The 211466-nt window shown below is 39.1% G+C and overlaps 5 protein-coding genes across 13 annotated transcripts; 3 read left to right on the top strand and 2 right to left on the bottom strand.

Moving 5' to 3' along the window:
* Positions 1-3455: 3455 nt before the first annotated feature.
* Positions 3456-16342, bottom strand: c9h1orf210 (chromosome 9 C1orf210 homolog). 3 transcript variants are annotated; one of them, XM_047373800.1, is made up of 5 exons: positions 16203-16342; positions 9577-9784; positions 9334-9461; positions 7152-7346; positions 3456-4891 (listed from the first exon to the last, which is right to left on the bottom strand). In XM_047373800.1, the coding sequence occupies exons 3-5, from the start codon at positions 9380-9382 to the stop codon at positions 4692-4694; spliced, it is 444 nt and encodes a 147-aa protein (XP_047229756.1). In that variant the 5' UTR covers positions 9383-9461; positions 9577-9784; positions 16203-16342; the 3' UTR covers positions 3456-4691. The 3 variants fall into 3 exon arrangements, with proteins under 3 accessions (XP_047229756.1, XP_047229757.1, XP_047229755.1); XM_047373801.1 differs by having other exon boundaries at positions 9334-9458; XM_047373799.1 differs by having other exon boundaries at positions 9334-9784.
* Positions 16343-41999: 25657 nt separating this feature from the next.
* On the top strand, positions 42000-67250 carry tie1 (tyrosine kinase with immunoglobulin-like and EGF-like domains 1). Of its 2 annotated transcripts, none has more exons than XM_047375503.1 (24): positions 42000-42267; positions 43548-43841; positions 43917-44027; positions 44184-44339; positions 47573-47704; positions 48618-48764; positions 48853-48981; positions 49068-49213; positions 50460-50604; positions 50690-50848; positions 51722-51862; positions 54062-54364; positions 54761-55048; positions 55515-55708; positions 55833-55979; positions 56067-56130; positions 57834-57944; positions 61025-61215; positions 61792-61905; positions 62981-63051; positions 63911-63951; positions 64313-64409; positions 64563-64662; positions 65487-67250. In XM_047375503.1, the coding sequence occupies exons 1-24, from the start codon at positions 42225-42227 to the stop codon at positions 65556-65558; spliced, it is 3396 nt and encodes a 1131-aa protein (XP_047231459.1). In that variant the 5' UTR covers positions 42000-42224; the 3' UTR covers positions 65559-67250. The 2 variants fall into 2 exon arrangements, with proteins under 2 accessions (XP_047231459.1, XP_047231460.1); XM_047375504.1 differs by having other exon boundaries at positions 42012-42160.
* Positions 67251-78404: 11154 nt separating this feature from the next.
* mpl (MPL proto-oncogene, thrombopoietin receptor) lies at positions 78405-90334 on the top strand. The gene is made up of 12 exons (XM_047375436.1): positions 78405-78582; positions 79631-79751; positions 80051-80226; positions 80671-80825; positions 81939-82089; positions 82194-82308; positions 86064-86233; positions 86613-86755; positions 87459-87612; positions 87809-87890; positions 88095-88182; positions 89338-90334. The coding sequence occupies exons 1-12, from the start codon at positions 78471-78473 to the stop codon at positions 89782-89784; spliced, it is 1914 nt and encodes a 637-aa protein (XP_047231392.1). The 5' UTR covers positions 78405-78470; the 3' UTR covers positions 89785-90334.
* Positions 90335-90717: 383 nt separating this feature from the next.
* ddah1 (dimethylarginine dimethylaminohydrolase 1) lies at positions 90718-211124 on the bottom strand. Of its 6 annotated transcripts, XM_047374471.1 has the most exons (9): positions 206335-206555; positions 206195-206228; positions 197040-197121; positions 196048-196383; positions 128864-128963; positions 125938-126011; positions 115337-115456; positions 109170-109313; positions 90718-94374 (listed from the first exon to the last, which is right to left on the bottom strand). In XM_047374471.1, the coding sequence occupies exons 3-9, from the start codon at positions 197043-197045 to the stop codon at positions 94258-94260; spliced, it is 897 nt and encodes a 298-aa protein (XP_047230427.1). In that variant the 5' UTR covers positions 197046-197121; positions 206195-206228; positions 206335-206555; the 3' UTR covers positions 90718-94257. The 6 variants fall into 6 exon arrangements, with proteins under 6 accessions (XP_047230427.1, XP_047230425.1, XP_047230426.1 ...); XM_047374469.1 differs by lacking the exons at positions 206195-206228; positions 206335-206555 and adding an exon at positions 211107-211122; XM_047374470.1 differs by lacking the exons at positions 206195-206228; positions 206335-206555 and adding an exon at positions 198634-198650.
* Positions 207407-210014, top strand: ccn1 (cellular communication network factor 1). The gene is made up of 5 exons (XM_047374467.1): positions 207407-207598; positions 207740-207968; positions 208246-208590; positions 208694-208896; positions 209016-210014. Exons 1-5 carry the CDS (start codon positions 207551-207553, stop codon positions 209316-209318), a joined length of 1128 nt encoding a protein of 375 aa, XP_047230423.1. The 5' UTR covers positions 207407-207550; the 3' UTR covers positions 209319-210014.
* Positions 211125-211466: the final 342 nt, after the last annotated feature.

Genomic DNA, 211466 nt, shown 5'->3' with positions numbered 1-211466 from the left:
AAGTCCAAGAATCATAATCTTGAAGCTTAATTTCCTAATTAAACGTAATTTTAAGACAACTGAAATATGTTAAAATTTAGAATTTATTGTTCCTCTGGAAATAGAAATAAGGAATAATTTACACGTCATTCATATTTCAGCTTACATATTTCTCTAGGAAAAAATGACAAGTAGATTTAATATAATATAGCATGTTTCAATCTACAGTTCGTGTTACTGATTTCTGCTCACGGAAAATGTGCATCCTACTGCCACATTTGCAGTTAAAACAATACCAATACTTGTGGCCGTGTTATTATTATTATTAAATGTTAAGTCTATCAATTTTCCAATCTTTTTTTCTTTAATGTAAAAGCTGTGACACTTCAGTGTGACTTTTCACGCTTGTATTTTAGAACCAAGAACGGCCTGGTTCCGGTTTTAGTGTGAACTTGACGTGCCGGGCTTCCGGGTGCAGCCTCGCCTGACAGCTCCACGCAAACCTGTCAGGCTGCTCTCATCAGCCGCGTGGCCTCACAGGTTCAGAAACGCTGCAGGGCTCGACCCAGTGCCACGCTTAATTACTATTTTTTATGCCAGTGTGGCGGAGTTTGAAGGACAAGATGAGTGTTATGACTCGAATTGGTGCTCGATGAAGCGAAAAATCTAAAAGTTAATATTGTGTGCTGGGGTTTGGTCACCTTCAAAATGCCTATGCAGTGGCGGATCTAGAAAATGTACATGCGGGTGCAAAGGAGGCACCAAAGGTCTAGGCAGGGTGGCAATGCTGGACCTCTTCACTGAAGTTCATTCATCTAAAAAAATATATAGTGACAATCAGAATGATCTAATACAGCTTTCACTGTGTTTATGCATTGTAGGATTTGTTTTATTATAACATGAAAGTATAACATAAATTGACTACATCTATAAAACCTGGACTATCTAACTTCATAACACACATGTAGACTTGAGCAGATACATTGTTCAATGAAACATCTATTTGTAAATCTTCTCATCTTCACACAGACTGCCTCGTTAATGTGTCTGTCACACAAGCATGTGGAGCTGAGGAGCGGTAGGCAGACAGTGTTTGAAGCAGGGCCGTGACTACGTTTTTCAGGGACCTCAGATTATATCTACCATTATATATTTTTGGTAAATTGATGTTTAATTTGAAGGCTATGAGAGGCTTTTTAACAAAGAAGTGATTAGTAATTACAAGTATTTTAAGGACATAGAAGTAGGGGGGCAGCTTGCCCCCCCGTAGATCCGTCCCTGCCTATGCAAGACAGACTTATTTGAACACAAATTACAGATCTGTGCACCAATCTGGAGGAATCTTAAGGACAATCCAGAAGAATTCCCCTATATCTATGAACACAGCTCCTCTTCATAAACATAGACTGCACACACAGTTTCCCATGTTTGGCTTTGTTACATTTACGCATAAAGCTCCAACTATAAGCACAGTCAGGCATTCATATCTTGTCTTTTTTGGTCACTCTCAGCAAATTGCTTTGGCTTAGTAATGTGCTCCAAGCCCAGCCTGAAGCAGATCTAAAGTAAAGTTTTATCAGACACTACATGGCCTGTTAAAAGTACTTATACCTCGTTATTTGACTATAGTATCATTGTTCTTGCCAGCAAACTCAGAACAATCCTACAGAGGTGGTATGGGACTTTTGTAAGGACAAAGATGAGAGACACTAGGTGTATATTCATTATATTAAGATGCACCTTTAAACTATTACCATACTTGGCACCCAGGTCAAATCCCTGGTATTTGCCACCTCAGATGCAACCAAAACAATCACTTTCATACCAAACTATATATTTCTAAACCTTTAAAAACCAGTTGAAACCTTAAAAATATTGATCTGTTTGACATTGATCTCTTGTCATGTCCAAACCTGCCACTCTTGTCATGGTTCTGTACCACCACGAAAATAAAAGATGTAAATGTGCACTGTATATTGTTTTTATTCAACAAAGTTATTTTGTTAATTTGTTTAACTCTTGTCATTGTTAAAACTGTAATATTCAATATAAACATATAATTTTACAATGAATGATATCTTCCTTTGGATGTTCTGTGAAAATTTGGATGCCACTGTGCTCAAGATACTGTGAGATATAAGAATTGAATAGCTCATAACTGCTTCTATGAAAACAAACCTTTGAGGGATTTTTATTTCAAATTTCTGCATCTCTTTACATAAACAGAAGATCATTTTCTCATCGGTTTGATCAACAACTTAAGGCAGTTGGGTGTGGTTTTTCTGTATGAAATAAAAATATGATGTAAATTTGATGCATTAAGTCCCATGCTTTAGGTTTTTGATCAGTGTAACAACTTCTCTGGTTTATCAGTGATGTGAACATGTATTTTCCCTTAATAGATTTCAAGGGTTTCTACTTTTTATCACACTTAAATATTTCAGATCATCAAACAAATTTTAATATCACTCAAAGATTATTCATGTTTAGGCAAAATGCAGTGATCCAATGACAATTTCAACTATGAAGCTAAAAACATCCTAACCAACTTGGCCCCATGTAATTGTTATTAATTATTATTATTATTATTGTTACATTATTAATCATATTTTTATGTTTATTTCACCAGCCACACCCAGGCTGATTACTGCCTGACTTGTAGACTCACTTAGAAATCACTTAGAACACTTTTGATAACAGGAAGCAGGCCAACAAGATCTCAATAGGCTACATATTATGCCTCCATGTAAAACGATTCGAGAACAGATAATAAACAAAATTGTTGAAATCTATCACCCTGGAAAGGGTTACAAAGCTTCTAGGGCTTTTGGAGTCCACAGTAAGAGCCATTATTCACAAATGGAGAAGACATGGAACAGTGGTGAACCTTGTCAGGGAGGCTGGAATGTGTGCCGTTACATCTGGTATAAAACGAACATAGCATTTTAGGTAAAGAACATCAAAGTCAAACCTGGTAGTAGTTGCATGATTGTTCTGGGCTGCTGTGCTGCTTCAGGAGCTTGACAGCTTTTGGTAAATAATGGAATTAATAAATTCTGCTCTCTACCAAAAAGTCCTGAAGGATCCATCAGTTGGTGACCTTAAACTCAAGGGCACTTGGATTATGCATTAAGACAATGATCCAAAGTGCACCAGCAAGTCACCTCTGACTGGTTCAAAAAATGAAGGTTTTAAAATGGTCAATCTTAAGTCTAGACTTAAATCCAACAAAGATGCTTTGGTGTGACCTTTAACAGGGCTCAGATAAAACAATTCTGCAAAGAAGACTAGGCCAAAATTCCTCTACCGTGACGTAAAAGACTTATTGGCAGTTATAGCACACGTTTGATGCCTGTTGTTACTTCAAAGGGTGCTATAAGCAGTTATTAGGTAGAGGGGATACCTCAACCTATACAAACTCTTACATTGGGTGAACTTGGATACATTTTTCACATTTAATAAAAGAATTATAAAAACTGCTTCTTGCATTTATTTAGGTGATTTTTGTTTGATATAAGCATTTCTGAAACATTTAACTGATTATTGCTCTGGCATTCGTCAGAAATACAGTCATTGGTACCTTTTCACTTAAACAAAGGATGTTTTCCATATCACAAAAAAATATAAATAACTTTTAGCACATTTGTAAAAATTATATTTTAAATCAGAATCAGATTTGATTATGTCTATAACAAAAACCACAAGTTCTGAGTTGCTAAGCCAATGGAACGATAGCAAAACAAACAACAACAAAACAACAACAAAAGCAAATTAAAAAAACATTATTCTTGGTTGTTTGGAGGTTAGTCCACAGAGGTTTCATGTTTTTTTCTCCAGTAGCAGAAATGAAGCAAAGTGATTTAGAAAAAAACAAACAAAACATGCTTGAATCCCAATGAATTTTGCAGCAATTATGATGTATTTCACTTGCTTTGGACATTGGAACTAGGATCTGGATACATCAAACTTAACTTCCAGGTAAAAGTCAGAAAACCAGAGGGGTTTGCTTGTTATTGGCTTTAATAGGCCAATCTAAGTACTATTGGCTATGCAAACTAATAGCATTGTAGTTGAATGCATTGAGATACACAAATAGTTCACAATAAATGATGTGCAGTACTGTATGTTCTGCTGATTTAGTGAGAAGTAAGCTGTTAAAAGTGCGTATAATGAGTACATTACTGCAAATCCCAGCTTTTTTGAGTGCACGGCAGCCATAATGAATTTTGAGGTCGAGGTTAGTTGGAAAACGTCAGCTTTTGATATAATAACTCTGACTTCATTGGTCACTCCAGGTGATTTTACCAACTTGGAATTTGGAAATTCTGACTACTGATTACTAATGGAATGCCACTCTGTTACGTACAAAAGTTACGTACAAAGCTAAATGTCCTTTTGGATGTGTTGACCTGAAATTAGAAGAATTACTTCCGAGGACTAAGCATTTGCTACTTCAAATCTTTCAAAATAGCCAGTACTTCTCTCTTGCTGATTTTCACTTTTACATGATATAACACACCATAAAACATGGTGAAACTGTTATCTGTAAAGGCAGGTATAGTAATAAATTGTAATATAATCCAATTAAACACAGTATGTATCACTTTGAAGAACATTAATTAGAACCCACTGAAAAGACAAACACTGGAGTAAAAATGAATATTTCGAGGGTTTCGAGGGCTCAACCAACAAACTACATGTGTCCAGAGACTCTAAGTGATGCTAAATTCAATCTCATCCAACTCTTCTTCCGTGTCTTCCTCCATGTCCTCAGCTGCTCTCTCAGCCCGGGCTCTCTCGCTGGCCGGGATGTAGTTGTCTTCAATAAAGCCGTCGTCATCCTCCTCGCTCACAGTAGGAAGGCAGTGTGGGTCCATTCGACCCCTGCGCATATCAAACTCCACCTCCGGGCCTGCAGACCGGAATAAAACAAGCAGCGATTTGTTGAAAAATGAAAGGTTCATTAAATCACACTGACTGACAGGGCATAGACTTCATATAAAGCCTGAAGCAGCAGCTTCTTCAGTGCATGAAGTGGATTAGATTGATATTTCTTAGCTCTAACAATTTATTAAGGACTCTAGATGCGTGCTCATGAATCACTTCAGAAGAACTTGTTTCTTTAAACTTAATCCAATTTTGTGTATATAGCATGTGGTATGAGTGGAGTTATTTATCATAGAAAGTTGTAAAATTAAAGGAAAATACTTTGTTGCATTCAATGAGCTTTTGCCAAGAAAAACACCAGTATATTGGTTTTCTGTCCTGAAGTGTGATGCACTAATTACACAAAGGTATACGAGTGAGTAAAGAGGATGAAAGTGGAGAGATGAGGCTGCAAACATTGCCAAAGGTGTGCTCCTGGTTTTCAACAAACTGAAAATAATCTTTTATGTTTATTCTTCCTTTGTACCGCAGTGAGCTATTTTCCAAACTAAGTATGGAGTAATCCTATTACACTTGTCATTGCCTATACATTTTAGAATATTTTGCGAAAGCAGGATGGCTTGAAATCACAACTAGTGATGGCTTGAAATCACAATAAGCATGGTTAAAAATGTGTGCAAACACCTCTGATGTTCAAAAATACCATTCCACCATTAGGTGCATCTCAATAAATTACAATATCATTGAAAATATTTTTGTTTACCAGAAATGTTATGCTCTGTTTAGTGATAGGGACTCCTAATTTCACAGTTGTCCAACACATAGTCCTTGAAACCATCCACAAGCAACAAAGAAAGCAACAAAATGTTATTGCTGTTCAAGCTAAGAAATGTCTTACTTAAGCTAAAGAGAAAAAGGAGTAGACTATTACTCAGTGGTCCAAAGTTCTCTTTTTGCATAAAAGTAAAAGTAAATATTGGATTTTATTTGGAGAACAAGATCCCAGACTCTGGAGAAAGAAGGAGAAGCACAGAATCTAGTTAAGTTCCAATTTAAATTGTCTATATCCCCTGATGATTTGGCTAGCCATGTTATGTATCCTCTGGTGCTGCATGGCCCTTAGGTTCTTCAGTTGTCAAACACACAAATTTGTCAGAAATATACCTGACATGTTTTGATGACGAAACGTCGGTCTTTGTCAGAGGTGTCACTAGATGGTGAGTGATGTATTCAAGTCAGCTGCTGTTCACTGAAGTCAGCCCTAGTCCCCCCATGCTAGAAGCAAGCCCATATGGCCATGAACCGGGACAAATAGTAAATGGCCTGCACTTGTATAGCGCTTTATCAAGTCCCCAGAGACCCCAAAGCCCTTTATACTACAAGCAGTCATCCACCCAATCACACAATGACAGTGGTGAGCCACATTGTAGCCGCAGCTGCACAGGCTCCACCCTCTGACCACCATCAGCAGGCAAGTCGGATGAAGTGTTCTGCCCAAGGACACAACGACTGAGACGGACAGAGAGGGGGTTTGAACCGGCAACCCACAGGTTACAGGACGAACTCTTGAGGACTTTCTTGCTTTCTCGCACCTGGAGCGACATCCTTCAGCGTCAAGCCGTCAGCAGGTGGTGGTGTCATCCTGTTAATATAAGGACAGGCTGACACCCTCAGTGAGCAGCAGCTGATTTGAACACGTCATTCACCATCTAGTGAAGCCTCTGACGAAGACGGAAGTTTCGCCGTTGAAACATGTCTGGTATGTTTCGGACAAATTTGTGTGTCTGACAACAGCAGAACCTAAAGGCTATGCTAAACAGATACACCGTCAGTTTTATTTGAATAACTCTTGGAGCACTCCATGCTTCCCTCTACCAATACTATTTATGAAGATGCTGATTTCCAGAAAGACTTGGAACCTGCCCATACTGCAAGAAGTACACATACCTGCTTTATTGATTCATATTGAGTAAAATGTAATGTACAGTTTGTGCTAAATGTTTGGATGTAAATAAAACAAACATTCTACATAAACATAAAAAATAAAACAATTGTTAGTATGTGATTTGGTAAAGATCAGAGGTAAAATGTTATTTTCTGATGATTGCAGGTATATATACTGTACAGGATGTATAAATGTCAGAAAAAGACATAGAAGAAAAAAAGACTTGCATTTTTCACCTCTTTAATACTAGCCTTCAAACTGCATATAGATTATAAATCATACTTTACGTCGAAACCTTCAACAGTTTTTTGTTATAGTAGATATGTGGTTAAAAACCAACCTGAAGAGTCAGAATGGCTGACAGCATCGGGCTCCCTCAGACGTGTGTGCCTGTAGCTGGCCAGGTAACGACGGATCACCTGACATTTGGCAACAAGGGCGAGGAGAAGGGAGACAGAGATGGCCGTGACCAGTACACCAACCAAAAGCTCCCAGTTGTGACTGGGGTATTTTGGTATTCGGCTTATCGTGGTGCCTGTAAGAAAATATCACAGAAAATCACACACTCTGCAGTCTTCACTTGATGTGGTTTTAGGATAATTTAACAGTGGAAAGTAGTCATGGGATGAAGACATGTTAAGGTTTTAAACTGTTTCTAAAATGGTCCTTTATATTATACTTATGGTTTTGAGTCCTTTTGATGAATTGCCAGAGAAAATGTCGAAATAAGATTTTCTGGTTGTAAATGGCATAAAGTCACGCAGCTTTGCCCCACCCTCGCCCGCTGTTGTGCACTGCTGGTCAGCTGACTAAAAGAAGAACAGGAGGAAAAATCCAGCAAAAACCTGACACAGGACTTAAGAGAAGCATCGTGCTTCAGTTGATTATCTACTTTATGTACTTTGTGCAGCTCAGAGTCATGTTGCTGAACAAGCAAAAAAAGTACAAGTAAATAACTGAAAGGATAATTTGATGAAATAACGATTGCAATAAACAACGCAAAAACATAATAGTTTTACTTTAAAGTTTTACAATAAAGTTTTACAATAAAGCATGGCTCCTTAAGACATTTTCTTTTAACAACAGCAGCGATGGTTTTAAACGTTGGTAATAAAGTGTATAATCTAAAATACAGACGATATAGCTGGAGATGTTGAGCTGATTTGGCAGAAGTCATAAGTGACAATAGAGGCCCATTTGAGTTAGTTTTCATGAAGTCTTTACATAATTTGTTTTAGGACCTAATTATTTTTCCTTTTGGATCCCCAACCAATTGCCTGGTTCAAATCCCAGGCACGGCGACCTGTGCTGCATGTTTTCCCCCCTCTTTGGGACATTGTTTTCCAGATTAAATTAATCATTTACTTTCATCTAAATTTTATGAATTTGCACCACTAAGCAACAGCCAAGTTCCTTTTCTGTTTCACCCAGGTACAATGATTTTGATGTCTTTTAGCTCTCGATATGACCTAACAAAAGGATGTGCGTGATTTCTGATTAAATTAATTTTCTTGTTTGATTAGCTGTAAGACATAATGCTATGTTTTCTGAATACACTTTTATTACTTAATTAACAGGTGTTTATTCATTATTTTTGCTCTCTCTCTCTCTCTCTCTCTCTCTCTCTATATATATATATATATATATATATATATATATATATATACAGTACAGTGAAAAAGTTTTTGGCAGGTGTGAAAAAATACTGTAAACAAGGAATGCTTTCAAAAATGGAAGTGTTAATCATTTATTTTCATCAAACAACAAAATGCAGTGAATGACCAAAAGAGAAATCTAAATCAAATCAATATTTAGTGTGACCACCCTTTGCCTTCAAAACAGCATCAATTCTTCTAGGTCCACTTGCAGTTTTAAAGGAACACGGCTGGTAGGTTGTTTCAAACATCTTGGAGAACTAACCACAGATCTTCTGTGGCTGTAGGCTTTCTCACATCCTTCTGTCTCTTCATGTAATCCCAGACACACTCCATGATGGTGAGATCACAGCTTTGTCGGGGCCATACCATCACTTCCAGTAAGTCTTATTCTTCTTTGCACTGAAGATTGTTCTTAATGACTTTAGCTGTATGTTTGGGTCGCCCACTGAGTATTTTGTAAATTGATAAAAATAAACAATCATCGTTTATATTTCTGAAAGCATGTTTTCACACCTGCCTAAAACCTTTGCACAGTACTGTATATGAACAAAAATCATTATCATAATTTGTTTTACAAAACATTGTGTGTAAAATGTGTTTGTAGCAGTTACAATATGTGCTGCTTTCTTGTTTGAAATAAAAACAGTTTTGTGTTAAATATGTATGGTGGTGCCATGAAATACTAGTATTTTTACTCAAGATGATCATATTATTGGGAAGAAACTTAATTCACTGTCTGAATTTAATATGGACAGATGCAATACAGTATATATGTAAGGCAAATATATTTTGTCGTGAGATATAAGAAAGAAAATAATAAATAAAAATCTTTTTTAATGAACAGACAGGAAATTCTTCTCTTACCGTTAGTTGTTAGTGGTGGTATGGATGTTTCATTTACTGATGATGCCATTTGCTGCTGTCTCTCTTTGTATGAGGCTTTTAATTATTTTCTTGGTAATTCAGGCCTTTTTCTTGCATGGAGCCTCCTGCTGTGGGAATATATCCCAGATAAGTCACTTTGTGTTCGGCAAAACCCACAGGAAACCTGAATTCATGCTTTTTATTATTTTCATCAGCTGTTTTGTGTTACATTCTTCTCAGTACCTAACAGGTGAATATGTTTGGAAGATGTTACAAGGCGTGCAACTCCCCAGATAAGGGAAGTAGTTGGCTGATTTCTCTTCACCAGATCAGAGCTGAACCCTCAGAGCTCCACTAGGTGGCAAGATTGAGCGACGGGGGACCCATGAGGGCATCACCGAGACAAGCTAAATTATGATCCAGACTCTTTGTGAAGCAGCCAGGCCAGATCCTGTAGAAAGTCGAGAAAATAAGACATTAACTTTTTGCTTGAACATTTTATTTTCTGTTTTACCCTTTTGCTTCAAAGGCATCCTTACAAGAAGAAGTAGAAAACAAAATCTTTTCCAGTTACATTCCCAAATGTTATGACCATTTTAGTTGGAAATTGTGCTGAATTATTTGTTAATGAATGCATATTTTATAAGAACCAACACAATCAAATGACCTAATTATGTCACTAAGCACACGAAGAATAAAACATCATAAAAAGAAGTTGCTTTATTCAAAAGTCATTATTGAGGACAAACTCTCTGGAGTTTATACACAGCAGGGAAAGTGTATCGCAAACAGGAACTCCCTCATTCTGTAGAAATCTTTCTTCTAAGGTGTTTGTTGCTGCAACAAAAAAAGAAAATCACAACTTAGTGAGCGTGTGAGAGAGCAGACTGAAGGATCTGAGTACATGTTTCATTCCTTCCTACAACAGATAAGCTCCAAACTGTGAGTATCTCAAAGGCCAATAAAAAGGAAGCCTGCAGGCACTGTTTGTTTTGCAACAACAAATATAAAAGTGTTTGAAAATTATTTTTTATTGATGCAGCACAGATGGGAAATGTCCCCAAATGAAAAACAATGCATTTGGTGCTCTTTTTTTACTCACAGGTTTGTTCAGCACAAAACCTGGAAATGGAAACACTTTGAGGAGTACACAGCTGAACACTTTGTAGGTTGATCATGTGTGGCTTTAGGTTTACAGAAATACATTTTTTCATCATCAAAATGTGTGTGAGTTTCACTGGACTTAGTTATTCTGCTCTCTTTACCTGTTCTACACCAACTTTAGGCTGTCATCATAATGTTTGTTGGTCGGTTTTCTCAATGCAAATATAAAGTTGTTGTCCACAGAAGAGCTTCATGCGAAGTTATTTACATATTTCCTGGAAATTTGCATCCACTAGTCTGTAGGAAAGAACTCTGCATTTATAGTACAAAAAGATGTTCAAAAAATCCAGCCTGACAGGATTATACACACCTCTTCAGCTTTTTATGCTGTCAGTCAACATAAATGTTTGATGGTTAAGGAACCATGGCTCAAGCTGTTAAAAAACATATATGTTTCTTTCTCTGCAGATGTTTCTGTTTCACGTTTTTTAAATATCCTTTCCACCAAAAGATTTTCTAAATGTCATTTTTTCACTGAGGTAAAACTGTGATAACCAGATGTTTACATTAAAATATTTTAAAATAAACAGATTTTCTTTTTTGTTTTTTTGTTTTTTGTTAAATGATAGCTTAATCAAGCTAGATCATTTCTAAAGATTTTTATGTGTAACTTTAATTAAATACAGAAGTTTGAATACTTTTCCTTAGTATTTTTTAGAATTGCTTTCTAAACTATAATTTGGGAATTTTTACACAAGCTTAAAATACTTTGAAATTTGGCCCTTTCCTCCTGACAGAACTGTTGTGACTGAGGCCAGTTCTTCCTACAAATTTGACTCTGTTATCCTTAAGCCACTTTGCAACTAATTTGGCTCTGTGGTTATGGCTTTATCTTTACTGGCTTACATGTTAAGATGTTACTGAGTACCAGTACAAGTGTTACGATGCCATCTGTTTTGTGAAATGCACTAGTGCATCCTGTTGTAAAAGACCTTGATAACATAATGCTGTGACCCCATAATACACAACTTGGATGTTGTCCTCAGGCTTGCTATCTCCTTCCTTATTCCTCTAAGTTTAATGATGGTTATTTTAACTATTTTTCAGTTACATCAGACTAAGGACATGTCTCCAAAAAATTTGCTCTTTGTCCTTCAGTGCATTTGCAGACTGTAATCTGGCTTCTTTATTGTGCTTTTGGAGTAGTTGGCTTCTTCCTTTCTGAATGGCCTTTCAGCCTAGGATACATTATTCATTTAACAGTGGAGAAAGACAGATACTACATTTACATGGTTGAGAACTATCTATCTTATTTCCTAATAGAAAGAACTTTCTTGGTTCAATGAAACTAAATCTAAATCAGCCAGGGATATGGCAAATTTTGGGCTGAATGGCACATCTAAAGAATGCACATGCATTGGAATGAAGAGTGTGGAATCCACCGTGTTCAACTGTAAATACAACTATATAGAATATCTTACCATAGCTGTAATGTCACCATGTTGTGATGTGGCAGCAATAGAAACTTGAATGCCTTATAACATAAACCTAACCAGTTTTTAACAGTTTGACAGTCTTTGAGTGCTTGATAATTGGAGTCTGCTTCTCTAATGGACGTTTTACCATATTAACCTTATGCCTGCAAAGTTCAGTGCCTTTTGGAAGCTCCTGTTTGCAAGAAGTGAAGAAAATTGGCACTCTACGTTTAAAATGTAACAGTGATGTCGGGAATTGCAAACAAAATGGTTTCCCATTTCTTTCAGCAACAAAAAACACAATTCCTCCCATTCAGATAAAAATCGTCTATGCTCTTCTTCATATTTTCTTTTAGCTTTGCTATTTGCTGACTCCGTGATGACACAATTACACTAAACTCATGATCAAGTGTATCCTGGCTCTCACCAACTAGATGAGTAATTGAGGCTGCAAATTGTTTTTCTCTGTGTGGCAGGGTAGGGATTACGGCATACGTGTGCGGCACCACAAGCAAAAATGACTTGTGTTATGAGGTAATAGAACTTTCTGGTTCAACTGTGCTCCCTCTGGTGGATTAGGTGGCTTTAACTGCAATAAAAATTGGATGATATGCAGAAGCATCCTCACTGGATAAAGAAGTCAATCACAGATGGAAGTTAGTATGTTTTCAAAATAAATATTTTTTTCAAAACAAAATACCTCACAAAGTGCAGCTAAAATGGGAACCTTGACAGGTCAGTGAAGGATCTGCGAGCCGCACAGGACAAAGAGAAGAACACCACCCCTCTCATAGCATACCAGTGCTTTGTCAAGGTTATGCCAACATATTGAGTAACTTCTGGAATCATTCATTCATGTCCAAGGTTAATTTTTAAATGTAGCTTTGTTGACAAAACTTCCAACCCCAAATGACGACAACGCTGGAAAAGAACAATTTCATATAACTTCTATCAGTGTCCCGCAGGTCAGCTGTGTCTACAATGTAGCTCACCACTGTCAGTGTGTGAATGTGTGGATGAATGGGTGAATGACTGAATGTAGTGTGAAGCGCTTTGGGGTCTCTGGGGACTTGATAAAGCATTATAAGTACAGGCCATTTACCATTTACCTTTCAGAACAATCAAAACCTTCTGTATGAGCTGATTGCAACAACCACTGGTTCAGATCAATTTAATGCCAATGTAAACATGACACATGGGTGTTTGTGCTGTAATAGTATGTAAAATTAGAATACTAGCGTAAATCACAACTTATATTTCTTATCTTAAACATCATTATCTGGTGGATCATCTCAAAATGGGAACACCAACTCAAGGTTAAAAAAGATGCAATTAGTCAGTTTTACTTGTCTGCAGCGCAGTTGCTGGCCTGTGTTCTCAAAAGTAATTAAATATTCTGTTTTGCAATTCTGCATAATGCTGTCTCTTCCAATTATAGTAATTCTCAGCATTTTCTTAAAGATTTAACAGTTCAGATACCAGTGAAAGGTTTTGATGAAGAGTAAAGAGACTTTGGCCTTGTAACTATGCCTTGTGTACGCATGCCCTTCAGCTTAATTTTAATTTGCTTGAATTCTGTGGTTGTACAACAGGATAATTTACCCTTGGATTGAAAATAAATCATGTTCTTAGTGTAATACTCTTCTGTGTTTTCCTTCTTAAATTTATGACTTTTCTTTCAATCCCCACAGTGTGCCTGTTGCTTTCTCAGGGATGTTTTAAGGTTTCAGCACATCTCGCTCACTTTCTTGACCCTGAGGAGATTTTTCATAGCGAGAGGAGTCCGGGAGCTCAACTCCAGCCATTAGGCTTCTTCCCCTTCGTCTTGTCCTGCCATTCTCTGCAGCATTGTAGCTGTAAACAAGCCTTTATCTCTTCCTGTTCTGTCTTCATATAAGCAAAGCATAACAAAATATATGCCGCAGGCAGAGCAGGACGTGGATCTGCGGGAGATAGAAGTATGTATTTCATGTGTGGGTGGTGTCGCTGTGAACCTCTTGTGTAATCAGACCATATTAAAAACTACCTTATTATTATCTTTTTTTTATTCTAAAATTGACTGTGCCTAACCCTAACCCAAAATAGTTGCTGTGAACGTGTTGTGTAATAAGACCGTTTAAAAAAATACCTAATTATTATATATATGTTTTTCTAAAATTAACTGTTTAACCAGTTACCTAAGACTGCACAAAATGTGTTTTCTTTGAGTGATAAATGGAAGTCATACATAACCAAATCACACTATCTTCTTTTTTTGTATGTAGTAATTACAAATATTTATACTTTATGGATATTAAGTTGACTACAGATGACCAAAAACCTAACAAAGAAAAAGGGGCATGTGAGCTTTAGTATTTATTTTCAACCCCTTCACAAATGCACTTCTGTGTGTTTTGAAATGTTCAAAGGCAATCAGGTCATGCCATTGTAAGTCAAATTTAATAAACAGGCATAGAATTTATTGAGCCCTAAGCAATAGTTAACAGAGACTTTGTTGATAAGTTTGATTGATTATTCAACTCAGTACAACAATGATTTTCCAAAAAAAAAAAAACGTCACTGAAATTCTTTTCAGAAAAGCTTCAGTAACACGTTTTCAAATGTTTTATTATTGCCCCTCAAAACCAAAGTGACAGCAGTCTCAACAAAAAATCCACAGAGTATGCCATGAATGTAAACACAGATAAAAGACATACTTCTTAACCTGCAGCATGATTTCAAACCGATACTTTTATAATACGTTTACGTTGGCAAAGAAATGCCTTAAATCTATTCCATTTCACTTGTTTATACAGTCTAAGATAATGGATAGATGTGATTCAGTAAAGGTCAGCTGTTACTGGTGCATAATTATTTGGATTATAAACAGTTGATGTCCCACATGTTGGTCAGTATAGGTACGTAACTAAAAGAAGAGCATTTTGTATAAAGCATTCCTAAAAAAGAACAACAATAGTAGTGATGCAACAATCAGGTTTTTTCCTAACTGATACAGATTCCCTGATTTCTTTAAAATCTTTCAAACAAATTCCAATAATTGAAAATTTTGAGAAAAAAAAAGCTGCAGGTTCCTTCCTAGAGGTAGCAGTTTATGCATCCTATAAAAAAAAGAGCACGAATTACGGGATTATCCAGATTTATCCATCAAAGCATATGTCCCTAATCATTATCTCGCTTTTAATAAACTCAAAAAATGCATTAAAGCACATATTATTGGTCGATGCATTTAGAAAACAAAAATCCTTAGTTTTTATTGAATTAATGAATATAAAAAAAGATCAAAAAGACTTTTCAGTATCTGGCCCTCTGATCACTGATCAGAGTCGATCAAGGGAAAATTGTCTGAATCTAAAATGAAGCAAACTGATGAGCCATTTCTATATTTTACTTTTCATTTTGGTTAGTAAAGATAGCTTTTAAGGTATTAGCAGGTGCAAGAAAGGTGCAAGGTTTCCCTAAATTTACAGTTTTCTGAAGTGTTGACACCAACCAAGCGAAGTAATCACATTTAATAACAAAAATAACTGAAACAATGAGATGAGACTGTCCATTATTGGTTAATGTTCTTGAATGCAGATCTGAAAACTGTGTTTTCTTGGTAATCAAATTATTTTGTCCAAGTATTTAAAATGATTTTGAATTTCCAAACAAAGTTTAAAATCCCTATTACTATGGATGTTGCTGCGTCTCTTCTGGTACATATATTATGTAATATACTATGAATAAACTAGTATATTCATCTATAATTCCTTCCAGTTTTGAAGGGAAGTGCTGAAACTAAAATTAGCTTTAGCTTAAGCTTTTGCGTTAGCTACGTCTTTGCTCATAGCTTCCTGACTTTATTTCCGTAGTAACTTGTAAGTAATAGAGGTTGACGTGTGCGACAGCACACTGATTAGTTGATCAGGGTGCAACAACTACAACTAGGTCTAGACTACAACCAGGCTTCTTATATTTTGTGATAGAGCTTTTTGAAGAGGATAAAACCAAACTGTATACTTATTAGCCTGATTATCTTAGAGCATATTTTAACCTGTCTAATAACATGCAAATGTAATTCTTCTTACATTTAAGCAATTAGTGTGCATAACCTGGTTATATTTGCATTCAGTAGAGGAGCATTTACACAGTCTGCCCTGAATACTGCTAAAGAGCTTTCTTCTAAAAGCCCGGATGTTGATATCAGAATCAGAATCCTTTAATGATCCCAGAGGGAGATTCTTCTGTTACAGCTGTACCGATTAAACCTAACAAGGGTAAAAAAGTTGAATAACATACGGTAAGTCTTACCTGGTCACCTGTTTGTCAGAAGCCCGACAGCCTGAGATTACACCTGCTCTCTGTCTTCCCACACATTTCAAGTAAGCCTAAACATTTGTTTCTGCCTTTCTCTGTGACATAGAGAACTGCTGGGCAAAGGTTGACTGAGGTTTACTCTGCAGCTTATTCCCAGAACAACATGTTAATGAGTAACTAAGGTGTGCTCTCACTCCCGCCTCCTCCTGTCTTCCCTGCCCAATGGTGGATTAGACCTGGTCAGAGGCAGCCGTGCCAAACCAGGAAGTGAAACATGTAGTGAAAGCAGTATGTCATTCTTCATATTGAAACTACCTGTATTTACATTTAAGTGACGGTAACTAACTATTCCAAGCGGTTTTGCAAATGTTTTCTGTATGTACCCATCAATAATCCAGAGAATCTTGTTTTATATTAGCTTTTAACATGATTTATCTCCTCTCCTGGGTGTGTCTGCAGTTATTTGCTTCAGATGATAGACCATGCTTTGTCAGTATACAATAAAAACCTTTTCTCTGCCCTCTTTTGGGTGGGAAAGGAAATGCGACTAGATACTTACGGCGACAAGAAGTTTTGTTTATGTCAGATCCACAGGTTGAACAGAGAGAAAATGCCTCTGAGGCTTTGAAAGGAAAAGAGATGTGACCCTGAGAACAATAGCGCCACTTCCTGACCTTCCTGTATCTTTACATTTAACTCCCGTACTATTCCTTCTTACCTCCCTCCCTGTTTATGTTCCAGGATGCTAGAGTTGCATATCTTGTGGGGAAATATCAGGGACAAAGAAGGGTTTAGAATTAGAAATCAAAGCTCAGCATTATCTGAAAGTTGTAGGAATTTCCCACAGAAATGCAGGTAGCAGCTGTTTTTTTAATCTCTTGCACCTTTTGATCTGTTGCAACTTTAATCGTTTGCAACTATAATTTATTCCAGCAGTTGTACGGAGTTAACTGCTGTACAAATTGATTGAGTTGCTGGGAAACAGTTGTTTATTTGCAGACCAAGCATTGGAGTTGCAACATTTTATGTACAAAATATGATACATTTGACACCCATTAAACTGCTTAAGCAGGGTCAAAACAGTTTGCATAGTTTGATGAAATGTCAGGCCTCAAATATATTAAATATGAAGTCTCAAAAGGTTCAGTGTTCTATGTTTTATTTTATATGTTGACATTTGTGAGGCTTTCAGTAAACTATTGTTTTTTTGCAGATGGCACAAATATTTATGTTCTGGGAATGAAAAATATGATGGTTGAAATGTTCAAATTTAGGAAATGGTACAGCGAGAACACCAGTAAAAACTCTGCCTAGTTTTCCTTCATCCTGTTCACTTAACCTGGTGATTAGTCCCTCTCTATGTTGTGGAGATGGAAATGTAAATGGTTGGAACTAATCTCAAGCCCTTCCTAGCAAGTCCGCCTCTGGTTCTGCCCCTCACAGGACATCACGTCAGGCGCCCTGCCAACCCAGAACACGACGGCCATTTAATATGAACGTCTTTTCCATAGGTTCAGGACCAAATTTGCTTGCAGAGGCATTCAGACCTCACAGGCTTGGCCATTATAATGCATTGTGGCTAATTTATAGCATTGGAGAAGATAAAAAAAAATAAATTATGGAGAATCCAGTGTCTCCTTAAATTCTTAAAATATTGCTAGAGGAAGCATTGCACGATAGTAGAACGATATGAAAATCTCATATCTTTAACCGATTATTTTTCAATAGAAAAATGTAAATTCTCAATTGAGAGTGAACAGAGCACTTTTCACAAATTTTATTAATTCACTAAAAGTCCACAATAATTTTCAAAATATTCACAATTAACCATGTTTATACACTGCTCAAAAAAATATAGGGAACACTCAAATAACACATCCTGGATCTGAATGAATGAAAGATTCTCATTGAATACTTTGTTCTGTACAAAGTTGAATGTGCTGACAACAAAATCACACAAAAATCATCAATGGAAATCAAATGTATTAACCAATGGAGGCCTGGATTTGGAGTCACACACAAAATTAAAGTGGAAAAACACACTACAGGCTGATCCAACTTTGATGTAATGTCCTTAAAACAAGTCAAAATGAGGCTCAGTATTGTGTGTGGCCTCCACGTGTCTGTATGACCTCCCTACAACACCTGGGCATGCTCCTGATGAGACGGTGGATGGTCTCCTGAGGGATCTCCTCCCAGACCTGGACTAAAGCATCCACCAACTCCTGGACACTCTGTGGTGCAACGTGACGTTGGTGGATGGAGCGAGACATGATGTCCCAGATGTGCTCCATCGGATTCAGGTCTGGGGAACGGGCGGACCAGTCCATAGCTTCAATGTCTTCATCTTGCAAGAACTGCTGACACACTCCAGCCACATGAGGTCTAGGATTGTCCTGCATTAGGAGGAACCCAGGGCCAACCGCACCAGAATATGGTCTCACAAGGGGTCTGAGGATCTCATCTTGGTACCTAATGGTAGTCAGGCTACCTCTGGCGAGCACTTGCGGCCCTCCAAAGAAATACCACCCCACACCATTACTGAGCCACTGCCAAACCGGTCATGCTGAAGGATGTTGCAGGCAGCAGATCAATCTCCACGGTGTCTCCAGACTCTGTCACGTCTGTCACATGTGCTCAGTGTGAACCTGCTTTCATCTGTGAAGAGCACAGGGCGCCAGTGGTGAATTTGCCAATCCTGGTGTTCACTGGCAAATGCAAAGCATCCGGCATGGTGTTGGGATGTGAGCACAACCCCCATTTGTGGACGTCGGGCCCTGATACCATCCTCATGGAGTTGGTTTCTAACCGTTTGTGCAGACACATGCACATTTGTGGCCTGCTGGAGGTCATTTTGCAGGACTCTGGCACTGCTCCTCATGTTCCTCCTTGCACAAAGACGGAGGTAGCGGTCCTGCTGCTGGGTTGTTGCCCTCCTACGGCCTCCTCCACATCTCCTGGTGTACTGGCCTGTACTGGTAGCGCCTCCAGGCTCTGGACACTACGCTGACAGACACAGCAAACCTTCTTGCCACAGCTCACATTGATGTGCCATCCTGGATGAGCTGCACTACCTGAGCCACTTGTGTGGGTTGTAGAGTCCGTCTCATGCTACCACGAGTGTGAAAGCACCACCAACATTCAAAAGTGACCAAAACATCAGCCAGAAAGCATAGGTACTGAGAAGTGGTCTGTGGTCCCCACCTGCAGAACCACTCCTTCATTGAGTGTCTTGCTAATCGCCAAAGATTTCCCCCTGTTGTCTATTCCATTTGCACAACAGCTGTGAAATTGATTGTCAATCAGTGTTGCTTCCTAAATGGACAGTTTGATTTCACAGAAGTTTGATTTACTTGGAGTTATATTGTGTTGTTTAAGTGTTCCTTTATTTGTTTGAGCAATGTATTTGCAATAATATACATTGTTTATAATGTCCGTAGATGTAATTGTAAAGCATTATTTGTACAAGTCAATAATGACCAGAACATATAAATAATTCCACTGAGACCTACCCAAGTATTAATAAAGGAAGAGTTCTTGGCATGGCCAAACACTGAATCTTTATCTAATTGAGATGTTGTTCATTGACTTGAAACTGGCTGCACATGCAAAAAAAAAAAAAAAACCTTCAACATCTCACAGCTGAAAGTAAGGTGGTGCAAACTTTCCTCAGACCAAAGTGAAAAACTGGTAGGTGGCTAAAAAAGCTTCCACAGAAGTTATTTCATCCAAAGTGGGCAACACTAATGTTTTTTCTCTGCTGGAATAACATTTTTATTAATATATCTTGTTTAATCTTGCATTTAAATGTTTTTATAGCACATTTTAAAAATAACCAAAATTGACCACAGGGTTTTGCCGTCAACCTGTTACAAAATTAATATGACAGACATGCAGCAGAATCAATTGCAAATAAGTAGAACCAGTGTAGATGTACGGTAGTTTTTCACCTGTGATTAGGTCACAGTCTTTTTCAGAGATAAAAAAAATGACATTATACATCAGTATGTAAAATCTTTCTTTTGAAAGAACTGACTTTTTAACTTTTTAATAATTCTTTCTAAAAAAAGAAAAAACAAATTAGGAAAACCAGCATTTCTGTTAAGTGGTTTTATTAGAAATGGTGTTGGTAACTTCAGCTAAATATGGCTAGAATAAACAAAGTAAGTGCATAAAAAATCAGTTTAACAGAAATTAAATGCTCAGTAGGAACATGTTTAAAAATGTAGTCAGCTTGCTGAAAATCAAGACAGATATATTTCAAGTGGAAATGTTGTGTTTAACAGATGTCCATGAAACATGGTGTTGTGTAAAATGTTTTACTGATAATCTGCTCTGTTTGCTTTCTGTGTGGAAGCCTAAACAAGATTAAGATAAATAATTAATTAATTGGAATGACTCTCAGAGTCTGTATTAAATGGTGTTGAGAGGATGTTTTCCTCCTTCCACATTTCTGCTGCACTGCATCGTTTACTCTTTGTTCTGCAAGAAAAGTGCTGGGGTCTGAGGTCACGGCTCTTTTTGTGAAGAAGATGGAAAAACCTTGCAAGGTCTTTCAACGAGGGGGGAAATAACAACACGTGCTGTGCCGTACATAACAATGGACAGTTGCACATGAGGAGGAAAAAGTAAGTGACAAACAATCCCGTGTCTGGCCATTGGTCATCCAGAGGAGACAATCCAAAACTCCCAGGAGGTTTGCTGGAGAGAGTGATTGCCAGTTATTTTGTAAGTTTTCTGGTCTTCAAAAATATTTCCCTGCTGAAACAAATCTGGGTGTAAATTTTGCGAGGTGATAGTATCACATTTTTCACATTTTTTGAAGCTTGAGTCCACATGTGGCCCCTGTCAGGAAACAGGATTATGTGAGACAGGATTGCTACACATCTGCTTCAAATCTCTATATCTGTGAATAAAACATCTGCATATTTATTCAGATTTTTTTCTTGTATTCCACACCATCGATATCAAGGGTCTCATATATTTATAGTCATGGCAAAAGAAAGTGCACTCTGCTTTAAATCTAGGGTTTTACCTGTCATGAAAAGTCATAAAGTCTTTGCCAGGTTTTACAATTATTTAAATGTAAGCTTGAGTTTACAAAACACACAACAGACGTCCAACTTTATTCACACGAAGAAAAAGCCAAAAGAAATAAGCTGTTGATAAAAATACTAAGTACACCCCAGGTTTCTTTAGCTTGTAGAACCATTTTCAACAGCAATAAGTTGAAGTAGATGTTTCCTGTATGACTGTACCTCCCCGACCATTTAGGAGAAGGTAATACAGTAATACTCCTCTGTCATAAGATCTCATCATAGCATTTCAGTTAGGTTGAAGTCTGGACTTGGACTGGGACACTGAAACATATTGAATTGTTTTATTATTTTTGTTTTTCTGCTGTTTTGTCGCAAAACTGCTGCTATGTTTGGTATCATTGTCCTGTTTATCAGCTAGTTTCTATCCACTCCTGGGATCCCTTTCTCCTTCATACCTTATTTTGTATTATTTTGATGTCAAGAGTTTAAAACAGAGGATTTTTTAAGTCCCATTTAGTTAAAGTAAAGAGCTCCGGCCTTTAGGTCTGCGATGGTATAACATTTCTTGCTGGCCTTACCATGTAGTCTATGTTTTGATTTTAGATTAATCACAAAGCAGCAATAATGACGAGTAAAAAGAAATAAATAAAATAATTTCAGTCCTATGTTTTTTCCCTGACAGTTGGATAAGAGAGGAAGAAATCTGAGTTTATTTTCTTTAAGTTGAATAATCATTGCCTATTAAATACCGTATTGCATTTAAGACATGAAACTGGATAGATACCCTGTTGATATAAACAATACAAGTCCAAGTTTGATTTCCAGATTTATTTCTTTGTGAAGAAGGTGATGTATCGTAATAAGATGTTAATCATTAGGTGTTCTCAATTCAGCGTTTTTCTGGATGTCAGTGTTTAGTGAATGTATATCAAACCTTAAACCGAAATATACCCCAGTATTACAGAAACACACTTTGTGAAGGTGGAACAAGGAGCTGCATTAAGAACCATCCAATTGCCATCTACATTCAAGTGATAAGTATAGAAGTTGACACAGTTTTAAAAAGCTCCAGCTGCACTTTTCTAATGCTGTTATTGAAGCTGTAAATCTGATAATGTGAAAAGTGAGTGAGCCCTGAGACACTTAATGACAAAGTATCTTACTACTAATGCTTTTATGATTTTTACTGCATGAATGATATGCAGCCATAACTCCTTCAGCAGGTATCAGGTGTATATAGTAAATGTATTATTAGGGGGTACCCACAGTACTTAGTACAGGTACTTGGTTTGTAAATTATGAAATCTCTATTAACAGAAGCCATATGAAAATATACAACAAAATCTAATGTCACCAAAAGAAAGTACATCGTACTAGTGCAGTGTTCAGCTACTAACCTAGAACTGTTTTTGTGTAAATGTGTAAAAAAGTAATTTAACACTTTTTTTTTAAGATTTTCATTCTTAATTAATTTGGATTCTTTTTATTAATATAATGCCAAATGAAATCGTCAAATCAAAAAGGGATGATCAAACAACAGCAGTTGGTAAAAAGTTATCTATCTAAGGACGCCTAGCAATCTGCATCAAGTCATCAATTTTGCAAAGTAATTACTTCTAAACTTACTAAATCCTATTTAACAATAGTGGAGGAAAAGTTTTCTTAAAAATCAAGAAGAAACTGAAAACATTAATTCTGCTTCTTTTAAGGGTTTCCTGATTGTTGCCACTATTCTGTTTCACATTTATACATTTTCAAGTCTTTTGTTTTCCAAGTCCAAGTCAAGTCTCAAGTGAAATTTAACATTCTCGTCGGATGCATGCTGTCTAGTCTGCTAACACAGAATAGTTGCAGGGTATGAGTTTGAATCAATATCCTTAAGTCTAATTTGACAAATGAACACTAATCATTCGATTATTTATTTTGTCATGTTAACATAGTTTACAAATAAACTGCTTTTTAAGGTGCATACATAAAAAAAAAAATAGTAGAAACAGGTTGAAAACAGTTGAAATTTCTGGAGGAATCAAACATGAAGCACTTTTAATGTCAAAGAAGCATTTCACCATTGTAGTGCATTGACAGTTTTTCCCCCTTTTAACCATTGAAATCTACTACTATTACTATACTTTACTTTAAAAATGAACAACTGTTTTAGCTGAAACTGACTTTTTCACTAATTGTGACTGTAGTAAAAATTTATTCTTGATTTTTTTAAATAAATTGCATCAGTACAAACAAATTATTTGTTTGTACTAAATGACTACTGTTAACACTCTAGGCTGTGCTCTCAACAACAATGATTAAGTTTCATAGTCAAGATTATTATATCTACAGTTAGTATTTTAAAAGCAGCAATGTTATGCTATTTTGTTTTAGAAGCAATTAGATCTTGTTCTACATTTTGAATTTCTGTGTTAATACGATGAAACTGTGGTATTTTCAAAGATTTCATAACGTGGTAAATCTCAATCCTTGTGTCATAATCAAATTACTATCTATGCTCTTCTCTGATGTATCCAGTGCACCCTTCACATTGGTGCACTGGTTTCAAAGGATAGGTTAGACTTTTTTTATGTGAGAAACCTTTTACTCATGTAAAGCTGAATTTATCTTAGTATTTTTGCCAGTTTTTCAGGAGTGATAATAAGTGAGACAAATCACTTAATCAAAATGTTCATCCTAGAAAACATCTAAGCAAGGAAAGTGTTTCATATTTTTGTTTGTAGCTGTGGTTGGTTTTTAACCCTTACAAAAGGAAAAAGGACATTTGTTAAAAAAAAAAAAAAAGAGTACACTGTGAATCCAAGAGAACACTGTGAGCACAGGAAATGCTGTCCTCTTAGCCGTTCATATAGAGTGAACGGCTAATGTAATATTTGTTTTCTTTCTTCCAGTGGTGTCCAGTAATAGTTTTACCTTTACATTTGTCAACATTCTAACCAATATATTTTGTTGGGAAGACTGCAAGTAAGCCTATCTGCTCTGCTCTAATATGCATAAAACTTGACTGGTTGAATACAAAGTACTAAAAGGAGCTAGGGTTTAGATACACTGTAAAGTTTTCCAGTTTTAAATCAAACAAAATGGCAAAGGATCCTTCCCTGCAGCTCATAAGGACAACCACTACTGCATTAAGTGGTGGATTTCCTACAAGAGCATGATTGTTGATTGCACCATTGTATTTCCAGCAGCACTTTTGCTCATAATTAAATCCACTTACACCAACTTCCTGAGTTAATAAATGTGTATGCATGTTTTAGCACCACAAGCTATCAAGCTCCAACTTACTTTGTTTCTCCTCCTGACTAGCTGGTGAGAACAAGAACTGCCCTGCAGAGCTATGTGGCATGTCTCACTATGTATGTTTCTCTCTCTCTGTGTGTGTGTGTGTGTGTGTGTGTGCATCAAAAACCTATCAGACTGAAGCGGACACCCTCCTCCTCCACCCCCGCCATCACCTCCACAAGGCCCTTTCCGGTCAGCAGGGTGATTCCTGCCCCTGTGTTCCCTCCACTTCCTTCACACACATATCAGCCTCCAGCAGCCATGCCTTTTCCTGAGTCTGGCTCAAGTCCTTTAGACACTGTGAAAAGCAAAAACAGTTCATCCATCTCACTCTCGTTTTTGCTTTCTTTAACTCTCACCTGCAGCACTCTCTGCTTGACAGTATAATGTTAACATGTCTTCTCACATCATTTCCAAAGGCAGCATATCGCTGAATTCCGCCTCAAGGTTTTCTGACACTGTTTTTGTGCACATTAGCCCACAATCTTACCTTTCAGCTGAACATTTCCACAGTTATTTGACTTCCTTGCAAGTGTGTTACATAGTGTTGTCATACTGGCTTGTGTTTTTGTTAAATTACCTGGTCTAGTCTTTTGTTTTCTGTCTCCCTGCACCCCAAGCCCACACCTGTTCTGTGTTTTCCCCTGATTGTCTTGTCACGTTTGTCACTGGTTCCCCCTGCTCTTCAGTTTTGTATTTAAGCCCGTTTGTTTCCGTTGTTCCCCGCTGGTTCCTTATGTTATGTGTATTTGCGATCTTGTGTGTTGGCTACCCTGTCTGTGTCCTGCCATGGATAATAAAGACTCATCTTACCTGAAAACCTCGAGCTTCAGGAGTTCTTCCCTGCATTTTGGTCCATCAAAAACCCACTTTATGACAAGAGGAACCAGCCAATGGGACCAAGCGGGAAGAATGGTGATGGAATTCAAAAGGAGTGAGATTCTGGTCAAATTGTTTTCCCACATTTCTACCTCTCCCAGCTACACATGGAGGAGGCTGGAGATAGCTGGCAGCCTCCAAGACTGGCTCGAGGCGAATAGGGATTTTTTTCCTGATCCTTGGATTCACCACATCATTGAGGCTGAGCAACAAAGGGCCCTGGGAGAAATTGCCGCTTCAATGAGGAGGCCTCCTGCCCCCTCTTCCACTCGCCTCTCTACTGAAGCTGTAGGCGGCTTTCCTGCTCATGGTTTAGCTCCTTATCAGCCATCGCCGCTGCTTCCGACTCCTAATCCTGTTTCTGGTTCTGTTCCGGAGGGGTTCATGGATGAACTGCCTCCACACCCCGATCCTGTTTCTGGTCCTGTTCCGGAGGGGTCCCAAGCCGAGCCGCCCTCACACTTTGTTCCTGTCCATGAGGGGCTCGTGGATGGACTGTCTTCACTCCTTGCTCCTGTTCCTGGTCCTGTCCTGGAGGGCTCCGAGGACGACCTGCCTCCATCCCTGGTTCCCGTTCTGGAGGATTTTGTGGAGGACCTGTCTCCACTTCCTGTTCCTGTCCCTGAGGGGTGCAAGGACGCACCCTCTCCGCCTGCTGTGTCTCAGTGGCTCCGCATATCTCCACGGCCTCCCCGAAGGTCATCCCAGCGGTCTCTCCACTGCGCCTCTGAGCTCCACCGTGGGTTCTCCTGGTCCCACCACCAGCCGTCAGATCATCGCCTCTGACATTGCCGACCTTCATCACTGGCCTGCTAATTGCCTGCTCCTACGTCGCCGGCCTGCTGATCGTTGGATCTGCTGGGAACGGCCTGCTGATTGCTGGATCTCCAGGGACGGATTTATACATTTACCTGTCAGACATGCATACACTTAGTGTTATCAGCTGTATGGCATCCTGATTTGTAAAGTTACCTATCAGACCAGCATACACTTAGTGTTACCCAAACTGCAGCCTACGCCGAGCATTTTAACTCAGGGTGAAGACCGCTCTTTCTCTTAAGAGTTTACATTAAAGTAGGCTACTTCTTTGATCTTGTAATATTATGGCATTATTCTCGAAATTTTACAACTTTATTTTCCGTAATGTTACGACTATATATTTATATATATATATGTATATATATATATATATATATATATATATATATATATTCACAGTGCCTTGTGAAAGGACTCGGCCTTGAACTGGTCAACCTCTTGCCACATTTCAGGTTTCAAACATAAAGATATAAAATTCTAATTTTTTGTTAAGAATCAACAAGTGGGACACAATTGTGAAGTGGAATTAAATTTATTGAATGTGTCAAACTATTTTAACAAATAAAAAACTGAAAAGTGGGGCGTGCAATATTATTCGGCCCCCTTGCGTTAATACTTTGTAGCTCCACCCTTTGCTGCAATTACAGCTGCAAGTCACTTGGGGTTTGTCTCTATCAGTTTTGCACATCAAGAGACTGAAATTCTTGCCCATTCTTCCTTGCAAAACAGCTGGAGCTCAGTGAGGTTGGATGGAGAGCGTTCATGAACAGCAGTCTTCAGCTCTTTCCACAGATTCTCAATTGGATTCAGGTCTGGACTTTGACTTGGCCATTCCAACACCTGGATATGTTTATTTGTGAACCATTCCATTGTAGATTTGGCTTTATGTTTTTGATCATTGTCTTGTTGGAAGATAAATCTCCGTCCCAGTCTCAGGTCTCTTGCAGACTCCAACAGGTTTTCTTCCAGAATGGTCCTGTATTTGGCCCCATCCATCTTCCCATCAATTTTGACCATCTTCTCTGTCCCTGCTGACGAAAAGCAGGCCCAAACCATGATGCTGCCACCACCGTGTTTGACAGTGGGGATGGTGTGTTCAGGGTGATGAGCTGTGTTGCTTTTACGCCAAACATATCGTTTTGCATTGTGGCCAAACAGTTTGATTTTGGTTTCATCTGACCAGAGCACCTTCTTCCACATGTTTGGTGTCTCCCAGGTGGCTTGTGGCAAACTTTAAACGAGACTTTTTATGGATACTTTTGAGAAATGGCTTTCTTCTTACCACTCTTCCATAAAGGCCAGATTTGTGCAGTGTACGACTGATTGTTGTCCTTTGGACAGACTCTCCCACCTCAGCTGTAGATCTCTGCAGTTCATCCAGAGTGATCATGGGCCTCTTGGCTGCATCTCTGATCAGTCTTCTCCTTGTTCAAGATGAAAGTTTAGAGGGGCGGCCGGGTCTTGGTAGATTTGCAGTGGTCTGATACTCCTTCCATTTCAATATGATTGCTTACACAGTGCTCCTTGGGATGTTTAAAGCTTGGGAAATCTTTTTGTATCCAAATCCATCTTTAAACTTCTCCACAACAGTATCTCGGACCTGCCTGGTGTGTTCCTTGGTCTTCATGGTGCTCTCTGCGCTTTGAACAGAACCCTGAGACTATCACAGAGCAGGTACATTTATACGGAGACTTCATTACACACAGGTGGATTCTATTTATCATCATCAGTCATTTGGGACAACATTGGATCATTCAGAGATCCTCACTGAACTTCTGGAGTGAGTTTGCTGCACTGAAAGTAAAGGGGCCGAATAATATTGCACACCTCATTTTTCAGTTTTTTATTTGTTAAAAAAGTTTGACACATCCAATAAATTTCATTCCCCTTCACGATTGTGTCCCACTTGTTGTTGATTCTTCACAAAAAATTAGAATTTTATATCTTTATGTTTGAAGCCTAAAATGTGGCCTGAAATGTGGTAAGAGGTTAACCAGTTCAAGGGGGCCGACTACTTTCACAAGGCAATGTATCTTAGCATGACCCTAGTATGTAAAATTCAAACAACGAAACCCTACAATTATATTAAACAATAATCATAAACATCATGTGCTTACCGTTTTTCTCGTCTGTATGCTGACTTGACGGCTCGAAGTAACGAGGGGAATCATGCGCTAATGCACATGCGCGCGCATGCGCATTAATGCGAGGTATGCCAATCTGATTTGTATGCTGTTCGGGGCCTTCTTCCAAACAGTCTCTCTGTGTAAGGACCATCTTAGGTCCTGAGAATAGGTAGTCCCAAGGAACCTGAAGCGATCCACAGCAGACAAAGGGTTGTTGAGGATGGTGAGGGGAGGCAGTGTGGGGTTGTTCTCTGGAAGTCCACCATTATGTCCACTGTCCTGAGCGGTTTAAGCTCCTGGTGGTTTGGACCATACAAGTGGACCAGCTGATCCACCTTCTGTTTGTATGCAGACTTTCCTGGATCAGACCAATGACAGTGGTGCCATCTGCAAACTTCAGGAGTTTCACAGATATCTCCACTTAGGTGCAGAGTGGGAAAAGAACACAACCCCTTTGGGCGCCAGTGCTGATGGTTAATTTTGAATAAAATGACCAACTTTATTATTAATTGCTCTTGGCACTTGGCATTGATAGTTATTCATAGCCAAACCAAACCTATTGTTGCATAACATGCACCAACACTGGTATATGACATGATGGAGCTTTTCTCGCATTTATATGATAAAATTACTTGATAAGGAGTAGTTATCTACATTTTCTTCTTAGTGCTACACAACATTAAAGAGTAACAAAAGTACATTTGTTTGCATTATTAATTTGTTTTTTAGATTTCACACATTATTTCATACATTTTTTCTTTAATTGAACTATTTATTATTATTTCCTGCAAAAGCAGCTCATTAATAATCTAAATTGCTGCTGAACTATCCTTATTTAATACTCATTAGAAATGACATTTGTTTAGACTTTTATTATTAATGAGCCATAAAATTAACAGAAATCAACTTATATTTATCTGTTCTTCCATTCAAGTCGTATTGGTTAAAAATAGTTTTGTTATAAACATTTAATATTCCTCCTCTGTCCACTGTAACAGGAGGATTCATTTATTTTCATTTTAGCTGGTTAAAATCATTTCTATGACAGTTAAGTGTTTGTCTAAATAAAACATTTGAATTTCACGATGGTGTACTACTTTTTTATGCCAAGCAGAAACTACAATACACGTCAAACACACTTCCATTGGGTAATATTCAACTTAACACCTCCTGTCATATATTGCCAACAACTGGCTTGCTAGCTGCTGTGCTTGATAAGCTCTTAGGCAATCCTTAAAACATCCACTGTAACCAGAATATTTAAAATGTTCAGTCTTTTTGGGATCATCGCTAAGCATAGAAAAGGTTTTCATGAGGACATAGGGATCGGTGAGACTTCTCTGCAATGTAACATGATTGAGAAATAGTGAAGCACATCATATTTATTTTTCATGCTAATGATGATATTGTTGCCACACACATTTGAAATGCTTTTGGGACAGCACAACCAGCCATGGGGTGAGACTGTTAAGGTTAAAATCTTTCTCAAGTTGCAAACAAACGACAGAGTCAGCAGAGTATTCAGTGTTGCATGAAAAAATGCCAGTGATAAAATATTTTAGAAATGCGCCAAATCAATCGACCAGACAGCAGAATCGGTGTCAAAATCAGACTTTCTCTTGTTTTCTATATAAGTCAAAACAAAAAAGTACATAGACGTACAATGATGCAGTTATTGAGCTTAATAAAAACAAAAAAGAGACAAAAGGTTAGGGTTATATGAATCAGTGCAGGTGCTGTGTGTTCTCTAGCAAACCTCTGAATCCTCCACAGAACCGTTGTATTTTAACTAAGATTAAATCACACCTGGGGGCTTAAAATTAGGTGCCTTTTGAAGGCAATTGTTAAACTGAATTTGATTTTGGGTTATCAGATTAAACGGAGCAAAGCATATGCATATCATACTTTCCAGATTTTCATTTGTAACCAATTTGAAAAGCATGTATCAGATTCTTTCCTTTTTGCATTCTCAAGAAATATGTTAACGTTTTTGAGTTTAATGTGACAACATTTGAAAATGTTCAAAACTTAGTAATACTTTCGCGAGGCACTAAACTACTTCTTGTTTCTAGGCATATTGTGGCATTTTATGACAGCATGTGGCAATAATGCTCAAGTGTTGGGTCTCCTACTTTTATGTGTAATGTTGCTAAAGACTGTGTATGTGACCCATCTCATTTTCCAACAACAGAATGGTAAAAGCACTTTGTTTTTTTCAGGATTGCCTCCTATCCTTTTACTAAGAAATTGTCTTATTACCCTCTACAGTGAAATAATTTACTCAGCCCAATTTTTACATCAGCGCTACATGTTGACAGCAAGTAACTATGATGAGTGCTATGATTTCAGAGGCTTTCTACAACAACATTAACGAGGCGAATGTCTGCTGTTACGGTACATCTACCTGTGCCAGGTCAGCAGGGGCTGAAACATCAACATCCTGAAAACATGGAGGTGTGTGTGTGGCGTCAAAGTGATATGGGTCACTGTACATTACATCTGCTGATGGACCCAGCCACTTTCCCAGCACCCCTGCATCACCCCAGCAGGCAGACTGGGAGAATGGGTTTGGTGGCAGGTCATCCAATCTGAGTTATGCTCCTTGTTTTCCTTCAGTATGGGACTAATGAATTGACAATGCTTATGAACAAGTGTTTTCATGTCTGTTAGTTTTGTGTTTGTGTGTAATTCATGCACAGACACTAGCATACAGAGACAATATGAAAAACACTTTAAAAGCACAATCGGTAACTTCTGAAATATTGTGGCTGCTGGGCAAGACTATTGGTATATTCATTCTTAGAACACATTGTCATCCAAGTTAACAATAGACTCTTTTATTTAATCCTTAACAGGAAAACAGATGCATTTAATGCTGTGCTTTCAACACGTTTTAACAGTAAAAGTACAGTAATTTGCACTACTTGAAATTTGGTCAACAACACTGCCAACCTGTTGGCTGTATGACCATACTGGATAGGAAAAAGAGCATTCAGTCATGTTATTTTTCAGAGGAGAAAATACACAAAACATTCCAAGTACCATAATTGATGTCCACGCTTAATTAAGAAGAAACACATCCCATCAAAATGGATTTTCCTCTTGTTGTGATGCTAATTAATTGATTTGTTTACTCACCTGAAAGAAAAGTTAAAAATACTACACAGTACACTAACTAATTGTTGTAAAAAACCCAAATTACCAAAGAATGATTAATTTATATTTTAAACATAGCTGTTTAAAAGATTAAAAGGTTTTCAGGATTTGTAAAATCTTCACCACAGGGTCTTTGGTGGGTACTACTAACCTGGGATAATGGGTTTGTTCCCCATCCCACCTAATTTTCTATAAAACTTTACATGATTGCTTTAAATATTACTTTTGTGGTTGTAGTCAAGGTATAAATAATGGCCAATTCCAAAATTAATCTAATGTCCACCATTAAAAAGTAAGAAAAAATATTCACATGTGGTAAAGATTTAAGAGTGTTTGGTTTGCCAGTCTTCCCAACAAATTCACCCCAAATTCAGATATTGCAATGCTCGGAGAAATGGTAAAACCAAAAGCAAACAACCCAAGGGCTCCATCTCAAACCCTACATGCCTCACTTAACATGTCAGTATTAAAGTTCATGACAGTACAATTACAAGAAGACTGATCAGAGGTGGAGTTTTTGAAAGGGCTGCAAAAAGAAGGCTTTGTGTTTAAAAATAAAATGACATTGAGTCTTAAAGAATAAACAGCTGTGCCTTGAATGTGAATGAACCACAAGTCTGCTGGAATGATGTCATTTGGACAGATATGTAGGTGAGTAATAAATATATTTATTACAAAGCACAACATGTTTGGGAAAAACACTTAATACTAACTGTCGAGCATGATGGTGGAGGGGTGATAATTTAGATCTTTTTTTTTCAGCCTTATCCTGAGCACCTTGCAGTTTCTAAAACAACTATAATAATCTTTGTATACTTTTGTTTTTTAGAGTCAAATGTGAAGCCATCTGTTTCACAGCTTAAACTGGGTCATTCATGTCATATTGTGTATAGAACAGTGGGCCAAAATTCATTCAGAGTGATGTGAAAGATAGATAGGTCATCAAGAAAATAACCTGTGTATGTTATAGCTACAAAATGTGATTCTATAAGCTTTTGAATCATGGATGCACTTTGGTTTTAACACACAGCTTTTCCATTGTGCCATTTATTAAGTAAATAATGACAGTGTGGAAACTGTACTGGGTGTCTTTTTACAATTGTACTTGTTAATTTTGGGTTGTGCCACTATTTTGTAAATTGAAATCAGACAACTGTGTTAGATTTAGCAATAACCAGTTAGCTAAAGTAAGTTTATGCATTACATTTGGAAAGGTTGCTTGACTAGACAGCCTTGTAGCAAGTTATGCATGTTAAAAATCTCGTTTTTATATTGAGAGTGGAAATAGTACAGACATCAGTGTTGTGAGCCATTTAGCACGATTTAATTTATTGACATTTTCTACATTTGTAATGAATTAAAATTACTTTGAGATGAAATACATTTTCTTTAAGCTCTTCTATGGTCCACATTTGAAAAAAATCCACACTATCCAGTGAAGCAACGATAGTTTTTCTTCCTTTGTTGAGTGTCTAAGTGCTGGTGTTCATGTGTTGAAAACCTACAAGAGCTGGGCATTCTTTCAACTATCCAAGACAAAATGCAAATCATATTAATCTTTTGTTCTTAACATCTGGGGACACTTGCAGACATACATGTTGAAACTGTCTGTTACAGGTTAAAAACATTCTGTTCACTGCTTCTAATTTGAAACAGATACATATGGATAATAACATTATCTCTTCTGTATAATCATCAGTCAGTGTTATGGCTTGATAATAACCATGAATTTTTCTAACTGTGTTATAATGGTAATGATGTTACTGGTGGAGCCTGAGGAAATGCCAAGGGAGGTGCTCCTGTCAGAAACTTGAAACCTAATCATGATGCTGTAAAACTTGTCAGTAATTTATTCTGTTTCCAACCCTCCTTTAGCACAGGGTCATTTGAGGTTGGATGTGCTTTCAGTGTAGATATGTATGTATATATATAGATATATATATATATCTATATATATATATAGATAGATATATATATATATATCTATATATATATATATATATAGATATATATATATATCTATATATATATATAGATATATATATATCTATATATATATATATCTATCTATATATGTATATATATATGTATATATATATATATATATGTATATATATATATATGTATATATATATATGTATATATATATGTATATATATATATATATGTATACATATATATATATATATGTATATATATATATATGTACATATATATATATGTATATATATATGTATATATATATATATATGTATATATATATATATATATATATATATATATATGTACATATATATATATATGTATATATACATATATATATACATATATATATATGTATATATATATATATGTATATATATATATGTATATATATATATATATATGTATATATATAACCTCTACATGTATTATACTCAAAAGAGCTTGCCCTAAATGCCAGTGTGTATTTTCGATAATCTTTTGATGCAAAACATGAGTAAAAATGATTCTGAGCTTTTCTTTGCTCTGTATTTTAATATCAGCCTATTTTATGATCGAACATTCCCTGTATTGTTAAAACATCTTTTTTTTGATGTGACATAATTATGTCCATTTTGCCTTATATTTTTAAGAACAGTTCTCCTGTTAATACCTCATGTTTACACACATGCATCAAAAATGAGCCATTAGTCAAAGTGTTATTTAAAATGAAGTTACTTATAATAATTTGGCTCAACAGTCAAACATTTCAATCATAATATCTGCTAAATAAAAAACATATATGAAAAAAATAGAACAATAATGAATGGTGGCGCATTTGGTAGCACTGCTGCTTTGCAGCAAGAAGGTCCTGGGTTTGACTCCCAGCCGGGGGTCTTTCTGCATGGAGTTTGCATGTTCTTCCCGTACGTGCGTGGGTTCTCTCCTGGTACTCTGGCTTCTGTTCACAGTCCCAAAACATGACTGTTAGGTTAAATGGTCTCTCTAAATTGGTATGAATGGGTGTGTCCTGTGTGTCTCTGTGTTGACCTGTGATTGACTGGTGACCTGTCCAGGGTGTACCTCGCATCCTGCTGGAGTTAAGCACCAGCTCCTCTGCAACCCTGTATGAAAGAAGGACCCTGTATGGAAGAAGCGGGTATAGAAAATGGATGGATGGATTCATATATATTTATCATAGAAACCAGAAACCCATGGAAAAACATGGAAAGGAATCATTTTTGACCCCTGCTTTGTATTGGAAACATAGTGATAAATAAAGGGTCTTTATTCAAAAAAAGCAATAATGATATAGGATAATCAAAAGCAATAATAGCTACAACACTGACTGAAGAAATTAATACAATACAATTACAAGCCCAACTAAAATCTGCAGTTATACCCTTCAGGAAGGCAAACAGTTCTGTCTCCCAGAGATTAATGTATTTCGTTGTGAAATGTGTGTGTAAACCACAGATCAAAAGTAAAACACCTTGCACAGGTGCAGACTGAAGTTGATAAGAGAGCACCATCATCCAGTATAAGACAAATGCTCTACTAACATGAGCTGAGGGGCCACTCAGAGAGGAAGAATCCATTACTCTAAAAGAAACATTAAAAGCCACTGCAGTTTGTAGACACACTGAGGGACAGAGGTATTCATTTTTGGAAGTATTTCCTGTGGGCTGATAAAACTAAAATTGACGTGTTTGAACATAACAACCATCTTTATGGGGAAGACCACAAGCCTGAGAACAACATGTCAAGTGTATATACGGGGGCGACATGATCATGTTATGGCTGTTTTGCTGCAGGAGGGAGTGGTCCACTCACAAAATGGGAGGAAAGTGGGGACAGAAAATTCTGTGGAAATATTGAAGCCACAGCTTAAGGCATCAGCCAAGAAGTTAAGCTTTCCAAATGAACAGAGACACTAATCGTGCCACCAAATTAGTTGCAAAGTGGCTTAATGACAATACAGTCAATGTTTTGGAGTGGCCATTACAAAGCTCTGATCTCATAGACAACTTGTGGACCCTTGAACAAAATGAAAACAACTCAAAAAAACGTATTTCAGCGTTTAGCCAATAAAAATCATTTTGGTAATTCTGAATGATAACAGGTAAGGTTTAGTCTATTAAAATGTCAGACAGGGAGAAGAAAATGGCTATGTGTCTTTTTATACAGTCTATGTAAATATACGATTTCAGTTGTATCCTACACTTTAATCACTGCCTTTAGTGTTTTGAGCATTCAATTATTCAATTTAAATGAGTTTAGCTTATTTTTATAGGACCAATTCAGAATACATATCATGTAAAGGGACTAAAGCACCTCCTTAGCCTGTAGAAGTAGTTTTCAGGGTAGAATTGACATTTTTTTAAGCAGATGTATGTATTCAATTAGCAGTGTATTTTTTCTTTATATTTTCTTGTGTTAGTAAATGATTAGTAAATCATGTTTGCATGAATATTTTTTTCTTATAGTGTTTCAGTTTTAATTAAAGTGTCAGTCAGTCATTTTCTACCACTTATTCCATAGTGGGTCGCGGGGAAGCTGGTCCCTATCTCCAGCAGTCTATGGGTGAGAGGTGGGGTACACCCTGGACAGGTCGCCAGTCCATCGCAGGGCAACACACAAACAACCACACACACATTCATTCATACATCTAAGGGGAATTTAGAGAGACCAATTGACCTAACAGGCATGTCTTTGGACTGTGGGAGGAAGCCACAGTACCCAGAGAGAATCCACCCATGCATGGGGAGAACATGCAAACTCCATGCAGAAAGACCCACGGACGGGAATCGAACCCAGTGCCACCAACTGCGCCACCGTGCAGCCCTCAATTAAAGTGTAATCAGGTTAATTCTAAGAAACGTATAAAAATCTCCTGCTTCTTTTTTAATGTTGCATAGAGAACACTCAGCGGATTGGTAAAAGATTTATAGTTTAAAATGATTTTTGATAGACTCTGAACCTAGTTATTAAACTGATTTATTTATGTATTAATAATACAGTTTAAGAAAGCACCTAAATTACGTCCTTGTGTATCATTTGAAACATTCCCATGTTGTCCGCCCTGTGACCCCGGCAACTCTTTTCTTGTTTTTGTCTTCTGTCAAATCCATTGTCATTATTTCATATGCCAATCCATCTGCTTGAGGAATTTTCCTCTGGAGGTTATGTATATGGCAGCTTTTCCTTGTGAGAAAGTATACAGTGGAAAGTGAGAGGAAATATGGCAAAGGAAGTGACATGTGACAAAGGGTGGGTGTGGATGTCAGAAGCTGTGACCTGAACACACTTATGTCTTCATGTTCTTATGCCCAGAACGTGGCTGAATCTCTCTCCACATATTTTTACAGCTGTATGATTGAGAGGCATTTGTGTGAAGGCGCTGACAAATCTGAGGTTGGCTTTCTTGGAAAAGCATTTGGCCCACATCTGTCTGCTGCTGATCCAAAACTGGGTCGTTTTGATTTCATATGGGTAGGATCTTTGCACAGATATTGTGATTTGAAACATGATTGTGGCTCTATGCAGCTGATTTAGAGATGAGCAAGGTGACCTAGTTGTGTGGTGTTTTTCATTTTGTTCTCCTCTGGATAAAAGCTGCAGATATCTAGTTTGTTACTGAAACATATAAAGGTGCCTGCTTTACTACAAGCATTGCTGAGCCCATGAAGCTTTCTCAGATTGTCATTTAGTTTTTGCAGCTGCAAACTTTTTCCATGTAGTCATTCATTTTCTCTCTTGCTTTTCAACAGACTCTCAATCCTGAAATTTAAATATGGCCATTTCTTATTTTAATTTAATAAATGTCTAGACAATTACCATGTAGTGAAGGAAACTGTGCTTTAAGAAATTGTTGACAGAGCAAAAACCCAATCAAAACTCCCACGAAATAGCGTTATCAGGCTTTTGTAGCTGTTTATTGTTGGGGAAATCCGACTTGCACTGATGGAGACATTTAGGATCTGCTAATATTTGTCACATGCATGTTTTATCTCACAATCTGTCCTTTTGTCTGTCATCATCTAATTTAGCAGTGCTTACATTTACCTCTCTCTCACTAGTGTTATCGTGTTTTCAGGCGCATAGTTAGCACTGAACATGGTTTCTTTATCAGAAATCATGGGGTATGCTTGGATGAAGGTCAGGGGTTTGTAACTGCAGTTAGGGGGGATTCAGATTTGGTGAACTGGGGCCCCAAAAAGTGTGAGTGACCCCTTTCCCCAGGCTCCCAGGGCCCAGCAGGATTAGTGCGTGTGGAGCCAGGCCAGCTCGGCACACAATGAAGGGAAACGGGAATTTAATACAAACTTTCTCACAAAATCTTTCAGGCCTCCCGCCTTTGCTGCCGTTCTCACTTCCACACACCCCTGTCCTCACCATCAACACCTCAAGCAGCATTGCAACCACAGCTGTTTATCGTTTGAGACAGAAAAAGCTGCTTTTCTCTATAATGAATCATTACGTTTTCTGAACAGACTTCAATGTATTTTAAAGAGTTTATGTGACAGCCCAACACCACACTGTACATAATTGAAGTGGATGGAAAATTATATGTGGCTATATAATTGTTCATGAACAAAAATCTAAAAAGTGTGGCATGCAATTGTATTATAAAAATACAATTTAAAAGAAGATTGAGTAAAAATCATAAAATCCTTCAGTATTCATTTCTTTAGAAATGATAAAAGAAGTAACCTAACTAATATACAGAGATTATTTGTCTGTGATTTAATGTTAGTATAAATACAGCTGTTCTATGAAAGCCTCGGGGATGGTTATAACTTATCAGACATTAACTTTTGACATCTTATGGAGCACTGTTCAGTGTGCCATCTGCAAACAAAGACATGGTCGCCACGTAAACAGAGCAAAAAAAAAAACGTTATTCAGAAACACAGATAACAAAAATAATCAAAGAAGTAGCAGAAAGGCACATGAGAACTCCAGAGGAGCCACATGGATCTACAACTAAAGTGAGTGAATCTCTCAAAAGTACAACCATTAGTAGTACACTCCACAAATCTGATATTTTTGATAAGTCAGCATGAAGAAAGTCACAAGTCCCATTTGTAGTTTGCTAAATACATTTAAATATTCTAGGCTACATGTAAATTCAATCTGAAAAGACTCACAAAGAAAAGGGGATGGCAATTAGAAACGTTTTAATGAGAAATTACATGGTTATTTCTTTGGCGCTCAGACCTGGGAGGAAGACATGAATGCTGAGAATGACATGAGTTAAGATGAACATTTGTAAGGCTTAGATTTAGAGATATCTTCCCCCCGATCCGACACTGGTGGTGGATTGGCGGCCAGGGAGCAAGGAAGCCGGTAGGAGATGGGAAGGAAGATGGTGGAGGTGGGGTGGAGGAGGAATGAGCTCAGCTGACAACCGAGGATGAACACAGCTGAAGGTCCTTTAAAAGCAAGGCGTCGAAAGGTGATTGGATGGAGAATCAGGTGGACAGGAGCCTGATTGGAAGGCCGGGAGACGCACAGAAGAGTCACTGGAAGGTGGAGGCGGTGAAGGTGAGTCTTTCATTCTGAATTTTCGTCTAGACTCCATTAAGCTAACACATCAGTCTAAACACATTCTATCTCAACTATGAACCATCTTGTGGACCTCCAAAGATTGTGTTCTTTACATATATGCTTGATTTTTTTTGTCTTGTATAAATGCTTGCTTTTCAGAGCCATGCAGGAAATGCATTGTTTGTCAAAATGATTTACTGTACGGCACGTTATTGTTCTTCTTGTACTTGGTCAAAACACTGTCTGGTAATCTCATTAAGCAAATGGATAACTCCACAGTTACTGCAGAACACCAATTATTGGACACAGTGGCCACTGTCAAAGTAATATTTGCCTCCACCCTTTCTATCCAACCAATAAGAGCCATTTCATTTGTATTTACACATGGACACAATCAATGCATTCTGTTCCCACCCTCAGATATTCTTCATATTTCTTCTCACAGTCTGTTGCTTCTCTGTTCTTCAAAGGGGCCATCACAAACAGACACATGTGCAGTTTTATGTTCACATACACACAGTCACAAAAAACACACCTTTTTTTATTTGGCTCTTGACATACTTTATGTAGCCAGAGGCTGAAGCATCTGTACTGACCCAGCCTTTAGTATTTTCCTCTGGCACCCTATGCAGGCTCCACCTAGCTGTGTCTGCAACACATAGAGCTTTTTCTTTGCTCACCAACTCATTTGTTTTTCAAAAGTCTGCTAAAAGAAATACAAAAAAAGAAGACAAAAGTTGTTCGAATTATTGTTTTGCATTGTGAAGCTATGAAGTTTTGTCATGTATAAATGGGCAACTAATTTTGTTTTTGAGCTCAGTGTGATCCATAAATGTACATAAAGTGTGTGCAGAGGAAATGAGATCTTCTGCCGAGGCAAACAGGTCACAATAACAGGTCACCATGGAGTTCATAGACCTGAGTTGATAGTGAATGCCAAGACCCTGTTTTTTGCAAGAAGGGAAAAATAAAAAAATATTGTCATCAGGAGACTGAACTATTTCAACTCTCTTTCATATTATTACTTAATATGCTCTCTTTTCTGTAACCCCATCTAATACAAACACTAATACACCTTAATCTTTAGGGATTTTGTTTGGAATTTATGATTTATTTATTATTTGACTAGAAAATATATGACATTACCAACCCACTTAATAGGGCATGTCATTATTTTAAGACTTCATTTTTAAGGCTAACAGAATGCACTTTGCTGGCAAACAAAAACCATGTAATCTTTCAAAACTAAAAACAGGAAATCTCAGACAATGAGACGTTATTTGAACTTCAAGGCGATTGTCTGAAGCCACAAGGAAATGAAGGAAAAACACTAAATCAACCGAGCAAGACTTTTGCAGAGCAAATAAGAAAGAAGCATGGGCATTTGTCCCAAACACACATCTCAGATTGGGACAGTGCAGTGCATTTAAAAGATTATGGCAGAAATAGACACAACAAGCATATTGTTCATCATTTCCTAAAACTGACAGATTAGGAGGAAAGGGGGCAGTCTGGCTGACCATAAAAGCTGCAGGGATTGTAAGCAGCTCATCGAAGTGAGAGAACAAAGCTGTTACATCTGGCAGAACTTGACACCATTTTGCTGCTGCATTCTGCTCTGTAATATTTATACAACTAGAATTAAGAGGAGCAAATGAGTACTCTGTCAGTCTTAGAAGACACATGAGGAGCTTAGAGGCCCAGACCTTGCCCCAACCGTGCATATCAGTGGTGGATGGATAATTTGCATTTAACTGATGTATCCTTCATCTTGTTGGAGACTTTAAATAAAGAGCAATGTTAAATGTACAGTATCCACCTTGAACAACAACTGTACAATATTTCTTGAGGTTGCATTGACTTGGAAAGTATTCACACCTTCATTTATTTTATTGGGATTTTATATAATAAACCAACACAAAGTAGTGCATAATTGTCAAGTAAAATAAAAATTATTAATGTTTTTTTCATACTTTTTACAAATAAAAATGAGTGCGGCATGTGTGTGGATATATTGTTTGGTATGTTAAAGTCTGCCACACATTCCCAATTGGATTTAGGTCTGGCCCATCTTAACACAGGAATATGCTTTGGTCTAAACTATTATACTGTAGCTTTGGGTGTATATTTTTTGCAGTCTCTGCAGCCTGTAGCCGTTTTTTTCCTGCCTACTTCACTCCAATCATGTTCCCATCAGCTTCTTTTTTCCGAATGAAGGAAAGCCTCCCAAGCATGATGCTGCCACCACCATGTTTTATTGTGAAGACTGTGTTTTCAGGGTGGTATGAACACATAACATTTTTCATGTAGGCCAAAAAACCGACTATTAGTCCTATATATGAGTAGAGCACTTCTTTCAGATTTGTTGTGTACTTGAGGTAACCTTCAATCTGGACATGGCTTTTTAACAATTTCTTTTTTCTGGCATCCTCTCTATAAAAGGTTGAATTTCTGCAGTGCACAATAGTTGTTCTGTTAACAGATTCCCCTGCCTGAGCCATGGATCTCTGGAGCTCCTCCAAAGTTGCTATGGACTGCTTAAGCCTCTCTTCAGCTTTATATCTGACCTGTCTACTGACATTAAAATAAATGGAGTTGAAAAGAGTGCTGAATACAATCTTTTAACGCATTCTATTTGTTCCTTAAATGTAACAAAATGTGAAAAAGTTATATATAATATAAAATACTCAAACAAGGAGAGCAAATTTGCTTAAAACTCTAAAAGTGCCTTTTGCTTTATCATTTTATTGCTCTTCGTGTTAAGTCGAACAGCTTCGGTGTTTTAAGTTTTTTTGGTTTGAGTCTTTCTTTTTTGCGACGTCAGTCATTTGAGCACGCAAGGTTTAAACTCCCAATAAAACCAGTAATCGCGTCGGGAAGGTCTGGAGCGCCAGCAATCCTCCGCTGTCTGGTGACGCTCTTCCTTCCTCTCCCACCCAGAGGAGGTTGAGCTTCACCACAGCTCAGACCGCGGTCAGTGTGACAGCAGGGATATACCTTCTCTAACAACTGCTTTAATACCGAAGATTTTTTTTTTTTCTTTTACACCTGTCCGCTAGCTTTGGAGCACGTTATGCGTAAAAACGCGCATCGCCGATACGCAGCGGCACCGCTTTAGGTGTGAAGTTCTAAGGTTCGGTTGCCAATTGATTTTGTGGAAAAAGCGTTTTTGTTTTCCCATCAGGATTATACAAACCATGAGGATCTTGTGGGTGGTATTATACTTTTGTGAATTATCAAGTGAGTGGCAATTTCTTAAAAGCTTTATTAATAGTTTTTGGCCGTTGATAATCTCAGAAAATGTTTAACTGCGGGCTATTTGTTTAAGGAAACCCGTAATGTTGCCCATGTGTAGCTTTTCATTAAGAAGTTTTGATTTAAGTAAATATAAAATTTTTATAATTTATTATAGTTTTGCAAATTACTGTAAACCTTTCCAGGATTGGATTTAGTTCAATTAACCCTCAGGGGGGAAAACGAAGCTCATCCATGTTTCCTCCCATTGTTCTGGGGATTTTGTGGCTTCAGATGCAGGGAAAAGGAATGTTGGCCACACTGACCCTTAAAGTGTTTGGCACGATTGATCAGATTAAGAGGTTTGTCTCAGGCACCTTCTCTGGTGTCAGCTTGAAAATTGTTTAAATATGAGTCTTTCTTTCAGTATTTTGAAATCTTTTTAAGGTTATGTTGATCCAAATAAAATCCCAAATTGGTGACTGGACAGTTTTCCTAGATTTCTGGGCTTTAGTCAGTTGTGCTGTGATGTTGTGTGCAGTTTTTAAATGTTTTATATGAACATCTCAGAATACATTTATTACAAATACAACTCACACAGCAGTATTGAAAAACCAAATGCTGTGTTTAGATTGAAGAGTGAAATAATTCTATTAAGCATTATGTACCTCTTTGACTTAGAGAGGAAAGCATTAATGTGAATACATCTGAGGGCAGTAAATTGGAGGTTTCTCATCAACCTTGAACCAAAACATTTCAATATGGCTGCTTTGTATGTAAAACTAAGTGGCATTTAAAAACGGTTCTTTGTTCTTATGAAGGTGTCTCCTATTAAACCTTTTACAGTGTACTGAAAACCATTTTAAACATCTAAAACACAGCTTCTATATATATAGTTTTTAATATTATTGAATGTAAGTTATTATTTAGCAATTGTATCTTACTTGAAATGCTTGGTTGTCCAGTGATGGTGAAAGAAAGATGGGATGTCAGAGTTTTTTTGTGCAATTTTACATATTGGCTTTATCTTGTTTACTAATTACCCACCAATCTGTGGTGTATGTTTTTGTACACACTTAAATTTAGATGATTTTAGAACCTAAAAATGAAGCAATTATTCTAATGTTGAAACTCTAGAACTGATATATGGTGTATTTTCGTTTTATCTGGACTTTAGGTATCAAATCCAACTATGAATCTCAATCTAAAATATGGGTATTTTGAATTTGGAATCAAATACTCGACCTGTGACAATACATCATGGTATATGCTCTCCTTTAATGCAGGTGCAGTAATGGACTTGACGATGACTTCAACAGCAAAGGTCACCAGTGTCAGTCACTTCAGCATCTCCTGTATCAAGGGTGAGCACAGCCCTGCTGAGGTCAAGCTGAATATCAAGAGAGATAACAGGATCCTCATATTACCAAAACCAACTACTTTTAAAGTGCAAAAGGACTCTCATAGGGTTGTTGTGGCAAATGATTTCATCAACATTGACAATATTGGAATCTTTTACTGTGAGGCCGCTCAGGAGGTCCCACCACTGAAGCTCACGATGATAAACAACTTTATCGGAGGTATGTTTAGGTTTTAGACAACCAGTTTTGAAGTTCACCTTGCTAAAAAATAACTGGTCATATTTGTGTTTCCAGCAAATTTTTTTCCAACCTACCTTACAATGACTGTGAACAGGGGGGAGACAGCTCATCTCAGCATGGAGCTGCTGAGCCCTGAAAGGAGGGACGTGACCTGGAAATATAATGGTAAGGGAGCACACAAAAAATCCAAGTGCTGGAGGGAAATTCAAAACACATTAAATAATCATCCAGAAAAAATACTCACAGAGCTGTAATGAAGGAAATGAAAACAGTGACTACAGTCTACAGTGTATCATTATTTGTTTTTCATGTTTTGCTAAGGAAACTACTACTACATGACTCACTGGGACGAAGTGACTGACCGCACTGTTACGCTGACAGTGGAAAATGCAACTTTGGCCAATCAAGGCATCTACAGTGCCAGCTATTTTGGGGACACCCCCCTCCATGGAGCCTGGATGAGACTTATTGTTAGAGGTTTGCTAAATCTTTGCATTTCCACACTAAAAAACACTAGTTACAATTCTGGGGGAGCATATTTGGCTAAAGATGTGAGGCTGATTGTATGCATGTGTGCTAAAACAGTCTGTGCTTTGTATAACGTTGATACTGTGTCTTGCAAAAATGTTATTGACCCTTGATCCTTTCCCCATTTGTGTCATATTGCAACCAAAAAGTAAAACTTTGTTTATGTTACCAGAAAGAGTCCACCTGTGTATAATTTAATCTGTGCATGAACACAACTGTTTTGTGAAGGCCTCTTAGTTTTGTTACAGAAAGTTAGTCAATAAACTGGAAAGGTTATGGCAACACTGCAAACCTATCAAGACATGGCAATCCACCTAAATTGACTCGCCATGGTAACTGTGGAGGAGCCTCAAAGATCAATAGCTCAGGTGGGAGAATCTCTCGACAGACTGTGACTGTGATCAGATCCCACCAAAATGACATTTTTTGACCTACCTGCAAAAGGCTATGTGTGGTGGAAAGTTAACACCACAAACACCAGCCCACAGTGAAACATGGTGGTGGCAGCATCATGCTGCAGGGATGCTTTTCTTTAGCAGGAACAGAGTTGATGGAAACATGGAGGGCAGTACATGTAGAGTAATCCTGGGTGAAAAGCTGTTAGGAAGGACTTGAAAACTGCTGCATGCAGCTGCTCTCTGTCTATTATAACTGAGCTTCAGCTATTTTCAAAGAGAACTAGACAAAAATACTGACACTAGAAAAATAAATTTGGTAAAGACATACCCATCAAAAAACCTGCTGTTGTGACTGCAGCAAAAGGTGGCTCTAAATAGCATTGACTCGGGGGACTGCTTTGTAATTTGTTCATTTTTATTTTTTGGAAAACATCTTAGAAAAAAAATGCTTTATTTCCTCTCTACAATTACACAGTACTCTGGTTCAAATAATATGAAAATAAGTTTGTTGATGCAATATGACAAAACCTGAACAAGTTAAGGGGCATAAATACTATTGCAAGGCACAACATGTAATTGAACTGCACTGTGTGAGTGTGTGTGGTGCAATGAGTGAATGATAAACATATTTTAAAGCACTTTGTAAGACCTGAGGTTAAATGTGGGAACCATTGATTGAAGAGTGGTGAAATTGCATTAACTTTCAGTTTTATTATCTTGTATGGTGCCCATGTGCAGCAACCTGTGCAACTAATACTCACAGTAACTGTTGATCATTCCAACAGCTTGAATTCGTTTTTGACTATTTCTCTGTATGAGTGATACTTGACTCCGCAATAATTATAATTATTTATAGGTTTTTTTAAATAAACTCCTTGCTTTAGGTCTTTTAAATATTTTTATTGGAATAAAACATAAAACTTTCCCCTGGCAACAAACATCCACATTACTTCTTAAAACCACATATGAGTTTGAGTTTTATAGTCTTCCTCTATTACACATTTTTGGTTTTCCGTCCTTATCCAGAATTATTTCATTAATTACGGAAAGCTTTCTTGTCCCAGAGGTTGGAACTGGCCCAAACCATAATACTACCACAGTCCCAGATGAGATAGCATTCTGATGTCAGATGTTTTCCCTTCATGTTTCGCAGTGTTTCTCATTGATTCACACATGCTGTTGTGGGTTCTCCAAATTGTTTGCACAAAACATATAAACAGAACTTTAAAAAAACACTCTTTGTTTACTTAAAAATGTCTTTTTAAAACAATCAAAATTACTTGTGTTCTCTTATTTATTCCACAAACTAATAGGGCTGTGAGAAATGTTTACATATATTCTCTATCAAACAAAATGATTTAATTTGCTCTTGCTGATCCATAAAACATTTATCAGTTGCCTCCTGGCTTGTGTCTGTGCCATTGTTGCTTCATTCTTAAAAGTCTTTCTTGCATACAACTTGTTCACAGGTTACATCTTCTTACCTCCATGCTTTCTTACTTCTTAACTTTGAAGAATAACAGTGACTGAAATTGTATTCATTATTGTTTAGTCTCTCTTTGCTTATTTTTTACTGCAATTTGTGGAGATTCAAAGTTTTTTCAAACTTGAATGCTTTGGAGAATTGCTATTTGTCATTTGTTCTACGTTTTGTGCAGTCAAGCGATTTAACTCAGCAACTCAACAGTGTCAGAAGCAATAGCACTTTGCAAAATAAAAACCTAAAGAAGGACAGAAAAAAAACAGGGATGGCACAGATAGATTAACACAAATCTCTTTCTAAAAGGAATTTGTTTTTAAGTAATCCTGAAATAGGCACACAAGGCTAAGCCAGTTGACTTGCAACGCCCTTTTCATACTCAAGGTAATCTAAAGAACTTTACAGGAACAAGGGAAGAAAATGTTAAAGAAAAAATCTGTTAAAGAAATACATTGAGAAAACCGTTCATTTTCATTTAGCGATGCGTAAATTAAAGAAGCAGTAAAATGGAAATTGTTCCTTGTCTGCTCGTTTACAGCTCAGTGATCCATTTTGAGCACCAAAAATAATAATTTTATTTTTTTGCTTGTCTGTTTTTTGGGGGGGGGGTTGTGTTAAGGTGGAGGACGATTTCACCTATCTACACATTTATATAACTGACACACCATCAGTGACTGAATGGGACTGTGGTCTTGTAGTAACCCACAAATATTCAGAGAATAAATTCAAACAATTATTCAAAACTCCATTTATTTCAGTAACTCCATTCACCTCCAGGTGTAACACATTAAATAGATTAATTACAAAGACTGACCAAAGGTTTCAAGCCTTTGTTTCTGCAAATTATGATGATTTTCTGCTTACAACCAATAAAAACAAAATTCATCCTTTAGAATATTACATAATATGAATAACAAAAAAAATCTATTGTAATACAGAAATGTGGGCTTAATGAAAGTATGTTTAATATCTGCTTAAAGGTTGTTATTTCAAAAGGTACTTTAAATTTGACAAACAAAGCCAAGACAAAATTTATTGATGCATTACTGTTGAGAAGTAGTGCTGTGGCTTAGTTAAAAAATCAATAAAAAAAAAACATTTTGCCTTTTTAAATTGACTGGATCTTTACCCTCTTCTATTTATCTCTAACTCAAGTAAATTTAGTCAATCTTTTAATGGCTATGCAGTTGATGTTTAAATAAAAACTGCATTACAAAAATATGTAAATTACGTGTTAGACACATTAAAAACTATCAGGTCAAAGAGTAAGAAATATATTTTATAGTAAACTTGTTTTTATGCAGACTGTCCCAGTAAGAAGTGGGGTCCATACTGTGACAGAGACTGCCCAGACTGCCTCAACGGTGGAGTTTGTCATGATTTGGACGGGGACTGTGTCTGTCCTCCAGGATTTATGGGGACACGCTGTGAGACAGGTCTGTACTACACTAACACATTCTTCCAAATGCAGGATAATATTAGATAGATAGATAGATAGATAGATAGATAGATAGATAGATAGATAGATAGATAGATAGATAGATAGATAGATAGATAGATAGATAGATAGATAGATAGATAGATAGATAGATAGATAGATAGATAGATAGATAGATAGATAGATAGATAGATAGATAGATGGATGGATGGATGGATGGATGGATGGATGGATGGATGGATGGATGGATGGATGGATGGATGGATGGATGGATGGATGGATGGATGGATGGATGGATGGATGGATGGATGGATAGATAGATAGATAGATAGATAGATAGATAGATAGATAGATAGATAGATAGATAGATAGATAGATAGATAGATAGATAGATAGATAGATAGATAGATAGATAGATAGATAGATAGATAGATAGATAGATAGATAGATAGATAGATAGATAGATAGATAGATAGATAGATAGATAGATAGATAGATAGATAGATAGATAGATAGATAGATAGATAGATAGATTCATTCATTCATTCATTTATTTCAGTCTCTTATACTTGGTGGGCAAGCTTTCATCTACTTTGTAAATTTGCCCCTAGGTTTTTAAAAGTTTGTTCTGTTTTCCTTTTATGTATTTTGTCTAAACAGCTGGTCATTGTAAATATTATGATCTGTAAAGTTTGGATTGTGAGGGTTCTGTTTTCATTGAAACGTCATTGACTATTATGTGTAGAAAAATAAATACGCAAAAAGATGTTTCAGTGGCTTTCCTGGTCGGCTACTCTGATAGATTGGTTACAGTCATGCTGTTTTGCAAGGCAGTTTAAAGATGATGCAGCACAGTCCAAGTAATACAAATAAATACATTTGTGATTTTACCTTTCATTGACGGAGAACAGCCTGCAGGGAAGGAATGTTTGGCAGAAACTGCCAGGAGTCCTGCAGAACCGACCAGAGCAGCAATTGCAAAGAGGTTCGCTTCTGCCTCCCGGACCCTTACGGCTGTTCCTGTGCCAGCGGCTGGTTCGGGAGGCACTGTGAAAAAGGTTACATTTACTTAGCTTCACTTAAAGCCACAATACATCAGAATTCAGTTATATTCATTTTATATGGAGTTTGGTTTGTTTTTTTTAGCTTGCGTTAATGATTCATATGGGCCAGACTGCCGGTTGAGCTGCAAATGCCAGAATGAAGGAGTGTGCAACCGTTTCAGTGGATGTCAGTGTCCCTCAGGATGGAGAGGACAAAACTGTGAAAAGTCTGGTGAGCATCATAACAGACTCATGAACTCTTTATGTAAAAAAACAACTCCTAATATTCTCCATGTTCCTGCTTTCCTTCTTTTGCAGAGCCGGCTCCCCACATTTTGGACTTGGATTGTAACCTGGAGTGTAATCTGAATTCCAGTCCTAAAGTCAGGTGCTCAGCTACAGGCAACCCCTTACCCAGCCAAAACAGCTTTGAGCTGCGAAAGCTGGACAACACTGTGCTCAAGGTAAGCAGACCAGAAGTTTCAGGTAGAGTCTTGAAAAGATAATATATTAAAGGCCTGGGTAAAACAAACTCCAATAATACATGGTTTTAAAAAACACAAATTGATACAGTGTACAGTAAAAGTATTCATTTCCCTTGAACGTTTTTACATTTTGTCGTGTTAAAATCACATACTTGAATTATTTATTTTGGAATTTTAAGTGATAGACCAACACAAAGTAGTTACGTGAATGAACAATTATTCTTGTTTTTAAAATGTTTTACAAATAAAAACCTGAAAAGGATGCCAGCTATATGTATTCAGTCATCCCTTAAATTAATGCTTAGTAGAACCATCTTTTGCTACTTTTACAGCTGCAAGTGTTTTGGGCTAACAGGTCTCAACTCTGTATTGCCCTGTATTCAGCTGCATCCAAATTCCCAACAACTCTTATAGGATTTAACCGTCTCTCCTGAAGAAGAGTATCCCCAGAGAATAATGCTGGCACCAAAATATTTTACCAATTTGATGCTATAATTGGAGCTCACTGAGATTGTGTGCAGTCTTAGTTATTTTCCACCCACGTTTACTGTGTCCTCTACATGGCTTGTGGCAAGCAAGCAAACTATAAAAGCAAGATTTGTGGAGTGATTAATAATTGTCCTTTAAACAGATTATCCCACCTGGGTTGTAGATCTCTGCCGATCCTGCAGAATAGGCCTCTTTGCTTCTTCTCTTATAAATGTTCTCTTAAAGCTTTGGAAGTCTGTGAAAGGGCAAAAGAACATGTTAAATTACAGAAATTGGATTACTGAAGAGAAGAAATGTTCATAAAGAGGCATAAAGACCCAAACAACTGTAAGAAACAGGAAATAATGTTTATGGACCTTGAAACTTGAAGGAAAAAATTTCCTTGAACTATGTCTTCACATCTGAATTGATGCTTTCAAGGCTGAATCACATTTTGAGGAAGTCAACACAACAATGGTCTGACCAGATAAGGCTGTATCACTTTACATTGCAGTAGCCACCATGAATTGCCTTGATGTGATATGTTCAGTCTTTGATATTGTTAGTTGTCTGTTTCCTTTATAACAGAAACAATCTGATGAATAGTTGTTCCAGCATTTCACACAGGAACAAGGTTTTATTTTCCTTCGGAGGACATTCTTGAGGAAAAGTCAGACAGGAAGAGAAATGGGCACAGGAAATGAACATGCTTCCTTCATCCTGTATTGTTCAGCCATTTTGCATCTTTTACACCTAGGCCTTTCAGACAATCCAGGAGTCGAATAAAAGCACAGCCTTATTCGAGATCCCTCGACTGAGTGCTCAACAAGGGGGATTGTGGGAGTGCAGGGTGTCCACCAATGGAGGCCAGGACTCTCGCAAGTTCAACGTCACCATTAAAGGTCTCAGTGGAGGGTTACTCTTGAGCAATACAAATGTTTACATTTTGTCACAATGGTGGGTGAATCATCTCATATTTTTACACAGTTCCCCCAGTGCCAACTACAGCTCCAAAACTGCTTGAAAAGAGGAGTAAGCAATTACTGGTGATGCCAGTGGAGTCACATAAAGGTGATGGCCCCATAATCTCAACCAGACTCCTGTATAAGCCTTTGGAGAACGGGGATTATTGGTCCTCAATTATAGGTAAGCTGAGAAAAATATAAGCCAGCACCATGGCTTTTAAGGATTTAGCAGACTTTCTTTCTTTAAGTTTACTCTTTGACACAAGAAAAAACAACGACAGATGTAACAATCTGAGTTAGCCAAAGCAAAGAGAATTATCAGAGCAAAAAAGCATTTCTTAAATTGGCTATAAAAGGAACAGCGATAGTATGATCATAAACCATAATTGACAAACAAACACAACATTTCTCAAAAAACATACAAAGAGTAGGACACGCTATGCTATGTCTCACAGACGAAAATTTCCCAGGCAAGGCAAGGTGAGATGAAAAAAATCTGTGAAGTGGACATCAGCATTATTAAAAAATCAATCCACAACTTGATATGCCATCTCGTTGTTAAGGGCAGCCTTTGCACCACACTTTGTTGCTCATTTGCACCCTCCTGTGGTAATAGCAACACAAACACGTCTGCATTCACAACATACTTTATTTAGATGTAACAGACATCTAAATTCTACACACTGTTTATAATATTATTGAAACACATGCTCATTAAAGAGATCTAATATCTACACTATTTGCTGATTGAAATAAAATGAATCTAATGATGCATATCTAACCAAGGCAGGGGTGGGAAACCCTGGTCCTTGAAAGTTGGTGTTTTGCATATTTGAGATGTTTTGATGCTTTTCCACGTGATTTGTAAGAACTGTTCGTTAGCCAGCTCCTGCAGAATTAGTGACAGGAAATAAGCCACCATGTTAGAAAAGGGACACATCTAAAACAGGCAGAACAACTTCAAGGATCCGGGTTGCACACCCCTGAAATAAAGTGTTGCAACCACAGTTAAAATGTTTGTTAATGTTATTATCATCCCTTCATTTTCTTTCAGTTTATAGTGACAAAGAGCCCATCACTTTGATGAACCTAGAGCCTTCAACACAGTATCGCGTACGCGTTCAGCTGAGTCGACCTGGGGAGGGAGGAGAGGGGGCACCTGGCCCAGAGACTGTCATGGAGACAGACTGTCCTGGTAAGACCAATGTATAAATGTGTTGACAGTCACACAAGTTCTGAACAGATGTCTACTGATCTGAAAAAAACATGCCAAATGTCTACTGATCTGAAAAAATATGCCAATTGTTTAGACAAGAAAACTATGTGAGAATAAAAAATGTTTTCAATACCAGAAACATGATTGGGTAACCTGATTACAATAATACTGAAAATAGCAACTCTCTGCAAGAAAGATCGTATAAAAAAGACAACCCAACCTGTTGATAATAAGGTATTTGAAGAAAACCATTTTTAATACAATTAACAAAATTATGTAGATATGGTATTGTTTTCTCAGTAACATGTATTTTTTTTAATTTGGCATCATTACATAAGGGGAGCATATTTTAGCTGCTAAATATAGCAAAGGCAATATGCTTTATGAACAGGGATTACAAAATAAATGTACTGAATATACCACTAACACAGTGTATTTATGTCTTAAATTGTTTGCAACTGAAAAACAGGCATTGTAAAACTGAACTCAAAAATAGTCATAGGTCAACAATTATCCAAATGTAACACCAAAAACCTAACCTAAACCTTAACATCACCACCCACAGTACAACCACCCCCAAGGGACCCCTGTAGATGTCTGGAAAAGGGTTTCAAAAAAACTACCTCAAAGCAAAGCCTAGAAGAAGGGGCAAAAAACAAATGTTCACAAGGGCCACTCAGGGGACGTTCTGATGAGGCAAAGAGTTAGGATGGGTGGCTGGGAGGCTGGCCCAACAATGCTAGGAGTTCAGGTGGGAAGCTACATGGTCCAACAATGAAGCTCTGGAGGATGGTTTGGAGGCTATTGGAACAAATAACAGAAAAATGGTGGCTGGCCTATAAGCTAAAAAATCTGACAAAAGAGATCAGAAAGGGAGGCGAAGCAGCTGTGGAAGTAAATAGGAGAGCAACTCTAGGACTAGAGAGGTATGTGCAGAATACAGCCCTAGCAAGGTAGGGCTGGAGGACAAATTGTGGGCCGTCTAAACAGGTGAACCAGCATCCAGAGCAAAAGGAACAGACCGCTTTAGATTATTCTTATTAAAGGTGGCATATGGGTCATTCTTAACCTTCCTCAAGAGCACAGGAACAAGGACCTGTAGAGGTATATTTTTCTTTAGGATCATGGCATGATGGTGATGATGACTGCTAAAGCAGTCGTCAAGGCTGTGGGTGTGATGGCTGTCGGAGACTGACAATAAAATGTCATTGGTCAGACCCTTTGAGATTGATAGTAAAGCATTTGACAGACTCTAGGCTTCACAATGACGTTTTTAAAGATGTCTTGTGATTGAGGCAGAGCAGCACACACTGACGATTTCAATCAGCAGTGACAGTAAAATATTGTGCTCAGGAAACATGCGTGGTGAGACATGAAGAGTCCCTTGGGGCCATGCTTCCTTGTTTTAAATGCCATTCTTGAATCCTAGAAAAGTGGGCCTCATGTTTGTCACAAAGCTTGAGAAGGCAAAATAAAACATTTAATGGTAAAGAAAAAAAGAAAAATTAAGAATGGCAGCTCAGCACTGCAAACAAAAATCCAAATAAAAGCAACATGAGTAGAAACAACTTGCACAAACCCATGAGGATCACAAGGAGCATAACAGGTATTGAGACTGAGTGGGTACCAGGAGGGTCTTACAAGGACTGACACAAACAAAGGAGTACAATTACTGGGAGGGTTGAGGATCAGATGAGACTAATTAACAGAATAGTAACAATTGAGAAAGAATCAACATGCTAAGACAATTGAGAGAGGTGGACTGGAGGAAATTACCGAACAAAAACTCAAGATAAACACAGAGATCAGGGAAGCAGAAACAAGATCAATCACAAGTCCCAAGGGGACCTCACCTTCATGACACTTAGAGCCTTTTTAAAACTCCAAAACAGGAAGATCATTGACGTGGAATGACCTGTTTGCACTTAAATATTGAAGGTGGCATTTCTAAAATGCATACATTTTCTATTACGCCATAAAATTCTGTTTATGCTTTTAATCTTACATTTAGGAACAAGTGAAAATGATGAAGACTGTACCATTGTTAACGCTTACCCTATGGAACTTACAATGCTAAAATTTGCTGCACCAGTTTTATGCAGCTCATTACTAACATGATAAATTAAAAAAGATCTATAATTTGTCCTTTTAACTGTCCTTTGTCCTTGTGTGCTGCAGACCCCACGGTTCAGCCCGAGATTGAAAATAGGACAGTGGATGGTCGTAATGCTAAAGTGTGGTGGCGACTGCCCACCAACAGTGACATCACTCCTGGCATGGCGACCGGCTTTTTAGTGCAGCTCTTTGAACCCCCACCATACAATGAGAAGGTTTTGGAGAAGACCACCCTGCTCAATGTGCTCTCCACCGAGTTCCAGAACCTGAAGTATCATCATGACTACAGTGTGGTGGTGCGCCTCATTAACTGTGGCAGCCAGGGGCCGGCCTCCAAACCCTTTCTCTTCCGCATCAACAGCCAGGGTAAATGGAAACCTCTGGCTTCTTTTATCTCTCCGTTTCTCGGTGGTCAAGGGAAAATAAATGACATCAGCAACATTTGCTGATAAAAATGTTAAAAAGAGTTGTAAAAATGTTTGAGGACCCTACAAGACAAACAGTAGCAGGAGTTTTGATTATTTTTCTTCTATTCATACATCATTTATATGATCTTCTGACATTTTTGCAACAATTTTGAGTACTAAATAAAAAGCATCTGTTATCTGAAGTCACAAAAACCTATAAAACACAAACTGAATGGAGATTTTTTTTTTAATCCTTATTGATTGTGATTATATGTACCACTATTTGCAACAGTTGTTCCAAAAGTCTTTCAGTAACATTTGAAGACTCTAACAGCAATGTATGTCGGCATCTCAGGGCCGTCACCCCCCCGCAGCATCCAGGCCCAGTCCCTTTCAACATCAGCTATCCAGGTGAGATGGCAGCCTCCCGAGAATCCAAATGGCATCATTAAATACGTTATAGAGTACCAGCCAGTCGGCCAGGGGAGCCCTCATCACTGGCTGGACATCGATGACTGGAACAAGACCACAAAAGATGTGACAGCCCTCAACAGCAGCACCCTCTACCAGTTTAGAGTAAGAGCTTGCTCCAAAGTGCCGGGGGAGTGGAGTACATTTGTTCAGGAGAAGACACAAAGGGACGGTGAGAAAGAGATTACTACCTGTTTGTGTTTTTTGTATTAATGCAGTTGGATGTAACACAAATTTTTATTGTGTTCTAAGATTTGGACTTGGTATTGTATGACTTGTAAGCATTAAACCACCAAAATACTGCGTCTCAGAGCATCTCAGGGCACTAAAAGAATTAAGAAACTAAACCTCAGAAAAGAACTACTAAAACACAGCCTTGGGAACATAATCACAATCAGAGAAACACCCAAAACAAAAATAAAAACATTTTAATGTTTGTTGTAGTTTCTTTTATTTTTCTTTTCTCTCCATAAATCAGCCCAAAGTTGGCAATAGGAACAGGATCTAAATGGGATTTCATAAAGTTCTTAAGATGGCTATACTGAAACCAGATCTGTTGCTTTCATAAATAGAAATAATGCCTTTCTCTCTTCTCTATGTTTTATTTTCATTTGATTTTGTGTCTTCTATAAAAATAGATTCGAAAGTTTTAGTACCAACCACCCAAGGTGTTGCTGGGAAGCCGTCAGGAGACAGTAATCAGCTACTGGTGGCAGTGGTGGGCTCAGTAACTGTTACCTGTGTGACAATACTGCTCGCCTTGCTGGCTCTTTTCTACATCCGGAAGATGCTGCTCAACCGTCGGCGCACATTCACCTATCAGTCTGGATCGGTGAGGGTGACCCTCACTTTGGACTTTTGAATCATAACTGTGGAAAAATGTAAAATGTTTTACCAATGTGAAGACTAAATATTCAAATTTATTTGTATATTTGCTAACTTATTTTGCTAACAAGGGTGAAGAAACTATTCTGCAGTTTAACTCAGGAACCCTGACTCTCACAAGACGGCCCAAGCCCACACCAGAACCACTCACCTATCCAATCCTTGAATGGGAGGACATTAAATTTGAAGATGTCATTGGAGAGGGCAACTTTGGCCAGGTTTAGACAATTATTACTCTTTTTGCAATGGTGGCCAAGCGTTTTGCATGACATTAAACAGTTAAGCTAACCAGAGTTTCATAACAGGTCATTAAAGCCATGATCAAGAAGAATGGCAACAAGATGAGTGCAGCCATCAAGATGCTAAAGGGTTAGTACTGTCCAATATTTTAAACCAAATTAAATTTCTTTATGACTTTTTTGCAATTAGACAGAATTTCTTTATATTCAAAGTGGTCTAAATTAGGTTTGCTAAAGGTCAACTTTTTATTTGGACTTTTGCTGCTTTTAAACAAATTTTCTTCTACCTGAGGATGGCAGCATCAAAACAACTATTTAAAGCAAATCTACAGTGTTTGAAACTTAGTGCTCAGTTGTCTATTATATCAGTTGTTCCCAACATTTTTTGCTATGCCACCGGTACCCCCTCCAGTGTTTTCCCCTAGGATTTTGGTCTTGGGGGTAGGTGAGTTTGAACGAAGGCAAAATATTGTGTACAAGCTCTCTACATATTCGACAGATCATTCCTAAGAAAAAAAACAAAACTCCAAAATGTTCTTTGTTCATCTTCTACCTGCAGTATTTGTATATAATTTCTATATTTCTTTTCTCTTTCTGTTTTAACTGTATCTCCATCATTATTTCTCTATTTTTCTGTATCTCTATTTATCACATCTTTTATGTTTCTGACTCTTTCCATCTTTCAATCTTTATGTATTATCTATCTATCTATCTATCTATCTATCTATCTATCTATCTATCTATCTATCTATCTATCTATCTATCTATCTATCTATCTATCTATCTATCTATCTATCTATCTATCTATCTATCTATCTATCTATCTATCTATCTATCTATCTATCTATCTATCTATCTACAGTCAAGCCAGGTCAAAACCTTTTATTCGGTGGTGACTGGACTTTAGCTGCGTCTCAGGGGCAGGGCACGAAACACTTGGCCTATTTTGTGTACTTGTACTTCTGCCATAGATACCAGGAGTAGGAGAGTTAGCCCTGCTGCTACTCGCTGGACAGGAAGTACTGCCATTAAAACGAAATTGGGCGCTTTTAAAGACCGCAGCTATCCTTGCATTCTTTCCAGGTTTTCGTGGCATGTTTTTCCGTCCGCTCTCTGTCTGCTGTGGGGAGCGTGTGTTTTACCTGCGTGCCCGCGCACGTAACTCGGCGTGTCCGCGTCAGCGCGGGTGACACAGAGTATGAGGAGTGTGTTTTCGTCCAGCTATTGTCAAGTTTGGCCATAGAAAGTAGAGTAGCCTACCGACCGACGCAGGGACAGAAATCGCTCAAGACGTCATCTAATAAAATGAATGACATCAACTGTGAAAACGTATTAATATCTTGTTGGCAGGGCGCCCCCCTTCGATAATGGTGGGGAAACGCTGCCCTCAGTCAAACGTGTTAGGAAAAATAGAATGTACAACAAATTCTTTTTAAATGAAAATAATTATAAGTTTAAATATTTAGTATTAAATATTTTATCTCTTTAACTTGAACATTTAGTTCTTAGGTATTTTATTATTTTATTATAAATGATTGATAGATCAGAGTTAAGAAGCATAACACACACTTAAAATGTTAAGACAGGGCACTGAACCCTTGTGAAAAAGCGGCTAAGATCGACAGAAAAGCTTGAAAGATTTTCAAAAGACAAGTTTTCTGATTTTCAAGAACGGGTAGTTGCTTGAAAGGAAAATATAATGGGGGATGTCTCAATTCTTGTCGACAGTGTTGTACGTATCATGCACAAACTCACTGGTGAATGCCATACTCTGGACAATTTGCTTTGCTTGCGTATTGTGTAACGATGCGAGGCATGCTTTTATGTCTGCAGAGTTTGCGTCAGAGAATGACCACAGAGACTTTGCTGGAGAGCTGGAAGTGTTGTGCAAACTAGGCCAGCATCCCAACATTATCAACCTAATTGGAGCCTGTGAGAACAGAGGTGAGTGAGTGACATCTACTGGTCTATTTGGGTCCTAAATTAATTTAAAGTCAACGATGAGTGGTGCTGTCATGACACAGGAATCATTTTTGCACCCAGTGTAGCTGGCTGGCCTCATACACTTTGTGATACAATTTGATTTAGAAAAACAACTATAGGGAAACATAGATTAACATTATATACTAATTGTAATGTGGGATGTAGAGTAAATATGTTACAACCTGGACCTTGGAAAAGTTGAATATCTTTTTGGTTTACTTTAAGTTTTTTGTTAGATTACAGCAACAAGCTTTATTATGATATTTTATGACACCAAATACGAAATAAAACATAAGAATACATGGTTTTTAAACATTTAAAAAAAAATCTAAATCTGAAATGTGGGATGCAAATATACCTGACCCTAGTCATTCTCACACCCCAAAATAAAATTCATCCATCAATTGTCTATACCTGCTTGTCCATACAAGGTTTCTGGCAGGCTGGTGCCTATCTCCAGCGGTCTTCAGGCGAGAGGCAGGGTAAACCTCAGACAGGTCGCCAGTATATCACAGGGCAGCACAGAGACGCACAGGGCAAACAACCATGCATGCACACACTCATACCTGAGGACAATTTAGATAAACTAGTTATCCTAATAATCATGTTGTTAGACTGTGGGAGGAAGTTGGAGTACCCGAAGAGAACCTATGCACGCAAAAGGCCCCAGGCTGGGATTCTGACCCAGGACTTTCCTGCTGCAAAGCAATAATGCTAACGACTATGGCACCATGCAGCCCCTACATAAAATCCAGTGCACCTAGATGCCTTCATAACTCACCAATATAGTAAATATAGTCTAAATGTGTGTAATTTAAAGACACAGCATGTTTTGGAGAAGTTTAAAGCTGGGTTAGGTTATAAAGCAATAAAGTAAAGTTTAACACAAATGACAAGAGCTGCTGAAAAGGTACCAAGACTTGGCTGTCCACCTAAACTGTCTTGCTTGAAGAAGGGAACTATAATGGGAGAAATAGCCATAGGCCCATGGTAACTCTGGGGGAGCAACAGAGATCCTCAGCTGCGGTGGGAGAATCTCTTGACAGGAAAATTATTAGGTAGAACTCCACATAATTTGCCATTTCTTTAAAACTGACAAAAAAGGCCATTATTCAAGGAAAGCCGTAAGAAATCCAGTTTGCAATTTCTATCAGATGTGAGAAAAAGGAATTTTTTGGCCTACATGCAACTCGCTGTGTCAAGGAAAATTAACACTGCCCAATATTTTGCCCCCATAATCGGGGGATGGATGAATGGATTATAATAATACTTACACTTACAAACTCTTCCTAACTGTTTCTTTGTCATCTGCAACTTGAAGGCACCAGAAGGAATCCAAAATAAATACTTTTTACCCTTCAGAAGCTTTAAATTCAACCACAGCAAAACATCTTTGCCATTGTCTCTTAACTGCATTCTAAACTGAATAATTTGATTACTTTTGTTTGATTAAAGATTGATAACATATGAGAGAGGAAATCTAGTGGTTAGTCAATTAGATGGAGCATTACTAACCCAATTTAGCTTTGCAAAATAAACTTCTGACAAATTTAAGTGTCCATGTCAAGATCTACTGAATGATGTGAAAAACTAAAACAAGTGCAGAGAAAAGACAGAAAGATCAATGCTGGCATAGTTGTGTCCACACAGATTTATCTTATTGTGAATTTTTGCAAAATAATATCTGAGAAAGCTTAATGAGTTGTCTGAGGGGAGCAGTGGAGGAGCTGTGGGTACAAAACAGAGGGAGATCAGAAAGCAAAAAACATAGGAAGCAATAAAAAAAAGGAGCTACAAAACACTTAAAAAATAATCAAATTTGCAGCACTTTCCTTTTACAATAAAGTCCCTAATTATTATTATTATTATTATCAAACACACCAGATCAAAGCCTTTCAAATCTAAATAAGTTTGGAGATTTCAAACCTCGTCTGTATTTTTTCATTATCATCATTCGGTTAACTTTTCCTGTATGACAGAGTTGATTTGTAAAGATTCTGTTTCCGAAGTGAGTCACTGCCGGAAATACAGAACATTCTGTGTTGGAGATATTTATCCAGCCTCTCCCTCAAACTGTTATTCCTTCCTTCTCCATACGGTCCTCACTAATTGTGTTGGCATGCTTGCCAATCTTGGTGAAATCAGCATGAAACCTTTCCAACAGCTTCAAATGCTTAATAGCATTTGAAAAGGCTGAAAGCTGTCATCTGTTGACAGAGATTCAGCCATCTGGTTGAGTTCAGTGAGGATTTTATAAAAAAGTCTGGTCTACCTCTGAGTCAAGTTTAAATTGTTGAAGGCCAAGTCCCTTACCATCTGTAGCTGATTGGCTCTGTGAGCAACTGCAAACAAGTCAGCTGAGACCTCAGTCATGGTTTTCAGATAAACATGTAGGATATTGTAGTGGAATAACTGCTAAGAGCTCTAATACAAAATGATTGATTTAAACAACTCATTGAATATAGGAAAAAGACCCCTGATCTTCGGAAATTGACTGGGAATGAAATAATGGTCATGCATGGTTCTTGTTGGTAAACGTTCTCCTCTGTGAGAATAACACTGCACTGCTGTGTTGAATTAAGATCATATACAAGAATTTGGATATTCTCTTCCTTTATTTCATGGTGCAATGCATCAGTACCACTAGCAACAGAACAGCTCCACAGCATGATGCCACCACCACTATGCTAGACAATTGGTACAGTGTTCTTTGATTTGAAAGCCTCACCTTAACTACTCGAAACATAATTCTTGTTAATGTAGCCAAAATGTTCAACCTTCATCTTGTCTAAGTGTAAAATGAATTTACAGAAGATATTCAACTGCCCAATGTGGGCAACTGCTAATTTCAGTTAAACTTGAACATTAATGAACGTTAAAAATCCACAATAGATTTAGATTTAGCTAACCAATTCTTTTTTCCAAGCTTTTTGCACCATTGAAAAAGAATGCTTCAGATAAATCATTAAAACTCTAAAGTAATATGATATTCAAAGCCCATGCCAAGTGTGAACCTTTCACCACGACTGTCTTTTTTTCAGGCTACCTGTACATAGCAATAGAATATGCTCCCTATGGAAACCTCCTCGACTTTCTCAGGAAGAGTCGTGTGTTGGAGACCGATCCTGCTTTTGCAAAAGAGCACGGTACCGCTTCCACCCTCACCTCCCAGCAGCTGCTGCAGTTTGCTGTTGATGTGGCAACCGGGATGCATTACCTCAGTGACAAACAGGTACGATGGGAGAAGATTTGCTAATATGCTTGATATTGAACAATCTCTCTTTAGCTGAGCTTAGGCTTTAATAACAGTTGTATCCTAGTAGTTGATGTTGTCAATCAGACATTCAACTTTTAAATGTTATGTTATATAGTTTCAAGTCTTTGCAGCTACTGCAGGAAATATTTTATTGTTCTCTGCAAAGGGGCTGTGGTCTAATTGTATGAGCACCCATAAACTGCACAAAGAAACTGTGAAAGGTATAAATTAACTAGTAGTAACTGGTTCTAACAGTATTGCTGGTGAAACCTTGAAAAAACATGTATAGCAATGGAAGAGTGATCAGAACCAGCTGCAGTGGGAAGGCAAACAGCTCCAATAATACTACAATAACTGTTAAGAATTGTATGTCATTAGTGGTTCTTAACAAATGTTAATTAGGATGGCATACCCTTTGTGTAAATTATGTTTACAGCTTAGAGTACCGCTTGTTTTTGTGCTTTTGTAAAACATGTTAGTTTGTGTGTTAAATTAAAATCTACACAGCAATATCACTGCTTCTCTTCTCCCCTCCACTTTTTTCTGTTCTAGTTCATACACAGGGATTTGGCAGCAAGGAATGTTCTCGTAGGGGACAACCTAGTGGCGAAGATCGCAGATTTTGGTTTGTCCAGAGGAGAGGAAGTTTATGTCAAGAAAACGATGGTGAGTTTTTTTTGTTTTTGTTTTGAGCATGCACCCAGGAGAGGGCAGTGAATGCAACGTTTTGTAGATGAATTACACTAATGGTGTCCAGTATTAAACCTCTGGGTTCACCAAAGGTCTTCTTTCTTCTTTCTTTAATAAACCTTTTCATAAAAGTTTATTAAGAATACATTTGAGCCATACATTTCAAAGATGGTTCAAATTATAGTTAAAAAAATCAGGTAGTCATCTTAAAATTGTTAAAAATGTTAATTAAAAGTGATATATGTGATAATTTATAATAAAAAAAAGATTATAATTTAAATGTAATATAATGATGGGGATCAATAATCATAAACATCCTCTATTCTCACATATATAGTTTTATTTAAATGTATACTTTGTTTTCTGTGGGCTTTATATCACACCTCACTTCAATTTATTTGGTTCTGATTCTCCATATTTTTGGGCCAGCTGACTGATATTGCAGAGATACTGAGCCCTGATCAATCAAAAAAAACTTCTAAGCAACTTCCTGCTGGTGGACATTGTATATTAAAGTTATATAACAACATTTGGGCACAAAATGGGGGAATTATTGTGGGAGAGAGTGGACTGACTCTAAGCCTAGCATGACACACAGGAATCTGTTGGGGTTTTGAAGGTTATATTACCTAAATACACCCCAGAAAAACTGTTGATTCAGGCTGTGACCTCATCTGATGGTTTAAGGGGAAAACAGGGAATTATGGATGGCAAAGCAAGCTTAAACAAATTTTCTGATTTTGGTCCAAACCTTAAAACCAAGCTACCAGCATAAACACATCCTATTTTATTTTTGGGTCCATTTCATTGTACTGAAACATCCAGACAGGAAATGATTTTGTATACTAAAGAGTTGCCCTGTAGTGTTGCAGTGTTGTGTAAACATCCAAACTGCATTACATTGCTTAGGTCATTACTTTCACTAAGCAAATTTTAAACTGACTTAAAGATGTTTTAAATTTTATTCAGAATTTGACATTTTAATTGCTTTGGGAAATTTAACCATTTCTGTGTCAGAAGCTTTTACATAAATCTGCTGGTATGCTTCTAGGGGAGACTGCCAGTACGGTGGATGGCCATTGAGTCCCTGAATTACAGCGTGTATACTAGCAAGAGTGACGTGTAAGTCTTTTATTTGAATAAAATTACGATATTATAGGAGCATTTCCCCCTTTAGCAAAGTTGTTTATGAACACCACAAAGTGTCTTGCCACAAAAAACAACAAATCATCCCTCTGTCACTGTAAGACACAGTGATAAGAATGTGCAGCATAACTGATAAGCACAAACCAGGAAGCCTAGGAAATAGACTGAGATGTTTTTCTCTGTCAACTGGAGCTTATTTAAACAGCAGAGAGTAAGCCAGCAGAGCACATGACAGCAAACGGTAGAAGGAAAAAAATCCTTCCTGTGAGGATCAAAACAGTTGTAAATATTAGTGAAAGATGCATGGGGAAATTTTTAAAGACAAAGCAAGTAGGAATCAAGTGCATCAGAAATACAAAAAGACAAAAAGACTGGCTGAGCACAAGCAAAACTTTGTCTGCTCATGTAATCTACCACACCGGCTTGTGACATATAAAACTGGTGGTTATTCTCGTCAGAGAGTTTTGCTTATCAGATTCAGGAAAACTTTGTGGTTTTATGTTATTCAAAATTAATAACACAAACACGTGTTCATTTGAAGGAAACATATTCAGCTTCAAAACTATCAAAATCAATATCTATCTTTGTAAATACATGTTTAGTTTACGCATTTTTTTTAGCTTAAGCATTTTTCTAAGACAAGATCCGTATGAATGTTAGATAAGGTTGTTTTGGAGTTGTATGGTTTTTAATCAGTAGATTAGCACAGCAGAATTCTGTTTGCAAGGCATCAGATATGATCAACAACGCACATAATGTTTTTTGACAATGTGACCTAGTTGATCTCAACTATTTTACAAACCTTTCACATCTGATCTTCATATCTTACTCACAGGTGGTCTTTTGGAGTTCTCCTTTGGGAAATTGTAAGCTTGGGTAAGAATGCATGATGCATCATTTGACCAGGCACATTTTGCAAAGAGCTTGTACCATAAAATACTGGTTTACATTTGTTTGTAACCCTAGGCACAAACAGCAAAGCTGCAGGCTTTGTAGTGCCAGGGCCAGAAAAGTCAATTTCTGTATTTAATTCTGCTTTTACTTAATAAAAAGTATTTTTGGTTCTGCTAAATTTTCATCAAATATTCTGTTTAAGGTTTAGGAAGAACAACCCGCTCCACAGCTGTGTGGCAGCATCCATTTTCTAAATGATAAATCTGCAACTGTTGCTGTGCATCTCATGGTCTGAACTTGTGCATTACATTTATTTTCTGTATCTTGTTTGTCTGTGGATCAGGTGGTACACCATACTGTGGAATGACATGTGCTGAGCTTTATGAAAAACTGCCACAGGGCTACAGGATGGAGAAACCCAAAAACTGTGATGATGAAGTGTAAGTGTTCTGTTCTTAATAGCATCAAACCCATTTATTCAACTCTGTTTTACTATTTTAGTTCCTGTAATTCCTGTTTGCAGTTTTGTCAAATCATGGGGTGAGTTTATCCAACCATAATTCAGATAGTACTATGAATGTTTGTTCCTCCAGCTATGAACTAATGAGGCAGTGCTGGAGGGATCGGCCATATGAGAGACCCCCCTTCTCACAAATCTTTGTCCAACTCAGCCGGATGCAGGAAGCCAGGAAGGTAATCCTTGATTCACAATAGAGTGCCCTTTAAAAGTATTCATACCACTTAAACATTTCACTTTTTCCCTGAACACACCATCCCCTTGCTGAAACATGGTGGTGGCAGCATCATGCTCTAGAGATGCTTCCTTTATTTAGCAGGCAGAAGCATGCTGGGCAGAGTTGATGGGAACGTGGATGAGCTAATTGCAAGATAATCCTGGATGAAAACCTGTTGCAGGTTGCAAAAGATTTGAAAATGTAAAGTACAGCATTATCTTCCAGCTGGAAATGACCCTAAACATATAGCCTGAGCTGCAGTATAATGGTTTAGAAAAATGCATAATGTATCAGGATGGCCTAGACAAAGTATAGGCCTAAATTGAATCAAGCAACTTTGGCAAGAACTAAAAATTGATGTTCACAACGCTGAATAGAAATGCACATAATAGTTTTTAGATTTGTGCATTTTTAAAAAACTATGTATCCTTTTCTTTCCACTTCACAAATATGCACTACTTTGTTTTGGTCCATATGTAGTCCATTCAATATTGTGGCGTTAATGTAGCAAAATGTGAAACAGTTCAAGGGGTATGAAAACTTTTGCTTTTTGCTAGGCACTATATGTTTCCATAAAACGAAGCATAGTAAATCATCATGTTGCCGCAATTTTACTTAAACAAAGACATCACTTTGGTACAAATTATTGGTTACAGTCAGATAAGCAGCAGTGTGGTAACTTGTGTGAAGTTTAGCTGCTTAGTTTGACAGAAGTGCTGTAAATAGTTTGTATGTTTTTTTCCATTTTTATTTCTGAGATTATACGCCTCACCTGTCTTCCAGGCCTACGTTAACATGGCTCTCTTTGAGAACTTTACCTACGCTGGAATAGATGCCACCGCGGAGGAGGCCTGACTACCAGCCCCCCCAGACCCTCGCATACTGCGCAGCTCCAAGAGAAAGTCAAGCGGCAGGCCGCCACGTTACTGCCATCTTCCCGTCAGTCAGCGACAACAAAGGAGGACTGGGCGCTTCACTGCAACCACCCAGCTATAGATGGAGGACTGTGACAGGACACTTTATTGGGGTATCAAAAACATGAGAGGTTGTGGAGTATGGCTGGGCCTTCAGTGGAGAGATGCAACTGCTACCACCCTTCTGGAAGAAATCACTTAAAACAAAATTCACAGTAAAAATCTGACATCGTTGTGCATCTTGTTTTTGACAAATGGCTTTTTCTCTGATCACTGAGGGGGACTTGCAACCATGGAGCTATGTGATTTGCTAAAACACCTAAGGGTCTGTGGGGTGTCTTTGCTGGATTTTTTTTACTCATGTGGAGGAGGAGATCTTTTAAGGAGACAGTTTGGATCACAAACAGAACTTCTCTACCTTTTTAGGAGTGAATTTTGACAGATACTTGTCATTGTAGCACTTACAGTAGCATGACATGTGCCATTTGTCATAATTATTATCTGTGTACTGCCTATCACTGCCGTGTGAAAGTAAGTACCGTTGTTTGTATTTTGATACATTTGTAAGGATGTTTAAAAGGTATTAAAGACATGTATTCAATTTAATTTTAGAGCAATTTATTTTCAGCCAACGTGGAAGGTTTGTTTAAATCAGATATTATATCAACACCATTAGGCACCCTCCACATCTATTGGCACCCCTGGTAAATGTGTGTAAAAAACCTTAAAATAAAATTATATTTTATTGCAGTGACGTAATCTCACACTGAAAGAATATAAAACAAATTCAAATATTAGGAAGTAAATAGTTTTTTTAACAAAATTGCTGCTATGACACTTATTGGCATTCTCAACTGTTCATGTAAAATAAATTTAATCGCAACTACACACTATGAGCAGGATGGCTAAAAACAGTAAAACAAAAAATAAATAAATTCTAAAGTTTACTATTAGAGGACTGCAGCACAAAGTGTTATCTTGCAGTCACCAAGTTTACATAACAACCATTAGATTCTATCTAGATGATAATCAAATAGTTTTGGAGGAATATTAAGAAATGCCTGAAAAGGAAACTAAAATTAAGATTTTTCAATAATAATTACCGAAGGCAAGATCATATGCTCAAGTACAGGGGAGGATCTGTGATGCTGTGGACCTGTTCCTCTTCCAACTATTTAAAAAACACCAGGAAATTTCTGATGGCCTCTGACAGAGAATGGAAATTGGATTATCACTGTGTCCTTCAATATGATCAAAAATGTATGGCCTTATCAACACAGCAAAAGTTAATCAGACAGAAAATAAATCTTCATCCATGCTATCTCAATCCCCAGATCTAAATACTGCAGAAAACCTGTGGGGTGAGTTGAGGAGAACAGAGCAGAAGAGAGGATCAAGGATGCTAGTTGAGTGTTTTTGGAGAAGAGTCAGTGATGTCCTTTTGTGTTAACAGCAGGGGTGCCAGGAACTTGGCCACTAATTTTCTTAAGTGTGAGATTAGGCTAATGCAATACAAAATCAATTTATTGCTAGGCTTCTTACGTTTGTATGTGTGGAGGGTGCTGTGTGAGTTTTTGGTGGTCAGTTTGTATGTTGAACTGTTAGAAGACATGTAATAAAATGTTAGACTCATTGTCCTGGTGTCTTAATAATTGCTTTTAAAAAAGTCATTTGCCATACCTTCTGCCATGAAATCTGGTCAAAATTATTAACGGTGCATATTTAGCCTACCAGTTGCTAACATCATAAGATGCTTCTAATTGTAAACAATCTAACATCAATGGTAATGAGTGCACCATTACAAAATGTACATAGAAAGTGTTTAGCCATTTATTTTCTAAATAATGGATTTGGGTGGTGTCTGGACCCCTCACCACAAGTACATATGTAAAATTTGCTTGATTGTTTTCTGTAAAAATGTTGTTGACAAGGATTGTTTTTGCATTTTTTAAAATGTTTATAAGTAGGCAGCGTTAGTGCCAGAGTACAGGGGACCTGGGAATGCTTTGGAATACCATTCTGCAGTCTTGATTTAATTAAGTTAATCATGCAATTAGGATTCTGTCTTGAAAAATCCTTTTGTAGACCAAAACTGCCTTGGCACATGTAGGCAACCAGCTTCTCCATATGGCACGCCTGAAATACTGCGACAAGACACATGAGAAAAAAAGGAACAGTGATCTGCCCAGCTGCAACGAGCTGATCTGTCACCGGGTTTCCTCCACAAACCAACTGCATGTACAGAGCTGCCTGTCAAACATGGTTTTTGTGGTCAAGCTTCCTGAGGAATTTTTAACATGTGAAGAAAACATCAGGTTTATTTTTATTGCATGCCATTTACAACTTTACATTTTGGAACTTGTAGAGGTTTAAGTGAACTCCTGACCCTGATGATGCACACTCTATGGAGATTTTATACCAACAAGTTACTATGTAGTCTGACCATAGAATACATTTAACTTGTAATAAGTAAGTTTAGATTCCATTGAATGCTATATGTTACAAAAGGAAGAATTGTCCAAAATATCTGTTTGCTCTCTTTAAGAACGTTCGGTGCCTTTTAAGGAATTTTTAAAATCTATCCTTTAAGCATCAAGGAGCCAATGCGGTGATTTAAAAGGTAAAGGCCAAATTTTACTTTGAAAAATATTGCTAAGCTAATGTGGAGTACATGCTTATAATAAACCAGTTTGTGTATTCCGTGAATGTCATTCAAATATATTATATAAGGTATTAGTTTACAGTTTGGATCAATCTCATGTATCGTTTTTAACTAATATTTTATTACTAGTGTTCTGTGCACATTACAACAAAACCCCTTGAGACATATTTGAGAACACTACATCAGTATTACGATAATTAGGGTGGACTAAAGTTGCCAGACTTGATTTTCAAGTACCAGCTTATATCCTGCCAAGACTCAGTCAGGAATATAAATATATATCATCCTCTTTGCCGTTTGCTTGAGCATTAGCATCCATGTTAGCTTCTGTCAGGGCTTTTGCATCATCAGAGTCACCGGCGCACCCCCAAGGGTGTGTTCTCTCTCCACTCTTCTCCCTGTACACAAATGACTGCACCTCAGCGGACCCGTCTGTAAAACTCCTGAAGTTTGCAGATGACACTACTGTTATTGGACTGATTCAAGACAGTGATGTCTGCATACAGACAGGAAGTAGATCGGCTGGCACACTGGTGTGGTCAGAACAACCTGGAACTTAAGCCACTCAAGGCTTTAGAGATGGTGGTGAACTTTCGGAGAACACCACCCCCAAATACCCCCCTCACCATCCTTAACAACACTGTATCTACTTTGGACTACCTCCAGTTCCTAGGAATTGCCATTTTTCGAAACCTGAGATGGTCCTCACACATAGACAATGTTCGGAGGAGAGAGACTGTACTTCCTAAGGCAACTCAAGAAGTACAACCTTCCACAGGAGCTGCTGGTCATCTTCTACACTGTCATCATTCAGTCTGTCTTGTCATCATCCATCTCAGTGTGGTTTGGTTCATCCATCCGCAAAACAGGACCTGTCCACACTGCAACGAACAATCAGGTCTGCAGAGAGAATCATCAGGGCTGATCTTCCCTCTATTGAGAACTTATACAGGTCTAGGGTACAGGAAAAGGGCAGCTAAAATCCCTGCAGACCCCACACACGCTGCACACAAACTGTTTAGGCTTTTACCTTCAGGTCTGCACTACAGAGTGCTGTCTGTTAAAACCAGCCGGCACAGGCTGTTCCTCTGATGAACACTTGGACTCAGGTATAGAAGATGAATGAATGAATTATCCTGGTGGATTAATTGAAAAGCAAACCACTTGCAAACAGGTTATAAGTAAAATTCCTCAGGGGAAAAGTCCAACGGACTTTTTTTCATCCAGTCTTATGGACTAATTAAATTCAGATCTGTTCAAAGTTGCTCGTCCAGTACAGTTTTAACCAAATTCAACAAATTACTTTGAAACTCACTTCTTATTGTGTAGCTGAGTTGTTCGCTACTATTCCCTCGCTCTAGTGTCAGCCCGTTACCCTCTGTAACCTATGACCCAGATGTTTGCTATGCAGAAATAAGATATTTTTTTTCTAGCAGGTTTTAAAAAATATATATATTTTTGTGAAATCCTGGATTGGAATATGTTTTTCATCTTACTGTGTTTTTGCTCCAATTGTGTGGCTGTCAAAAGATAAATGCCCTTAACAATGACCATCAGTGGGACCCTTTGTGGGGTGCTTTGAGACGACATTGTTGTAATAAGCGCCGTTTAACTAAATAATCTGAACTGAAACTATCTGTGTAGTTATGCTGCTTTAGGCTTAGGCTGCTGGATGACATAACGACCACTTTCACCCTCTTCGCTACATTCTCACACTACTCTCCAATTTTGCATTATTTGCTGTTATTTCAGCTTTTAACCTTGTTCTCTCTATTCTCTTCCTAGAAGCTACACCTGGCCTGACTCTGTGTCTACCTGTGACACTTTTCTGGAGAGGGGAATTGTCCGAGCTTCTGCTGGCAACAACTTAATGCTCACCCTCTACCGATGATCAACATAGCCCTGTCTTTTAGTGTTTAACCCTTTCTCTCTCCTAGACATGGAAATTGACTGAGCTTTTACTGTAACTAACTCTATGTGCTCTCTTTCAGACTCTAACCTTGAAAACTGTCTCAGTATCTGTTCTTTCTTTCTAGGTGAAATGACTAAAGGAGCTACATCCATTAACATTTACTTTTCCTTCCCATAGAAAGTACTCCTGGATCAGTGCTTCTGTGTTCTTTTTGTGTCTCTGCTCTGTTCTTTCAAACACCCAGTCGGTCGTGGCAGATGTTTCGCTCACACTGACCCTGGTTCTGCTGGAAGTTTCTTCTTGTTAAAAGGGAGTTTTTTCCTCTCCACTGTCGCTACATGCATGCTCAGTATGAGGGATTGCTGCAAAGTCAACGCCAGTGACTGTCCACTCTCTCTACATGCTCATCCAGGAGGAGTGAATGCTGCAAGTCACTGACTGGATGCAATCTGCTGGGTTTCCTTAGATAGAAAAACTTTTTATCCAATTTGAATAAAAAGCTAACTCCGACTGCACTGTTCAATGGTTAGGATTAATTGGAATGTATGTATCTGACTGTTGTGAAGTGCCTTGAGACAACATGTGTTGTGAATTGGCGCTATATAAATAAAACTGAATTGAATTGCCCTCTATTTGCTTTAAGGTGTTTTTTCAAGTGTTGGTCAGCACTCTGGCCACAGCATTTTTGGAAGAATTTGTGCAAACTCATGGATTTTTCTACTGACATTTTTCAAGACACCATTATAATAGTCTAACTGGATATAATGAAAAGGTTCTTGCCGTAATAGTCATGTTTTCTAGTCGTGTATGTGTCCTGTCATGGTTTTTAGCTTTCTTGAGTATTGCTGAGTGCTGAACTTGCATTTCTGAGATCAAAAGCAATAATTTATCTTTTTCTTTTGCAATTACTGTTCAGTCTATGGATAAATGGATTTCAACCTGGAAAATCTCACAAAGAGAAGACAAGGATGCAATTAGAAAAGTTTATTAGTGAATGTTTATTTCTTTGGCGCTCGGATCCCAGTGGAAGACGTGAATGCTGAAAGTGACATGCGCTTGAATGAACATCTTAGGGTTAGATTTAGAGATGTCTTCCCCCCTGAGATCTGATCCTGGTGGTGGAATGGAGGCCTGAGGAGATTTGGAAGGAGTTTGAAAGCCAAATGGTGGAGATTGGGTGGAGGAGGGTCAAAGTTCAGTTGCAGAACAGAAGGATCCATGGATGAAGATCTTTTAAACCGGAGCCTTGAAGGATGATTGGCCGGGGAGATGCAGATTGGTGGAGCAGAGCCGCATTGAGGAGTAATTAGACGAAGCTGGAAGTGACGGTGAGTCTTCCATGTTGAATTTAAGTTTAAACTCCATTAGATAAAAGTTTATGGTTTGAAAAAACCTGCTGTTTATGCAGACAAAAAAGTGGGCGATATTCTTTGTTTTCACAAAAGCTATAAAATCTCATCTGGTTATTGACAAAGCAATATAATATACTGTGTCATTAGCTGGATGTATCATTACACACCCAATATTAAATAATCATATCACAAAATATATAATATGGCATGCCTTAAATGTTTCATTTGTTTTTGAATGGTCGTATTTAACTGATTCAGCATAAAACACCTCCTCCAGCTCCTCTAGGGAAAGCCTGAGGCATTCCCAGGCCAAGCAGAATGACATACAGGTCCTTCTCAAAATATTAGCATATTGTGATAAAGTTAATTATTTTCCATAATGTCATGATGAAAAGTTAACATTCACATATTTTAGATTCATTGCACAATAACTGAAATATTTCAGGTCTTTTATTGTCTTAATACGGATGATTTTGGCATACAGCTCATGAAAACCCAAAATTCCTATCTCACAAAATTAGCATATCATTAAAAGGGTCTCTAAACGAGCTATGAACCTAATCATCTGAATCAACGAGTTAACTCTAAACACCTGCAAAAGATTCCTGAGGCCTTTAAAACTCCCAGCCTGGTTCATCACTCAAAACCCCAATCATGGGTAAGACTGCCGACCTGACTGCTGTCCAGAAGGCCACTATTGACACCCTCAAGCAAGAGGGTAAGACACAGAAAGAAATTTCTGAACGAATAGGCTGTTCCCAGAGTGCTGTATCAAGGCACCTCAGTGGGAAGTCTGTGGGAAGGAAAAAGTGTGGCAGAAAACGCTACACAACGAGAAGAGGTGACCGGACCCTGAGGAAGATTGTGGAGACGGGCCGATTCCAGACCTTGGGGGACCTGTGGAAGCAGTGGACTGAGTCTGGAGTAGAAACATCCAGAGCCACCGTGCACAGGCGTGTGCAGGAAATGGGCTACAGGTGCCGCATTCCCCAGGTCAAGCCACCTTGGAACCAGAAACAGCAGCAGAAGCGCCTGACCTGGGCTACAGATAGAGTGGTTCTGCAGGTGGGGACCACAGACCACATCTCAGTACCTATGCTTTCTGGCTGATGTTTTGGTCACTTTTGAATGTTGGTGGTGCTTTCACACTCGTGGTAGCATTAGACGGACTCTACAACCAACACAAGTGGCTCAGGTAGTGCAGCTCATCCAGGATGGCACATCAATGCAAGCTGTGACAAGAAGGTTTGCTGAGTCTGTCAGCGTAGTGTCCAGAGCCTGGAGGCGCTACCAGGAGACATGCCAGTACACCAGGAGACGTGGAGGAGGCCGTAGGAGTGTAACAACGCAGCAGCAGGACCGCTACCTCTGCCTTTGTGCAAGGAGGAACAGGAGGAGCACTGCCAGAGCCCTGCAAAATGACCTCCAGCAGGCCACAAATGTGCATGTGTCTGCACAAACGGTTAGAAACCGACTCCATGAGGATGGTATGAGGGCCCGACATCCACAAATGGGGGTTGTGCTCACAGCCCAACACCATGCAGGACGCTTGGCATTTGCCACAGAACACCAGGATTGGCAAATTCGCCACTGGCGCCTTGTGCTCTTCACAGATGAAAGCAGGTTCACAGTGAGCAAATGTGACAGACGTGACAGAGTCTGGAGACACCGTGGAGAGCAATCTGCTGCCTGCAACATCCTTCAGCATGACCGGTTTGGCAGTGGGTTAGTAATGGTGTGGGGTAGCATTTCTTTGGAGGGCCACACGGCCCTCCATGTGCTCGCCAGAGGTAGCCTGACTGCCATTAGGTACCGAGATGAGATCCTCAGACCCCTTGTGAGACCATATGCTGGTGCGGTTGGCCCTGGGTTCCTCCTAATGCAGGACAATGCTAGACCCCATGTGGCTGGAGTGTGTCAGCAGTTCCTGCAAGATGAAGACATTGAAGCTATGGACTGGCCCGCCCGTTCCCCAGACCTGAATCCGATAGAGCACATCTGGGACATGTCATGTCTCGCACCATCCACCAACGTCACGTTGCACCACAGACTGTCCAGGAGTTGGCGGATGCTTTAGTCCAGGTCTGGGAGGAGATCCTTCAGGAGACCATCCGCCGTCTCATCAGGAGCATGCCCAGGCGTTGTAGGGAGGTCATACAGGCACGTGGAGGCCACACACAATATTGAGCCTCATTTTGACTTGTTTTAATGACATTTCAACCTGGAAAGACTCACATAAAAGGAGAAACAACAAGAAGACGGTTAAAGAATTTGTTAATGAAGATTATTTCTTTGGCACTCGGACCCCTGAGGGAGACGTAAACGCTGAGGATAAAGTAGGTTTGAATAAACATATTAGGATTATGATTAGGTACGTAAATCAGAATCAGAATCAGAATCAGAAAAGCTTTATTGCCAAGTACGTTTTTGGACATACAAGGAATTTGTTTTGGCGTAGTCGGTGCAATACAATACAAATTAAACCGTATAAACATATCTACAATATAATATAAATATATGTGCACAGTTTTAAGTGAGTGAGAGTAAATATAGAGCAGTATAAGATGCAAGAGCAATACAACAGTGCAGGTGATCATTGTGCAAGTAAAGCAGTGCAAGTAAAGCAGGAGTCCAAGCTGAGTGTTAATGTAACTCATAGAGTTACAAGTTACAAGTGTCCTGTCAGCAAAAAAAGGGGGGGTGTGGGGGAAAGGGAGAGTGTCAGGGTGGTTTCCGGGCTTTGTTAACCAGGCTGGTGGCAGATGGGAAAAAACTGTTCTTGTGGCGTGAGGTTTTGGTCCGGATGGACCGCAGCCTCCTGCCAGAGGGGAGAGTCTCAAAGAGTCTGTGACCGGGGTGGGAGGGATCAGCCAGAATCTTCCCTGCCCGCTTCAGGGTCCTGGAGGTGTACAGTTCCTGGAGCGACAGTAGACTGCAGCCAATCACCTTCTCAGCAGACCGAATGACACGCTGCAGCCTGCCCTTATCCTTGGCTGTAGCAGCGGCGTACCAGATAGTGATGGAGGAGGTGAGGATGGACTCAATGATGGCTGTGTAGAAGTGCACCATCATAGTCTTTGGCAGGTTGAATTTCTTCAGCTGCCGCAGGAAGAACATCCTCTGCTGGGCTTTCTTGATGAGGGAGCTGATGTTTGGCTCCCACTTGAGATCCTGGGAGATGATGGTTCCCAGGAAGCGGAAAGATTCCACAGTGTCAATTGTGGAGTCACAGAGGGTGATGGGGGCAGGTGGGGCTGGGTTCTGCCTGAAGTTCACAACCATCTCCACTGTCTTTAGAGCGTTGAGCTCAAGGTTGTTCTGGCTGCACCAGTCCAACAGATGGTCCACCTCCCATCTGTACGCAGACTCGTCACCATCAGAGATGAGTCCGATCAGGGTGGTGTCGTCCGCAAACTTCAGAAGCTTGACAGACTGGTGACTGGAGGTGCAGCTGTTGGTGTACAGGGAGAAGAGCAGAGGAGAGAGAACACAGCCTTGGGGGGAACCGGTGCTGATGGTCAGGGAGTCAGAGACGTGCTTCCCCAGCCTCACGCGCTGCTTCCTGTCAGACAGGAAGTCAGTGATCCACCTGCAGGTGGAGTCGGGCACACTCAGCTGGGAGAGCTTCTCCTGGAGCAGAGCTGGGACGATGGTGTTGAAGGCAGAGCTGAAATCCACAAACAGGATCCTGGCGTAGGTTCCTGTGGAGTCCAGGTGCCGGAGGATGAAGTGAAGTAAATGGCCAGGCTGAGGCTAAACTGAAGGAGATTAGTTATTGATTATCTGAGATGAACGCAGAGTAAAACGCAGACCAAAATTTTATAATGATTAGTCTCGAATGGGCTTACCCTGAGTTATGACTGATGATGCGTGGATGGCCTATGCCAGATCGGGTGAAGATGGGCTGCACCTGGCAGTGTCAAGGTGGTTAGATGAATGCCTGACAAGGCTTAGGATTTAGATGCTTGCCAAGGCATGTTTGTAAATGCCTGCCAATGGTGTGTGAGAGCCCGACGGCTGCATGAAACGCCTGCCAATGGAGTTTGAGCCCGACGGCTGCATGAAATGCCTGCCAATGGCATGAGCGAGCCCGACGGCTGCATGAAACGCCTGCCAATGGCGTGAGCGAGCCCGACGGCTGCATGAAACGCCTGCCAATGGCGATTGAGCCCGACGGCTGCATGAAACGCCTGCCAATGGCATGAGCGAGCCCGACGGCTGCATGAAACGCCTGCCAATGGCGATTGAGCCCGACGGCTGCATAAAATGCCTGCTAATGGCGTGAGCGCGCCCGACGGCTGCATGAAACGCCTGCCAATGGCGTGTGCGAGCCCGACGCCTGCATGAAACGCCTGCCAATGGCGTGAGCGAGTCCGACAGCTGCATGAAATGCCTGCCAATGGCGTGAGCGAGCCCGACGGCTGCATGAAACGCCTGCCAATGGCGATTGAGCCCAACGGCTGCATGAAATGCCTGGGAGTGGGAAACACAGCGTGCTTAAAGGCCATATGAATAAGAAAACCGTTCAGAAAAAGAATGGAGTGATACATCTCACCCTTAGAGACGAGCCAGAACGAGCGTTGCCATGGTGAATGTCAGTGGGAGGAGCCAGGAGCGTTGTCGGAGCGGAGGAAATGCTGATGTGGCAGAATAGCTAGCTTTCACGTGACGTCACACAGCTATACCACGAGAGCGCAAAATGCAGATGGAGGGCAGGAAGTGAAGTAGCCGAGGATTTGCCATCTGTAAACATGCCCATGTTTTGTGCCGTTTACGGCTGCTCCAATCGCTCCAGCAGAGAAAAGGAAAAGCATTATTATCGAGTGCCAAAGGTTGTCATTCATAAAGGTGAAAGATGTAAAAAACAACTGTCAGGCTAATGTAGCCGTAGAGAGGCGCTGTATGTTTGTTTTAGCCACTACTGCTAACATCTCCACTAATATATGAATATATGAACTCACACTCACCTTGGCAAAGACCAAACGATTATTTTCGCGGAACCATTTGGTGCCGAGGTTCTGGACCCACCCACTGACAAAAAAGTTATATGCCTCCAGACTTTTGTAGGCTTTCATCTGCTGCTTAGTGTAGTAAGACGTTTGAAGTACCAGATAGTTTGTGATATCAACAGCCTCGATTAACGGCAAATCTTGAGGTTCTCTCGAAAACTCACTCATCTTGATGAGATAAGGGTCACATTCAACATATCTGTCAATTAACTGTGTATCTTCGCCTGGAAACTGGATATAAATCCCTACAATACGGACTCTCCGCAACGGTTGCCTCCTTTGACATTTTACTTCCTGCCCTCCATCTGAAATTGCCCCCTTTTCACGCGTCATCACGTGACTGAAACCCAGCTATTGGAGGCGAACTCCCGGAGGAGCTGAGTAAAGCAGATATGAAACTCTGGAGAGAATCCATGGACGAGATGAATGAAGCAGGGAAGATTGTGGGATGACCGGAGTAGAAAAAGACGTCGGAGCCCGAAGATCGGTTTGAGGGACGAGAACCACTGGAGAAGCCGGGCCGGGTGACGCAGCGGCGAGAGCCGCGGTGAAGGCAGGGAGAGTTCTTAAGGCGCTTTCCACATGCCCGAAGCTGAGACGAGGGGAAAAGGGACCATTAGGCAGGAGGCCAGTCAAACGTTCCTACAAGCGGAGGAGGAGGGAGGACGGATTTCGTCACAAACAGTACAAGGAACCGCCAAGTCGCCAGAAACTAGTCAGACATTTCGCAGCTGATCGTCGAAGCACAGTAGAAGAGCGGTGTTTTCCGTGCAGAGGGTCTTTTAAAGTGATGCCCTGGGAGATGATTGGCTGAGGAGGAGTGCAGACCTGCCGTTGATTGGAGCAGCCAGTGAGGAGGGATTTGTGGCGGGGGTGGTGAGTCTTCCATGTTGAATTTTCGTTTAAACTCCATTACATCAACGTTGGATCAGCCTGTAGTGTTTTTCCACTTTAATTTTGTATGTGACTCCAAATCCAGGCCTCCAATGGTTAATAAATTTGATTTCCATTGATGATTTTTGTATGATTTTGTTGTCAGCACATTCAACTTTGTACAGAACAAAGTATTCAATGAGAATATTTTATTTATTCAGATCTAGCATGTGTTATTTGAGTGCTCCCTTTATTTTTTTGAGCTGTGTATAAACCATTTTCTACACTATTTTGTAATAAAATGTAAACAAAAACATTTTTTAATTAATACATTTTTTTTAATGTTTTATCTTTTGAGAGATGGCTGTCTCATTTCCTATCAGAAACAAACATCTTGGCTAAATGGAAATAATTAATATATCTAAATCTGGCAGGGCAATGACTTGTTAGGGTTTACCTATATGTGAGAAATTTAAAGCAAGTTTGTTGTACTGCTGCTGTGCAGTAGGTCAGGATGTGGTTAATCAACACACACATGGTTCTCTTTTTGGGTAACTGTTTACATTCTTTTTCAGGTGGGTACAACTCTGTCTCATGAATTGTACAAGGAATGTGATAGCTTGTGAAATACTGTACTTTACATTATTTTGATTGTTGGCAAGTGCATTTAAAGACTTTACAAATGGTTAATCAGTTACTAATCTTATGTTCAGTATGACTGAAGAAAAAGAAATCTTTGGTATCGTAGTCCCAGCTACAGGACATTACGACAGCTTTAACCCCTGCAGTTACTTGCTATACTCTTGTGTGCCACTAATATGGAAAGACGCAGTGTATATTTCTCCTCCCAAATTGCCTTTTTAGGTATTAGCTTCCACCAGATAAAGCCCACTTCCTGCTTTAGACCAAGCTTTTCTGTTAGACCCCTGTGCACTTGTTCAACTCCACCCACGCACACCCACTCAAAACAACACTTAGCAGAAACAATTAACACAACATGATCTGAGCTTAAATCAGGACTGACTGCACAACATCTCAGTTAAGGATGACTGTGCTTTGCATATTGAAGATATTTCTCATTAGCTTGTGTATGCAATTTGACCTAATTCCCCTGATCAACTGTACTGCTGGAATTGACCATACTTTGTCAAAACAAGGTAGGTCTACATATTTTTAAATGTTCTTGATCAGTCTCAATAATATTAGCCCTTGTTGCTGTGACAGCTGCAGGTGCACTTTTGTTGGAAATGTTTATGAATTTATACAATACATCTATTAAGGTGCCAACATTGCAAAATTATTAAGCAGTATTTTATTTACTTAGTTTTTGTGGTGGTTACTTGTGTTCTGTCAAACTTTGTGCATAAATATTTTAAATTTAACCTTTAGATTTTTGCCTGAAGCAAAGTCATATTTGTAAAAACAAGATAACATCTTGCAGATGATAGGTTTGCAGAAGGTGCGCAAAAACATAGGTACAAGACAAGATGTTACAAGGAAACAACAACGAGCTGTTTCTGGGGGAAATGTATCCTTCTTCAAGGCTGTCTACATCTTAATAGTTATTTTCCAAAACATGAAAGTATCTTTGGTAACACATTTTTAATCCACACATGTTGGCACCCCTGAGGCTTTTAACAGGATAGTAATCTAAAGGTTTGGTCATACCAAGCCTTCCGATAACTCAACCATTTGTCTCCTCAAATGGTTGAGGAGACAAGAATATCTATCTTATTCCATGGCCATTTCAGCCCCCAAACCTAAATTCATCAGAAAACATGTGGAGTGAGGTTAAAAAAGGTGAGCCTAAAAGAGGACCCAGATAACGTAAAGAGGAATGGTCAACCATTTCTCTCTTCATATGCTCCAACCTTCTGAAATGTTTTAGGTGAAGACTGAGTGTTGTCCTATTGGCAAAAGGGGGTATTAACAACAAAATGTCCCAATTAATGTGACAGCAGTGATTTTGGAAGAAAACATTCTTAATGAGATTTTCTTTACCCACCGAATGAGCACAATCAGATTAAATGGTGGGTTTCTCTAATTTTATTACTATGAGAATAAGGTTATTGAATAAAGGATGAAATTATTTTCTTAGTCTTTTGATGATAGTGTTCTGCTGTATTGGTCAAAGCTGTCTCATTAGCCACCATTTTTGTCATATATGTGTTTTATTAATGTTTTTTTTATTTATTTCTGGACCAGATGTTTTGCTCATAAAGGATACAGAAAATCCAAAGTGTTTTACTCGCACATTAAAGGATTTCACCTGCTTCTTTGAGACCACAGAGAACAGGACATATGATTTTCTCTATAAGTGTGAAAGGTATGTTTCTGATAGCACGGATTTTCTCTGGGACACTTGTGAGTCACTTTAAACCTTAGGTACACAATTCTGGACTGCAGTGGTCTTTAGCCAAATAGTACAATTATCTTTGCAGCTTGTAAATAAAGAGAGCATCATTAAGCTCATTTATAATTGATAAGATGCCTCAAGAATTGTAAAATAATACACTTTAAAATCTTTAAATTTAAACTGCTTTTACCTGTGTGACTTTTGCTGTGAAAATGATTTTTTCTGATTAATATTACGTATCTCTTCTGTTTATGACTTTATCACTAAAGGGGCGGTACTAAGAAGTGTGAAATGTCTACCTATGGAACAGACAATGGGACTTTTCTGCATGTCTGTTTTTTTCCCTGGATGGACATCTTTTTATTCACTGAAACAGAAATCGAAGTGGTGGATCGCACCAAAAACACCAGTTTGTACAATCGGACAGTCTCTGTGGAGGACCTCTGTAAGAAACTTGCTTTAACAATATAAAGATTTTTAATAAAAAAATGGCAAGAATGGGTTGTTAAGGAGTATGAGGTCAACATTTATGTATGCTCAGAAGTAGTATAAAGTTGTGATTTGTGTGTTAATCTCTCCCTTTAGTTATTTCAAAAGATTTTCTGTTACCTTTTTATTATTTCAGGTTCTGCTTTTCAGTACCTTCTAAATTTGTAACTATAGAAAACAGAATTATTTGGCTACTGATTATATTCCACCTCATATTTGCCTTTGCGTGTGTTTCATGCATTTAAGTTTGGGCTGTGCTGTGCAACAAACTAGCAAGGTTAGCTGTTTGGAATATCTTAATCAGAAAAACAAAGCTATGAAAACTTCCAGTCATTCCTTTGTCATCAATGGAATCTCTTAGGAAAAATAATTTGAATCTTTGTGATTTTTTTATCCACAGGTCTTCTGGAGCCCCCCTTCAATGTCTCTCTACAGCCAAATGACAATGTGGGAAAGCTGAGTGTTTTCCTGGATACAGTAAAGTTAAGCCCCATACGACCAAAGGAATATAGAATTCGTTACTCTTCCGTGACACTTGGGGAAAAAACAGTAGAGGTAATGTATACCCTAAGTCCATTTATTTGATGTTTTAATTGCTTAAACTGATTGTGTGAATGCTCTAAAGCATTCACACTGGCCACGGCGTGACATTGCACTTTGCCGTGTCACTGCAGCCACACCTTTAGCATACAGTCTCTTTGTTCCAAATCGAGTTAGACCAACTTGTTATCAGTTATCTTCTTACATAACATGGTACTGTAATGAGCCCCCCTAGGAATGGCCAAACTACCAAAGGTAAACATAACAACTTTACAATGACTCATGCAGGGGGTGACAAAAGACAACAAAACTATATTAAAATCTGCCAGGCAGATATTTCCTCAGTCAAGGTTAAGGTTCATGATTTAGTGATTTGGCAAATATGGCATTTATGGGACAGTTTCCAGGCAAACCGACAGACTGCTGACCAAAAACAACTAAAAGGGGTGCCTCAGTTTTCCCAAGAAAACATGTTGATGATCCTCAAGACCTTTGGGAAAATATGCTGTGGAGTAATGAGGCAAAACATTCTGGATGCTTTGCATCTGTTACATTTGTTGTGAAATTAACACATCATTTTAGAAAAGAACATACAAACAGACAAACATAGTGATGAGAAAGAGATGGTCTGAGGCTGTGTTGCTTCTTTACGGTCTTCAATGGACAAAACCTAACATTTTGCTCTCTTTCAAAAACTTCCAACCTTTAGCTCAGGCAAATTTAGGTTATGAAGCAGCATGTGCTAATATACCATTCAATGCAGCATAATTTAAAGTATTCTGCAAAAAGTGGGCCAAATTTCCTCCACAGCGATGAAAAAGGCTGAGACAAATGTTTGTTGGCATGTGTTTGATGGGTAGTTGTTGCCACAAAAGGTACTCTTTGTCTAGTATTAAACTTTTTTTGATTGTCTTAAATATTTTAGTTTGAGAAAACTATAAAACAGCAGAAATTTTTAAGAAGTCAATTATTTTTCCAGCACGGTAAGAAAGACCAGTCACCCAAACTGGCACATCTACAGGTTGCTTCAGAAACGCAACATCCATTTAACATCCAGCCTCGTCTTTCTAATTAACTTTAAGGTAAGAGTTCAAATTGAAGGTTTGAAGTAATCCATTTTGTTTTCAGGTAAGAAAGAACAGCTTTCAGCTCCCAGTGGTACCAGGTGAGGAGGTTGAGGTCCAGGCTTCTGTGAAATGCGTTAGTGATTCAAAAACACATCCGGGACACTGGAGTGCCTGGTCTAAACCTGTGGTAGCAACAGTTCCCAAAAGTGCAGGTGAAAGAGATTAAAACAGCTTGATGACTGCACATAGACACAAACATACTCATTCATTCTGACAAACTAATACTAATACTAGTATAACAACCTATCTCTTTCAGATAAAATCTCGCTGGTATGCTTCACCTCTGACCTGCAACATGTTACCTGTCTTTGGAACAGTACCAAAAATGGTGCAGAAAATGAGTACAAACTCTTCTACAAGATGAGTTTGAGGTACAAACATAAAGTACTTATCTTTACATGTTTACAAGTTGTTTTTTTTCCAATTCAATTTAATTCAGTTGGTGTCAAAAATGGAAAGGAACATTCTTTTTTTTATCTTAAAGCACCTTAAATGTATGTTTCCATGTCTTACGTAAAAAAGTTAATAAATCCAAATTATTCATGCTTTAAACAAGCTTTAGGAAAGTTGTTTTCAAGCTTTTTATAAGGACCACCTCAGTAATGTATCACCCCCAGGTCAGGTATTATAACGCAGTAGTATTACAGGACATGGACTTTTATAGTTTGTTGTGTTATGTCAAAAACATATTTAAAAAAACTGGCATTCCATGAATTGGTTGAAATTTCCCAATCTCACTCCAAAGCTGAAATTTCCTACTGGGACGTTAAGTTTTTTTTCAACTGAACCTTTCTTTTAAGATGTTTCTGATAAAGAAGAGTTAAATGTACTCGTCATCTTCCTCTTTTTCCGAGACTGGGTCGCGGGGGCAGCAGACTCAGCAGAGACACCCAGACTTCTCTCTCCCCACACACCTCTGCCAGCTCCTCCGGGGTACAGAGACCGGATGGCCCCTAATAAAGGGCCCCTGACTCCATACTCCTGGAGCACCCCCCACAAGACACCACAAGGGACACAGTCCTGAGGCGCCGGATGCTTTGCCATAATTGCTTCGAGGCCAACCGGTAGTCCTTCTCCATGGCCTTACCAAACTCCTCCCAGGCCAGTTTTTGCCTCTGCCACAGCCGCGCTGCGGCACACTTGGCCTCACGGTACCCGTCAGCCACCTCAGAAGTCCCACAAGCCAACCACAGCCTAGTTCTTCAGCTTGACAGCATCCCTTACTGCCGGTTTCCACCACCGAGTTTGGGGATTGCCGCCACAACAGGTACCACAGACCTTACAGCCACAGCTACGGGCGGCAGCATTGACAATAGACGCGGAGAACATAGTCCACTTGGACACTATGTCTCCAACCTCCCCCGGAATCTGGTCAAAGCTCTCCTGGAGGTGGGAGTTGAATACATCCCTGACAGAGGGTTCCGCCAGACGTTCCCAACAGACTCTCACTATATGTTTGGGCCTGCCAAGTCTGTCCGGCTTTCTCCTCCTCCAGCGGATCCAACTCACCACCAGGTGGTGATCAGTGGACAGCTCAGCCCCTCTCCTCACCCCAGTGTCCAAAACATGCGGCCGAAGGTCTGAAGACACAACAACAAAGTTGATCATTGACCTCCTGTCTGGGGTGTCCTTGTGCCAAGTGCATTGATGAATACCCTTATGCTTGAACATGGTCTTCATGATGGACAATCCGTGACTAGCACAGAAGTCCAATAATGAAACACCACTCAGATTCAGATCGAGGAGGCAATTCCTCCCAATCACGCCTCTCCTGGTGTCACTGTCATTTCTCATGTGGGCGTTGAAGTCCCCCAGCAGAATAATGGAGTTCCTGGGAGGGGCACTATACAGCACCCCTGACAGGGACGCCAAGAAGGCCGTGTACTCTGCACTAACGCTTGCCCTGTAGGCTGAAACAACAGTCAGAGACCTGTCCCCGACCCGAAGGTGCATCCCGGCTGGGATTCGAACCCGTGACGGCTGTGTCAAGGAGTGTAGCCTCCGTACATGGGTAACGCACTTTACTCCTGCACCACTACGGGGCCTCTAAACATTTCATCTTTTGATTGTTGGTGTTTCTAAGATTTACATCATAAAAAATTTGGTTGTCTTGTACAGAAAAATAAAAAAAAGCTACCACAGTTTGAGAAATATGGTTTTTGGGCAATTTAAGCACAACATGTTTAAGCTCCAGTCATAGATTTCTAAATTTGTTTTCATTATGGCACTCTATGTCTAGGCCCTTTTGCTTGATGTAAGGTTCCTAGACATCCACACTGCTTCCTAATGTTCTAAAAACATTAGGATACTATAAAAGCATAAAAAAACAATAGTATTCATTCAATATTTATTTAATATTTAAGACTATATATGCTCTGTTGCCAAATTTCTCAGGATTGGATGTTTCTCTAAATGTACCTCACAGTCAGACAGTTTAATGCAAGTCTCAGCAAAATAACAAAAACCTCAGTGCTCAATCTTAGACTCTACAGGCCTTGGTCAGCATGTGAAATGCTTATATTGGTGACAGAAAAACAATAACCATGCATGGCTTGTTGGGAAGAATTGGATGGAGACAGCCTTTCTCTAAAAACAAAATGGCAGTAGGACCTAAATTTGCAAAGTTGCATCTGACAGATGAAAAACGCTTCGAGAAGAATATCCTTTGGATAGATGAGACCAAAGTAGAGATGTATGTCCACAATATGCAGTGCAAACCCAACACAGCATATTAGAAAAAACACCTCATAGCAACTGTGAAGCAAGGTGGTGGAAGGGTCATGGTGATTTAGGCTTGGTTTCTGGGGGAGTTATTGAGTTGACTATGAACTCCCCTCTATATCAGAGTATTCTAGAATTAAATGAGAAGTCATCTGACTGTTGAAGCTCAGCCAAAATCATTTCACAGAAGTGTAAAAGCTATGCAAGGTATTGCCAAAGGTGGTGGTTGCCATAGGTGTTAAGTCATGGGTGGCAACTAGATTTTCATAGCTTTGCTTTTTAGCTTTATGTGTGTTTGAAAATGACACAGTGGAGTATGTGTGCTGTGACATATTTGAAGACAGAAAAATAAATCTTTAGAAACTGGTAAAAACCAAAGCATTTTTAAAATGTCCTGATGTGTAAAATATCACAACTGCAATAATTACACTTACTATTTCATTTGACTGTATGAAGTATATACTCACTGGCCACTTTATTAGGTACACCTTGCTAATACTGGGTTGGACCCCCTTTTGCCTTCAGAACTGCCTTAATCCTTCGTGGCATAGATTCAACAAGGTACTGGAAGCATTCCTCAGAGAGTTTGCTCCATATTGACATGATAGCATCACACAGATGCTGCAAATTTGTCGGCTGCATCCATGATGCGAACCTCCCGTTCCACCACATCCCAAAGGTGCTCTATTGGATTGAGATCTGGTGACTCTGGAGGCCATTTGAGTCCAGTGAACTCATTGTTCATGTTCAAGAAACCAGTCTGAGATGATTCGTGCTTTATGACATGGCGCGTTATCCTGTTTGTAGCTGACAAGAGTGGCACCCGGTGTGGTCTTCTGCTGCTGCAGCCCATCTGCCTCAAGTTTCGACGTGCTGTGCGTTCAGAGATGCTCTTCTGCATGACTTGGTTTTAACGAGTGGTTATTTGAGTTACTGTTGCCTTTCTATCAGCTCGAAACAGCATGGCCATTCTCCTCTGATCTATGGCATCAACAAGCTCACTGGATATTTTCTCTTTTTCGGACCATTCTCTGTAAACTCTAGAGATGGTAGTGCGTGAAAATCCCAGAAGATCAACAGTTTCTGAAATACTCAGACCAGCCCGTCTGGCACCAACAACCATGCCACGTTCAAAGTCACTTAAATCACCTTTCTTCTCCATTCTGATGCTCGGTTTGAACTGCAGCAGATCGTCTTGACCACGTCTACATGCCTAAATGTATTGAGTTGCTGCCATGTGATTGGCTGATTAGAAATTTGCGTTAAGGAGCAGTTGGACAGGTGTACCTAATAAAGTGGCCGGTGGGTGTATATTGCCTTTACTATATATGCAAAAAATGTTTAAATCGTTTATGTTCATTTTGTTTTCCTGCGATTGTGATTGACTGTAATCTAATTCTTACAGACAATCTTTAAACTGGACTGAATGGACTAAATGTCAGGAAGATCAAAATGTCTCTAAGACGTGTTCTTTTCGTGGAGATAAGTTTGGAAAAATAAAAGTAAAGCTCAACAACACTCAAGCTACAGTCAAACCATTGTTCTTCAGTGAAGAGTTCACACTCAATAAGTCCAGTAAGTGATATTGGGTTCTACTTTCATCAAACATTTTAGATGTAGTTTCTTTGTTTTCAACTTTGAACATTACAGTTTAAGCTCTGAAGGAAAGTAGTGTTTCTAAGGTCAATCCTTAAAGAAGTAAATATTATTAATATTATTTATATAAACCCATCGAATATGTACAACTTTAGAAGAATCCTTAGAAGAAGAATCCTCTACAAAAGATAATATTTCTATTTACAGAGGTGATCACAGTCCACAAATATATTTAAATGTATCTAGCGTTTTTCTTGTGCTCAGTTTCTCTAACAATGCCGGAAAAAGTCTGTAACTGCTTTTCTCAGAGCTCAAGGTGCATCCGAAAAAGTAACATTGTGTGCTTTTGTCTTCACAGTTAAAAGTGCCCCACCAAGTCATCTGAAAGGAGTGCTAATGAAAAAGAAGTTGTGCTTGGAGTGGGAAGCTCCTCTACCGTCTCTGTCTATCTTTCTGCAGTATGAGGTTGACATTCAGATCAAAGGAGGTGAAAAGTGGAGTGTAAGTTGCATTCACAACGATTATAAGGACACAGGAAAAGACTACACAGCTTCAGTGAGAATTAAACCTCTCAAAATATTTCTGCTGTATCAAAAAGCAGAAACTCTTGTAAATATGAACACCAAAAGAAGCAAAAAAAACAAAACACAACTTCAGAATTCACTGTGAAGATTCTCAGTATTTCATTCCATGTCAGCTGTGTAAGCATGTACAGTCCAATTGTTCTTGGTACTCCACAATAGTAAAAAAACAAAGCAAAAAAAGGTGCAACATGTTTTAAGCTGTTATTTATCTATTAACTGAATTAACTTCAAAAATGAATACAAATAAAATAAATAAATAGTATTGTGCAATAACTGAGCCTTTATATTATTACTTCCATTACTAATATATAATATCATAGTTCAACTTTTATACTCCTGAATGGTTTTTGCTAGTTTTTTGCATCAAAGCTTTGGATTTACAGGGATGATATACTGTCAGTGTTTTCATCTTACCACAAGTTGGCGCCAAAGAAAATAAATTGTCACCGTAAAATGATAAATTCCAAATACTCCAAATTTGCAAATTAATGTAGTATGAAGATTTCTCATGGTCTGTATTTATGTGGTACTACAAAACTGCTAATCATTTACTTTAAAACAATGTACGAAAAGAAAGCATAAATGAATGAGAAGGCAAACTGTTTTATTCCTGCCCACAGAAGACAACACTGGCAAACACTAGCACATATGTAGAGCTTCCATCAGGCTGCCAGTTCAGTGTTAAGGTTAGAGCTAAACCTGATGGGTTGATTTACTCAGGATACTGGAGTGACTGGTCAAATGTTTTCTCAAGTGCCACAACACCGGACACAGGTAAGCCTGAAATAATACAAAACAAATGTTTTTTTGTTTTGTTTGAACATTTCCCACAATTTCGTCAAATACAATGGTGCCATCGCATATGTTATTGCAGCAGTATATTGGATCCTTTTATCTGCCTCTACACTATAAAATGAAAGGAAATGTAGTTCAAAATGTATATTGCTGACTTTAATCTTACTATTTCTAGACATGTTGCTCTTGAGGTATCTCTGTGTTTCCGTGCTGATAATAGCTATCAGCTTACTTGGAGTCTTCTTTTTCTACTGCAGGTACGTGTGTTTCCAATTCATTCATTTTTTGAACAATGTCAAATTAGTCATAAATCCTTTTTTAGAACAAATATCAATCTTTAGCCATTGTACCTTTTTCTGACATTTATGGAATATCATTGAAAAAAAAAAAAACTATCTTTTTAGAATAATTTAAACACACGTTTAATGATTTTTTTTTTTTTTCTGTTTCTTTGTTTTTAGGAAGCTCAAGCAGTATATCTGGCCACCAGTGCCCAACCTTGAAAAATTTCTTCAGGGTTTTCTGATAGACATAAACCAGCAGAAATGGGTAAATTATTTGGAGACAGAATTAAAAATATTCACGTGGAAACCATTTAGCTACATGTTTTATGTATTTCACACACAAAAAACAAACCTGTGCCTTCCCAGAATTTGTAAGTCATGTTCCGAAACTTACTAGGTATTTTTCTGAAAATTTCATTAAACTAAGTTGTTACCTACCTGCAAGTTAGAGGTTACTCCCTGAGACTTTTCAGATCCCTTTTGGAAATTCCAGATAGTAACCTCTATAATCTTCTCCAAGCCTAAGACTTTGCTTCTCGGTTCTTGGTAAGGGTTTAGTCCTCATGTGGGGAAGTTTAAGTTCCCTCTCACTCATTAATGAGGTAGAATAGCCCAGGAGATGGATGCACAAATTGGGGCCTTGTCTACAGAAATGTGGGTCTTACGTTGGTCGAGTGTGGGGAAGAGAGAGCTGAGCGTTCAACTCTCACCTATGGTCGTAAGACATGGATCATGACTACAGGCAGCTGAGACTAGTTTCCCCAGTAGGGTGGCCAAATTCAGCTTTAGAGATAAGGTGAGTAGCTCTGTCATCCAGAGGAAGCTTGGCGTTAAGTCGCTGCTCCTCTGTTTTGAAAGGAGTCAGTAGAGATGGTTTGGGATTTTGATCAGGATGCCTTCTGGGCACCTCCCTTTGGAAGTTTTCCAGGTATGTCCCATTGGGAGAAAACCCTGGGGCAGACACGTCTTATAAAAAGTTGCAGGACAGTACTTTATAAGTTATAGAAAAGTAACCTTCAAGTTCTGGAATGTTAGTAAGTTCAAGGACAGTACCAGGTAAATTGTGGGAAAGTAACAATTAAAAATTCATAAAATTCCAGAAAAATAGATGGTAGGTTTCAGAAGGTGTTTGGTAAGTTCTGAAAAAGTACCTGGTAATTTTCATAAAACCTGTTAGTAAGTTCCAAAATAGGTCCAGAAAAGAAACTGTGAAATTTAGAAGAAAAAAAAAATGCAAGTAACTACTATGTTCTGTATAAGAAGAGGCTGTTTTACGAAGTAAACTTATGAACTTCATTAAAAATATTGAAAAAAATGAAATTTATATCAAATATAAATAGAATTAATGCATTTAAACCTGAACAAGTAAATTATAGCTCTCACCAGATACTCAAAATGAGTTAATGTACTCACATTACAGGGTCCTCCAGCCACAGCAAAGTTGTGCTTTGAAGAAACAACCTCATCTGTGGTGGAGATCATGTCTGATAATGGGATTCCAGGACTGGACAAGCCTTCTGAAGAATCCTCCGACCTCCTCTCTTCTGATGGAAGCTCATCCACCGAGGAACAGGCAGATGAAAGTGCTGGGGGTGAAGCCCTCAGAGATTATGTAACTCTAAACAAGGATCTGTCCATTCTCTGTCTTAAAGAAAATTCTTATGTGTATGAGCAGTTTAAAGATGGAGAAGCTCCTGAGAGAGGAAATGAGCACCTTATAATATGTCGCTGTGTTGAGCCTTGCTCATGCAACAACTATTTTAACCGTTCTTACCTACCTTCGGCCATGTCTACAGAGAGCCTGAATTACAGAACTTGTGATGAAAATGGTGCAAGCAACCCCTACACTAACCTTCACCTTACCTAAATATACAACACCAGTGTGCTTAAGTTCACTGTAAAAAGTATGCAGTAAGTTTGTAATACTTATTATAACTGGTGCAATAATAAGTGCTGTCATAAATGCACAAGATTGGTATCAGTGGCAGATTAACTGTTTTTATGCAGTTGCTATTTTAAGAGTATATTTGAGCACAATATAGGAGCATGTTAGAGCCATTTTAACCACATTAATAACAAGGCCTAACTACAATGGGTAGAGCCAGTTTTTATATGTACCCTTAAGCTTAATTACCAGCAATTATTTTGTGTTCTATTGTAAGGAACAGTAGAATTGTAAAAAATCTTCAACGGTTTGTCATAATGTCGTAGTAACATACTTACCATAATAAACAAGTATTTTAAAGTAAATATAAAAAGGGAAAAAAATGTTCGATTGTTTATCACTGTTTTTTCATCTTTTTGTTTTTTTTACTTTATTGGTGTAGAGCTTTTATACTCAAAGAAATGTCACAATGTTTTTATAAATGACAAATTTGAAATTTCTGAAAAATAAAAGCTTTCAGGGTTATCATGCAGTATGGAAAAATCTTAAATGTATAATTAAGCATTGATTTATGTGTTATCCAAATTTGGAGAAGTATAGAAAACGAAAATAGTTATATTTCCATACTTTATATCCATCCATCCATCCATCCATGATGTTTGCATGTTCTATATTAAAATTTTAATTGCTGTAGAATTTTTTTCTCGTCTTTAACAAATTTAGAGAAACCTAAAAATCGGGTCTTGAGAAGCATTGAACATTGATATTAATAATGCACATTAGAACTAAGCTTTGATCTGTCATACTTGCTTGATGCCACTAGATGGCAGCAAACATCAACATGCTGATATGTTTTGCTACAATGAGGGACTTCGAGGTAAACTGAATCAGAACCAAAAACACAAATTCTCAGTCTTTCTGATCTTGTGAACTTTATTTATTCATAAAACTGGAGAAAAAGGCTCAAGTACAGAGGAGTCCGACAGTTTGAATTAAAATCAAAACACCTGAGATGGAACAACAACACCGTAACAAATGGGGATGGATGAGGGCATACAAAAAATTATGAAAAGCCTACATGTTTGATGTTTTAACAGCTTTAAGATATTTTATCTGAGCCCAAATTTGGAACATTTTGTAGAACAATTGCAATCAGTTTTGTAGTACAATCTGAATCATCATACTGTAGCTAAAGCATTAGAATAAAAACCTTCTGTCCAACTACTGTTTGCTATCCCACCAGCAGTAGATTATCACATCCACAGTGTCTGCCAGGCTGTATGGATCCCATGGTCATAAATTAGCCCAAAGTTCTCCATGAGGTATTAGGAGAAAGGTGACGGACAGAATGTGTTCTAAGTGAGAGGCAAGAGAAGGAGAAATTTTAAAAGAGCCAGTGTTTACTCCCCAAGCAGCTTTTCCTCCCGACATGAATTCTTTCCATGTTTCATCACTGCCCACTTGCCCATACCCTAAAGTCTATGGGGGGAGGTTGAGTCACCTCCTGATGTCATTTCCTCAACTTTCACAGACAATCACACCGAGAAGCAGAGCAGCCTCAGATGTGATGGACATACAGGGTTATGGTATATAGTAGAACACATGTTTGTATTTATCGTGTTGTCATGTTTACAGGCTTCAAATATGAATTTGCCAACAACAGAAATGAAGCTATTAAAGCAGCAACAACATGATGTAGGCTCATACTGGAAACACATCACAGTGTTGTGGCAAACTGTTTCTGAAAACTGACTGCAATCACATTTGGTCTTTTTGGATTTTCTGCAACAAAGGGGGCTGACAGGATGGCATACATCCGTTTCTGAAGGAAAAACTGCCAAACAGTACTAACAAACAACTAGTGTAATCAAAAACACAGGCAGAACTAATGATGTTGGGGAAAGTGGAGCAACCTCAGAGTCATTCAGCGGGAGAAAAGTCATTGATTTTCCACAAAGGCACTGGTACAAGTAGGAAGAAGGGCTGTGTTGCTTTGAATAAAAACTTGAGTAAATAACGCTATAACATACAGTGCCTTTAATATAATCCTTTCCATTTTGTTGTGTTACAACCACAAATTTGAATGTAGTTGACTGGAATTGTATGTGATATTCTAACACAAAGTAATGCATGAACCTCAATCCCAGTCAGGGTTTATTTCAGAATAGTCCTGCATCATGTTATACCCATGGTGGGAATGGTTTGTTCAAGGTGACGGGCAAATATTGCCTCACAAAGCATTTTACATGGAGGTCAAGAAGTTCAAGATTGTTCTAATTTGACTAGAATACCTTCTTCCACATGTTTGCTGTGTCCCCTACATGGCTTGTGGTAAGTGGTAAACATTATGCATGTGGTCTTTCTTTCAACAAATCCTTTCTTTTGATCACTCTTCCATAAATTGGGGAGTGCATGACCAGGTGTGCTGCCAACAGATTCAGCTACCTAAGGCGTGGATCTCTGCAGCAAATGCAGACGTACAATGGAATACTTGGCTGCCTCTCTGGTTAATTTCAATGCTCACCGTATCAGTTTACATCAATGGCCAATTCAGTTGTGCCACACGATTTCCATCATTGGATGATGGGTTGAACAGTGGTCCTTGAAGGTTTCAAATCATAAGGATCTTGTTGTGTAACCTAAATTTCTTTACACTTTTATGTCTGATGCAAAATTATTGATTTCTATACTCTTCATGGTTGTTTAATAACAGTCTATAATCTGTGGCCTTTACAGAACAACTGTATTTCTAAGGAACAGAACAGAATTTCCTTTATTGTCACAAGTACAACAAATTGAGAAAAAGCTATTTCATCAGTACCAAAGAGCAGTTTCTTAAAAGCCAAATAAAAACACACATTCACTCATTCTTACTGTTTGCACAATTCCCATTATTGGATCTCCCTTTACATTCTGGCTGTATTGAGTTTAGTTATTGGTGTTGAACAGAGAATGTCGTTAAACCTGCTTGTCCTTGCTTTAATTGATCTGCATGACAGTAACAGTTCAAACAGAGCGTGACTCCGGTGTATCCTTTGTGATGTTCTGGGCTATTTATAGACAAAATATTGAAAATGATGACACAAAGGTGACACTTTAAACCCATTAGGTGACATCTGAAGGCGATTGGTTGCAGTGGATGCTATTTAGCGGTATCAGAGTAATAAGGGTTGGTTCCTAATAAATGCAACATTTTTAGATTTGTATTTGGAAAAAAAAAAGAAAAACTGTGTGTCAGTTTTTCTTCCATTTTACAATATGCACTGCTTTCAGTTGGTCCATCATATAAGATCCTAATAAAATGCAATATTTGTGGTTGTCACATGACAAAAAGTGAAAAAGTTTAATGTGTATGAATGAAAGGCACTATATTCATGACCTTTGCATGATTGGCGTAATATATATTAAATTTGTCTCTATTTTATGCAACATAAATGCTGTAACTATTGATGGCTCTGTTAGAATCACACAGCAAACTGCAATTTACAAGCCAAGATTTGTAAACCACAGATATTAAATGTAATAATGGCGATGATTCTAAATGGCAAAATTTTAAATATCAAAATAAGAATGGATTAAAAAAAGAACACAACAATCATTAAACCAGAAGACTTTTCAAGCTTTTTAAATAGCCTATTTCCAGAATCTGCTATGTTTTGCTACACTGTTGATTTTAAACACACATTTATGTGGTTCCAGAATACGATTCAGCACCAAGTGTATGGAAACAATCTACATTTTGCAGTGAATATGTAAATATAAAGCAAAACAGATTTTGCAACCATGGTTTAGGCTACAGTTGAACTAATGTCTTTGATCTTGGTCCAGAACACATAAAAATAAGTCTTAATTGTACTATTTAGGCACAAGACCACACAAAAGGTAAATCACAGTTAAATGGTGCATGTAAAACAATGTAAACTAACTCTATGCACGTCTTTCTCATTAATTGTGTATCTTACAGATCTGCAGAACGACGTTGCAAGACTTTCAACTTACATTGACAGAATAATCTATTGTGTCAGTGCTATTGTTAGTGGGGTTCTCTGTAAGGGTCATAAACATTGAATTTTATTCACAGATTTGTCATCACATAAGCTATGAATCCTCAGCCAGTTCAAGGATGTCAATCAACATGGCACAGACATTCCTCTACTGATTTTAAATCAGATCTTGAATCAGATGTTGAATACTGTCAATTTAGAAGTTGGAGCAAAATATCAAAATCAATATCCAATCTTGATTTCCTAAAAGACCCATTTTGTGTTTATCATCTAACTCTCCCGCTTTAATTAGTCTTTATGTAATTTCAGTGTACTGGAGAAATGACAGGATGTCTACCTTTAGATGTTATCTAATAAAAAAAACTGAAGGTGCTTATCGGTCCTCTAAGTGAGCTGTTTGCTAGCATCAGTGCTTGATTACCATGCACTCAAAGACCAGTTGTCAGCATGCTCAGATGTTTGCCTTCTTGCTGATGAGCAAAGAGCAGCATGTGAGGGCCCCATCCACTTTAACCTTCTCCGAATTACACACAGGAATCAGCATGTGGTCTTTCAGCTTTTCAAACACCTGCAAGACATACAGACAAAGAGTGTCGTTAAGATGTTTAATTTTAACTATGTGCAAAAAACAAAAATCGGGAAAATTACATTCAGGCTAGTATAATTGGAAAATATGATTTATTATGAGTGTGACTCTGTTTATTAGTTTTGTGAGCCTATTACATTAATTCAATATTCAATATTATTTAAATTTTAAAAGGTGGGGTTTCAGTCAGTATCTTACCTGCAGTAAATAGGTTTCTAAAAGACCTGAGTTTGGAGAAACAGAGGTTCTCACTAGATCGTCAGGCTGAAGAGTAAATAATAATATGATTATTTACTTAGAGTAAATAAAGCTTTGAAGCAGATTTCTACCATCCTAAAGCTGCCATTTTGTGTGGATGTCTCTTTTCACCTACAACATACCACGTAAATACTAATAATAAATTAAGTAGCTTTGTAAATTTCAAGGGAGATTTTTACAGTCCTGCATTTCAAGTAGAAATGTCTACATTTCCTGGCATATTTTTGGCAACATTTGACAGTGGGCTGAATGGTGATGTGGGTGTTAGCTCTGCTATGTTTAGGCAAAAGGTTCTGGGTTTTAATCTTGATTAGAGACTTTTTGCATGGAGCTTGCATGTTCTCGCCCTGCATGTATTCTCTAAGGGTAAAGTAAGTAAGTAAGTAAACTTTATTTATATAGCACCTTTCACAGACATAGAAAGTTACAAAGTGCTTTACAAAAAAGGAACATAACAGTAATAAAAACAATTTAAAATCAGTGAACAAATTTTAGCTAAAAGCCCGCTTGAATAAATATGTCTCCTCGCACAGTTCACAGTACACAAAAATGGGTTTTAAGTAAATAGTTTTTTTCTAAATTACCCTTAGGTGAGTGTGTGTGTGTGTGTGTGTGTGCATTGTTGTTAGTCTTGTGTATCTCAATGTTGCCCTGTGATGGTCTGATGACCAGTTCATGGTGTACATATTGGAACAGGTATATTTTTCTACATGAAGCAAACATTTTTAACAATAATCACACAACAGCAAAAACCTGAAAAAAATGAACTAAATCTCTTAAAGTAGGAGAACAAGCTCAGCTGTAAAATGAGCAGCGTGTAGGACACAATTCCATCTAGTAGCTAAGTTGCAGACTGTAAATATGTGCCAACCATGATAACCAGTAGGATGGCCAATAAAGACATGATATGCTCTGCACTAATCTTTGGTTTAGTCGTTTAATCGTTCTGACTTTGTAACAAGAACGCATGACTGTCACAAGAAAATGTGCAAAATCCACAAAATATATGTGTAATTCCAAAAGAAAAAAAAAGTATAATATAAAATCAGGTCATTGAGAACTCTGCACATTAAGCACTCTTTATCTGAAATGTACAATTTGCCAGTATTCACAACCTGAGGGTAGTTTCCTTTCTCATGGTAGTTTCAATGTGTTATTTTTTTGTGCATAAATAAAGAAACGCTTCTCTCATCATCCATTACTAGCATACCCACTACACAAAACATGTACAATTATTTGCGTTTAGACATATGATGTCATTAATATTTTTTGATAGGATAAATCCCAGAGGAGAGAGACAACATATAAACCAAGAGAACAGCTCTAAACATTTCCTCGTCTCCAAGCAAACAAAAGAAGAAAATAAAATGGAGCGAGAACTATTACAGCATTCTCAAAAGGCCCTTGTAAAGTAATGTGTCATACTCTGGCCATTTTCCAAAAGTAAACTACTGTTTTCCAACTGCATTTCCAAACCAGGACATTTTTCTCTTTAAACTCACTGTGATACCAAGTGAGGCCTTAAAGCACAACCACAGGGACCAACTAAACACACTCATACAGAATGATGCAATATGGCGAACAAAGCTTCTGTTGATGCAGATGATATCTCTAACATCACTACACTGACTGCTTAAGAAATGTTGTGTAATGCAGGCTCATAAGCCAAATCTGTGTGTAACTGAAACAATGGCACTCCCCTTTCACACACAAAAAAAAAGTGTTGTAATGCTGGAAACTATGGTATTAATGCATGTTCCCAGTTTTCACATTGTTGTTTTTTCATTTCATTGGCTAAATTACTACGGTCCGGAAACCTGTTGTCCCTAGCTGCAATCTGTTGAAAATAAATGTCTACATGTCAACGGGAACTTGATGACAAACTTAGCTGTAATGTTGAAAATTTCAACTGTATTAGCTGACCCTAAAAACTTGCTGACATCTTGTAAACTTCCATCCATCAGTACTTCTGACTTTTTTAATCCAAATACCCAGGAAAAGAAATTCACGATTTATTTATCCACCATTGTATCGCTTATCCTTTCCTTACTAAAACTATCCAGCTCATCTGGAGGACACCAACATCTAAGGTGTTCCCAGGCTACAAGCTCTCAGCAAGTTCCAGAGTCTCCACTCAGAAGGAGGTGCCCAGGAAACCTCAAATGAGAGGCACATCTTGGAGGCATGTTGATTCTAGATGCCAATTCACCTCAACTGACTCATTTTGATTAAATGGGGGGGGGGGGGGGGTGCTTTATATCAGGATCTTTTTTTTTTTTTTCAGGTATAATCCCTATTTCATTGCTGAGAGGTTGTAATATGGAATGCTAAATCCCAAGTTTTGCCTTTTGCTCTCCACAGTCAACAAGACACCAAGATACTTGAACGCCTCCGCTTGAGGAAGAGACTGACCGCCACTCTGAAGGAAAAAAGGCACCTTTTTTCAGTTTAGAACCATGGCCTCAGAGTAAAAGGGACTGACTTTTATTCAAACCACCGAGTCCAGTTTGCTGTCCTATGGACAAAGGCTTGAAAATATCATTAGAACCAAATCATCAGCAAAAACAAACATCACAGAGTGAAACTGTATAGTTGTTGCATGTCTGGTTTTAGTGGCATGTTTTTAATTTGAAATGCAAGTGTTTCCCTTTTTACTTCACCCTGTTGATAAATGAGGAACACCTGATAATTTGAGCAAACAATAGGAAGTATTCAGGGTGGCAAAAACTAATGAGTGGCAGCAAGGAAAGGTATTTAAGAGGGAAAATAAGGAGAAAAAAGGAGAGATGCCCCCTTACTTTACCCTTGGAAGATGGCAGCTAAAGGAGCAAAGCCAGAAAAGAGATGCTCAAGAGACCAGGGGTCTATTTTATAAAACATTGGGTTGTCAGGATCTGGGTTGTGTTTGTGTTTTGTACTTGCTACATGTGTTCTCAGACGGTGCTGGATTTCTCAGGTGTGCTGGGTGACAGGTGCGACTTATTCTACTGATTACTTTGAGGAATACTTAAGCGGGAGGATGCCAGCACTTTGAAACCAGAGTGTTTTGCCCTCTGTGGTAACAAGCTCAAGCCAAACACTAAGTCTATGCTTTGTTCTTCGACCTCGTGTAACTTTGTTTATGCTCCTTCGCAGGCTAAGTAAACCTAAACCCTGGGTTTATGTCACTGAATACTGACTACGTGTCCGGAAGTCTTTCTGGATGATCAAGACTATCTACGTTCTGAGGACTTCATGTCCTATCTCCTGTCTTCGTTTAAATTCGCATCTAGCTGGCAGTTTCCTGCTACCTTCATCTCCTGGACCAAGCCGTAAGCGTACCCTGTCCACCCTCCAACGTAAGCATCTGCACACCGAACTCATTCCTGTTTTGCTTACACAGAACAGCACTTAAAGAACCTTCTACAAACTCAACCTCGACAAACCTGGTTCCTGAATCCCTCCACCCCTGGCGACCTGACCACAACTATTTGGTAAGCATTTCTCTTGATTACATTAATTCCATGTTCTTAGTTCGATATCATTCAGTTCCTTGTTTTCACTAGTTCTCTTCCCCTCTTCCCATACAATTGGAGAATAATCCGTTACGTTCCTGGTTATCATTGTCTCAAACATCCTTTACTTATTCTGTTCTCCGGAGTGTTCTTTGTATGTGGGTCAGATCTATTGCAAACAAAATGACATGGGTAGGATCTATACTAAAACTGTATGTATGCCAAAAAAGCTGAAAATGGTACACGCCAAAAAAAAATCCAGACCATGCACACGCACAACAGCAAGCAATTTCCAGTTTATAAATCACAGTTGCACCTCAACGTTTGCATACAAGGGTCAACTTGCTGTTCTGCCCTATGCACATTCAACCATATATGGTCAATGCAAAGCACCTCATGTCAATGTATATCAAAATAAACCAGGTGTTCATGTTTTTTTCATGGTTAACAATGGCAACGAAGGAGAAAAGAGCAAGGAAACACAATTTCACTGATGCTCAAAATTAAAGTGTTGATGATTGAGGGGGAGAGTTGAATACCTATCATGTTTGGTAGCCACAAGAGATGCGTGACAAACAAAAGGAAGTGTTGTAAGTGGCAACAAATTGTTACCACTGTTAACTCAGTAACTAGGACAAAGGAGGGAGACACCGATTTGGCTGAGACCACAGATGATCCAGGTAAAGCACAGTTTAATTTGTATTAAATGTGTAAATCAGAGCCAAACGCACAGTGGGACTGGGCACCAAGGGTCCGGCTGTCCCCAGTACCAGAGTCAGTGCTGAAACCACGCTTTAAGCAATAGAGTTGCATGTACTCTCTCTCTTTGTTCAGTATTTGTACTTTTCAGTCTAGAATAAACTTAAAGAAGGCTGCTTTACTGCTACCAAAAAAGTCTGCACTTTGTCTTCTAATTAAAAGTACACCTAGGAAAGTCGAGATTTTGCATGACTCCCAGGACATCACTTCAACAAATTTACTGCTGTTTATACTATAGCACCTCTTAATCCACAGAGTCACTGTTTTTTTTTTTTTTATCTCAAGCATAGTCCTAATTACAGCAGTCAGGATTTATGTGTTGGGTCAGGTTGACACGGTCCCACACAGTTGGACCATAATTCACTGTGCTGTTTGTATGCTTTGTATATTTAACTCCAAACTGTAGTTTCAAAACATAGCTAACCATTTAATATGCCCCATCTCCTCCCCGTCAGACCCCAACCAATACTCTCTCATGACCCCCTGACTTTGTTTGTGTGGAACTCTTATGTAACTTCAAGGGCAGCTAAAAATAGAGCGGAAGCAAGGACAGACACTGTTTGGAGGCAGATTTCTTGCAGAGTGTCTCGGTGATTATGTAGACACGTCTCACAGGAAGAGCAAGCAAAAATTTCCCCTGGGAAACCTGTACCAGCTCCAGACCCACTGTGCAAGACATGACAAGGAGTTCTGATTAAGCAGCCCCAGCTGTTTTACTGTGTCTGGTGTTATTAGTATTTTTCTACAAACTGCAACATTGTACATAATGTATATGCCAATTTGGAACAAAAATTGGGTTTCGCAATAGTTCATGAAATTTTGAAACCACATAGGTGAAATTGATTCATAAATCAACATACAGGGCCTTGCAGAAGTATTTATAAGCCTTGCGCTGTTTCATATTTTTTATGTTACACTGACAAATTTAAATGTTTTGGAGAATTTTAATGCGATACAATTATATTTTTTAAAATTGATTACAAACAAAAATCTGCAACGTGGAGTGTGTCTCTGTATTCAGTCCCCCTGAGTCGAAAACCTTCAGCAGTAATTACAGCTGTAATACATTTAGGGTATGTCTCACAGCTTTCCAATTTAGAGACTGGAATCTTTCCCACTATAATTTACAAAATAGTTCAAGCGCAGATTGAATGGATAACCTCTGTGAACAGTTTTCACATTTTGCCACAGATTGTCACTTTGTTTTAAGTCGGGACTTTACTGAGCCTTTGACACAGTTTAACTTCAATAAACCCAAGGAATATTTACATGTATTCTCATGCTCATTTGATAATATTGCAATATCAAAGACCTGGATAAACAAAAAAAGGGATCTGATTGTTTTTCAGCTTGATGTTTATGAATTATGGTTTATGGACAGAAAAAACAAAGGTGGAGGTGGAGTAGCAATTTATACGGATAAGTTGTTGCACGCCAGTCCTGGATGAGATGTCAAGTGTGACTGAAAATATACTTAAATGCATTACACTAGAAATTAGTACAAAAACAAGTAGAAATGTTATCATAAGTTGTATATAGAGATCAGCTGAGTCTAACATAGATGCTTTAAATGACTGCCTGGGGATTAAATTTAGTGGAAAAACCAACAAGGTTCGGTTTGTTTGTGGAGATTTTAACATTGACTTAATAAATGCTAATAATCACAAACAGATAAATTACTTCATTAACACAAAGCACAGTTTAAGTCTTTTTCCAAAAATTACCAGATCTAGTAGAATCACATCTCACTGAGCTATTTTAATTGATATTTTCACTCTAATATTAATAATTTAATTGGTGGATTAATAATCTGTGACATCAGAGGTCATTTAACAGTTTTTAATATACAGGTCCTTCTCAAAATATTAGCATATTGTGATAAAGTTAATTATTTTCCATAATGTCATGATGAAAGTTTAACATTCATATATTTTAGATTCATTGCACACTAACTGAAATATTTCAGGTCTTTTATTGTCTTAATACGGATGATTTTGGCATACAGCTCATGAAAACCCAAAATTCCTATCTCACAAAATTAGCATATTTCATCCGACCAATAAAATAAAAGTGTTTTTAATACAAAAAACGTCAACCTTCAAAATAATCATGTACAGTTATGCACTCAATACTTGGTCGGGAATCCTTTTGCAGAAATGACTGCTTCAATGCGGCGTGGCATGGAGGCAATCAGCCTGTGGCACTGCTGAGGTCTTATGGAGGCCCAGGATGCTTCGATAGCGGCCTTTAGCTCATCCAGAGTGTTGGGTCTTGAGTCTCTCAATGTTCTCTTCACAATATCCCACAGATTCTCTATGGGGTTCAGGTCAGGAGAGTTGGCAGGCCAATGGAGCACAGTGATACCATGGTCAGTAAACCATTTACCAGTGGTTCTGGCACTGTGAGCAGGTGCCAGGTCGTGCTGAAAAATGAAATCTTCATCTCCATAAAGCTTTTCAGCAGATGGAAGCATGAAATGCTCCAAAATCTCCTGATAGCTAGCTGCATTGACCCTGCCCTTGATAAAACACAGTGGACCAACACCAGCAGCTGACATGGCACCCCAGACCATCACTGACTGTGGGTACTTGACACTGGACTTCTGGCATTTTGGCATTTCCTTCTCCCCAGTCTTCCTCCAGACTCTGGCACCTTGATTTCCGAATGACATGCAGAATTTGCTTTCATCCGAAAAAAGTACTTTGGACCACTGAGCAACAGTCCAGTGCTGCTTCTCTGTAGCCCAGGTCAGGCGCTTCTGCCGCTGTTTCTGGTTCAAAAGTGGCTTGACCTGGGGAATGCGGCACCTGTAGCCCATTTCCTGCACACGCCTGTGCACGGTGGCTCTGGATGTTTCTACTCCAGACTCAGTCCACTGCTTCCGCAGGTCCCACAAGGTCTGGAATCGGCCCTTCTCCACAATCTTCCTCAGGGTCCGGTCACCTCTTCTCGTTGTGCAGCGTTTTCTGCCACACTTTTTCCTTCCCACAGACTTCCCACTGAGGTGCCTTGATACAGCACTCTGGGAACAGCCTATTCGTTCAGAAATTTCTTTCTGTGTCTTATCCTCTTGCTTGAGGGTGTCAATAGTGGCCTTCTGGACAGCAGTCAGGTCGACAGTCTTACCCATGATTGGGGTTTTGAGTGATGAACCAGGCTGGGAGTTTTAAAGGCCTCAGGAATCTTTTGCAGGTGTTTAGAGTTAACTCGTTGATTCAGATGATTAGGTTCATAGCTCGTTTAGAGACCCTTTTAATGATATGCTAATTTTGTGAGATAGGAATTTTGGGTTTTCATGAGCTGTATGCCAAAATCATCCGTATTAAGACAATAAAAGACCTGAAATATTTCAGTTAGTGTGCAATGAATCTAAAATATATGAATGTTAAATTTCCATCATGACATTATGGAAAATAATGAACTTTATCACAATATGCAAATATTTTGAGAAGGACCTGTAAAACAAGAATTGCAAGACTAACAAATCAAAACTAGTAATTAAAAGTTTTTCAGAAAGTCAAAACAGAAGATTTGATTGAAAAGTTAAAAAGTGATCTAATGGAGCAGAATTAGGACAACATCTATCGCAGCATCAACACTAATATAGCTTCTAAAACATTTTTAGAAACATTTATGACATTATATGATGAGCATTGTCTATAACAACTACAAAAAGTACAGTAGCTGTCTTTGGATGACTAAACGATTACAAAATGCCGGTATAATGAAAAAAACCCATTATAAAACAAAAAACTAAAGAAGTGGAAACTAAATACAAGAGATACAGGGACAAATTAACAAAAGTTTTAACAAAATAAATGAATATTAAATGTAAACATTTTAAGTAGTATTATCAAAAATGGCACAAATAAATTAGAATTTTACTGATAAAGGAACTGAAAATTGCTACATGATTAAAATAGCTCAGTTTTAATGAATCATTTGTAAATCTTGGATTAGATTGGTGTAAAAACATCCATGAAACATCAAACACTGCACAAGGGTTTTGAGTAGAAACAAATCGAAACTCAACTGACACTGTTAAAAAATGTAAAATTAAAAGATCCGCTAATTTACATGACATTGATATGTCCTTGCCAGAACATGTAATATATGACTAACTTGTCATTTCAAACGGGTTAATTTCCTAATAAAATGATAATAGCTAAATTAATCCCATTATACAAAAATGGAGATAAACATTTATAACTCTAGACCTATATCTCCGTTACCACAATTCTCATAAACATTTTGAGAAACTGTTCAATAGTACACTGGAAACATTCTTAGAAAAACATAAATATTTTACTAAGAGGACAAGTAACTGAAAATACAGATAAATGAAGTGAATGTTGAAAAAGTTACTACCCAGAGGTTTAGGGAGACAAGAGCAAGCACTGCAGTCATTAATCAAACTACAAAAAAGAGCATTAAGAGTTATTAACAAGACTCGGTAAACTACAAAAAGGCCTAATAATGCATAAAGCTAAACACAACCAACTGCCAGATACTATTCAAAACTTATTCAAGAGAAGGTAGGGAATTTATTCAATTCAGTTCAATTCAGTTTATTTATATAGCACCAATTCACAACAAATGTTGTCTCAAGGCACTTCACAACAGTCAGGTTCATACATTCCAATTAATCCTAACCATTGAACAGTGCAGTCAGATTCAGTTATTTATTCAAATTGGATAAAAAGTTTTTCTATCCAAGGAAACTCAGCAGATTGCTTCCAGTCAGTGACTTGTAGCATTCACTCCTCCTGGATGAGCATGTAGAGACAGTGGACAGTCACTGGCGTTGACTTTGCAGCAATCCCTCATACTGAGCATGCATGTAGTGACAGTGGAGAGGAAAAACTCTCTTTTATCAGGAAGAAACCTCCAGCAGAACCAGGCTTAGTGTGAGCGGCTATCGGCCACGACCGACTGGGGGTTTGAGAGAACAGAGCAGAGACACAAAGAGAACAAAGAAGCACTGATCCAGGAGTCCTTTCTATGGGAAGGAAAAGTAAATGTTAATGGATGTAGCTCCTTTAGTCGTTTCACCTAGAAAGAAAGAACAGATAAACTCTGAGCCAGTTTTCAAGGTAAGAGTCTGAAAGAGAGCACATATAATTAGTTACAGTAAAAGCTCAGTCAATCGCCATGTCTAGGAGAGAGAAAGGGTTAAACACTGAAAGACCTGTGGATCATCGGTAGAGGGCTATTAATATAGGTTTATACTTCTGTCCACTCCTTTGAGCTGGTGAACATTGTTTATTAGTAAATACTGCTGTTATTATTTGTGGTTATGTTCAATAAAACTTTGAAATGAAATAAAATGACTAATTCTACTGCATTAACATGCTTTGAACTAAACCACTCCTGTGTGGCTATGCCTGTATGTTTAGGGTGAATGTCTTGTTGGGAGGCTAACCTCCCCCCCTGTCTCATGTCTTTTGCAGCCTTTAACAGGTTGTTCTCCAGCACTTCCCTGAAGAAAAGCATCCCCACAGTATTATGCAGCCACCACAATGTTTTACAAAGGGGACAGTGTTTTCAACATCATGTGTACTTTTGGTGAACTGCCAGACTCATCATCTTCCTCCACATATTTAACCTGTCTTGATGATGACTTTGTTCTTGCCACTCTTCCTTAATGGCCAGATCTGTGGCATTACATTACTGTTCCTTCAAAAGACTGTCCCACCAGAGTTGTGGATCTTTGCAGCTCCTGCAGAGTTTTCAAATGCCTCTTCTTCTCTTCACTTCTCTGATTAATACTTTCTTTGCATTGAACTGAACAGTGCTCCATGACATGTTTAAAGAATGTTTGTTTTATACCCTAACCTCACTTTATGCTTCTATTTAAACCTGACCTGGTGTGTTCATTGGTCTTCATGATGCTTTTTTCAAAAATTGTCTCTCTTTAAACCTCAGTAATGGTAAATGGCTTGTACTTGTACAGGTCCTTCTCAAAATATTAGCATATTGTGATAAAGTTAATTATTTTCCATAATGTCATGATGAAAATTTAACATTCATATATTTTAGATTCATTGCACACTAACTGAAATATTTCAGGTCTTTTATTGTCTTAATACGGATGATTTTGGCATACAGCTCATGAAAACCCAAAATTCCTATCTCACAAAATTAGCATATCATTAAAAGGGTCTCTAAACGAGCTATGAACCTAATCATCTGAATCAACGAGTTAACTCTAAACACCTGAAAAAGATTCCTGAGGCCTTTAAACCTCCCAGCCTGATTCATCACTCAAAACCCCAATCATGGGTAAGACTGCCGACCTGACTGCTGTCCAGAAGGCCACTATTGACACCCTCAAGCAAGAGGGTAAGACACAGAAAGAAATTTCTGAACGAATAGGCTGTTCCCAGAGTGCTGTATCAAGGCACCTCAGTGGGAAGTCTGTGGGAAGGAAAAAGTGTGGCAGAAAACGCTGCACAACGAGAAGAGGTGACCGGACCCTGAGGAAGATTGTGGAGAAGGGCCGATTCCAGACCTGGGGGACCTGCGGAAGCAGTGGACTGAGTCTGGAGTAGAAACATCCAGAGCCACCGTGCACAGGCGTGTGCAGGAAATGGGCTACAGGTGCTGCATTCCCCAGGTCAAGCCACTTTTGAACCAGAAACAGCAGCAGAAGCGCCTGACCTGGGATACAGAGAAGCAGCACTGGACTGTTGCTCAGTGGTCCAAAGTACTTTTTTCGGATGAAAGCAAATTCTGCATGTCATTCGGAAATCAAGGTGCCAGAGTCTGGAGGAAGACTGGGGAGAAGGAAATGGCAAAATGCCAGAAGTCCAGTGTCAAGTACCCACAGTCAGTGATGGTCTGGGGTGCCATGCCAGCTGCTGGTGTTGGTCCACTGTGTTTTATCAAGGGCAGGGTCAATGCAGCTATCTATCAGGAGATTTTGGAGCACTTCATGCTTCCATCTGCTGAAAAGCTTTATGGAGATGAAGATTTCATTTTTCAGCACGACCTGGCACCTGCTCACAGTGCCAAAACCACTGGTAAATGGTTTACTGACCATGGTATCACTGTGCTCAATTGGCCTGCCAACTCTCCTGACCTGAACCCCATAGAGAATCTGTGGGATATTGTGAAGAGAACGTTGAGAGACTCAAGACCCAACACTCTGGATGAGCTAAAGGCCGCTATCGAAGCATCCTGGGCCTCCATAAGACCTCAGCAGTGCCACAGGCTGATTGCCTCCATGCCACGCCGCATTGAAGCAGTCATTTCTGCAAAAGGATTCCCGACCAAGTATTGAGTGCATAACTGTACATGATTATTTTGAAGGTTGACGTTTTTTGTATTAAAAACACTTTTATTTTATTGGTCGGATGAAATATGCTAATTTTGTGAGATAGGAATTTTGGGTTTTCATGAGCTATATGCCAAAATCATCCGTATTAAGACAATAAAAGACCTGAAATATTTCAGTTAGTGTGCAATGAATCTAAAATATATGAATGTTAAACTTTCATCATGACATTATGGAAAATAATTAACTTTATCACAATATGCTAATATTTTGAGAAGGACCTGTATAGTGCTTTATCAAGTCCCCAGAGACCCCAGAGCGCTTCACACTACATTCAGTCATCCACCCATTCATACACATATTCACACACTGATATTGGTAATGTGCTAACCAAGATAATCCCAATGAAATTTATTAAACTTTGATGCTGATTTAAAAAAAATGTAAAAACATTCTAGAAGAATAAATACTTTTGCAGGGCATTTTACATTCTTTAAAAACATATCCAAATAGTCTGTAAAAAGGTAGTCCCAAAGCCAGCAGTATAATATACACAAATAGATTTTATCAAGCTCAAGTTAAATTCCCTCAGCCATTCTTCCTGGAAAAAAATGAGACTTCTTTGCGGATTTAGGCCCGAAGACACAACACATCATTTGTGAATTCCTCCATCTAAAAATAGCTGGCAGGGATTGAGCCTTTAGCCACAGAGTACATTTTGAGGTTTTGAGCACTGTCTCTGCAGACTGTATGTTGCCAGGTAGACTCTTGTGATAATCATTATGACTTGTTGTGATTTGGAATCACCCCAGAGAATCAAAATAATACAGTTACTGCTCAGTTTTCCCTGACCCGGCAGACAAATGGGGAAAATAACACACAATTCATGTCAAGCAGCCACAAAGAATATACGAGCCATGGGTCAGAGCAGGTGTGGAGCCAGGGGGTGGCCAATCTTTGGCCACCCCTGCAGTTACCCCAAGTGATTTGTTGTTTCCAGGAACGAGCAGTTCCCCTCCAAAACAGATGGTGGCAGCAGTAATGCTCTCAATCACTAACACAATTATAATAGAAGAAGTGTTTTTGGTTCACAAGAAAATTAAAGGCAGCAACTACAGGAGCACGGTACAATTTCTCTCTCATTTACCTCTGCTGCAGAAGAGGTCAGACTCTGAGTTAAGTTAAAAGGCAACAACATTTATTTACTTTATTGTTTTATTTAAGTTTACTATCTTAATTTAAAATTAAAATAAAATAAAAATGGCTGGTATCCTGTGAAAGAGAAAAAGTGAGACAACGTTCACTAATTGCAGTTATGTGCACAGCAAATAACTGCAATTGTGAAATGGTAATGTGTTACATGTGTATGCTTGTTAGCTCATAAACAGCCTCTGAACTAACATAAGTGGGAGGGACCTCTTGTCTCTCCTTTTTCTTTTGAAAGAAAAATAATATGCCCAAGTGTTGTGCTCCATTATTATTTTTCTTATTTTAGGTGTTTTCCATTAAATCAATAAACAGTTTAACGTTGTCAGTGCTGTTTAGAAGAAATAGTGCAGTTTTATTATTATAAGTTGAATTGTTTTTGATTAATCCACATTGGTGATATACTAACATGAGAGATGACTTATTGGAAATAGTTTTGTGTATTTTTGCTATCAATTATGGGGAAGAAGTCATGTCTCTCTGCAAGAGACAGTGAGCACCACTGCTCAAACCACAAAAAGAAGGGCACAGCGTGTGGCGTAGCGGTAGAGTGGGCCACCCATATACAGAGGCATCGGTCCTCGACACAGCTGTCCCTGGTTTTAGTCCCAACCCTGGTGACCTGTGCTGTGTCTCCCCCTCTCTTTACCCTACTTTTAAATAACAATAAAAATAAAGGCCACTAGTGCCACAAAAAGAAACCTAAAATCAATTTTTGGGCTCCCTTTAGTGAGCAATGGTCTCAGTCTGGCTACCCAAATGAAATTTTCTGGCTCTGCCACTGGGTCAGAGGCCAATTTTTTGTTAAATCTAAGCACTGTGAGACCTAAATGTGACTGTGCCATATTTGTGGCAAACATAGACAGACCTGTGTATGTTTGCAGACAAGTGACTGCGCCAACATAACTTTTTAAAGTTTAAACAAAGGATGCACATTATGATTTAATGAATTAAAACATTTTAAAATATTCTCACTCAGTGTTTCTCTAAGCATTGGCAGATTTGTGAAAGATCTGAAAGAGAGGATGGATGAATTATACAACAATAAAATGACTAAACACAGTCATTAATGTGTGAACAACTGGCAACAAAAGTGAGTACAGCCCTTAGTGAAAATGTCTGAGCTAAGCAAGCACAAACGCAACATAAAACTTGTTCAGGAAGCAACTGACAAAACCTTTGATACAGCAGGCGCTACGGTGCCCTGGGTGAGAGCCATATTTCCCATATCAAAAAGTGCCACGCTTTCCAGCTCACCCTTAATAATGACCAGGCCAGAGCAGGCACAGAATGGGCAGATGCATGGATGAATAAAACAAACTGTTTTCAAACCTGCAATTCTCAAATAAAATGTTACATTTTGGAGGCTGTCAAGCAATCACTGAATGCAAACCCTTTTTGGAATAAGATGATGTTTGATTAATTGTCAATGGAAAAGGTAAAAAACTTTGGCGTTTCTTCATTTTGGACTTCTCCAAACTGCCCATAGTAGTTGAAATCATTTAAAATTGCAGCTTCTTTTGTTTAAAAAACCCTGCTGTGGTCAGCGCAAACTGACCCCGTAGCTCATGTGGGGGTTTCCTCTCTTGCCAGATGTTTTTCTCAGAGGTCTGTAGAGGAAGACGTGTAATATGCACAACCCTTCTTTAAATGTAAGCCGCCAAACCACTCTGGCTGTCCTGATGGTGGTCCTTCCTACCACAGGTGTTACCTTCAGCATCGTCACTGACAGTGTAATTGTGCATTTGAGAGAAAGTAAATATGGGATTTGAGATGAATTTTACCTTCACACTCTCTGGAAACTCCTCCACTGTGCAGTGTAGAAGCACGTGTCCCTTGTTGGGCAGATTCATATAGATACAGTTGGCAGCAATATCATCAGGTACCGTCAGCTTGTCATAGCGATGGTCACTCATTTGCTGCATGATCTGATTAATTGTAAACAGAAAACATACATGTTGAGGTAAATATGAGAGCCCACATGGTGAATAGAAACAAAGACACAAAACAGACTTCCACTCAGATTCATTGACTCAGAACCGAGCCCACAATCCCAAAAGCAGCTCAGCATCCTTTTAGTAGCCAAACCACTGTGGGTGACTGAGGGGGAGCTTAATGGAGAACACAGGAGCAGACAAACATTCCTTCTCAGCAGATGTCATGTTTTTATGTAATCAGACGAAGCTTAGGGTGGGATGAGGGTGTAAGAAGGGGGGCCGGGGAAATAAGCTGGTCATGATGCTGAGTAAAAGTCAGGGTGTTGAGGATGTTATGACCAGGAGTAAAGCAGGTTTATTAGCAGAACATCTGTGGATGAAAACCTTTGAGATGAGCGGAAAGGGGTCATGGAAAACCCAGTAAAAAAGGTGTGTACAAAAGGTTATTTGAAAAGAGAGATGTTCTGACAAAAGCCCATGCTACTATTTTCTACAACACCTCAGCGGTTACATTTTCATATTATTGACTTTTTATTATCTTTGGTCCATCTGACATCACCAGGTGACACCTCAGACTGTCCTGGAGCTCAGTGATACCCTGTTCCAGGTCTGGGGCAAGATCCTCTAGCACACCAGCTATAGTTGGAGCAACCCCAAGCATTGTTGGCTATCCATACAAACACATTGGAAAGCAAAAACTCCAGCATACACTTAAACAATGATAAGTCAACTTTATAAATAGACCAACGCGTGTTATCTTGTCGCCTTTATCGGGGTCATTCAACGTGTTGGTCAGTAGGTAAGGTTTGTTTCTCTCAGGTCACCAGTGGGTGTGTTGCCAACAACTGTAACTGAAAACACAACAGATCATGAGACACTGCCTACGCTCCCTCTCACACAGGGGGATTAGAAGTCACAGAACAGAGACTAAATCTGGATGCCACCAAAGACCACATCTGATTTGCCAAACTCCACATAGTTATTTGTGTAAAAGGAGATTTTTTCAATTTGAACCTCAAATACTTTAAAAGTTCACAGAAAATCAGTTTGATAACTGTACCTTTTAAGCAGTTCTTAAATAAGTAAATTCTTCACATTTGTACAAAATGTAAGGAAAAAAAATATGGGGCCTAGACTTCTGTTTAGTCACCCTAGTTGCAAATCAACGTGTAAATCTCTTGAAAATAAATGTTGACTTTTCCCTGCACAGTGGCTTAGGTCCAGTTAATACACAGAGTGGTATAATGTGCCCAGTCAATGGTGCTAAATCTAAATATTTACAGGAAAATAATAAAATTTGTTCTGGGCAGAGTACTGGCAAGCAGATAGCAAGGATTCTGTCAGTTTACTGGACCTGATGCCCTGCACTGTGATAATCAGCATTATCTCCATTTTGACCCCTTGTATGAATATTTATAATACTTCCCACGATGCCTCTAAAGGTTTTACAACTCCTGTTCACTAAGCAACAGCAACACGTACAGTATGAGGTCATTTCTGCTTGCTGCTCCAATAAAATCCTGAGAGAAATGTGACACTGAAATGTTTTCTTGTTGATGAATTCTGTTTTTTTATTACTGTCCTTCAGGTAAATACTGCTGTCGTATAGCGCTGATGAAACAATGGTTTCTTCTGTTGCTTAAAATATTTTTCTTTTATCTTTGTAGACAAAAGTTTCTAATTTAATAGCCTAAAATATGGTCTATTAAAACAAAAACAAAAACAATGAAAAATAAAATAAATGAATGTACAGTAAACCTTTAAAATATCTGATCTGAAACATTTTTCCCAGAATATACAGAAGGGAAAAGAAACCCTTAGTGATATTGAAACAATATGGACAAATTACTCTATTTGGCTCAATCTGACCTTCACTGAGTGGTCAGATCATCAGCTAAGAAACTACAGCACGTCAGCATTCTTGAGGTGGAGATCGGATTTTGACCAGTGGGAAGGGATGACCTCATAAATCAAGCTGGGCCAAGTGATGTGGTGACTGATGATGTCAAATCTGCCCAGCAGTGTGCTGCAGGGTGTGGTTGGTGTGTATGTGTGATTACAGGGAGTGGGTGCTGAGGCCTGTTACAAGGGCTGTATTTTGGGATGATGACTTTCTGGGTGAAGCTGGGTATTGACAGCCACAGATGGATGATGAAATCAGTCTAATCAGTGTGTATTCCTATTCCTGAGAGACCTAAACACAGATCCACAGTTCTGGGCCTTGTTGAATAGGCAAAGACATAAAAGAAATTGTTTATTTAAAAATTGGAAAACCACAAGTTATTTAAACTGTCCGGTGTTTTATCAAAACTGCTCATAACCCATGAACTTGTTCATATTTTTTCAAATTAGAACCACAAAGTAGTGTATTTTATGGGGACTTTGTGTACTAGACCAGAGGTCTACAACCTTTGACTCCAAAGATGCAAGAGGCTCTTTGGACCTTCCACAATTGCTCTAAATAACTTTGGCTAAAATGATAAAGAAGAATGTTTTTAGATACAAATGCAGGTTTTAGCAGTTTTAAAAAAATTTTTTTACAGGATCATTTCACAGTAACATATTTGGGATCTATTTTTCTTGTCATGAGGTTGGAAAGTATGTTTTCTTTTACATCATTTTACACAAATATCAACATCCCATAAAATAAATTAAATCCATTCTCCTTTTGCAAACGTTTTATGTTTTTTTGTTATTTATGAAAAATAATAAGTTGTATTTTTTCAAATGTTCACACAAGTTTTATTTAGCTGGACTGAGGGCAAAAATGTCTCTTTGGAATGTAAAGGTTACACACCTCTGGTCTAGACTAACACAAACTAGCACACAATTGTTAAGTGGAGGGAAAAGGATTCATGGTTTTCAAAATGTTTCACAAATCAAATGTGTAATATTTTTTCCCCCTTACTCAAATACTGCTAAATAAATGTCAATCAACTGTCTTTAGAAACTACCTAATTGGTAAATAGAGTCCACTGTATGTAATTTAGCTTCAGCATAAATAAAGCATTCTGTGAAGGCTTCAGAGGTTTATTGGAGAACATAGATGGATTGAAACATCTGGGTACATAGCATTTGCACAACTGCCCTGCACCCTTTTGAGGAATAGATGTCCCTACAGTTTAAATGGAAGTCAATGCAACCTCTGGAATGTTTAATGGAATAAAAGCATAAAATAAGCAAACAAATCAATCTTTTAGTGAACAAACAGCACCATATAGACTGAGAAACACAGCAGACTGGTCATGGATAGAGTTGTGGGATAAGTAAAAAAAACATCTTATAAAACAAAATCCAAAACTTTAAAGTAGAGCGACTATGACTTAACTGCAAACTTATCAAGACATGGCCGCCCATCTAAACTGACAGGCCATGCAATTAGACCAGTAATCAGAAAAGCAGACCGATGGCAACTCTGGACGAGCAGCAAAGATCCACAGCTCAGGAGGTAGATCCTCTTGACAGGACAACTATTAGCTGTGCACTCCACAAATTTGGCCTTTATAGAATAGTGCCAAGAAGACAGCTTTAAGAGGCCCATATCAAGTTTACCACCAGTCATGTAGAGAATAGAGCCAACATGTGAAAAACTGAACTCTGGTCAGATGAGAGCAAAATTATGGCTTGCATGCAAAAAAATATGTATGAAGGAAAGTTAATACTGAAACCTGGTGGTAGCAGCATCATGCCATGGGGATGCTTTTCTTTAGCAGTGATGTGGAAGTTGTCAGTGTTAATGGGAAAATGGATGGAGCTAAATACAGTTGAATCATAGAAGACAACTGGGTAGAGGCTGCAAAAAACTTAAGACTGGTGCAGAGGCTCACCTTCTCATAGGACAGCTGCAGGGCCCAGCTAGTCTAGACCTAAATCCAATTACAAATCTTTTTTTTAAAATTGCTATGCACAAATGTTCTCCATTATATCTAACTGAGCTTGAGTTATGTTGCAAAGAAAAATGAACAAAGGTGGTAGAAACATACCTTAAATGTTGCTGCTACAAAGTCTTCACTCAAGAGGCTAAATGAACACCTTCACTTGTCAGATTTGTATTTGTTAAATATTTTGTATACAATTTGTTTTCTTCCACTTCACAATTATATACTACTCTGAGTACAATTCTGGTAAAATACATTATAGTTTGTGTTTGAAAAGTGACAAAATCTGAAAATGTTTAAGAGGTACTTTATATGAAATCTGATTGGGACACCCTGTTTTGTCCTCATAAAATTCCCACTTTGAAATGTTCCTTCCTTTAATACAAAATGAATCAGTTGAGCTTAAATTTTATTTCATGAATATGCAGAGGAGGACCTTCACTGTCATGAGACCTGCATCAATATCTAAAACAAACAGTTTAAATTCATTAAAGCTGCATTCATAAGATTTTGCTCTCCTCGCAGAGACATTATTTCCCAACTGCATTTGCTGGGTTGTTAGAAATCCTTTAAAACAAACGTTAATTGCTGCAGGAGAAGATGATGTAAGCCATAATTAGCAAGCAAGTCCTCTGTCATTAAGTATCGTCACTCATTACTCCAGCAGATAATTACTGAGGGCGATCAAACAGCCAGAAGTCTTAATGAGTCGAAGATGGAAAATAAATTTAATTAGCTTAGGAACTTATTCGCAGATTCTTCTGTTCTTGTGTACACTTTGACAGAGATACACCAAACGAGTATTTTACATATTATGTGTTTGGCCTGTAGGGGGAGTTCTGACTCTGAAAGCAAGGGTGGAGAAGACCAGCCACACAGGACATGAGAAAGCCAAGGGTGTACTCTATGTATCTGGCGTATATGTTTTTGCAGTTATGTAATTAGTTAAACAATGTATATATATATATATATATATATATATATATATATATATATATATATATATATATATATATATATATATTTGTGTGTGTGTGTGTTCCTGTCTTGGCATCACAGTGAGAACCATTTTCCTGATTTCACCATCAAATTGAGGACCGTTTGTACCAAAGTGAGGACATTTTGCTGGTCCTCATGACCTATTTTGCTAACGGTTAGGTTTAGGACTAAGGTGTGAATTGAGTCTAGGTTAAGGTTAGGGTTAGGTAAGCACTGGTAATGGTTAGGTTTAAGGTTTTTGTCAGGGTTAGGGCATAGAAAGGGTTGAAAATGACTGAAAATCAATGGAAGTCAATGGGAGTCAACACATGGTCCTCACATATAGCAAAACAAGGGTGTGTGTGTGCTTGTACTTGTTGCTGAGTGAGAACCAATTTTCGTATTGTTATCGCAAAGTGAGGACATTTTGACAAAGTGAGGACATTTTTCTGGTCCTCACGTTTCCAAATTCCGTTCTTGGGATAGGAGTTAGGTTTAGGACTAGGGTATGAATTGAGTTATTGTTAGGGTTAGGGTTAGGTATTAACTGGTTAGGGTTAGGGTTAGTGTGAGTTTAGGGGTAGGGGTAGGGTGAGGGTCAGGGTTAGGCACTAAAAATCAAGGAAAATGAATGGAAGTCAATGGAAGTAACTGAAAAATCCTCATAAAGATAGTAAAATATGGATGCGTGTGTGTGTGAGAATTTCACTTGAGAGTAGTATGAACAAAAAACTGACTTGCACATGGTTGGGAATTTTTGGGATAGTTCATGATTCGGGATGTGCTGAGATTTAGTACTCTCTTGGTATAAACCACCTGAGATTTAGTACTCTCTTGGTATAAACCACCAATCTGTCTTTGTCAGGCTGTAAGCCGTCTCTTGTCTGGACGCCCAACATCCTGTGAATTTCCATTTAGAAGCCATTCATGCAGTAATGAGCTCAAGCTGTGTAATAAGAGGACAAAACCTTCGTAATTAAAGCTAGAGAGCAAATGCCAGAGGCATTCCCTGCAAATTAGTAGAGAATATGAATTAATGCAGAGGAATTAAGAGAACAAGGCTTTTTCATATGGCTGCAGTAAGAAGGTGCCAATAAATAAGTTCAATCTGAATCAAGTTGTGTAAAGACTTGTAGTGTAGCATAAGTATCTGCCTACTTTAAGAGCTTTCTGAGCTGGTTCGCTGGAGCCAATGATGATAAGCCCAGGTCCTCCCATGCTGCAGAAGCTCTTCAGGTGTAGCCCCTCCAGCACAGGCACAGTGGAAACAGCATAGTCCTGTATAACACAACTGAGTTATAAAAGCTGAAAAAAAAAATAAGCCTCATGAGCACAGGACACAAGCAGGTTGAAAATGTTAGCAACAATCTCTGCGTTCTGGGGTCAAACATTTGACCAGTGATGTGAAAACACTTTTCACTTTCCTTACAAACATTTTCTCCAAAAATGTAATCCTATTAAAGTAACCTTGGCTGAATATGGTTGATTAACATCTGACAAAAGCATTGTACATAAAACAATTATTAATAAAAAATAATAATCATAAAGGTAGGATTTACAATGCAGACTTTGAAATAAATCAAAGTGAATATATCTCACTCCTGGATAATAATAATAATAATAGAGGATACATTTAAAATAAAGTAACACCATTTAGGGGTGGAAACAGCAGAAGTGCCTGAGAGGTGATGTCATTGAGCCCCGGGCTCATGGGAAGATTACACAGGAACTTGAAGAAGCCTGATATGAGCCACTTTCTCTGGCTGCAGCCAGTCTGCTTGCCAAACACTGTTATTACTGCTGTTACAAAAACAAAGGTTACAAAAAACTGTATTCTTGCAGCTGAAACATAACAGTTTATTTTCACCTGTCTGGCATATTTGAAAGTAAAACAATAGTCACTCTGTAATTAAAGAATGAAGTTGCTGAACTGTCTTTATTGTGACAGAAAATATCAGAGTAGGAGGGTGTGGTACCAAGTTTTACAGTGCCCTCTATTACTTTTAATATCCGTTGTAAAGATGTGTACCAAAGCTTTAAGTATATTTGACTTCAAGACTCCACTCGTTATTGCTGTCCTCCACCAGAAAGTTTAGATGGTTTTACGTCTCTACCCATTTTACTGTGGTGCCATGACAAAATAATCTCTGTCCTCGTCCAGCCATGTCTGTCACATCTCCAGTTGTTTTCAACTCTCCGATTATTGCTCAGGTTTCGGTGAGTATCTATTTTATTGGAGCTATTTCCTGACTAGATGATCAAGATAAACATTCATCTGCCTTACTCAAATGACATGTTCTCTCGTTTTCACCATTTTGAAGAGTGACTAATAGAAACGGGATTCTGTGTCACAACATATATATACCCCAAGGAAACAAGAATTGATTACTAGTGAAAAATTATTAGCCACCCAGATCAACTTAGAAGTTAAGTATAAATGACCTCAAATGGTACCGTTTGTAGGAATTTTATAGGAATTGTGATTATTTTTAGTCTGAAATTACACCACTGTGACAAGATTCTTTTAAGGCTTTTTGCATATTTTTATCACAGGTGTCAACAAACATTGAAGAACATGTTTAGCCAAACAATAGTTTCCCAACTTAGATTATTGGATGAAACACAAATGTTAAAACTACACAGCATTTCTTCAGTAAACCCTCTACACCTAAATAGTGACAAAAACCAGATGCTTAAATGCAAAATTACATCTTATGACAAGGCAAAAGCAGTTTTTGCACAGATGTCAATCACTTACTCATTTATTAAATGTACCCACGTGATCCTGTTACACATTATGTCTCCTTAACAGTTTGCGAGGTTCTCCCAAGGCCAACACAGAAAAACAACCACCCACATAAGCATTCACTTCTAAGGACAATTTAGAAGTTCCCACAAACTCAACCTGCAAGTCTTTGGGTTGTGGAAAAAAGGGAGAACATAAAAACTCAAACCAAAATAACAAACATGAATTGGGATTTGAACCATAGATCACCACACTGTTGTGCAGTTCTTTTACCACACCATATAAAAAGTCACAAATAAACCTTTTGTAATTACAATTTCTCAGAATTTTTCACAACCTGCATCCAAACAGGCAAATTTGATTCGTATATAGGACAGGATCATTTGTGAAGTAGTTTTAGGACCCACATAGTTATGCTTCTCTTAAGCCTTCAGCAGTTTATCTTGGACAGACGTGCTAAAACACCAGTCAAAGACATCCCTGCAGGAATTAAATCCTCACATCCGCCTATAAAAATTACTGCATAGCCTGTGAAAACATTATTTTTCCAACTTTCTCTTTATTTTAGCTCAAACTTCCTGATAGACCGAGATGGGAATTTCCCTTTGAATATTGAAAGTGCACTTGTGTAATATTTTAAACATTTACAGGATTCAGGCTCGGGTCAGAATAAAATATTGAAGAGAGCAGTAATTTAAAGTAAAGCTTATTTAACACGTACTAACTGAATAATTAATAAAGTATTTTTGAATTGAATTGAATTGAAGTCATATGTAAATATTTTTTGTGCAACACTCAGATAATGTAGGTAATGCTGGACACAAACAAACTTGCAACATATCTTATGTTTTCCCATTAGACTCCACTGTGGATGCATCCCCTGGAGTTGTCATGTAAGTTCTTATCAGGTAACTACTTGCAGCACATTGTTAGTTCAAATTAAGCACAATGTTTCTCTTTGTTGCTAAAAATGAACAGCAGTGTGGTACTTCGTAGTTCATCATGCAGAAAAAACTTAAATTAGCCCGTTTATGAAATTTTCCTGAACTCTTGGTAAATGCCTATGGGTTCCGCTGGGAACTACTGGAAATTACAGGATGTTCTTTCTCCATTCCTTATCCACAAACAGGAAGTTTCTGTGTGAAATTAGAAATGCAAGCCGTTCTTCTTCTCTTATCAAGATAAATGGGAAAAAGATGTAGAAACAGTTTCTTTTGATCTAAACTGACAGACTCACATTCATGTTTTGAATAAAAAAGACTATATTGACTATTGAGGCAGAAGGAAATTAAGTGATTCCTTATTGGATACCTCCAGTAAGGAATCAAGACACTGTACACTGTAACAGAGAAAAAGATCCTTTAACCTCTGCACTACTTCCCAAACAAATTGATTCCATCAGTAACACCCGTTATCCTAACATCAGAGCCTTAAAGCAAAGAGCCTTCACATCTGCATGCAGTTGTGTAGCACTAAACAAACCTGGAAACAGAATTATCCATCATTTGATAATTAAAGGAAAAACCAACAGTGATGGGATGGAGCAATCTGATAAAAAATGGAAAAAACAATAATTGATGGCTAAGTGATTTTTCCTTTTGTCATTTGCCAGGAACAAATCATTTAGCCCCATCTTATCAAAGATAACAGAAAACACAGAGGAATCTGTAATGAGGTACTCAAACCAGATACAGATGGGACAAGGGGAGCAATAGAATAAGGCAGTTGAAGTTACCGTAATGTGCTGAACTCTTGATATTATGAGCCAGCTCTGAATGTGGCTGTCAGCAAAGCTTCTTAGCTTTGCCACAGCTTCTCAGAGTGAGGCCAAATGTGATGAACAATGGATTGCAGATCAAAAATGTCTTCAATTCACACCGACAGCAAATGAAAAGATAAAATCAGTTTGTGCTTTAGAGTCACACTCTTACTCATTTTGAAGGCAGCATGCCCTAAATCCTGCATGGAATAAATCTTGCTGTCGCTGTAATACTTGTGGTATTTTGAAAACTTCTTGATGCAGGGTTGCAGGTTTTGGTGAGCCTGGGATAAAGATCAAACCACAACAAAGGGTCAATTATTTGTTGCAAGCACTAACTGAAAAGATTGAGACCAACCTTCTTAAAAATAGCAAAAACCACACTAAATAGTGTGTTCCCTCCTATATACTCACATTTCATCTATCAAATTGAACTCTAAAACACATTAAATAGCACCCTTTTCTATACCATCATGCTTTTTCTAGTTTCAGCGATACCTTGCCAACTTGGGGTCAGGTGTTTGTGGACCTATTGCATTTAATAAGGGATTGATCTGCATTATTATGAAGTCATACCAAGTAGTTTAGAGACAATCAGTTCAAGTATTTCATATTTTACATCAGTTTCTTATAATGTTTTGAGGTGTGCATGGATACAAAGAACAAAACTCTTTGTTTACTTGAAATGCTTTGATTTGTTGTCCAGCCTCTCCTTCCTAACAAGCAATAAAAACATTTACATAATGTTTTTCTTGTGACTAATTGTTGCACATGTAAACAAGCACTATACATATATTGTCATGGCTCCTGCATTCCTCAGTATGTAAGGGGAATCTGGCTTATTTAGAAACGTTTTAGATACCAGAATATGACAAAAATTATCAAGTCATTGTCAGTATGTCACGGTTCTGTCACGGTTTACTTGGAATTGGACCCCACAATGCAGACGAGCAGGCAGTGTGATCGTAAGTGACAAGGTTTTAATGACAAAAAAACAAAAAGTCACTCACAACAGGAGGCAGGAACAAAACAAACGGGCAGGCAAGACAGGCATGGCATGATCCGAAAACAAGACTTGAGCATCAAAACTTGACATGAGCAGGAGAACAAGACATGAGAATCAAAGTTAGCCATGAGCATGAGAGTGAAAGATGTTTCCGCGAAGACAAACAGAGCAGGTGTGAATATATTGAGTGAAAACCAGGTGGAGCAAGGGGACAGATTAACTTGGACAGGTGAGCCGAATAAACTTAATTGACAGAAACAAAAACAACCTGACCAGGGCGGAGCGGGCGGTGGGGGCCTTGGTAGGAGGGCCAAAAACAAAAACAGAGTTCAGGCGGGTGACCAGGAGGTCGTCCCGAGCAGGCACAGAGTTCAGGCGGGCGACCAGGAGGTCGTCCCGAGCAGGCACAGAGTTCAGGCGGGCGACCAGGCTTGCACCAAAGACGTGGAGGCCGACTGAGCAGAGTAGAGGACTTCCCAGACACTCTGTGGAACTCCAGAGGCGTGGAGCCTGGCGAACCCTCAGAGGCTGAAGCAGAGCCTGGCGAACCCTCAGAGGCTGAAGCAGAGCCTGGCGAACCCTCAGAGGCTGAATCAGAGCTTGGCGAACCCTCAGAGGCTGAAGCAGAGCCTGGCGAACCCTCAGCTCTGGGTTCAAAAGCCCTAACGAGGACAAAACGTTCCTTAAACTCCTGCAGACTAGGAACAGGAACTGAGGCGTCGGCTGGACCCTCAGTGACGTGAGCAGGAGCTGAGGCGTCGGCCGGACCCTCAGTAGCGTGAGCAGAGGCTGAGGCGTCGCCGAGACCCTCAGTGGCGTGAGCAGGAGCTGAGTCGTCGCCGAGACCCTCAGTGGCGTGAACAGGAGCTGAGTCGTCGCCGAGACCCTCAGTGACGTGAGCAGGAGCTGAGGCGTTGCCGAGACCCTCAGTGACGTGAGCAGGAGCTGAGGCGTCGCCGAGACCCTCAGTGATGTGAGCAGAGGCTGAGGCGTCGCCGAGACCCTCAGTGGCGTGAGCAGAGGCTGAGGCATCGCCGAGACCCTCAGTGGCGTGAGCAGGAGCTGAGTCGTCGCCGAGACCCTCAGTGGCGTGAGCAGAGGCATCGCCGAGACCATCAGTGGCGTGAGCAGGAGCTGAGTCGTCGCCGAGACCCTCAGTGGCGTGAGCAGGAGCTGAGGCATTGGCCGGACCCTCAGTGGCGTGAGCAGAGGCGTCGCCGGGGCCCCCGATGACTTGAGCTGGGGCGTCCCTCTTACGACGTCTTCTGCGCCGTTTGGAGAGGGTTGAGGCTGACTTAGGGTCAAGGCTGTGGTGGGTCAGACTGTGGTGGGTCAGACTGTGGTGGGCCAGGCTGTGGTGGGTCAGGCTGTGGACCTGACGTGGGCTGCTCTGCAGCAGCAGCAGCAGCAACTCCCTGGAGTCCTGGCGTGGGCTGCTCTGCAGCAGCTCCCTGGAGTCCTGGCGTGGACTGCTCTGCAGCAGCAGCAGCTCCCTGGAGTCCTGGCGTGGGCTGCTCTGCAGCAGCAGCAGCTCCCTGGAGTCCTGGCGTGGGCTGCTCTGCAGCAGCTCCCTGGAGTCCTGGCGTGGACTGCTCTGCAGCAGCAGCAGCTCCCTGGAGTCCTGGCGTGGGCTGCTCTGCAGCAGCAGCAGTTCCCTGGAGTCCTGGCGTGGGCTGCTCTGCAGCAGCAGCAGCTCCCTGGAGTCCTGGCGTGGGCTGCTCTGCAGCAGCAGCAGCTCCCTGGAGACTTGACGTGGGCTGCTCTGTAGCAGCTCCCTGCTTGACGTGGATGATGGCAGTAAAACAGCCTTACTGCCACTTCATACTCCATCTTGATCTTCTTTATCCTCTCCATCAGCTCAGGAGAGGAATACAGGAGACCTGTCGTCCTGAGGATCTTGATTTGGCGTGCCGTGAACCTCAAGCGCTGCTCCAGCTCGGCAGGTGTTGCCCCAGGACTCCGGGCTGGATTGAGCGTAGACGGCATGAGCGGAGGTGCAGCGAGCCAGGCAGACAGTGCTGTGGCAGACAAAGATGCGGACTTACTTGCAGCAGCCGTCATGTCAGCTGGCAGGGAAACCACCTCCTCGCCAGGCGACCGGCTGGGAATCGCTGCATGACGGTGATTCTTGCGGCGGGAGGAAGATGACGGCTTTGTTGCCGGTACAGAAGCAGGTGGGGGAACGTCGGAGCTGAGGCAGAGGGACAGAACAGCCCTCCCGAACTCTCTGGCGCTGGGCCGCCTCACGTTCCATCTGTTCCAGCAGCAGAGGAGACGGCAGAATCTCCAAATCCGTTGGCAGAAGTCTCATCGCCTCCTTCATTTGCTGCTTAACCCAGCGATCCCTGGCGCTCTCCTGCCTACTGTCCGCGAGGTCCATGTTTGGCGGAAACATACTGTCACGGTTCTGTCACGGTATACTTGGAATTGGACCCCACAATGCAGACGAGCAGGCAGCATGATGGTAAGTGAAAAGGTTTTAATGACGAAAAAACAAAAAGTCACTCACAACAGGAGGCAGGAACAAAACAAACGGGCAGGCAAGACAGGCATGGCATGATCCGAAAACAAGACTTGAGCATCAAAACTTGACATGAGCAGGAGAACAAGACATGAGAATCAAAGTTAGCCATGAGCATGAGAGTGAAAGATGTTTCCGCGAAGACAAACAGAGCAGGTGTGAATATATTGAGTGAAAACCAGGTGGAGCAAGGAGACAGATTAACTTGGACAGGTGAGCCGAATAAACTTAATTGACAGACAGAACAAAACGTGGCTGCAGCAAAAACAGAGACTCTAATAAACAAACTAGAAAAACACGAAGCTAAAGCATAACCAGATCTGAAAACCAAACTTGACAAAACATGAACAAAACGACAAAACTAAAGCATGACCAGGAAAATAACAGAAGCATGATTCAAAATCTAAGAAGAATAATAACAAAAGAACGAGTCAAAACCTTAACTGTGAAAAACATAAGAAACCCGAAACCAAAAACCAAACAACCCTACAACATGACAAAGTAGTTGAAGTTTGGTCAATTCAACTTCAAAAAAGTAACAACATATACTGTCATATTGTATTAAAAAGACTAGACTGAACACTTACCTAATTCTGTAGCTTGTCACACCAATTTTAGCTCGAAGTATTCATGTCTCATAACATTGGATTTGGCACAATGTTTTATGCAGTTTTGCCGTGTTCATTAAAATCTGTCAGAATTGTATAGATAAACTCACTCACACAGTTTCTTGTCTTTACATATCTTAGCTAAAATGCAGGTGTAAAGTGAATAAAGAAAGAGTTTTGTGGAACCCCAATCCTGTCATGTCTATGAGGTATTAGTCCCATTTGAAGCACGTGTGTTTTCTATAGTGCACGTGTATTGGAAAGAAGGGTGTTAAATTCAGTATTACTGTATACTGTATACAAATCCTATAAGTGCTGGTGTAGTCCAATTATTATTAGCTGAAATAATTAGAAACATGGGATCCTTAAATGCAAACATCAAAAACATTATTTTGACTGAGGTGGCAATTGCTAATGATGGGATCATTTAAACCTAATTCACAGGTTTAAATTAAAAACATGACTCATCAGCGTCTAGCGAGAAACATCTGCTTAAGTGGCACGCATATGCAGTTTGTCAGCAGAACAGCCAAGAGTAAATAGGGTGATTTATGGAATTACTACTTGCATAGGAGGAAATTGTCCATGAAGTAATTAATACAAGGTTTACTCCCTCACATCAGCTTTTTAAATCTTTGTTATTCGCTTCTCGATTAATCACCTTGGACAGTACTGGCAAAGGTTTGCATCAAATGTTGATTAAAAATGCTTGAAAGCCAGCTAAGGCCTGCTCCAAGGCACTAAATACTAATTACCACAGGGACTCCTGACAGCTGTGTCAATCAATAACATCAGCCCCGTGGTGCTGAGGGACAAAAACAAACAACAGAAAATTCTGCTAAACATTTTAAAAAGCCACCTGACTTAGTGAATACTGACTGTTTTTCCGTTTTTGTCTCAGGCAAGTTTTGTTAATAGGTTTAGTCAAATTTTTCATTCTATAAAATGTAAAGAAGATAAAAGACAATTTTTTTAACAAGCCACACATTTTGGCTTTGTTTTGACCAACTAATCAGAATAAAAATAACACTTCAGCCTACCTTGTCAGGAGATGAGAGGGCATTTACTAAATATTTTTATTTATGTACAACAGCATTTTATGTTTTATGAGTTTGAATATTATAATAACAGTTAAATAAGGGAAACCTTTGTATTATATAAATTCAGTGCACACAAAGTGTTATGTTTCAAACATTATTTATGTTCGTTTTGATGATTATGGCTTACAGCTAAGGAAAACTAAAAACTTAATTTTTTACTTACTGTAAATTTTAATTTTACATAAGGCTTATATAAAAAAAGAAACCTGATCAAAAGTTTCCTATTTTACTATGCAGAATATGCACTCAGTATCTGATATGGGCTTCTTTTGCTGAGCTCTGCTCAGGTGTTAGGAAATCCCGGGTTCCTTTTAATAGCAACCAAGGTTAATGGGAGATCGTCACATTGCTGGGTCTGGCATCTGGCAATAACCTAGAAAGTCTGTATGTTGTTCAAGTCAAGCCAGTTTGCTGGCCAATTAAATACAGCGATATCATGGTGATTAAAACAGCAGTTAATACAGTTCAGAAGACTGTGGACCACTTAGTAACAATCTAGTCTTTTTGTCCTATGCCCAGGTAAGACACTTCTGATGTTGTTTTCTGGTTGAGGAGTGGCTTTACTCAAGAACTGTGACAGCTGTAACCCATGTCCTGGATATGTTTGTGTGTGGTGGCTCCTGAATCTTTGACTCATGTTGCAGTTCAAGCTTTGTGAATCTCCCCAAAACTATTTAATGGGCTGTTCTTCACAATCCTCTCAAGGATGCAGTTACCCCTGTTGTTTGCACCTTTTTCTACTATAACCTATCCTTTCACTCAACTTTCCATTAATATGCTTGCATGTTTTCACTCTGAACAGTCAGCTTTAGAAGTAAACGTTTGATGCATACCAATGTTGTGGAGGTTGCCAGTAACTGTCTGCTGGGCACCTGTGAAGTAAGATGTCTTTCTCACGACTGTGTGGCTGTAGCATAGCCATAATTTAACATTTTGATATAAAAAATACTTTTTTTGTTTAATCTTATTTCAATTTTCTGAGAAAAATTGTTTAAACTACAATCTTAAAAATGAACAAAAGTAAACAGTTGAAAACACACACCATACAGCTGAAATAAATATACCTGTTTATGATATATGTATGGTGTATCTGCTGTAATATCGACTCCTACAGGAGAACCTTCTGGTCCACAGCCATCACTATTTATAGTAACTGTATTTATGTATAAATGTAAAATAGTTGGAGTTATTAGAACATTTGATTTCCCTTTGGGATTAATAAAGCATTGAATTTATTTTATTGATTTGTTCCTTTATTATAAAATCAAACCAGTCATATTGTTGTTTTACTACAGCCAGAACCTCAAAAAGTCACTTTATGAACTAACCAGAGATGTAATGTAATGGTGATCACCAATTTTTAATCATCAGTCAGTCAGTCATTTTCTACCGCTTATTCCACAGTGGGTCGCAGGGGAGCTGATGCCTATCTCCAGCAGTCTATGGGCGAGAGGTGGGGTACACCGTGGACAGGTCGCCAGTCCATCGCAGGGCAACACACAACCATGCACACACTCATTCATACACCTAAGGGCAATTTAGAGTTACCAATTAACCAAACTGGCATGTCTTTGGAGTGTGGGAGGAAGCCGGAGTACCCGGTGAGAACCCACGCATGCACGGGGAGAACATGCAAACTCCATGCAGAAAGACCCCCGGCCAGGAATCAAACCCAGGACCTTCTTGCTGCATTGCTGCATGGCAACAGTGCTACCAACTGCGCCACCGTGCAGCCCCAATTTTTTTTTATCATTCTCTTTATTTAACTATATGTGGCCCTCAAAAGTGGCCAAACATATGTTGGTTCAGGTACATGTATGTTTTCTCCTGGTTTGCAACCACAGTCTAAAATACATGCACTTTAGGTTAAATTATGACTCTAAATTGCCCTAAGCTTTGAGTATGTATGGTTGTGTCTCTCATCATGTTGGCTTCTGGTTATCAGCTGGGCTCCAGTGACCCTAAACATAAATAGGTGGGTATAGGAAGTCCACCTATTGATGGACCACATAAACTTACCTTAAATGCATCGGCTAAGATCTCAGCTCCTCTCTGATTCGTCCGTTTAGAAAGGCCGACGAAGAATTCTCGACCTGAATGAAAAGACATTTCAAAATCTAAATTTGTAAAGTCAGTAGAAATTAAGTCAAATTAGGCAGTAATTTTGCTGTAACTCTTTGTGCATTCAGGATTAACGGAACAGGCATAAAAAAAGATCTCCTTGAATCCCTGGCAAGAATGCAGCTGCACACTGAGTTCAGGGACGGGTTCCTTATGTTGCTGCTGAGCCTTTACAATATGAACCATTAGTCTGGGCCCTGCCAGCAGGAAATGTTTCTTACCCTGTCATGTGAAACCATTTCAGCTGAAAAGAAAGACACCACAACGCCAATGTCTAGAAACTTAATTAGGTGTACTGTACGTTTTCCATCTGGCTCATGCAATGAAGATGCCACTGACCCACATTTAAAATCTCCATGCAAGTGTAACACAATGTTCTGAACATAATTCAGACCACCATGTTTCTGATTCACTGTGTTCATCAGTTTTGTTTGCTGCCGTCTAACACATTTAACAGCTGTATTGAGTTTCGGGGATCTGCAGGGTGGTACATAACAGTTTTAGAACAAGTGAAACTCTGGTGGGCGTACAAGGGCACCAGGTCATGGAGGTCACATGTAGGAATATTTTCCCAAAGAACGCAAAATACAGAGACATGCTTAAATGCACTGACTCATCTGCTTACATATAGTCTATAGAAGCTCTTCTATTTCACTCACCTCTACAATTTCCTGTTTACTTATCACTTATCAATATAGTGTTATCTGGTATACTGTAAAGTGAACATGAATAAAAATCTCAATTTATAGAATGTCCTGCTTTAAGTTTAGTGTATTTTAAAGTTTACTTACCCTAAAAACAATGATGCACCAGAATGTTAATAGATAATGTAATTTTTACCTTATAAAGAAAATTTTAGACACATCAGTTTTATTCTTGCTGAATACCAAATGAACAATTTACAGTCATATTCAATAAGCTAGAATGATTTTTAAAAGTACATTTATTTCAATAACTTAGTTCACTAAGTAAATCACATTATATAGATTAATTACATACAAACTGTTTTCTTACACCTAATGAAAACCCAACATTTAAGATGAGAATATTACTTCAGACCAATAACAAAAAGCTTTTAATATATAATTGTGGGCTTAATGAAAAGTATGTTTAATGTCTGCTTAAAGGTTGACAAACTGACAAACAAACCTCATCAAAACACATATTCTAATTTATTTAATATGACTGTATACAATTTGACTCAATCACAGTTTGACTCAATGTCAAATTGGGAAAAAATAAAATAGAATGTATAATTGTTTCTCTGATATATTTCTGGTTAGCATATTTTAATATTTTACTGTCATAATTAAATAGCAAAATAGTTGTCTATTGTAGGCCATATTAGCAACACGTCTTTAGCAAACAGGTGACAAGTGAAACAGCAGATTCAGTGTCAATTTAGGGGGCAGACAAATTGTCAAAAACTGTGCTGTTAATAATGTTGCAAAGCAAGTTCAATAAAAGTTACGTCACTGACTCACGCAAATATAGAAATATTCCAGCCGGCACTATTCATATACTCCACAATGCCCTGGAAGTCAAGGAAGACCCTGATGTAAATCTGAGTGATTGTCCACAACAATGCAATAATCACAGCACAGTTAACATGCAAGACACCTTAGCTAGCACAGCAAACTTCAGGATCCCAAATAACTTCACATATTAATCATGCCAATAGAGTTAGGTGTGCTAGACATAAGAGCTTGTCACTATAAATTGTGGCTGGTGCCAAAGAGCCTACAGACCATGCACGGACTAACAAAAAGCTATTTATTTAATTCAGCTCAAAAAGGACAGCAGTATATCTAAAACACGTCATCAAATCTACGTCCAGCTGAAAACCCTTCTTAAAAGCTTGTGTGGCCACACACACTCCCAACAGCAGACACAATCATCACAGAGCTCTAAAAAGTATTTCTGATACTGGCTCCCACTCTATCTGCTCCTCTTTTAATCAGAGGGGTGAAACACCAACAGGTGCCACTGGCTACAATAAGATTGACCATCTTTTTACTTAATGTTATAATCAATATATTATGCCACTGCATGACAGTCACACTGTTTCCTATCTTGACATGCAGTGTATGCTGACATACTAAAAAACCCATATTATGAAGGGCTTAACATGAGGAAGTGAAGTGCATTTCAGATGACATGAAGTTCTGCCACATATTTAATGTGTATTGCTTTGATGCCCTCCTGGTGTGAACAGTGCATATGTATTGGTATCAAGGTTGTAAAATTCTAAGTTTCAATCGGGACAGGGTACTTTAGTTTTGCCGTGACGTCACCTTCTGAATTTTGTTTTTCCAATGTTAAGAATCGACTGATCATCTGCGACCTGATCTAACAGAAACATTTTTAAAGACAGCCACACAAAAGGCTGAAGATACTCCCCCTATCATCCACCTAATGGTGAAATTAATTTCCTACCCTCTGTTAAGCGATTCAGACAGCCAAAAGCAAGGACCAACAGATGGAAAAATCTATTTTATTACTTAGGCCTGTATTCAACTGAATTTAAAATAAGATTAGCTATAATGGCTTTGTCATGTCAGTTTAACGTTTTAATAGATATGTGTACTTATGGGTTCCCTTGAAATCTAATTTATGTGTTGTAGAGTGATTATGTGTGTGTGATTGTGTATTCTAGGTTTTCCCCTAAATCTGAATGCACAGTAACTAGAATATAACATACCTTAATGACTTAAGAGTCAACAATAACTAGACATAGTTAAACACAGAAGAAAACCCTTAAGATCTTATTTTGGGATTATCATGTGAAAATTGATGTGTAGACATAAAACTCTGTGAAACCTACCTGTAAACAGAACGTCTCCTCCATCCAGTGTTGCATTCTCATCAGTCATTTCCACTATGTTCAAATCTAAATCCTTTAGAGCCTTTTTTATCACCTCAGTCTGAAAAAACACAAAGACGTAAACAAAATTAAACACTGTCAATAAAACAAAACTAAAGTTCTGAGACTACAGAGCGCTCCTTCAGTTTGATTTGCCCTGATCCACTCCCCAATATCAGACCAGGGCCTTAATCAAGCCATTTTCAAATGATTGGTTTTGGAGTGATTATTGATTTTATGATCACCGCACCCCCAGGTAGGCCTGTGTTGCTAATTTCTAAAATACTTCTGTTTGTCTGCATAGCTAGCAAAAACGTGTAATAGATCTGGTATATTATTTCCCAATCAAACAATGCGTTTTTCACCATTTAAAATGTTGTCCATGGTGAAGGATAGACTTCTTTGGATATTTGGATTTAATGCCTTGCAAGAATTTTGTAGCAGCTTTCTCCACCTACATAACCTCATGTTGGAGCACTATATTAAGGTTGTGCACCTTTAACACATCTTGAATATCACTGGTGAGTCAGCTAAGTGGGACACAACTGTAATACTAATGTTGACCATGTATTATTAATGTAATGTATTGTCTTATTTCAGTGCCCTTTAAAGCTGCTGAATTTCTGATTTCACTGAAGTCACATTAAGAAAAAGTTAAATAAAATCCAAGACTGATGACTCAGACTGGGACTGAGGGCAAAAACTGCTGATTGGGACATTACTATCTCCAGCATTTTTATTAAAGAGTAATATAATGTTAAGACTGATATTTTAAAAGCTATCTTTTTCAGATAATAAAAAACTGTACAGGTTGAACGTTTCAGCAGAATATTTAAGGAAATGTAGTTGCTTAGATTGACTGCAGTGAAACTAAACACTTTCTATCCTGCAAGTTGCCATTACATCATTTAAATGAGCCATGTCATGATGTAATTTAGTAGTAGGCATGTTAAAACTTTTACAAGGCAGTGGCTGGGGAAAACAGGTACACTAAAAGCACAAACTTCAGAAATCCCTCTTCCTGTCCTTCTGTTTTGGACCACCTGCCTTTCCTTTCATATATTTACAAGGAGGAATTCATATATATATATATATATATATATATATATATATATATATAAATCACACATCATATATCCAGAAAGATTGCTTTTGATACACATCACCTGATGGAAAATTACAAGAAATCCATTTTGTCTCCATATCATCTCTACTAAACACAAACGTGGACAGCTCTGTTCTCCTATCGGAGAACTGCCAAGTGAGATTTTACTGTCCTGTTTTTTGGGGTTCCTCTGGGAGTACTTTCCAACACTGGCCATGTTAGCGTGAGCATCAGTGTTTCCACAAGCCCTATCTCACTATGACTTCAGCCCATGGCTCAATGTGATTTTGGGCAACATATTGCTTCTGCTTCTCAGCCACAAAACACCCAATCCATGACGTCATCCAGGTAGACTGCCACGTGCTCCCAGATAATGTTGAAGTTGTCTGATTCCCCCTCCACACACACACTCATACACGCACCCCACCTCTTTGAATGCACAGATGTAACATCCTCTGAGCAGCACAGGCAGAGCTTCGTGCAAAAATACTAAAACCAGCTTTATTGCCCAGGTTTGTGCACAGAAAAAGCAAATTTCACTTTGGTTCTGCTTTGATTGAAATGTACAGATATTTCCTAACATATACAGGTCCTTCTCAAAAAATTAGCATATTGTGATAAAGTTCATTATTTTCTATAATGTAATGATTAAAATTTTACATTCATATATTTTAGATTCATTGCACACTAACTGAAATATTTCAGGTCTTTTATTGTCTTAATACGGATGATTTTGGCATACAGCTCATGAAAACCCAAAATTCCTATCTCACAAAATTAGCATATTTCATCCGACCAATAAAAGAAAAGTGTTTTTTATACAAAAAACGTCAACCTTCAAATAATCATGTTCAGTTATGCACTCAATACTTGGTCGGGAATCCTTTTGCAGAAATGACTGCTTCAATGCGGCGTGGCATGGAGGCAATCAGCCTGTGGCACTGCTGAGGTCTTATGGAGGCCCAGGATGCTTCGATAGCGGCCTTTAGCTCATCCAGAGTGTTGGGTCTTGAGTCTCTCAACGTTCTCTTCACAATATCCCACAGATTCTCTATGGGGTTCAGGTCAGGAGAGTTGGCAGGCCAATTGAGCACAGTGATACCATGGTCAGTAAACCATTTACCAGTGGTTCTGGCACTGAGCAGGTGCCAGGTCGTGCTGAAAAATGAAATCTTCATCTCCATAAAGCTTTTCAGCAGATGGAAGCATGAAGTGCTCCAAAATCTCCTGATAGCTAGCTGCATTGACCCTGCCCTTGATAAAACACAGTGGACCAACACCAGCAGCTGACACGGCACCCCAGACCATCACTGACTGTGGGTACTTGACACTGGACTTCTGGCATTTTGGCATTTCCTTCTCCCCAGTCTTCCTCTAGACTCTGGCACCTTGATTTCCGAATGACATGCAGAATTTGCTTTCATCCGAAAAAAGTACTTTGAACCACTGAGCAACAGTCCAGTGCTGCTTCTCTGTAGCCCAGGTCTGGGGAATGCGGCAACTGTAGCCCATTTCCTGCACACGCCTGTACACGGTGGCTCTGGATTTTTCTACTCCAGACTCAGTCCACTGCTTCTGCAGGTCCCCCAAGGTCTGGAATCGGCCCTTCTCCACAATCTTCCTCAGGGTCCGGTCACCTCTTCCCGTTGTGCAGCGTTTTCTGCCACACTTTTTCCTTCCCACAGACTTCCCACTGAGGTGCCTTGATACAGCACTCTGGGAACAGCCTATTCGTTCAGAAATTTCTTTCTGTGTCTTACCCTCTTGCTTGAGGGTGTCAATAGTGGCCTTCTGGACAGCAGTCAGGTCGGCAGTCTTACCCATGATTGGGGTTTTGAGTGATGAACCAGGCTGGGAGTTTTAAAGGCCTCAGGAATCTTTTGCAGGTGTTTAGAGTTAACTCGTTGATTCAGATGATTAGGTTCATAGCTCGTTTAGAGACCCTTTTAATGATATGCTAATTTTGTGAGATAGGAATTTTGGGTTTTCATGAGCTGTATGCCAAAATCATCCGTATTAAAACAATAAAAGACCTGAAATATTTCAGTTAGTGTGCAATGAATCTAAAATATATGAATATTAAATTTACATCATTACATTATAGAAAATAATGAACTTTATCACAATATGCTAATTTTTTGAGAAGGACCTGTATACAGTACACAGTGAGGAAAACGAGTATGGGGGATGTTCTTCGTAAGTCCACTGTCATTTCCACAGACTTGAATGGGTTAGGCTTCAAGTGTTTCTGACCACACCAGTGTAGTAGCCAATCCGCCTCCTATCTGTATGCAGACTCATCATTGTCCTGGATCAGACTGATGACAGTGGTGTCACATGCAAACTTCTGGAGCTTACAGACAGGTCCGCTGAGGTGCAGTCATTTGTGTACAGGGAGAAGAAAAGTGGTGAGAGAACACACCCTTGGGTGGGGCAGTGCTGATGATTCCTGTGCAGTAAAAGATACTCAGCTTCACCTACTGCCCTCTGTCAGTTATAAAACTGGTGATCCACTGATCCACATACAGATTTTATTCTTTGTAGTAGTAATTCGAAGGTCAGTCAGTCAGGCATTTTCTACCGCTTCTTCCATAGTGGGTCATGGGGAAGCTGGTGCCTATCTCCAGCAGTCTATGGGTGGAAGGCGGGGTACACCCTGGACAGGTCGCCAATCCATCACAGGTAATTAAAAAGGTATTATTTACTATTATGATGTTTCTGTTTTTTTTTTTTCTTTTTTATGGAGGTCATTTTTTAAAGCAGTGGTTTTACAATGATTTAAAAGTTTTTCAGAGACAAACTACCATCTTTCCTTTAACTATTTGGAAAAAAGACAAATGACTCATCTTCTTGCTTAAGTTATTTAGAAAGAACACAGCGTCCTTCCATGAACTGGGTTCACAAATTTGTTAGTGTGACAGCGTGCAGCATCATTAGTACGGGTAACAGCAAATCCAGCAATATTTTTGTTCTTATATTTGAACTGCCAAATCACCTTCTGTTTTCATTTAGTACGGATTGAGCATTTGTTGTTCTGGGAATTGGAAAAACAAAGTTCAGTCAAATTATGAGGAGCAATCCAGATGCGTAAGATGATTGCTGTTCATTCAAGTCACATGTTAGTTCGTCTTTGTGTGTCACTTCAGTGGAGTAATCAATGGTCCTTGCACAATTTTTCCTGTGCAATCAGTGATTCATTTGACATCAGCAATCTCAGTTAAATGGGCCTATACAGTCATTTCTTAATTAAACATGTTGTGAGTCTCTCCTCCACTAAGGTCACATCTGCCATGAAAAAGCTGAGTCTATTTTATTAATCTGCAAAAACATAGAGGAATGGATATAATTTTTCAAAACTTTCCGTCATCTCATGGCACATTGTCTCTGGTTGCAGCAATCTTCTTTGGAATTTTGTGAACTAAATGAGGCTCCCTTCCCTTAGCACTCAAGCATTTCCTGCGACATCACTGGAAGTAACATGACCCAAAGGGTGTTAAGGCTGCTTCACCACAGAGCACTATGGTATCTTATCTCCAAAGTGTGCTGACTTAACATTTCCAGATAAAGTTTAAGTTCAAATTTAAATGGAAAATGAGAATGCCAAAGGCGCAATTCACCTCTGTAACTAAACACATGCTTTTTCTAATGCAATACATTTTTCCAAGTTAGCAGCAATGACCCAAAAGTCCCTAAAATATCATATAAAATGAGTTATGTCTATAACTCATTTTCCTAACCCTATGGGGGGGGGGGGGGGGGGGGGGGGGGGGGGGGGGGTGTAGGTACACCACACACACTGTTTACAGTGGGGAGGGTGTGCTGTTGACCTTAACTCAGGACGTTGAGGGTCGGTGGACAGAGTACTTCGAAGACCTCCTTATTCCCACTGGCACGTCTTCCACTGAAGAAGCGAAGCTTGGGGGGGACGTTATGGCGGGCTCTCCAGTCTCTGGTGCTGAGGTCACCAAGGTGATTAAAAAGCTCCTTGGTGGTAAGGCCCCGGGGGTGGATGAGATTCACCCGGAGTTCGTTAAGGATCTGGATTTTGTAGGGTTGTGTTGGGGGGTTGTGTTGCTACTCTGCAGCATTGTGTGCCCATCGGGGTCGGTTCCACTGGATTGATAGACTGGGGTGGTGTTCCCCCTATTCATAACCTTTATGGACAGAATTTCTAGACGCCTCCCTGGTGAGGTGTTCCGGGCACGTCCCAGCAGGAGGAGGCCCAGAGGAAGACCTAGGACCAGCTGGAGAGACCATGTTTCTCGGCTGGCCGGAAAGCCTTGGGATTGTCCCGGACGAGCTGGCCCAAGTGGTTGGGGAGAAGGAAGTCTAAGTCTCTCTGCTTAGGCTGCTGCCCCCGCAACCCGAGCCCGGATAAGCAGAAGACAATAGATGTGATGTTTACTTTTGCAACAAGACACAATCAAACGGGTAGAACTAGCCTGTGTCATGATGTAAACAATCCAATTATTTACATTTAAAATGACCAATTTTCGTTACCAAAGTAGAGGTTTACAGCATTTTATTTAGTGCACAGGTTAGGATGTATGCTTTAGCTTTACTGGATTAATTGCCCTATCTCTGGGTAAGACACACAGACTGGTTGTTGTCCTATGGACAGATTCTCCCACCTCAGCTGTAGATCTCTGCAGTTCATCCAGAGTGATCATGGGCCTCTTGGCTGCATCTCTGATCAGTCTTCTCCTTGTTCAAGATGAGAGTTTAGAGGGACGGCCGGGTCTTGGTAGATTTGCAGTGGTCTGCTACTCCTTCCATTTCAATATGATTGCTTGCACAGTGCTCCTTGGGATGTTTAAAGCTTGGGAAATCTTTTTGTATCCAAATCCGTCTTTAAACTTCTCCACAACAGTATCAAGGACCTGCCTGGTGTGTTCCTTGGTCTTCATGATGCTCTCTGCGCTTTGAACAGAACCCTGAGACTATCACAGAGCAGGTGCATTTATACGGAGACTTGATTACACACAGGTGGATTCTATTTATCATCATCAGTCATTTGGGACAACATTGGATCATTCAGAGATCCTCACTGAACTTCTGGAGTGAGTTTGCTGCACTGAAAGTAAAGGGGCCGAATAATATTGCACGCCTCATTTTTCAGTTTTTTATTTGTTAAAAACGTTTGACACATCCAATAAATTTCATTCTACTTGACGATTGTGTCCCACTTGTTGTTGATTCTTCACAAAAAATTTGAATTTTATATCTTTATGTTTGAAGCCTGAAATGTGGCAAAAGGTTGAAAAGTTCAGGGGGGCCGAATACGTTTGCAAGGCACTGTAACCATGACAAATCCTAGAAGGGTAAAATATATAAATCCTGTACATGTTTAAGGTATTCATTGGAAAAAATTATGAAAAGAGCACCCAATATGGATTCACCTTCTCCAGACACAAGATCTGTGCAGGCATTACGGTTGAAACAGTTCTGTTGGTGGCAACAGGACTCACGCAACAATATAGCACATGCCTTAACACCTCAACCTGTCTGAATCCCTTATGGTGTTTATGCTGTTTTAAGGCTGCAATCAACACATTTAAACTGAGTCACCTAGATGTCAGACTCTTACATTTGAGATGCAGATAGAACTAAAATAAATCTTTTTACAGCTTAACATAATTATTTTCAAGATGCTACAATAAAAAGTAGCACAACAACCCGATCCGCGGTGGATTTCATCTCTTCTTTTTGCAGAAATGGCCCCCTCTAGCCAAGACCTACAGCATGCGCTGGGACGGTTTGGAGTAATCAGTTTTGGGTGTAAAATAGTTAAATTAAAGTCAGCATCCCAAAAGATGTGGTTTATCATTACGATTTAACAATGGGAACAATTGGTTCAGATAGCTTTCCATTCTTAATAAAATGAAATAACACTTGAAAAATTTATTTCGTATTTACTCAGGTTTTTTGTCAGATTTTAACATTTGTTTGATGATCTGAATCATGTAAAGGTTAGAAAAAGAGCAAAAACTGAAGAAATCTGTTAACAATTCAGCCCCATTATCCAGTCTAAAAGTACAACTAATTCTCAGCAATACCACAGCTAAATCTAACAGTAAAATGGTCACCTATCAACTCCATTAGGTAGAATTAATATTTGAACACGGTATCCGTTAAGCCTATAAGGTAAATAAACTATTAATAGATTCAAATCACCATTTATTAAACACATTTGGGCTTGAAAATGTCCTCCTTCTGACAACCATTATGCAGATGTCTAGTTATATGCAGAAAGTCTAGCCTATTTATCCTCTTCTCACCTTTTACTTCTCCTTTTATTTGTCATTACCTCAGTTCTTTGACAAGGTCAAGAATGCTTGCAGAGGGACTTCTTATGTAGTGACCATTATCTCTCACTGTTAGGGACATCCAATACCCACGTCTGCCGAGGTGCCAACTCACTTTGCCAGTCACCCTCCTCCCTCCAGCCATCCTTTTACTTTTTCTCTTCATTCTCCACTGTTCCCCCCTGAGTGCTTGGCCAGGCGACATGTTGTTAGTCAGCTCCCTGCTTTGAATGAAAAGGCCTTTTAAAATTCATTAGGGGCTGAAGGCTCTGAGGGCCAGCCGGTCTGCCTGCCACATTCCTGCCGTTCCAGCACAGGACAGATAGAGCAGAGAGAACAGCCTTTTATTTAAGCCTTTTTATGGAGCAATTCTCCCCTTTCTTGCCCCTGGTACCCGTGGATATCGCATTCTGCTAAAGAGGACCATCAGTCTGATAGAGCGTGGTTGGCTTGAAAAAGGGAATTGAGAATACAACAATAGCATTCCTGAGGGTCATCCTAGCCTCCCTGGACCAGACAACAGAGTCCCACGCTCCAGTATAAGGGGGATACAACATTCCTTTCAGACCCAAACACAATGGGATTAACCTATTCGAATGACAGTTAACTGTCACCGTTTCACAAATTATTACATTCATTCAGTCATTTAAAAAAAACAAAACGCCAGACAGTTTGTGGTTTTGTTACGATTAATAGTTCTTATTGATTTGAGAAAAGCCTTTAAAGCCCAGCCTAACAAGACAAATTATGCTAAGCAAAATCACATTGCTGGAGACAGTTGCAACATAATAGTAAGAAAAACTGAGCCATGAGTAAACCAGACATGTACAGTTTTAAGAATAAATAAAAAGAGTTTTGTAAAGAATTGAGAAAATTTCCTAAATCAGATTACACAGCACCCTGCTGCACAAAATCCACCGACCTTAATATGTCAAAGGACATGACAGCACACCTGAGGGCAAGACAAACTGATTCCATTGTAATAACACAGACATATGCTTGATGAATGGGCGTTGTGCGTCATAAATGAAACTTTGGCTGGAGATTTTAGACACCGATGATCAGAATAACTGATATCAAAGGCTTAATGCAAAGTTCAAAAAGCAACGGGGAACACAACTGGAATAATGGTTACAGTTCAGGGCAATCAACCAGGTGGAATTCAGAATGTACACGCAGATCTTTTTAGCTATGTAACATCTGAATGGATAAGGTGATTTGAACCTTTGAGGTACAGCACCTCTGACGCCATAGAGATGGTTCCATTTGTTTGCAAAGAAGCCTTGGTGTACATTAATGGTTCCCAATTAGATATGCCAAAGGTTTATCGCAGACAGCAGTTTTAATCTCATAGGAAGTAGCAAATTAAAGTTTATAAGGGGTGCCCAAGTAGCCAAAATGTAGAGAAGCAATATTGTAGTTTTTCTGTGTTACACACAGTCACCTCTTATAATTTGTTGTGTACAGTGAAAGATACACTGACAAAGACAATTAAGTAAAAGAGACATTCAGTCATGCCACAAGCCATGTAGGGTTGTTAGTACTCCCCTACATGGCTTGTTTAAATAAGACACAAATGTAACTTTTTAGTCTACATGCAAAATGCTTGTTGTGGTGGAAAACTGCCGGTGAACATCACTAACAGACAATTTCCAAAGTGATTGTGGTGGCAGCATCATGCAGTGGGGATGGTTTTCTTTAGCAGGAAAAAGGAAGCTCATCAACGTTGATGGGAAGATGAATGAAGCTAACCACAGAGCAATGCTGGGGGAAAACCAGTTAGAGGCTCCAATATAGTTGAGAATGTTGTGGAGGTTCACCTTCCAGCAGAACAGAGACCATAAACAAACAGCAAGAGCTTAGGATGACAAGATCAAAGCAAGTTTTATGTGATAGAATAACCTATTCAAAACATAGACCTGAATTAATTTGAAAATATGTGCCAAGACTTAAAAACTGATGCTCACAGATGCTCTTAATACAACCTGAATGACTGTGTGCTATTTTGCAAGGAAGAATGGACAAAAATCCCAGTCTCTAGATGTGAAAAGCAGGTTGAAATAGTATACCCCAAAAGACTTGCAAATGTAAGTGCAGCTAAAGGTGGTTGTACAAAGTACAGGTACATCTCCAAAAATTTGAATACTTGGAAAAACGTTCTTTATTTTTTAACACTCAATTCAGAATGTGAAACTCATATACAGTATTATATAGATTCATGCCAGATGAGAGTAAAATATTTCAAGCCTCAGTCAGTCAGTCATTTTCTACCGCTTATTCCATAGTGGGTCGCGGGGGAGCTGGTGCCTATCTCCAGCAGTCTCTGGGCGAGAGGCAGGGTACACCCTGGACAAGTCGCCAGTCCATCGCAGGGCAACACACAAACAACCATGCACACACTCATTCATACACCTAAGGGCAATTTAGAGTTACCAATTTACCTAACAGGTTAGGTTATTTCAAGCCTTTATTTCTTTATTTGTCTCAGACACATATAAGGAAGTTAAGCCACAAAAGGTCATTGCTAAAGAAACCTTTTTTTCACAGAGTGCTGCATCCAAGCATATTCACAGACAGTTAAGTAGAAGGAAAAAGTGTGGTAGGAAAAGGTGCCCCAGCCACGGGGATATCCACACCCTTGAAATAATTGTCATGCAAAACCATTCCTTGTGTCAAGCCAATCCTGAACCAGAAACAACGTCAGAAACATCTTGCCTGGGCTAAGGGGAAAAAGAACTGGACTGTGGCTCAGTGGTCCAAAGTCCTCTTTTCAGATGAAAGTATTTATTTGGGAAATCAAGGTTCCAGGGTCTGGTGAAAGAGTGGAGAGCCACAGAATCCACGTTGCTTAAGGCCAGTGTGAGGTTTCTACAGTCAGTGTTGATTTATGGTGCCTTGTCATTTGCTGGTGTCGGTCCACTGCGTTTTTAGAAGTCCACAGTCCACAGCCATACACCAGGAAATTTAGCGCACTTCATGCTTTATAGAGATTATGCTTTATGCTGATTTTATTTTCTAGCAGGACTTGGCATCTGCCAACACTGCCAAAGGTAGAAAAAGCTGGTAAGTTAAATACAGAGCAGTGTTTTTGTACTGAAAGACCTTGCTGGTCACAGCGTAGCCCACGTAGTGAACAAAGCAGGGTCGAGAACTACAAAATAAACAGAAATATGAGCATGTTTGACAAGTCTAGTGTGTGTCCCAGAGCGAATAAAGGACTTGCACCGATCAGGGGGCCTGCAGTTCTGCATAACCTTCAATGTCATTGCTCCACAAACACAGGGGAGCTGCAGGCTAGGAACAGCTGGACAGTAGAGTTATAGAAATAGCAGGTTATGAATGGACCTGAGCCTCTGCTGTGGAGAAGAAACATTGGGGGGCTTTAGCAAACACGTCAGTGCTTGGTACAGACTCCTCAATGTTAATTGGATCTGATCACCACAGACTGAACCTCTGTATCCAAACAAGTGGGAAAACCAATAAACTACTATCCCACATGGAGAAATACATGTCATTACTGTTTGGCAAAACAGCTCCTATAAAACAATAGCACTTTAAAAGTAGTGCTACCACAAGAGGGAAGATTTATTACACACCAAATACAAGGCCAAATATTCATTCTATACTGATTTTTGTGGGGGAAAAACTGGCAACTTTTGCAGCAATGCATAGATTATAGTTAATAGAATGCCAGCAGTGGCTGATATTTCTCAAAAGGAAAAAATGGGAGTTCATCTATTATCAGGCACTTAAACTCTAAACAGCTATTTAATATTTACTGTGCTAAATATGTCCAAAAGATCTAGTAGAAGCACAAAAACTTGGATGGCACTATCGAGCAAATCAACTTTTCTCAGATAGATTTACATATTTACTTAATCAGTTATCAAATATTAGTACAGCATCAAAATAATAACTATAGAAAACATTGGATTCTCCTTGCCAAAAATGACACTTATAATAAAAACAATCAGCTTGGATAAAAAATAAAGAAAATCATGTTATTTAATGTCTTTGGCCTGCATCAACTTAATGATGTGAAACCCCTAATAGCTTTATTAAGCACATTACAACACTAAATGGGTGAAGAATATTCATGTTGTGCAAAGTGCTTCATCAGTTTAGGTGTCACTGTAGAGTTAAAGCAATATTGTAGTATTTAGAGCTTTTTACACAAAATGTTAATAACAATAGTTAACAAATGATAAATATACCAATACTTACATTTTACAAGTATGTTAAAATAAAGGCAACTTAAAGCATTAAAAAAGGAAACAAGTTCTGAAAATACCCTGAATTTATTCATTGTTTCAGCCATGCAACGACACACAAGCAGCTCTTTAGAAACCCCAAATTGTATTTTTCTCAAAGAATTTCCTGAGTGTAAAAAATCTTAAAACCCTATAATTGTGTTTTGAATTTTCATGTAGATCACTAATACACATATTTTTCCCAAACTAGTTGTCATAAACCTGTCAAGCAAGCAATATGTGCATGCTCTATATATCTTTTTTAGTGCCACTTTTGCATTTTGGCAGTATTACAGCACCACACAAGGGCATCTGAAGTTGAAAGTTAAATGTGGTTAAATAGAGCTGCTCCAACTGTTTATTATCCTGAGGGGAATTAATCTTCATCACTGTAGACTGAGCATATGCATACCGCTGCAGATGTTATTGGATCATTGCTACAACCTTTGAAAAGCACTTGTGCATAAGGAATCTCAGAGTTTTGACGCTTATGCAGCAGAATTTAATTATGTGTCCAAAAACATCTGGTGCAGCCTAGCTTCACTGGAAATCAAATTGTTAAATGCATAGGAATGTGATTCTGGAGCATTATTTCCTTGAAGGTACACATCTTTCCACACTATTTAAAGGAAGATACACAATAGTGTGACAGGGGTCATAAAGGATCACCTATTGTGTTTACACATAACAGACATCTTAGCCAAAATTCTTAAATAGCATCTTTACTTAGTTACTAGCACTTGGAATTTCAGTACCAAATGCAACTTTGTTTGAAATGCACAAAATAGAATTTTGGACAAAAAAAGGTAATCCCTAACAAAGTATTAAGCATAAACAGCTGAAAGTACAGACATTTTAGATGCTGCTTATCAAGTCTAGATTGGTTTTTTGGCTTGACACTTCGTTTGTTCTCCAGCTGAGTGAAAAACAAATAATCTCCGAAGAAAATTGTTAAAACAGAAACTTCATACACCGTATGAAGTTTCTGTTTTAACAAGGAACCAAACTATGTTATGCTCCTTGGAAGCACAATGACATTTTGCACAATACTACTTTTTGTGAAATGCATACAACAAACATGAGTCAAGCTGATCTGAAAGTACTCATGTTCTCTGTTTTTAAACTTAAACAATTTTTTGTTTTATATAACAAAATGTGGTCTACAAAATAGGGAAACTGGATAAAATGTGCAAAGCTTAAATTTAAAATACCGAGCTGATGCATGACAGCACAACAATTCAAGCTTCAGGAGACATCTGCAAAAAGGGTTGTGGAAGATGCTAAACAAATCAGAGTTTAATGGAAATTGGAATTCCTGACAACTGTCACAAGAGATATTTTTCCCAAAGCCTGTGAGGCTACCCCAGAGTTCTGGCCAACCAACTCTAATATCCTTACAGAAATAAAGCTTGACATTTGTCTCACGTGTACTGAAGATGAGTCAATTGAGATGATATGAGTAGGAATCCCCATTGTGTTTGTTTTAGTTCCATTTTCTGGAGGCCCCTGAAAACTACAGCAAAAATACCCAGAGCTTTGACACAGTTGAGCTTTTTCAACACTCATGAGGCCTAAGATGGGGCAAAGAACAGAATGTCCAACCAAACACAAATCTTTCTGGATTTATCGGACTTACTATGGCCTTTCAAGGCAAGGAGAAATATGTTTGGTGTTAGGGGAGTAGAGAGCTAAGAAGGGTCAAGAGCAGAGACGGAGAGTTTGAGTGAGTCATATAAAGTTTAAGTATTCCTAGCAGGATTCCCCTTTCTCAGCCTTCCCTCCCTCAAAGGGAATGCTCTTCATGTATGGTGCTGGCTTCCTGTGAAAGACAAGAATCACCAGCTCAAAGGTCAGGAAAGCCATAGGGAGGATACAAATAGTCAGATGAGAGAATGTGAACCTGAGTGTGTATGAGGACTACGTGAGAAACGAACCGTTCCTTTAAACACTGCTGGCAGAGTGTGCTCTGACAGTTATTTGCTTTACGTCACTTACACCTACTGGCCACTTTGGTCCATATTCGCATGCTAGCATCAACCTGTTGTTGCTGACTTGTCTGCTGCACATTCATGATGTGAAAAATACAATCCTTGTATACGGATTGTATTTTTCACAACCTAGTTGTCATTAGTTGTTATTCTTGTCTTTTAATCATCATCTCAAACCAGTCTCCCCATCCTTCTCTGACATCAACAACGTGCTGTTGTAAATGCAACTGCTGCCCATTAAATGTTTACTTTTTTCTGCTAATTCTCTATAATTTAAAATGAGTACTGCAGACAAATCTCAGTAGATCAGCTTTTTATAATATACTCAGACCAGCTCTTTTGGCACATAAAACCAAGCCACATTTAGTCATTTAGGTCCCCCTTCTTTCCCATTCTAATGCTTTGCTTGAAGATTAATGAGTTTGCTTCACTACATCTAGAAGCCTAAATGGATTGACTTGTCATGTGATTTGGTGATTCACCTAAGAATGTGACAAATGGGTGCATTTTCTCTGTATTAGCAAAAAGGGAACCCATCATTTTGCTAAAATTGCATTAATATTTATGGATTTAAGTAATTTTTAAGCTGTGCATACTGTCTAGGCTGAAAGATATACCACCTGATGTACTTTCACGTTTGCATTTTTCTCATTGTTGAGGTGTTCCAACAGATGTTCGCCTTTGCTTTGTCCAGCGTTCCATAAAAATGGCAAAAATGGAAAAAGTATATTTTATTGAGAGAAAACCCTATCATAACGTTACACCCACACTTTCCAAAGACTGATGTTGGAAGTAATCCCAAAAGAGGAAAAACTATTTGCCAGGCATGGTTATTGACTAACGCCGGATTGAAAGGGATTTCCCAAAAGAGCCTTCACATTATGTGAAGTTAGACATACTGGACAGCCTGGTATGGAAAATTGAGAAAAAAGAGCTTGTGTTTATTGCAGAAAGGAAACAAATGATGGACCAAGAGGTTTCCCATAAATGTTAATGAAGGGCTTTCCCAGAAAAAAAATTTTTTTTTCCTTCTTACAGACTGAAACAGTAGGTCAAGTGCTAATGTTAAACAGCAGGGCTGGATGTAGAAATCTGCCTTTGAAGAGTACCACAGATAAATCACAATGAGATAAGCATACAGCAGGAATACTACAGAGGTGACTAACAATGCCTGATGGCTCATAGAAACTAAACAAGCCTCATAAAACTACCCAAATCAGACTCACATAAATCATCTTGTACTATTAGAAACAACATCAACTGACGTAAGTGCTGAAAAACTCTGTGTGGTCTGGGTATGTATCAAAGCACTTTAAATACATTAGCACTATAAATACTGAGAATAAACATAATGAAGACTGCTTGCACCCTTACATTCTTCTCTGTGTTTCTGACTGGTAGCAATAAAAAACAATTATTTCTGACTAAGCAGCCTATAAGCAACTTGTACCTACAAAGATAAGAGTTAATATCTGCATCATAAGTCACAGACGTACCAATGTTTTACTTTTGTCTTTGCTAACTTTGGCCTGCACTTGTTTTAAAGTTTTCTTAAACTGACAGAAGCTGAATTATACACCTTATCTGTTTTACAAAGAACCTTCTGTGGAACCTCATCTGCACTCACACATCTTTGTGTGCAATACTGACATTTTCAAAAAAGTCAACATTTCTGACCATTTTAAATATAATTTATTGTTCACTTTACACACTTTCATATAAAATATTACTATTAGGCTGCATGGTGGCAGTATGGTTAGCGACGTTGCATTGTAGCATGGAGTTCCCAGAGTTCCCAGATTAAAATCCTATGCAACCCTAATTGCAACAACCTGCAAGGCACTGATTATTCTGGCATCTTTCTTTAAGAACCATCATTAAGTTGGCCCTGGATCGGACCACATGGGCCTGTTTTGACTGTCCAGGACACTGTCACAGGTTCTCCGCTGTTTTAGCACCTTATAACTCTTTAATTTAGAGGTGAGCTATTAGAGGTCATGTTTGTTATTGCCTCTTGTTTTTATCTTCAGTAAAGCACTTTGTGTTGCCTTCACTGTGTATGAAATTAGCTCTATACATATGGACTTACTGATTGACTGATAATGATCAGTGTATTACTTTCATCAGTTTCAATTAAATAAATCCAGGTTGAACCACTGATCAGTGATATACATTTTTTGTGGTCAAACTCAAATGTTTTTGGTGTACATCAGTGTCTGAAGGGGACTACATATTGTAGCTCCAAATATGATGGTACACTTTGGTATTTCTTCTGCATGCTGATTTGACAGCAAGTCAGGGATCTGAGGTGTTCCGCTACTATCCCACTTCTTAGCAACAACAGTCATTCAGATAACTAGTTGGAACCCAGTTCCTGGCAGCTTCCATCTGCTTTCCTATCAGTTATAACCAACTGCCAGTTGTCAAAGTGACTCGCTATGTCTTTGAAAGTCCACATGTAACCCATGTGTGAAACTAGGAGGGTCACATTGACTCCTCATGCAAAAACACACGCAAAAGTTTCGAAAGCCACAAAGCTTGCCTCTAAATCTAAGCCCTCCACGTACAAACGTGCCGCTGCAGTAAAACGAGACAGACTGTAATGGAAACAGAACAATTTCCAGACACTTAGGAGGATAGAATGCATCTATGACTGAGCCCCATGAAAAGATAAAAATGATAATGCACACCAGTCATGACTCCTACTCTGTCTGATGGGAAATATTTGAGCAGGTTTTCAAGTGACAGGACTAAACCATCAAAAAATAAACCTTCAAAACTAACAACATTTCAAATACACCTCAAATAAAACAAAGGCAGCATGCAACAAAAAGTACATTACATGAATTCAAAAGTAACAAAAATGTAGGTGAGTGACCACATATTTTCATTTTGTCAGTTGGATTTCATCCTAATTTGAATTCAACGCTTCTGCTGAAGAGTGACATGTCTCAGATTCACATCGGCGCGCTTGCATTGCATGACAATCATTTTGCAATATAACAGCCTCAGAGCTTGAAGGTGTTTCTAAACAAAGTAATCTTCTATGCAGAGATCACAGATTTTCTTTTCTGAATATTTTTTCTAGCCATTCTAGCCTGAGTTTTTTTGCTGATCAATTGGTACCATTAAGACCTTAACTGTCCACAATGTATCTTTGTCTTCTTTAAGGTCTCAGCATCTCTTGAGCTTCTTGTCTTTCTTGTTTTCGGCTTGGAATTGCCATGTCCATCATTACTGACTACTTGTCAACTTTGTACACCACTATGATGTCCACTTGGCTAGCCATCACCTGCTTGTAAGTATGGATCTCCAAGTCCCAATAGATCTTAGCTCTGACATTTTGAGCTGTGAAATTTCCAGTCCACACTCATTGCAGATGTCTTTAAGTATATGGTTCAGTGTAATCTTTGCTTGCCAAGTTGGGGATTGGGGGGTTGGTTAGTGCAAGGGGGCTGGTCATCTCTCCTCATCACCATTACATACCTTTAAAGATTTGGTGGTTTTGTACCCAATTTTGGAGTACAAAATGGAGCAGTCTGCCACTGGACATTGTGCACCATCCATGGGTCAACTTGTACCCACCAAGCAGACAGAACCACATGGAGCTATGACCAAGTTCCTCATATTTAAACGGATAACATTTATTTCTACCATCCAGCACAGTCAACACTTCGTTGTTGTAGATGCTGGAGCTTTACTTGTCTTTTTACATTTCTTATAAACATCAGTTGGTCTTTGAGATGATTAACCAATTTTGAAGTGCTACTGTGCTTTGCAGCCAGCACCTTGTTGAACAGCTTACATTGGGGCTCAACAACATCCTTTGGGTTTTCTTATTTGTCTACTTCATTGGCAAAATACCTCCAAACAACGCTTTTTGTTTTGCTGTATGTGGACATGATATGGGAAATTTAAACCTCAAGCAACAGCTCACCGTTATGACTGTTACCCATTATTGTTCAGGTAAGCTGCTGGGAAGCAGTCTGGGAAAGGGATTGAACGTCTTTGTGTCTGCAGCAATCCTGTGCAAATAAATGTGCCTACGTGTAAAGATGAAAACCCCAGGAGAGTCCGAAAGCACATCCGTTCTGACATGCCTATGTTACGACTGAATATATGCACAAAACAAATATTCTTGCAAAAGGTTACATCAATTACAAAAACCACCTAAAAGTAACACACGATGAAACTGAGTAGTTTATGCTGCTACTACTTGTTACATACAGGCAGATTTTCTCTGTAGCAACGTCTACTGTTTAAAACTGTTTATCTTAGTGGGTGGTTGTGCATTTGAGGTTGCACTGTGAAAGTTTGAAAGTCTCTAGAAAAGAGTATTACACTGGTTCAAAACATTAAGTAAATTTGGAGGAAAACTGTTGCAAAGAATTTTGATTTAATTAAAAGTAATAACTAACAACAACTTTTCTCTAATTTGCAAACAATGTTCCAACCAAGACACCCTGTTGTACACATAAAAATGGTCTTCCCAGTAAAATCAAGCCATAGGATCCTTCAGGTCCCACATTTCGACTTGTATCACCCTGCCTGTTTGTGCCATAAATGCACCTCCTTGTGTGTAAGTAATATGCTGATTCTCTGTCCAGCAAACAGTTTAAACAAGTCTTCGCTGATCTCTCGGCAACCTGTGGAAGAGTCGCTTATCAAATTAATTAAAAAGCATTGGATGTTTCAAATCAGTGCCACCAGCCACACTCTGTTTCTAATTACTCATGACTTTTGCATTTAGCTAGATAAGTATAACTTGTAAGTCAAGGTTCTTACTGAAACATAACCTGAGTCCAAACACAAACCCTTAGAAACTCATTCAATTATTTCCTTCTTGCTATGATTACATTTTTATACATAGGGCTAAGCATACAGCATTTTAATTGACTTAAAACCACAATGTGCACCAGTGTAAAATCAAATGTACCAATTGTGGATCTACACATTTTTATCAAGGTTATTATTATATTTTTTCTTCACCTTTTACATTAAATTCTGGCAAGCATATTCTATTTTTGCACACATATTTGAGACTGCTTTTTCAGCTAGAACACAAGCTGCAAATCAGTTTTAAAACAGTGTAAACTAAGTGGTATTGAGGTGAAGTCCTGGCATCTGCTATAGGTGAACAGCAGATTAGAAAAGCAGCTATAACTTGAGGAAGCATTTCAATCTTTGCCTCCTTCATTTTGCTGTAATAGAAGTGGATCACGTTTCATCCCAGCCCCTTCTCTCAAGAATCCTCTTCCATCTGATAACATGCAGTGCTCTTTAGGAGCACTTAAACCTCGCCATTTTTCACATTCTCTGGATACTGGATGTAGTGATCTCATTGGGCAAGCAGAGGTAATAGGAAAAAAGCCCCAGGCCGAGCCTTTGCTTAAACATGGAAACTTGAGTTAACAAAAAATGCATGAGTTTGTACAAACTTGACTGTTGCTGTGGTCAAGTTGGAGTGAAAACAACATGTTCCCTTCTGTAACTGCATTCTACAGACAGTTTGATGATCAGGCTGTGCAAACCACATTCTGTACCTTCTACATCTGAACCGATGCATTTAGACTGGATCTATTTGTCTTTCTAGTTTGTTCAAATTGGACATAATTGTGAATTAAAGCTGCAAGCAGCATTGAAGGCCCTCACACCTCAGCGCAACTCGGTCTGTGCAGCAACCGCGGCAGGCTGGCATCTCCGGCTGCACACCACCAACAAGGCCACTGTTCAATTCCAAATGTCGCCACTAAGGGGTACTGTGAGCGACATGTCATATGATCTTCAGTCATGCAGAGTCGAGGTGTGGCGAGAAGCATTTAAAATTTGGGGGAAATCCGACCTTCTAGATGGAAGCTACACTCATTTGTTTCTTAGTGGGTGAGGCTAAAGTGATGTCATCAATTGACTGTGTCAACATGTCCATCATTGACTCATGATCATGTATACTACATTTCAAGTGGATCCGATGATGTATGAGGGAGATATAGCCATTGAAGTGTCCTAGGGGGCGCTATTGATACAAATTTCAATGTAATCCAATAGAGCTGTTTGGGGGCTGACAAAGATCAACCATATTCAGTTTGGAGTGAATCAGACCATGCATGTGTAATTTAGAGCCAAACGTATGTGACATCAGAATTCGCCACGCCATCATAGACACGCCCCCCAGCTAAAGCAGTCAGTACTGGTGACTGTCTTAGACCATCATGTTATCTGTTACTTGGGACAGTTTCACATTGATTAGGTGAAGAACATCAAAAATTGACTATTTAAAGGAAAACATAACACTTTCTGTTCTCAGGGGGCGGGGCTTCGATCATGTCAGCATCTGATCAGTGAATATTGTTCAGGGCCAGAGGCAGATCAATCTTAGAAGGTTTCAGGTCTCTGGTATCAATTTCCTCTTTTATGGCGAGAAGTCATATTTTGAGACTTCGCCACGCCCACATGCTTTCATGTATCAAAAAGCTTTTGATAACTTTTGATCCCCAGTGCCTTAACAGTATACCGATTCGCTCAGATATGTGGGCTAGAAACAGCAAAAATGGGGTCAAAATGGCAACTTCAATCAAAATTGGCCGACCTCCTGTTGGGTTTGGACCAACACTCCAAGAGACTTTTTTGTAGGTCCTGAGAAGTTACATATGAGTACGAAATTTCACAATCCTCGGTCAAAGCATGGCTTGGGGCTGATTTTTAAAAATTTCCTAGGGGGCGCTGTGGACGAATTAGGCCGTGCCCACCAAATATGTCATCAGATCTCTGATGGGGACTGGACTAGGATCAATCACATTAAATTTGGTGCAGATCAGATGATGTATGTGGAAATTAAAGCCAAACGTATGGCCCTGGCGTGACGTCCAACTTCGCCACGCCACCACGGCCACGCCCTTTTATGAAGTGTCACTGTGCTTCAAACGAAGTTAGACCCACTAGTTATCATTCACCTGACACAGTTCCAAGTTGATTGAGTGTAGACAGCCAGATAGCAACCTTTCCCAGTAAAAATAGTGACTTCCTGTTCTCAGGGGGCGTGGCTTTGATGATGTCAGCATATGACCCCATAGGATCGTCGGGAACCCAAAAGTCCCCCTTCATGCAAACTTTGGTGTGATTTGGCATTTCTTTGGGAAAGATATTGCATTTTTTCACTTTGGGCGCAAACATCATTTTCATGCCCTGGCCACGTCCCCTAAACATGGCCGAAAACTCACAATTTTGATAACTTTTAATCCCCCATGCCTTAACTGCATATTGAACAAATATGAAGCCGATACCTCAAAATCCCTAGGAGGAGTTCGTTAAAGTTCGAGATGAGTAAAGTGAAAAACGGCCAAAAATTGGCCTTTGACCCAAAATGGCCGACTTCCTGTTTGTTTTAGGGCATACCCCCAAGATACTTTTTTTCTTGGTTTGAGCAGCTCTACCTGTGTGCTAAATTTCAGATCTCTACAACTTACGGTTCGGCCAATCTCACGTTTGGGGACGTGGCTAAGTGGTTTGGCCATGCCCACTGACGACATTATGGAACAAGAATTTCAGGCGGGGGACAATTTTGAGTAAAATCTTGTGAGTTTTGGTGCATGGCAAAGTCCCCAAATTGCCCCGCAAAGACGCAACGGAAAAATAATAAGAAACCTTACGATTACAATGGGCCCTTGCAGGCCTTCCTGCTCGGGCCTAATAAAATGTAATTAATTCTTTCAATAAAGCCAATTTTTAGGCCCAAGCAGTGAAGGCAATGAGAATGACTATTTAAACTAAAGTGTGCATTTCATATAGCTTTTAGAAACAGCTGCACATACTGCTTTTAATCACCTCAGTGATCATACAAATCTTTTATTATTTCAGCAAGCAATAATAGAAGAGTAAATCGGTGATCACACTAATCTTGCAAGAATTTGTGAACCACATTGCAGAATTTGTTACTGGGCATGATATTCTGATTTGATATAAAAACTCATTTGAAACTTTTAAACTTTTTAAAAGTTCTTTAAGTATATCCCTTAAAGTTTCAAACAGCTTAACTTAACAATATTGTTTTTTGACAGATCTTTATAAGACATCAATTTGAGCTGGTGCGGCAGTAGATTAGAACCATGTAGCACAACACCACAAGTCTTCCTCAACAATCAACTAAGAGCAATTCGGTGTAGCCTACTCAAAGTGGCTGGAAAAACTGCCTTTTTTGAAATTGTTTCACAAATTGAAATCAGAAATGGGTGGAGTGCATTTATATCCAGCCCTACGTGAATACTTTGTAGAACAACCTTACACTGCAGCTACAACTGCAACTCTTCTGGTGTCTGTCTAAACCAGTTTAGCACATTTAGAAACTGAATTTATGCCCATTCTTCTTTGCAAAATAGTTCAACCCGAGCATTGGAAAAGCATCCACACAATTACTGCTAAAATAATGTGTCACTATGGGGATGGTTTATTCAGGCTGATGTGCAATCTTCTCCTCCACACATAAGTTCTTGCATGCAATCCAAAAAAATCTATTTTGTTCTCACCTTACCCCCAATGCCCCTAACGGGCTTATAGCAAACTGCCAACAGGACGTCTTAAGGCTTTATTCAATTCAATTCAATTCAATTCAATTCAATTCAATTCAATTCAATTCAATTCAATTCAATTCAATTCAATTCAATTCAATTCAATTCAATAAAACTTTATTTGTCCCTGAAGGGCAATTTAAGGGCACAATAAAACCATCATGTTCGTAGATACATAAAAAATTTTTAAAAAGTTAAAAAATTTTAAAAGTTAAAAAAGTTAAAAAATACTCTTATGTCCATACAACATATACATCCAGGCACATCTTAAGCAGACACAACATATTCACATACATTTATCCATAAATCTTGTGTCCATCCATATAGATATGTGGGAGATAGGAGGGTTAGTTAAGTCAACGTTTGGTGGGCAGCCACTCAAATTTACAGTGAATTGGATGTGTGGAATCTTTAATTATTTTCTGTGCTTCTCGTTTGTTGGTCACATAAAAATGATAAGTTCCTTACAGGTAGTCCAATGATCCTAGAGTACACAGTGACAGCTCTGTGTAGACAGTTTCTGTGCTGCAGGCTGATGGAGTGAAACCAGCACATAATAGAGAATGTAATAACACTCTATGAAAGAATAATACAACACCAATAGAGTATTTCTCTTGACTCCATATGAGTTGAGCTTCCTGAGGAGGTATTGGCGTTGATGACAATTCCCTAGGATAAGCTCTGTGTTGGAGGAGAACTTCAGCAAACGGTTGAAAATGTCACACCAGTCCACGAACGCCTACAGGGACTAACCATCGTCCCAGCTCTGCTCCAGGAGAAGCTCTCCCAGCTGAGTGTGCCCGACTCCACCTGCAGGTGGATCACTGACTTCCTGTCTGACAGGAAGCAGCGCGTGAGGCTGGGGAAGCACGTCTCTGACTCCCTGACCATCAGCACCGGTTCCCCCCAAGGCTGTGTTCTCTCTCCTCTGCTCTTCTCCCTGTACACCAACAGCTGCACCTCCAGTCACCAGTCTGTCAAGCTTCTGAAGTTTGCGGACGACACCACCCTGATCGGACTCATCTCTGATGGTGACGAGTCCGCGTACAGATGGGAAGTGGACCATCTGTTGGACTGGTGCAGCCAGAACAACCTTGAGCTCAACGCTCTAAAGACAGTGGAGATGGTTGTGAACTTCAGGCAGAACCCAGCCCCACCTGCCCCCATCACCCTCTGTGACTCCACAATTGACACTGTGGAATCTTTCCGCTTCCTGGGAACCATCATCTCCCAGGATCTCAAGTGGGAGCCAAACATCAGCTCCCTCATCAAGAAAGCCCAGCAGAGGATGTTCTTCCTGCGGCAGCTGAAGAAATTCAACCTGCCAAAGACTATGATGGTGCACTTCTACACAGCCATCATTGAGTCCATCCTCACCTCCTCCATCACCATCTGGTACGCCGCTGCTACAGCCAAGGATAAGGGCAGGCTGCAGCGTGTCATTCGGTCTGCTGAGAAGGTGATTGGCTGCAGTCTACTGTCGCTCCAGGAACTGTACACCTCCAGGACCCTGAAGCGGGCAGGGAAGATTCTGGCTGATCCCTCCCACCCCGGTCACAGACTCTTTGAGACTCTCCCCTCTGGCAGGAGGCTGCGGTCCATCCGGACCAAAACCTCACGCCACAAGAACAGTTTTTTCCCATCTGCCACCAGCCTGGTTAACAAAGCCCGGAAACCACCCTGACATTCCCCCTTTCCCCCACACCCCCCCTTTTTTTGCTGACAGGACACCTGTAACCTGTAACTCTATGCGTTACATTAACGCTCAGCTTGGACTCCTGCTTTACTTGCACAATGATCATCTGCACTGTTGTATTGCTCTTGCATCTTATACTGCTCTATATTTACTCTCACTCACTTAAAACTGTGCACTTATATTTATATTATATTGTAGATATGTTTGTACTGTTTAATTTGTACTGTATTGCACCGACTACGCCAAAACAAATTCCTTGTATGTCCAAAAACGTACTTGGCAATAAAGCTTTTCTGATTCTGATTCTGATTCTGATTCTGATAATTGGGGTCTGGTCCTGACAGTAGAGAAAGGAGCACTGTGTCATCAGCATACTTCATTAGAAGACAGTTGAGCTGAGTGGATATACGGTCATTGGTATATAAAATGAATAATAAAGGCAAAAGTACACAACCTTGGGGGGAGCCAGTCGAGACATAACAAATGTCAGAAAGGATGATGTTGACCAGCCCTCTCTGTGATCTATTAGATAAAAAGTCCAATATCCACAGGATTATCTGGTCATCCAAATGAAAAAGGGAGAAAAGTTTAGTGGCCAGGATATAAGGCTGCAGTGTTAAATATTGAAGAGAAATCAGCAAACAGACATCTGACTGAAGAGTTGGAGTGCTCAAGATGTTTATCTATAGTATTTATGATGAATATTTGTGCATCAACACCTCTCCCAGTACAATATGCAAACTGAAGTGGGTCCGTCTCTGAGTCTGTAACATTTATGATGTGCTGTTTTAAGATCCTCTCCATGGCTTTCATTACTAATGAAGTAAGACCCAAACAGCTGGAGGTCACTTTTACTGTGCTTTTTTTGGGAATGGGAATAATTGTGGAATATTTCCAAAGATGTGAAACTGTGCAACAATCAATAGATCTCTGGAATAGACTGAAACAAGCCCCCCAGTTGTTGTGCACAGTTTCTGAGGACCCTACCACTGATGTGGTCTGGGCCTGATGAACTTCTCTGCTTGGTCATCTGTAGTGGTTTCACTACATCCTGAATGTTGAAGGTAAATACACAGTTGGACAGTTTTAGTTTGGATCTTAAACTCTGAAGATGGACAAGACTGTCTGACTCAAACCTTGAATAAAATAAATTACAGTCATCAGGAGGGGGTGAGAGGGTGCAGACCTCCACTTGGATCACTCTAGAGCTGGAAGCATCTGTTTTGAGGCCATGGTTTTCAATCTCAGCCAAGCGGAGCGGATGTTTCCCTCAGTGAAATTCTTTTCCACTTTGTTTATATACTTCAGCGTGGCTTTTTTTAGCAGGATGCTTAACCTCCCTATTGATTTCTTGTTTTGCATATCCTCTTTTTCTTATTCAGAATTTCTTTAAGCTCTTTAGAAATCCAAGGTTTATTATTGGGGAAGATAGTGACTGTTATGGATGGAATGATATTGTCGACACAGAATGAGATGTATGATAACACTATGTCTACCTGTTATTATTAGTCTGTCAGTTCATAGCATCCTTGTAAATTTTTAATGCTTTCTACTTTCCAGTGTTTTATGTTTTTAACAGTCATCTTTACCTTCTTGATTACTGGAGTATATGCCGGGGCAAGCGAAATTGAAAGATGCTCAGCAGAGCCAATAGGGGGCATAGGGAAAGATCTGCATGCAACTGGACAGAACCATAGCATTTGTCCAGAGTCTTTCCCATCCAAGTGGTGCCGGTAACATACTACTGAAAACCTTTAAGGAAGTTATCAGGATAACTTATCAGGTGTTTGAAATCACCCAAAATAAATTTTGAGGAATTCAGTGATAACTGTTCAATATTGTTTGAAGTACAAGTCATATCTTCAATAACTCTGGCAGCAATGGCTCTAGGGTGGGTATACGTCAAAATGAGGAAGGCCTGAAGAAATTCTCTAGGGAGGTAGAAAGGGTGAAGGGAAACAGCCAGAAGTTCAATGTCTGCGGTGCGCAGTGTTTCTCTCGCCACAACAGTGGAACACCAGAAAGTGTTTACATAGACACACACCTCTGTCCTGCTGTTTAGCTGTCACTTTACAAACCCGATCAAGACGTACTGGGGGGCAAAACCATCAATATGCAGCAGATCATCGCTTTCATTCCCATTTAGCCAAGTTTCATAACAAGTTTTATAACAATAGCTGCCTTTTTGCCACTCTTCCATAAAAGTTGTTTTTGCAAAGTGCATGACTAATAGTTGCCTTATCTACAGATTCTCCCACCTGAGCTGTGGATCTTTACAGTTCTTCCAAAGTTCCCATGCAGCCCTTGGCTGCTTCTCTGATTAATGGGCTGCATGCCTGGCCTGTATGTCTAGGTAGACAGCCATGTCTTGGTAGGTTTGCAGTTGTGCAATATAAGGGTATTAGAGTAAAGGTATTGAAATACATGTGCTCTTCATGCTTGTAAGATTTGTATTTTGTAGAAAAAGCATGCAATATTTATGTGCATGCTTTTTTTATGCACAAATATGTGCTACTTTGTGTTCCTCTATCACATAAAATACCAATAAAACAAATCTAACTTTGTGATTTTAACAAGACAATATATGCAGCTCAAGAAATGTTTTTGTTTGTGTTTTTGTTAACATTGCTTTTTTTATCACATCCTAGATGATGTTTGGAAACACCACTTTCTTTTTAAAGCCTTATAGTTATTTTTTGAGAATCAAATACTTCTATTTTCACAAAGATAGGTAGCTTCAAAAGAGAGATCATAACTGCTTTTTGCTGGAACAAAGTTTAGGAAGTCATCACTTTATAACAAGATGTCAACACCTAGCCATTCCCATGTAAATCTGCGTATTAGATAGTTCAAGTATTAGACTTTGGTCAATGTTAACAGATCTGAAATCTACAAATATTTACTTCTTAGTTCTTTAAATTCATTTAACCCATAAGCCTCAGTCACACTGTGTCTTGTCTTACCATGTATGCTAGCTATGCTTGCACCACGTAGGTGTAAAGGTGATGATATTAAGAAGGTTTGGTGGAACACCAAATCCTGTCTCATTTGCAGTATGTGTGCCACTCTTCTTGTGGTTCTGTTTAAGATGGTGATAGAGTACTGAGATCAATGGCGTGGTATTCACGGCGTTCTTTTTTTGAAAATGGCCCTGTTGTTTGTAGGGTGTCTGTTCTCTGAATGTTTTTTTTTTGTTTTTACTTTATTTTAACGTTTTTGCACACACAAAAAAAAAAGATTCGGGGGAACAAGCAGACCCCTACAAACAACAGGGCCATTTTCAAAAAACACAAGGAGTCTGAAGGGATACTTGATCTGAAAGCGAAACCCCTTCTCTTTTAGAGCTGTAGGCTTTATGTTTAGCGAGAATTTCCCTGGGGTAGTCTTGATCGAAATACACCCGCCTTCCCTTCAGCTGTATCACTTTTTTGCCCCATGCTGAACGAAGCACATGCTCCATCATGGTTTCCTCCAAAACATTTATCACAACAGATCTGAGGCTGGAGTCAGGGGGTGGTTTGGGCCCGAGTGAGCGTTGGCAACGCTGTATGCCCAGCGGGGTATCCGTGAGGGACAATTCCGTTTTTATAAAGTTCTCAATAAATTTCTGCAAGTCCTCACCTTCTTTCCCCTCGGTCATCCCATGGATGTATCTTGTTCCTATGTGAGCGGGCTTCCAGGTCAGTCAGATGTGTTTGGAGATCTTCTTGTAGCTGAAGAGTGTGATTCAGTACGTCCGTAACATCCATTCCTCCACCTCAGTTATTTGATAGTCGGCTTCCCAAACTCTGTTCATTACTTCCTGCAGGTCCAAAACGATGTTATCAAGCCGTTTCCCCAGTTCACTTCTAAACTCAGCCTCCTTCGCTTCCTGCACTTTCTTCTCCTCAAAACAATTACTTGTTGCAGTTTTAAATAGTTTTTTTAGCAGCAAGACTGTGAAAACAGCGCTGGTTCCCGCCCTTTTTGATGTTGCAGTTACGGTGCAGAGGTGCAAGTCGATGACGTAACCCCTATTGTCCCAATTCTCCAATTTTGCATGCTTGTAACCCGCGCACTTCAACCCTTACATGCACTTGTACAAAGTAAACACTTCATAGAGGGACGTAGGGTGTAGTGTGGGTATTGGGACAGGGCCTTTATCTCCTCTATTCTTTCTCTCCCGTTTTCCTTTTTGCCTCTCTCTTTCTTGCTTTTTATCCTTTTTGTTTCCATCTCTGTGTCCGTTGCAATTGAAATAATCCCAAAGCAGATTCTAATAAAGTTTTTTTTTTAATTTATATATAGCAAATATCAAGTGCAGCATTATAGCATTAGGCGTAATGCTCCACTTGTGAAACTAAATCTACTGGGCTTCCTCTTGGCACTCAGAGAACAATTCTGAGTGCTACTCTGCCAGACAGGACACGTAAAAAAAAAAGTTTAAATATTAAATATTTATATATATTTATATATATTTGCCAGACCAATCAGACAATGAAGGATGTGAAAAGTTTCACTTTTTCAACCACCCAGATTTCCAACATGAGTAAAATGTTTGCACACCATAGTATGAGATTAAGAATCGTTTTCACTGGATCATAGCTGCATCATTTAAGTAGTATTTGCACTGATTCTGTACAACTGGTAAATATGTGCAGGGTATATAACTTGTGAGAGTCTCTGAAAGTCTGACCTCTTTTTAATTGTACTGTTTTTTTCAACAGCACTATAATGAAAGGCTGATATGAGGAATAGTGTTACTGGGTTATTAAACCTCACAAAACATACACTGTACACCAAGGTAGCTTAAAATGCAGAATCTGTTAGGGCTTGGGTGACAGCTTATTAATTTACTTATTCAACAATCTAAAAAAACAGAAATTTGTATTCAAACTTTAGCTTTCATCTATTTAGTGAATCAAATAATTTAGTGATAAGATCAGAAGTCCTTTAAGGTGCACTGCAGTTGTGCTTGTGGCAGTTTCTGACAGCATAAAGCAATTACATGGCTCTGTGCTATAAGCAATATTCTGGAATACAAATAAAGTTGATTGGGTTTGCTAATCAGGCTAAGTGTGTTTGTTTGTGCTGAGTGATTTGCAGACCTCTTGCTGGAGTCCGTAATGGCTTTCCTGTGGTAAAAAAGGGAGGAATGCATTATAGAATAGCTGTGGGTCTCTTACTCTACTGGGGTTTATCAAATGGAAATATTTGCACATGATTACCTACAAATCATGGTGTGTAAGGGTACAGGTATGAAGATAAACACAAACACTTGCACACAGAGGAACAGAACTAACTGTTAACAAAGTCTGCCTAACCCTATCCTTGGATAACATTACACCAAGTATGCATAATTTGCCTAACAAAATGATCCAACAAAATTCAAAGAAGACAACATTTTGGATCAATCAACAAAAAAACTTCCCCCCATTCTCTTAAGTAAAGAAACAATATTAATGTCCATCCTGTCAGTCTCTGCTGAATCATTTACTATAAATGAGATGGAAAGAAATTTAGAAGCATGCAGTCGGGCTTTTATGTAATGCCAGCAACCAGACATTCAGAGCCACAGGATGCATACTGGGAAGCAGAAAAAAACCCAAACAGTCTTTTCTGGATAGTGCATTTTTCTGCCCCAAATACCAAAGCCATCTAGGAATTAATTCACTTTAACCTACCTGTGACTTTACCCTATAAGGGTCTCAGTGTATTAGGGTATACGTGTTGGGAGTATGAGCAGACATGCTTGTCTGTGTTTAGGTGTGATGTGGGAGCCAGGTTTAGTTTTAGGGAAGAAAATTTCCGCCACCTAATGAAACTTTGTTATCATGATGGCACAGTCAGTAGTGGTTTGGAAAAGCTTGACGTAGATGATGAAAGAAATTCCACTGTTAATGCTTGAGCTAACATTGCTCCATTTCACCAATCCATGCTATCAACGCACATAAACACAAACACATAACCTACTGTTGGTGGTCTGAGGAGGAACATTGTTGAAATTCAAGCTTCCACTGATGCAAAGGCTTTGTAATTCTTGAAGTTTCTGCACCATTGAGGGAAACATATACGGTTGTCTGGAAAATAGTTGAGCCCACATTGTAAGCAGTATACCTCTGTGATATTTTTCATTGTAGGTCATTATGTTTCTAAGGTTAGGTTATTGGGGTTTCATGTCCAAGAACATCCAAGCAAGTACTTGGGATAAGGAATAAAATTAATGTCAATGTCATCAGATTTGGCAAACCCGTCCATTTTGAAGATGTGGAATTGAACAGATACCAACTTTTCCACTGCTATAGACAAATGAAACTGTAAAATCTCCTTCTTTAATTCCAGCAGCATAGAAAAATCTTTTGAGTACATTTATTCAGTAAAGCAAAATCCGAGGTCATGAAATAATTGTAAGGAAATCCCAGGTGGCAGCCCCTTTTGCTAACAGAACAGCACTTAGTGTACAATTAGAATACAAACATAGAGCAATCTTTGACCAATCCATTGCAGATCGTCCAGAGTAGCTGGATCCTCTCTTAAGCACTCTTTCTTTGAGCTCACTCTCACAGGTTTTCCATAGGATTGAGGAAGACAGTTAATTTTATGTTTTATGTTTAGTTTACTGGTGAAGTCCAACATGTTATTCATATAAAATCTCAAATATACATTATGCTCTGCTCTAACAAGGTTCCCAGATCCTTCATAAGACACAAAGCCCCACAGCACCACGCATCTTCCTCCATCATTAAAGTGGGAAGGGTTATTTAATTCACCTCAAACCCAATTTGAGTGTTTGGTGCCAACAATCTAACCAAAGGACACTGTTTCAGTTTAAGTCCCAATAGAATAAACTTTCCTTTTCTACACTTGTTGTGGTGGGACAAGAAAAAAAAAACTTTCCCACGGCTTACCTCCAAAATAACTTCTTGTCATGTAGATAACATCTAATGATTGTTATGGAGGCTTGATGACTTTGATGCAGCTCAATGTTGCAGTTCTCTGACAGTGAGCTGAGGAGATCTTTAACCTTGCTTACCATCCTTATCACAGCACCTGGTGACAACATAAACTTGGATCCTCCCAGCTTAGTGATCAGTTAATTTCTTCTAGCCATTTTGTAACCTAAAAAGAACACAAATCGGCCCTCCTTAATTGGCATCTTCTCTGGCTTTTCCCATTTTGAAGCGAGGCCAAAACAAATGTGCCACTGTGTCATGTATTTTGGGGAAACTAAAAGTCATATATTACTAATTAGATATTTCTAGAATAAAGTATCAGTTACAAATATTTTTACTTAAAAACGATCATTTCTTACTATGGGACTTTTAATCAACACTAAACAAAAGTACTTAAATTTAAAGCGGGGCTTTACTTAATTTTAATACATAAATTTATGCTACTGCATTAAAAGATTAATTTAATTTAAGGCTTTTTAAACACCTCAACTAGGAATACAAAAATCTTAGTCTACAGTTATAAGTAAGTCTTAGTTATTAGTTTTTTTCTATGTAATACAACTCATAGGATTAACGTCTTTCATCGGTCTTGCAAGCCTAGGAATAGTAATTACTTTGCAACATTAATAGAAGAGACTGACACCAAACTCACATATGACATCTGTTCTGTTTCACATGGATGCAGAACAAGTGTGAACCGAAAGAACATCAGGGATATTAATGATTTGTGAGGTCTAAGCTACATGTCTGAAATGTAATACTTATTGAGTCATTTGGATCTTTGATGTTACACAGTAACATCCTACACTGGGGTGCCCTCGTTATGGCAAACATGAAGAGAAAGCATGCATGGACTGCTGCCTTACAGGGACAAGGTCCCAGAGTTCAGCAGTGGAGACCCCCGCAGCGAATCACAGTGAAAGCACAAACTTGCAGAGCCTTGACATAATCAGTTAAGCGTGCATGAGCTGTACAACTGTCCAATCAGCAGCTGCTGAGGTCCTCATGCAAGTGTGCTGATTTAGTGCCAATGATTAGACAAATGCCTCCCTCAGTGAGACACAGGTCATCGCTATGCTGTACATGAAGACAGATCCCTTTGTAGGAGGTAATTTAAACTTGTTTAAATAAGGGTTTGGGCTGTGTTTAGACACTAGCTCAGAGCATGGAACACACCGACATGTATGGTGTGAAACATGATACACTTTTTGTGTGTCAGTCCTTCTCACCAGTGTTGAAATCATCAAGCAAAACAGTTATGCAAATTAGAGGCAACATTGCATCATGATAGTTTGTTGAATGGCAAATAGTTTTTTTTCATCTCTGGGCATCTCGAAGAGAGCCATACTATGTTACGTTATGTATGTTATTTATTCTGGGATTTTTTTACATCTTGTCTTTATCTCGTCTTTACATCTACAGCGCTTTGAGTGCATTGTTGCTGAAAAGCGCTATATAAATAAACTTGACTTGACTTATTGTAGGTCAAATATTTCATCTTCTAAGTGTCACAAAATATAAGAAATTATTAAATGAATAAAATTGGGAAAATATATGTATAAAAAAGCAGCAAGAGCTGCGAAAAAGGACTTTGGGTTGAGCTTTATCCCTTTGAATAATTCTGATACTGCTTTTTTCCTTTTTTTCTATTAAGTCTTTAAAAGATGGCAAAAAGAATCCACTGTACTTCTGGTTAATATAAACAGAGTACAAAATAAATAGAAAACAAAACACAATGCATAAATAAACAGTTTAATTTATTATAATAAAGACTGAAAAATGATTCAAAGTTACCTTACAACGAATAGTAGAAAATACGTCTGTAATGTGGTCAACAGGTTTCTGCATTGCCTCACTTGAATAAAGTGTTCTGAGGTAATGAGTCAATCAGCTTCATGTTGAAGACAGGAAACCCAGATAAAGGGTAACTAAAGCTTTCTGTAAGTAGCTATCAATACTCATGTTATCTTCCAATGATCTCATGCATTCAGTATGAGGAGATCGCACAGATGGTAGGAGACATGAACTCAGGGTTAGCATAAGGAAAAAGTGAACTCCTGCTGACAAACTATGGAAGAATGAGAAGGAATTTGACTTCATTTTTTTTTCCTTCTTAGGGAGAAGGTTTGGATGGAAACAAATAAAAATCCTTTCAAATGCCCAGCCTTGAGGTTTCATTTCCAAAAACACTGGCACAATCTGACATAAAAGTGTGAGGAAATAATAAAACCAGCCTGAGACAATAAAAAGGATGTGAATGAAAATGGGTTTTAAACAATAAGAGCAAAAGACCTGATTACTTTGGTCGTATTAATCATTATCCTTGAATGGAATAATAAAAGCAGTGGAAGAATGCAGCCTTCTCCTTCTGTGATTACACATCCATTACATATCAACTTATTAAACAAAACACGTTCCAATGACAAAAGCAACACAGATGACTTAGTGATCAAATATGGTTTGTGTAACAAATAAAACCTTCCTGACTTAAAAAAGTACACATAGTTGACATTCCGTGGGTTTTATTTTAAGAACAACAGCTGTCATTATTTCAGTAAGCATCATTTGCTGTGTCTTCATTTGTCCCATAAATGACTTTGTCCTTCCCCTGGCAAGCGCGTCTTAAATTCAGGATGGAGGAAGTGTGACAGAAATAGTTTTTTATCTGCACTGTTTGTTATTTCACATCTAATAAGTTGGCTCAAGTGTGAGTGAGTTTGTCACACCATTAAGGTTTGTAAGGTTCAGTTAGGCTGGTATTAAGATTCAAAAATGCTTGATGGTAACCAGATAGAGATAAACAGTAGTTGTAATATCTGCCCAGTTTTGTATGGGACCAAAACTGATATGTTCCAAAAGTGACACACATTTTCTGCTGCTATCTTGGTCAGGCCTCCCTTAGAACAGAGATATGTGATCTAAATGAGACAAACCTGGTTGAATAACAGAAATAATAGTACAATTCAATGTATTAAATTAAAGAAACAAACAAATAATACTGAACACCTAAATATTCTATAATAGGGATTTTATAAACACAAGATTACAAGGTTAAGATTCATTGGCTTAGAATGATCAATATTACCATAATAACTTAACAGAAAGGTGCTCTTTATCAATTCTGTATGCATGACTCTCTATGATAAAGCCATAGATTTGGCACAGAGACATCCTCTATACTTGCACCAGAGTCTTTCACAGTGACTATGTCCATTTGTGTGCCTACCAGTCATTCTGACTAACAGCAAGCAGCTGAAGGCAGAGGGGGCTTCAACATTCCTGACGAAACTTAAATGCCACTCCACCAGGGCAAGAACATTCCTGTGTGACATTTCATCTGTATGAATCTATAACGTGCTCAGCATGTTGACAAGCATGATGTCATGTCACATATTGGTTAAAAGCAGTTGATGTATTATTAGAAGTTTACATGCATAAGAGTCAACATAAACAAATCTGACATGTGAAGAGAAGCCTATCTTTTTATAATTGTCGCATAGGAAAGTGAACCAAAGTCAGTGATAACCTGCCAAGATAACTGATAAGCTGACACAGCATTCATTTTTCATAAACTTTGGACAGTAAAGAAGGAATCTACAGCTAAACACTAAATGTTTTACCTTTTTCATATGATGTAACTATGAGGTATTAGTTTTAGATTTTCCCAAAGCTGGTCAAAGTAATTGGCAAAACTCCAGTGCTCCCCCTATCAAAGCAAATTTATAGCTAATGGAAAACATTCACATTGTTGACCAGAAACAAACATAAAACATGTTAACTGAATCAGATAAATTTTCAGTTTTACGGATGGACTACTCCAGACCATTGACTGACCAATTTCTGGAGGTGACTGTTTTATCTTCTTGATTAAATAGCGCCATGAATGGGATTTAAGCTGTTGTCCACCCCTAAAGCTGTGAGTTCCAAAGACTCTACTTTGAAAATAGGCTTTGGAAATCAGAAGTCTCAGCACAGAATAAAGATTGCAGTCAACTCTTTGTCCAATCAACTAAAATATTCATTAACACAATCCTTGCCCTTGGCATCATTGGTTTTTCTACTTAACCAACCTATATAAAGAATCAGGTGCTAGATTAACTTTAATTTAACTCAATCCATCCATCCATCCATCCATCCATCCATCTTCTATACCAGATTATCCTTGCAGGATGGAGTGGTGTCTATTTTCTGTGACCTAGGGGCAACAGCATCTAGGGTGTTGGGCTGGAGGAACACCCTGAACTTGTCAGCAGTCCATCACTGGTCTTTCTTTGACTTCTGTTACATATTCAGGATTACCAGAGCAAGAAAGCCACACCGACATATAATAGAATCCAAAGATTTTCTTACTGTTGATGAGGTTAATATAACCTGATTTGTGAGAGTTTATTTTATGTGTAAATCTGCAACACATCAGCTTTTAACATCTCTAAAGCAACTCTTTGCAAACATACCATTGCCTATTTTTTATTTTGCTCACTTAGACACTGTGTTTAACAATTCTCGCTGACTTTATCCACTTAAAGAGTCAGAAACAATTGAGTTTGAGCATATGATGTGAAATTGTGTGTTTAATTGCAGCTTCATATTACTGCCCTTTCTCGAATTGTCCATTTAGTCTGTATTTGTTTTTCATGGGGACCTTATTAAATGCTGGATTATGTCACATAAGACTCAAAATTATCTTGCAAGTATATAAAATTGGTGAAACAAAGACTTGTTTGTCTGATTTATGTCTGAAATAAAACCAAACTGATATCCATCTCAGAAATTACTGGGTTATTTTTCCAAATGGCAGACAGATCACAAAGCTATTATTTCATTTTTATTTTTTTGCAAAAGTTGAATATGATCACTTTTAAGCAGACATGCTGTCAGCAGATTGGAATGTGAAAAGGAGCACAGTGGGAATGTCTCTTAGTTCGTGGTGTCTGTGTGTGTGTGTGTGTGTGTGTGTTTGGCTGTGGCTGGGTTCCTCCTCAGGTCTGCCATGAGACAGGTGTGCTTTCTTGGAAAATAACTATCTCCATTATTGTCCAGCAAGCCATTAATTACCACATAGTATGCAGTCAATCACATGCAAAACACAGGTGAACAGGTAGAAGAAAACAGCCATCAATCACTCTGTATACAGTGGCCAAAATCCTGCTACTTACATGCACATATGCGGAACCACAAAAAAGAAAAAAAAGAATAAAAACAACAAAAAAAGCACTTGCAACACAAAGAGCCGGGTGTATTTTTGTTCGTCGGTTCGGCTTTTTCCAGGCATGTTTCTGTCATTATCATTCCTGAAGTGGCTCATGTTTGAAGTCAGCGGGCCGTACAACAGCACCTCACTCACTGTGTACCGAGCAGGATGGACTCATAGCGATGATGGGTAAAACAGATGGTTCAAAGAGAAAAAATGAAGGGAAGTGTTGGTAAAGGAGCAAAAACAAGAATTTTTTACCTCTATTTTCTATGACAAGGTCTGACTGTGTCTGACAGGATTTGACTGTCACATGATCTGTAGATTCAGTCTTCCATCAACAAGGAAGATCAGAGAGGTCCAAATGTTTTCCCGCAAGGCAAAACGCTCAGTTAAGGCTAGTTAAAAAAAAAGTTAGAAAGTTAAAAAATTTCTGTAACCCCCCAAAACTCTTGGCAGACTCATCAGTAAGGAAATAAGAACATATCGAGCATTAGTTTCTTCTCGGCATGAGGCAGTGTACGCAACAGGATTGGCCTTGCTCCATCCAGCACAGCTCCTAGACTTCTAATTATACGTGGTGCACTAGGAAAAGAGGAGGATGGGGATATTTGGTCCAGTCTGTGTGGGTAGAAGGGGTCTTCTAGCAGATATTAGACTGATGTAATCTTCCTTGTAGACAGGAGTCTGAAGAAACAATCAATATCGGGCAAACTCACAGAGCAACAGGACACGGAATAAGAGTAAATGACGCAGCACATAGGTCTTTCTGGAGTTCAGAGGGCAGAAACTGTTTATGACCTCAACTTTATTTACACACCAAGAGATTTGCTGTTTAAAGTGGATGATATAATGCAAGATGCCCGCTGATACTTGTTGGATTGCATCAGTTTTAGAGGTTATGTAATACCTACCTTTATTTCTACTGGTGATATATTTTACCCTCCTTACTACCCATTACTCATATTCTCAGCAAATATTAAAATAAATGGTAAATTCACATGAGAAGTAGAAATGCACAAAGAACTCCGCTGGTGGCCAAAACTGACCCATTTCCAGCTTAACTGGTCTTAACCAGTGACCAGCTGGTCTGAAACTCAAAAATGTTATCCTTTTCCGATCAGTAAATGCAACATACTAAGCGTTACCAGGCTGGGCTGAAAAGCACACTCTTCAGTGTGGAAATTGTTATTGAGTAAAAGCACTCTGTGTTGGCCATTTTCAGTAGCAGTAAGGTGTTTAAAACAAAGTCAGAGGATTCACAGAGATGTAAGAAGATAGTTGAAAGAAGCAAACTTTATTTTATGGTGAGAGACACCTGCAGTTCATTCAGGCTACAAGACAGCAAGTGAGAGCAAGACTTTCAGTAGGTAACAGGATAGCTGAGAAAAGCAAATGTGCTCTGTTTTATCCCTTTTAGAGTTCAACCTCTGTTATGAAATGGATTTGAAAGTTAAAATTTTGCATGTCTTTGTCTGGCTGAGGGTGTATTTGTATATAGTCTGTCTAATCTTGTGAGAGTGTTTGTGTGAGAATTAGGACCAATAATGAAGAGAACAAGCCATGAACTCCAGCTCGGCACATTCTTTTCAGTGTTTCCTTCCAGACTACTTATGACTGTTTGTGTAGTCTACAGCCAAGGTTTCCCATGTCTGACATTGAGGCCCATCCTCAGTCTATCAACCACACCTCCCACAAACTTCTATAGTCAAAACTGCCTTTCCATGTATCTATTATACAGTCAAGGTTGTTTAAATGTGGTCAACTGGATAAAGAAACAAAAACCATAATCTGAGTGGAATGTAAAAAGTATGTGGATGAGACCTTTGGAGCATTAGTTTGTCATGAGCAATACTGATAATGTGACATGACATCAGATCATAAAAATCTATTTCTAATATTATTCTTTGCTTTGTCTTCAAAAAGACATCTCTGTAAGTTAGAAAAACTAGCTCCTATGATGTTTTTGGACTACTAAACAAAAAGATGAGCAACACTGGGTAGTTCAAGGAGATGTTATTGTTATATAAATGGTGTGTGTTTACACATCCCAGAAATCAATAACGTTTTTATATGAGTATTTCCTAATTTCACTGCAAACAGACTATGTTAAAAGTAAACAAGCAAAATTAAACATTTGCATAGGAGCTGCAAGCAATTATTATTTCGGTATTTTGGGGCTTCACAGTGGCACAGCTGTTAGTGCTGTTGCCATGTAGCAAGGTTATAGGTAAAAATCCCATCCTGCAGTCTTTTTGCGTAGTTTACATGTTCTCCTAGTGCATACGTGGGTCTTCTCTGGGTACTCCAGCTTCCTCACATTGTCCAAACAGGACTGTTATGTTAAATGGTTTCTTTAAATTTATCTTAGGAGTGAACATCTGCATGAATGGTTGTAGGTGCTTTGTGTCTCTGCTCTGTCCTTTAATGAAGTGGCGATCTGTCAGGAATGTACCCTGCCTCTTGCCCGCAGCCGCTGGAGATAGCCACTAGCCAACCTCCCTGTTGCTTCTCTGCAACATTCTAGTGTAATGGAAATAGCGTTGTGAGCTCTACTATGTTGAAAAATTAAAGTAGTAACAACCAGTTGCACCTGTTTTAAACAGGCATAGAATTAAATGCTTCCTGTAAAAATCTGCACTGTAGTTCTGCGGGAGTCTAAGAATGGAGATGGTACACCATTTAATGAACTAACATTCTATTCAACACTTTCAACACTATCATTAGGATACCTGTTCCGAAAACCCTGGCCCTGATTTGGTTGTTGCGGCATCAGTGGCTCAGTGGGTAGACTAGTTGTCTTGCAGTCAGAATGTTGTATGTTTGATTCTTGCTTCCTCCTATTTTCTTCCTGAGAAAGGCACTTAACCCCAAGTTGCCTGCTGATCTAATTGGGTGGATGTTGCTAGAGTATAAGCCACTTTGAGTTGTGAGTATGACAAGAAAAGTGTTAGATAAATTCATCCAATTTTTCATTCATCTGTCAACTGCAAAGAAATACTGATTCACCTGAATTCCTTCCTTGCTAAACCCTTTTGTAAGTCCTTGCACATAGGCCCACTCTTTCTTTCTAACCACAAAAAAGTAAAGTTTTATTTTAATGTATGTGATTAAATGGTTTTGTTTAATTACTAATGACACTCAAATGAGACAAGTAAGCCCAAATTAAACCAATGGCGAGCTTTCCACAAAACAGAACAAAGCTCCCATAGGTTCAACCATTCCTTTAATTTTTCAGCTATTTGATCTCAGAACTAATTTATTGAGCATCTTCAGCCGTAAGCCCATCCACTAGGACAACTATTCTGATTGATGTTTAGAAAAAATCTGCTCAACCATTATTAAATTATAGTGCTATTGGTGCTGCCTCCTCTGCTGAATAATCCCTTATTGTAGTTATCTGTCATTCATGGCAAACGAGACTCAAAGCAAGCCCTGCACTCACATCTCCATCACATGCTGATATCTCATAAGGCACATTTAACTGTATGTGATTAAGGATCTAAGAAAACGTTTGCAAATACATTTCTGAATCTTCCAAATAAAATTAATTTTGCAGCGCTTAAGAGTACTACAGATGATGCCAAAATGTACATAATGCCTTCTTTTTAGCAGGGTGTGACATATCTATTGGTGCACGTGTACTACCATGTATCTGCCAGTGTTAGAAATGTTTCTTGGCACAGTTAATAGGATTCAGATTATTCCTCAGATCTATGTGGCAACCATCCCTATGTGCTTCAACAGGTGCAACCAGGTAATGAGCACATTAGAACTGAAGAGGGGATGGTAGATTATTTAGAATAGTTCTGTTGTAATGGGCCTGGCATTTATGTGACATTGTGCCAACCTGACACTGTTGAGACTGCCCATTTCTCAGTCTCAACAGGCTTCAGCTGAGAATTATGTATGCTCTGCTAGGTTAATATCATAGTTTAAAATTCTACAAGACATCTGAATAATCTCATCTTACATGGCTCTTAAAAAAAACTTATGTAAAGCAGGGGTTCTAGCTTAGGAAGTCTATACTTTTTTTTGGTTCTGGAACTGAAAATATATGTGTGGATGTTTGGACAGACTGTGCCTAATCCAGTCCAGGATAATTATAAATCCTGTTACAGCAAAATTCACATTTGTATTTTAAACAGTTCCAAACAGATTACTCAACAGTTTCATTAATCTTTTAAAATCAATCATCCAGACCATGACTATTATCCTTTGTAGTTTCCTTAATGTCATGGGGCATCAAGTATCTGCTCCAATAGAAAGCATGTGCTTCGATTTTTCCAATGTGTTTAATGCAGTTCATCCTGCACAGCTATCTGAGAAGTCAGTGAAATACAGAATGTGTCGGCAGAAGATGGAAGACTGAGCATGAGGAACAGGGGGACCGTCTTAGAGAGCATTACAGGTACGTTTAACTTTAAGAAGGCAAATTATATTTATATGAATTTTATGAGAAGTGGTACAAAACTAAACATTATTTTTGTATGAAAAACCTGAGGATGTGGAAAAATAAAGATACCTGGTTTTTGACTAAGGCACCTGAATGGACATAACTGCAAATGCAACACTGAAGCTGCTCTTAAGACGTATAGGTACAAATTCTACTGATCCTTATAGATGTTTTATTGTTTCTTTACTATTGAATGTGGTTGATTACTCAGTAATTATTAAAGATGCACAGAGAAATCTTATGGTAAAAGGTGTGGGATGCTTCTGAGCTTGAACAACCCCGATCAGTGAATGCACCATACGTAAGTGGTACCAGGTTGCACTAACAACAACACTCTTCAGTGTGGACGCTGTTACTGAATGACGAACACTCAGTTACCTTTTTTCAGAGTTACAGGAACGCAGCACAGAGATGTAAGAAGCTATTTAAAAGGAACTCATAATTCCACAACATATGGAGACATATCTGCATTTCAAACAGGATGCAAGAGAGTGAGAGAGAACAAAACATTCACCAGATAACAGGAGGGTTGAGAAAAGTACAGTAAAGTTGCTATGTTTTATTCTTAAGATGTTTCAAAATTAATCATAGAACATGCTGGATTTGGAAATATTTGCAGTCTTTCTGGAAGGCAAGAAAATCTGTATTTTAATCTAAGGATATACATTCTCTAGAGCAAACACACACAGACTGCTATTTTAGTAGTACTGTCAGTCAGTAATTTTCTACCACTTATTCCATAGTGGGTCGTGGGGAAGCTGGTGCCTATCTCCAGCAGTCTATGGGCGAGAGGCAGGGTACACCCTGGACAGGTCACCAGTCCATCGGAGGGCAACACACAAACAACCATGCACACACCTAAGGGCAATTTAGAGTGACCAATTAACCTAACAGGCCACTTTGGACTGTGGGAGGAAGCCGGAGTACCCGGTGAGAACCCACGCATGCACGGGGAGAACATGCAAACTCCATGCAGAAAGACCCCCAGCCGGGAATTGAACCCAGGACCTTGTTGCTGCAAGGCAACAGTGCTACCAACTGTGCCACCGTGCAGTTAACAATGCTAAATATATTACATGTTAAGACAGTGTACAATCCATCCATCCATCCATCGCCTATACCTGCTTGTCCTTGCAGGGTTGCTGGGAGCTGGTGCCTACCTCCGGCGATTCATAGGGCTAGAGGCCGGGAGCACCCTAGGTAGGTCGCCAATCTATCACAGTGTAAAATACCAATTTTAAATAATTTTATATTTGTTTTAAAAGCCCTGCTTTAAAACAACTGCCACTAATATTAATAGTTAATGACTGTTCTAGCAGGAAGACTAAAAACATATATTCAGTTATTTTATTTTATAGTCTTTGAAATTGAAAGTATCATCAGACAGAAGTGATAAAAGCCCAGCTTTACTCTTGCTCCTTAAAAAACGAGTTTACTTACGGCTAAAACAAACCAAAAAAGCAGGAAATGCCTGGGTGGTAAACTTTCTTGTTGACTCAAACAAGTAAGATGTCAGTTAGAGTTCAGAGACTCGCAGAAGGCCGAAATAATCTTTTTACATGTCTCGATAAGTACGCTCTAGAGGATACACACTATCAAGCTAGTTAAAAGCGAGTGCACTGGCACTCAATTATGGCTGCTCATATAACTGTTTGACCTTTACAGTTGATACTGGCAATCGGGCTTCCTGGGGTGTTGATGTGCTAATCCTGTCCACTAACAAGTTGATAGGCCACATCCTTTACTGGGCAGCAGGCTCCAGATCATCAGTCTCTATCCATAACCCTGCAGCCCCTGACCTGTGATCACATGCCAAGACTGTTTCTTCTTACACTGAAGTCATTAAGCAGCAGGATAGCTTAAGTGGTGGGATTTCGCTCCAGCTGTTAATAACCTGATTTAATGATGACACAAAGGCCATGAACAACCATGCACTTGCTGAATATCTCTTTCCTGTTTTCCTGCTATCAAATATCCTCTAATACTAAGACAAGTACTAAATAAGCCTGCTACTAGTGAGGCTGTGTTTGTGTACAAGTGGTTTTAACTAAGCACATGTTATGTATATGTGTATGTGTCTGCATGTCTGTGTACATACTTGGATGTAAGTTTTTCCTTCAGTTTCCAATTTTCCGGAAGTCTACAGGAGCCTCCCACAGCTCTGGGCCCCAACGGATGACTTTTTATTGTGGGTTTGGAGCCTCAGAGCAATTAGATGAGTTTATGGTAAGCACTAAGAAGCAGAGAACCTTGTCATTCTGTCAGAGTTGATTTCCCCTTACGCCTCAAACATCTACTTCACTGGGCTGCCAAGTGTGGACAAATACAGGAAACATAAATTTTTTTAGATTGAACATTTTTTAAGCCTACAGCTCTAACTTCATTTATCTCTATTTTGTTCCTTAAAAGTCTGACGAAAAGAGTAATATCCTTACTAGTGTCAAAAATCAAATATTGTAAGGATAAAAACATGTCTACCAAGTTTGGGATACATAAACTCCTCAAATCTCATAGCTACCCTTCAAAAAAAAAAAGTGAACATGTTAATCAAAAAATGCATATGTGTTGATCTTCATAAATGAGGCTACAGTCAGTAGCTTCTAACCTAAATTTGTCAGTCAAAGGAATTATTAAAAGGCTTTTTACACATCAAATTAGTGGTAAAAGTGAAAAACACTATGGACCTGATCTTCAAAGATCCCAAATAGAGGATGCCAATTTGTGTCTACTATAAAAAATTGCACGTGCAATAAGTGGGCGTATTGGGTGCAATTTTCAAAGATTGCACGTGCAATGGATAACAGGTGCAAAATCGGTGCAGATTGCCATATTTAAATGTGGAAATTGCATCTGCTACTGGCTGGAACAAGAGGAAAAGCAAACAGATCCTCTGCTGTGCTGCTAGAAATATGCAGGTAAACTTACGCTATACATCATATAAATGATGTAGTTGCTGATTTTTTCCTTCTGTTCCGTTAGGCCCTTGCCATTCTGGACTGTTACAGTTAGTTAACTTTTGTTGTGCTACTCACAGCAGGTTTGTCATCTGCCCTGACGAGATTATTTCTCTTATCTTGCTCGACATAATTCGCAACAAATTGGCCAATCAATATTAATATAAAAGACAAATATGTCTGTTAATTGATTTGTCTCCCTTGATATTTGAATTCAGTTCAGAGACCCACCGGGTTCTGTTGCTTTTTTGAGAGCATTTGTTTGTCATAAACAGCCACAATATTTAAGCCTGAAAGTAATATTCGCAGCATAAAAATAGATTGTTGTAGGAGTTGGCAATCTGCATATCTGTTATAGCTTTGCTAATTTTAAAACATAGCATCACATAACTGTCCTGCAAAAATGTTAAATAGAATATTTATGTTCATAAAAATGAATTATTTTCCAATGATTTTACTAAATTCATTTTGGTTTTTTTTGCCAATATTCTAAAGATATTCAACGTGTTTGATTGTGTAAATTGCTTTTTGGTGAACTAATTTTTTACTGTATAAACAAAACCCTCCCATGTCATGTTGTTTAAATGTTCACATTCAAACAACATAGTCTAACTGATCAAGCTCCGATTGCACTGCATTCTATGCCTCCTTCTGGCCCTGGTGACAGCAGACATTTTTGCGTCCCAGTTAGTACCTGCATTTCAAATGTGCTAAATCCACACGCAAAAATTGCTCACACAAACCATTTTAGGTTTGAAAAATCACAAAGTGGGTGGTAAAGGATTACATTTGCATATCCTCCTCACATAAATTTGTGCGTTTGGGTCATTGTCAAATGTTTTGCATATTCAGGACGGCAAACACGCTAAAAGGTTTGCGCCCGCTGTTCCGCTGATTTTGCGCATGCAATACGATTAGCACCGCCTTTCTAGATCAGCTTTGCGGACACAAAGAGGTTTGCATGTGGTCTTGTACTTGCAAACCTTTTGAAGATCAGGCCCTTTGTATTTAAATGTATTCTTATGTTAGCATCATTTAATTGTCAAAAGAGATATTTACTGGTCACATGTTGAATTGTGTGTATGCATATATAGTTAAACTATGGTTATCTTGTTAATATTCTCCAGCTCAGAGCCTCCTGTTATATTTAAAGTGTCTATCATCCCAGTGTTTACCCTCACATTATAAAAGTGCTGTAACATGTTAAGTGTCATTAGTATTTATGGTTTGCAGAGGGAGTCTTTCTAAACATACAGCAGCTTCAAAAAATGTCAACACATTCTAACACATGGATGAACAATTCTCAAGTATTTTGCCCTAACATCACACTAGGGTGAAATTCTAAACTTTTTCTACATGCAAAGTAAAAACACTCTTGTTAAAACACTATCTTAGTGTTTTCTACATGAATAAGAAAAATAAATAAATCTATTGTGCAGTCCCCTGACATTTCTCAGCATGGTTAATACCTTTTTTCCAAACACAGTGCCAACAAAATACTGCATCTGCTCCACCTCTGAGGTCTGCATATCCCCCGTAGCCTGCAACATTCACCGCTTCACCAAACCATTTGCTGGAAAACTAAATAAACAGTTACACAATGGAAAGTGAATCTTATGTAAGAAGCCATGCAGTGGACCAAAGGTAACAGTTTTCACGGCTCCAGACATGTATAACCTTCACTGACACATAAATGTACAAACACAGCGTAAATGCAAAACCAACATGCTATGCATGTAGGTTTTCTTTTCTTATCTGCAGAGATTAGAGAATAATCCTTTGAAAAATGAGAAAGCATGAGTACACCTATCAGATTTTCATGAGGATCGCCAAAAGAACAATAATACAAGCTACTTTAAACTTGATGCTGGAAGCCTGAAATCACTATGCTCTACAGCAGCCATGAAACATTTATTTGGACCATAATTTGCCTTCCACTTGAAAACTTAATAATAATTAGGTACCATCTGTTAACGTAAAATAACTTCATGTTTGTTGTTTCATTTCTGAGCACCTGAGATAAATATGTTTTATTGAGTCTGATCTTTTGTAAATTATTTTGGAACTTTTTTGGAACTTCAATCATTCAGTCATTAACAAAGTTCTTTCTGTATCTGTGGCTCAGGGTAACAGAGCAGAGGAAGACAGAGTGTTTCCAGTGTGTAGCTTGGCGTGAGAACAGACTCAGAGTGTATATAACACCGGACTGTGACAGCACAAGGCAGACAGATGAGGGAACAAACACACACACACACACACACACACACACCTCCCTATGCCTCTCTATCCCACTCTAACCCTGCTTCCGAGCCTAGACTGCCTTTTCATTTCTGTCAAATATTAACACACAATTGCAACATGTGACTACATACATGAATGTGAGTAATAACTTGTTTATGAAAAACCTTTAAGCCCATAGAACAACTCTAATTTGCCTGAATGCCAAGGCCACCTAAAACACTATGTTGTTAGTTGTTTGGAACAGATACCAGTAGAGTGCCTCAGCTCTTTATACTGATGAGTCAACAGGGTGCTGAAAATATTTTTCATACATTTGCACTAAGAAATTAGCTGGACTAGAATCGAAACATGTTCAGCTTAATGACGCAAAGGACCGTGTACAATGTTAACTCTGTTAATTTGGTTTTTTTTTACTTTGTGCTAAGAGGACCTCTCTTTTACAAGTGGTTTGATGTCACCTTAAAACAGGAAGCCTAACAAAACATTTTGAATGCTATACTTTACTTTCCTATAGTTCCTAAGAGAAATTGGAATTGACTAAAGTTGGTGTTGATAGACCAAACTTTCTGTAAACCACAGATCAGATATCAGCCACAAAATTCAGATTTCTCCTTATATGTTCCATAATGTGCTTAATTACATACATGGTCCCACCACATGCGGCTAATTTTTAAGTGTCTTCACACAAAACGCATGTATGCTGCAAATGGTTCCCACACAATGTTTCTAAATACTTGGCATAAGCAGCAACAATATGAATTATCAATTTATTTTATTTATATAGTAACAAATGAGATGTGAATGCATTTTAGAAGGCAAATTAGTTAAATTAATATACAATTATATACCATCAAGCATGGGTTTTTATCAATCTAGTTCCATCCAATCATATAGAAAAATTTTATTTGAGTTAAATACAGTCCAATTCAATCAAATTGTTATACATAAAGTGAAATTTATGTATCCCTCCATTTGCCAAGTCTGCATAATCTTTGCAGAGTTGTATGGAGATGGTTCCAATGTCCAGCAGTTACTGGAGAAGAAGTAGGATAAACCCTGGAAAGGTCATAAGTTCCTTACAGGGGAACATAGAGAGACAAATTACATGTATGCAATTTAAAATGGTCAGTTAACCTACTGTACGGTTTTGCACTGTGAACAAAAGCCAGTGAGTCAAGAGAGAACCCATGCATGCACTGGGAGAACCTGTATACCCTGCGCAGGTAAGCCCTCAGATTTTTCTTTCATTGAACCCAAACCATTCTCTCCATTCCCCTGAAAGCAGCTCCTTTAATAAAGCATTTTATTAATCTGAGTGGTGTGCTTAGAAACAGAAAAAAACAACAACTAGACCATATTTAAGGCAGACTGAATCGCCATCACCTTAATTTCATAGCATAAAGCTTGGTTTGAACTTCAGCATCTCCTCTTTTTCTTTCAAATATTACAATTTCCATAATTTTTTAATGCAAGCCCCACAAAGATTTATGACTCGATACTGTACACCTCCACAATTTACAAGTAGGTGAAAAAGGTGCAAGAGACATGCTTTTTCCTCAGGGCCTCCAGCCCCCTCCTGAGAACATTTTAGCATCCATTTGAAAGATACTGTCTCCCTCTGACTCAACCTTATGTGGAAACTAAACACCTCAGTCTCACCTCCTGAGGCTGAGGTTTGTGTGACTGAAGACGTGCATATTGTGCATTTGCATGATTTCCTGCAATGAAAATAGAAATCTGCTTCATCATGACTTCCATTTAAGGAGTGAGGCTATAATACGGTTCATTGGTCTTTACAAATTGATTTTTCTTTAGCAACTTTAGGAATCTGTGAGTGAATCTGTATTTTAATTTAAAGTGGAAACAGTTTTAAAAAGAACTGATTTATTCCTTTTTGTTTTCTTGCCAAGACAGAATATCCCTCACTCTCGCTCTGAGTACTTCTCCAAAATCCTCTAAATCACTGAACCTCTTTAATTGCCACTTACATTAACTTGTTCACCAATAATGCTAATTATTATGCTTATTTCCCAATGAGAATAAAAGTACAAAATGTTCTGTTCAAAAATCATAAAACACATAGGATTTACTTATTAAGTTGACTGAAATGTAATCTACAAAGTTTAATTTAGGTGTGCTCTTCACTTTGCTCTAATTAAAAGCTGCACTGCACTGCATTGCACATGCTGAATAACAGAATGATCATGGCAAATTATAGAGAGGAACTCTGGATAAAAAAGAATGGCTGAGATTTAGCACTTTTGATGAAGAATGGTGATTGGGCCTTCACAATAAGGCAGAAATGAATGCTAATCATACAGGGTTTTCAGCTCGATGCTATACCATCACCAACAACTCAAAGAGCAAGATGTAAACTCTTAAAAGATTCACAACCATGTGCTTATATCCAGTTTTTGTTTTTTTAATATTAAGAGCAAAGTTATTTGAAAAACAAAACCGAAGACATAAAACTGAGCAGTGTGGTCAGCATTAAAAAGAAATTCATCTCAAACTAGAAGGAAAAAAAGGAAAGGTTTACATAACACCATAGGTCACACCTTTCATTCTTCATGAAGCTCATACTAAGTTCATCACAATTATGTCCCAAATTGCACACACTACTGATCATTTCTTACATCAACTCTCAAACTTTCCATGAGATAAAAATCAGTTCTCTGTCAAAGTAAGGTTTTCAGATAAAGGCTTTCACATGGTTTTATGCTGAAGTCATATGTAAGATTAAGATCGACTGACTGCTGTATAAATGAGTTCCCGGGTGTCTTGCGGATAAAATGAATGTAAATGAATGTTGCATTAAAGGAAAAAACAGCAAACAGAAATGTTTGACAGTAATGAGGCATAAAGTGTGCACCACAAAAAGAGCTTATTTTTACTGTCACAAAATTCATTTTGAAGGTACATTCTGTATGTTCTGGGAATTGAGCAGATGTGAAAACAGTGTTACTGTGGGGGCAGTGATCCTGAGGCTCCATAGATTTGAAAGTCGTTGCCGAAAAAAAGTTGGAAACAAGAGTGAGCTTTGCATTAGCTTGTTCCCCAGGGATACCATTCAAAAATATAAAGCAGTTGGAATTAATTGTCTGTATGTAAAGGTGGTGTGTATGAATGAAATGCAAAGAAAGACACATGTATGTCCTTTTGGGTTTGCATTGCATAAGCCCCTTTGTTACATTCACTGCTGTTACTGTGGATGAAAGCCATTCTATTTTAAGATGCACGTCCGAATGGATGTTTGCAGTGTCCCAGGGTCGTACTAGTGGTCTAGTTCATTAGTGACCTAAAACTGACATAAAAGATATAGTTTTGAACTTTTGCAACTTCTTAAGGATTGAAAAATCTGAAAGGTGTGGCATGCATTTATTTTTTGCCCTCTTTACTATGATGTAACTAGGCAACACCTAAACAGAGTGGACCTGCGTGCAATTTAATTCGAGTTTAAATACGACTATAAAGTCTCAGAGGTTTGTTGGAGAACATTAGCAAACAAACAGCATTATGAGGACCAAGGAACACCAGACCAGGTCAGGGATAAAGTTGTGGAGTAGTTTAAAGCAGGGCTACATTGTAAACAATATGCTAAGCTTTGGACTTCTTGCCATCACTGTTCAAACAATGAAAAGCTTCAAACCTACCAAGATATGGCAACCCACCAGAACAGAGAAGCCAGAAAACGAGACTATTATTTATTGAAACAGCCACAGGGCTCATGGTAAGAAGTGGATGCCTAATTAGTAATAAGTAATGACAACATAAAATATTTTCTTTTATTAACGTATTTCCTCCTTTTTGCAAAAACAACAATCACTTAATGCTTTCTATTTAGATTTTTGACAACAAAACAGCACTGAGAGATCAATGGTAAAATCATAATCCCCTTAAGCTTAATGCAGAAAAGACAAAAGTAATTGTTTTTGGTCCTAAAAAGGAATGGTTAGAAACTAGACCTCAACTAGACTTTATGGGGCTAAAGATCACAGATAATGGGAAAACTTACTAGTCATCTTAGACTGAGACCTGAAAATTTGCTTGTAATAAACTATATTACCTAATCAGTCTACTTCTAGCTTCAAGATATTAGGAGCACAGAAGGTTTCCCATCAAAAAAGGACATTAAAACTGGTGCATATCTATGTTTTATTAGGTTAGATTATTGTAGTGGTAGGTCTTTGTAAAACATCAATCAGTCAGCTGCAGGTCATCCAAAATGTTGTTTAACTGCAAAACTGATGACCAAAACCAGGAAAATGTTTCATATTACACCAGTCCGTATATATCTGAACTGGCTTTTGCTTTTAAAACATTAGATTTGAAAATCTTGTCTATAGGCCACTGAATGGTCTTGTGGCTCAATTGACTTGCTGGTCGGTCAGAGAGTATGATTTGTTTTGTATACGGTTCAAGTACCAGAACCAACCTAACTGAAGGCAGCCATGTCTTTTAACATACCAGAGCATGTCTAAACATATTCAAAGTGTGATCATGAGCAGAATCACATTCTCTCAACTAGCATGGGCTAGCTGGAAGAAAGACAATTAAATCCCCAAATGGAGGAATGTTCTTTTTTATGTTTTATTATTTTAAACTCCTTTTTCAGGTAATCACATCTACATGCTGGACCTGATTACCAAATATCAGAATCATTTTGACAGGCTCAAAACTGTAGTACAAAGGCAGAAAACCTTTAAACTTTAGAGTGGTATCAGGCCTCTCTTATCTACATCCCAATAATGCACAAACCATTCCTGCTTGTATCAACTATTAACCTTTAGTTAATAGTACCAGAAAAACATATATTTGTTAATTTCCCTGTCCTTAAACAAGGACAGGAAAATTGGAAATCACAATTTCCCTGTCCTTGCCAAAGAAAAGTGTAACCAAAGCATAATGTTAGGACTTGAGCAACGTAGGACCCCAGAATGCAGACGAGCAGGCAGCATGACGGTAGGTGAAAAAAGATTTAATTAACAAAAACTCACTCACAGAAAGAGGCAGGAACAAAGAAATAGAAACAGGCACAGAGTTCAGGCGGGCGACCAGGAGGTTGTCCCGAGCAGGCAGAGTTCAGGCGAGAGACCAGGAGGTCGTCCCGAGCAGGCACAGAGTTCATGCGGGTGACCAGGATGTCGTCCCGAGCACGCACAGAGTTCAGCAGGGCGACCAGGGGGTCGTCACGAGCAGGCACAGAGTTCAGGAGGGTGACCAGGAGGTCGTCCCGAGCAGGCACAGAGTTCAGGCGAGAGACCAGGAGGTCGTCCCGAGCAGGCACAGAGTTCAGGCAAGAGACCAGGAGGTCGTCCCGAGCAGGCACAGAGTTCAGGCGGGCGACCAGGAGGTCGTCCCGAGCAGGCACAGAGTTCAGGCGAGAGACCAGGAGGTCGTCCCGAGCAGGCACAGAGTTCAGGCAGGAGACCAGGAGGTCGTCCCGAGCAGGCACAGAGTTCAGGCGGGCGACCAGGAGGTTGTCACGAGCAGGCACAGAGTTCAGGCGGGTGACCAGGATGTCGTCCCGAGCAGGCACAGATTTCAGGCGGGCGACAGGACCTGCAACACAGAATCCTGGGCGGACGTTGGTGAAGGCCTGGAGACCGGCGACTGAGACGTGGAGGCCAGCAGAGGCGTAGAGACCTAGGCGGCCAACGGCGAAGACCTGGCGGAACATCAGAGGCAGAGGCAGCGCCTGGCGAACCCTCAGAGGCAGAAGCGGCGCCTGGCAAACCCTCATCTCTGGGTTCAGAGGCCAGAACAAGGACAAAACTCTCAGTGGCGTGAACAGAAGCTGAGGCGTCGCCGAGACCCTCAGTGGCGTGAGAAGGAGCTGAGGCGTCGCCGAGACCCTCAGTGGCGTGCGCAGAGGCTGAGGCGTCGCCGAGATTTAATTAACAAAAACTCACTCACAGAAAGAGGCAGGAACAAAACAACAAACGGGTAGGCAAGACAGGCATGGCATGATCCAAACAAGACATGAGCATGATCTGAAAGCAAGGCATGAACATGATTTGAAAATGATTCCGCGATGAATAACTGAACAGATGTGCATTTATGGAGTGTGACCAGGTGAAACAAGAAGACAGATGAACTAGGTGCAGGTGGACCAAATAAAGTTGATTGACAGGACAAAACGTGACTTGAGCAGAACGGAAACTCTTGAATACGAACTAACAGAAACTAGAAAAACATGAAACTAAAGCATAACCAGGAAAATAATAAAGTGAAGCATGATTCAAAAACTTAATTGTGAAACAGACCAACAAAACCCAAAAACACCCACAAATCATAACACATAATGCTGCCACCACCATGTTTTGCAGCAAAACACAAACTATTTACTTTTATAAAGCTACAAAAGTGACTCTCCATTAAAAAAAAAAAATGGACCTAAAAATGAAACATGACATTTTAAGTAGGTAACAGCAGGGAAGCAGTTTAAAAACCAAAACCCGCTGAATCTTTGTGCTCAATAGAGTCAAGATACGGCAATCAGTGAATGACAAGTATAGTACATGATGTGCATTGCTGACACATTCTAAGAGACATAAAAGGTACAATGTAAAAGCAAAATGCTACAAGCAAATGCCTAAAATTTCATTTAACGTTCTGCAGTAAAGAGTAAAGAGGACATGTAACTGTAGCTGACAGCTGGAATGACAGACAAGACTAATGACAATAGCCTGCAAGGCATAAAATATTCCCTGAGGCTCTCCATCTCTTGCAATCAATGAAGTCGTTGCTGACAGTTTAAATCTCGGGAAAGAGAGAGGAAGTGTTTTGTTTTGTAATATTGATAATAATAAAGATAAAAAGGATTTGTGACATAGAGACAGCCAAGAGTGATAAATAAAGGCAACAAAACTTGCAGTGATTCATTTCAATTAGTCTTATTAGATATGTTGTTTTTTAAAAACTAAATACAAAGAACAAATGCCAAAAAACATTCCAATTAGAGATTCATCAATTAAAATTTCTTGGCTGATTTCTGATCTCCAGTTTTTGCAACACTTTGAGTTGACTTTAGTGGTCTTAGCTGATTCCAATTTCTCTTTAAGAGGTTATTACAAATGGCATTCAAAACATGTTTTTCTAGCGTTCCCTCCATAAGAGCTCATTAGTTATTTATATTAGAAAGAGAGTTGTCACACCACATGTGTGAGAAAGCAGCTATTGTTAAACAGGATTTCAGTATTTTTGAGCAAACACAAAAAGACTCCTAAGTACATCCTATTAAATGGTAAATGGACTGAACTTAGCACCTTTCCAGTCATACAGACCACTCAAAGCGCTTTACACTAGAGCCACATTCAACCAATTGCACTCACTAACGCTCACACATTCTTACACCGATACACAGATCGGTAGGGAACTTGAGGTTAAGTGCCTTGCCCAGGGGCACATCGACATGTGGCAGAAGGAAGCTGGAATCGAACCCACAACCGACTACTCTTCCTACTGAGCCACAGTCGCCACAGTGGCCTCACAGTAATTAGCATGGTTAATGCTGCTAGGATTGCCAAAACAACAGTCTCTGTCTGTTCCCTAGAGAATTTAAATTTTTACCTTAAGTCTGTTATCAAAAAGGCTGTCAACCTTTCCAAACCAGTATGTTCCATGATCAACAGAGGTTTCATGCTCAAAATGATAAAAAAGCAAATGTTTTCTACCCTGTTTAGTCTTCCTATTATCTGCTAAAAGATTCGCTCTCTCTCACTCTCATAGCCTGAAGGAACCACAGACAAGTCTCGACATGCCATGAAAATAGTTTTCTTAAAATCGGTTCTTACATCTCCGTGCGTCCATGGAAGATAGCCAACTCTGAGTTTTCTTCAATCAATTGCAACATTCAAGCCTAAGAGTGTTGTTGTCAGCTTCATGTGTTACTGCCAAGGTATGGTGTGTTCACTGATTGTAAAAAAAGGTTTTTATTTCCACATTCTGACCAGCCAGTCACAAGCAAAAACAAACCAATTCTGAATTGTTCTGCAGCTGAATCGTTTGTATGGTTTAGCACAAGCTACAGTTAAGTAACATTAATTCATTCTCCATGGCTATGCAGGTATCTCAGATTTAAAATTCAAATTAACCTTTCACCATTTTTCTCGCAAAAATGGATAATTTATTTTTTAAATATTCAAATGGAATCCTATTTCACACACCAGTTCAACAGATTGGACTAATAAATTTAAGCCACTGAAAGATGAAGAAATTAAAGGACAAAGTTCAGTGTGTTTTGTTCTGGTAGGACTGTTAAAACTAGTTTCCCAAGTAAAAGATTAACACCCGCCCAGTAAATCATTGACCATTTTTTAAAGAAAAATAGAAGCAGTACAAAAAGGAACACAAAACCATAAGAGTACCTGTCTTATTCAGTTTACTTAAAACAACAATATTTTCTGAAAATGTCCTAGCACTGTCTTCTGATAACAGTACAGTAGACTAAGCCTACAACGCAAAGAAAAAGAAGATTAAATTTCATATTTTTTTTGCCCCTAAAGCTTCAAGCGGTAAAAGGGTTTTTGTCTGAACTTGTGAAGAACCCTCACTGGCCTCAGCAAGACATCTCTCAGCATCGCCTTGCCTGGCCCACTTCCTGTGTCTTCGACTGCTCCAACTCACATACCGAGCCAGACATTCACACACCCACAGTGACAGCTGAGCGTGACCGGGTCATCCTGCTGGGCTGCGAGGAGTTCCTGTTCGCAAGTCTCCTGCTGCTGTCTCACAGAGTACTCCACTGTACTGGGAGGTGGAGGTTACAGTAGACCAAACTAAAACGTAGTAGAGGTCAATGTGATGGCATGGGTCTACTCATTTTTGTTTTTACACAATATGAATGAAAAGTAATGCCCCAGCGCACGTAACCTTACTACAGAGATAAAAACAGGAAAAAAAAAGACTTAATAAGACTATAAATTCATACAGTTAGAAATACTATCAAACTAGTGTAGTACCCTCTACCACCCCCATCCCCCAGAATCAAAATATGCCTCAATATAAACTACACAGAAAGTGCCTTGGGAAAGTACAGTACAGTCACAAATTGTAATGGGTATGGTCTGGAGAACGTACAGGAGAACTGTAAAATAATAAACAAGCTGGAGAATCATGGAGGCAACAGGACTGAAATGTTCCAGATGAAGCGGCAGAGGAGTGTTGAGACAGAAAAACAGCAAGAGGAAGGGCAGGTGAACTGTGGAAGGAATGTGACAGATGGTCAGGGGAGGCACGTTCACCTCAACCCACTTGATGCAGGTGGGTTGCAGCTGACTCACTTTCACCCCCTCCGATCACACTCAGATATCATGTCTCCCGGTAGGACACAAAGTTGGTTCCGGGAGGGAAGTCTCATAAGAGCCGGGAGGACGGTGAGGAATCAGCATCTGCTGGTTGTCTAGTCAAAACAAGGTCCCTTTTGCTGTCTGGTGATGCTTTTTCGGGCTGGCTACGTGAGGCATGACCGGAAGGGGGCCCATACGAATACAAACAACAAGGACTGAACTCAAATATTAGGTCTACAAAAACATGAACTCAATATTGTGTCTGTGGAAAAAAAGGATTCATCCAAATTACAAAGCTGGAGTTACTCAACCCTCTTATACTTATTTTATAAAATAATTTGGCAATTGTTTTCCAGGGTCTGTAGGTTGATTAATACAGTCGATTTAACACATTAGCAACCCTTTACTTCATTAAGGTTATTTTTTTTTAAATAAAGAAATAAAAAAAGGAAGGAAAACTAGTTCTGGGTAATTAAACAGGTTTCTAGGATTTCCTTTTTTCACCTCCAGAACATTGCCAAAATTAGAAATATTCTATCCAGGAGTGACGGTGAAAAACTAGTCCATGCATTTGTTACTTCAAGGCTGGACTATTGTAATTCGTTACTATCAGGATGTCCAAAAAATGCAGTTAAAAGCCTTCAGCTGATTCAAAATGCTGTAGCAAGAGTTCTGATGAAAATTAAAAAGAGAGATCATTTTTCTCCTATTTTAGCTTCCCTTCATTGGCTCCCTGTTAAATCGAGAATAAATTTTAAAATTCTCCTCCTCACATATAAATCTCTTAATGATCTAGCTCCATCATACATCAGAGATCTGATTGTTCCATATGTTCCTAACAGGGCACTTCGTTCTCAGACTGCAGGTTTACTGGTGGTTCCTAGAGTCTCTAGAAGTAGAATGGGAGGCAGATCCTTTAGTTATCAGGCTCCTCTCCTGTGGAACCATCTCCCAGTTTTAGTCCGTGAGGCTTATTTCTATGTTCTGAAAGTTCTGGTAATGGAAGGGAGACAAATGAGTCAAATTCCAGAATAATAAGGATTTAAGACCTGCTTTTCAATAACATCCTCATTCGTTTGTAAGTAGTTAGAATATCAACAGAAGGTAATTTATGTCGCAAACACACCCTCCATTTCTGCTACCTGTGTGACCCCTTCTCTTTTCCAATGGTTATAATCAGTCTGACAGAGGGAGGTATCCCAATCCTTGTGGTTTTTAGTATAACAATGACCAACAGTGGGACCCTTTGTGGGGTGCCTTGAGACGACATTGTTGTAAATAAGCGCCGTTTAACTAAATAATCTGAACTGAAACTATCTGTGTAGTTATGCTGCTATAGGTTTAGGCTGCTGGAGGACATACATTCTCACACTACTCTCCAATTTTGCATTATTTGCTGTTATTTCAGCTATTAACTTTGTTCTCTCTTTTCTCTTCCTAGAAGCTACATCTGGCCTGGCTCTGTGTCTACCTGTGACACCTTTCTGGAGAGGGGCATTGTCCAAGCTTCTGCTGGCAACAACTTAATGCTCACCCTCTACCGATGATCCACATGGCCCTGTCTTTTAGTGTTTAACCCTTTCTCTCTCCTAAACATGGAAATTGACTGAGCTTAACTGTAACAAACTCTATGTGCTCTCTTTCAGACTCTAACCTTGAAAACTGGCTCAGAGTTTATCTGTTCTTTCTTTCTAGGTGAAACGACTAAAAGAGCTACATCCATTAACATTTACTTTTCCTTCCCATAGAAAGTACTCCTGGATCAGTGCTTCTTTGTTCTCTTTGTGTCTCTGATCTGTTCTCTCAAACCCCCAGTCGGTCGTGGCAGATGGCCGCTCACACTGAGCCTGGTTCTGATTCTGCTGGAGGTTTCTTCCTGTTAAAAGGTAGTTTTTCCTCTCCACTGTCGCTACATGCATGCTCAGTATGAGGGATTGCTGCAAAGTCAACGCCAGTGACTGTCCACTGTCTCTACATGCTCATCCGGGAGGAGGGAATGCTGCAAGTCACTGACTGGATGCAATCTGCTGGATTTCCTTAGACAGAAAAACTTTTTATCCAATTTGAATAAATAACTGAATCTGACTGCACTGTTCAATGGTTAGGATTAATTGGAATGTATGTACCTGACTGTTGTGAAGTGCCTTGAGACAACATGTGTTGTGAATTGGCGCTATATACCGTAAATAAAATTGAATTGAATTGAATTTGCCTGCATCCTTACAAACTAATCATCAGCCTCATTAAGTTGCTGGGAGACAAGTAAAGCAGCAGTTTCAATGTGTATCACAAACACAATGTACTAAGGCTAATGTGCTAAATCTACTTTTTACTAAGAGTGAAGCATTCTCTGGCTGTATGGGGCATAGCGTAACATAGCACTCCCCTTCCTCCACGTGTTGCTAAGCACTGCCGTAAGGTGCCAGGAATCAAGCCTACTACACATTTTCTTCGCTTACAAGAAAGAAAATTCAGAAGTTTAAATATTTCTCAAAAAGCAAGGTCAGTGATGTTGTGGCAACTAAGACAGCACCACATCTAACATAAGATATACACCAATCAGAACTTTGTGGCATATTTTATGATCTCCATTTTAGGTAACGATATAACAAAACGCACCAGAACTGTGAGGGTCGGAGGCTTCTTCAGCCTGCACTGGGGCGGCTGGTGGGATGTGCTTGGCCTGGAGCGGTTGGCCTGCCCGGCCCAGTTACCCGTCATGTGCATTGGTGCTTGGCGGTGTGCTGCTCTGCTGGCTGTTGTGGCTTTGGGGATTCATGGTGTTTGGGTTCGAGGGTATGTGTTCGATATCTGTGTCCATTTTGGGGGGTGGCACCTGTGGGGAAATTCAGGTCGCAGTTCATTGGGGGTGGGGGGCTCATGGGGTTGGGATTGGAATTCATTGGGGGGTTCGGACTATTTAATTCTGTTGCGGCTCTGGTTGGCGGGCTGGTTTGGACCATGTACACCCCTCTTTTGTACATGACCCCTCTCCGGATGAGGATAGGGGTCGTTGGGGACTGGAGTCGGGGCGGGGGGTCGGGATCCGGGCCGGGGTCGCTCAGGTTCAGACAAAAGCCCAGGTTCAGGTGCTGGGGCGGTCTAACTGTCTCAACCCCCGGAGGGAAGGGGACCACCTCTTGGGTATGGGGGCTGGTTGTCCCTATGGGGTATCGGCACCTGGACCTGGGAGTATAGAGTATGTACGGGGAGTCTAAGTGAGTGTACGACATCCATTGTTGTTTGTCTTTACGTTGCATGGATGTGAGTGTTTTTTATGAGGGTGGGAATGTGTGATTGTGACTGTGTGTGCCTGTTTCTTGTGTCTGGTTGGGTCATGGGCTGCTCCCTCTTCTGGATCAGTTAAGGCCCGCTCAAATGTGGGGTCTATTCCCTCACCGCCAGAATACCTGCCAGTGGTTGGTGTCTCTGCCTGCCAGTGTACTTGTGGTTCTCGGTATCCGGGGCTGTGTGCTTTGGTGTGTGCTGGCTCACTCCCAGTGGCTGCTTGCTGGGGCCTGGACCCCTGGGGTCTATCGGGCTGCTTGGGGAGTGATGTGCCCCGGGGTCTTGGGTCTCTGGATCAATAGCTGGATCTGCTCGGGTGTAGATGGCTGCCGGCGGGGCTCGTCGCTGCAGCTCCTTAGGGCTTCTGCACTGTCGCTGCTGGGTGGTTCCCCTGGGACTCTCCCCTGCTCTGTTCTGTGGGGGTTGCAGTAATCCTGGCGGTGGTTCTCCTGGGACTCTCCCCTGCTCTGTTCTGTGGGGGTTGCGGTAATCCCGGTGGTGGTTCTCCTGGGGTTCCTGTGTTCTGGGGTGCCTTTGGATGTCAGTGGCTCAGATCTCCACCGTGTCTGTCCCGGGTCCAGGGGGCTGGTCTGTGGCTCCTCACACTCACTATTGCATATTTTTATGGAGAAACCTTGTGTATATACAAGCGGACTCACACTCAGACCCACAGGTGTTTAGATTCAGGTGTTAACAGATACACAAATGTTCTATATTGAGTCGCATTTACCACTAAATACATCTTGCATTGATAAGTACCGTGCAGTTTTCAGTAAAAAAGCTTGTAATATGAACGTTTCTGCAGGTGTAGGACCAAGCAGTGTTATCTTGTATTCTCTTCATCCTTCTTTCTTTCCTCCATTCTATTCTTCTTCTCTCCCCATTTCCTTTTTGCCCACCCATTCTCTCTTTTGTGCTTCTTTTTTTTTCCTTTTCATTTCTGTCTCTGTGTCCGTAACTGTAATAATCCCAAAGCAGTTTCTAATAACGTTTCTTTTTATAAATATCAAGCAGAGCTTTAAAGCACTAGCTGTAATGCTCCACTTGTGAAAGTAAATCTTTTGGTCTTTTTCTTGGCACTCAGACAACAATTCTGAGGGCTACTCTGCTGGACAGGACACAGTTAAAAAAATAAATAAAATAAATTTAAAACATTTGTTTTAATTAAAATAAAAATAACAGTCCAGGGTTTTCACCAGGGGTGACATCGACGAGAAAATATTTTGTTTAACCTGGGGGTGGGTGGGGTAGGGGGGACGTAATGCTGATTATACCCACCCTTAGATGATAACATGATTTTAGAAAGCTTTACCGTTAGCAGGGGCTGCACGGAGGCGCTGTTGGTAGCACTGTTGGCTTGCAGCAAGAAGGTCCTGTGTTCAACTCCCGGCCGGGGATCTTTCTGCATGGAGTTTGCATGTTCTCTCCGTGCATGCATGGGTTCTCTCCGGGTACTCCGGCTTCCTCCCACAGTCCAAAAACATGACTGTCAGGTTAACTGGTCTCTCTACATTGCCCTTGGGAGTGAATTAGTGTGTGCATGGTTGTTTGTCGTGTGTGTCGGTGTTGCCCTGCGATGGATTGGTGACCTGTCCAGGTTGTACCCCACCCATAGACTGCTGGAGATAGGCACCAGCTTCCCCGCGACCCACTATGGAAGAAGCGGTAAAAAATGACGACAGACTGACTGACCGTTAGCGGTTGCACAGGGTCATAAGGTGAAAGGAAGCGGGAACAGATTCAGCGTATGCGCTATAGCCGACATAAAAACAACATGGAGGTAACCCAGATGTAAGTCAAAGGGCCGATACGCTCATTTTTTATGAGCGTATCGTCCTAATTTCAGCGTAGCGGCTACAACTTTCAGCGTAGCGGCCCACTGGCGAGAACCCTGGAGTTCATAATATTTTTTCTAGGCTTTCTGCTGTGAGTAGTAATTACTTATTTATTTTAGGAGAACAGGCGGCATTTCACTGCTGTGCGAGAGAGAGCATTTGCTGTTTTACAATTATTTTAAAATAAAGACAAAATGACTACAGAGTTTGCATTTTAATCTGTCTTTAGCATATTATATTAGCAGTTAGTGCTGCTAACATTACAAAAATAGCAGTCTGGCTGTGTATTCTCTAGAGAATGTAGACCTTTAACTTTGGGATTTCAACATTTTCAAATAACACATGTTCCATGACAAACAGAGGAAGAAAGTTGAAAACAATACAGCGCAAGGTTGGTGTCCGTTCAGTTTTCCTGTAAGCAGATGAAAGTCATGCTCTCTCTGACTCTCTGGCAGCCTACATGAGCCACAATTTACCTTTTAAATAGGTTCTATATTGCTGCATGTGTTACCTGGTAGCATTCAGTGTGGTGCATTCTGTGATAAAAATCGGCTCTTTCAAGTCACTGGCTTATTTCTCTTTCTCTTCGCAACTATCATAAAACTAAGGTTGGGAAGCTAGGAGCAGAGCACATGTTACGCAGCCAAACGCCAGAGTCGATAGCCTGACTAATCAGCCAATATCAGCTACATATACCCCCAGCATAACTGTGAAATGCAGAACAGCCAAAAAGGAGTTCTGTGCAATAAGCATTTCAAAGCTAGTAGTAAATGTAGCCGGAGTGTATTCTGCATTTATGCTCAAAACAATGTAGCAGTAAGAAATAAGTTAAAAACAATATCATAATAACTATAGTAATCAATATGTTCAATTATTTTCGAAGCACTGGGAATTAGGGGTGCATAAATCGGCCCCAATTTTCTTAATTTTGAGTGATCAGTGATCGGCCAGTACTTACATGTGAAACCGATCTTTTTCACCAATCTTATCTACTTGTCTAACCTGTTGTGCAAATTTTGTTTGTTTTTAAAATGTGAAAAACAAAAGACTAAAGGAACGGCAATGCTCTAAACTTTTCATCTATATTTGAGAGCACCACCTCATGTGCAGTTAAAACAAGTTTGTATTGTTTCACGGGTATTGTTCAATGTTTTCAATAAAATAAGATTGGAACATTGAAGGTGTATCGTGACCTTATAACACCTGACAGTTTCAGTAACAAAAAAATTGACCAAAATCGGAATCGGCAGGGCCGGCTTTTGAAAGATCATTGTGGTGATCGGCCAGAAAAATGCAATCGGTGGACCCCTAACGGGAATAATTGTTGCTTTGTTGTTTTAAATAAAAAGTTATTTAATCAGTTAACATATTGTTGTTGTAGGTTTTTGTATAAATAACAAACCTTGGTATTTTTACCCGAGATTATCATACAGGATCTCATACCAAGCCATGTGTACTTAAAAACAGTTGATGTTTGAAAAAGCAAACATGGGATTAAGAATTTTTCAGTGTTATTTGGCAAATAGTTTAAAGGTTTTTTAAACCGTACACATCTGTAACCTTCTGTCTAAACCATGAAATATATTTCTGAAAAGTTCATTTTAAAACGCCAAATGTTTGTGTTGGGACGTCCAACTGATTTAAAATTGTTTTTTCAAGACATGGCATCCAAAAAAATCAGTGAAACAAAAGGTATGATCAAATCAGATCTCAGCAGGGTGCTTCTGAAACTCTTGCAGTATAGTAAAACCTATTTCCAGGAATAAGCTGTGTTGAGGTTTTTATAATGTTGTAGCAACGTCTTTGGTGGTAGAAGTGAAACTAGTGTGTTTGCCAGCCTCAGAGCTGTAGACAACCTGCTCACATCCTGGTGTGGTAAGAGGCAACAATAAAGTTGCTTGGGCAGATTGTGTGATGAATTGCAACATTCAAAGCATTCGGCCATGAAATTGCTCTTCCACTTTTTAATACAAAGAAAAGGCACTTAGCGGGCTGCTGCTTTGAAAGCCACAGTCAGACTTGATTGTTATCATACCTTCTGTCACTGAATCACCAAGATCAAAGAAACATCCTATTAGAAACAGATTGACAGGAAATTTCTCAAGTGGCCACTCTGTCACAGAGAAGGACCCCTGGAATCCTGTGGGTGGACTCCTTATTTATTTTTTTCACCTGAGTCCAACACTTCTCTCTTTCAATCAAAACTAAAGGAGAAGAGAATGTTGAGGCTCAAATCACTGGCTGATGGAGATTAAAGAGGATAAATTAATCTGGGAATGTAACAGAATATTTTATTTTATCATTTAGGCTTGGTCACTAATGTTTACCGACAGTTTGGAAACAGGAAAAGAAAAATATGTTATGATAAATGCTTTGCTTTTTAATTGGATTATACTCAAGCTGAGGGAAAGCAGTTGCAATCTATTAATACACAATTACAAAAGCAATACCTATATTTCCAGATATTTTACACTTAACTTGGTATGCTCACTTATTATTTGGTTATCTCCTGCTTCTGTTTTTCTACTCTAGCTTCCAGAAAGGAAATCTTCAGAGATGGTGCAGGCATAGATAAATCTGGTGTCGTATCAACCAAAAGGGCACATGTCACTCAGTTTCTCCTTGAACTTTACTAGCTATTGATGGCATATCACAATTGGGTTGACTGAGTGTGGCAGTCTGCAAATTTAACTGAGCTATATGGGTTTACGCCCCTGCGTGAGTACAGCTCTTAACTCTGTCTTAGTCAAATACATTTCTCTGGTTCCTTTATGGAAGAGCACACAACATATTAAGTCTGTATGACTCCAAGGCAATCTCTACTAGGAAATCCTCTTACACCATAACATTCCTTCCCTACACTTTACATCATCTTTTTATAGTTTTCCCTTAAAAGGATTTGGCACTTTATGATTATGGCAGAGTTTCTGTTAACCCTCAAGCCTGAAATCCCCCCCATTTGCAAGTCACATTGAATAAAAACAGTTAGAATGCAAATATATAAACAGCTGATAACCATATGAAAAAAGAGAAAAGAGAAAGGTGCAGATCTGAAAGGAACTACTACCTGAAAGGAAGCATTCAGGATGTTTATTACCATTAAATTCATAAGGTTGCTATCTTTCCAATTCTCTTTGTTTAAATGTTTGGCATTATGCCATTAAATCAGAGCATTAACATGACTAACATACTGTCACATGACTGTTTCTTATCACCTTAACCTGAATCAGGTTTCATTCAGAGTAAACATTTCCCTCTTTTATGCAAAGCAGAAAAAAAGAAACGTATGGTAACATTTTTAGAATGCTGTGTTATATTTTCCTACATAAAAAGGTAATTTAAATACAAACATTAAGGGCAATAGCACTTGGTTTAAAAGCTTTAACTAATGCAGGGTTAATACTGTGTGATTATCACTCGTCTAAAAAACAAAATCTGAAATTGTCTGGCCATAAGCTTAAGCTGAGGTTGTCACTGTGACAGAAATACTGACCGCTTTATTTAGTGTTCTCAGACCTACAAAAAACAGCAATCAGTGTCAGACATTTTCAGGGAAAATCGTGCAGTGTGACTGTTTATGACGGAAAACTGATCATTGTCCTCTTTTGCTTACCCATAAATGTCTCTTTTTCCTCATCCATATCTCCCTCTTCTCAAGCTACCACATCATTTATTAAGCTTGTTAACACCCTGAACCTGCTGTCCATTTATTGTTGGACTCATAGCTCTGTTGGATCTCTCTGGTGTGATGCAGGTGCAGCAAAACGCTTCCACTCTGGCATCTTCCATAGCACAACGATAGGAGTACTATTGAGATTTCATTGTGTAGAGCTCACATGGTATGACATATTTATAATCTATAGCAAAAAATGCAGCCATTGGATCAAGCGAAGTTTCACATTTACTGATTCACCTATAGAAAATAGGCTGTTAGTATTTTGTGACTGTAACTTGTTTGGGGCTTTTCACAAACCATTTCTGCTAAATGGTCACGAAGACAAGCCCCTAAATACTGACAAATGAACCACTTAATCAGCATATAATATGACAATATGAGCATACCTAAATGAAGCTGGCATTGTGGGACCAATGAGTTATACCAGTGCGGTTGCTTAGAATGGAACACTTTTCGAAGCACCGCCACAACTTCACATTAACTCCCCAACTTGGCTCAGTTGTCTCTATCACTAGATATTTTCAAGAAAGACCATAGAGATATTCTTGCATATTAAAACTAACCTAAGGCTGTTACACTTCTGAGGAAAATGTAGCCAAATATGTGAACAGGCAACTAGCTGGCAAGTGCGGAGTGGCTCATGCAGCATTCTTGTATAAACAGTTGCCAGTTTTTCAATGACTTCATCACATAAGCGCACATCGTCGCTGGACGATCTCGCGGTTCCAACAACAGAGGGAGGTAGTATCTTATTGCATTAGGTAACTCATTCATTTTCCTTTAAAGCGACTTTTGGATATAATTTATTGAAAATTAATTCAACTGAGTTTGGGAGTTAAAAAAATCTCCCCGAAGATAAAATAAAAATAAAAAACTACCAGCAACTCAACATGCAGTTGTTTTACTAATGTAGACAAGCACACCTTTCAGTCCCTACGCCAATTCTCCCACAAAGCAACATCTGCTTTTTATAAGTTCAAAGCAAAGAGATAATTATTTATCTCTTCATAGACAGCCTGCAGGATCTGGAATGTTCCCAGTTTCATTGGAAGCATGCAAAACTTTCTTAACTTATGACAATGATCAATAAAAAGTCTGTTTTTCATGAAACCTGGTAACTAACTCCAAGCATTAGAGTATTAATGTCTGAACATGTTCAAACATAGCTGTGTCCTCATGTCATGTGAAGAACAAGTACAGACAGTTCTGAACATTGCACCACTTATCTAACCAGGGAACAAGAAGCAACACATTATAGACAATCAGTGAAATATATTAAATTTGAATGCTGTTGTAAACAGCTGAAATGCTAAAAGCCATTACTTATTGTAAAGGGTAATCCTGACAGTGTTTAAATTCACCCACATGTCGTTGTCATCAGTTGTCGCAAAAATATAAGATTTTAACTTTGGGCTGAAAGTCTTCACAGTCACTTTAATGCAAAAATGTATTTGCTTCTGCATTAAGCAGTTAATATGGCTTTGACACCTAGTAATGTTAAAATGTCATTTGTACCGAATTAAGTGTCAAATACTAATTCTGCTTAAATGCACTAATTTCATTTATAAGTTATTTTCACAAGCATGTCTTTAGTCATTGTTTATACTTGTTGCTTTGCTATGTTTCCTGTCTGGACTCCAATAAGGGTAAGTAACCAATGCAATGTAATTTATGTATAAAAAGCATGCACGAAATATTATTATCAGAGTGTCGATGGTGGGCACTTAGATGAAATGCAAATCTAACTGGCAATATGTGCATCATATGTGAAATGTGGCAGGGATGAGGGTAGCTGTACTGAGCTTTTCGATCAATCTTATCAATGTTATCTTGTATTCTCTTCATCCTTCTTTCTTTCCTCCATTCTATTCTTCTTCTCTCCCCATTTCCTTTTTGCCCACCCATTCTCTCTTTTGTGCTTCTTTTTTTTTCCTTTTCATTTCTGTCTCTGTGTCCGTAACTGTAATAATCCCAAAGCAGTTTCTAATAAAGTTTCTTTTTATAAATATCAAGCAGAGCTTTAAAGCACTAGCTGTAATGCTCCACTTGTTAAAGTAAATCTTTTGGTTTTTTTCTTGGCACTCAGACAACAATTCTGAGGGCTACTCTGCTGGACAGGACACAGTTAAAAAAATAAATTTAAAACATTTGTTTTAATTAAAATAAAAATAACAGTCCAGGGTTTTCACCAGGGGTGACATCGACGAGAAAAGATTTTGTTTAACCTGGGGGTGGGTGGGGTAGGGGGGACGTAATGCTGATTATACCCACCCTTAGATGATTACATGATTTTAGAAAGCTTTACCGTTAGCAGGCGCTGTTGGTAGCACTGTTGGCTTGCAGCAAGAAGGTCCTGTGTTCAACTCCAGGCCGGGGATCTTTCTGCATGGAGTTTGCATGTTCTCTCCGTGCATGCATGGGTTCTCTCCGGGTACTCCGGCTTCCTCCCACAGTCCAAAAACATGACTGTCAGGTTAACTGGTGGAGTGTCGATGGTGGGCACTTAGATGAAATGGAAATCTAACTGGCAATATGTGCATCATATGTGAAACGTGGCAGGGATGAGGGTAGCTGCAGTGAGCTTTTCGATCAATATCTCTGCCGTCAGTGAGGCTGGGGGGCCATTATCACCAGTGAGCCAAGTGACTCTGATGTGGAATGACAGGGAACTTTCACAGAATCTGTCCTACCATTTCCCTCATTGTCAAACGTTCACACATGAATACCCTGCACTGCAGCTTCCCTCACTAGGCAACCATATACAGTGACATAATGTACTGTTTGTTTCCTTTGTTTTCCAATAATGTCATTTCGGTCATATCTGTTGAGGCACTAAGCATTGCTTACAACATGTTAAATGTATTCCAACTTATGAAGCAACCCTATTAAAAAAACAGAGTGGATGCAATAAAAGAAAAAAGCTTCAAACTTGCAATTAATTAGAAGTAAAATATAAAGGAAACAAATGCATTAACACTCAATGCAAAATCTGAATGTAAGACATGCCTGTTTGACATGGACACCTTGTTAACAGATGGCACATTTAGGTTAAAGTTATTGTACATATGTATAATTATAACTTAAAATATTGCAATTTTTCCACGTTGTGGAGTGTTAATAAGCTTATATATTTAACTATGTCATCCCCCAACAATACACACATGGGCGCTTTATGTGTAAAATAATCTAATATGATCTAATCTTCGCCTGAATGTTTCCCCAATTTGTCATATGGCTTCCTGTGCATCCATGCTACCTATTAAATGCCTCCCAACAGGGAGCGGAGAGAGGGAGCCTTCCCATCCAGGCTCACGTCAAACTTTCTTTTATTATTGTTTTATGTTGGGCATGTTGAATCATACTGACACATCCCTTACCTCTCCCCTCCTGCTCTCCGCCCCGGGTCTGGTGATGAGCGCCGTCTCGCCGCACACCACTGCCGCGTCCTCCACAAACACGCAGTCCGGGAGCGACTCGTCCGCGGGGAGCTCCACCACCTCCAGCTCGAGTCTCTTCCGCAGCACCCCGACGTACGCCTCGTGTTCTGTCCGCGCCCTTGTCAGGTCCACCTCCGCCTGGCTGGTCCTAAGCGCCTCTTTGGCCAGGGACGCGGGGATTCCCCGGACGACCGCATGGGTGTAGTGACCAAAACCTGCCATCAAACCAGCCATGTTTTCGCTTCCCTCTTTTTTTTTTTCTTGGCACGCACAAATCTGGGGGAAAAAAAAGGATTGGAAAAACACCCTTAAGAGACAGTTAAGCGAATAAATAAGAAAAAACGCAACCCTGTTGATGCAATGCTGCCTCTCTTGCTTATTTTCTCTGTCAGTTTGTTGGGTTTTTATTCTTTATTTACAACAGCCTCCAACACACAGTGTCAGTCAGTCGAGCTCCAGTCTCAGGGCGAGCGACAGCTTTCGGTGACGCGCGCCGATCATCACGTGTAGGGCTGAGGCTGTCAGCCCTCAGGGACGATCAGTCCAACAAGTGACAGAAACGCACAAAGCAGATGGATTAATCAGTTTCACGCTGGTTCAGCCCAGCAGAGCCTTCAAATCAAAGGACTGCTGTAGTAAAGAGCCAGATTTTTTTTCAAACTGCCCCTATATGTAGATGTAAGGAATTAGCCACAGCAGTGTCTTACAGTTACATATTTACTACAGTGATACAGTTTGTAAATGAATAGTATTTTATTTATTATTATTTTCAAAACAGAAAGTATAAAACCTTTCTGGCTTTATTAGTTAATCAAAATGTAATTGATGGATTTATAAAAATGTCCAAAGAAGCATTACTGTAAGTTATACAGCTAAAATCAAAAGTATTAATACCACTAGGTTTTTAGGGATTTGTAATCTTTTCAACATACCAACATGTTTCTTCTGACTTGAGGTAATGCCAACGTTTTGAAGTAGCCCAGATAGAGTCCTGATTTGAATCCGATAGGGAATCTGTGAAGAGAGCTGAAGATTAGGGTGATGTTAAGGAGGCCTCCAACCTCAAAGATTTGTACTAGACCTGTGGTCAAAATACTAGAGGAAACATGCAAAATTCTGGTGATGTTCCTTTGATTGCTTTAATGCAAATAAAAAGTTTTCTATTAGTGGTTGATTACTGATGAGTATAAAAAAGTTTCAGACATGCCCTTTGTTGTTAAAATGTCAATAAAAACAGAAACCTGATTATCCCTTGCGTTGTTTAGTTATCTTCTGAGATACCTGTCTCATTTCCTATGAGAAACAAACTTCTTGGTTGAATGAAAATGATTTAAAATCCAAATCTACTAGGCGTATGAAGCATTTTATACTTGGTTATAAGTGTTGTTGTCCACTTCTTCATCACACCTCAGATTCAGAATAAGCAATTTACAACTGAGGATGGTATTCACAGTGCTTTGCAAAGTATTCAGTCCTCTTGATTTTTTTATTTAGCTTTTTTTATTTTTTATTTAGAGTTTGTGATAGTAAATTTGATTTTTTTTAACACAAAGTTGCACAAAATTGTAAAGTAGAACCAAAAGAAAAGATTGCTTTTTAAATCAATACAAATCTGAAACGTTTGCAACGTTTGGGTTCATGTGTATTCAGCTTGTTTTATTCTGATACCCCAAAATAAAATCCAGTGCAAACATTTTCCTAATACCAGTATTAATATAGTTTTTGCAGTGAAGGCCTTGGAAGTTTTGGAAGAACATTAGAGAACTAACTGCAACATCAAGACCAAGAAGACACCAGATAGGTCATGGATGAAGTTGTCGAGACGTTCAGAGCAGTGTTGGATAATAAAACAATTTTCCAAGCTTTGATTATCTTTGATTGTCCATCTATCATATGAAAATGTGAAGAGTATGACAGAACTGCAAACCAACCAGGACATGTCTGTCTTCCTAAACGAAAACACAAGGAGAACACGCAAAGAGGCCTATGGCAACAGCTCAGGTGGTAACATCTATTACTGGGACATCTATTTGGTGTGCGTGCCACCAATCTGGACTTTATGAAAGAAGTTGTAAGAATGCATAAGAAGTCCCATTTCCATAAGAGGTCTTGTCTACAGTTTGCCAAAAGCCATACAGAAGCTATGGCAAATGCAGAACAGGGTACTCTCTGAAGCTGGGACTAAAATGCTGGAAATACTTCACCTCACACTTTAGACACCATCTTCAGCTTGAAATTTGGTGGTGGCTGCATTATGATGTGGGGGTGCCTTTCTTCAGCAGTTATAGGGGAGTTAGTCAGAGTTAGTGGGAAGATGGATTAAGCTACCTACATGTAGCTCTTGAAGAAAACCTTTTAGAGAATCCAAAAGATTTAAATTGAGGTAGAGGTTCACCTTGATTAACTTGATAATATAAAAGTTACATTTATCTTTAAATGAGAAAACTGAATGACAATAATCACATGCAGACCCACAGAAAACAAGCAATACAAAAAGAGGTGCCTGAAAAACAGATATTTTCTTACTTGATTTCTGCAGCACTGATTTTCATTATTCCAGCAATGTTCAATAAAATGCATTTAGATAAGAGCACAACTCCATTTTTGAACTCATTCTTTGAAGACTTTGCTCTTGGCAGACTTCAAGTAAAAAACACACACAAACTTCAAGGTCAAAAATATCAAATGGGGCTTTCTGCTTGTATGAAGTGTAGGGCAAGTATGGGAGGAATGGCATGCAGGCGGGGGCTTCTATTCCCTACAGTGCCATCTAAGGAAGGTTCTGGGCCTGGCGAAGCTGTCTGAATGGATGGAATGTTTTGTTCAGACACCCCAGAAGCATTTTTTTTCACCTTGAGATCTAGGTTTGTCTTTTCTTGTTCCAGATTCACTCAGTTATCCTCAACTGGTCTAAACATTCCAGCACATTCTGAAGAGCCCCACATTCCATTTTCCACTCCTGCTAGGATCACCGAATGCATCCCACCCTCTTCCAAATACCAGCACCTGCCCCCTGCTCAGCCTCCTTTTTTCCATTATTCTTGATTCTGAATTAATACAGCTTAAGCAGTTTTTTTCTTCCAATAGAAGTGAGTTTTCTTAATTTGATTCCTCCATAACACAACAGATAGAAGTCTGATGGAGAGTACATTTATTTAAAGTCCACTACCTTGCATAATTTATTAATTCACAGGATATAGACAAGGTTTAAGGTGTTATTGGTTAAACATTTAGTTTTTATGTCTAAATAAGAAATACCTACCTTTGCTGGCTTTTGATCAAAGTCCAAATCAGTTTTGACGTTAAAGTAACACATAACAAATCAATCATTTCAACTGATCATGATTGTGTAAGAGCAACTGGAAGATGAATTAATATTGTGTTAGCAAGCTTCTCTAATTTACAAAGGCATAATTAAAATTCATTTATTATTTCACAGGAAATGTTAATATGTTGTGCCACCACTGGAGAGCTGTCAAGAATGAAGGCAGGTAAGTTACCTGTTATTTTCAGGTTGAAGTTTTATCAGTAACTTAAGATAAAATGTAAAAAAAAAAAACGTTGAAGTCTGTTCTCAAGCAAACACATACATTTTTAAAGGGTTTAGTTGAGCTGAAAAACAGTATCTTTGTGTGAAATTCTGGTGGAAAATATAATAAAACAATTAGTTTCTTTAAAGGACCTATTTTCTATAATCATTGATCTTATCTGATTTGCAATTCTAACTGAAACTAAACTTGTCAGCTTTCATCACCACACACTAACTCCTAAGTTAACTCTATGCAGGCAACGTGAACACACATTTAAAAATAGATTGCCCTATTTGGTAAAAAAAAAAGATGTTTCTGTGGAAGCTAATCAGATCTATCCACTAACTACATTTTTCTTAGGGGGGGCTCCTGTCTCTTACTCTGCAGACAAATCAGTGATAATTAGGTAGGTAGATGTGGGACACAAAATATCTCTTGGCTGCTTCTCTGATGAATGTTTTCCTAATCTGGCCTGTCGTTTTAGGTGTATGGCCATCTCTTGGTAGGTTGGCAGTTGTGCCATACTCTTTCCATTTTTTGATGGTGGATTGGAAAACAGATAGATTTGTTTAACAAACCATCACCAAACTGTTTTACTGGGATAGAATTACTGATGCCTAATTACACACTCTATGAATGAAATGTTTCCTGAAGGAAGTAAGTTGTGATGAATTTTAGTAAGGGGTGTTGGGACCCAGCCATGGAAACAACATTAAAACTCCAGTACACACTTTTCTGGAACTTTCAAAATAAATTGCATTTAACTGACTTCCAGCAACTGAGAAAAAGGGGGTAACAGCAGACTTCCCATGATGCCACTGTGTGAATAAGAGCACCCCCTCTCCAACAAGCCGAACTCTTCCACACGGCCTACGAGAGGGACCGGATAGGGGAGACAAGCGCGCTGCTGTCTCTTTGCTGGCAAACAGACATAAACTCTTCAACTGGGTCCAAGGATGTCATATGATCATCAATTATATGCAAAGTTAAGTATGAATGAAATACTGTCTGTGTATCCGGTATTTTCATTCATGAACGGGGAAATTAAGGTGTAAGAATTGCTTACTTTCTCTCTGAGGCCTGCAGAAGCAAACTGTCCCAAAGAAGTTCCCTACAGAGACGCGGTCTCTATGACGCCGAGCGGAGCGGTCTCCCAGTCTGGAAGGAAGACAGCAGAGACCCCATCACCATGGTTACGGTAACATGCAGTGTGGTTGGCGGACAGAACGGGTCGTCTTTCATCCACAGCTACGGAGGTTAGCTAGAAGCTAACCATTTGTTCACAGACCGGCCGACAGAACAGCCGCCACTCCATGCAGCTAAGGAGGTTAGCTGTAGCTAACCGTTTAAAGACTGTGGACATTTCTTCAAACGTCTCTGCCTTGGACAACGTTCCTCACCACAGTTCATGAGGTTAAGTGTTTGGGCAGAATAACATAGAAGTGATTTAGATTGAAATGATCTAAACATTTTTCATTTTATGAAGTTTAGTTTTGTTTGTGTTGAACTCAGCTATCTTGGTGCTAGCAGAATATCTGTCGCACACGTGCTCAGGTGGTGTTCTTTGTATGTTTTTAAAGTTAAGACACACTTTATTAAAGAATGATTTTAAACAGAAGATTGATCATAACGCGGCGTCCACGCTTATGCATTTTAACCCTTTTATTAACGGTATTTTTAAAGGTGTGTGTTTGATTCTGGTGCTAAGCTATCAGCCTTCTTTGTTAGCTTAACTGCTAACAGCTAAGGACATGTGTTTGCTGCTAAATAATATTTACCCAGAAAGGTTTAGTTTTCAATCCAGTAAATAACGTGTCCCTAAAATCATTTTACTAAAGGTATGCTGATTATTGCCTAAGTTAGTTCCAAGACTAACTTAACTTCACTTCCAGATTCTTCAAGATAATCCTTGGTTCTCAAACATAAACATCGCATGGTAATGTTGCATCACTCTTTTGGTCATGATTTTCAATCATCTTTAATCAACGTGTTTATATTGTACATAGCCCATTAGTCTTCGTTATTCTTTAATTCTGCTTGGTAGTTAGTTGGATTGTTTTAGCATAGTAAAGAGTTTGTTGATTGAAATATGTTTGACTTTGAGTTGACTTATTTTTGTTAATAAATTCTTGTATTTTAAGAAATTGTGTGAATTCATTCCATATATGTGCAGAGTTTTGCTGTTCAATAATGTCAGAGCTCGTCTCACACCTTTTTATTTTGTCCTAATACCATCGCCTTACTGGGCTGGTATTCACAGGACAACCCTTAACAGACCGAAATATTATTTGATAAAATATTTAAATATTAATATTAAATATTAAATAATATTCTCAGATTCATAAACCCAACAGGGGCGTCAGACTAAAGTTGGGATTATTCGAATGCATGCTGATTTTTTCCGATTTGTATTTGTAAAAAAGTAAAATGAGAAATCTTAGTAAAATACATAGAAGTTTGGGATAGTTATGTGACAGAATGAGAAAAGGTTCAAGGGAAATTAATTCCTTTGCAAGGTGGTGGTGTCCTTATAAAGTGTGGATTTTTTAATGTTAGGGCCAGATCAGCTTGAGCAGTTGACCAATGTAAAGCATCACCATTATGCTGAAATTTGGTATTTAGCATCATAGCTGACTGCGCACATACCTCACAGTGGAGCAATTTGTGCTTCCTTCACTAAAGTAAACCTGTCACCAAGGACTGAACAGGATTTTTTTTTCCATTTTCCGCCCTGCAAAAACTCATCTGGTACATTTTTTGGACAGGATTACAACATTGATGGTGGTTCAGCAGTGTTAAGCAACACTTTTGTGCTATTTGCTGCATATTTCTGAAAAGGGACATTTTAGCAGATGCCATATGTCAAGATGATACAGTAACACATGTAAACACACCCAAAGTGATTTAATTTCCCTTCTACATCCCAGAGCCTGATTTGGCCCTGTCTCACTGTGAGGTCAAGCTTGGAAACAAGAGGGTAGGAACAATTCTGTGATAACTGGATGGTGTACGGACTAGAGAGATGATGCACAATACTTAAAGTAGTCTCACATTCGCCCGCCAAATATGTGTGAACCTAGACAAAACTGAAAGACATTTACAAATATCAGAGAGGCAGCCAGTAAGGAAGCAAACTTTTCAAACAATGCTGTTCTGGACATTGTTGCTTCTGAGATGTTGCATTCACAGAATTGCTTAATAGGATGTGGTCCAAACATTTCTGACCAGTAACTCTTGTCATGCATTGCTTGGTTTAGACCAACAGAGTTTTTTTTTTAACTTTTGCTAAAAGTTTAAAGTAAAATGTTTGTTTCTTATTGTCTCACTGAAAACATAACGTGTAACAGTTTGTTTAGTGTATATTTATGGCAAGTTTGCACAGTTGCTGTGAAGACGAAGATTGTTGGAAGTACTTGATAGATTTTGAAGATAGACATTTATTTGAAGTTTAATGTTTGTTATGAAAATGTATTTATTCAACTTAATGGGTTTTCAGTAATTGGCAAATTAAATTAGGTACTCCTTACACTATTTAGACCTGATCATGTGTTTCTTTGTGTTATTTAAGGTTTTTCACCTGAAGAAATGACTGATCATAAAATGACTGAAAAGATAAATAAATGATGAAAGAAAATTGCTTGGTCACTGAGTGGAATCCATTTGAAATCTCTGTGTGGATGTCTATCCCTTTCCAGTGGGGAAGTACGGATCAAATAACTTGACACCTATTGAGAATACTTCAGAATCTAACTTTTATGATGAATAGTGCAATAAAAGTAAGACAATGTGCATTATGTTGCTTTAAACTCCACCACCATGATACAAAAAATACAAAAATGATATATTAGAACTTATTTGTATAGTATTTGTTTTTTTTTATGATTCAAGGTCATATAAAGTTGTTCTAACCTTCAGGCTTGTTTCCTCTTGTAATTCCTATTTTCTGTCAACCCCTTTTTGATTGTCTTCCCTTTCTTTTCCATCCACAGCAGTTTTCACTTCGCTGAATCCCATACCTGCCTTTGGTTAGTGACCATGCACCTTTTATCAACTCACAAAGAGAAGGGTGTTCAGGGTACACAGGATTCAAATCCACTTTCAAGCAGAACATCACCTAAAGCTCAGATCCACCAGCAAGCCTCGCCGACACCTTCTTAGACCATGTGACTGATAGGAGACCTGTTTAGGTTTGCGGACATAAAAATGTTGTCCTAATTGAAAAGAAAATAAATTTGTTTAAGCTTTAGAATGTGATCAGTTCCAGGATGTGCCATCCGCAATTATCTCTGGGAGTTTATTTATTTATTTGATTATCAGCAGTAAATCATATAATAAAATCAGATTGCTCTGACAGGACTCCTCTGACCTGACCTGCTGCAAGCATCAAACTCTTTCACCTATTTTCTGGAGAAAAACCTTTTCCATTTTTCATATGCATATTTTTACTTTTGTTCTGGTGTCTGTCAGGTTATGTCATGTTTTCAGAACAAAACACTTTTTCTGCTCTCTCCGTTAACTCTAAGTGACACCTATATGACACCTATTGTATAATATGTTTATGTAAATAGTGTCTGAAGCCAGCTTTTTATTTGCCACAGGTATTTATTGTTGAAATAATCAATTTTTATGGCCCTCATAAATAGAAAATATCAACAAGGATCGTCTTGAATTGCATCCTATTACTTTCCAGTGTAACAATATCATAAATGGATCCAGTCAAAATGGTCTGTAGACATAAGCCTCTGTCTTCTGTCAATGTTTAAGGTTCTGTATGTCTTCAGAACTTGACTCTGCTTTGATTGTTGGACTCACTTAGGCAGCCATTCCTGTACGAGCTCACCATAATTTTAAGGACTTCCGACTGCTCCATGTGCTGACAGTGAAATGATGTGTTGCTCATACACAAAGTATGCTGCTTATGATATTTAATCCTTAAAACGCCACAGTGGAATCTGTTGTCTAAACATGTGACACAATCCTGTTCTGTTTCTCTGAAAGGAGAGCCTGCTGGCCATGGACTTCCTCAACAATGATTATGAGAACTGCTGTCCTCTGAACTATGAGATGTGACCACAGGTTTCCATTACACTGAGACATGATGAATCACACAATCTCTTGGACGGTGTTCAACTGTGAATTTTCTTAAACATCTCCTTTGGAGGCACAGAAACTGCATGGATAGTGCCTATTGAAGAACATTTAGAAATCTGCTTTAAAAAGTGTCTCTGCTGTGTGTTGTGTGAATGTTGAAGGTTCTCACAAAGCCTCATTAGAAACTCATTTGCAACCGGGACGGAAAAACACCCATTGGCCTTCTAGAATGTTTCCTGAGTGTTATTTCCCTTTGACGTAAAATTAAAACACTGTTTCCTGTCACTTTAACAAAGGGGTGGAAGCACAAACACAAACCAAGTCACACAGTGTAAATCGACATACATATACAGATATGACATAATTCAGATACAAGTATGTGTACAAGGATATTTCCTTTAAATGAATCCCAAAGGAGATGGAAATCAGTCAAAATAATTTGTCTTGCTTAAGTATTTGATCTCTTATCCCATTTTATCACATTAGAAAGACAAGTCCTGTGTATTTTGTTGGGATTTTATACGACAGATCAATACAAGGTAGTGCATAATTGTGAAGTGAAAAGAAAATAATAGGTGGTTCTCAAAGTTTTTTGCCATTCAAAATCTAAGCATTTTGGCATGAATTTGTTTTCAATTACCTTTAATCTGACTCTCCTAAATAAAACCAGGTGCATTCAATAGCCTTCAGAAGCTGCCTAATTAGTGAATACAGTGTGATTTAATCTCAGAATGGGAATAATTATCATGTTGTTTTCAAATATATCTGTGGTCTAAAAGCTTCAGATGTGGTTTTAAATTTATCAGAGAAACAGACAATAGGTCCATGGACCAAAATGTTACTTTTTAGTCCGTGCAAAACGCTGTTACTCTAAACACACCACCCCCACTGTGAAACATGGTGGTGGCAGCATCATGTTGCCACCGTCATGTTGAAAATACATTAATACTGTTGCAGGGCACTGTGAATACATAGAATGTCCCTTTGAAATCCTGTATTCCCAATTCCATTAGTATAACAAGTGCATTGCATTCTAAGTCAGCACACATGTGCTCAAAAAGCCATTCCCTACAGTAACAGGCTGCACTCACTCACTCACTCACTCACTCACTCACAAGAATGCTCATTGAGGCCAAACACTCACGCAGACATCAGTAGAAGGTCTACAGTGTAACCACAGAGATATGCCCTGAGAGTCCCAAAATAGAAAAAAAACACATCATCCAGTACATTCATCTCATCACACCACCATCTAGTGTCCTCAAATGGAAGTATGAAAACTATGTAGACAAACAAATCTAGCCCAAGACATTTAGCGTGGAGGAGGGAAATGATTCAACACTTTATTTCAAACAAGCAAAGACTCTTTTCGAAAAAGAAAAAGGTCCGATTCACGTAAAGGTAGTAAACAGAGTACAAATAGAGCTCATTGAACAGATTAAGAAAACAAAGATGTCCAAACTCACCAGAGAGGCTCTTTAGCCGTCTTGGCCTGCGCTGCTTTTTAAATTAAACAAACATTAAAAAGCAATGTGAAGATAAAATTTGCAAAAGTTCCGATCCTCATAAAACCTTCTGGGAGTCTGGCTGTTTGAAGCATCATTACCTGCTCTTGTTGCGTCTTTACGCACTGCTTTTCCTATCTGGTTGAAAACTTTCAATGAATCGGAATTGTTTCATGTGGCAGGGACTTACTGAGAAGGTAAAACGTAGACAAGTATTTTTTCTGTATCCCCCACCAACATATTATGGAAAGACTGACACAAAACAGGACCCACTTTCTTCCGCCTACCCCCCTTCCCAAATAAAGTGGACAGTTTGTGTGAAGTCAGGAGAACCCTCAAGGAATGAACGCAAAAAACTAAAAGAATTCCCCAGCATGGGGAACATATTTTACCACCCTTTAAGCTGTCAGGATCGTGGGGCAGAGAGAGAAATATGTTAATAATGTAGGCTACTGCCATACCAAATATGGCAATATTGTTACGTCTGAGCTCTTGGTGCGCATCTGGAAGCGTTTAGGCTCCTCTGAATAAAGGCACCGGAGAGCCAGAAATAGACGCTGTAAACGTATTTCTGCCCACACCTTCAACGCTCACAGAGAGAAAAACGCCTTTTTTAGTTTAGACATGGTCTGCAACAAATTATAAACACGAACGTATCTGATCAGCATAAGCACCACCGTGAGATTAATCACTAATACTTGTGGTGAAACTGACAAGAGCCAGAAGCAGATTCTGTTCATATTCTTTATGGCATCTGTGTGTATTATTACATAACGACAAGTTTTTCTTAATTTAGAGAACAAAACAATATTATACAATTTTAACAAAGTAACGAGGCAGGCTCAAAAGAAAAGTCTTTTGTTTAATTAGAAAAGTGCAGTAAAGCAAAGTGGTAAGCAAGAAGAGGAAGAAAATGAAAGAGAGGATAAACAAGTGAAGAAAAATATGGGAGGGAAAAGAGTATTCAGATGGGATCCAAGAGGGAGGAAAAATCCATCTGAACAAGAAAAAAAGAGAAAGGTATAGACAGGGTGGAGCTTAGGACTTGGATGGAAAAAGCGCCGAGAAACATTCCTGGCATAGTTTGGCCGTCTTTCAGCGGGGACGACGTCAGCTTCCCAGGACCATATATAAGCGCGGAGGTGGCCAGACTTCAGCAGGCAGCAACTGCTTTACTGAGAGTCTCATCTGCTCTAAACGAGCCTCTAACGCTACAAAGACTACCAGCAAGCAAGAGAGACAAACGAGGGAATAATACCCAAGGCGCAGATTTTTCCCAAGGATTCCTCTTTTCGCGCACAAATTTGTTTTTCCAAGATGCTGATGTCTACTTTTTTCGTTTTCTTCCTTGAAAGCCTTCACCTGGTGAGTGTGTATTCTTTCTGTTTATTCTAACAGAAGATCATTTCAGTTATTACTTTTGGGAAGAGAACAGCTGGTTCTTTCAGTTTGATGTGAAATTAAGATTTCAAGTCTAAACCAAGATTTTCCCTGTCAACTGCGCAGGTCCTCTCCTCATCCTCCTCTTGCCCATCCGTGTGTGAGTGTCCCCTCGAAATGTCCAAGTGCGCACCCGGCGTGAGCGTGGTCCTGGACGGCTGCGGATGCTGCAAAGTTTGCGCCAGGCAGCTGAATGAGGACTGCAATCTGACCGAGCCCTGTGACCACACCAAGGGACTGGAGTGTAACTTTGGGGCCAGTTTTGCTGCTGCTACAACTCGAGGCATCTGTCGTGGTATGTATTTTGGCTGTGCTTTTTGAATTAGCCTGCAGTCTGTTTTTCCCTCTCTATAAACGAAAGGAGTAGGATCTAGGTGATTTCAACACTGTGGAATGCAACTAGTGTAACCCTCAAAGCCCACTGTGGAGGGAGAGAGACTCCTCAGGCAGCCTGATGAATTTCTCAGTTGAACCGATCCTTATCTGGCAGCCATGTGATGCCTTTAGCAGACATCTCTGAGAAGATGAGGAAAGAATAACATTCCTTCCTTTCTGATTTTTCCCTGTTGCAGCCAAGTCAGAGGGCAGACCCTGTGAGTACAACAGCAGGATCTATCAGAATGGAGAGAGTTTCCAGCCCAACTGTAAACATCAATGCACATGCATTGATGGAGCAGTGGGATGTGTCCCGCTTTGCCCACAAGAGCTCTCCCTGCCCAACCTGGGCTGTGCCAATCCCAGACTGGTGAAAGTTGCTGGCCAGTGCTGTGAAGAGTGGGTGTGCGATGATGGCAAGGAGACAGACATCTTAGAAAAGATCTTTGGCAAAGACATGGTGACTGAAGAGCTAGAGAGAGACCTCACCAAGAAGAATGAGCTCATTGCAATTTTCAAGGGAGGACTCAAGTCCCTACCTGGTAAGAAATATTCCTGTTTCTCCTTCTGGATAGATGTATGAGCTGTCTTAACATTTGAAGCATATGATGATTTGGTAATTTGCTTTACTTCTTCTTTTCACAGCATTCAGACCACAGCCTGAAGTCCATATGTTTGACAGTCAAAAGTGCATCGTCCAAACCACACCTTGGTCCCACTGCTCCAAGAGCTGTGGAACCGGCATCTCCACCAGAGTGACTAACAACAACAGCGAGTGCAAACTGGTCAAAGAGACACGTATCTGTGAAGTGCGTCCATGCACCCAGTCACCCCACTCCAGTCTGAAAGTAAGCTTTAGCCAACCATGACTGAATGATATGGAAAAATGCATAAAATAGAGAAGATCTTAATGCTGTGTCTGTGCACACAACTGATTGCCATCTGTCTTGTTCTCATTCCTCTGCAGAAAGGAAAGAAGTGTAGCAGAACCAAGAAGTCCAGCCAGCCTGTGAAGTTCAACTTCGCTGGTTGCTCCAGCTTGAAGAAGTACCGACCTAGGTACTGCGGAGCCTGTGTGGATGGCCGCTGCTGCAGTCCCCACGACACCAGAACCATCCGGGTGAGGTTCCGCTGTGAGGACGGGGAGACCTTCCATAAGAACATCATGATGATTGAGTCCTGCAAGTGCACATACAACTGTCCACATGCCAACGAAGCCTCCTACCCCTTCTACCGCCTCTCCAATGACATCCACAAGTTCAGAGACTGATTGGCAGAGAAGCATCCGAAAACCTTAACAAAAAAAACGGCAGTCCAGATGATTGCAGGGGGGAAGGCAGACCCGCAGCCGACTACCATCTTCTTGTTGTAACTAGATTCCCAAGGAATTGTGGACTTACACCATGAGGACTCAATGAAGTGCACTGTTTGCTGTGACTACATCAGCATTCTTAATATGAAGAATTGCTTCATATTATTGGAGCTTTGATAGTAGCTTCGTCATGGAGCAGGTTGTAATTAAAAATTGTACATTTACACTAGTTGCTGATAATATCAATTCACTGTGTATATTTTGATCCTTTCTCTCCAACAAGACCCAGACTGTAGACTTGTGTGTGTATATGTGGATATGCACACACGCAATTTCAATTAGCATACCATGTTATATCTTAAAGAACAAGACAATGAAATGTAACTCAGTGACTTGTCTAACAAGTGCGTGGTTTCATTCCTTCCTGACGTGGGCATTATTGTTCATGTTTTGTGGCAGCTATTGATGTCCCTTCATGAAAAAAGACAAAGCGAAACATGTCAAAGGATGAATGTTTTTAGTATTGTTATTAATATTATTTATCTAATAAACTGTAGCTACTTTATTTGGATATTATGTGTAATACTGGAATAAATTGTAAAATGATTTAATTTTATATGCAACAATAAAACTGATTTATTTATGAAATATTAATCTTGCCTCCTTTGGTTTGTTAAAAGTGTGCTGCAGGATGGCGCAAAAAATAAAAACAATGCTCGCAAGTGCTAAGGTGGGGGAGGATATCCAAAGAGGAACTTCTCCTGTTATGTCATTCTGTGAAGCCAACAGATTCTCAGGCAGACAATGAGCAGGGTCAGTGTGCTTTTTTATATAACCCAACCTTGGAGTCTCCCTCCACTGACTTTCTGTGCTTTGGAATGCCATTCTGCAGGGAGCTAACTTGCTTTCACTTGATCTGTCCAAGCCATTCACTTGACTGATTCTGAGAAGGGTTCGAGGGGAGATTAAGTCCATGGCTAGCAATGAGTGCAGGAGTATGCCAAGAATCTTAAGTGCTGCTCTCAGTGTGCTGGGATTAGACACCATGCAACACAGACAAAGACTGTAATTGTGTACAATAGCCTGTATCTAATGAATGCATTCCACGTTTTTCTTCTTACACGTAGCGGAATAGTGCTACCAAATTGACCTAATTCATTAGCAGCTGCCTTTAAAGATCACTTTCATTGGGCTATAGAGGCTCTTAAACTGCAGGGGTCTGCTAAACAGTTATAAACAGCCCTTAGGAGCAGAAAATATTTAAGTCTCCATTTTGGCTTTGGGTCAATTCACCCAAGTGTATGTGTCCACTGGTACCCCTATTTTGTATGCCATTCAATACCCGCCCACTTAACAATTGTGTATCAGTCTATTTTCCCTTGTAGTAAAGTATTTTAGTTAAAGATATAGAAAAATCTCAAGTAGTATATTTTGATTTAACTCCATATTACTTTCTGAAAAATTATTTTCCACAACATGCACATTTTTGGCTCTTATCCACATTTGGGCCAGCTGACCCTTGATCAAACTGCAATAACAGTGAGCAATGTGCAGCTGGTAGATATTGTCTTCTGCAGAAATATGTTTTGTTACAGTAGACCATGAGAAGATTTTAGAAATACACTTTAAGTTACTGTTTGTGTAAGCAGGCATAAATTATTCTCTTGTAGCAGCTCAATTTTGCACCTGACAAAGTTATGAAGTGACAAAAACAAAAAAATGGTAAAAGTGCAAAATGTCACATACCCCTTCCTTTTAGGTTCCAGCCCAGCAGACATTAGCAAATACAATCACAGGGACAAAACAAGGAGAAAAAACACGACCGAAAGAAAATGTGGTTGCTATGTGCTTATCTGCAGCCACAACACTAGACACAACCTCACACTGGTGCTGGGTTCTTTATCATTTTATGACCCCCAATATCCATGAAAGCTGCATTACATAAACTTAATGATTAAAGAAAACAGAAACAAATTGCACAGTTGTTGTTTTATTTCTCCCCAGGTTTGATGTTTGCACCACCAGTAAGGTTTAAACTGGTGCACACAGAGTACAGCTCAGGGGCAACGACAGTGAAGGGTTTCTTTTCAGACCCAGGTAGAGGGA

This window comes from Girardinichthys multiradiatus, chromosome 9, assembly GCF_021462225.1.
Source record: "Girardinichthys multiradiatus isolate DD_20200921_A chromosome 9, DD_fGirMul_XY1, whole genome shotgun sequence".
Taxonomy (NCBI): domain Eukaryota; kingdom Metazoa; phylum Chordata; class Actinopteri; order Cyprinodontiformes; family Goodeidae; genus Girardinichthys; species Girardinichthys multiradiatus.
Note: the sequence above shows the minus strand (reverse complement) of the source record. Positions and strands in the feature narration are given on the sequence as shown.

What these genes read in the sequence shown, in the direction of transcription:
- c9h1orf210 (XM_047373799.1), bottom strand. Translation starts at nt 9,382, where the DNA reads ATGGCATCATCAGTAAATGAAACATCCATACCACCACTAACAACTAAC. An exon ending in ACCACCACTAACAACTAACG is followed by an intron (nt 7,347 to 9,333) that starts GTAAGAGAAGAA and finishes ATTTTCTTACAG; the next exon opens with GCACCACGATAAGCCGAATA. An exon ending in CAGCCATTCTGACTCTTCAG is followed by an intron (nt 4,892 to 7,151) that starts GTTGGTTTTTAA and finishes TCCGGTCTGCAG; the next exon opens with GCCCGGAGGTGGAGTTTGAT.
- tie1 (XM_047375503.1), top strand. Translation starts at nt 42,225, where the DNA reads ATGAGGATCTTGTGGGTGGTATTATACTTTTGTGAATTATCAA. An exon ending in CATGGAGACAGACTGTCCTG is followed by an intron (nt 51,863 to 54,061) that starts GTAAGACCAATG and finishes TGTGTGCTGCAG; the next exon opens with ACCCCACGGTTCAGCCCGAG. An exon ending in TTTATGTCAAGAAAACGATG is followed by an intron (nt 61,906 to 62,980) that starts GTGAGTTTTTTT and finishes GTATGCTTCTAG; the next exon opens with GGGAGACTGCCAGTACGGTG.
- mpl (XM_047375436.1), top strand. Translation starts at nt 78,471, where the DNA reads ATGACTGTGCTTTGCATATTGAAGATATTTCTCATTAGCTTGTGTATG. An exon ending in TGCCACAACACCGGACACAG is followed by an intron (nt 87,613 to 87,808) that starts GTAAGCCTGAAA and finishes TACTATTTCTAG; the next exon opens with ACATGTTGCTCTTGAGGTAT. An exon ending in GTCTTCTTTTTCTACTGCAG is followed by an intron (nt 87,891 to 88,094) that starts GTACGTGTGTTT and finishes CTTTGTTTTTAG; the next exon opens with GAAGCTCAAGCAGTATATCT.
- ddah1 (XM_047374469.1), bottom strand. An exon ending in AGGAGACGTTCTGTTTACAG is followed by an intron (nt 126,012 to 128,863) that starts GTAGGTTTCACA and finishes CTTTTCATTCAG; the next exon opens with GTCGAGAATTCTTCGTCGGC. An exon ending in TCTTAGCCGATGCATTTAAG is followed by an intron (nt 115,457 to 125,937) that starts GTAAGTTTATGT and finishes TGTGTTATACAG; the next exon opens with GACTATGCTGTTTCCACTGT.
- ccn1 (XM_047374467.1), top strand. Translation starts at nt 207,551, where the DNA reads ATGCTGATGTCTACTTTTTTCGTTTTCTTCCTTGAAAGCCTTCACCTG. An exon ending in AACTCGAGGCATCTGTCGTG is followed by an intron (nt 207,969 to 208,245) that starts GTATGTATTTTG and finishes TCCCTGTTGCAG; the next exon opens with CCAAGTCAGAGGGCAGACCC. An exon ending in AGGACTCAAGTCCCTACCTG is followed by an intron (nt 208,591 to 208,693) that starts GTAAGAAATATT and finishes TTCTTTTCACAG; the next exon opens with CATTCAGACCACAGCCTGAA.